Below are 254880 nucleotides of genomic sequence, written 5' to 3'. Positions count from 1 at the left end.
AGATAATCCTGTTGGTAGATGAAATTGTGTTAATGATATCAAGTGCTGGAACATGGCTGAACTTACCAAGTGAAATCCATAATCACTCAAAAGATTTTGGCCTAACTCTCCCTGGGGGAGGGAGGGAACACGTGGAGTAAATATGCCTATAGTTTAGACCACGGTGGGTGGACAAACTATTAACTGGGCTTAGAATTGAACACAGGAAGGACAGTGGGCTAGATCACTTTTGGGAAATAGCACAGTTTATTCAAAGACTGCAAACTTCTGAACAAAGGTTAATCTTAACATCAATATTCTTCTAGTGTTGGAACATGGCTTCAAGTCAGAGAATATCATAATCCCTGAAGGACTGAAGCTGAGGATCAAAACAAGGGCAATGGAGACACATATGGTGGGTGCAAGGAGGCTGCAACATCTTGTAAATGAGGAATTCCATAGGAACTGCAATATTAAGGAGATGCACAGAGAAAGGTAGGATTTAGACAAAAAAGATGGTCCAGTTGTGGACTAATTATATACAAACAAGCCATCTACTGCGTGAATTGGAAATAACCAACAGAGGGAAGGCTTAAAATTAAGCAATCCCTTCCCCTAGGGAGTTTGCAACTCATAAAGGGGTTAGAGTTGGTAGATATGTCATGTGCACAGAGAAACACTAAGTATCCACAAAGTAACATATATATTTAACATGAAGAGGACACTAAGCAGACTGGGAGAAGTAGGAGAAAACCCCTAAGCTGTGGCTTGAAGGAAGCTAGGGATTCTAAGAGATGGAGATAGGGAAGTGTCCTAGTTCAGCCATAGACTACCTGTGCAAAGGTAGAGGTGGGAGATTGGGAACATCAAGCAGGCCAGGTCTGCTGGAACAGAGTGTGTGAAGGGGACTAATAAGAACTCATGTTGAGCTTGTGGTCAACCAAAACCCCAAGGTCTTTTTCTCATGAACTGCGGTCTAGTCATGTTTCCTCTATCCTTTATTTGTGTAATTGATTTTTTAAAAACCAAAAGTGCAGGACCTTACACTAATCTCTATTAAATTTTATCTTGGCTTCTGCCTGTTGTTCTAGCTTAGTGAGATCTTTATAGGTCCTGATTTTGTCATTCATTGTGATCTTTTCTAGCCTCATGTCCTCAACAGATTTCTATTGGTTTTTTTTGTTTGTTTGTTTTGTATTTGAGACTGGAGACTAAGCAAGAAGTAGAGTAACTACTCAGGGACTTGATCCTGCTGATAATTAGCAAGAGAAGCTTTGACCTGCTCCATTTTTTAATCTGGGCTGGTTCACCCCAACTTAGGAAGCCTGGTAGTCCTCCAGTTCCCAGGAGCTCACCATATTGGTGCTGGAATGAGTGAGGATACTGATTGGTTTTAGCCAGACTTTCAGCTCAGAACTCTTAAGGTCAGATATTCACTAGCCTCAGACTCCTCCAATAGCAGGGATTACAAGTATGCACTGCCATGTCCAGCACTTTTGAAATGCTTACAAACCACTAGAGTGTAAGCTCTTTGACGGCAGGGATTGTTTTTTGCTCTTTTTGCATTCCCAGCACTTCGCACAGTGCCTGGCACATAATATGCACTTAATAAATGCTTATTGATTGATTGAAGCCATCTATTTAATAGCCTTTCTAGATTTTGCTAGAGATCAGCCTTATATTTGCTGGTCTAAAATGTGTGATACATCCTATTCCTCTTTTTTGAATATAAGACAATGTTTGCCTATATTCTGTCTTTTTGGCACTTCCTATCTTCTCTAAGATTTCTAAAAGATTACTAACAGTTTAGTAATCACATCTGCATGTTTTTTCAGTGCTCTGGGGGGCCATTTAATTCAACGACATGAATTTATTTAGATAGTCTAGGTGATCTCATACTATCTACTTAAAGAAACAAAATTCTTTGTGGCTATGTCAGTCCAGCTGCCATCCCAGCTGTGGGTCTGTTTAAGAAGTGAGGATCAACAAGGGTGGAGTACCCACTAAAGAGCAGAAAGAATTAGCTGACCTAACAATTATACCAGCTGTTGTTGCAAGCTTTTCTCCAGACATGTTTCCTGCTTAATTGTGACTCATTTGTGCCTGAATTCTGGCTCAAATTTCCTAGTGATGATTATTGAGCTTCCATGATTAGGAACTCCTCCTGGATGCCCACCCCAGCCCCATGGCTTTCCCTTGCTTTCTAAGAAACCCTTTTGGATAAAATCACTGCCCTGAACTTGACATTGTCCTAGTACTCCTTAGCAAACTTTTCTCATGGATGTTCCTATTTACACTATCTGTCACTCCACCCCTTCCTCTCCCCCAACTCCCAAGACTGTGCAATAGGTCCATCCTTTTCTAGATTTGGTGGCGCGTTTTTTTTTTTTTTTGAGAAGGTACAGCATAGCTTTAAAAAGTCCTTGTTGTTGTTTTTAGCACTTTTCAGAAGCCTCAGCTATTTTGGGACCTTAATTTTCTTAGCATTCTTTGTTTTGTTTTGTTTTTTTTTTGAGACTGTGCCTCCCTATCTTGCATAGAGAAGAAGTGTAGTGGTCACTCATGATGAGTGGGATTCTATAACTGATTGGCATGTCATATACATACATACAAGTCATTCTTCAATTGATAAACAGTCAAAGGATATGAATAGGCAGTTTTCACAGGAAGAAATTAAAGCTATGTATATATGTATATGTCATACGAAAAATGCTCTAAATCACTATTGATTAGAGAAATACAAATCAAAATGACTCTGAGGTACCACACCACACCTATCAGACTGGCTAACATGAAAAAACAGGAAAATGAAAAATGTTGGAGAAGATGTGGGAAAATTGGAACACTAATGCATTGTTGGTGGAGTTGTAAACTGATCCAGCCATTCTGGAGAGCAATTTGGAACTATGCCCAAAGGGCTATAAAACTGTGCATAACCTTTGACCCAGCAATATCACTTCTAGGTCTATATCCCAAAGAGATCATACAAATGGGAAAAGGACCCACACATACAAAAATATTATAGCAGCTCTTTTTGTGGTGGCAAAGGTTTGGAAATTGAGGGGATGACTATCAATAGAGGAATGGCTGAACAAGTTGTGGTATATGAATGTAATGGAATACTATTGTGCTATAAGAAATGATGAGCAAGCAGTCTTCGGAAAAAACAGGAGTGACTTATATGAACTGATGCTGAGTGAAATGAGCAGAACCAGGAGAATGCTGTACAAAGTAACAGCCACATTGTATGATGGCTAACTTTGATAGACTTAGCTCTTCTCAGCAATGCAAGGATCTAAGACAACTGCAAGAGACTCATGATGGAAAATGCTATCCACATCCAGGAAAAGAACCATGGAGTCTGAATGCAGAGCAAAGCATACTATTTGCTCTCCTTTTCTTTTGTTGTTTTGTTTTATTTATTCTTTCTCATGGTTCTTCCTATTCTAATTCTTCAATACATCATGACTAATGTGAAAACATGCTTAATATGAATGTATAAGTAAAGCCTATATCAGATTACACGCTGTCTTGGGAAGGGAGCAGGAAAGGAAGGGGAAGAAAATTAAAAACTTAAAATCTTATGGAAGTGAATGTTAAAAACTAAAAATAAAAAAAATTATTAACAAAAGAATGTAATGGAATACTGTTGTTCTATGAGAAATGATGAGCAAGTGGATTTCAGAAAAACCTGGAAAGACTTACGTGGACTGATGTCGAGTGAAGTGAACAGAACCAGGAGAACATTTTACTTAACAGCAACATTGTGTGATGACCAACTTTGATAGACTTGGCTCTTCTCAGCAATGCAATGATCTAAGACAATTCCAAGGGACTCATGATAGAAAATGCTGTCCACATCCAGAGAAAATCTTTGGAATTTTAATGCAGATCTAAGCCTACTATTTTCTCTCTCTTTTTTCCTTTCTCATGGTTTTTCTTTCTTGTTCTGATTCTTCTTTCACAACATGACTAGTGTGTAAATATGTTTAATATTATTGTACATGTATAGCCTATATCAGACTGCATGTCATTTTGGGGAGAGGAGAGGGAAGGGAGGGAGAAAAAGATTTGGAACTTGAAGTCTTATAAAAATGAATGTTGAAAATTATCTTTGCATGTAGTTGGAAAAAATAAAATACTATTAAGTGGAAAAAAAGAAAGGTTCCCCTCTTTCTTGATCCATCTTTTTTTTTTTTAGAGGCTCAGGCCATGGGATCGTGCTCCTCATCTCTCTGAACTTTTGGAAATCTGATGTAAAGTTTAGGGTACAATTTCTGGTGTTCCCTTTCTCACCTTTGATGAACTTTAAGGTGCTATGTTCACTTTCTCCCAAGGTCCACATCATTTCCATTTTACCATGCTCTTTTTTTGAGAGAAGGCATAGTGGATAGGAAATTGAATTTGAATTTGGAGGATCTGGGTTCAAATCTTGATCCAGACACTTGACCCTGGGCAAATCACTCATCCTCTCTAAGACTCAGTTTTCTCATCTATAAAATAAGAAATTGGACTTGATATCTTCTAAAGTCCCTTTCAGCTTGAAACCTACTCTTCTTGTCTAGGACGAGTCCTTCAAGTTCTCTGTGCCTCAGTTTCTTCACCTTAGAAATTGGCAAAAATGGCTAGAAGGGCCTCTAGGGTTCCTTGTACCTCTAAAGCTAAGCTCTTACTGAAGAGCTTAGAAAGGCAGGTCCCTTCATTGATTCCTATGTGATAAAGAAAACAGATTGATAAAAATGACTCCAAGTCTTTGATCTTAAATCTAGTAAGTGTTAGAAATGCAAAAGAGATGAAGTTAACTTTTAATTGACCATAACCTTTTAAGAAAATCTTGGCTATCTTCCATTCCATGAGCATCTTAGAGGCTTAGTTAATCATTTTACTCTAGTCATCTTTGACTCCTAGTGCTATTCAAAGCTTTTGCTCAGGCTTACTTGGATGACTTCCTTCCTTTCGGCATTCTCCTTTGACAGTAAGATGAGGCTTTTTTGGGGGGAGAGAAGGGGACTTGATGTTTATACAGCTCTTTCAGGTTTATAACATGTTAGGTAAACATTATCTCAAAGCAGGTCAAATACATTCCAATAGGTGGCAAGACCTTTCTTGCTGTTCTTCTATCCACCTCATCATCCCAAAAAATCGTGTGGAGGAGAAGTAGGGGGGGTCAAATAAACAAACTCTTTCATTTTTCTGCATATTTCTTCTCAACATAGCAAAACTTTCGGAGTATGATTCCTTAGATAACAAAAAATAGTGCAACATATTTTAAATTAGGAGTCATTCATCCATTCATCCAGTCAAGTCCCTAAAGTACAAGCAACATTCACTATGTGAGGTAAAGCATCTATTCCTTAAAATGCAACCCAGCCCTAACCAGGTTAAGAAATACTGCTAGAATAGTAGATGTGCTGTTTTAACATACAGACACTTTATAAAATACCAGTGGTTCAATGAAAGAAATGATTGAAATCTTCAAGTCAGCAAGTCCTTATTTGATTTTTTTTAAAACAAGGAGCTTATGTCTCTCAGTTCCCTGGGTACCTGACTTTTACAGATGGAATAAGAGAATGCATGCATGAGAAATAAAACTCTCCACTGAAAACAATATTAAGCCACCTCTAGAATTGTTTCAGAAGCTGTGCTTGTCGCTGATTCTTTATGGCCCAGCCAATGAAAGAAGTCGCTTTCTTTAAGGGCTAGAGAAAGTGTTGTGGTCTTCAGTTCAACCCATTGATGGGCTTGGCTTACCCTGCCCATTAATTTAGGAGGGTAAATATGTTCTTTTATATTTTGTTTAGGGTTGGAGGAAATGGGGGATAGTTAGCTTACAGAGGAGAAGAACCAGGTGGGCAATGTTAGCTGGGAAGGGCTGTTATGTGGCTATTGGTAGCCTGGTTATGTTTAACCCATAGGGTAGAATCAGGAGGAGCGAGTGGCATTCTGTATTGGCTCTGTAAAGATGAAAATTTAAGCTTGATGGCAGGATAAGCTTGCTAATAATTAGGACTGTCCAAAAGTGGAATGGCCTGCCTTGAGAAGCAGGCATCCTCCTGGGTGAGAAAACGGAAATCAGGGTAAAATTAAGGTAGGTTTTTAGTAAACATTCCATTCCAGGATAATGCCTTCTGGAGACTTAAACCTGGAGCAAAACTTTACAGAATCCTGCCTCTGACACTTATTAGTTCTGTGGTTAGGGACTGGACCCGTGATTTCATTATAATAGAAAGCGACGCGATGTAGAAATTCCCTAGATAAATGGAGGTCAGCACCTTCACTGAAATGATTTGTAGTCTTGAAGAGTTAAGTAGATCACTGAGATGTGAAGTGACTTGTTCAGGGACACACAGCCAGGATGAGTCAGAGCAGGACTTGAACTAAGATCTCTTTTCCTTCCTTCCTTCCACCTCCTCCTAATAGAGTACCTCTCTTTCTTTAAGATGTAGCAGCTCAAGCTCCATGTTCTTCATGAAGCCTTTGCTGGGTCTAATTGGCCTCCTTTGTAAACTACTTTTCATTCAAGTACTTTGTGGGTATGTATACATATTAATTTATATGCACATATACCCACGATATATATGATGTGTGCATATATACCATGTGAATATAAAATGAATACACACAATACATACATTTATAATATATATTATATTGAGTACCTATAGTATATTGTATATATGGTTATATATACACACATATAACATTATTATTAACTAAGTTAATATAACTTACCTTGTAATAGGAGAGAAATATATATATATACACACACACATATACACACACATTCCAGATAAGGACACTGAGGCAGACAGAGCTATGTAACTTGAGCAGGGTCACACAGCAAGTAAGTGTCTGAAGCTAGATTTGAACTCACATCTTCTTGACTGCAAGGTCAGAGCTCTATCCACTGTGCTACCTAGCTGCTTAGACATTCACAATCAATACTCACAATGAATACATCTTCTAATGGGGGAGACAAGTGCATATATACACACAGATGTATATGCATGCCCATATCCATCTATCTATCTATCTATCTATCTATCTAAGAACATATATATGTAAATATGTGTGTATCTACATATACATATTTAACCTCTGCCTCAGTTTCTTTATTTGTTAAATGAGGATGATAATAATACCTACCTTCCAGGATTGCTTTGAGGTTCAAATGAGATCCTGTTTATCAAGTACTCTGAAAAATTTAAAGTACTTTCTAAGCGTTATTATTATTATTATTTTACCTAGTCAATGATTTATACTGATGGAGCTATCAACTATTGGACAAGCCTTCTGTAGAGTTGTCTGTCATTTGGAAGTGGATGGGCTGACTCTTACAAGAATTAGGTACCAGGTGCTTTCTAAGGGGGTTGAGTCACAGGCCATCACCAGCTTCTGTAAGGGAAGTGGGAAGCCAATTCATTCACAGTTTTCTATACCTACTTGCATAGCACAAAAAAAAAGCCTCTTCTACTTAGGACCTGGATGGTTTTTTTGTATGTGTGTATGAAATATACAAACCACAAAGAGGCAACATGGGATAGAGGCTAGAGATTGGCTCTCAGAGCCAGGAAGATTTGGGTTCAAATCCTACCTGTGCCAAATATTAACTGTGTGACCCTTGGAAAGTCATTTAACACGAACTCAGGCAACTCTCTAATATTATAAATTGCAGAGAATGCATCCACCTGAATTGGTAGAGGGAGTTCTTCTTAGGGAGCTCCCTATATCCATGAAAAATACAATTTTGGTAAAAGAAAAACAAAACCAAAACACTCTATTTTAAAAAATGCCGTATGAGTTAATATGACTAGTAAATACCTACATAGTTTGAAACCAAATGTAATTTATTTGTATTTTTACAGGTATTATTATGGGTATTATTTTACCTGTATAGTACACTAATAGGATATAATCACTAGGTCTGCAGAGCTGTTGTACTGACCTCATTGTTGTATGCCTATGAAACCTGGATAGTATACCAGTGCCATGCCAGGAAACTGAATTGCTTTCATTTCAATTGTCTTAGGAAGATTCTGCAGATCAGCTGGCAGGATAAGATACCAGACACTCAGGTCCTTTCTTCAGCTAAACTGCCAAGCATTCAAACTCTACTGCAGAGAACACAAGTACAATGGGCTGGCCACTTTCTAATGCAAAACGTGTGCTTGCCTAAAAGACTATTTCATGGAGGACTCACACAGGACAACTGCTCACATAATGGTCAGAAGAAGCGATACAAGGACACTCTCAAGGTCTCTCTTAAGAACTTTGGAATTGATTGTGTGACATGGGAGACATTGGCACAGGACCACTTAGCATGGCATGCTCACTTCAAAAAAGATGCTGTGCTTCATGAGCAAAGCAGAATTGAAATAGCTCAGGAGAAATGCAAGATACGCAAATTTAGAGAATCCACCCCAAAGGTTCATGTGGACTATTTTCTCTATGAGCAAAGCAGAATTGAAACAGCTCAAAAGAAACATGAGATGTATAAATTTAGAGAAACTACCCCAAATGTTCACGTGAGCTATTTGTGTCAGACCTGTGGTAGAACATTCCAAGCTTATATTGGTCTGATGAGCCACAGTCGGACACACTATAACTTGACTCTCACATGGTGATGTCATTTTGGTCCTCTTCTAGAATGAAGGACAACAGCCAACCAACCAATTAAAGACATGAAGATCCTCCCTCCTGGCAAAGTCTTTAGGCCTAGTTATGTTAATTTCTAGTCCTTCTTCAGTGTCTTACTCTGGTGTGAGGTGATCCTGGAATCTCGGGCCAAAAAACCTAATCTGGATCTGGAAGGGACCTCAGAGGTCATCCAGTTACCCTCATTTTACAGATGAAGAAGATAAGGCCCAGAGAGTTTATGAGATTCACCCAAGGTCACACAGTTTCATAGGCAAGATTTGAACATGGGCCTTCTGATTCCAGAGTCTGCATTTTTCCCTTTTGGTACCTCATTGCTTCTCCAAGTGGAAAGGATTTGGATAAAGCTACATCTGTCAATTGACAACAAGTCCACATTCAGAATGAGCCTCAGCAACCCTCCATCTGGTATCAAATTTTTAAAAAGTAACAACTTATGAAAGTCTACTGCAGAATGGAAGAAAGGCAGTCTATTTTGATAGAGGGTACCCCCACACCAAGATAATCACATATCCTTGCAACCCAGGAGGAAGTATATTTATTTGAATGTGTTCATTTGTGTTCAAGGTATTTGAAAACTGCCCTAAGACTTAAATACCTTTTCTCAAATGCTACGTGTAGTTGGTGCTATGTCTAGGCTTCTCGGAAGAAATGATTCTTTGAGGTGCTGGAGAGGAAGCCAGTGATAGAAGGGAGGAGCTCTCCAAAGTACATGTCTAAGTTGGGAGAACATTACTAAGGCAAAACTAAGAGCGGGGCTCAGAAACAAAACTGGGATCTTCTGGCCAACATCATATTTAGATTAAATGTCCACTGGGATCAGGAAAACCGCTTATCAGAAGTCAGATGGAGGAACAACACAGAGGGGAGGATTCATCTGATTTATGTCCTTTGTTTAGGGAATAAAGACTCATCATTTGACTTCTTGTATAGCTACGGTAGCCAACCTTGTACCAATTTAAAATGCCCTCAGTCTGGATAGTCTGATAGGTAGTATGTTCCATGTTTATGAAATTTTTTTTATAATATCTCTCATTATATTTATGTCATGTGGAAGATGGTATCTGCATCCAGAAAAAGAATTGATACATAGAAGTATGTATAGAAAGATTTTACATAGACACTGACACACATTTACACACACATATTTGTGTCTAACAATAGCCATCTCTAGGGTGGGGGGGGAGGGAAGAAAAAAGGGAAAAAAACAGAGTTACATGATAACTTTAATATATATATTTAAAAGAAATAGCAAGTTGTACTTAACAGTTTTGCAGTTTCATGTGCAATCATCTCTTTTTTTTCTCTGATTCTACTGTGTTATGGAAATGCCTGCTTTATTTCTGAAGTTCAGAATAAAAGAAAATCTGGATAGTCATGGGCCAGTTGCATGAGCATTATCTGTAATTTTTAATGGATTTTAAATCTTTGTCCCCGCACTAGGAGAAATAATGCTGTGAAATCAGGTACTTTTTGGATTGTGACTCCAGAGAGCAAAATGTCAACTTAGAAATTTCCGGCGAAAAGATACTGGATCACAAATCGACTTCTTTAGATTGGGATCTCCTTAAGGGAAGGAATCTGTCTTACTAATCTCCACATTCCTCATAAGACTTGGCACATAGTAGGTGCTTAGCAAGTGTTTGTTGATGTGGATGGAATGTATTCTCCTTGTACATCTCCTTTGGCCATTTCTTGTTTTATATCTTAAAAAAAATGTGTGTATGTGTGTAATAGCATGGTATAGTATATACAGGGTTGTCCTTGAAGTCAAGAGTACCTGGTTTCAATCCTTTTCTTCCAAGAATAGTAGGGCTATGACTGTAGGTATATCACTTAATCTTTCAGTGCCCCCAGATGACTCAACTATAATTTATAGGTTCTTTGCTGATTGATTCTGCAGAGGGAGTTCCCACATGGAGAGTTCTCCATGTTGAGGAAATCATGGGTCTGGAATCTCCTGCTTCTAAAGCATCTCATGATCATTGATGGGAATGACATTTTTTGAACACACACTGGAACTCCAATATCACAGTCATGGTTGTGTCTGTTCTCTAATTTCTGTCACTTTATGAAAACCCTAAAACCCCCTGTAAAACTTAAACTGGTTAAAATGATACAAGATCAAATACCCTAGAAATTCTGTAAATTTTAAAATGGTTAAAATGCTATAAGATGACCTTTTTAAAAAAAAAAAGAAATAGCTCACAATTAAGAATTTTAGCCATATTCACTTTTCTGATCAAATGCACCAAGTGCTTTATTTTCTTGGGTGAATATACAACAAAAGTTCCTTTGGTCCTAGTGTTTGAAGGTTATCATTGGAAATATATATGTACATATAGATGTAAATATACATACAGTGGTTTTACATATGTACACATACAACCTTTATATGTGTACATATATAAATGTATATACATATGTATCTCTATGTAAAACCAATCTAGAATTATTAATTTGAAGTTTTTGCACCAAACTATTAAGGTCATTTCAAGAGAAACTCAGTTGACATCCATTGGCCTTGAGTGAAGAGACCTTGATTCTATTCTTAACTCTTCCACTGAATTGTGACTCAGTGACTTCTTTGAGCCATTTATAGGAGAGCTGTTTTTTCTCTATCTTATTGAGATACGAGGAATGATAATATTTTGCTTATAATCACTTAGGGCTCCCAAAGGGAAGGGAAACTATAAAAACAAGTTATCCTTGATTAAACATTGTGAGTATTGCTATATCTGCATGGGTAAAGTGAAAGGCAGAATTTAGCATCTATTTAGTAAAACTGATGAATATAAGCACACCTTCTGAATAATTCATGCTATGGTCTTCCCCAACCCAGGCCACTGTAGCCCAAATTTATAAATAAAAATTATTTAGGTGATTTCTATAATTCTGTATTTCTTTTAGCCTGCATAGATATTGATTAACTATAGACTCAGTCACACTCTTGGACAAGAAATCATAGAATCTCAGAATCCTATTATTGGAGGAGGTCTTCAGAAGCCATCTTGTCCAACTTGGACCTATCTCCACTACTGAATAGGTGACAAATAGTCAACCAGCATTTGCTTGATAACATCTAGTAATGGGGCAGTGGATTGAGCACTGGCCCTGGAGTCAGGAGGACCTGAGTTCAAATCTAGCCTCAGATATTTACTATTTGTGTGACCTTGGGTATTTATGTAGCTATGGAAGCCAACCTTGTACCAATTTAAAATGCCCTCAATCTGGATAGTCTGATAGGTAATATGTTGCACGTTCTTGAGATTTTCTTGTAATATTGCCCCCTTCCCAAAAGAAAATATCTAATAATGGGAAACCCATTACCTCTGAACTCACTCAATATGGAGACGACTCTAATTATTATTTTGTTCTAGACAAAAAGAGTAGTATAAACTTTATTGGGAGGGGATAGGCATTCCTTCTGAAAATTCATTTCATTGGGAGGCAGTTCAAACCTGGTTAATTACTGATAAGACTCTGAGAAAATCACTTTGGACTTCAGTTTCATCATCTATCAAATGAAGGAAACTGGACTAGATGATGTTTAAATTCCTTTCTATCTTTAAATCTATGATTCTTTAAGAATTTTTAAACATGCAAGACTTATTAGGAAACAAATTGGAAAATTATAATAAAAATTATAATAAATATAAAATTAAAATTATAATAAAATTTATGGTAAGAAGCTAAATGAAATCACAGGCTTTTAGGACTGAAAGAGAAGTTACAGAACATTCAGTCCAATCCCTCCATTTTGTAGATGGCGAAACAGATGCACCAAGAGATGAAATAAATTATCCAAGACTATGCAGCTAACAAGTGACAGATAATTGGATTTTGATGTAGATCTTCTGTATCCAAACCAAGTGCTCTTCCTACCACACTGGGCTGCCTCCCAATGGGAGCCAACTCAGCAAAAATGACCTGTTTTACTGATTCATTCCAAACTGTTGCAGTGTGGTCCTTCAAGGAATGACCATCCACTAATTTATGAATCAAGGGAGTAATGGCATTATGACTTGGCAGTAGGGGAGCAAGCTTTGTTTTGGCTGGCAGACTTTCTGTATGTACCTTACAGATATTCCTGCCAGATATCATTTTCGAGCAAGGATAAAAAATTGTGGTGGGGTTGACTTAGGTCATGGTTTATCCCTGTAATTCATGCCACTGGGGGAGACTAAGGCCAGTGGATCACTTTAGCTCAAGAGAAAAGGCATTTTAATCCTGCAGCAGTTTTTCAAGCACCTTGAGTATGAACGATCACATATATACATATATCTATATTTCAAGGATTATACAATTATATTAGTGGAGGAGGCTCCTCAATTGATGCAGATTACTATTTCATATTGTAGCAGACTGGTGGCAACATGGTGAGCCCTAGGAGTGGGGGAGGGATGCACAAAGCTGCTTAAGGTGAGATGAACTGGTCTAGGGCAAAAGCAGAGCAGGTCAAAGCTTCCTTGCCAATTAATAGTGAAATTAGGCCTGTTTGCTGCATTTCCACCCTGGGCCAGATAGCAAGACTTAGTCTCAAAAAATAAAAACAAAGAAAGTTTGGTTCAAATGGTGTCTTTAGATCTGGAAACCACTCTCAATCACGGAAAAAAAGTCTGCCAAATCATCTAGGTCCCATTCCTCATTTAATGGGCTTCCTGTGTATCTCTATATGCTTAGGAAAAAAAAACAACAACCAAAACTTTACTTCACACAAGACTCAAGTTCAAACTCAGATTGGGAGAGCTATTTTCAATGAAGCAACTTATTTGTAGCAAGTATATTGTAATGTGATTGTGTATGTGCATGCAGTTAAAAATCTATAATTAGATCTAACTTGCAGAAACATAACTGATGCTAGGGTTTGCTGTGGAAGGCTCTGAGTCACCTAGAATACTTGGGAAAGAATTCTCTGTTAAGATCTGTGAGGTCTTAGGGAATATTGCTATAGATTTTCATTAGTCTGCTTGTATCTATATCTCTTCTTATTTCCCATTTCCACGTGGGCAGACAGTGGCTTTACCAAATAACCGAAAACATCTTCCCCTTGTTTCAGAAATCTTCACTCCATAAGGACAGGAAAGAAGCTTCTAGAAGAATGCCTGAGTCACGTTCAGTTAAATAAAAAGTATGGTCTGGAAGTAATTTGTTCATTTGTTTAATCCACATTTCAGTGCTTGGAAGAAAGGAAAGCCATGCTAAGATTCTTCATGTCCATAGTGTTTTTTTTTATGCATGTATAAATTTATCCACAAAGCCTAACTGCCCTTAAAGATATAGGTGTCTGAGTCACAATCTCTCTCTCTCTCTCTCTCTCTCTCTCTCTCTCTCTCTCTCTCTCTCTCGTTTGATTCAGATATTTACTACTAAATCTGAGGGATCCAGTTTACTCATGCAAAATAGGGAAGTGTGTTGGGAAATCACTGTACAACCAACAGCAGGTGTCTCAATAAAGCAGTTCTGCTTTGTTAAGGGAGTCCAATTGGTTCTGACCTCAATCAAAGCTTGGGAAATAAATGAACAGACCAGTTCTAGGAGGCGGACCTGAGATGTTTCAAAGCTGAACCGCTCAATGATCATTGTACCATGCACAGCATGGAATTCTATTTGTATGGCCACATGAGGTTTTCATGGGGCCATATTTACATGGTAGACTCATATCATGAGCCAAGGGCCAGTGGGAGTTGTTGTCAAGTGACTATGGGTATTAGAAAAACAAGTCGTCCATGGCCCTGAAACAGCAGCAGCAGCAGCCTTGGCTGGCTGCTTCATTTCATCATTTTTCTCAATAAATGACAAGAAGGCCAAAGATAAGAGTAACATCTACCAACTTTTTTTTGCCCCATTTAAAAAAAGCTATTTTTTTAAACTCAGAGGATGACCTGTAGAAGAATGCTTCATTATATAAACAATACCTCTTTTTACCCAAATAAATGTTTAAACTGTCTTCCAGTTTGGGTCTTCAGTCAAGAGTTTTCCAGCTACATGGAATTCAGCCCAAGATGCTCAGGACAGTGGAAGTGATCTGGGAACCTATAGGGAACTCTTTATCTACATGAAATTGATGCTGCTGGGTTGCAAACAAGATATAGGATTTATTTACTATTTTTTGTATTATAAACCACAGCAGAGTAATCACAAAGTTTCATTTTTGTTTTTGTCTTTTTTTGGGGGGGGGAGCATGATCAATATCTGACCGATTGAAGTTTAAGGAATACTCTCAACCAAACCCACTTGGGAGTGTCCATGCAACATCCCTGGGCAGAGTTGGAAGTTGCCTCCCTTTTAGCAAGGGAAGAGAATGGGGGAGGATATCTAAACAGACATTCTTCAAGTGGAGCATCAGATTTCCCCCTTGATGACTTCAACCCTGAATGAGAGGATTTCTTGGGGATGAATCCTCTCTTTTTGGTGGCATTAGCAGCAGTAGCAGCAGTGGGGGTGGCAGCAGGGAAGTAGGGTGGGTGGGAGAGGAGAAGGGAAAGAGAGGAGAGATGGTGGTGGTGGGGTTGTTTCATGCAATCACTACCCTTCTCACAGACTGGCCGTTTTGCATTCACCCAGAGTTAGATTTTTTGAGAGCTGGGAGTGTAAACCAACTCCTTCAATTGAGTTGTTCTTAAAAAACAACCCAGTGTTAAATTTTGCAATAGGTGCCATATTCAAATAAGGATGTTCAAGGAGATACCTGAATATATGTAAAATTATTCTGGGAGAGGGGTGTGTTTTATTTTTTTGGGGGGAGGGTGATGAAAGTGGAGAGGCTTGCTAGTAACTTTAATTTTCAAGAGATCCCTTCTGAAGCAAAGTCCTCTAAATCATCGATGGAAATGATGTCCAAATTTTGAGCTTCGCTCCGGTCCTTTTCTAAGCTCTGTGGAACTTCTTCTGTGTGATGATTTGCAGAATTATGTACAGGCTCAGCATACGACTGAGGACGTGGGTGTTTGGCATCTCTGAAGTTCTGGAGCCGGTGGGCCTCTGATTCCCTGGCTTGAGGCTCCTGCCTTAGAAAAGTGGGTGCTGAGAGCTGTGAGGAGGACCTCAGAGGTGTTAAAGAAGTCACTGGTAGGGGGTGGAGTCCAGGATACACCAAGTAAGGAGAATTTAAAATTTCTGAAGAGGGGATTTCAAGGGAGCCCATTTCAGAGGAAGGGATGGATACTTTGACATACTTGCCGGTCTCTGGGTCATAGAATGTCTTGATTTGCACCTGGAGGGGTAGGTCAAACACAAAGTACTCTCCAGACTGAGGATCCTGGAGGACTTTCTTCTGGGTGGCAGGGTAGGTGGACATAGGGATTACTGACTGAGCACCACTAGGCCTCCTCCTAATGGACTCAGAGAGTGTAGCCACCGAGTGCCGGTGAACAGGAGGTGGAAGGGAACGGATTCTGGGGAAGTTGGACTGTGAAGTCTCTGCAGGGGACAAAGGCCTTTTCCAAATCACATCTGCACCTTCCATCTGAGGGCTTTCCTCTTGGATTTCAGACAATTTCTCTTGCTGCAGGTCCATCTTTTTCCTTTTGTTTGCCAATTTCTTTGCGCGTCTTAGGGCTTTTTCAGTTTTTGGTGGGACAGCTGGTGGTTTGCTCATTGACTTTTCCATGTGAACGGTGGACTGTGGTCTCTCATAGGGAGCTGCCCAGCTGCTAGTCTCCTCCAACAACGCGTCCCGTGTAAACAAAGCCATGGTTTCTTCAGCAGATGAATCAAATTGGGGGTTACCCCCTGTACTTGGTACCACAGCATGTGTAATATCTTCCCTTGCTGTTTTGACACCAGCCTTTCTCTCTGATCCTAGGCGGGTTATGCTGGAACATGTGCTGGGCAAGGGGGTTGCTAGGGCTGAGTTTGGCCAATCTCCCTGCGATATACCTGAGTCTAGAGGACCTTGTTGTGCATCATCCAATGTGGTGCTGGCTGCAGGGGAATAAACGTTGCTATCTACTATGGAGCTGGCTATAGGTGAGTTCATCATCTCAGCAGGGGCTCTATTTTTCACCAAAGATCCTTCCCTGGGAGTGGACAATAAGAGGTTTCTAGAATATTGAATTTTCTCTTCTGAACGGGCTCCTCTTACTTGGCTTGCTGGTGGTTGATTCCCAGAATCTTCATTTGGCAAAATGATGGTAGGTTTGACTCTTAAGGTGATAGGTTCCTCTTTATTCTTGTAATCATTTTCAAGATCATTTCCCACAACTTTATTTAATAACTTTTGAGTGTGTCTGACACCATCACTATCTTTCATATATGGGAAGAATGGGGGGTTGCTGTCATCTTCCGGAAGAGTGGCTTCTGATGTCGGCTGGACATTTTCCATCTTTACTGATCCAAAAACCTGTCCACTATCACTCATGCTCCTGTAGATTTGATTGCAGACACCAGGTTGACTGCTTGATGTTGAGAGCTGGCCAGTTTTTTGAGCATCTGGTATATCTTGGGATTCCAGCTGGTAGAGGTGAGTGTTCTCTCCAAGTTCTGCCAATCGACTCTCTACTTCTCTCTGGCTATTACTGTGAGTATTTTCTGAGGATGAAGTCCTCAGTAGGGGCAGTATGATGGGCTTGATCACTGGAGAGGATTTGAAGGTATTGTCTTTGATTGTAAACAGAATGTGCTTGTTTGAATTTGGGGAAGGTGATAATGGAGGATCTTTGCTATCAGGAAAAGAAGTATTCTTATTTTCTCCTAACCAAACATCTCTGCAATTGGCTTCTTCCTTTGACTCAATCATCACTCTATCTCTGGACATGCTTTCACCTTCTCTCTGAAACATTTCCTCCTTGTTACTGTCTTCAACACTAGCAAAGCCATTGCTTAAAGCGTAGTATTGCAAATCATCTTTTCTTAGACCCTTTTCTTTCTTCTCAACTTTCTGACTTTCCTCTAGGCTCACACTACTCTTTCTATCTTCCCTTTGGCATTCTGTAAACCATGTTTTCTGCTGATCCTCAAATGAGGCAAAAGATTGGTCTGAAGAACTAGTGCTTATTTTGGCCTTGCTTTTGAGGTTTGGCATGAAATCAGACTGGGTGTCACTATAGAACACATCTTCTTCCTCTGGGGAAAGTGGACCTGGTGAGATTTTCTGACTGAAACTGGCATTCTGTGATCCTACATCTCTCTCATGGTTGTTCTCTTGGGAAATAGATCTTGGTAATCCATTTTCAAGGTGGTGAATACTCAGTTTCTCTTCACCTTTTCCATCCTCTAGATCTCTACTGCAAAGCTTCAAGGAGAGGTGAGGCTGACTTTTCCTTAAATTGTGTTCAGTTGCTTGGTGGTGATACTGCTGAGAGTCCATTTCACCATTCCTAGGATCTTTGATATCTAGGTCATAATTTTTGAAATCATTCTGTTCTGAAGTCTCCCCATTGACATAGAAGGAGGGTTCTTCTATAGTCTGAGATGAGCTAAGAGTTAGGTAATTATCTGTGAAGTCTCCATTAATATCTCCTTTGTGGTCCTCCTTGGTATTGATGTAGGGTTGGTGGTTCAATTTGTCTTTGGTTGACATGTGTGGGGGAATTTCTTCAGCTCCATTGGACATAAAAGTGCCATTGCTTATATTTTCTTGCTTGATATGATCCCTAGCTTTTGTTTTCTCATCATGGCTTTTTAGGAGAGGAGAGGCACTGTAGGTACTCTTGACTCGTTTTCGGACATCTTTGAGATTGAACAACAAACTGGGCACTTTTGACTTATAACTGTCTCTAGATTGATATTCATGAAGTCCTTCTTGCTCATTTGATCCCACTGATTTTTCTGGGGGAGGGAGTGTTGCCAACTCTGACTGATTTTCTAATGAGTCTAGAACATGCTTTGTTGGTATGACAGGTGTCAAAAGCTTACTGATGTTAAAAGGAGGATCGTAGTATTCATTTGAGTTTACTTGTTCTTCTATTGCATCATTTTCAGGAAACTCTCCTGTAGGATCTGGCCTTTTATACAAAGGTGGGACTGTCCCATTGGTCTTCTTTTCATTTGAAGGCTCATGTGTTCTCTCTTTTCCTCCTTTGCTGATTTTTGATCTCCTCCATGGGACTCGTGAAGTTTCCACTTGAGCCTTGAGCTCTGAACTGGGAGCCTTCTCCTCCATGGCAAAGCTTTGGGATTCAGGAACTGATTGAATGCTAGACACCTGGGATACAGAAGTGGATGGAGTCCCTGCCACCAGAGCTTTGTCTTCTGGATTCATGGGCACTCTGGTATGACAAGGTGATGTTTCATGTCTGCTTGGGTGGAGTTCTCTTAGTGGTGGTGGGTTTTCCTCATAATTTGAGGGAGGTTTGACTTCTGGCATTAGTTCATTGGCTTCCTTCCTCTCAAGCAGTTTCTTGTGATGTGCATTCCATGACTCAAAAGCACTGTTTTCACTATGAAGAAAATTCCCTTTGCTTGTCCGTTCATTAGGTTTTCCAGTCTTACCCTTTGCTGTCTTTGTTGGTGGAAGATGGATATTTGATTCAAATGGCTTGGAAGCATCCACAGAGGCTGATTGAAAACCATCAACACTAGGTGTTAAGTCATTAGTACTTGGTAAATTTGGTGTCCCTTGCCTGCCACCAGGCCAACTGGTATTTTGATATGTGTTGGAAACTTCAGCAGGTACCTTCCTGACAGTTAAAAAAGCTGAATCCATGCAAAAATTCACACCACTTCCTGGCAGAGGTACACATTTTAGAGGGTTTTTTAGAGCAGACTGTTTGCTGGTGGGAGGCATACTGTCAGTGCCCAGATTTTCTGTCCTATCAAAAGATTTAATTAATGAAGATACTTTGGAGACAGGTTTACTACTTCTCATACCAGAAATTGGAATCTCCAGTTTTCTCCGTGTGGTGACTGGTGGCGGTGTGTTGCTTTTGGGGGATCTTTCCTCTCCTTGGACATATTTGGGCAACTGTTGGAATGTAGATGCCCAGCTTGCATGCTCATTTCCATGAGCTTGTATCCTATTGCAGAGGTTGCTTTTCTTGATGGTATGGCTGCCTGTTCCCTGTTGAAAGCTACCAAAAAACTGCTGGGCAAAATCGGGTGAAATGACAAGATTAGAGTCATTGAAGGATGTATCCTCTGAAATGCACAAACTTCTAAAGGCTCGGTCTGTGAGATTGCTGACTTCTCTATCTGCATCATCCAAGACACTCCCAATGCTTGAAGAGTCACTGAGTCCATCTGTGTACTTCTTACTCCCTTGCATTGTCTGGACAGGCATGAAGAGGTGATCCACAAAATCAAATATTTTTTCCTGTAAAGTTGATTTCTGTTCAATGATGTGGCTTTTTTTTTCACACAATCTTCCTCTAAAATGTGTTCATTTAGTTCACCTGATGCAACCACAATATGAGATCTTTTATCTCTGTAAAAAAGAATTAGCAGGAGTATGAATATAAATAAATCAGTAATATGAATGAATATAAATAAATCAATGTATAAATAAACCAGTAAGAAAATTACAAACCTGTATAGACTACTTGTGACAGCTGACATTTATACAAGCACTTTAAGGTTTGCAAAGAGCCTGGAAACCTTTAGCTCATTTGATCCCAACAATGACCCAGTAATTTAGGTAGCATTGCCCCCACTTTACATATGAGGAGGAGAAGAATCAGAGAGGTTAAGTTGGAGAAGGAATGTGAAATAATGTATTGAGTTCTCTGTTAGGGAGTGGGGAATACCTGGATTCAAATTCCACCTCTGACAATTGTAGTGTGACCATGGGTAAGTCACTTAATTTCAATGAGAGTTGGTTTCCTCACTTAAAAATGGTGGTAATACCTAAAGTGTTTATTTCATGAGGTTGTTGTGAAGGTGAAGGGATTTGATATATAATAAAGTGCTTTACAAATTTTAGAATCCTAAATGAATATCAGTTATTATTAAGTGACTGTGCCCATTGTCACACAGCTATTAAGATGCTGTATTCAAATACAAGCCTCTCCTGACTCCAAGTCTAGAACTCTTCACACAACACAACCTTGCCTTTCTCACACCCAACCTTATCCATGATAGTAAACATCAGCTTCATAGGCTGAAGAACAGAATATTTGACATAGCTATGTTGTTACTGGTCATTTTGGGAATTATTTTCCAATTGGTTGTCTCACCTGGAGTGGGGTAACTTAAATTTGGTGGGGTGCTTTGAGTTTCTAAAGTGAAAGACATAATAAATAATATAATAATAATAGGTAATATAATAATTATTACGTAAGAATAACATAATAATAAATAAAACCAGGTATGATAACAGGATGAGGGATCAGAGAATATGCTCCTTGCTCGTTGTTTGGTCTTGAGGGACATTGTTAGAGTTTTTATGGGAACAGAGATATGTTTAGACAGTCATAGATTAAGAGCTGAGAGGCACCTCAGAGTTTATGTCATCTGTGATAAGGAAACTGAGGTAGACAGAGGTTAAGTGACCTGCCCAGGGTCGCACAGCTAGTAAATGTCTGGGATGAGATTCAAACCCAGTCTTCCTGACCCCAAAATTCTGCATTCTCTCCCCTTATGCCATGGCTTTGATGCCAATCAAAGAGACACAAGATGAAAGGAAAAGGAACGTTGGATAAGGAGAGAAGAGACCTAGATTCCCATCCCAACTCTATTGATAATGAGAATGATAATGACATAGAGTGCTCTAAATTTTAGAAGGTGCTTTAATAGGTATATTTCATAATTTCTTAGTTATGTGACCTTGAATGTCATTTAATTTCCTTGGGCCTCAGTTTACTCAGGTTTAGGATGAAGGGGCTGGACTAGATGGTCCTTAAGGTTATCCCTTCCAGCTTGAAGATGCTATTCTATGATTCTATTTGAATAGCTTATGATTATGTGATTCTATTCTTATTCATACAGGTGGCGCAAGGGCCATTTTGCAGATATCAGGAACACTGACTGGGGAGCAAGCATCAGGATAATAGAAGTGTAGACCATTTTCTTATTCCTCCTTCATGTCTTCTTTTCTCCAGTGGTAAAACCATTTCTCTTTGTCTCCTACTCCCTAACTCTCAGTCTCAAGATGCTTGATCAGTTGGGCTATGAGATGATTCCTAGCCCCATCTGGGCTCCACTCTGGGCCTCTCACTCCACATTCACCTTGTAGAGGGGAGAGATGAATCAGTCAGAGCATCCTTGACCAAGCAAGGGATGTTTTCTCAGAAGAACCCCTGGGTCATATAAGGTATTTGTTCATATCTCCGTCAACAGAGGCAGTGTGCTGTAGTGATGAGAGAGTTGTCCTCAAAACCAGGGAGACCTGGGTTCAATAACCATTTCTGACACATATTGCCTTTGTGATTCTGGTCAAATTAGCTAGATGGCACAGGGGATAGAGTGCTGGGCCTGGAGTCAGAAAGACCTGAGATACTTAGTAGCCTCAGACACTTGGTAGCTGTGTGATCCTGGACAAGTCACTTAACTTCCATCTGCCTTAGTTCACTCAAATGCAAATCGGGACTAATGAGAGCATCTACCTCAAAGGGTTGTTGTGAGGAGCAAATGAGAACATTGGTAAATCACTAAGAACACGAAATGCCTGGTACACAGTAGGCACTTAATAAATGCTTATTCCCTTCCCCGACTCTCTTTCAGTGCACTGGATAGTTCTCTAAGATTTTCAGTTTCAGAGAGGGAATTTCCTTACTTAGAAGCTCCCCATGTGAATGAAAGCACACTGAGAACTGCTACAAGAACATACAAAAAGAATCTGTTAGAAATTGCTGCCCATAGTACTTTCATTTGAGACCAACTTTACTCTCATAACAGATGGATTCTATCTTTGCAGCAGCAGGCTCATAATCTGTCCACAGATATACATGATTAACTGGTCTGAATGGACATAACGTGGTACAGCGAGAATAGAGCTGAATTTGTAATTAGAGGACCTGAGTTCAAATCTTGACTTTGCCACTTACTATCAGTGTGACCTTGGGCAAGTGACTAAGCCTCTCTGAGCCTCTGTTTCCTTACTTACAAAGTGCTGGGGTTTGACTAAGTGGCCTTTAAAGATCCTTCCAACTTCAACTCCAGGACTTATCAGTTGAGTGAAATAGTTCAATTTATCCAAATAACTAGTTTGTCTAATTTTTCCATTTTCCTCCAAATAAATTGACCAGATATTTATTTGATGGGTTTGACCTGAAAATGGCTCAGTTGTCTTGGTGTTATATAGATTAGTTCAATTCCTGTTGTAGTTGAAATCAAAGGCAACTGGTCAAAGGTAAAGTATATTTGGCTTGAGGATTTCAGTTGAAATTATTATCTGTTGCTCTTCGTAGAGGTCCTGTGTTTGCCCATGTCCCCAATGTTAGGGACATAATTTTCATGGTTGGTGAAAACGTGGACAGTTGCATATGCTGTGTGAACATGAGTAATGCTAAAACTGATGAATTGGTAGTATTCCTCACCCATACTTTTGTACAGTAATTCTGGGCTCAGAAATCATACCCTTTGAAAAAGGTTTACAAAGGGTAACCAAGAAGGAGGTGAGGAAGTCCAAGTCAAATCCAGATATGATATACACAACCTCAGTCACTGAGGTCTTCTTTTGCCTGACTAGGATACCATGTTTTGGGACATTATTAAAGGAGCTTCAGGTTTCAAGTGTGTGTGTGTGTGTGTGTGTGTGTGTGTGTGTGTGTGTGTGTGTATGTGTTGTGGGGAGGAGATTGGATTACGCAACTTCATTGTTCTATGGTCTTATGGGTAGTTTGTCTCCAAACATTCTTGCTTTAATTATTTATTGCCTGAAAACTTGGCCTCTGTTTATCTTAATGTGGGCACGTGTCCCTGTGTCTACTGACTATGGCAACACTCAGGATTTCCAAATGGTAACTCACAGTTAGGACAAGAGACTTTCCATTGGAATGAAAGGGAGAGAAAACATTTAGCTCTATTACAGTTATTTTGTACAGGGGCTCAACACTCTGGATCCAACTATTTCTGTGCTGAATTACACTGATCGAAAAAACAAACAGGATGATTTGCTTTTTTGCAAGGAAATAAACACTATGTATATTTTACTTGTTTAAAGACAACCAAAGGAAATGATAAGGCCAATCTAGTGTGCTTGAAAGGTTGGTCCACCTATCCATACTGGACAAGTTAAGTAATTCTCGGTGCTATGCTATAGATATTTGTCAGTAATGTCAATATTGCCAATAACTTAATTAAATAAGGCACAATTTCCTCCAACTCAGAGTATTATTTTAACTTGTCAAAAGCAGGGTTACTCAGGTCTAACATTAGAATTCCACTATGAATTTGAACTCCCCAGTGAGATGTCATTTAGGCCTATTTAACAATTCCAAAGTGGTGAAAGCATCATGAAGAACTGAATCAGTTACCCAAGTATTTCAAGCAAAAAAAATCACTTGCCTCAAGGAGAAAAAAAAGGAAAAATTACCTTTTTTCCTTCTCTCCTCACTCCTTTGAGTTATTCATTAATTTTCTTAGTTCTTCATTCCGTTTACCTAGAGAAGATCTAGTGTGGGCTATAAATGATTGTGTCATGAAAGTGACTCCCCTACCTCCCTTTGTAAAGAAACAGTATGGATCCTATTCAGAATAATTGCAGACAATAGAAAAGCTGTCATCAAAGTGTTCTCAGGAACCTTACCTGTTATGGTTGTGAATATCCCAGGAGCATATCTTCCTGTGATTTTCTCTGGCCTTCTGTGTAATTAGAACTTCTTGGAGTAGTTATATTTTGTTTCATTGCTGTACATCTATAAAGAGTAAAAAAAATAATTCAGTGGAATTCAACTGACCAGAAGAATATTTTTCTCTCTCATGTAGTTGGCCTTCAACATTTTTTTTTTACCATAATCGAGCTTTGCCAAATCCCTATGAAAGGCAGAACCTGGACAGATGTCTTTTCCGTACTGAGGACGCATTGAAGGATTTAGGTAGGCTTAGCTTAGAGAGAAGAAACTGTGGGTAGATGAAAGCAATGAGGAGAGAATGAGACATGATTGTTGTCTTCAAGTCATATGGAAGAGGATTCTTAGAGATATAGAGTGGAAGGGACCAAAGAGACTCTCTAGTCTAATCCCCTCGTCTTACAAAAGAGGAAACTGAAGTCCATAGAGGTCAAGTGACTTGTCCAAGGTCATACAGAGAGTAAAACATCAAGGGTGGAATTTGAACCCAGGTTCTTTGACAGTCAAAGTACTTTCCATTGTGCCACACTGACTCCTTATTTAGATTGGTGTCTAAGACAGAAACAGGAGCAATGGATAGATTGCTGAGAAGCCAATTTAATTGTGATGCAAAGAGAAAAACCTTAACAATTAAGAACTATACCAATGTGAAATGGGCTGCTTGGGGAGTAGAAGGTTGGCTCTCAGTAGAAAGAGATCTTTAAGAAAAGACTGGATGTTCATTTGTTGGGGAAGTCTTGTTTGGGGACTGGACGGCATTTTAGGTCCCTTTCAACTCTGAAGTTTTGTGATTCCTGATTTTCTTCATTTATTCACAATACAATAATGATTCAAAAGACAGTTTGAGGCATTTTGAATTCTTAATGCGAGCAGAGCATCAAATTAAATCAAAACAACCTCTAATTATTTTAGTGAGCAAAATCTGACCCAAGGCAGTTTTCCCGGAATGTGCATAAACAGGTAAGCTTCTTTTCCAGTTAAAGTTAAGGAAAGTCAGTGCAGCCAAACCTGAGTCCACTTACGAAGAAATAGTACAGTATTTAATTTATTGCTGTCAGGAAAATCTAGTAACCACTCTGACAGTAAAGGGACCAAAAAACTGCCCAGGAGACTTCCAAAAATGTTCAGAATGAAGTGTAAACTAATTAAAATAAACCCATTATGCAAATTTTAAACATAAACTATCAAGGGAATGGATAGATGTTCAAAACTTTTTGTGGATGGAAGTTACTAGGTAAGAATCTGGACCAAGTTGATTTATTGATAATATGAATAATTCTAATAGCTTACATTTGTGGAGCATGTTTCTGCAGAGAATCACAGAGCTTTGCAGATATTAACTCACTACTGTACCTGTACCTATAATCACACAATTAGGTAGCCAAGGGATTATTTTTGCCACCCCAACTTTTCTGGCATAAACTGAGGCACACAAGTGTATTGTAAGATGATAATAGATTTCACTGGAGAAATTAAAAAAAAATATAGCCAAGGTAGCTTTCACTATCTCTAACGTAAGAGTTGGATGAAGTTCATTTATTGAAGACATATTTATTATCTCTCAATCAATCAATGAGGAAGCACTTATTAAGCACCTACTATGTGCTAGTCACCTACTCACAAGGAGCCTACATTCTAATAGAGGAAACAAAATATCTATAGATAAGTATATAAGGAATAAACACATAGATGCTGAATGAATATGTAATAGATACAAGGTAATTAGGGAGGGAAGACATTAGCAGTTGTGGAGATGAGGGAAAGTCTTCATGTTGAAAGTGGTATTTGGACTTTGTCTTGAAGAACGCTTTCTTGTACAGAGCGTGCTGGAAAAGAAACAAAGTTTAGATAAAGCATAGACCCTGACCTCATGGAACTCACAGTTTAGTAGAGGAATCACACACAACAGACATGCACAAATAACCTGGACACACACTATTAACAGGTATTGAAGCATTGCATGTGCTTGAAATAATTGGGTCGTGCCAGACATCATTGCCATAACTAATTCAACGGTCTTGATGACCATTCTGGGTTATGATATAGTAGATTCAAAGTGGTATGGAAGAGAGAAAGTGAGTGTCAGGCTAGGTCTGAACCACAGCTTGCTTTTGCTATGTAATCTTGGGAAAGTAATTCAACTACTTTGGGATTCAATTTCCCACCTGTAAAATTAAAGAGGTCTTCCATCTCTCCAATCCTGTGATTCTGTCATCTAGGATTTGTCAGTCAGGCAATAGTTTGTCAATAAACATTTATTAAGCACCCACAATGTTTCTAGGCACTGTGCCGAGAAAGGCAATGTGAAGAAAGGCAAAAGACAGTCCCTGCTCTCATAAAGCACCCAGTCTAACGAGGGAAACGCATATAAATAACCATATACCAACAAGAAGTATACAGGATAAATTGGAAATAATCAATAGAAGAAAGACATTAGAATGGAAAGGGATTTTGGTGGGTTTCTTGTAGGAAGTAGAATTTTATTTTATTTTATTTTTGCACGATAATTGGGATTAAGTGACTTGCCCAGGGTCACACAGCTAGTGAGTATTATGTGACTGAGGCTGAATTTGAACTCAGGTCTTCTTGACTCCAAAGCCAGTGCTCCATCCACTACTCCACTTAGCTGCCCCAGGAAGTAGAATTTTAGCTGAGAATTGAAGGAAGCCAGGGAAATAAGGAAGGAGAGATGAGGAGAGAGAGTTCCAGTCAATGGATATGGTTCAAGACATTCTCAATCCAATGACCACAAGCACATCTCAGCTAAATTACAGAAATACTAGCTTTAGGATCTCACTACCTGGATATTCCACTGGAACCTTAGACTCCACATGCTCCCAAATGAAACTTGTCTTTTGTTAAAACTATTCCTTCTTTGGAGTCCATGCTCTGACTCTGCCAGTAGTTTACTCTATATCAGGGACTGGATTATATGATCTCTAAGGTCCCTTTTAGTTTCAAATCCTATGATCCTATGAAACGGTTGGTATTATTTTTGACACTTCCTTCTCTACTCTCCCTTTTCCTGGCCTTTTCTGTCCTCCCCTCCCCTCTCCTCCCTTCCTCTTCTCTCTCCTCTTCTCTTTTCTCCTCTCCTCTCCTGTCCTTTCTTCTCTTTTATCTCTTCTCTAAGCCACCTCCTCTTCTTGATTCCATTTCACTAATATCGACTCTCTTTGCACCTACCCTACTACAGATCCCCGTTTACCCTCATCTGCCTGGACCCTTGTGTCCACCCTGGTGGGTGTTTCCATCTACACTTTCTTCCCTTCTAATGAGTCTTTCACATCACTGCCATATGTCTAGTTGGGGGCCATCTCCAGTTGTCTTCATCTATATCTGGCCACTGGACCCAGATGGCTCTGGAGGAGACAATGAAGCTGGTGACTTGGCACAGCCCTCCCTCACTTAAACCCAATTCACTTGCAGGTCATGACACCATCTTCCTGAGATAATAGTCCTCTTTGAAAAATGAAGGAGAAACAGCAACAGCAGCAACATATACCTAGTCATTTCCATCTTCTCTTCAGAAATCTTCAATGGAAGGATTTCCCATTGAAAAATAGGGCTTTCTCATTAAGCGCAGTTCCCAATTCTTTGTCTGACATTTAAGTCTCTCTGTAATTTGGTGACACTTTACCTTTTAGAACTTATTTGAGATTTCTATTTTCTACAGACTTTATGCTCTTATGTAAATGAACTATTCTCAGCATACTAAACTTCCTTATCTCCATGCCTGAACTCATTCCTTTCTACTTACCGGAATGTCCATCATCTTTGACTGCTGAATTGCTAACCATTATTGATAGCATAGCTCAGATAACACTTCCTCCATGAAGCCTACCTGATCTCCTAATAACTTTTCCTCGAGTCAGTCCATCAGTCAGTCATTAAGCATTTATTAAGTGCCTACTATGTGCTAAGCACTGGGGATACAAAAAGAGGCAAAAGGCAGTCCCTAACTTCAAGGAGCTTACAATCTAATGGCCTCATGTGACACTTTATTTTATACCTCTCTAATGCACTTATGAAATATCGTGCATCTTGTTATCAATATCTGTCTTATTCTGGGAAGGGTACTTATTGTATCTTGTGAATCTCCTCTAGTGCTTAGCATTATGCTCTGCATACAGTAGGTATTTGCAAAATGTTTGTATTTTAATGAAAATAAGCTTATGATGGTTTTTGTTTTGTGAAAATAATTAGGGTTTTCACTTTGATTTGGATCAGAGACCTGTTTGTCAATTTCTACAAGTACTGAAATTTAAGGATCTAGAATAGAATTAATGGGCTTACCCAAGTGAATGAAAAGTCCCTGAAAAATAGACTTACTCCTATTGGGATCACACAACAATTTATTGCCTCAAGGAGGATTATATCCTTCATTTAAAATCTCAGTTAATTGGAAGAAGGCCTGTTTGAATCATTGAAATCACTGGATCATAGACTAACTGGAAAGGAATACAGTTTTATAACTTTCAAGAAACTACCAGAAGATAATGGAATATTGATAGGGCATAGTACACATCTGGAGACAGGTTCTAATGAGTAAATAAAAGTAAAAAATAGGATACAGTTTGGCATAGCTGGGCCTGGAGTTAGATGTACTTTGGCTGAAATCCTGCCTGTGACTTTTACTAGCCTTGTGACCCTTGGCAAATCACTTAATCTCTGTTTGCCTCACTTTCCTCAGCTGTAAAATGGGAATAACAATAGCTTACTTTACAGGGTTGTTATGAGGACCAAACGAGATAATATTTTTAAAGCACTTAGCATAATGCTTGGCACATAGTAGGTGCTTAATAAATGCTTATTCCCTTCACCTTATCTGTAAAGTGAGGATAATAAGAACTACATTATATGGTTACATATGTAAAGTGTTTTGCAAAACTGAAAAAAATCATATCATATATCAATATGTAATTTATAATAGCTGACCTATAAATACCAGTTATTACTATATCTTTGAATTACTTGGATATAAATTTATATTTGCTTCTAAGTCCTTTAAAAAGGGTTTTTCTTGGGACAGCTAGATGGTGCAGTGGATAGAGCTCTGGCCTTGGAGTCAGGAAGACATGAGTTCAAATCCAGCCTCAGACATTTGATACTTACTAGCTGTGTGACCCTGGGCAAGTCACTTAACCCCGATTGCCTAAAAAAAATAAACAAAAAAGGGTTTTTCTCAATAATTCTCTCCTACCCTATAATATTATTTATGTTATAAATTCATATACCAATCCTTTTTTCATAGTGAAGAGGTTATTGTCTGTCAGAATTAATGTAAATTTCATATTAGAGGAGTTTAAATAAAAAAAAGATAACTCACATTGATGTAGCATTTAATGATTGCTGAGCATTCTCCTAACCAATAATCTGAGTTAGAGAGTACAAGTATATTCTCCCTACTTCACAGATTTAAATTTAGTGTGGTAAAATGACCAGGAAGTGGCCAGTCCAGGATCTGAACTCCAGTCTTCTGACTACAAGTCAAAGATTCTTTCTACAGCTCCAGAGTTAAAGAGAGTTTACTGTTGACCTAGAAGAGCCAACTTGTGATGTGATGTTACTTTGGTCCCAAGAGACAGTTTGCTTTTTACCCTTTGACCCACACAATTTGGTCAACTCCGATCATCCCATTAGATGTACTTAATGTCTATTCACAACATTTGCCCCCGGAATCAGGAAGACCTGTGTTCAAGACCTGCCTCTGAAACAGGCTAGTGTGTGACAATGGGCAAGTGGCTTTACCTCTGTGTGCCCCAGGCAATGCTCTAAGATTATGTGTTGAAGGTGCTGGTCTGCTTTGGTAGAGAGAGTTGCCTACTGGGAGCTTCATATACTGATGAGATCAAAGGAGAGAGAGAGAGAGAGAGAGAGAGAGAGAGAGACAGACAGACAGACAGAGACAGAGAGAGACAGAGACAGAGACAGAGACAGAGACATACAGAGACAGAGAGAGAGAGAGAGAGAGAGAAGAGAGAAGGGAGAATTAGCTAACATCAGTAGGACAAAATTGAGTAACAAAGTCATAAATTGGAGATTGCTTCCATTTCCATCATGAAGGATAATCATTCATTAGTTTAAATAAGACCTTACGCCTTAATTACAGTTGTAAACACGCGGAAGTTTGGCTGTTTCTGGGGCCCTGTAAAATTCAAATATACTTGCAGAAATGAAAACATATTGGTATTTATATACCAACACAAATTAAGTCATCCATTATAGAATATCTTAGGCCAAACAATTATGTTTTCCTCTACTTATTTAAAAAAAGGGGAAAGCAACGCAATTCTGAAGCATGAATTTGGTAATTATTTCTCCCATTGCGGGAAATAACTGTGCTCATTTTTTTATGTGTCCTTGCATACTACAATGAATCAGGGATCTCATTTATGAAGGTATTCCCCCCTCCTCAAAATGCAGATTATAATCAATCCATGTCTACTCATCCTGGATAACTCTCATCCTTATCCTCCCATAATGCAACCCAGAGGGTTCACCCTCATGTATGTACATAGATAAAAATGTATAGTTTTAGTTAAGAAAGGCTTCATCTTATCATTTATCTCACCATTGCCTACAATGGCATTGGGATGACGAGAGTATATAGATATATGTAACATAATATAAACCCAGTGATAATTTTTCCCCCAAGAGAACCCATAAAATGGGTGTTGATAAAAATATGAAATAGCTCTTCATTCCTGAATAGTGATAGATTTGGAGTGAAAGTAAAAGTGGGTAGAAGGGGCTGATAATCACACAGTTCTTAGGTCATCTAAAATGACCTGTTTAATTCTTAACAATCCCAATGTCTGATCTTTGTCCAATAAGCAATAAGTTGACATACAATGGAGTAACCAAACCTCATCCCTATTGATGTTCTCCGTATAAATGAAATATGAAGTAAAGAAATCATAGCTAAATACGAACATACACTCAGAGAGGGAAACCAGAGTTGGTTTCTTCATGTACCCAAAGACAACCAGAAACCTATGTTCGTAGGATATGTCACCTTTTTGTTTTGTAATGCTCACTATGAACTTAAATGAATGGACTATTAGGAAGATAGCTGCTGCTCATAATGCCTGTGGCAGAGGATGAAGTAGTAGAGGAGCTCCATGAAAGCTAATTTGGAGGAGTCTCCCAATCCAGTAGGTACATACACTGATATATGGTGACTTCAATATGAAAACAGAGTATGGGGACAATGGCAAAAACTGTTGGAAAAATATAATTTGAGATCAAGAAATGAAAGAGGCTGAAGGTCTATAGACTGCTCAGAACATTCATGCTTATACAACATGGATACTTTCTCAAGAAAATAGTCAGTAGGCATTGGGCATGGTGAGTACTAAAAACCATCACAAAAATTGAAATTAAATCTATTTTAGAGAGAGATCGCAGAGACAGCAGAATTAGCTGCATTTGTGTAGTTAGAGCATCCACTGGCTGTAGAAGTCAAAATGTACATTGAAAGAAAGGATAAAGGTGAGAAGATGACAGCCCATGCTTGAAAAATCTGATCTATTCAAATAAGCTGTTAATTCAGAAAATAAAAATAAGGATCTTGACTCTATCATCATATCTTAGAGGATATAACTATGCAAAAAAAAGTCACCATAGGCTATTTGAATTACCCAGAAACAACTTCAGGTAGCAGTCTCTTTTTGAATCAGAGACATGATAGCCAAAGGCAACACTGATTTAGACTACAGGCACACTTATAAAACAATATGGAGAAGTATGATGGAAGAGCATGAGCAATGTTATCTCACAAAGCCACAAAAATAATTGAGGAGAAAATCTGCCAAGAACTTGATGTGAGATCCAGCTAAGCTAGATTATCTGGGGAGCATTTATTGATGAAACTGGAAAGAGGGCGACCAACTTCTGTTCTGAAATTGAACTGATCTGCTGGTGTTATTATAGTAATCTCGTCTCACCTGCAGTGATAATGGAACTACTGTATTTGGATTCTGCTTTCTTGGTGCCTGTTATACTACATGAAGAAGTAGAAATGCCCTGAAGAAGAAGGAATTAAACACTTATTAATCACATACTATGAGCCATGTACCATGCTAAATGCTTTACAGATATGATCTTATTTATTCCTCAAAACAACCTGGAGAGGTTAGCACTATTTATTCCATTTACAGTTGAGGAAACTGAGGCAGACAGAGATTAAGTGACTTGCCTTGGGTCACAGAGCTAGTAAGTGTTTGAAAAAGGATTGAAACTCAGGTCTTCCTAACTACAGGCCCCGTGCTCTAACCACTGTGACACTTAACCTGTCTCCAAACTGGGGCTGGGTAGAAACCAGTGATGGAGGCAACACCATTTTAAACTCAGGCAGGAAGAAATTCTCAGATTATTTCAAAGAGGGGAAGATTACAAAAGGATGGAGAATATCATAGCAATGATTTTCAGAAGGTAATTGAGATGACATCAGCAACTATATAGACCCATGACTCTTTTTCCTCACCTCTGTAAAGTATATATGAACCTGAGTTGTGTGTGCACTAAGGGTGAATTTAAGATGGTAGTCTGTGGTAGATCATGTCTTTATCGTTAGACAGCTGAATGAGAATGTGAAGAAAATAAGATCCATTTTTGTTTATTATCTATTGATTTTTCAGAAGACATTTTATTCAGTAGAGAAAAATGGAGACTTCACGGCTCAGGCAAGACACCTTCCACTACAACATTAAAATCGTACAATATTCTACTACTCCGGAGATAATATTGTTCAATAATGCACTGATATTGATATCAAGAAAGGGAGATGTATATTCACTAGAGACAATCACCAGGGTCATGAAGGATGTTTTGTGCCAAGTTTAAACAAAAGGATTCCTTGTAAAGAACAAGGTTTTCCTAATGTTCTTGTAAAGAGATGACATCTTTCTAAATGCCCTGAGCTCCAGAATACTAGAAAGACTCCTCCGAGATAACTAGGTGGCATAGTAGATAGAGTGTTGGACTTGAGGTCATGAAGATGTGAATTCAAATCTAGCCACGGAAGCTCATTAGCTTTAGCATCTTACAGCCTCAACTATAAAATGGGGATTATCATAATTATGATAATGTCACAGAGTTGGTATGAGTGTCCAGTGAGTTAGCATATGTGAGATACTTTTCAAATCTTAAAGTTCTATGTAAGTGTTTGCTGTTATTAATGAACTACACACCAACACAAAAGATAACGATTTCATGAATTGCATTGGTCAAATAAAAGTGGATGAACAATATATACATTAAACAAAGTTATGACAAGTGCTGGTAAGACAGGCTGTTAGATTCATTCATCATTATATACATCTTGGATAGATGCTCCAGATGGACAATGAGCTGGACTCAGAGATGAGAAAGAAGAGAGCTTAAGGATGGATTGCATTTGAATGAATGAGTGAAAAAATATTTATTAAGTACTTATGTGACAAGCTCTGTGCTTAGCTCTGGGGATACAAATATAAAAGCTAAGCCAATTCCTGCCTACAAGATGCTTACATTCTAATAGGGGGAATGTTACACATAGGGGAATGATGCCGAGGAAGGACATCCTGGTCAGGAAAGTTATAGGGATGGTACATGGGGCCACAGAGGAGTAAACTGACATACTCTAGATTTAGGAGAGGTAGGGAATGGAGCAAAAAAAGAGTACATGTCCAGAGGTGAAGCTGTGGCCAAGCTGATGGCCAGAGAAGAGGAAATGGGGTGAAGAATGGTAAGGAGGCTTTCCTGAAATGGTGTACAGGACAGGAAGTCACCAAACAAGCATTAGGTGTCCCAGGTCAAAAATTCCTCTAGGGCGTGGTCTCTGATGTGGGCAGTGAGATGGTTGGCAAGGAAGCATGGAGAGATGGCTAGAGAGGAGGGAGTGAACTGGAGAAGCTGAATAGTCCCTTCCTTGATCACAAATGACTTAGAGCTGTATAGGACCCTCTTGTTAACACCAGTATTTTCTCTGTGATGCTATGTGGCTATGACTCATGAAGAGCTATAATCTTTGGATAATCAAAATGATAAATAACCCAAAAGGGCAATGGAAAAATGCATGGTGAGTGCAAATAATCGAAGGATGAATCCTATAGGAGAAATAGTACAAAAGACATTATTGAGGACAAACAAGAATAAAAAGGCCTCCATTTGGGGGGGTAGGTCTTTCGGGACAAAATGGGCAAGAAATCCAAGTATGTCGAGACTGTCATCTTCATTGGCAGAGAGTACCAATGGAACACTATAATTTTGGACTAATGAAAATGATAAATAATCTAAAAGGGCAATGGAAAGACACATGGTGAGTGCAAATAGGTCACCACATGTTACCAAGCATGAGTCACACAGGAGAAACAGGACAAAAGATGTTCTTGAGGACACATAGGAATAGAAAGGGAGATTGGCCGACTATGTAGCAAGACTGAGAGACAACAGCTAGACAGCATGCTACTTCGGGACCTCTGGGATATTAAAAGATTCAGAGGAATGGCTCCAGTTCATTGGGTAGGTCTTCTGGGGAGTATTTATGGGACAAAATGGGCAAAAATTCTGAGTATGTAGAGACTGTGATCTGCACTGGCAGAGAGTGCCAATGAGATCATGGGTACATTAGAGTACCAAGTAAAATAAAAACAATTTCTATGTGAAATCAGGCAGCTAGGTGTCATAGTGGATACAGGGCAAACTTGGAGTCAGGAAGAGCCTGTTTTTAAATCCTGCCTCAGATATTTATTAGCTGGGTAACTTTGGGTGAGTTTAGCCCCACTCAGTCTCAGTTTCATCATCTCTAAAATGGGGATAATGATTATCCCTTCCTCATGGAGTTGCTGTAAGAATCAAATTAGATAATATATTTAAGGTACTTTGCAAATCTTAAAGTGCTTTATTAATGTTAGCTCTTATTATAGCCTTAGTGTAAGGGAAAGAATGTTAGGTTTGGAAATGAAATAGCTCCCATTTGTCCTGTAAACATCTTGTTGGAGCACAGTTGTCTGCATGTCTAATGTCTCCCATTAGACTGTGAGCTCCTTAAAAGCAAGGACTGTCTTTTGCCTTTCTTTGTATCCCCAGCACTTAGCACAGTGCCTGGTATATGTTTGTTTCGCCATTTTCAGTCATCTCTGACTCTTTGTGAGCCCATTTGGGGCTTTCTTGGCAAAGATACTGGAGTGGTTTTCCATTTCCTTCTCTAGCTCATTTTACAGATGAGGAAACTGAGGCAAACAGGGGTAAGTGACTTGCCCAGGGTTATTCAGCCAGTGAGTGTCCAAGGCCAGATTTAAACTCAAGTCATCCTGATTCCAGGTCCAGTGCTCTATATACTGTACCACTTAGCTGCCTGGTATATAGCAGATGTTTAATAAATGCTGGTTGACTTGCTGACTGCATTTAAATTCCCCATGGGACATTAGGTAATTCACTTAGCCTCTCTGTGCCTCAGTTGCCTGATCTGTAAAAAGAGGGGGTTGAACTAAATGGCTTCTCTGGTCACTTCCAACTCTACATCTGTATTCTGTACCTTAGAATCTCTAACATTTTTGTTACCCGATCATGGTATAACTTTTACCTTTTCAAAGCATTTTTCCCCCAGTGAATTCTTCTCCTGTCACATTGAATGATGCCATCTTGAATACTAGATGTCCACGTGGATGAGGATAATGGCCTTTGGAAACAACATTTTTATATATCTATCAGCTGCACAAAAACATGTACACTTCACTTCATAGGCAGCCATGATTACATTTGTACCTTCTGGGTACCAGCCACAACATGAGAAATACCTTTTTTTTTTTTTTACAAATATTATCTCACATAATCCTCACATCAACCCCAGGAAGCAGGTGCTGTCATTATCCCCATTTTACAAATAAAGGAACTGAGGCAGATAGAAGATAAATGACCTGCCCAGAGTCACATGGCTAGTAAGTGTCTGAGGTCAAATTTGAACTGACTTCAGGTCCAGTGTTCTATCCTCTCTGCTGCCTCCAAACTGATGTGGGCCTCACAGAACTTTCTGGTCCAAAATGCTTTATTGTTGAATTTTCCCTTCCATGAAAGCCAAAACACTTTGTCACCTGTGACAGTGAAAAATCAAATCAGTATATTTCTTGCACAAGTAAGTTTTAAGCTAGAGTTTCCAGGGTCCATATTTCATAAAATGTGAGCCTAGTTGTAAGCTAAACACAAAGAGGTCAGGAATTCCACGCCCCGTTCCCCCTTAGTAGGAAGAAGCTAAAATTTCACTCGGTTTCTGGTAGGAAGCTGAATGAAATTTCCAATATTGTCAGATGACTACCACACAGGGCATATGTGAACAAAGTCTTTGAAAGCCTGGAAGAAGGGAAGTTTTGTGTTTTCACTGGTCCCACATTCAGTTCTTACGGGTCTAGTGCTAGTCCAATACCCTCATTTAACAGATAAGGAAATGAGGTCTAGGAAAGTTAAGTGACTTGTCTGGAGTCACACAAATTGGAAATATCAGAAACAGAATTTGAACCCATGTCCCAGAGTTCTGCCTCCCTCTGCTGTGCTGAGGTAAGGTTTAGGCTCAGATATGCAGTATTATGTTAGAGGATAAGGGACAGTAATTCATTCAGAAAATAAAGGGGAAATTCTCCTTTTGAGTAAGTGGATTGTAACTCCAATATTTTCTGCTCCTAACAGAATAGTCAGGCATGAAGGAGGGCAGCAAGAGAGCTGTCATTTTGCTGATCAAGGGAAATTTCACTCCCTAAACATCAGTACTAGATTTCATACCTCCTAAGTGTGGCAGGTGAGGAAGAGAGCTGTCATTGGGGGCAGGAAGGTTGGAGTTCAAATTCTGCCATTGTTACATACTAGTTATATACATACATATATTGTCTTCCCCCATAGAATGTAAGCTCCTTGAGAGCAGGGCCTATTTCACTTTTGTGTTTGTATACCTAGTATCTAGGACAGTACCTGGCACATAATAGGGATTTAATAAATACTTGTTAATTGATTGATTTACATGCGAAACTAGCTATTTTTTTTAAGGGAAACCTACAAGGAGTACTTTTATAACACAAAAATGACAACTTGGTATATTTTTAAAGTTTAGATATTTATATATAATTCAGTTTAATTTTTTTAAGGCAATTGGGGTTAAGTGACTTGCCTAGGGTCACACAGCTAGTAAGTGTCAAATGTTTGGTCTGAGGCCAGATTTGAACTCAGGTCCTCCTGACTTCAGGGCTGGTGCTGTATCCACTGTGCCACCTAGCTGCCCCAAATTTGGGTTTTCTTAAAGCAAAATAAATATCATGAAAAAGTATGGTTCTTATACGTCAAAAGCAGTGGAAAGAGTATCAGGTTTAACTAGAGCATTACTGTCAAAAATCTTATCTCAGCTACCATCAAAGTGACCTTGGAAAAGTACTTTTTACCTCTCTGTCTCTTAATTTCCTCATTTGTTAAATGCCAATCTTGGAACAGGTTATCTTAAAATCCCCTTAGATCTAAATCCCATTATCTGATGAATGACTGATCTAGTGATCGAAATTTAGGAACTTAAGGCAGATAGGGGGTGCAATGGTTAGAATGCTGGACCTGAGTTCAATCCCAGCCTCAGACACTTACTACTATGTGACCCTGTGCAAGTCACTTAACCTTGGTCTGCCTCAGTTTCCTTATCTGTAAAATGGGGATAATAGCAGCAATTATCTCCTAGGATTGTTGTGAGGATCAAATGAGATAAGATATTGTAAATCTTAAAGCATTATACATACATACATACATACATACATATGCTGTTATTATTATTAGAACTGAATGCTTTGTTTTTATAATCCCATGGAATCAATTGAGCTCCTTAGTTTTAATTTCTGCATCAAGCGTTCATTAATCACTTACTATATATCAGGCACTGGGGACACAGTAGTTTCATTTGAAACAACCAAAGTAAACTGAATGAATCATGGGAACTGATCATTTTCTGGGTGATTGATCAGCAAACAGTTATCCTGTATGACCACAACAGTATAAACTTTTGCTCAAGGAATGGGAGATAGGAGAATTAGGTAATTGATGAAAGGAAGCTGTCGGGGGCTTGCAAATGAAGGGCTATATTCCTTTCTTTAAGTCCTGCAAGCAAGCAGGTGAGTAACCCTTTTTCTGCCTAGCTCCTATTGTGGAGATTCCTTTGTGCCAAAATCTGGGCAAACTGTTAAGTCGTCTTTCTGAGTGATGTCATTGTAACAGCACTCTCCCAGGTCAGTCATTCTCTGAGATTCAGGACGTCTGCACTGATGCCTGACCATGATTCAACCTGGCATGTGCCAGTGACACTATATAGGAGAAGAGAATCTGATCACCTCTATTGAGCCAAATGAGGACACATTCCTACACTTGTGACAGACTTCTCCCCTCCCCCAATTTCTCTCGTTTCAGTTTGGGACCCAGGAAGACTTCATGCTATGCAGTGTGCAACCAATAAAGATTTAGATTTAATATTATGAAGAGAGGGATGTGTGCACATTTCCGGAAACAGGAGAAGCTGAGAAATACCGGCTGATCCCTACTTTAGCAGAAAGGGAGTCAGATATCTGGCCAAGGTAGATAAGAGTCAAATATCTAGCCAACAGCATAAGAGACGGAAATTGTTTTAAGAGAACAAAGAGGTGATGCCATCTGCTTGAACACAAACAGTAACAGCTAACATTATTCACATGGCATTTTGGGGTTTTTCAAAGTGCTTCGTAAATATCTCATTTGAGCCTCACAACAACCCTGGGAGGTAGGTGCTACTATTATTCCCATTTTACAAATGAGAAAACTTATACTCAGGGTGGCTAAATAACTTGCCCATGGTCATGTAGCTAGTAAGTGTCTGCGGCAGGATTTGAACTCAGGTTTCCCAGACTCAAGTACTTTATTTACTGTGCCAGGATGCCTCTTCAATAGTAACAGATGACCTCAGAGAACCAGTAAACTGCCTGGACACTCCTTTGGGGCATGGTTGACAAAACAGTCTTCCTCATGGGCCAGTTTGTACCAGAGTAGAAAGGATGGTCCTCAACTCTGAGTGCAGTCCTATGCAACCCTCGGTAGTAGATTCTGAGTGTGAGTGCAATTGACCTTCTAACAGTCCTACCAAATTACATTATATGACTTCAAGACATGGGTTCTAACTTGACACCATTCTCTGTTCTATGCTGTAACTCTACAGGTCCAGAGTTGCTTACATACTCATTCCTTCTGAGCCAAGGAATAATATTTTCCCACACAAAAGGTGCATCACTTGAAGTATTAAACTTTCCTTTCCCAGATCTTTGGAACCCAGGAGCTGGCCTATGACTAAAATAGGGTGCCTTGTGCAATATACTTTCATAGGCTCCGAAGGAGATGCTTTTAAGATAGAACTATTCAAGTCTTGATCACAAAGATTCTATTACAGGTAGAGAGGAGCTTTTTCCTTCTCTTGTGTTAAGGTTGTCATTAGGTGCTAGGCTAACTCTCTCTTCTATCCAGCCAGCCACAGCCCTGGTTATAGAGATCTATTTGTTGAGGTGAGGAAGGCTTGGAGCAAAGAAGAAGGGAAGGGACCATTGGGTGGGGTGTAGGGCATAACTAGGTTTTGCCTTTTACCTTCTAGTTGTATTTGCCCTACAAATGCCATCAGTCATCTAAAATGACCTTTGGACATGGATCAACCACGATATGTTAGCATTACTATTATAATTATTCACATAAAATATAGTAATTAATAACCGCATCCTGACTACCAGGTGATTCATCATTTCTTGAGTGGGATCTTTAATTTCTGTTGCCATGCAGTAAAGGCTATAGCAGTTTGACAGAATGAATGTGACTTCTAAAGATGCCCAACTTCTAACCAGGAAGGAACATAGACATTAGAGAATCTGGCTCCATATTGATGGCAGATCTATATGATTCCTTTCCTCCTAAGAGCTCAAACTTCCAAGTTAATAGATGCATTCCCACACAGTGCTTACCACATACTTATCAATATGTACTGCTTATCACAATACTTAGCATCTGCTTATCAATATGCTTTGCTAATGCATCCTCTGACCTCTTATAGAGAAGGGCACAGGAATTGGTACCTGGTATAAATAGGCAAGGAAGAAACAGAGCAGAGCACAATTAGGCTACATTAATTGGAGTCAAACATTTCCAAACATCTGGCATAACATGTCTTTCCCTCTCCTGTCTTCATAGAGCCAGGTCCCCAAATAGAGCAGGATGTGAACTCCACTCCTTGCCAACAAAGAAGGGTCTGGTGGAAAGCTGTTTTTAGGTTAGGCGTGCTGCTGACAAAAATAATTGTGGGGCAAATTAGTGGTAGTAATTTGGTTATTTTTATGGCCACCCACACCCCATTTGTGCCTCTCTCTATCCCCGCCAAAGCATGTTTATGTGGCTTAGCGTGATGCCTTGCATATAGAAGATGCTAAATCTACATTTATGAATGATTAAGGATTGTAGTTAGTGAATCTCTAAAGTTTCTCCTGATTCTAACATTCTGTGTTTATGGTTTGTAGACACTGGAAATAATTATAACCTATCTCTTACCAATTGTCCTTTGTATCCATTCTGAATTATAGAGAAGTCATGTAATTAAGAAATTCATAGGGCCATCTTGGTGGTAGGTAATGGATAAAATGTGTTAGCTTAGGTCAAAAAAAGATGCAGCTACACAGGAGGTCTGGGAGGAGGCTAGGAAGGATCACTAACTATAATTGAGCCCAGTTGAAAGTAACTTTTTGTTTAATGACTTGAAAATTTCCCTGGTATACCTGGCTTTATTCCTCACCTATAGTTTGAGGACAATCATGGCACAAAAATTAATCTGGGTTGAGGACTAACTTCTGGAAAGAGAGAGAGTTTAATTCATTTAACAAGCAATTACTTAAGCACCTGTTACTTACAAGGTACTGTTCCATGCTCTAGGGAGACTACCAAAATGACATTGTCCCCACGCTCAAGTTATTAGGGTTAGCATGTAGACATGTGAGTAAATATAAAAAAAAATAAATAGAAGTTGGAGGACACTGGCTGCTGAGAGGATCAAGAAAGGCCATAGGTAGAAAGGGACTCTTGGGCTGAGACTCGAAGGAAGCTGGAGATGCAAAGAGGCAAAGGTGAAAGCATTCCACTCATGGGAGACAGCTCCCATGGAGATGGAAAATGAAACATCCCATGTGAGGAAGGGCCTGAACGTCAGTTGGGTCAGACTGAAGATTGTGAGAAGGCAAATATTGAGTATTAAGCCTGGAAAGACAGGGTAAAATCAGATTGTTAAAGGCATTGAGGATGTGCCCTCCTGATATATTACATGCAAAATACAACACAGACAACCTCTGGCCTAAACTTCTGCTATGAAGCAGAGAGTTGCTAAGCCAATGAGCAAACAATGTTCACTTTCCCCAGTCTAACCACAACAAATAAACAGAAAGTGAGAGAAAGAACCTAAAAAAAGATAACTGTGATTTAAATCCCCCTTGTCTGTTGCCTCAGTCAAAGGGACAGAAGATTTGAGTTTGAGGACTCTATAGGATATAGTTGGACCATATGGGCGACAGTGGGGATTGTGTGCCAATGATACCCTGCAGGGTCAGACCAGGCTCCAATATTAGGCCATTGAGTACTCCATTGGTTAAAAAAACCAGCATTTTCCCAAGGACTACTTAGATACTGATGTCTAACAACTCTACTTCTATTTATTAAAAAAGTGACTTCTAACCTTCATAAATTGTCCATTTCAGTCAAACTGACCTGCTGGCTGCCATCTGCCACCTCCTGGTCTTTACACAGGATGGCTCCTGTTTGGGGGGCTCTAGCTCCTCCCTGGCCTTTCCTGGTTGTCTCTGGGTGTTAGTATTCTTTCCCTCTCTTGAAATGATTTTTTGGTGGACTTTGTACTTACTCATCTATGTATATTTTGTATTCCTCTTTCCTCTCCCTTCCCCAATATAGAATATAAGCTCCTTGAAATTAAGGACTCTTTTTGTCTTTTTATACCCAAGACCCAAAACATTACCTGGCACATAGTAGGTATGTTAAAATATTTGTTGAATTGTTGAATTCCCTTCCAACTTCCAGCACTGTATTTGAAGAAAGGTTCTTTTTATTCATAGGGCATAATCACATCTGTGATATTACTTAATACGATTATGTACAAATTAGACAAGCACCTTATTGGAAGCTTAGGGAAATAATATTCTTGAAGTCATACAGAATTTGCTACCTGAATTGCTGACCTTGGACACAAAAACTCAATGTGTCCTAGAATACACATATACTGCGTTACAATTCTGATGGTTCTTAACTCATTCAAGCATATTGAAGTCAGATAATACATGGAAGAACAGTTGGAAAATTAAACTACTAGACTGTAAGCTCTATGAAGGCAGGGGCCACATCTTATGTGAGTATCTCTAGCATCTTATTAAATATCTTATTTTGATATTTCTAGCAGCTTGCACGATGCTCTGACCAGTAGGTACTTTATATACAGGCTCATAAATTTAGAGTTTGAGGCTATCTAAGGTGCCCTAGACTAAGCTGTCTAACCCATTCTTTTTACAGATGAGGAAACTGAAGTCTAGAGAAATTAAATAACTTGCCCAGCAACACACAGGTAGTAAGTAGCTAGGATTTGAACTCAGGTCCTCTGACTCCAACGGCAGCTAGGTGGTGCAGTGGGTAGAGTGCTGGACCTAGAGTCAGGAAGACCTGAATTTAAATCCAGCCTCAGATACTTACTAGGTATGTGACCCTGGGAAAGTCACTTAACACCTTTTGCCTCAGTTTCTTCATCTATAAAGTGAGCTGAAGAAAGAAATGGCAAACCACTCTGGGATCTTTGCCAAGAAAACCCCAGAAGGGGTCACAAAGAGTTGGACATGACTGAAAACAACTAATAACAACCACCTCTGACTCCAGATATAGTATCTCATTTCTTGCACTCTACTGCTTTCTTTTTTTGTTTTTGTTTTTGTTTTTTAGGCAATTGGGGTTAAGTGACTTGCCCAGGGTCACAGAGCTAATAAGTGTCAAGTGTTTGGTCTGAATCTGGATTTGAACTCAGGTCCTCCTGACTTCAGGGACGATGCTCGATCCACTGTGCCACCTAGCTGCCCCAAGATAAGGGCAGTAATAATCCCTTCATACTCTGCTCTTATTTTTTTTTTTTTGGGCTAGGCAATGGAGTTAAGTGACTTGCCCAGGGCCACACATCATGGTACTTTCTAATGTATTTGTTGAATCAAATACCTGCATTGGGACTGTGTATAATAATTACTTATATGATAATAATAATAGCTAATCAATATATATATATATATATATATATATATATGCATATATATGTATAGATGCACACACACATATATGGTTTTGTTATTTAGCTGTGTCCAACTCTTTGTGACTCCATTTGGGGTTTTCTTGGCAAAGATACCGGAGTGGTTCACCATTTCCTTCTCCAGCTCCTATTCCTGATGAGGAAACTGAGGTAAATAGGGTGAAGTGACTTGTCCAGGGTCACATAGCTAGTAAGCATCTGAGGCTGGATTTGAACTCAGGAAGATGAGTTTTCCTGACTCCAGGCCTAGCTCTCTATCCACTGTGCCACCTAACTGTCCTCATATAGGGTTTATGAAGTTATTTATATAGATGATTCTCAGAACAGCTTTGTGCTATAAGTCCCACAGTTATCATTCACATTTAACAGATGATGAAGTGAAGAAGGTGACTTGCCTAGGAATCAGGAAGACTTATCAGCTTACCAGCTGCCAGGAGTCTATCCGACTTTGCAAGGCAGGTCTTCTTGACCCCAAGCTCAGCCCTCCATCCACTATAACCATCTTCTACTGTGGAGAACATTCAAGTGTCCTCTAAGATGTGATCTCTGGACAGTAGCAATCACATCAAGGCACAGCTTTCCTTAGGGAAAGGGCTTTTACTATTGAGGCAGCACAAAACTCATCTTCTGGGCCTTAATCTTAAAACCTGACATCTCAGAAGCATACCTAGATGAATAAGCTTTCAATTTCAGCAACACCATAATGGTAACAGCTAGCATTTATAAAAAAAAATTAAAATTTACAAAGCTTTACCTCTGTTATCATATTTGGTCTTCCCAACAGCCCCATAAGGCATTATTTTGTTCATTTTACAGATGAGAATATTGAAGCCTAAGGAGGTTAAGTAACTTTCCCAGGTTCATCCAGATAAGGAACAGAAGGATGAGAGAACAAGCATTTATTAAGTGCCTACTATGTGCCACGTAACTGCATGCTAATTACTCTGCTCAGTGGGTGCATGGGGTATTTGGCAGGTGAAAAGACACTCATTGTCTTTTAATAGCTGAGAGTGGGATGAGGCCTTCCCTGAGGTCTTCATTTCAATTTCAGGGGAGTTGGAAATAAGAATTTCAAAACTGCTCTTCTCATCCTTCCATTTCTCTCATTCCCCAAACCAAAAGAGCTAAGTTTGCTTGAAAGAAAAAAAAAACACTTGAGAGGAAATTAATTTAACCCAATAATCCTGCCTGAACTTAGAGCTTCAAGCCTGGTCTAGCCAGGTCCTTGAATAGCCAGTAATGAAGTTCCTGGGGTATGTATTTTTCCTTTGTGTTGTTTATGATGATCTAAACCCCTTCTGGGCCTTGACACTTCCCTATGCTTCAGGAATGTCCCAGATAGGGACTCCAGGGGCCTCTGCCCAGCAGTTTCTCCAGGCAAAGGCTGAGGAGCAGGGTAGATTGAATTGCAACTTGTCACTTCCAGTAAGTCAATAGGATTGTAGCAGGTGAGCCACTCTCTCAGCCAGAAAAGGGGAAAGAAGGCTACCTATTATGGGCAACTGGGGTCAAGGTGGGGGTATGGTTGGATGTGGACATAGAAAAATAATGAATTTTCTGGTCCAAACCGCTCTTCTCGCTGCTTGTGAAAAACAAGACTGGGGTTTCAAATGTAAAAATTACTTAAAAGTGGGGAGTGATTCATTTGCTCGTATATTTAACAAGAAAGAGAACCCAACGACTTCAGCCTAATTTGTCTTTTTAAAAATATTAAGCTGAAAAATGTATCTGCTATGAAAGATTGGGGAGTGAGGCTAATGACTTTGTGCAACTCTGCCTCACTTAAATCCAATTTGCACACGAGTCAGGACATAACTCCATGATGTCATTGGTCCTCTTAGAAAGTGAAGGACAAACAACAATAGTACTTTTTTGGGGAAGATTCCCCCCCATTATGTCTCCTTGGGCCATTATAATCTCCTCAATGACAAAGAATCATTACATATCTGCAACATGGATGATACAAAGCTTCTCTGTGCCTCAGTTTCTTCTCAGTAAGAGAAAGAAAGAGCTGGACTAGAGGAAATTCAATGTAGTGGAAAGAGTCCTGGGCTTAGAGTCATGAAGACTTGAGTTCATATACTACCTACAGCACTTACCAGCTATGTAACCATGGGTAAGTTACTTAACCTCTGTCTGCCTCAGTTTCCCCATCTGTAAAATGGGGATAATAATGCCTATTTCAAGTGAGATAATATGTTTATGACTTGTAAGATCCATCCTCAAGGAGCTTACAGTCTAATTGAGAGAATTATTATTACTCTTAATAATGATGATAATAACTAGCATTTATAGAGCACTTTCAAGTTTACAAAGTACTTCATAAATATTATCTTATTTGATCCTCACAACAGCTCTGGGAAGGTAGGTGCTATTATTAGTACCATTTTACAGATGAGGAAACTGAGGCAGACAGAGGTTAAGTGATTTGTCTAGGGTCACATAGCTAGTAAGTATCTGAGGCTGGGTTGAACTCAGGACTTCCTGATTCCAAGTTCAGTTGTCTATCCACTGTGCCACCCAGAGGCCTAAATATAGAAATATGCAAAAACATAAACATGAAAAGTGAGCAAACAAAACCAGGTAGTCTATGATAAGTGCCAAAATAAGCATCATGGATAGACAGTAAGAGTAAGAGCCATACAGGAGTGCAGGGGAGAGAGTGATCACCATGAATAATAAATGGTACTTACGGGGTATTTTCAAAGAGTCTAAAGACTTGCCCACGAAGGAAATGTGGGGTGAACAAATTCAGTGTGGTGGTTTGGTATTGAACACATGCAGCATATTCTCAGAGGTACACATCTCAGCAAAAATTCAGAATGACCAAGTATGGGAGGCAACATGAAATGGTGGAAAGCCTACTGGCTTTGGAACCAAAAGACTTGGGTTCAAATCTTCTTTCTTCCACTTACTAAACTTGTGATTTGTAGACATACCATTCACTCTCTTTGTGCCTCAGTTTCTTCATTTGTAAAATGAGAGCTCTGGACCAGGGGGAGATCAATGTAGTACACAGAGTTCTGGGCTTGGAGTCTTGAAGCTTGATTTCAAATCCCACCTACAACACTTATTGCCCATTTAACTACGAGCAAGTCAATTAAGTTTTTTAAGCCTCAGTTTTCTCATCTGTAAAATGAGGATAATAATGCCCTAGTTTTAGAAACCATAAAGCAATATATAAAAGGCAGTTATTATTGTCATGGTTAATTATTTTGCTCTTAAAGGTCCTATGGGCTCTCACATCATCTGATTCATGACTTTTGGCTACTTTGGGTGCTGAGGTGAAATGGGACATTTAAAATAACTAAATGAATTAGTGACTTCAAATATTTTCTCTCTTCTTTAATTCTCCCCCTCAACTTATCTACCTGCTTATTTTCTTCTGAACCCTAATTAACCTTTGGTTCCCCTGCTTCCTTTGAAGAGAAAAGTTCTTGGGAGCTGGGAAGGTTTTTCATTTATGTCTATGTAATGAGTGCCTGCTACAGTCTCTCACACATAGTGTCACTTAATACATTTTGTTAAATTGGTTTCAGTAGGGTTGAATTGAATCATGGACCGAGAGAGGGCTTTTTAATTTTAAGTAAATTTAACCTTTCAGTCGAGGGGGTGGGAGAAATGGAAGGATGGGAGAACAGTTTTGCAGTTCTGATTTCCTGTCCCCCTAAATTTGACCTAAAAAGACCTCAGTGAGGGTTTTGTTGATATTAGGACTGATTGGTCATAAACATGATGGGTAGAGGAAGAACATACTGGAACAGAGAAGCCACAATACAGCTGACAGTCAGACACACAGAAGCAGTCTTGTAGTAAGGAGCTATGGAAGCCACAAAGTGATGGATCTTATCAGTGCTTTTCTGAATTCAAAGTCAGTGTAAGTTGCTACTGACTCAGAAAGAAGCCTGGGAACCTTGCATTATCCACTTATAATGTGTTAGAGTACCTCAGCTCTAGACCTAGGGTCCTACTTTGGTATTCCTTCTACACCATAAATATTAATCCACACTCTAAATGAGTTCTTATTATTTACAAATCAGTGTGGCATGGGACATGCAGAGCTGGCCTTGGAGCCAGAAAGACCTGACTTCAGGAGCTGCCTCTGATATGTTCTACATCAGGTCCAGCCTCTTCATTTTACAGATGAGGGTTCTGAAGCCTGGGGAGATTAAGTGACTCTCAAGATCACAAAGGGAATGGTAGAATTCGAACTCAGGCTTTCTGGCTCCAGAAGTAGTAATCTTTCCACTGTTCTACACAGTGGAAAGTGGGAAGCTGACTTGAAGCCCTGCCTCCATCTCTTTCTAACTGTATAGTCTCAGGAAAGTAACTTCATCTCTCTGGGTCTGTTTCCTCATCTGTAAAATGGGGGGGGGTTACACCAGGTAAGCCCTAAGATTCCTTTCCATGCTAGCCTTCTCCGATTCTCTCTTGCCCGTAAGGTAACCCAGGGACACTGTTCCAATATCTGAAAGGTTAATGTGAATGATGACCACCAGCTGTTGTCTATATCCATGGAGGAGAGGAACTAGGCTTAAAATAAAGAGAAGGGGATTTTCATAAGATATAAAGGAAAATGTACTGATTGGGGAGAGGTCCTTAGCTCTGAAAGCTGTTCCGAAGTTTTCCTAGTCCTCTGAAAGAACAGCCTAGTTGAAAGACAGCATGGGGTAACTGGAGAGATAGTGGGACTTGGCAACAGGAGATCTGGAGCCAAACCAGGCTCCATGGCTGAGTCACTTAATCTTTTAGTCTGTATTTATCTGTCAAATGGGGATATTAATACCTGTACTGCCTACCTTACAGCGTCTTCGGGGGAAAGTACTTTGCAAGCCTTAAAGTACTATAAATATGAGTAATTATTATTTACCGAGGCTGTTTGGAGTAGTGGATAGGGTTGTCCTTGGAGTTAGAAAGATCTGGCTTTAAGAGATGCCTCTGATCCATACTATTTGTGTGACCCCAGGCAACTCTCCAAAATCTTAACTTATGGGTGAATTGACAGTCTACATTGATGGGAGGGATTTTTCATACCAGGATTTCCCCATATAAATGAAGTCACAGATCCGGACCAAAAAATGAAATTAAAAAAATTTTACACATTGATTCAGAATGGTTTGGAGACTTTTTGAGCTAGAAGGATCCCTAGAGACCATCTAATCCAGTCCCTCCCCATTTTTCATGAGAAAGCTGAGATGGAGAAAAGTTAGATGACTTTATTCAAGGTCACACAAGTAGGAAACACACAGAGGAGTCAGGATTAGAACCTCTGTCTCTCAATTCCAAGGTCAGTGTCCTTTCTACCACACTATGCTGTTTCTCATCCCCCGCCCCCATATTGCCTTTCATCCATCCATAGGTACTAGTAGCTTATTTGCTATTATCTTGAATCCCTAGTAAATGGCCTGACCTAGAGAAGAAATTTATAGGCACTTTGAACACCTGCATGACATTCTGAATCTGAACAGCCAGTGGGGCAAACTCAGTGGACTTTAAGGTTTTTCAGCCAATCGTTTTTTGTATGTTATGCCTCCGCTGGGGATTCTTATCAGAATTTACATTAGGATAGAGACAGGGGAGAAGTAAAGAAAAAAGGATGGAATAATGATGGGTCAAAGCAGATACATTCAGGGAAGGAGATAGCAAAATGGGCTAGCTAGAAAGTATTCCAAAATAAACATGACAGATAGAAGCAGGACTCACTGTAACAGATGAGCCAGGATACAGCTGACAGGCAGACAGAGAGAGGCAGGGCTCATAGTAAGAAGCTACTGTAGCCTTGAACTGGCACATCCCACCATGCTGACTCTACAGATTCATTTGGCCGGCATCCAACGCTAACCTCATAAAGCTTCTTCAGAGACTTTTCAAGCAAATTGAAGAGTTTCCTTTTTTCCTCCTTCATCCTTAGATTTCAAGTTAAGGCTATCTATCTAACATGTTTTCCACTGCCCTCAAGGCAATGTTTCTAGCTGCCAGAAGGCAAGGAGAAAGGGTAACTGGGAGAAGGAGGATGATCAGAGAAACCAGACCTGGCCAGAAACCCATAAAAGTGCTTATGGTGTAGGCATTAGTGGACTTTTGTGGGCAAGCTGGACTCCCTCCTAGGGTTCTGGATTTATGAGCACTATCCTTATATGCCTGAGTTTGGAAAACTGGCAAAGTCGAGTGGAAAAGGGGAAAAAAACTAATTAAGGGCCATCCAGCACATCTGTCCAAGGAGTGGCCTTTGGGAAGGAAAACCTGGAACTTGTAAGAGGAAGTCAAGCTAATTGTCTCACTTTGAGTTTGCAGGTTTCTAATGGACTTTCCCTCTCCTCCAAGCAGGTTGAAATTATGACACTGATCTCTCCCCCCCTTCTCTCTGTCTCTCTCTTGTCAAAAAGATGCAAGTGAAAGGCAACGTGGTATAGTGGACAGAGAGCTGACCATGGAAAACCTGGATTCGAGTCTTGCCCCTGACACATAATGGATGCATGAACCTGGGCAAATCCTTAACCTCTCAGAGCTCTAGGTAACTCTAAGACTATAAGTTGCAGAGAAGGTGTCGACTTGCATTGGTAGAAGGAATTCATTCATCCAGAAGAAACCTATACCAATGAAACAAGAGGTCCAAAAACAAACAAACAAACAAAAATAATCTAAGCTGCAATAGTTGTCACTTCTGATGAGCCTGTGGGTTAAATTCAAGCCACATCCATTGCCTATATCATGTTCATAACCTCAGACATGGGAGGAACAAGGATTCCTATTGTGATAGCGAAGATTTTTCTTTGTAAAAGTCTTCATGCCTGCTCATACAAAGAGGTACCATTTTGCTCAGCACTACCATATCAATACAGGATTGTCCATCCTCTGGCACATACATACAAACTATTTTTTTCTCACACCAACACCTTCAGGCATCATGAACTTGACAAAATGACATGGCCAGCTGGATACTTCTAGCAGAGAATGATACTAGTCAGCATACTCCTGACCACATGGACCCTTTCAATACACAGTCCTTACATGGGCATGCTTGATTCATATACCCTAATCCATCTGTTTGTCACATCCCTTGCCCCCACTCCCAACACACACGTGTACACATACAAACACACACACACACACACACACACACACTCACCCTCTCTCTTCTCTCTGCTCCTGGCGCATACCAATTCATGTCGAGACAATCCCATAGACTTAATATGTCTTACATCTACATAGAAAGTCTGATTTCTTTTTCCTTTTTTTTGCCTTCCAAAAATCCTATACAGAAAAATCTTGAGGACATGACATTTGGTGCCAGCCCAGTGAGCACCACAGCCCTGGAAACCTGGTTTTAATCAGAAAACCTCAGCAAGCCCCAAACCACACTCCTTTCGCCACCTACCCTCCTTGATAAGATCAGCCACATGTTAACCAAGAGGAGTTTGGTCGAGATCTGAAGTTCAGCCCTCCATCTAGGCGGACTTCCCTTAAGGCTCTTTGCTCCACTCATGTAACATTGGGGCCGTTGTAATCAAATCCCAAGAGCCAATGAGGAAAACAGCTCAGACCTGGTTCATGGTCGAAGGTTTCAATTTCCAAGATTTCTGGCACGCATGATTGGAATATGGCTATTTCAAGACGAGGGGCTTATCTTCCTTTGCAAGGATCTTCACGACTTCCTTATGACCAGGAGCAAAGAAGCAGAGAATTCAAACACATTTCACTGTGTCCTGGTGAAAAGACATTATAGTTGGCCATATTATTCTTTAGGGAATGACTTAATTTCTCTTCGGCCCTTCCTTTCTCTTCAATTACCTGAGCTCACCTCAAGTTTTCATTGTGTTAAACTTCCTCTGCTTATTACTGGGTGCAAAGTTTAGCACAGGGTGCCCTGACTGTGTTTCCAAGCTCAGGCCAAAAGGAGACACTTTGCTTTCTAAAGGCTCAATTTAAAGAGGATGCTTAATTTCTATCATCCCAAAGGCCCAGAAGTGGAATGCACTTCCTGACTCCCATCACCTAAGAGGGTATCTATTTATAAATCATTCTGATAAGCAAAATCTAACTCTCCTTCATCGTGTCAGCTATACAAGGGTGTTTCTTACAGCAATGGGTTTTGTTCATGAGCTCACCCAGCCCCATGCCTCATAATGGCACACTGGAGATTCCCTGACTCTACTGCAAAAGAAACTCTGGAGTCAGCTCAGTTATCTCCTCCTAATAAAGTGGTTGTGGGTTAAAGGTTCCACCATATGTTAAGGAAGTGTGCCTGTCATATGACTTAAAAAAAAAAAGATCTGGCACTTCCCTATAGCTTATTGGTACAATAAAAGACCAATTTAATGGTGCCCTACTTTCTTATCAGGGTTCTTTTGTTCTCTTATTTTACAGAGTTGATCATTTTTAAAAATCAGATTTTGATTAATTGTATATATTTATTTTTATCTGAGTCCTGTCTATAGCAGTTTAAAAATAAAAAAAAACCTTGAAAAATAATTTTTATTGATGCTAGATGTTTGTTTTTTATATCAACTCAAGAGCTCTTTGTTCAGCATTTAATCCCCCTCCAACAGGGGAAAAAGCCATAATTGCTGATTATCTGTAAAGAATACCAAGAGGGAAATGTAGGTAGGGGAATCTCTCCCTGTGAAGATGATAGAACAGGGACAGACTGAAAGGGTTTTAGAAGTGGAAACACACTCATTGCCTTATGTTATTGGCTGTAACTCACAAAAGAGTGAGTTACAAAAAATTCTTTATTATTTTTTTTTAGACTAGGCTGGTAAATCGTCTACTCAGTAAAATGATAGACCAGGAAACCAAAGTATTTTCCCTCTTTAGCCTCAAGCTATGAGAGACAGCCTGGTGTCATGGAAAGAACACTCACTGGATTAGAGCTCAGGAAATTTGGTCTCTTGTCTTTGCCTTACCATTGCTAGCATACAAGTCACATAATCTCTCTGGGCCTCATGTGGACAATGATGGGTTTTTTTAGACAAATTGATTTCCCAGGATCCTTCCAGCTCTGAAAATCTATGATTCTAATTCTGTGAGAAATCAGTTGGCATGATTTGGCCAATTAAAACAACTGGCCATAATCTCACAGGGGTCTGAATGCACACACCCTTGTCCAGATGCAAAAACGTACCGACACACGGCTCCTATCAACACAAAATGCAATTCTACACACGATGTCCACGCCACACCAGACCACACTCAGACCTAAATAGTGTACTCAGGCACTAGGCTCATATCTGACTCGTCAGCTTTCACTCAGTGTCACTGAAAAATCTCAGCCATTCTTCTTGCCTTACCTTCCAGATTCCACATTTCCAATCAAGGGCAAATCAGCTCTTTGTCCCTTTCCCAGGATCCCAATAAGCTACTGGATTTCACAGCATCTCAGTCACTAGGATAGCAAAACAAGGACCTTCCATTATTCAAGCATTGTGGGCTCACTTCTTTAACTCAGTTGTTTGAAGATGAATAAAAGAAATTGAGGTGAAAAGTCAAACCTTTGAATTCTCACGGATCTTCCAAGCCAGATGAAACAAGAAGCAAGCTAGAAATACAAAGTTACTAAAATATACTTAAATAGACAGCAAACAAGGGGGAAACCAAATAGAGTTCTTGGTGGAGAAGAAGCAAACAGTACGCACTGGAACAACCATTTGGTGTCAAGTAACAGACAGATTAAACAAACAGACTCATCAGCTATTTTTACATTCAGATCTGGCAGTGGCAATGGATAACTAGGGGGGTGAAAAATAACGATGCCTGTTGAGCTGGCCCCTAACCTGGATTCAAAACACAGCTCCAAATCATCCATGGAACTATGGAACACCTCGATACAGATCAATGTCTCAAGGTGACAAAGAAAAATATTTATTCAAGTCACCGTCAAGAAGCAGACCAAGTATGTGCTCCGGGCGACCCATGATGGGGCTGTTGATGTGGAGGTTCAGAAATAGCCTATTTCATCATCAGCCCTGGACAAATGTATCCTGCATTCCTCGAGTAAGGAGGCCACTCTCTCCCGTCCTCTCAGAGCAAAATAACATGACTGGCTGTAGGGGAGGAGACAAGCCAGCAGGGTTGGGTTTCAGGTTGAGAATTTCAATAGGTTATGAAATAATAGGGGAGATATGTAATGAAGCAAGATAACCTTAAGTTTTAGAAGCACAGATATAAACAAGGACAGCCGTCTGGAAAACAGAAACAGTAAGTGAAACAATTATTCCAATTGCTACTCTTTAATTAATTTCCTTGCATAGGGCAAGGTTTGAATCTCAGGATCCTCATGGAGGGAATTGGCTTTGGTCCATGGGGCTTGTGAGAAGCACATTGCTTTTCTCAGGAACCTTTCCTCTCAGGTCTCACTAAGATTGTAATCTGCACTCCCCACCCCACCCCCCACTCCCCAATCCCCTCCCTCTTCACCTCTTACTTTTGAAGCTAAGGTCCAGAAATGTTTTGGGTTTTTAGGGAGGAGCCTATCTTCCATACATAGGACTAAGAAGGAAGGTTCTATAGTGTTGATTTCCACTCGCCATTCGAATATACCATCTTCCTATTTTTGAATCATGTTGTAGAAGTCATTGAGGGGTGGGTTCGGACTGGGAAGAAATGGAGTGAGGTCCATTTGTTGCCTTTACAAATCTGAATGCTGAGCTGTTCGTCCAAGGCTCAGAAATGGTTTTAGAGAAGAACAAACCGAATGCCTCACGTTTCCTTGTGACATTCCCTTCTCCTCCCTTTCCAAGAGGAAACAAAACAAAAATAAAACAGAATAAAACCTCTGGAGGCCAACAGTCGTAAGGGAGTAGATCATAAGGGAAATGAGCGACGGGTCCACTGCTGTCTGCTAATTAGCTTCCTTCTCTCTCATACTATGTCTCCATTCTCGTTCTTACAATTCATCACAAGTGAAGAATGTGACCTCATGTCTTGTTTAGGTTACCAGGAAGTATGTATTTTACTTAGCTCCTGCTACTGGAAGGGATGGGATTTACATGAAAGTGACAGAATCAGAAAAAAGAAAAGAGGTTAAGGATTTAGGGAAAACAGAGGAGGAAGTTTTGAGGGGGGGAGGGGAAGAGTAAGGAGCTAAAGGAAGATTGAGAAGCCAGCACCACAGTAGAAGAAGCCAGAAGGATAGCAGGATGGATAGAACATAGGGAGAAAGAACAAGATACTAACCTGTGTAGAAGGTGCTCACTGAGAGACAGTGTATTCCAACTGTCAGCGTTGGGGCAGAAACCAATGAGTACTGACCACAGCTGACTGAGGTGGGATCGGATTTCTCAACAAGAATTTATCTACCTGCCCCATGCCAAAGACAGAGTGTCTCTGCAGATGGTGATCCTTCTCATTGGCGAAATTTCAGTTGAAACTCAGTTTTGGGCAACTTGGTGAAAAAATCATCCTCAGGGTCTGTCCGCCTCAGCTGAGAATGGATAACTCTAGGTTCTGTGTGGAGCCTGGCTGTGAGTGTTTCAAAGGGAATAACCCATCTGAAGGAACAGTTCTCTAGGGTCCAGGAACCTCTGAGCTGTATGGAAAGAATGTGGATGAAGACACAATTCTAAATGTAGACTCATAGGCACTGTGATAGCCAAGGCTGTCACTTATCTTCCAAACCTCAAGGACTAATTTCACAGTCTGAAAGACCATAACTTATGTCTTGATGTACTGGGCAGATTTTTTTTTATTAGTCTTTGCCCTGGTTGCCGATCACCCTGTGACAGTAATGATGCCGAAATTTGATGCTTTAAACAATAACATTTAACATGGTCTACCCATTACCTCTAGTTAAGTTCAGTTCAATTAAAAATCATTTATTAAGCATGTGATTTGTGCAGAACACTGATACAGAGATATGGTTTCTGAATTCATAGGTTTGACAATCTAATGGGGATAATAGTATACAAATAGCTATAATTCAAAGTGTACATGAATGAAAGAAGTAAAAACTGTCTGTAAAATCCAAGGAAAGAAAATTACTTTTAATGGGGGCGGGCAGCAGGTCAGGGAAGGCTTTCTGAAGAAGTTAGCATGTGAGGTAAGTCATGAAAGATGGGTAGGCATAGTGGATAGAATGCTGGATCTGGAAATAGGAAGACCTGAGTTTGAATCCTGCCTCAGACACTTACAGTGTGACCTTGGACAAGTCACCTAACATTTCTAACTTCACTTTCCTTATCTGTAAAATGAGAACGGTAAGAACACCAGACTCACAGGGTTGTTGTGAGACTCAAATGAGGTAATATACGTAAAGTGCTTTGCAGGAAAGTGTTATACACATGCTGGTCATTCCACAGAAGCTTCAATAAGCTGGGGAAACAGTTTTTGGGGGTTCTCCCCCATACATGTGGATCTGGAGATCACAGACCTTGGAGGGCAAAAAATGTTAAGCCCAAGTATATCTAGTCTCCAGCTTTTACAGACAATCCTCTCTGAATGCTTGAAAATAATACATAAAAGTCCCATAAGCAAAACGGTTGTATTCCACCTAACACACTGGAATTAAACCCTAACCTTTCTGAGAAGCTGTCATCAAGGAAGCAGTGTTATTCAGGTTTATTTTCTCAAGGCTCTTACATGGGGCTTCTCAGTGTAGGGGGAGTACAAGCTAAACCAACCTACCTGTTCTCCTACCTTTCCCTGACCCCAGCCAGAGAAGTCACTCTTTGGCCAGGGATGCCTGTTCAGCCAGATTTACTCTGGAAGCCAGAACAAATCCAAGGCCTCAGTTGGCCTCAGTTGGCCTGTCTGTAAAATGGATCAACAGTAGGAGATGGGGTGATGAGTTAAAAGCATGGGATGGGGAGTCAGAAAACCTGAGTCTGAATTCAGACTTTGCTGTTGCTTTTCTGTATGATTTCGGGCTGAAAGTCACCTAGTTTCTCTGGGCCTTCCAGCTCTCATCTATAAAAGGAGTGAGGGGAGATGGCATGGCATGGTGGGTAATGAGCTGTTCTCAGAGTCAGAATGACTTGTGTTCAAATCTCTCTTCTAACACATACTGGCACTAGGACTTTGAGTGAGTCCTAACCTTGTCTCAAGCAGCCATCTACAGAACTAAAGCAGACCCGCATTGGTTGAGGGAGGTTCTTCATTGGGAGATGTCTACGTCAATGGTTCTAGACCAGTGGTGTCAAATACAAACAGAAATGGGGCCACCAAACTGTGCGTAAGGATATCTGTGGGCCACATAGTGATTGAGAAAAACACATATTAAAATTATCTATTTTATTGTATATTTGTTTATTTTGTTAAGTATTTTCCAGTTACATTTTAATCTGGTTCTAGTTGTATTTAAGATTGTTGCAGGCTGCCTATTTGTTATGTCTAGACTTCCAGTTTAGCCATAAAAAGAAAAGGAAAACATTAGACTAGATCTCCTCCAAAATCCTTTTTAGCTCTTGTTAAAGTACCTCAATGACTTCTCTGATTTTTGGAAAAATGAGAGTATTATTTAATAAGTCCCATGGAAGGAACTGTCGATTTTACCTTAGCAATAGGTCATAAATCACACCACCCAAGCAGGAAGGGTGATGCAGTGCAAAGACCACCACCTTTAGGAGAGTAGGCAACCCAGGGTCAAGTCTGCCACTTATTAGCTGTGTGATCTTGGGCAAGGTACTTCCTTTCTCTGAATTTCCTCATCTGAAAATGAGGGGTTTGGACAAGACAGATAGAATTTATATGGCTAGCTTTACATAGATTATCTCATGGATCCTCACAACAAATCTATGTAGTAGGTGTTATTTTTTATTTATAATTTCCTGGGGTGGGGTGGCTAGGTGGCACTGGGGTTAGAGTTTTGGGCCTGGAGTCGGAAAGACTCATCTTCCCGAGTTCAAATCTGGCCTCAAACACTTATTAGCTGTGTGATCTTGGGCAAGTCACTTAAACTCTGTTTGCCTCAGTTTCCTCATCTGTGAAATGAGTTGGAGAAGGAAATGGCAAACCACTCCAGTATCAGGATGCTCCCAATGCCCAAGATTTCTTTCAACTTTCAATCTTACATTAGAAGGACTTTAGCCATACCTTGTTTCAACTGCGTAAAAGAACAAATGAATGTACTGCGTGCCTAATAATGGCAGGATCATAGGAAGAATTTGTTGGGAAGTTAGGGATGGGGCTGGGGCAAGATCCAGTCAGCAGAACTATGAATGTCTTAAGCCTTGTCAGCAGAATGATGATTATTGTAGAGGGAAGGTCCTTACTCTGACTTTCATCCAGGAATTGTGGCTTAATGAACTTGCTGAGGGTGGTGTAGGGGAGCCACCAATTTACTTGACCTGTGCTTTCTGATAAGGGTGAAGGCAGGAGAGCCATATTCTTCTGTTTGTTCAATGCAGTTCCTATCAGAACTGCCCAATAGGTAGCTGAACAGTATTGCACATGGCTTTAATAAGGATGGAATGAATGTATGGGATTGCTCAGCTAAAGATAGCACAGCCTCCTGTTGGAGGTCTGTCTAGAGAGTTAGCCCTCTGCTATCTACCAACTGTTAATAAACGTTAGTCCTCTGCTTTCTACCAACTGCTAATGGCCCACCCACACTAGGTTGTTGGTACATCCTATTTACTAGAAAGGGGCCTCCTCATGAACTTAGAGGGGGCAGCTTAATATGCAAACCATACATGTGGTTGTAAAACTGGGCTTCTGCAGGAGGTATTTCCTATAGGTTTGCAAAAAAGAAACTCTGTTGCCTCACCCTTTAAAGGCATGGCTGGTCTACTGAAGCAAAGCCACACCTCATGGTAGGAAATAGATTTCATGAGAAAAAGGGTTATGGGCATTCCTAGAATCACAGCTCACATATTTCTAATGCTTTAAGGCTTAGGAAGCACTTTTCTTGTTCTAACTCTGTAAAGTCATTAGAAAAGGGCTGTTATTTCAAACAGACTCAGAAAGTGGGTAGAAGACCTGCCCAGGGTCACGCAATTAGTAAGTACAGAAACAGGGACTCAGTCTCAGGCTGTAAGATCTTAAGAAAGTTTTACCTGATATGAAAAGGGATGTCTTCATTAAATATAAAACCACCCAAAGTATTATTTAAAAACTTCTGGCACTCTGACACTATGCTAGTACTAATCATTACTCTATTATTTATACCATACCCTAAGACATCTATGATGTAATCCAGTAATTAAGATGGTTGCTATTTAATATTTATTAAGCACCCACAATGTGCTAAAACTGATCCACATAAAATGAACCTTTACCCTGAAGAGCTTACCATCTTAGTGCACCAGCTGAGCAGAGTAACTCTAATAAGAGGGAGTGATGATAGAGTTTAATGGATATTGGCTTCCCCACAGAAGACTAGGAAATTAAGCTGATTAGAATATGATGCAATTTAGTTTTAACATGCCATTTGAATGGATATGAACTCTTCATCCCCAGAAAATATATGAGAAAGCAATTTGTAGGCTACGGAATTTTGTGGGATTATGACAAATAAGTTGAGAAATAGCCTGGCACAGTAGAGCAATGGATACAAGGTCAGGAAGACCTAGGTTCAATTTTCACATCTGAAGTTTGAAGCATGGCTTAGTGGAGAGAGCTCTGGGCCAGGAGTTGGGGAGATTTGGGTTCAAATCTCACCTAGACACTTAACCATATTGCCTTATCTGTAAAATGAGGAGATTGGATTTGGTGGTCTTTAGCTCCAAATTTATGATTCTGTGATCTTAGCTGTGTCAACAGGGACAAGTCACTTAACTCTAAGATGCAATTTGGTAAAGGGAGTTCCCCTTACTCAAGAAACCATAGATTATTGATGTATTGATATATTATGAATAAGTAAATGATTTTTTTGGCTACAATTAACTCTTGAAAGCTACCTGTTAAACTATAGAGGGGCTACATTGGTATTGGTAGTGGAATAAATGAAATTGTATATACCTGAAGTACTATAAATAAATGTAAGGACAAAAACATGGCTTGATATGATGATTTAGGTGTCTAGGAAGAATGAGGTGATTTGATTCAAGAGATGGTAGAAAAGAAGATATACTGCTGTTTGGGAAAGAGTGACTTCTGTCCAAAAAATCCTAAAAAGATACTTTTATGAAAGTGGGGTAGCTGTTCGCCCTAGTTCTGAACTTGCTCGCTCAGTATGTCTAGTTGATCTATTCCAGTCTTCACTGTTACAGGCTTTGATTAGAACATTTTCTTTTGTAACTCATCTACATTCTCTTCACAGTGTTAAAAATGCTTCCTGGGACTGCTTACACAGCCTTGAAGAATCAGGATTGAAACTCAGGTCTTATAACATCAAATCCAACATGTGTGTGTATATATGTATAACTGAAATAGATGTAAAATTTATGATTTTACTATTTATTTTCCCCATGTAATCTCCTAGCATATTACACTCTTCTTAGGTAAAGGACTTGGAGTCAGGAGACGTGAGATTTGAATCCCACTGGAGATACTTGCTAGTTACTGTGAGTTTGACAAGTCCCTTAACTTCTCAGAATATCAATTTCCCCATCTGTCAAATGGGTATGACAGACAGTCTATCATAGTGGACAGAGGGCTGACCTTTGAGTTGGGAAGTCCTAACACAAGTCTTGCTCTTGACACATTCTAGCCGAGTGACCAATTAGAAGCCATTTGATCTCTCAGAGTTCCATTAAATTCTCTGTGACTATAAGCTGCAGAACAGCTCTCTATCAGTAGAGGGAGTTTCCATACTGGGAATTCTCAATTCTGATAAAAGCACAGGTCTGGACCCCCCCAAAAAATATGTGTATACTACTTACCTCATAGATTGTTTGGTTTGTCCTTTGCTCTTGAAGAGGACTATGGCATGAGGAAGATGATGCCATGACATGCAAGTGAATTGGATTTAAGTGAGGGAGGGCTGTGCAAAATCACCAGCCTCACTTTCTGCTCCCAAGCCACGTGGGTCCAGTGGCCAGATATAGATCAGGATGACTGGAGATGACCAGCTCATCTTATAGGATTATTATAAGGAAAATACGTTGCAAATCTTCAAGTGTTCTGCAAGTATGAATTATTATTCACTTGTATTCTAATTTGTTTTCTATTTGTGTATATGTCTCGTTGAATATTATTAGACTGTGATCTCCCTGAGAGCAAGAACCAGAATATGCATGTATCCTTCCCACTTCTTGTACATAAATCATCACTGATAAACATAATGTAGCTTCTCTGCTCCCACCTTTTCCCCTCCACTGCTGCTTGTGCCATTTGTAGCTTTGATTCTTCAGAGATTGTGGTGTCGGTTCCAAGAATCACAAGCACTCATGGGGAAAATAGTAGCCTTGTTAAAAAAGTTGTTTTTTGAGTCAGGCCAAAGATATGTTGGTATAAGTTTAAAAACTGGCTTTCCAACAATGCAAGGCACACTTTTAAGTTTAATTTGCATTATCGACATTTTTTCATCACTTGTTGAACTCTAGACAATCAACCACAAATAAATCAATCCCTGATTTGGAGCAATTGCTGATTTCTCAGGTGTAAATGCTCATACTGACAACTAACAATACTCTCCTGAGCTGGCTGGTACTGGCCTCGGAATACAAGAGCATCTTGGACTTGTTCAAAGCACGGTATAATTTTCCAATTTGCAACCCAGCCCTTTTTCTTCTTCCTATCTAATATCGGGTGCAACTTATTGGCTTTCTGTACTGTCTGTCACAGATATATATATACTGATATACTAAATCAATGGACTGACGGTCCAACTTTATTCACATCATAGTAAGGACAATGGACATTTTTCATCCATTTTGTTTTTCCTTCATGCATTGTCAGTGAGATCTCCTTTTATTAATTATGCATCTCATTGTGGGGCCCTGTAATATTCTGTCTGGGGCTTGATATAACTGTCACAATATCATCTGTGAATACAAACGTTTTGAGGTGCTGACTGACTGTAGGGAATCCCTCTCCTGGATGCCCTCCATCATAGTGGGGAATGTCTTTGGCAAACATGCTGCCACTCTGTTTTAAAGGCTTTGCTTGATGTGAATAATCAGGATCTAGCGCTTAGCACATAGTAGATGGCTAATAAATGCTAATTGACTGAATAGGATCACTGATGATAGTCATTTCTATGTATTTTTCAAAGAATCATGCATGATTTACCCTACCAAAACATTTTTTTTGCTTGATCAACAAACAATCAACACAATAGGATCTTATATTTTCTACATTCTCCAGTCTGATTATAAAGATGTGGTTTGTTATAGAAAATCATTTGTAAAAGCCATATTTTTTTATCAAGGATTCCCTTGATAACTTGTACAGTTCTTATAAAGATTTTTTTTCAAAATAAAATATGACTTGTTAGTTATTAACACTCCCATCTATCACCTTTTTTGGGTCATAATACTCCTTATGGATTTTTTTCTCATGATTTAGTATCTTTCCTTATTTGAGCAATCTTGGAAAATGCTCAAGATTGTGTTGCCTCCAGCACTGATTTTCTTGGTGCGTATTTGAAACAGATACTAGCTCAAAGCTTCTTTCCATTAAAGAGACTACTCAGAGGCAGTAGGGGGGTATATTAGCCTTGGTAGAAGACCTCTCTTGCATTAAACAGATGCTCAAAGAATTACTCATAGAGAGATATGGAAAAGAATAGCAGAATGGAGATGCATAGTAAGGGTTGTAATCCCCATTAGTTCAGGGGAAATCCACTGACAAAAGGGCATAGCCATAAAATAATCAAAGCAAACAATTTCTACAGAATGTAGCACATAAAAAAAAGCATTCAAATAGAGAATGCAATGAGGGTTTTAAACAGGAATATAAGGTAGTTTCACTACAGATTGAAATTTTAGATTGTTGAATAAGTTAAGTAAAATTCAGCCTGGACATGCTATACAATATGATGATTTATTTTTGTTTCTCCATAAAAGAAAGAGGAGTAGCTATGTGGTATAGTGGATAGAGTGCCAAGCCTAGAGTTAGGGAGACCTTAGTACAAATCTGGCCTCAGACCTTACTAGCTGCGTGACCCTAGCCAAGTCAGTTCCTCATACAGCGCTGAAGTGGTTGAGAGTGGAAAGCCCTGAATGAGCTGGAGAAGGAAATGGCCAACAGCTCTAGCAACTTTGCCAAGAAAACCCCAAATGGCATCACGAAGAGTTGGACATGACTAAAATAACTGAATAACAACCAAAAAGTAAGAGGGTAGAATACCTATGTAAAGAACCTTAAACAATCAGGGATTTTGTTATATGTTTGAATCAAAAGGAGAAAAGCAGTTTTCAATTTTTCCCATCTCAGTCAGTTGGTTAAGTAATAAACATTTATTAAATATCTGTTATGCACCAAGCCCTGTGCTAAGGGTTGGGGGATATAAATGCTTAGAAATAAAGGTAAATGACTGTCACTGCTCTTTAAGAGATCCCCAGCTGATGGGGGACACAACATGCAAGCAACCAGCTACAAACAAGACGTGTGCAGGACAAATCAGAAATATTTATTTAACATGTTTAGTAACATATAAAAAAAATCTGCTGAGTTTAGAAATAGGTTAAAAACCACTAAACCTAAAAGATAAGGATCAGGTTAACATTGTTTTGAGGTTTATGGGAGCTGCAAAGCGAGGTTCCCTCTCTAGGCAAATTCAGCTCTCCAATAACTCAACAAACAGTGGCTGCTGGGTGGGTGCAAGACACTAGGCTAGGTGCTAGAGATACGTGGACATCAATGGAAAAGCCCTCCAAAGAACTGGCCTTGCACAAGGCCTATTAGTTGTTGTTGTTAGTGGTGGGATGTGTGTGTGTTTGTGTGTGTGTATGGGTGTGTGTGTGTGTGTGTGTGAGCTTGCACACTCACATTTTCCTATAATTTAGTACAGTGCCTAGCATATATTATTAAGCACTTAATAAATGATTGTGATTGATTTTTGTCCCGTTTCTTTAGCATTTTGCCTTGATTCAACAGGAAAGACTTTCCAAAAGGCCTTATATTCTTTTTTGACTGACCCACTAATGCTGATTATTTTTTGAGAGGAAATGGGTTTTTACTCCCTAATCCTGCCACTTTTCTCAGGAAAGGGGAAGTGTTTGTACCTCCATAAACATTTGTCAGATACTAGAACAAGGTGTTAACAGAAACTGTTCCCGTGCTCAGGGACCTGTTAAACTTTGGTGTAAATCCATCTGTACTGGATAATGTTCCTAATTCCAACTCTGCTGCTAATTTCCTGCTGAGAAGCGTTGGAAGATTAAATTAAAGGGTCTTGAGATCCTTTGATGAGAGAGAGTTAAATAAATGTAATATATTATCATTTTATTTTTTTTAAAAGTCCCTGCCTGCTAGTTTTTCAAATTAAAAAAAAATTATTTTGCCCTGTGAAAGCCTAGGTTTAGAAATGACAATAAAAGTGAATAATCTTCACAGATGAAGTTTGCATAAGCAGAAAATTCAGATGAATATGACTACTGAGTGAGGCAGTAGTTCACAAGAGCTCTATGAATCAGAGGATGGCCCTTATATTTCATCAATTAAACATGTTTTTAATTAGGAGCAAGGCCCAAATGAGTAAAACCAGAGCAAGTTTCTGCACCTTCAGAAGCTATCTTAAAAGTGTCCAGCTGTATAAAACAACTGAGTCCAATTTGATAACACAATATATCCAATGTAGTTCCAACTAAAAAGATTTAATTCAACAAACATCATTGTTTATTAGACATCTAGTAGGTGCAAAGCACTGTTCCAAGTTCTAGAAAAAAAAGGTAATAGTACCTGACCTCAAGGAGCTTACATTCTATCGGGTAAAGGCAAGTCAACAAGCAACTGGCATTAAATATTTATTTTGTGCCAAGTCCTGTTTTAAGCCTTGAGAATACAAATAAGACCAAAAAAGGAAGACAGTACCCTACATGAGTCTATTTTCTTGTTGGAGAAGACACATGCATAAAAAGAGATGAAAAGGTTGGAGGAGAAGGCTCCCATCCTAGGGCAAGTCTGGGGAGTTAAAAGGGAGCCTGGAGAGGGGTGAAGGATGGCTGCCCCTGAGTCTTTCCTCAAAGTGGAGGTTCTGGGAGGAATTCACCAATGACAGGAGGTGGCTGGAGGGTGGAGGAATCTTCTAGGTGAGAAAGCAGCTTTGGTACCATGGCAAAGTCCAGGGAGTCTGGCTGAGCTTGAGTTTTTGATACACTTTCCCCTCTCCTATCCCCCAACAGATTAAAGAGTATTTGTAGATTTTGTAAAGCAATGGTTTTACCTTTTTTTTTTATTTTGGCACAGGCAAGGTGATTTTAATAATAGGGAGAGGCAGGCTGTGCCAGGAGATGACTTCTAGTTCCAATATTAGCAGTCCTTCCCCTGGTCTCCATGTAATTCCAATCTTGCATTACTGTTTATGTTGGCATGCAGATGACACAACTCTGATCTCTTTCACTTAGCATCCAACAAAGATCTCAAGTTGCTTTGAGATCTTCAATTTCAGTACCTAACCCAGATTAAAAACTTTTAAAAGCTTCTGCTTTCTTCTAGTGTACTAAGTCCCCAAATTATGGGCAATTGCTTTGCATCAGGTCAGGGTCACTTCAATGTCATTCCCTGGCAGGCGTTATCATTTTAAAGAAATCATAGTTTTGAAAAGAGATGTTTCTTCTTGGGAAAATTTATTAAAGACACCAGCAGCCCTAAGATGGTGGATCAGGTACTATAATGTCAATCTTATTAAAAAGTTACCAGGAAACCAAATTTCTATTTATTTTGGATTCTAGTTTCCAATGGAGTTGTACCACCTTTAAAAAAAGTGCCTTGAATTCTTTGCTGCTATCATTATGGAGGAAATATGTAGACTAGTCAAAGAAAGGTATCTCTTAATAAAAAGCCTTGTAGTTCTTTACTATGAATTGACGAGCATATTCTGACCACTTTTTGAAAACATCAATACACTTAGGTGATGTTGCATTGATGTAAGTCATGGGACATATAGGCTCCAAACAATTAAAGTTGGGGATCACCCAAAAAGCAATGGTGAGGTCTTTAGGAGACATGAGCTGCAACTTATTGGGAAAAAAGATTGCAAAGGAAATTTGATATAAAGGATGGCATTAAAAATCTAATAAAAAGGGATTTGGCTTGGTCATGTAGTGTCTTCACATTGGGTCCATTGGTACCCTGAAGACATCAGGGGAACTTAAGGAAGGATCTCAGCTGTTGAACAAACCTCCTAAGGTGAAGTTATAGGACACAGACCAAGGTTGCATCGAATGGGCAGTCATGGATAGGTTGCATCACTGGAAGGAACATTGAGTATAATTGAATAGATGATGATTAGAATCATAGAACATTATACCTAGAAGGGATCTAAGATAATCTAGTCTGACTCTTTCATCTTGCAAATAGAAATACTAAAGCTTAGGCTGAATGTCTTCCCACCCTTTAAGGACCACCTTTGCGGCTCCCCTTTCTATGAGGTTTCCCATGATCCTCACCTCCTTTTAACTTCTCTGCCACCAAAACCCCTCCCTCCACAATTGAGCTAAAATGGAAGTAAGTTTAAAATATCAAGTTTCTTATGACATTCTCTATGTCCCCTTGTACGTATATTCTAATTGATGTTATTGTTAATAGTTTGTAAGAAATTTGAGGGTAGGAGTAGTGTCTTATTTATCTTTGCATTCCCCAATGCTTAGTATCCTACTTATACAATAGGTCTTTAATACATCTTTGTTGAATTCAATTAAATGCCTTGCCCTAACCCAGGTGCAGAACCTTATTCTCACTCTGAGTCCGGTGGTCTTGCTGCTGTGCTAGGGGCTGGCATTTTTTAACAGGCATTTGAGAGCTGAATCAGAAGGAGATTGGTGACAGTCCAGGCTGGAGGAGACAATACAGGAAAACCAGAGCAGTGGATCTCACAGCCCACAAGATTCATCCATCACTAAGTTCCGTGAGTTCTGTAGTGTTCAGTGATACACACTCTGGAGCCAGATGGGAGAAAGACCTCTCTCTACTACTTCTGTTCACTCTAAAGGACTTTCCTTTATGGGTTTGTAGTAGGCCAGTAGTTCTCATTTAGTGGTTCCCAACAATGGTCCAAGGGGGTTCATACGAACAATGCTGCCTAGCACCTAGTAGATGCTTAAAAATGTTTATTGGCTGGCTGACTAATGGTGCTTTGAGCAGTAAATAATTGTAAAGGATATTATGAGTTGTATATTAAATTACCCTTGGCGTTTACAATACATTTTTTTTTCAAAGGAGTTCACAGAACAAAAGATTAGGGAACCACTGTGATAGGCCAACCTCCGTCTTATTGCTTTGAGAGCTCTAGGTGATTAGAATATTAAAAATTTAACTTGGGCAAAAAACAGGATGTTCACAGGGAGATAGGACACAATCTGTTGTAAAGCTGTGACCTTTAAGGGTTTCCATAATGGAGAAAAAAGAATGAGTCTTTCCCCATACATGGTGCATGGGCAGCATGAGGTAAAACCAGAGACTTGAGAGGTGGCCTGGCATGGTTGAAAGAAGCCAGGAAGACCTGGGTTCAAGTCCTTCTCTTGACGGTATTGACTGTGTGACCCTGGACAAGTCACTCTCAGTGCACCCTAGAAAGTACTGAACTGCATTGACAGAGTTTTTTCATTCATGATTTCCTTATGCCAGTGAAATCATGGGTCTAGTTCCTCTCCCCCAAATAATAGTCACTAGCATTTATATAGCACTTTAAAATTTGCAAAGTGCTTAAAAATATTATCTCACTTTCCCTCACAGAAATCTTGGGATATAGGTGGAGAGAAGTGGAGATATCTAATATGGCATCTCTCAGGTTAAGTTCTTGTGGAACCCAACTCCCAAAGAATGAGAGGTATGAAGCTGGCCACTGGGTGTTTCCTGGGATTCTCTAGGGGCTGATCTGCTGATTCCATAAACTTACTAGGAGCTCTTTCTTTCAAGAGCTTAGGAGAGACTATGAAAGCCAAGAATACAGAGTCAGAGTGTGATTCTTTGGGATAGCTGGTCAGATCTCCTCCATTGTGGGGCTCTATCTTGTATGAACTGTTGAATTCTAGAGTGAGACTTAATTCAATTAGGACAGATTGGCTCAAGTATCACCAGTGGCTTCATAGTACTTTTGGAATAAAATACATACTCCTCAGCTTGACTTTGGATACCGGTCTCAGTGTGGCACCAATCTACCATGCTGGATTTATTTTCCATTATAGCCTTATATGCACTCTGCAGTCAAGCCAAACTGGCTTACTTGCCTGTTTTTTAGGCTCTTTAATCTATCATCACCTCTGTGCATTTACTCAGGCTTTCTACATACCCAGAATGCACGGGATCCTCTCCTCAGCCTCTTAGAAGCTCTAGTTTCCCTTAAGACCTACTTAAGTGCTACAACCTAATGAAAGCTGTTCCGGATTATTAGGACCTTAGTAGCCTTCCTACCCAGCTAAATGAAGAAGCCTTGGAAAAGCTCAAAACCATTGAGTCACCCTGTTAGAATAAGACCAACAGGAACTGGCCAAAGCTCGTTTCCCACCAGTCAGTGGCCAGCAATACCCCAGGAGTTTTCCAACTCCTGATTAGCATGAATCAGCACCAGTTCCCAGGTCCAGGCTCCTCTATCCTTTCTCCCAATGTTTGGTTCCACTTGACTCACATAAAAACCCTGCAAAAACCCATTAGACTTTACTAATTTGGTGTGCCCAATTCTAGCTAGGTCCAATTGGATCTGACCTGTTTCCACCATCTTTTATGACTGTCATTCTTTAATTATGACCCCTAAATAAACTAGGCTTGGTGTATTGTCTTGTTATGTGCTTCATGCTTCCTAGTACTGAATTACTGGTATTCCAAACCTTATCAACTCTCCATTGAGACACAAATCCCCCCAGTGATTAATATTCTTCATTTCTCCTCCACCCCCACCCCTTATCCGTTACCTTGTATTTATTTATCTGTTTACACATTTCTTTCTCCAGTAGAATATAAACTTCCTGAGGGGAGTGACCGTTACCTAGATTTATTTTTGTTTTTCTGGAATATAGAACAGTGTTTTGCATAGAACAGTTGAATAATAAATGTGGAATGATACAATAGATTTTGTCTAATGCCTGTGCTCTGGAAAGTTAAAAATAGCCAGATGCCCATGTTCATTTTAATCTCTTCACGAGGGTGGTTTTCAGCTATTGCAGTTGTAGATTAGAAACAGTTTTCCTGGTTTTGTGTTTAAGACTTTCTCCCTCCAAAATGTTCAGGTAAATGATGGGGTAGAAATTCATGTTGCTCGGCATCTCTTCTTTGTTGGGTCCTGTCTTGGTCCACTCACCACTGGCAGAGGGATTGTAGAAACTGGTGCCCTCTCTGTCGTCTCAACGTTCCTTTCCACCCAAGGATTCTGGGAATGGTGATGAGGTCACGTCTGTAAAGTACATTAAACTCACTCTACGACAGGTGCTTTATCAGGGTGTTTGTTTGTGCTGTGCCTTCATTCAGAATGGTGGCTGGGGCTGAAATAGACAGGGATCCTTGGAGCTGTCTGTTTCTTGGCTGCCTCTACAGACAAGTGGTAAACAGTGTCGGAGGACCCCAGCCTGCAATTAACTAAATTCAACCCCTAGGCAAGCAGCACCCAATGTAAAAGTGGAAAAATATTTAAGATGTGGTAGGTTGGGGGAGCTTATAACTGCAAGTATTAGTTGGGTCCTTTCTTAGGGAGCTGTTGGAGCGTTGCTATTTTGGGAAGGTTGGAGTTGCTGAGCCAGTTTTCAAGAATTATTACTCCTTCGCCCTCTATCCTACCTTTTCTTTTGTGAAAATGTGTGAGCACAAAGTGATTCAATTCTTTACCATCCTACATCTAGGCATTGCAATAATTGGTGAAGTTAAAGACTTAACGGGAACCATGGAGTAAATAACCCATCTGTCTGCTTCATCTGGAGACTGAAGGATTTCCTAGGTGTGGGGAAGGGGGGAAAAGTGATCTCTTAGAGGGCAGAGATTGTGTTTTTACCTTTCTTTGTACTCCTAGCACTTAGCAGTGCCTGGCCTCTAGGCTTAATGAATGCTTGTTGACTGACAGAACCAAGCTTTGCTTTTTTTTAACAGTATGTTTCATTCAAAACAAGGGCAAATCCCTAGGACCTGGCACAAACTAATAATAATCTTTTCCCTTTCCTCCTAGGATTCTCAAAACAGAGTTGACTTAAACACTAATCTCCTAATGTTCTATCCTTGGTTTATCAACTAGACACTCTGCACTGTCTTGGGACAATTTCAGCAAGATCTTTTCCTGTTCCCTAGCCCAACACAGGGATTAAACATGTGCAAGGCAAATAGTCTGTCCATTTGGATGACAGGAGTAGGAGCTGAGATAGGATACTAGTAAAAGTTCAACACCTAACTCAAATAGCAGTTTGGAAGGGTAGGTTTACTTGATTAAAGTGGTGATCCAAGCCAAGAAGTATTTATTAAGCACCTACTATGTGCAAAGGATTGTCATGGGTCCTGGGAATAAAATAGTAAAATGAAACCAGACCTTTACTTCAAGGAGCTTACATCCTACTGGGGTGATTCCACCATGTAACCAGATGAATATGTAACATTTTATTTATCATGCTGTAACTCTCCCCCCCTCCCAAATCTTTTTGGTTAGGACTTGAAGTCAAATTCCTTTACTTCTACTTTGAAGAATTCATAGATTTTAATCCATTTAATTTATTTATTATAAATTATTATTAAATTAATTTAATCTATTTAATTAATGTAATTTAATTGGTCTAAGAGGTCATCTAGTCATAGGGATCATACTTTGACTTTTAGAAGGGACTTCATGGACCATCTAATCCAACTCCCTCATTTTACAGATGAGGAAACTGAGGCCCATAGATGTTAGGTGACTTGCCCCAGGTAGCAAGGAGCAGAAATGAGATTTGAATCCATATTCTCTGACTCCAGAGACCATATGTACTTTACATTACACATGTTTCCATCCTAGTCCCAACTAGGGACTTTTGCCCCATTTTATAGAAAAGAAAGCTAAGGCCTAAGGAAGGAACTGACCTTCCATAGGTCATGTAGGTAGTAGTTAGGATTCTATTTAAGTGTGCTATAAAATACTTAGAAGGCTCTGTGGTGTAGTGGGGTAGAGTTCTTGATCAGAAACTATCTTGAGACCTAGACACAAATCCATCTTCAGACACTAACTTTGTGATTATGGGAAAACTATAAGAATGGGTCCATCCTACAGGTAAAGGCATAGGTTGAGGTTAAGGGGAGAGCACATACAGTATTTTTGAGCAGGTTAATGGGAAATTTCCCAGTTAAGGATACCTCTGTGAAGAGAAGCAATTCTTTGTGATCATAGAGTGCAGTAATATTCCTGGACATAGCAATATTAGCACCCTGCCCCCTTATAGGGAGGGAAAACATTGTTGAACATCAGTCATTCAATTCTTGAAAGGAAGGGTACAACACAATGCATAATAGGGACTAGAGTAAAAACAAAAAAGACTCCTCTCCTGAAAAGACTGGGGAAGCACCCAGTATTTTGAATGAATAATTCCAACCCTTTTACATTTTTTCTCAAGTCCAAAAAATTACCGCATGCTAACTCCTAATTTGGGGTGCAGTTTGGTAGCATCAGAGTAGTAGATTTGATCTGAGTCAGAAATCAAACACAATAGGTATTCATTAAATACCTACTATGTGCAAAGGATTGTACTAAGATCTGGGAATAAAAAGGCAATTTTAAAAAGCCCAGAACCTGACTTCAAGGAGCTTATGGTCCTTGTATTATACACTGACATACTGGCTCTGTGACCTTGGGCAAGTCATGTACCTCTCGCTGTCCCTGGGAGACTTTCTCAGACTATGAGTTGCAGAGCACATGCTGGTCTGAATTGGTGGAGAGACTTTCTTCATTGGTGGTTTTACCAATAAAATCACAGATCTAGGTCAAGAAAGATGGAATGAACTGCATTTATTTTATGGTTTTCCTAAAGTCTTTTTTTTTTGAGACAATATGTAAAGCTAAGGAAAGGGTAAGAGGTAAAGGAGGGCATCAGAACTACTTCAAAGAAGACTAACCTGGAAAATAAACAGTGAGTATAAAAGCATCCATATTGGGTGGATGGAGGTAGCAGCTGATCATCATTTGAGAAGTTTCATCAAAAAGTTCCTGAGTTGAAGGACTGGAGCACCATCTTAGAGGAGCTCCCCAAGCCCCACCCACAACATAGCTTGATAAGATCTTCAGTTTCCAGGCCATCCAAACTCCAGATGTTCATGGGCCTATAAAAGCTCTGCTTTTCTTTGCCCCGGTCAGAAAGTCTTTCTAGAAACATGGGAGCCACCATGGACTTCTTCATATCTGGGTTCTCAGGATAATCTTCAAAATAAGTCACTTAGCCAATTTATAGCATATGGAGCTTATGCCAGAGTGCCCAAACAGTTTACCACTTAACCCTTTCTTAATCTCCACCTGCATCTCTAGGACCTTTTTTTCCCTGTCAGATGCAGAGAAGGCAACACATAGAGAACCACCAGATAGCAATACCTGCAGCAAAACAGTCAATGTCAGAGTCGCTGGTGCTCTTTGGACACAAGGAAGGGACAGCCAAGCATTTCAGAGAACATTTCCCATATGTCCAAACTCACCATGTTCCTTTGTGGGACCAGCTTCTCAGTGGAAGTTTTCCCCGGATGCCCATTCCTATACTTGAGATGAGATCACAATACATACAGTCTGGGTAACTGCAAGGGAAAAGAACCCATTCTCCTTTTAAATCAAGTATTAAAAGTACTTTCATCAGACTCCAGTGTTGCTGACAGGAGCAGCCTTACAGCATTACTTAAACACTTCAAAGGGCAGAGGTAAGCTTTCTTCCGGTAAATTAGGAGTTCCTCACCTCTCTTTTCTCCTATATCCTTTCCCCCTCTCCCACCCCCAACCATAACTGTTGCTGTGAGGAACTGAAAATACTGATGCTTCTGCAACGGCCGTGTTGCTACCTTGATGGAGGCTAAAAAAAGGTTGTTTGTCAATTCAGGCATTTGCATTTTGCATCCCCTCAGTAGAGGGTAAGCTCCTTAAAGTTAGGGACTTTTTTGTTTGTCTGTGTCAACCCCAGCAGCTAGAGCAGTGCCTTAATAAATGCCAGTTGGATTGGATTAGATTTTAATTGTAAAGTCAGAAGTGATGACAAACTAAAAGAGATCTGAATCAGTAGTCATTTGGGCCTATTTCTACAAGGTATATATTTACCAACTGTATGTTTCTATTTGGTTCAAAATGGTCTGAGATTTTGGTTTTCTCCACACCCCTAAGGTCGTGCGTCTTAAAGCAAGGATTCTTAACCTGGGACCTGTGAACTTGTTTAAAAAATATTTTGATATCTGTATTTCAGTTTAATAGGTTTTCTTTGCAATCCTATGTATTTTATTTCATGCGTTTGGAATTGTTATTCTGAAAAAAGGGCTGTTTAGGCTTCACTAGACTGTCAAAGAAGCCCACGACCCAAAAGAGTTGAGAATTCCTGGTCTATGGAAATACCAGCAAAATATCCAGGGCACCCTGGCCCATATTCTCCTGTTTAAGGAGTTTCTACCTGTTTAAGGCACTTAACCTCTCTTTGCCTCAGTTTCCTCAACTGTAAAGTGGATGACAATAGCACTTACCTTGCAAGGTTGTTGCGAGGATCAAATAAGATGATATTTGTAAAGAGCTTAGCACAGTGGCCAGCACATAGCAGGTGCTATATATAAAGGCTTATTCACTTCCTTACTTTCACATTTAAGATTCAAATTAAACTCCGATAAACATTTATGGTCTATAATAATGTGCAGATCATTGTACTAGGAACTGGAGCAGATGTAAAAGGAAGGAAACAAGCATTTATTAAGTGCCTACTGAGTGCTAGGCAATATGTTAATTGCCTTATGGCAGAAGTTGTGACTTGCTAGGGGTCATATAGCTAGTAATTGTCTGAGGCTGGATTTGAACTCAGGTCTTCTAGACTCTAGGTGTAACTTTCTACCCACTATATCACTAACTGTATCTAATAGTGTGTGTGTGTGTGTGTGTGTGTGTGTGTGTGTGTGTGTGTGTTTATGTATCCCAATGCTTGTTCTCAAGGAACTTGTTTAGTATTCAGTATTTTCTTGACTTGGACATGTGGTTGAGCTACTTTCTTCCACTCTAGTCATCCAGATGAAAGAAATGACTCTTAAAATCTAGTTCTCAAATCCTGGAAATCCCATATGATACAAGAAGGGGCACAGTTAACATTCCACCCCATCCACTCTATGTACTATTTAAAAGTAAGCCAGGCAGAAGCATACTCCATTAAATGGTGACCTCACTCATTGCTCTGATTTTCCAGTATATCTGCCTGAGTCTTTGGGTCTTGCTTGTTGGGTTCTTCATTTTCTCCCATCTGCATGACTATCTGGCTACTCACTCATTTCACTCCAACCCAACTCATGCCTCTTTATCTGTTCCTGTCAATTTCTTCAATTTGTTGTCCTGGCTTTTGCTACTCACCATTTCTGGACTCCAGGCTATTAACAGAGCACATCTTCTGACTCAAATGTGTCTCAGACTCCAGGCTGCAACACTGTACCATGGCAGAAAACAATTACAAGAGATCATTTCCTTCTGCCTGAAAATTAATTACTATCTGTCTTGCCTGAACATCTTCACTTAGTATGACAGAATGCTCTGGTCTGAATGAAATATTTGAATGAGATGTTTGCAAAGGGGAAGAGTCTTATTGGAATGTTTAAAACATGCAATCTATGCTCATGTGTGCTAGGTTATTCTTTACCAAAATTTGTGTTTTGTTTTCATTAAGTCTATGTCTGTGCAGTGACAACAAGTATGAGGTTTATCTTCAAAGATTGTACTCCAAATACTTGCAGCCATTCTGATAGTATATACCAAATTCTTTTCAAAAGGGGGAAAATCTCCTCTTGATAGATCTCCTGGTCTCACCAGTTTCTTTGGTGCTCTTTTTTTTTTTTGCTTTTAGTCAATTGGGGTTAAGTGACTTGCCCAGGGTCACACAGCTAGTAAGTGTCAAGTGTTTGGTCTGAGGCTGGATTGGAACTCAGGTCCTCCTGACTTCAGGGCCGGTACTCTATCCACTGCACCACCTAGCTGCCCCTTTGGTGCTCTTAATTCAGGATACTTATTTACCTGAGTTGGAAGGAAGGAATGAAATAGGAATAAAGGCACCATATATTCATGGACACATGGTGGCTGAGTGGGAGAGAGGGTTAAAGTTCTTTGCAGTTCTTCATCCTCACTCAGAAAGTTCCAGTGAGGGAAGAGAGCAAAGGATGTCAACTTAACCTTTTGTATGCACATGCAGTTCCAACTTAGTATGCACGCTCAGCAGCCAATTAAATTAAATATTTTTTATTACCACACACTAGGCTTCCAAGAAACGGTCACAGGCTCCCTGAGAGTGCTCTCCAGTGGGGGTTGGGAGGGAGGCTCCTCCATTATGCATGCTTAGAAGTAGGCATACTAAATCTCCATGTGAGTTGGAGCCAGTCAGGGAGGATTGCGTTTGCTCTAAGCACTGGGCCCTCATTGGCCTGTTCCATATTACATTAGCACCAAAGCTAGTGAAATAGCAATTAGCATTATTTTTTTTTAAAGAAAGATTGTTCTGCAATCTTTCAGAAACTGTTTTGATCCTAAACACTAAATTATTTGCAATGAAAGAAAATATTCCTCTCTCTTTTCCATTTCTATGATCTTAAATGAGTATCGGGAGCAATACTTTGATGAATCACTGGTGCTCTCATGCCCAACTGCCCAACTATGCTTTTGCTTGGGCTATTAAGCCCATGCCTACACACCTCCACCTGTCAGAATTCTTTCAAATATAAACCTCTGTAGCCTGTCCTGATTCCTTTACTTTTTTGGTGCTCTTCCTCTTCTGAAATTATACTGCATAACTGAGACACATACTTTTTTAGACATGGCCAATGTAGACATTTGTTTTACTTGATTATACATGCATAAGGCAGCAGATTTGCTTTCTTTCTTTTTTCTTTTTTTAAAAAAAATTATTATTATTATTATTTTGCTTTTTGGTGAGGCAGTTGGGGTTAAGTGACTTGCCTAGGGTCACACAGCTAGTAAGTGTCAAGTGTCTGAAGCCAGATTTGAACTCAGATGCTCCTGACTCTAGGGCCAATGCTCTATCCACTGCACCACCTAGCTGCTCCCCAAAATTATTATTTGTTTTTAGTTTTTGACATTCACTTCTATAAGATTTTGAGTTCTAAATTTTCTCTTCCTCCCTCAGCTCTCCCCTCCCCCAAAATGGCATGCAATCTGATATAGACTATACATGTACAATCACATTAAACATATTTCCACATTAGTCATGTTGTGAGAGAAGAATTAGAACCAAAGGGAAAAACCATGAGAAGGAAGAAATGAGAGAGAGAGAGAGAGAGAGAGAGAGAGAGAGAGAGAGAGAGAGAGAGAAAGAGAGAGAGAGAATAGCATGCTTCGATCTGCATTCAGACTCCGTAGTTCTTTCTCTGAATGTGGATAGCATTTTCCATCATGAGTCATTTGAAATTGTCTTAGATCTTTGTATTGCTGAGAAGAGTTAAGTCCATCAAAGCTGGTCATCACACAATGTTCTCTTGGTTCTGCTTACTTCACTCAGCATCAGTTTAGGTAAGTCTTTCCAGGTTTTTCTGAAATCCACCTGCTCATCATTTCTTATGTAATAATAGTATTCTGTTACATGCATATACCACAACTTGCTCAGCCATTCCCCAATTGATGGGCATCCACTCAATTTCCAATTCTTGGCTATCAGAAAAAGAAGGGCTCTTAGCTTCTTTTAGGCCCTGGAGACACAGCCAACTTATTTGCCCAATTTAAGCCCTTTTTCGAGGCTGTACAAGTTTCTAAAGCAAATATAGTAGTAGCTCTATCTTTGATCAACTTCTTTTGGCCCCCTAAACCCCAGACCACTGATATAAGACCTCTTAGGTGGGGTTCACCTTCAAAGAAGTGGATTTGACCTACTAATCAGTTTGCTGTGGAGACCATTGAATGGACCTAGTTACCTAATAAGTGACCCTGTTTTTCTTCCCTTAGCTATTCCCCTCCGTTTTCTACCCATTCCACTGGGTAGGTGAAGGTCATTTAACTGTAAGCCCCAGGTAACTGACTAGTAAGCCTTGATTTTGTAGTTAAGGGTGATAATTTCAGGAGTTGATTAACCCATGGGGTCATTTTGCTTCCTAACCCTAACTCCAACCCCAATTGTTCCCAATTCATTTTTATAGAAAAATGAACATCTCCGCATTTTCTTTTCTTTCTTTCTTTTTTTTTTTAACAAATAAAATCATTTATCGAAATTGATAGCAAAACAGAAATCAGAGAAAGTATATACATACTAGGCAATATACAAAGTGAATAAACTCTCCTATTAGGACCAAGATAACTCAGCTCAGTGAAGAGAGAATCCCAGATCTTATTCATTGGGAAATTCTCTGAAGTTTCTAGTGTAGTAAACTAGAGATAAAGATGTAGTCAAGGTTGCTAGCTCCTTTACAAGTCTCCCTACAGTCTCCCTCCCTTAAGGGACCTTAAGAGATTCTCTTTTGAAGCTAGAAGCCAGAAGGTCAGGACCTTTCTTCTCCCCACCTCTCACCAATTCTACCTCTCACAATGAAGAGAAGGACCAAGTCATCAATCTCTACCATTAAGGAGAGTGAGATTTGCTTTCTTAATGTAGTGGGGGGTTGAGATGAAGAGAAGGTAGATCATTGTTTGAAAAAAACTTAATAAAAATAAAATTATATGCTTGATGTAAAAAGCCTAAATAATCCTGAATGTACTTACTTGTATATTTATATTAGTTTCCTTTCAGTAGAATGTAAGGTCATTGAGGGCAGGGCCTGTTTTAAATTTTGTTTTAAGTATCCCCAGTGCCCAGCATAGTTTCTTGCATATAAATGGTGATTTAAAAGTGATGATTGGAATTGAGGGATCTGTGATTATATCATGTTGAATATTTCTTCTTCTGATGCAGATTATAACTCATCTATGCTTTATCATATTGGGCAATTTTTTTTTGTCCATGTTCTTCAATTAATCTTCTTTTCAAAGAGAATCTACCCAAAGGACTGGATATTTTCCTCTATGTGCTTTCATGTTTTGTGGACAGCAGTTCAACTCTTGGGCTGCCCATCCATTATCCCTCACTGTTGATATATGACTAACCTATTTCCTTTTCTGACCATACATTTCTTTGATTATGTCTTTTATGCCACTTACTGTTTATAGTTCATGATGTGACTGATTATACACACCATATGTCTCTCTATCACCTCTTGGGAATAATATCAGCCCAATTAAATATGCCACAAAATTTAAAAAGAACTTTTCTTTAATATTGTTCTTCTCATTTTTTTTGTCCATGGTCACATGGCTAGTCAGTGTTGAAGACACATTGTGATATTGGGACTCCTAATTCAACTCTTTCCATCATACAATGCTTCCTGCAAATTTGAGCTAGCATTAGTGAAGGTTGCAAGATTGTATGGAAGTTGAAATTAAAGTTGGGTGTCACTTAGATTAGATGATCTGAGGTCAGCAGACCAAGGTTCAAGTAGGCAAAGGCAGTAGTAGATCAGAAATAGAAAGCTCTGGTCAACTGGGTCAGAGATCACTTCAAGCAAAGACAGTTCAGTACCCTGGACAGGTCTGAGAGTTAAGTTGATGTGGCACATTCTGGGAGAAACCCTGAATTTGTTTCTCCTTAGAATCTCAAGACTACTGGATTGCCTTTGACTTCTTTCTAGAACATTGTGGTTTTTTGTTCGTGGTTTTTAAATCATCACCCTTTATGTAAGGTGTAACCCCAGGAACTGGTGGACCATCCTTATTTTCCCAAGAGCTTTCAGTCTCTGTGTCACATGGGAGACCAAGTCTTCTGGTCTGATGGAGGCTCCAAAAGGAATATTTGAATCCTAGGATTTTAATAGATTTAATAGATTGATTGAGAGACTCCATTTCTCTTTGGGTTGTGTACTTCGTTTCTCTGGAGGATCTTATTCCTCAGCTAGGAATAGGAACTCAATTCCGGACAGGGCCCTAACACTGACTAGTCAATACCCAGGACTGATCATCACATCACAGTTAAACATCTGAGTATCAGAATTATGAGAAAAATATATGCGTCAGTGGCCTAAGCTGGATTTCCACAAATTGAAATTTGTCAAGTTGAATCCTGGTATAGTATAGTAGAAAGAACTATATAGTCAGAGAACCTGGGTTCAAATTTTGGCTTTTCCATTTACTACTTATGTGATCTTGGCCAAATCATTTAAACTCTCTCAGTTTTAGTTTTTTCATAAATTAAATGAGAAGGGCTAGATTTGGTGATCTCCAGGGTTCCTTATAATACTAAAATCTATTAAGGCAGACATACTGATATGAGATATGAGTTGCTTATCTTTTCCATGCCCAAGTTTCTCTATCTGAAAAATGGGACTAATAAATCTTAGTTTTAGCTTACTAACTAGGGATTTGTACCCCTTGCCTCAAATGTCCGTGACTAGAAAGCACTTGGTATATTATAAAGTTATGTTGTGATTAGAAGTAATAATATATTCACAATCGAATGTAAGCTTTTGATAGCAGTTGCTGTTTTCATTTTGTCTCTGTATTCCCGGCGCTTAGCATGGTACAGACACATAGTAGATGCTAATAAATGTTTGTTGCATTGCATGCAGAGTGCAAACATTCCTCATGATGAAAATTGATGTCCTGTGGTCTTGCCCTTTACCCTGAGATGTCTCCTCCTTCTGTTCCTAAAATATAACTATTTTGTTCCTGAGCAATGTTTTAGGCAAAGAATTCAGCTAAAAATAGCAGCTCCCCCTGGCTCTGCTATAGCTACATCTGTCAGCAGCTCTCCTCAGGGTTTTGTAACTTAGCCACAAGCGTAAGCAGCAGGCAGATACTTGTCATGGGAGCTGAGTTTATTGAAAGTTATTTATTTTTTAAATAAGAAACTCCACCCTCTTAACAATTCAGCTACAGGAAATGTCCACTATGAGCCAAGATGAGGTATGTGGGTGGGGAGCAAGCTAGCGGAGCTAAGAAAGATAGAAGCGTTTAAGAAAAAAATCAAGACTTGACAATATATGGGAGACCAAATAAGAAAGTATTCTGTCGACCCTTCCTGATATGACCCCACCCCCATGACTCCAAAACTGTGAACTTTTGGGTGGAAGGGGACAGTGAAACTCATTCTAGACTTCACCATAGTCTCATATGTACCTGCCAGGCTCAACTAGGCTCTCATGTTATGTTCTCATTGACCATAAAAGGTAGGATCTCAGCTAGCCCAGCTTCAGATAACAAATAGTCCATGAGCCAAGCTCATCCCAGACTGTCTACCTGTACTAGAGAGCTCTGCCTCCCCACTTGCTATAGCACATCAATACCAGCCTAGCTTCATTCAGAGAATATGGACAATTTGATTTAACAAAAATTTATTAAATATCTGCTAACAGCAAGATGACCCCATCTTGAGCCAGAGGTACCTGATTCCAGGGAAGACAAAATGCTCATTCAGGAAAAGGAAGAGGGGGTGGGTCATGCACAGTTGCAAGTATAGCATAATTTGGTTTTCAGAATTTCAACCCAGAGATACTCCTCCCCAGAAGTTTGGTCTCACTGCTACCCCACTAGAAAACCTCAGTGAATAGAGTCTACCAGAAATGTATAGAACATAACCAGCAAGGATGTTGAACTCATTTGCTGGCTCTTAGTGTGCCTTTTATTTCATGCTGGCCAAATGCTATTCTGCTTTGCCCCACTGATAACTAACTGGTATGAAGACTGACTCTCAGGAGACCTGTAGTATCTGGCAGGGACAGCTGAAACCACGTGGGTGGTCTGTTGCTCCCATAGTGGCCTGCTGACTGGCTGGTCTCCAAGTACAGAAGCGAGTGCTGAGCCAGGTACTTGACTCATGTTGCTACTTCTACCATACATCCACACCTGAACTGTCCTAGTGTTTATGTGTTGTGACTTCCCTTCAAAAACTAAATGACAATAAACTGACAGCCAATATCCTGTCTTGGTATATTTTCATTTATTGAAAAGTCAAAAATGGGGAAACTGCCCAGATTTTGGTCAACAATATGAAGGCTGGGAAATAATTAGGACTTTTGGTAAGCGAAGTGCCTGAACAAAATTGGGGTGGTGAATTTCACCCAAATGGAATGACTGAGCTGGAAGGGAAATAGCACCCAATTTCAACTTCTACAACTACTTGAGGTTCAGTTGGGAAGAACAGCTTGATGACTTGATCAATGAGGTCAATGTGGTATAGTGAGAAGAGCATTGGAGTTACCGAACCTGCCTCTATTATTTACCACCCATATGACCTTAGACAAGTCATTAGCCTCATTCTTCTCTAGGCTGAACTCCTGACTTTCCTTCTAGACTTTGTCTATAATACTCTTCCTTTCCTGCTTTCAAGCTTCTTTTGGTGGCCTCAAGGGAAGGGACTATCATTTCCTTTTGGTTTTGCATCCTTAGTGTCTGTAATCATATTCTCCACATAGTAGGCTCTTAATAAATGTTGAATTGAGGTAATTTATTTGTCTTGCTTTTGGGATGATTTTCTGAACCCTTGTTGCTTTCAATTCTTGGTCTTTTTTCTTTTGGTTTTAAAAAGGAATGGCAGCTAAGTGGTGCAGTGGAAAGAACACTGTCCCTGGAGTCAGGAGGACCTGAGTTCAAATTTGACCTCAGACACTTACTAGCTGTGTGACCCTGGGCAAGTCAATAAACCCTATTTACCTCAGTTCTTCATCTGTAGAAGGAGTTGGAGAAGGACATGGCAAACTACTCTAGTATCTTTGCCAAGAAAACCTCAAATGGTATCACAAAGAGTCAGGCCCAATTAAAATGACTTAACAGCAACTATTTTAAAAGGGGACTTTATCCACAGTATACTAAAGGTTTGTCTATTCTACTTACTTACCAAAAAGGGGAGGAAGGTTAGGCTGAACAGCTTCAGAGGGTTCTTCTCACAGTTACAAGTAACATCTTCCTTATTGCCTTGGTTTGAAGACAAAAGGGCATCTGAGAATAGTTGTTCCTTAGGGAGCTAAAACTCCATCTTGATCTCTTACTGGTGTTCGTTGACCTTGCTATAAAGATAATATAGTAGGGGCAGCTAGATGGTGCAGTGGATAGAGCACCGGCCCTGGATTCAGGAGGACCCGAGTTCAAATCCGGACTCAGACACATAACACATACTACCTGTGTGACCCTGGGCAAGTCACTTAACCCCATTGCCTAGCCAAAAGAAGAAACAACAAAAAAAAGATAATATAGTAGAATGACCTTTTGTTTTTCATTCTCTGGACGTTGCCACCATGTTTCAACTGCCCTCAACCCCAGTGGCTCCCTTCTTCCCCTAGAACCTCCACTTTGAGGAAGGGCTAAGGACCAGACATACTTCATTCTTTGAACTTCTTCATCATTGCTTCCATTGCAGCTAGGTGGCGCCATAGTGCACGGAACACTAGTCCTGGAGTCAGAAAGGTCTGAGTTTAAATTTACCCTCAGATACTTCCTAGCTATGTGACCTTGGGGAAAGTCACTTAACTTCTGTTTGCCTCAGTTTCTTCATCTGTAAAATGGGGATGATAATAATAGCATCTATATTCGGGGTTGTTGTGAGGATCAAATGAGATAATAATTATGGAGTACTTAGCCTGGCACAAAGTAAGTGCTATATAAACTACTACTACTACTACTACTACTACTACTACTACTACTACTACTACTACTGCTGCTGCTGCTGCTGCTGCTGCTGCTGCTACTGCTATTCTTACTATACCTTCTCCTTTTTAGCTCCCTTTTATATTTCTTTTCCCATTAAAAATGTAAGATTCTTGAGGACAGAGAATGAGAAAACCCTTAGGCTTTGTAAATAAACCTAATTCCCCTAGGATATTAGGTAAGACAATTCTCAACTAGTCAATCAATAAACATTTATTAAGTATCTACTATGTGCCAGAAATTGTGCTAAGTGCTAAGGATACAAAAAGAAGCAAAAAACGTCCCTGCTGTCAAGGAACTCACAGTCCAATGGGGAAGATAAGAAGCAAGCAAATATGTATAATAAGCTATATGCAAGATAAATAGGAAATAATTAATAGACGGATGGCACTAAAATTAAGAGGAGTTTGGAAAGGCTTTCTGTAGAAGATTGGACTTTAGCTGGGAATTAAAGGAAGCCAGGGAAGCTAATAGTCAAAGATGACACCTAGACAAGAGTTAATTAAGTCCATAGCTCTACCCTCTGCCTCTCTCACCAAGCCCTATCCTTGCTTCTTTCATTTTTTAGTTTTTTATTTATTTTTAAATTTTTTTCTTTTTAAAATTAGTTAATTTTAAGTTGTTAACATTCATTTCCACAAAATTTTGAGTTCCAGATTTTCTCCCCATCTCACCCCTCCCCGTATCCCAAGACTGAGTGCATTCTCAATGCCTTTTCCTCTAATCTGCCCTCCCTTCTATCACCGCCCCCCATCCCCTTCCCTTCTATTTTCCTGTAGGGCAGGATAGATTTCTATACCCTGTTGCTTGTATATCTTATTTCCCAGTTGCATGTAAAAACAATTTTTAACATTTGTTTTTAAAGTTTTGGGTTCCAAATTCTCTCCCTTCCTCCCTCCCCACCCACCCTCATGGAGATGCTTGCCTTCTTTCTTAAAGAAATAGTTACCTTTAAATGGCACTACAGGAAGGGGGGGGCACAGATTTCTTGCCTTGGGCAATTCCCACCCATAGGATATCCTTTTCTTACCACCTCCCTTCCATATATCTTACGTCCCCATCATTGACTTAATTTCAAGCTTTAATGACATTTGAAGACTGGTTCTTATGTTTAAATATATTACTATATAAGTAATTTTGGACCATAATAGAAATGTTCAAAAATAATAGATTAAGGTATCAGCAGCCATTTGTTCACACAGAGAATGAAAATGCCATTTTTTATGCGTAGTGTAAATTAAAGATTTAATTTTCTTTTTAAAGACACTGCTATGTCATTTTCACCAGCCAGGTAAAATATTTTAGAAACGCTTTATTCTTTTTTCCCTTTACAAGTGTGACAAATGTTGTAATTCACTTGATGAATTTCCCATGTGACATCTGAGATGTTTCAGTGGGAGTTGCATCTTATGTATTGCCTCTTATACATTGCCTCAATATATATTGCCTCAATACATCTTATGTACTGTGTCCTATAAACCTACAGAAAGGAAGGGAATCACTTTGGTAATAAGCCAGAAAGGGAGTACTATATATGATTTTCTCATGAATGGCATTATCAAGTGGTCTTATCAAAGTCTGTCTGACACATGCATAGGAGATCTTCTCTAACACGCATGTGCAATCTTCTCATGTTGCCAAGTTGCGTATGTTCAAACAGCTTGAGGAAAGAAAAGTTCCCTCACTAGCTTATTAATTATAGGCTAGAAGTTGATATAAAATATTCCTTGGGTTAATTAAAAGGAAAATCTGTAGCTCTAAATCACCCACCTTGCATTGTAGTTTAGTGGAAAGGGCACTGTTTCTGGAGTAAGAGACCCAGGCTTAACTTCAACATCTGACATCTTCTTACATATTTGATAGCCAGCAACACTTAACATCTTTGGTTCTCAGTTTCCTCATCTGTGAAATGATAGGTTTGGATGAGGTTGCCTCTGAAGCCCCTTCCAGTTCTGGATCTATGATCCTATGAAATTTCCTAGCTCAATTTTAATTGTTTGCATTTATGTCACATAAGAATCAACTTTCCATGGCCATTTAGTGTATTTAACACAAAGAAGATTCAGGGAGAAAAGTATCTGTGCTCCTCTCCTTATAGGACATAAGGATATCCTTATATGCCATTTGAATTTATCCCATAGCTCATGGAAAAGTACTAGGGGATTTAATGCTAGTGTCCAGGGTCTATCTCAAAGTCCTCAACTGGAATAGTAAAAACAAAGGAGGGGGTGAGGTAAAGGGGAAGCACTGAAACCCAGAGAGATAAGTTAGCTTTCTCCTAGAGCTGAAATTCAAACCCAGGTCTTCTCTTCTCTCTCATCTATTCCACATTTGTTATCCATGTGTCAATGACTCTGCCTGAGAAAGTTTACTTTCCTGATTTTACTAAGGATGGGGAGTAGAGTGGGAAGATTTCAAGGTACTGTGCTGTATAGACTGAGGATACAAAGGCGAAGTCCCTGCCCTCAAGAAACTTATTTTCTTCTGGATTCTGCATTTCCATAACTTCATCATGGTCTTTGTTAGTTGCTATGAGCATTGATGACTTCTCTCCCCTTTCCCTCTTCTTTAAATGTTGTCTCCCCAATTAATTTCATTAGCGCTACCTGCTCTAGCAATGGCCAGCTTCCATTTTGTGAGCTCTCAATTTGCCAAGCAAGTGGCAGTCCAATTATCTCAAGTTACAATAGAAACACTACTGGGTGTCACTTTCATCCTTCCTAGTGAGGTCTTGAAATATCTATACCATTGCAAAGGCCTCTTAATGGATCTTTATGCCTTAAGTCCCTCTACATTCTAATCCATCCTCCACTCAGATGCCAAAATGATTTTTCCAAAGTACAGGTTTTGGGGCAGCAAGGTGGCCCAGTGGATAGAGTACCGTCCCTGAAGTCAGGAGGACCTGAGTTCAAATCCAGATTCAGACCAAACACTTGATACTTACCAGCTGTGTGGCCCTGGGCAAGTCACTTAACCCCAATTGCTTAAAAAAAACCCCAAAACCCAAAACAACACAGCAACAAAAACCACAAAATACAGGTTTTACCATGTCACCCACCCCCTCCTCCTCCTCCAACTCAGTAAACTCCAGGGACTCCCTCAGATCAAAACTAAACTCATAACCTAGCCCATCCCTATCTCTTTACTCCTTTTAACACTCTTGATGGTCCTGCCATATTGTCCTACTTGCTGCTTCTTATATGCTATGCTCAGTTGTCTGTCTCTGTGCCTTTGCATTGGCTTTCCCCTGTGCTTGTAATGTCTCTTCTTCCCTCTGATTCTCAGAAACCCTGACTTGCTTCCAGATTCAGCTCAAATGCTGTCTTCTAGGGGAGATCTTTGCAGGTCGACTCCAGCTTCTATTGCTTTTTCCTCCTAAGGTTACCTTGTACCTAATCTTTATGTGTTTGCATGTACCACTCCCCCCCTTTTGAGAGCAAGTCTCCCTATCTTGCTCAAGCCGGAAGAGTAAGGACTACTAATAGGTCTGATCTCTTTAATTGACACAAGAGCTTTGACCAGCTCCATTTTCAACCTGGGCCTCTCCTTAGGCAACTTGGTAGCTTTTCCCTCTTTGTACTCCAAGCTTATGCACTAACCATATTGAGGCCATACTTAGTACAGACATTTTTTTTTTGTCTGTACTTTTGCTCAAAACTCTTTAGCTCAAGAGATCTACCCCAGCTTGCCTGGCTTCATGGCTTATTTATACTTATTTCTTTACACATCGTCTTCCATGTTAGAATGTAAGATACTTGAGGGCAGGAATTGTTTTTGCTTCTGCTTTGTATCACTAGCACTTAGCGTAGTGCCTGGTATATAGTAAGCCCTTTAGAAATGCTTGTAGATCAGATTGTTTGCTTACTCACCATATGTAATGCTCTCCATTCCTGATTGTCCTATTGGTATGACTGATTCAGGAACTTATCTCTGCCACATAGTTCATTGGAAGTCATTGCTTTAGATATACTTGGGGGCTCTTTTGGGGGTATCTGGGAACTTCTCCAAATAGGAACTCCAAAAATATCTTGCCTTTGTAAGCAATGGCACATTCCCTTTCACAAACATTTCTCAGCCCTGAGAGGTTAGACCTTTAGAGAACCATAAATGCCATCTTCAAATGGCCTTACTTCCTACTGCCTTATACTACAGGACATTGAGACCCTTACCAGAGATGGGCATGCAAGATATTTTCCCATGGGCTTCTTGAAAAGCCAACAAAGCTTCAGACCATCCTGAGGGACACTGACATTTGTGCTCTGGAAGCACTGAGGTCAGCTACCATTCATGAGTACAAAGATGCTTACATTCCAGTTATGACATATGCTAGTAACATGTGGCCCTCTGTTTCCCTCCCCCACCCCAACTCCTTTTCTCCACTCCATTCTGGGTGTACTCATTTAATGCTTGAAATAGTGTTCATAACACTTGAGACTATGATACCTATCATGCTGGGGAATATTTGCATGTAGTGCTCAGCAGCAGAGCTTTTGTCTAGGCTACTCAAATTTAGAATTAAGGATTCTATTTGTCTTGCTTTAAGGATATATAAAAATATAGCAGTCAGAGATGGAAACAGTCCAAAATCTCTTTCTTTCTCCTCTCCTCCCCTCCTCTCCTCCCCTCCTCCTCCTCCCTCCCTCTCCCTCCCTCTCTCCTCTCTCCCTCCCCTCCCCTCCCCCTCCCCCTCTCTCCTCCTCCCCTCCCTCCCTCCCCTCCTCCCTCCCTCTCCTCCCTCTCTCCTCTCCTCCTCCCCCCTCCCTCCTCCCCTCTCCTCCCTCTCCTCCCTCCTCCTCCCTCCCCTCCTCCCCTCCCTCCTCCCTCCCCTCCCTCTCCCTCCCCTCCCCTCCTCTCCTCCCTCTCCTCCCTCCTCCCCTCCTCCCTCCCTCCTCCTCCCTCCCTCCTCCTCCTCTCCCTCTCTTCTCCTCTTGAAGGACTGGACTTTAAGCTCATAGAATTTAATACTGAAATTTAGAATTGGAAGGGACTTTAGAGATTGTCTTTCCATCTAGGAGTAATCTTTCTGTCACCTGATCTCATAACTTCTCATATTTTTGTGTAGTTATTATATTCTAATTTTTATTATATTGACCTTTGTGTATATCACATCTCTGTCACAATAGTGCCAAATACTTAAATTTGGGGCCGTACCTCTTGATTCATTTGTATACCTCCCTCTCCCAGGGTTTAGTGTATTACACATAGTAATCATTTAATAAATATTTGTTGAATGAATAAACCTAAGCTAACTCCTGCATTTTATAAACGTGAAATTGGAGGCTAACTGTGGTTTTAACTTGCATCTCGGACTTGAATCTAGATCTCCTAATTCCTATGATAATCAGATTGACGTTTTCCCACCTCCCTGAAATGGGTTTAGAACTACTATTTTGCTTCTCAGTTATAATGTAGGGAATGCACATATTTAATCCCCATGTCCAACTGAATCGTAACAATTCTGGTGACTTCTCCTCATGATATAATGTCTTTCATCTGAGGTAACATAACGGTAAGAGTGCTGAACCTGGAGAAACCCATGTTTTGATTTTATCACCAGCTCTACATTCTGTAATCCTACCATTTTATTTCTTAAACTCCTACTGTGAGCAGAGCAGTATGCTAGGCATGGGAAAGCAAGGATCTTTCAAAGCACTGAAGTAAAGATTCCAGAAGGAAAACTACATGTGTCCTTGACATTATTAGTGAGCTCTTATTTATTTCATGTAGAAATCCAAGCTATGGGGAAGCTAAGTGGCACAGTGGATAGAACACTGGGCCTGGAGTTAGGAAGACCTGAGTTCAAATCTAGGCTCAGATGTTTACTAGATGTGTGTGTGTGAGACCCTGGGCAAGTCATTCAACCCCTGTTTGTCTCAGTTTCCTCATCTGCAAAATGAGCTAGAGAAGGAAATTGCAAACCATTCCAATATCATTGCCAGGAAAGCCCCCCAGTGGAGTAATGAAGGGTCAGACATGATTGAAAATGACTGAACAACAAAACAACAACAGAAGGAAATCTGGGCTGTTAAAAAAAAAGACAAAAATTTCTTCATTTGTAAGACAAAGGGATGGGACTAGGTGAGTTCTACCATCCCTTTCAGTTTTAAATCAGGGAGAATGGTAGGGAGTGTGGAGGGTGTAAGCTAGAGGCTGAAAGCAGTCTGATTTGACTAGAGTACAGAGCATGTGCAGGGAGGGGCTCACTGTATCTCAGGGGTCATCCAGTCCAACCCTCTTATTTCACACATGAGGAAAGCGAGGCCTAGAGAAGCTGGAGCTGCCCAAAGGCTCACAATTTGCAGCAGGTAGGAGATGAATGCTGGTTCTTTAACTCTACGTCCAGCTCTTGGGAGTAATGTGAATTAATGAACTAATGAATGAATGAAAAAGCATTTATTTACTGTTTGCTGCTTGCAAAGCATTGTGCTGAGGCTACAAATAGCAACTGACAAAACCATATCCACTTCTAAAACCACTTCGAAGTGCTAAGGACTTTGATGGCAAGACCTGTATTTTCTGGGTCTTCGGTAGCTGTGGATGCTGAGGAGGCAGGGGAAATGGCATCTGCAAAACCTAGTTACCTGGTCACATCTTCACAGGGCTTGATTCCCTGCATGACGATTGTAGGGGCTTGGTTGGAAGCAGAACAAGTGAATTGTGGGGTGCTACCATTGGAGAGTTTCTTGAGTTTAAAGTCCTGGGAAGTCTTTTTTTGTTTTGTTTTGTTTGTTTTTTGTTTTTTTAAATTATTTTTAGTTTTCAACATTCACTTTCACAAGTTTTTGAGTTCCAAATTTTCGCCCCATCTCACCCCTCCCCCCACCCCAAGATGGCATGCATTCTGAATACCCCTTCCCCTAGTTTGACTTCTCTTCTATCTCTCAGGTTTGAAGGAAGGTGGTGGTGGTGGTTATGGTTTAAGTTGCCTGGCACATGCTGCTTTCTGTTGCTTCCCCAGGCTACCTTGCTGCTTCAGCGAGGCTGTCTTGGCAACCCTCTGAGTGGCAGTTGATTGGGAGCGGGTGGGGCTGACTAGCCTTTTCATAGCAGTGGCTCACTTGGATGGTGGCTTGTAGGGGTTGGGCTGGAAGCAGGGCCAGTGGGTGAGGGTAGGGATGGGATGGCATCGTTCTTCCTAGTATCCTTGGGCTTACTTGACCATTGATGGCAAGTGATGTTGCTAGTGGTGAAGATGTTGATCCCATTCTCCCCTTGATGACAACTGTAAAGAACCAAAGCTGGAAAGGCAAAGTGGGGAAAGGGCTAGATAGAGGAAGGCCTTAGATACTAAGCATAGAAATTTGAACTTCACTTGGGAAACGTTAAGGAGTTGAGAAGAGTAATATTGCCATGCGTGAGGAGGTAGCGCTACATGTCTTCTGATGTAACTTCTAGTTGAATATCTATGATTCTTTGAGGTTGCTATCTTCTATAAGGGGAGGAGGTGGAAGTTTCATTGCGGACTTGAGGAGGGTTTGAAAAAAAATGTTTGAAACAGTTACTGTGGGAAAAAAAACAACAGAAACTCAGTGAAAGTAGAGGTTTCCAAGGAAGATTGTGTAAAACAGTCTTGGGGAATGGGGTCTTCAAAGGGAAGGGAGCAGCTCTATGACTAGAAGTACCCAACTGTATGTATCTCTAGACATCAGTTTTTTGCTATAAGGCATTAAGGGATGTTTTGCTTTCTCCTTTCATTATAATTATTTTTCAACATGTTTTCTACTCCTCTGTATTAGACTGTAAGCTTCCATGGGCAGGGAGCTTCTCAACTCTTCACCTTTTTATTTCCTTCAATTAATGATGAGCACAGAAACTTCCACATAGATGAAATAAGGGGATATGAGTAGCTAATAAAGATATTTCTCACTCAAAATGTCTACCACATTTGACTATGCTTGTGTATAAATTAGTTTTTTACACTGTAGAAAAATAGGATCTTATCATCATATATATGGCCGAGGTCTAACCAATTATAGTAGATAATCATTTACTGCAGAAACAATCAAACTCAATAAAAAGAAAAGGTGAGAATTTGTAGTCAGACTTGGGTTTAGACCCTTCATTCAGATTAGCTTTGCCATATTCAAAAGTAAATACCACTAGTCAGCCTTGGGCCCAACTTCCTTCTTGGAAACTGGCAGACCTGAGCTTCTTTATATCACAGTTTACAAAGGGTCAGGGGGATGCCATGTCTGCTTAGGGTTTCATTTAATTTCACCCCTCAAATATCTTAAAATCCATGATAAATTGCTGATAGTTGTAGGGAGTGAGAATTAGAGATAACAATACCTCCAGAGAATTTTTGGTATATTTATTCACTTAGCAGCTATTCTATAGTCCTTTGGGGAAGAGGGTAGGGTACACTCTCTAGAAGCCTCTGTTTAGATTTAGGCAAGTAGGCATATTTCCATATTTGATTAATTGGTGCCTGTGGATAACCTGGTGAAGTTGCCACACTGCTTCCCTGATGGGCTTTGAGAGGAAGAAGAGGCAACAGTACTGTACATGTGTCCTTAGACCTTGTGCTAAGGACATAATATAATATTGAGCACTGAGTGTCATGGGCAACATGACACTGTTATGATTCAGACTATTGAGACTTTTTTTTTTAAAGTAATACTTCCAGACATAGTGGTACAGGCCTGTAATCCATGCTATTTGGGACTCTGAAGCCAGTAAATTATTTTAGCTCCGATGTTCCTACTTGTAGTAGGCTAAGCCACTTGTGTGTCTATACTAAATCTGTCACCAATATGGGAGCTGCATGGGAGAATGAAGAGGGAGCACCAGGCTTTCTAAGGAGGGGCCAATCAACCCAGGTTGGAAACTGAGCACATTGAAGCTCTTGCGCTGATTAGTAATGAGAGTGGATTCAGCTATGAATGGCCACTGCACTTCCAGTCTGGCTGAAATAGGGAGACCCAGTCCTTAAAAACAACCATCAGGGAGGGGATTATTGTTTTTCTTGTAGTCCAGAGAGTCTATTTGAAGGGAACTAGAATCCAATTTTACTTTATTGTGACTCTCTTCCTCTAGTACCTCTCCCAATCATCTAACAAAATAGTATCATAGGCTATAGAACTGTGGGAGACCTTGGAGGTCATTTAGTCAGACAGATAAGGACACAAGGTTTGGAGTGGGGAAGTAACTATGTTTCTTAAGGTTATAGATGCAGAGTCGGGATTCAGAGCCAGGTCTTTTAACACTAGATATGTTGCTTTTCCATCTTACCACACTGACATACATATGTAGGATTAACTCTTAAAGAGGAGCTAGTTAAAGCAAAACATATGTGCCTATAGTATTTACAGTATTCATATAGAAATTTCCTGTTTCTACATCTAATCCAGAGATTAGAGGGCAAGTTCTATTAAACCTAAAGTAAAAGGCATTAGACAAATTGGATGAGGGAATCTAAGCATTTCACTTGGGTCACAGGATGAGCAAGTATCAAAGAATGCTAGAATATCAAGTTGGGGAATGACGTCAGTGGTCACCTTGTCCAGCACTCGGCCCAACAGGATTTCCTGTCTCTGCTTGAAGATCTCTAGAGATTTTCCTACTTCCCAAGGAAGCCCATTCATTCCAGTATCAAGCTCAAATTTGATTTCTTTAATTTCTACCTTAAATCTGCATTCTTCAACTCAGAAAATCAAAGCTAATCCCTTCTCCACATGTCAGCCCTTCAAAAATATGAACAGTAATAATGTCTTCTTTGAATTTTCTCTTTTTTGGCCCAAGTAACCTTATTCTTTCAAGCACTACTTACAGGATATGCCAAATTTTCCCAGCATCCTCACTGTCCTCCCTTATATTCAGTCTAGCTTGACAAGAACCTTCCTCAAATAGGGCTTTCCAAACTAAACAGTCCTTCACATATGGTCTGACTAGGGCAGAGTACAGTAGGAATACCACCTCCATTTTTCTGGACAACATACTTCTATTAATGTAGCCCTGTCATAACATTGATCTGTATTGAACTTGCCAACCATTAAAACCTTTTTCACTTAAATGGTTGTTTAGCCATGATATTCCCATCCTGTACTTATATGTTAATTTTTTGAATGCAAGTATAAGACTTAACATTTGTAGTTATGATATGCTATTTTATTATATCTGGCCCGTTTATATCATCCAATGTGTTAAATCACCTATACAACTTTGTGCCTTTTGTGATATGGATAACGATGCCATCTATGCTTTGATTCCAGTAAACTATGAGATTTTTGAACACAACAGAACTGTGGACTTCTAGTAGAAGTTTCTTGTAATTTTGATATTGATCCACTTTATAGGTCTTCTTGGTTAGTCATTCAGTCAATAACACTCTATATCTATATACCTATCTCTAGCTCTGTATCTACAAGGTGATCATAATAGATGTCAAATGCCTTGCTGAAATCCCATAATGCTAAAGATTTTTTCCTGTGTCAATGTAGTAATGCTGTCAAAAAAAAAAAGAAAAGAAAAGAAATGAAGTTGGTTTAGCATAAATTATCTTTTAATCCCTGAAGGTTCATCATGATTTCCCTTTCCCCACATTTTCCTTTGCAACACTCATGAGCCCATAATGTTAGGAAGTTCTTTGATGACCTTGAACCAGAATTTGCCTCATTGCGACTTCCATTACTCCTATTTTGACTCTCTGGAACCAAAAGCATGTCTACTTCCCCTTCCATATGAATGTTCTTCAGATACTTGATGACATTTACCATGCCTTCTTCCAACCCCATCAAATAGTCCCTCCTTCAAGTTAACCATTCTAAGTTCTTATTGCTCTTGAGATGACTTCCTTGTAATCTCAAGCCAAAGAATCTTAAATTTCCTTTTTCTGAACTCTTTGAAATTTTGTTCCCTTAAAGTCTAGGGTACATGGCAGACCACACCTGGTGTGCCAGACACTGCCCATGGAGCAGCCTTGTTTTGTAGCGGAGTCAGGTAAGATAGTCTGTATGCCTTTATATCTTCTATAGCTACTGACAATAGCTCAGGTCTAGCAGTTTCTCAAGGGGGGAGATACATACCCTGGTGCATGTTCACACATATGGAAACAGTTGGTATTGAACTCTGTCATAGCCTATGCTCACTTCACCACTTATGGTGACCTGACATGCTACTTGGTATCTTGTGTCAGTTATATCAGTCCTTCTACCTGGCATGTTAAAACACAGGTTGGATGACCCCCTTGATAGGGATGCTAGAGAAAGAATCCCAAAACTGGGTTAGAAATTGTGCTAGGTGATCACTAAGGTTCTTTGTACTGAATGATTTTATGGATCTATGAAAACCATAGACCCTACATAATTATCAAAAGAGTTAAGCTGGTCATGTAGCAAGAGCAAGGAACAGATGGACAGTTTAAAAGGTACGTTCATTTCCATGAAATATTAGAAGACCCACACAGAGGATGACTTTTGGTGCATTGGATAAATTGTTTATGGAAGATTTTTAGAAAGACATGGAAAATCAATTAAAATGAGTATTTATTTAAAGTATTTTATAAGCATTTATAAATCCTTATCAACCCTAACTATAACTTTAGAGAGAGATAGAGCCATCCCTCATAGCTCATCATACAAGGAGAAAAGGTTGCGGAATACTTTCTGGCCATGTCTCTTCTAAGAAGCCTGAAACCAGGGCTCCAGAAGACTGTTGTAGAGAAAAAGGGTGCTTGCCCAGAGATCTAACTCTGGAATTCCAGCATAGGTTAGTCATGTGGTAAAAACAAGGAATAGATGGACAGTCTGCAAAGACAAAGCTAGTGTAGCTCCTAGGCTCCTAAGAGCCACTGTAGGAATTGGGGCCCATACTCTTCTTTCTATTCAAGATAACCACTCCACTCACATAACCACCCCATCCCTCAATTCCTGGTCTGGCTTTATCACCTCTTGCCTAGACTATTGTAGAAGCCTTCTAATGGGTCTTCCTGCCTCAAGTCTTTCCCCTGCTCCAATCTATCGTCCATACAACTTCCAAATAGACATTCCTTAAGCACATCATTCATCTGCTCAAGAAGCTACAGTGGTTCCCTTATGGATAAAATACATATTCTTCTTCTCAGGGTTTAATGCCCTTCGTAGTTTGACTTCTATCTATCTTGCCAGGCTTCTTGTATGACCCCCTCCTTCATGAACTCTATGTCATTGAAACTGGACTGCCTGCTGTCTGTCCTTGTATGTAATATTCCATTGCCTTCCTTCATGCCTGGAATGCTGTCATTCCTCAACCCCACCCTGGAGAATTCCTAGCTCCCTTCAAGGCTCAGTTTGGGTGCCACCTCCAAGAAAATGACGTCCCGATTTTCCAACAGTTCTCATGTTCTATCCTAAATAATTTGCACTTATTTTGTACATATTTTTGTGTTTAGCTATGTAAATAATACTAATACTAAGAATAACCTATATTTTTCCAGAGCTTCAGAAAGCAGTTTTCTCACAATAGCCCTGTGAGGTGGACAGTGCATGTGGCCTCCTCAATGATATTTCATCTTCTGCCTTGAAGTCTTTGCCCAGGCTGCACACACACCTGTCCCTGGAAGGCTTTTCCTCCTTGCTTTTCCTCTTCAAATCCCCAGCTTTCTTTGAGGCTCAGATCAAGTGCCACTTTCTACAAGAGGCCATTAATTCCCAATCACCCTCCTGAGAGGCAGTTTTGTGAGATGGATTTTTTTTCCTGTATCAGTCTAGTAACAAAATAAAATGTAACCTTCTCAAGGGCAAGGGTTATTTCATTTTTTGTCTTTGTTTCCCCAGCACTTAGCACAGTACCTAATAAACAGAAGATGCTTAATGATGCTCGTTGAATGACATAATATGAGGGTTTGAAGTTTGTGTAAAAAGAAACCATGTAGTAATGGAGAATATTTTGGATTTCATAAACATCTAGAATGAACTTGTACCTACGACATGAGTTGTAGGACCAAGGGCAAGTTATTTAGCTTCTCTGAGACTCAATTATTTCCTCTATAAAATGGGAATGATAATATTTGCATTTATTAAGTGCCTGTAATGCAAAAGGGATTTTGCTTATTTGCTAAGGATACAGAGGCAAAACCCAAACAATCCCTGTCCTCAAGGGGCTTACATTTCATAGACAATGACAATATGTCACACAGAAAGGAATTAAAAATATGTACAAAGATTACCAGCAACTGGATCATAGGTTTGGAGCTGGGAGGAACCTTAAAGGTAATCAAGTTCAATCTCATCATTTTACGGATGAGAAAACTGAGAGAGAGAAATGAGTAAGTGATTTGCCTGGGGTTACACTGCTTAGTGTGTGTCTGAGGCAGGATATATACCTAGGTCTTCTTGACTTTATAGCCAACATTCCATCCTTCTCACTGAACTGCCTCTCAGGTGGGAGACTGGGAATGGCCTCTTGTAGTAACTGGCACTTGATCTGAGCCTCAAAAAAAGCTGGGGATTTGAAGAGGAAAAACAAGGAGGGAAAGCCTTCCAGGGACAGGGGTGTGTGTAGTCTGTGCAAAGACATCCAGGCAGAAGATGAAATGTGCCACGTGCATTATCTTCCTCACATGGCTATGGTGGGAGAACTGCTTTCTGAACCTTAGAGCTCTGTAAAAATGAAGGTTATTATTATTATTATCTGACTATTCTCAGTTTTTTAAATTTAATAGGTGTTCAATAAATATTAAGTGAATGAATTACCTGTGATCTTATCAAGATGCATATTCTCTTTAATGGTATAAATACTAACCAATCCATGTATAATTGTGGTCCATGCTCTCCCATAAATCCTCCATAGAGGTTCTACCCACCACACTTGAGGCTTTCTTCTAGGCCTTTTAATATTTCATAAGTATTAATGCTCATGGAAACTCCTTGGACACTCAACATGTATATCTGTTATTGAATAATATTTTTAGGCACTGGTGGAAAAAGCTCATTCTTTATCATAAAACTTCAGCACGTTTACTAAACACAGAAAAAGGTAATTTTACAAAATTAAGTTTATGAAGTTTATTTTTTTTGTGTAGCCTGTATTTGTGTATTTGAGAGTATTTGAACTGGAATTAAAGAAGTAGCTTTTGTTTATCCATTACTTATTTTATTATTTCTCTCAATCTCAATAGTTTATAGATTTATAGCAATGTGGAGTATGGTTTTGTGATAAAGGGTCTACTCAGGAATCTCCATACCAAACTCCATCCCTCTCTACTACCGACTCATCTCCTTACTATCTTTTTCATCAGATTCAAATGCAGTCTATATACCCCCTGGAATATACCCTCTGGAATAGTCTCAGAAAATTACCTAAGTTGCATTTACTTGCTTCCTACTCAGATAGGACTCCAACTGGAGAAAACCAAATGATTTCTCTTCTCCCATGAGCTAGATTTCCATCTCTCAATCTTGAACTATGAATTTATAGGTTTAGAAAAAAATCACTGTTAGTGTTTAAGTAGCTTATCAGTAATATTAAGGAAGAAATAAATGAAGCATAGAAGGCTGTTTTGGAATTCATAGCTAAGGATACCTCTTTCTCCCTCTCTTCTACCTTACTTCCAACTTGCCTCACGGGAGAGTGGCTAAAGAAAGGGAGAAAGATTTAAACTCTAAGTGGAAATTGTCTCAGTATTGTGCTCTGGAAAGTACAAAGGGAATTATTGACTTGATTTCAATCTTACCACCTACTACAACTGTCGGTTTGGCCTGGTGTTAGCTCTAGCTCGTTCCTGATATGAATTAATCCTTTCTCTTCTGACTGCTTGGTTGGCATACTTATCCACTCATGTCTTGCTCTTACCTCTTTGCCTCCCATCTGCAGCCCCCAAACATGGTTGGAACTCCTTTATTTCAGGCCACTGGAATCTCAAATCAAATGGGATACTTTTGAATGCCCAGAGTCTAGTTCAAAGATTTTCTATTATCCCAAAGAGGTTCTCCAAAGTCTCTGTGATTTTGGGTCTCAGCAACTGGAGTCTACAGAATCATAGAGTTGAAAGGACATATGCAATCAGTCATCTAGATTCATCTCCTATCCAGAGTCTTCCCAGAAGCATCTCTGACAGAGGGACATCTATCTTCTGCTTGACCTTCCAGTGACGAGAAACTTCTTGTCCCTCCTAAGGAAGTCCATACCATTGTTGGGCAGCTCTTGTCATTAGAAAGTTAGTCACAATATTGTGATGAACAGGGAGCTTTGGAGACTTCTACGTTATTAGCCCTGGCCTCTTAACTAACCAGGTTTACTCTTTATTTTCAAATGCAGCTATTCAAATATCTGAAGACTGCTATTATAAGGACAATCTCCCCTCAAAACTCTTCTCCTTTTCAGGTGAAACATCTTTATTTCTTTTGCCTCTTTCTTATATGACACAGTTCCCAGATGCTTCACCTTAAATTACTCAGATAGGGTTGAAGTGAAGAAAATGGACAGGGGCTGTGTACTTGGGAAACAGTGCTAGTCAAGCAGACCACTGGCTAGACTTTAGTAAAGTTAAAAGAAATTTGTGCTGTATAATTCTTCTTCTTCTTCTTCTTCTTCTTCTCCTTCTTCTTCTTCTTCTTCTTCTTCTTCTTTTTCTTCTTCTTCTTCTCCTCCTCTTCCTCCTCCTCCTCCTCCTCTTCCTCCATTCCTCCTCCTCCTCCCTTTTCTCTCCTCTTCCTTCTCCTCCTTATCCTCTGGCAGGGGAGAGGGAAGGAAAAAGTAGGAATACTTCTTACTAATAAAATTCTTTTGAAAGTTTCCAACATTGTATTAGTCAAACTAGAGAGTAAAGGGGTTTGTTTACACTTAGGCTAGGTTATAAATGTATATTAGAGAGTCCTGAGAGACTGCACATGGTAGTTGCAGTGACTGGTACAGTTTGTTGAACAAAGAAAATTGAGCAAAAAGATCCACATAGAGAAGTAAAAAATCTGGAAGCAGGGAGACATAGGGACAAGTTTATCATTAATCACTTCCTGCTTTGGGTTTTTCTCTCACAGGATTAAAGCGTGATCTCCTTCCTAACAAAAGTCAATCTGAACATAAGGTGAAAAGATGGATTATGGACCATTCTGTTTTCCCACCCCTCACCCTATCTCTTCTCCCTCTATGGACTAGAGAATCTTGAAGTTACATGCCTTTGCCAATAGATGGTGTTCTGTGTTAGTAAGGTAAAACGATTTGGTTTACTATATAGGAGACAGAAGAAACTGATGGATCAGTAGATCAAGTGTGTAAAAAATGGAGACTCTTTGTAATTGAAGACAGCTTCCAATTTAAATTACTTCTTGAGGGATTACAAAAACCCACCCATCCTTTCATGTACATATGATAACTCACATTGTATGAGAATTTTTGACTCTACCAAACCATCATTCCCTAGAATGCTGAACTTCAAAAAATCATTGATTTTTAACATTCATTTAAAATTTTTTTGCATTCTGATTTTCTCCCTTCCACCCCCTTCCCACCTATTGTGAAGGCAAGAGATATGATATTAATTATGCAAATGAAATAATGCAAAACATACTTCCATATTAGCTGTGTTGGAAAAAAGCAACAAAAATAAAGAAAGTGAAAAAAATATTCTTCAATATATATTCAGACTCCATCAGCTCTTTCTCTGGAGGTGGATAGCATTTTTTTTAATCATAAGTCCATAGAATTGTCTTGGATCATTGCATTGCTGAGAAGAGGTAAGTCATTCACAGCTGATCATCATACAATATTACTGTTGCTGTGTACAATGTTCTCCTGGTTCTGCTCCATTCACTTTGCATCAGTTCATCTAAGCCTTTCTAGATTTTTCTGTCATTTCTTATAGCATAATAGTATTCCAATCACAATCATATACTACATCTTCTTCAGCCATTCCCCAATTAATGGGCATTTCCTCGATTTCCAATTCTTTGCCACCACAACAAGAGCCGCTATAAATATTTTTGTACATATAAATCTTTTTCTTTTTTCTTTAATCTCTTTGGGATACAGACCTACTAGTGGTATTGATGCATTAAAGGGTATGCACAGTTTTATAGCCCTTTGGGTATGGTCCAAATTGCTCTTCAGAATGATTGTATCAGTTCACAACTCCACCAACAGTACATTATTGTCTCAATTTTTCCACATCCCCTCCAGCATTTGTCATTTTCCTTTTCTGTCATATTAGCCAGTCTGATAGGTGTGGATGGTAGTTCAGAATTGTTTTAATTTGCATTTCCCTAATTAACAGTGATTTAATTATTTTTCATATGACTATAGATAATGCTGAAATTTAAAAAAAGTTTTTCATAGCTCATTTCAAGGAACTTTTGGCTCTTTTTCTATCTAATATGGACAGCTGCTGGTGTATTTCCTTACAGCTGAACCTGATCATAAGGTCTCTTATCCCAGGATCATTTACGATTGTAACTCAACCCTCCATTTGTGTCATAAGGCCCTTTATAACCTGGACCCTTCCTACCTTTCTTGGTCCTCTTACACTTTGCTACCCTCCATGTGCGCTATGATGCTGTGAGCCTGGCCTCCTGGCTGTTCTTCACACAAAATAACCCATCTCCTGAGAGACTTTTTCACGAGCTGTACCCCAGGTCTAAAATACTCTCCCTGATCATCTTCACCTCCCAATTCCCCTGACTTTCTTCAAGTCTTAGCTTAGGTCTCACCTTCTGCAAGAAGCCTTGTCAACTCCTTGTTCCTTTTAAAAATTTACTAATTTATCTTTATTTTTCAACATTCTGATATAGGCTATATATGTATAATCATATTAAACCTATTTCTACATTAGTCATGTTGGGATAGAGAATCAGAACAAAGGGGAAAAACCAAGAGAAAGAAAAAAAAAGAGAGAAAATAGTATGCTTCAGTCTGCATCCAGACTCCATAGTTCTTTCTCTGGATGTGGATAGCATTTTCTATCATGAGTCTTTTGGATGTGTCTTAGATCCTTGCATTGCTGAGAAGAACTGAGTATATCAAAGTTAGTCAGTGCACAATGTGGCTGTTAATATGTACAATGTTCTCCTGGTTCTGCTCACTTCACTCAGCATCAATTCATGCAAGTCTTTCCAGGTTTTCCTGACATTCTCTTGCTCACCATTTCTTATGGAATAGTAGTATTCCATTATATTCATATACCAAAGTATTTAATTCCTTTGAATTTATCCACCTGGGTGGTTCAGAGGATAGAGTACAAGGCTTTTAGTCAGGAAGATTCATCTTCATGAGTTCAAATCTAGCCTCAGACACTTATGCTGGGTGACCCTGGGAAAGTCACTTAATCTTGTATGCCTCACTATCCTCATCTGTAAAATGAGCTGGAAAAGGAAGTTGCAAACCACTCCATTATCTTCCCCAAGAAAACCCCAAAAGGAGTCACAAAGAGTCAGATGTGACTGAACAACAACACACACACACACATATACATATATATATACATACATACATATACTATATATAGTATATGTATATATATATGTGTGTGTGTGTATATACGTGTGTGTATGTGTATATATATATATATATATATATATAATATGTGTATATGTATATAGTTTGCAAGTTGTTTCCTCCATTAGACTGGGAACTCCTTGACAGCTGCGATTTCTTGGCCTTTCTTTGTATCCTTAGTGCTTAGCACAGGACCTGGCACATAGTAGGTGCTTAATAAATGCTTGTTGACATGATTTGACTCAGGTCTAGGGTTCTCCTAGTCTTCCAACAATGGTACCACCTTATCACTGCACCTAAAAATATAATGTATTATGGTACAAAATGTGAATACTAGAAGGATCTATGATTTTTGTTCAAGTAAGAAACTCAGAATATGTAAATTCCCTTTACTTAGTTGACATATTACATAATTATCACTATCTTAATACAGTGCATTACAGTTTGCAAAGAAATTTTAGTATATTATCTCATTTCATCCTCACAACAACCTTGTCAAATATATGCTACTTTATTTCTATTTCAAAGACAGGGGCATTGAGTCTGAGAGTGATTAAAGAACTTGCCTAGGCAGGACTGAACAGTCTGAGTCAGGATTCGAACTCAAGTCTTCCTAACTCTAAGTGCAGCATTCTATTCACTGTCGCATACCTGCCTAGATAATTCCTAGGGAGTTGTCTGAGGTATATAGAAGGTGAAGGAGTTGTCCAGGATTATAGGTCTAGTAAGTATTAAAGGCACATTTGATTCTGGATCTTTATGACTTAGCCCACAGTGCCCTATCCACAACTACACACTGCCTCTCTATGGTACAAGACTATCCCAGCATCTACTGTTGAATTAAAGATGAACATCATTGCAAAGTTGGATGGGTAGATTCCCATGACACCAAATCATCGTTCAGAGCTCCACAGCACAGGATGTGGTTTCTTCTCTTCCTGTGCTGAAAAAAAAGTCTAGCTTTTCTCAGAGAACAACAGGAAAATGCTCGCTTTCACTCTTTGGCACTCCAATCTTTCTCTAAATATAAACAGTTTTAACATGTTTTTGTATTTGAGCCCTTTTCACACCCAAGAATGAAAACGGCATTGTCTTTGGCTATGTCAACAACATTGCAAACAAATGAATTTAGGGCCTCAGATTGAACGATGGCTCAAGAAGACTTGGGTCAAGTAATGATAGCACCTTTGGCCAACTCTAAACCTCTCCTATAATGTTGGACCATGTAGCTTAATAGTTCTATGGAGACCTTAGGGTTGGAACATATATTAGTCAGTGTAATTAAGATCCTGGAGTTAGATTATATGTTATCTGTATGGCAGTTTGTGATGCATTTAATACTCCCTGTTTTGAAATTATTAGCACTAGTGAACATTGGCTGACCAGAGCCATAACCAGAGTAAGACAACACTCTTAATCCCTGTTGATGGGACAAATGGGGAGGAGGATGTTTGCAAGATTCCCTTATAAAGAGAGAATGCTAAATAAGAGGATTCCAGCTGTGCAGCAGGAAAGTTAAAATGGTTTGTTTGGATCATTAATATTGCAATGAAAACTAATTAAACCTGGAGCTAGAAGGAGGAGTTCATTAGAGATTTGGAGCCCAGGCCTCCTGCTTCAACAGTTTGGGTTAGCACACTACACACATAACTTGGGAGGTTGTCAAATGGATTTGGGGCTCTTGAGCTTTCTCGTTCCTGCATCTGTGGCTTACGATAAAAACAAAGGACTTACCAAAATAAGGCCAGTAGATGTCCCCTGCCAATGCCGAAGAAAAGCTCATGGATGGCTAGAAATGTCCTAATTCCATTGTTTACCTAGAATTGGATGCGGCAACATCCTTGGGCGTATGTCACCTTTCTGAGATCAACAGACTCTAGTAACAGCAGGAACATAAAATAGGATACTAGATTTAGAACTGCAAGGAATTTAGTCCTACTCTTCTCATTTTGCAGATGAAATACTGAGACCAAGAAAGATCAAGTGACTGGCCCAGGCTTGCACAGGTGCTGAGTATCTGAAGTCAGATTTGAACTAAGGTCTTCCTGATTCCAGGCCCCATACCCTATCCACTATGCCATGCTGTCTGTCCACTATGGCACGCTTTCAGAGACAGTGATAGCAGGGTTCCGTGACCGGCTTCTCTTTCAATGGAGAACTCTTTTGGAGGATGACTGAGGCACTTGTGGACTCCTTCACTCAAAGTGATGTCTACACACACAAAGGCAAGTGGGAAAATGAAGCAGAGATCTACTGAGTTAAATTACTTTGGGCTTTGTTCTAATGAAATCAGATTTGTAGTTTTACTCCCTATATGACCCAGTCAGTTTTGTTGTCTTTCAAGACCAAAGAGTAAATTACCTTCTGTAATGCTGATCAAGTCTTAAGAATATATGACATTGATCATAAGGCAGACTAGGTGATAGAATGGAAAGAGATGTGCAAGTCCATTGGCATCCTCTTTGCATGAGGACAATGTATGCTTTGGAAACAACTGATGAGAAGAGATAACCAGGGCATATGGTCCTCAACCACTTGCTCCTTCTTCCAGAGTAAGACAAGGTAAAGTAAAGCTTTATGTCTCCATTCACCCTACCCTTTATAAACCATCAAAGTCGCTGTTCTTCGTAGAGGCCCAGTTCCCTAATAGGCATCTTTATAGCAAGGCATGGTTGTTTTAGCTTCCCTATAAGAATGTCCCAGGAGAATTCTCTCTTCTCATCTGTTGCATTTGGCAGAATTCCATGTCCCTATCTTCAGTAGCTTTCAATGTTTGATAAAGGTAGCATGGTATCAGGAAATAGCCATGGGATTGGACTCAGAAGACAAGGGTTTGAGTCTTGTGAGCTTCAGTTTCTTCATCTGTAAAATGTAGATAACTCCTGTCTCACGACATCATTGTGATAGTGGCTAGAAGGCCAATTTTGGAGGCAGGAAGACCTAAGCTCCGATCTTATCCTTGACATATACTCTTTGTCTACGGGCAAGTCATTCAGGGCCCCAGGCAACTAAGACTGTTAAGTTGTGGAAGAATTGCTTATCTAAATCAGTAGAAGGAGTTTCCGTATAAGGACATTTTCAAACTAAAGAAATCATGTCTGGATCTCTTCCCCGCCAAAAAGGGAGATAGAGATAGAGAGAGAGAGAGAGAGAGAGAGAGAGAGAGAGAGAGAGAGAGAGAAGAGAGAGAGAGAGAGAAGTGGGGTAGGGATAATAATTCTTATGCTACCATCTTCCTCCAGTCATCGTTGAGAATTCTGAAACAAATCTAATTGGTATTAAAGTAACAGTTTTGGGTGGGGTGGAGAGTCCTTCTGTGTGCTGAAGAAAATTAACTGTGTACCACCTTTGGCACATATACCATAAGTCATTGACTTCTGATTGACATAGTTTAGACCAAGAAAAGTTCTGTGCAATATATCTAAATAAATAAGGGACATATGTTTAATTTGCTTGAATTTTATGGGTAATTATTTCAGCTCTTTAACTATGAATATATAGAATAAAGAAAATGTAAACAAAAAGGTATTTATGTAAACAAGAAGCAATAACAAAAGCAAATGAATGAAGGAGGGAAGGTGAGTGGTTAGTGAGCTCCAAAGAAGTGAAATGTGGGTGAAGCCTTAGGCAATCATATAGGATCAATAATTTGTAAGTAAGCAATTCAGATTAGTTTGTTGATTTTAGCAGTTGTAGGGAAATAAAATCAATAATGTCAATTTTATCCCCTTCTAAAAAATTTAGATCAAAAGTATATCAAATAATTGCCAGAAGACAATCCAGCTAAACATTAGCTATTGATGGTCAGAATTTTCCTATTAAAATGAAGTTACAGCATGTCTTAACCAAATCTGTGGATAGGCTGCTTACAGGAAACACACAATACCAGAATATTTTTAAAAAAGCATATGTAGCAGTAATGATATTTATTCCATATACATTTATTAAGCTCCTGTTATATATTAGGCAATCTGCTAGGCAGTGGAGACACAAAGATAAAAACAGTTCCTACCCTTGAGGAGCTTACATTCTACAAGAAGGGTACAATATAATCACAGTAAGCCAATATGAAATATATACAATGTAATGGGGGAGCAGATAACAGTTGAGAAATCACAAAGGCCTCCTCTTAAATTGCGTAAATTTCTCTGTAAGTTCCTTCCCGTCCTCCCCCTCTCACCCCAGTGCCATCTCTTGTAAAAAAAGGAGAAAGAAGGAATTCTGTAAATCTAACCAACACTTCAAAAAAGTATGACATGTTAGTCAGTATTCCACATTTATTGTCCTTTATCTCTGTAAATGAGGAGAGATGCTTCTCATATTTCTTCTTTGGACCCAAATTTGGTCATTATGGTTTTGAAGGATTTCATTTCTATTGATTGTTGATATTTTTTCCGTTAACATGATTGTCCTTATGTAAATTATTTTCCTGGTTCTGTTTACCTCACTTCACATCAGTTCATACGTCTTCCTATGCTTCTCTTTTATTATTATATCTATCATTCTTATGGCGTAGTAATATTCTCTTATATTCGCATATCACCACTTTCTTAGTCATTCCCCAACTGATGAGCATCCGTGTCATTTCTAACAACTGTACAAAGAGCGCTAGTAGAAAGAAAAGCTCTCTACACAACACAATATTTACATTTTGGGAACCTCCTTGTAGTATATGTCTAGAAGTGGTATCTGTGGATCGATGAGCATGAATATTTTGGTCACTTAGCACAACTCAATACAACTAGGAAAGACCTATTGCAGGCAGGGGAACTCGACCTCAGCTTTGGAGGGTGTAGGGATTCACAGAGGTAGATGTTAGCAGGGAACACTCTCCAGATATGGGGAACTCCCATGGAGTTGGGACATAGAATATTCTGTTTGGGGAATAGCAAGTGGGTTCATTTGGCTGTTAGATAAAATGTGTGAAGTAGGTTGAGGATAATGTCCATTAAGCCTATCAGTGGAACGCAACACAGAAAAGGAAGCTGAAATAAATAATAAATGGTTCAAAGACTAATTTGAAAACAACAGAATATTTAAAACGATAATACTAATATTACATATACAAATCTATAAAAAGAAGCCAAAGGCAAATCAATAGTGTCTACCTAAGAAAAAAAGAAAAACTCAATGGCTTAAGTTTAGGTTGAAAGACAATCGGAAAGGAATACAATACAGTATTCAAAAGGAAACTATAAAAGGGAGATAATAATCAGAACAGAAAATAATAAAATAAAAGTGGAGAAATTTTAATAAATCGAGAATTGGTCTTTTGACAAGACTGATAATTTTGGAAGAATATTAGCAAACAAGTTTAAAAGGGGGAGGAAAAAAATACTAATCTCAGAAATTTAAAAAAGGAGAGGATTATAACAAATAGAAAAGAAATTAAGAGTAGAGCTGGGGCTCCACTGATTATCCTACCACATTAAAGAGAATTCTTTGTTAGGTAAGAACATTTCTTCATTGAGTAAATTGATTACAAATAAGTAGGCCCCATACATGTCCTTGAGTTAATCAAAGCCATTATATTGGAGACTTGGTCATGTCCTAAGCAATCTGTGTAAAGGGAAAAAGTAATGATTTCAAAAACAGATTTAAATCTTAGGATCTGGAAATAGTGAGAAAGGAGTAGGGTCATATACAGCTGAGTCAAGAACCAGTGGCCCTGGGGCTACCAACAAAAGGAAAAAGAGAACACAGGATTGAGCCGTGGCATAGAAGGGAGATGTGCAGGAGAACTGTCAGGTCTAGAGATGTCTCAGAGCAGAAAACTTGAACTTATACCACCAGTATGCTCATCAACTGAGGAAGTCCCAATAAAAGGTCTGATTTATTTTCTCAGCTTTTCCTTTTGACGCCTATTTATGTATAGTCACCATATTATAATCTACTGTCTTATTACCCAAACATTCCCAGTAACTTGAATTTTGCTTGAACCACAGAGAGAGTAGAGGTTAACCAGAGATAGTTATAAATGTGTATCTATGTAGAGAGCCTAATCTCTGACTACATGTTGCTAATTTTCTTAACTAGGGGCTCAGAGTGACTGTGATTGAACCCATAACTTTTTGTCTAGAATAAACTCCCTAAAGATGTGGAGGAGGGAAACATAAAGCTTAGGGGCCATTATATTGCTTCTAGGATTAAAAAGAGGTAATTATTACTACAAGTTGTTATGCTATCAACAGGGAATATTATGCAGAGATAAATGGTAATAATTAGATAACTCTAACGAAATGACTGACTTTTACAAAATTGTCAGTTACTAAAACATGGCAGCAAATAACCTTTATAGGACAAATCTTGGGGTAAAAAATAAGGTAAGTCAGTAACTGATTCCCCTAAGGAAGGCAAGTCACTGGGTCATATGAATTGACAGATAAAAATTTCCAAACTTTCAAAGAACAAATTGTGGTATTGTGTTCAGTTCTTGTTGCCATCTTTTGGAAAGGACATTGATAAATTGGGGCTCATCTAAGGGAGAGTGACCAGGATAGTGAAGGGCCTACAATGATAATGAGATAATGAGATGATGTATGAGGATGACTTGCAGAACCTGGGGATGTTTCACTTGGAGAAAAGAAGACTTTAGGAGGGCATTAAGTACAATTTTTGAAGTATTTAAAGGGTTGTCATATAGAAGGGGGATTATATTTATGCTTTATTCCAGAGGCCAATGGTTTGGAGTGGCAGAGAAGCAGACTTAGGCTTGGGGTGTGGAAGACTTCTTTCCCATTAGGACCATTCCAAAGTGGAATGGGCTGCCTTAGGAAATAATGGACTTCCTTTCACTAGAAGCCTTCAAGCAAAGGCTGGCCAACCATTTATTGAGAATGCTGTGGAGGGGCAGCTAAATGGTGCAATGGATAGAGCATAGGCCCTGGATGCAAGAGGACCTGAGTTCAAATCCAGCCTCAGACACATAATACTTAGTAGCTGTGTGACCCTGGGCAAGTCACTTAACCACATTGCCTAGCCAAAACAAAAAGAATATTGTGGAAGAGATCCCTGGTTAATGAAAGCTTGTTCTTGATCACTTCTAAGGACACTTCCTACTAGAAAATTCTGGAGTCTCTGTGTTACATATATTATTTCTAAACATAGAGAAAAATAGTTTTGGTTATCCAAAACTTTTAGCAAAGCAAATATAGTCTGCACTTAAAAGCCTGATAAATATCATACTGAAAAATAAAGCTATGGAATAAATTCTCTCATGAATATAGATGCAAAAATGCTAAGTAAAATATTAGTCAATAAAATATAACAATACATTTAAAATAGTCATCAGGAGTTACTAATATTGGGAATATAAAGCTATTCCAAAAATTAGAAAAAGAACTATGGACATAATATACATCATATCAATGGGAAAAATTAAAATCACATCAATAATTTCAAAAAAAGAGGCTTTGATTAAAATCTAACTTAAAAAAAAGAACACTAAAAATAATAGGAATTGAGGAAACTTAACATGATAAAAGTTGTCTACCTGAAGCCGACTCAGCATAGTTGAAAATGGAGATATATCCCTACTGAATATGTAGAAAGGAAGCTTTCCTACTTTCATCATTTGATATATCAGCAAAAATGCTAGTAATTTTAATGGGACAGACACAAAACCTAAGGGATTTAACTAAGACCTGAAAAAGTAAATATTATTTGTAAGTGAAGCGATTCTTAACCTAGAAAAATTCAGAAGCTTCAATAAAACAGTTAATTTAGACAATAAAGTTTGACAACATTTTAAGATATAAAGTAAGTCCATGCAAATCATTCACATTATGTGCCACAAAAAATAAAGGAAATGTGCTATAAAATGCTATTAGAGACAAAAGATCAATATTTGGGAATTCAACTTACCATGCACATAGGTAATCCTAATAAAGTGTCCATAAAGTTATTCATAAAAACAAAAGGTGATGTAAGTAACATAGTATATTATATCAATTATTTGTTTCAACTACAGTTTGGACTACCTTGTTGCCGAGGTTCTCTCTAGCTGTAAAATTTAGTGACTTTGTAACAATGCAGAAATCAATGTTCATGAACGGGTTGAGTCAATGTCCTTGAAACGACATTGATCCCCAAATTAATTTATAGATTTAATTCAGTTTCAATAAAAATGACAAAATAGACTTTGGTAAAAATTAAATAATGGAGGTAGGTGGTACAGTGCATAGAATGCTGGGCCTGGCGTCAGGAAGGCTCATTTTCTTGAGTTTAAATCTGGCTTCAGACACTTGCTAGCTGTATGACCTTGGGCAAGTCACTTAATCCTGTGTGCCTCAGTTTTCTCATCTGCAAAATGAGCTGGAGAAGGAAATGGCAAATCATTCCAGTATCTTTGCCAAGAAACACCAAATGGATTCACGAAGAATTGGACCTGACTGAAAACAACTAAGCAACAAGAATTAAAAGGAATTTTGGGAGAAAAGTTGATAAAATAGGATAGATTTATTCTTCCAGGCTCAAATATTTATTCTACAATTGTTATTCAACTCAGCTGGACTAAACATATATATATATATATCTGTGTGTGTGTATGTATGTATATACACACACATATATATGCATGTATAAATAAATACACATATATATGAATACATGTGTAAATACATTCATGTATATGTGTATACATACATATATATAATATACAGAGAGAGAGAGAGAGAGAGAGAGAGAGAGTGTGTAATGGACCAATGTAATAGTATAATGATGCTTGAAATAGAACCCAATACATAGAAAATACATTTTTGATAAATTTATGAAAAATATTTCATTACTTAGTAAATATTGTTGGGAAAATTGGAGAGTAATAGGATTTGGGAAACAATTTGTTGTAAATGGGATAGTTAAAATTTTGATATTAAAAGTATACAAGGAACCAATACAAAAATTCAAGAAAAAACAACCATCATCTAGTGGATAAATTTTTGTACAGACAATTCATAAAAGGACATATAGATTATGAAAGGATATACCTAAAAATGTTCAAGCTCCCTAATGTATCAGAGAAATGAAAATTAAAATAACTCTGAGTTATCACCTCAGAATTAATGAATTGATCAAAAAGAAAATAAAACCCAAATGCCCTATCCCAAAATGAGAAAATAATTCTTATTGGGTTGTTGAGAAAGATGCCTACTCGTACATTACTAGTGGAATTGCAATTTAGTAGAATAATTTTGATGAACTTCCTGGCAGTATGCTGCCAGAAATAAGAATATATTTTAGGTCCAATAATTAAAAGCATAGTGCTGTAGTACCTAACATAGTGTGTTGTGTGTAGTAAGTGCTTAACAGATGTTTGTTGAATTGGCCTACAATCATTTGTTCTAGCCTCCTCATTTTACAGATGAGGAAACTAATGCCCAGAGAGGTGAAATATTTATCTAATGGAAAGGAAGGAATGCATGTTTAATGTGAAAGCTATTATTAACCTTGCTCATTATTCTGTAATTATTCTGTGGGCACTAATGAATAATGATAATTATTTAATTGCATATTTTCTCTATATAGTATATTTTGCAATTATCACCATAACAATTAATACTCACTAATTGTTCTGTAACTGAAGGAAATCTTTTCCACTTTAAGCTTATAATTTGGCTTTTAAAACCCATGAGCCTACAGTCTTCTGCCCTCATCTTCCCTCATAGACGCCATAGCTGTGGGGTTCTGGAGTCACAGATTGAATGCATGCTGGAGTTGAAAGGAGACTTAGGAATTATCTAATCAGCATTATAGGGATGCGGTGATTTTTTATCTTTACTGTAAATCACCAATTTCTATCAGCTAGAGGCAGAATCCCTACCCTTGGCTTTAGATTTCTCACAGAGACAAAAAGATAGTAACTACCTTATATGAACACAATGCCAAGTAGCTGGATGAAAGGGAAAAAAAATCAGCCAGGTATCTAATGTTGACATTTTTAGTTATGTATAATCAAAAGATTTACATTATCTGAATTTTTCACTTTGAATCCTGGTATTTAACTATTGTGTTATGCCAGCAGGGGGTCTTAATCTAGGGTTTTTGACCTGATTCTTTTCATATTTTGATGATATATTTTAATAGAGTTGGTTTCCTTTGTAATTCTATGTCTTTCATTTAATAGATTTAAAAACATTCTTCTGAGAAAGACTTTACCAGAATGTTAAAGGGGCCATAACATAAAAAGTGGTCAAGAATTTTTACAGTAGGATTATGTGTAAACCCTGGATAAAGGGGGGGAAATCAGAGTAGAAGTAAAACAATTTATTTAGCTGATTTTTCTTTTTTGGAAACAATTGAGGTTAAGTGACCCAGGGTCACACAGCTAGTAAGTACAGATTAGGTTTGAACTCAGGTCCTTCTGACTCCAGGGCTAGTGCTCTATCCACTGCACCCCCTAGCTACCCTTTTAGTTGACATTAAAAAAAAAATCAACTTCTTCAATAAAGAAGGTGTGTGACTCATCTGATATGAAACGTTTGAAAAAAAGAACAAAGACTCAAGTGAGAATATCTCCACCTAATAGATGGGTCAAATATTTCTGTCTGACCCTCGACATAGCTCTTTGAATAGAAATTCTGGGACTGATGATATTATGTGAAGTCACTATAGGTCAGAGATTAAGAATGGAAGTTAGAACTACAGAATTAAGTTTTTAATTGAGTATCTCTTGGGTATAACCTATCCCTAGGGAGAATTTTCAAGAGGAAAATTTTTTTTTTTTTGCTTTTTAGTAAGGCAATTGGGGTTAAGTGGAAGCAATTGAGGTTAAGTTACCCAGGGTCACACAGTTAATAAATATCAAGTGTCTGAGTACGGATTTGAGCACTGGTCCTCCTACCTCCAGGGCCAGAGCTCTATCTATTGCACCATCTAGCTGCCCTAGGAAATTTTCTAAGGAAAGACTTCTCCCTGGGGAATGCCACCTCTGGCCTTGAGTTGTTAGCCCTTTTCTGGTGCTAATGAAGGCAACAATCACTTGTGTTTCCCAAAGAAACATCGGGTTAAGCTTTATAATGCATTTTAACTCAGTATTTATTCCCCCAGCAGATCTGTTCTTTTCCAAACATCTGTTGTAGGCTTATGTTTGAGATGAATTGGCCTTCCTTGAGCATGCTGCGACTGAATATTAGAGATCAATAGCCCAGGAGCAATCTGGGTGGCAAGAAGAAGCAATTTGGGGTAAAAAATTTGCTCCATCCTTTTAAAAAAGAGACATTGAATGCCATCAAATACAGCCCCTTATGTAATAGAAGAGTCTCTTTGATGGTACTCCTGACAGAAACTCTTCTAGCCTCTGCTTGAAGGCCTTTGGTGAGAAAGGATTCACTGCCTGATTAAGCAGCCTCCCCTTTTCTGTCGAGTAGCTCCTGTTGTAAGAAAAACCTTCTGTCCAGCTGAAATCTCCCTCCCTGTAACTTCCACAACATCTCGAGTAAAACAAAACTCACCTATTTCTTCTTCTACACATAGCTGCCATTATAAGAGCCACTCAAAACACTGAAAACAATTATCCATCTTCCTTTATTCATCTTTTCTTTAGGTTTATAATTCCTAGTTTCCATTTCTCACAAAATGCAGTCACCTACATTTTGTGGTACTGGAAGGACGGTCATCTGAAAACATAGGTAGAGTTGTTGAATCCTTATTTGACAAGACTCAGTGGTACCCTTTGCAAAATATGTTAGAGGACCATGCCTTCACTTTAATGGATTTAGGTTTTTCAGATCTTTATTATAATTTCAGCTGTTAATTTCTTGATCTGTTTCCAGGAGAAGCTTAGAACTGTTAAAGGAACTTTGTAATTTCCTGAAGAAAATTCAGCTTCCCCTATTGTTGCTGTTTAATTCTCTGCCCAACTTGCTACCCATTTGTACTATTTCAAGTATGCATGGAGCAACTAGAAGTCTTTACCATCCACAGGGAAATCTTCTTTAACTTGGACTCTGCTCCTGGATATCCTCCTTCCTAGTGAGATTATATCTTTGGTGACATTATATCTCACTTTGCCTATTATTTATGTTCAGAGGGTCACTTCCTCATTGTCAAATGTTTGAGATTAGGAGGTCATTGAATAGAGTAATTTCTGTTGTTATATCTTTTTAGGAAATCTTCTTAATCACAATATTCTAGCATTATATCTTTCTAGGAAATCTTTTTAGTGACGACATCAAACTGGTGGTGTATGGTTGCTAGACATAGAACACCACAGTTTCCAGGGAACTGAAAATAAATGTCATATCACTAGGGTATGGGGGACATGCAGAGGCCATGACACATAATTGATGAGGAACTTAAAAAGAAGAACAGGTGTCAGAAATGCCATCAACAAAATATTCTAGGAAGAGAAGGTGAGTCGGTTATGTTGCATAGGAGAGGATGATAGATGATAAGGCTCAGTGGTTCACTGGTTTCCTTGCAATGGCGGCAGAAAGTAAGGAAAGCTTCCATCATGGTGAACTTATGGGAAGATGTGACAAGAGTTGCTTAGGCTGAACAGGTGTGGATGGAACATTTGAAATGATGAGATCACAGATATATTTAAATATTTGTTGTTTAGTCATTTCAGTTGCATCTGACTCTTTGCGACCCTGTTTAGGGTTTTCTTGGCAAAGATACTGGATTGGTTCGCCATTTCCTTCTCCAGTTCATTTTACAGATGAAGAAATGAAGGCAAACAGGGTACAGTGACTTGCCCTGGGTCACACAGCTAATAAATGTCTGAGGCCAGATTTGAACTCAGGAACATGAGTCTTCCTGATTCCAGCCTGGGGCTCTATCTATTGCAACACCTGGATGCTTACTCATTTTCTTTCCCAAAGGCCTTCTATTTCACCCAAATGATGATTATCAGCCACATTCCAAAAGTAAGGCAGTTGGAATTACTTGGCAAGGGACATCTGAATCCTAAAGAAATTTCTTACACACACATACACACACACACACATATCTTAGTGAGATATTTATCTGATGACTCTCACTGTCTTTTAGGTAAATCTTTCACACAAGTTTCAGCAGTTTGCTATCTTCCTGGAACTTTAAAAGTATAATTGGAAAATGAACACTCCCTGCTTCTGACTCCTTTGCCAAGTTGTTCCTGGGCTCTCTAGTATTCCTTTGCTTCTTGGTCCTTGCTGGCATCTTTCACCAGTATCTCTGATCTCAGTCTTCCCCTGCTAGGGCTAGTCCCATTATCCACTTCCCCTCTTTCATCTCTGCTGGTCTCTTTCTCCTGCAATTGCTTTTCAGACTCTTTTAAGGGAATAAAACACTGGACCTAGTGTTTGAGAAAACAGCAAAGCCCCTTAGAACTTGGCCTGGTTATTATGGAGAACATCTCAGTGGGACTGAAGAACTGGATACGCTCATTTACTCTTTAGCATGCTAATTAGTCATCTAGTATCAAGAGTCAATGAAGCATTGACTTACCAACAGGGAGTGACTCGGACCCTGGGAAGAATGTGACTCACTATCTCATTAGCTCATCATGGCATCCATATGCCGTTGTAGGTGACAAGCATTATTACCCTCCTTTTATAGTTGGGAAAGCTGAGTGAAAAGGGGTCAAGAAGTTTATTCAGTGTCACACAGTGAGTCGGCAGGGAAGCTGACATTATTAGTATCTTAAATTAACACAGATACCTTCTCTGGAGAAACTCAAAGTACTTCCCATCTCTCCTAAGATATTTATCCTTTTCTTTTCCTGGTGCATCATTTTACAGAGCAACAAATGTGTAGTAAAGAAGTTTCTCATCTATTTCATCTTGGCCCAAATATAGGTTGCTTCTTGAAGGTACCTCCCAACTGTAAAATTTAAAAAAAATTTTCTCCTTTTTAAATTTAAAATTTTTTTCTCAACCACATGCAAACAAAAATAGTTTACAGTCGTTTTTCAAAATTTTGAGTCTCAAATTTTTTCTTGTCTTCCTTTTCCTTGAGAAGACAAGTAATTTGATATAGATTATACCTGTGTAGTCATGCAAGAAATATTTATTTAAATCAAACAGTATATTGGGATCGTAGATTTAGAGCTGAAAGGGGGGGGGAACTTCATCTAATTCCGTTTACTTTATTTTACAGATGAAGAAACTAAGGCCCAGGGAAGTAAGGCTATTTTCTCAAGGGCAAGCAGTCATTTGATGGCAGAGCTGGGCTTCTATCTCAGGTCCTGACTTCAAATATACCATGCTTTCAGTTGCCTCACGTTGTCTTTCCTAAGGGCCTGTGGAACAAACTGATTATAGACTGCATTCGTGGTTTTTTTTTTTTTTACTGGCTAGATTTAAGAGAAAAGTATGACCTATATTTAGATAAATATGGCACTATTTTTGCTTCTGTGAGATATCATGCCCATATGGTGGTGCCATGGTCAGTCCATTTCATCCCTATGTAAGGGCACAGGAAGCCAGCCCTTTATTATTCCCATTAAGCACCATTATGAATAATCTGAGACTTGGAACTGGAAAGGGAATTCAAAGCTATTTAGTCCCATCCCCTTCTTTTACAGATGAGGAAACTGAGGCATTGGCACATTAAGTGACTTTACAAGTAAGAGCCACACAGATGGCAGGCAGTAGGGTCAAGATTTGAATCTAGGTCCTCTAATTTAAAAAAAAAATTAGTGCTTTATCTTTGGCTGCAAGGTAAATAACCTGTCCGAGGTCAAAGAGAGAGAGGGAAGAGAGAGAGAGAGAAAGAGGAAATAGATTAAGAGACCTAGTCTCTCTGACCCCAGCATATCCCTGTTTAGCTTAAGAAAGGATTCTGAGATCTAAATATCGCCACTACCAAGGAAGGGGGAAGGATTCCCCAGGGCCTATATGTTAAATAAGCTTTAGGGACACAGTCACCTTTGAGAGATGTTGGTGACTAGCAGTTCTCATTTACGTATCTAAGTGATCATATTATTATAGCCTAGGACCTAATGGCAGAAACCTGGGGAGAAATTTCTACTGTGTTTGGAATGAAGTGACCTGGATTTGAAGCATAGCCCTGCTGTTGATTAACAACTTTGGTGAAGGCTGTTTCCATATCAGAAGTTCCATACATTGATGAAATCACAGATCTGGACCACTGCCCCCCTCAGATGTTCTGCAACAGATATATCACAGTCATTGGAAATCCACAGTGCATATTCCCCACATTACTAACAGTCTCTGATGAAAAATGTCTTCATACTAGGTCCCTCTGGCTCCCACGAAATAAGTCTGGTCTGTGTATTCCCCTAACCCCTACTCCTCATTTTGATTTCTCTAGATATGTAAACAGTAATTGAATCAACACTAACATTCTTAGAAAGTGTGTGTCAATTAATTGCCAATTAATAATTAATTGGGCTAAGTTAAGCATTCTGGGCCTCAGTTTCCTCATCTTTAAAATGAACATAGTTGGGTTAGATGAGCTCTAAGGTCCCTTCCAGTCCTAACCTTAGGCCAGCAAGTTATGGTGGCACAGGGCACCTACTTCAGTGTCAAGAGGTTGGAAGGTTTACTATGGTTTCCTGGCTTTTCAGTGAGGAGCCCATGGTACTGTCCAGGGCAAAAGCAGAGCTCTGGAAAAGGGAGGATGATGTCATTGGGAGGAAGGAGACAGTGATTCATATCCTGGCTGAGTCTCTGTTTATGCTGAGTTGATTAAGCTGAGGAGATAAGTCTCAAGAAGAAGAATCCGAATACGGCACCCTTTGTGCCAGAGCTTGAAGAACTCTAACCACTGGCCAGAGCAGGGAAGATACTGCTATGATCCCTTTGTTTTTATTTAGGGTGCTGATCCTTACCATAGACACTTATTGGCTGTGCAACCCTGGCCAAGAATCAATCTCTCTGGACCTCAGTTTCCTTATCTGTAAAAGGAGGGGGTTGGATTTTATGGCCTCTAAATTTCTTTCTGGTTCTGGATCTCCAAATAATTGAGAGAAAACACTGTACCAGGAGACTGGCAGCTCCACCAGCAGAGAACAGCACCAAGAATGAATGAATGAATGAATGATCATTTATTAAACACTTCCCATATGCTAGACATTGTGATAAGCATTAGGGACACAATTACAGAAAGCAAGACTGTCTCTACCCTCAGGGAACTTATATTCTAATAGAAGAAGTCATCACAAACAGGGAAGTGGTGACCAGGGAGGGAGTGTTTTGGTCAGGGATGTCAAGTGGTGCCATGGGGCAATTAATTGGCACACACTTTCTAAGAATGTTAGTGTTGATTCAATTACTGTTTACATATCTAGAGAAATGAAAACGAGGGGTAGGGGTTAGGGGAATACAGAGACCACACTTACTTCAGGGGAGCCAGAGGGGCCTAGTATGAAGACATTTTTCATCCAGAGACTGTTAGTAATGTGGGGAATATGCATTGTAGGATTTTCAATGACTGTGATGTATCTGTTGCAGAACATCTGAGAGGGGGCAGTGGTCCAGATCTGTGATTTCATCAATGTATGGAACTTCTGATATGGAAACACCCTTCACCAAAGCTTATGAGCAACTCATCTGTACTCTCTCTAAGAGAGCTCCATGGGCCAATAGGAGGATACATGATTTGACCTAATAACAGAAGCAACCAGTATGTATAAGACAGTACGTGAACCCAAGTCTCTCTGACTCCTAGGTTGGCCCTTAATCTACCATGCTACATGGTAGAATAAGTTTTTTCCTTAAAAAAATCTCCTTTTGTGGTCAACGAGTGTGCTTTAATGTCAGGGAGATGGTGCCAGTTTACTAAATTATTCAGTGACGATTTCTAGATGGGGATCTAGTAAGAGAAGCGTAACCCTCCTACCCCCATTAAAACAACCTGGACACCCTTCGTGCTGTGGCCAGATCTGACTCAATGGCTGTTGTTAGTGTCCCTCAGTCATGCTGGTCTCCCACTGCACATCCTCTATAGGGAAGATGTGACTGCCACAAGATGTCCATGGTTATCTCTACCTGCTCATAAACACAGGGATTTTCTATAGACAGTATTTAGTCCTTCTTAGTTATGTTGTTCAATGCAGAATGAACATTATCCTTCTGTGCCTTTTCTTGAAGTTTCTGAGACCACTCCGATGGTGATGGTCCTTGTGTGTGGTCTGTTCATGCTGCCTTCTTTTCTTCCTCTGCCCATTCCTTAAATCCCATTCTGTTTTGGCCACCTCACTCTAGGAAGGGCTCAGGTTACCTTGAGCCTAGCCAGAGAAAGCCTCAATCCAGCCTTGGTGTACTTGGAATTGTCCTTGGCTATAAGAAACCCTCTCCCTAAATTCAGCCATCTGAATTCACTTTGATCTGGATTTATGTGAAGCCATTGAAACTCCTTCTTTCTGAAAACACTTCTATTTTTGCTCCCTCTCTCACCCACCCAGGAACAAGAGAGGGTCTGCCTTGCTTACATTCTATCTGACTTGAGAATCAGGAGCAAAAGCAAACATCCCTGTTTGCTATTTTCAATCCATACTTAGCCATGTTCTCTTGCCTGCTGCTTTCTAAGTCAGAGCCTTCAACACTGCACCCTGAGGAGTGACAAATACCTGCCCAGACCCATGGGATGAGAACAACCTTCTTTTCCCAACCCCCTCCTAGGCCCCCTGCACACACATGCTCTCCTGAGCACTGTTCTCTGGGTTATAAGTGGCCTGGCCTAGACCTAGGGAAGGACATAGTTCCAATCTTGGCTTTCTCATCAATGGACTTTTCTGCCTTGCCTTGGGCAAATGTGGTATCTCAGAGCCTTCAAAGGAAGAGGAGTACTTTCTTGCCTCCCTCGGGTGCTCTGGGGATGAATTATTTACTATTTGCAGAGCACTTTCTAAAGGCTCAGTATCATTACACAAGGACCACAAGACTCAAAAGCAACACTGGATGCTTGACAATGTGGTTATTATTATTAAGCATGTATATAGCACTTTACATTGTACAAAGTGCTTCACAATCATTTATTAGTTAATCTTCACAACACTCTGGTAAGAGAAGGTTATGTGGTCATTGCCATTCCCTTGGGAAGAAGGAAACTAAGGCCAAAAGGAGTCATATGCCAGGCAACCTGATGGCCAACGTGTTCATTGAAACTGGAAATGTCTCTCATTCAGCTTCAGGTTTAAGACCTGTGCCTTTAATATCAGCCTCCTCTTCTCCCCCCAAGATCCCTGAGCTTCTTTCACTTGTCTTAATCAAAACACCTACATTCACTGTAACCACCATCTTTCCAGATTTTGCTACAATTTTCATGAGTGTCTTATTTTGAAGCAATGAATCTACGAGTAAACTATTCCGTTTTTGTATTGTTTTCCTTGTTCTGGACTTGGAGTGAGAAGACCTGGATTAACATCTTCAGTTTGTTGCACATTATATGCCATTTTACATAAAAACCATTTTACTGTTCAAGATTAAATACCAGGCATATACTGACTTCAAAGAGTGTCTGGATGGACTTCTATGACCTGGTAGCTGATGGCAGGTGGCACTCCAGCTTCTCCCTAAATAGAACTACCAGGTAATGCCTTGCTGGGTGGCTAGATTGTCACAACTCAGCTACCGATAATTAAGTCTACATGCCTCAAGGCAGAGCCATGCTCTGAGCCAGTCTGAGCGGTACATTTTTATAGGCAGTATATCAGCATGTAAACTCTGTGAGAGTAGGGACTGACCTTATCTAAATTCTGTACCTCTCAAAGCACCTAGCACGGTGCTGTGCTCTACTGTCTGTTGAACTGTTGATACCCCTGCACTCAAAATCTTTGTATGCTTCTCAGACTCTTCAGGAATAGAAGGGTGAAGGCAATCAAAAACATTTTCCTTTATAATTCCTTCTGTGTCATCAATCATCTATAATATAGTTATGAAATGTAGTATAATAATTTATGCCTCAATAGAGTATTATTTATTTTTTTATATTGGAATTTTTATTATTTATTTTTAACATTTTAAAAAAATTTTGAGTTCCAAATTCTCGCCTTCCCTCCCACCCTTCCCTAACCCACTAAGAAGGCAAATGATGTATGAATTATACACGTGAAATTATGTAAAACATATTTCTATATTAGCCATATTTTTTAAGAGGCAAGAAAAAGCAATCTCGATTTACATTCAGAGTTCATCAGTTCTTTCTCTGGAGTTGGATACCATTTTTTCATCATGAATCCTTTGGAATTATCTTGGATTATTGTATTGATCAGAGTAGCTAGTTTTTTTCAGTTGATCATCATTACAACATTGTGGTTACTGTGCAAAATGATCTCCTGGTTCTTCTCACTTCATTTTGCACCAGTTCATATAGGTCTTACCATGTTTTTCCACAGCATAATAGTACTCTATCACAATCATATACCAGAAGCTGTTCAGACATTCTCCAAATGATGAGCATATCCTAGATTTCCAATTCTTTGCCACCACAAAAAGAGTTGCTATAAATATTTGTGTACATAAAAATCCTTTTCCTTTTTCTTTGATCTTTAGGTTACAGAGCTAGTAGTAGTATTTTTGAGTCAAAGGGTATGCACAGTTTTATGGTCCTTTGGACTTAGTTCCAAATTGTCTTCTGGAATGGTTGAGCCAGTTCACTACTCTGCCAACAATTCATTAGTGTACTTATTTTCCCCTCATCCCCTCCAGCATTTATCCTTTCTGATAGGTATGAGGTGGTACTTCCCAGTTGTTTCAATTTGCATTTCTCTAATCAATAGTGATTGAGAGCATTTGTTTCATGACTATAGGTAGCTTTAATTTCTTCTTCCTTTGACCACTTATCAATTGGGGAATGGCTCTTATTTTTTTATAAATTTGACACAGTTCTATTTTCAGTATATATCTGAGAAATGATTTATCACAGAAATTTGTAGCAAAATATTTTATATTACTTCATTGTCTATGGTACCTCTTAGCAAAATGTAGTTTCTCTGATTATCTCTTCTATTTGGGTCTATTTTTGTATTTGCTTTGTCTGAAATCATGATTGTTATCCCTGCCTTTTTTTTTTAGTTTAACTGAAGCATATTATATTCTGCTTCCATCCTTTTTTTAACTTTGTTGTGTCTTTCTGTTTCAAGCACATCTCCTTTAAACAAAAAAAAGTGTTCCATTCTAGTTTCTAATACATTCTACTATCTGCTTCAATTTTATGAGTGAATTTACCCCATTCACATTCACAGTTATAATTACTGTCTTTCCCCTTTTATCCCATTTTCTTCTGTTTCTTCTTCCCTTATTTCCTTTATCCTGTTCATCCTCAAAAATCTATTTTGCTTCTAACCACTGCCTCCAGTAATTTGTCCTCCCTTTTCTCATTCCTCCTTTTCTCTTATCCCCTTCCCCTCCTATTTCCCTTTTGGATTGTTGACATTTCTATACACAACTGAGTGTATGTATGTATGTGTGTGTGTGTGTGTGTATATATATATATATATATATGCACACACACACACACACACACACACACACACACACACACACATATATATACACATGCATATAAACATATAGATATACATACACACACACATACACACTTACACACACACACACACCACACACACACATAAACTCTATTCTTCCTTCTTTGAACCAATTTTGATGAGAATGAGGTTCAAACTATACCTCCCTCCCTTAATTTTTTCCTCTACTGTAAAAACTCTTCCTTGTTGACCTTTCACATGTGAGAAAAATTTCCCTGTTCTGCCCCTCTCTTTCTTTTTCTCTCAGTGCATCCTTCTTTCTCACCCCTTCAGGGATTTTTGGAGATCATTCCAACATAGTTGACTCACACTCGTGCCCTCTGTCTATGTAAGTTCCTTTTAACTTCCCTAGTATTGATGAAGTTCTTAGGAGTTACATTGTATTATTTTCCCATATAAAAATGTAAACAGTTCAAATTTATTGAGACTCTTATCATTACTTTTTCTTATTTACCTTTTTATTCTCCTCTTGAGTCTTGTGTTTGAATATCAGATTTTCTATTCAGCTCTGGTCTTTTCATCAGCAATGCTTGAAACTCCTCTCTTTGGTTAAATATCCATTTTCTCCCTAAAGAATTATACTCATTTTTGCTGGATAAGTTATTGTTGTTTGTAATCATAGCTCCTTTGCTTCTGGAATATCATATTCCAAGCCCTCCATTCTTTTGACTAAGCCACTAAATCTTGTGTGATGCTGACTGTGGCTCCACAATGTTTGAATTATTTCTTTCCAGCTGCTTACAATATTTTCTCTTTGACTTGGGAGCTCTGGAATTTGACTATAATATTCCTGGGAGTTTTCATTTTGGAATCTCTTTCAGGAGAAGGTCAGTGGATTCTTTCAATTTCTGTTTTACCCACTGGAGCTAACATGTTGGGACAGTTTTCTTTACAGTTTCTTGAAATATGATCTTTTTGTTGTTCAGTTGTTTCAGTCATGTCTGACTCTTTGTGATACCATTTGGTATTTTCTTGGCAAAGATGCTAAAGTGGTTTGCCATTTCCTTCTCCAGCTCATTTTACAGTTGAGGAAACTGAGGCAAACAAAGTTAAGTGATTTACCCAGGGTCACATAGCTAGTAAGTATCTGAGGCTGGATGTGAACTCACATCTTCCAGACTCCAGTCCTGGTGCTCTATCCATTGCACCATCTAGCTCACTGATATGATGTCTAGGTTATTTCTTTGATCATGACTTTCAGATAGCCCAATATTTCTTAAATTATCTCTCCTTGATCTATTTTTCAGGTCAGTTGTTTTTCTGATAAGTTTATGCCTTGGTCTTCTTTGCCACTGTACTAGTTTTTTATGGTCAAATTTTTTTTTTTGCTCATTTTTCAGCCTATTTCTTGACTTTAAGTTTATGTTAAAGTTGAGCTCTGCTGACCTGTGATGCGGGGAGGCACTATCCCAAGCTTCGGGCTTTTCTGTTTCTGATTTCAGGGCTAGTTCTGGTGGTCTGCAAGTTTTTGGTGTTTCCAAGGTGATGTGATGTGGGGAGAGCTGCTTTCCTGGTCTGTGTTCTAGTTTTTATCCAGCAAGGGCCCCTACCTCCCTGCAGCCACAAGTGCTAATACTCTTCTTTGCCTGGGAACTGCAACCAGGGCCTCTCCTGCCTTGTGACTGACCCCCAGTGCTCCACTCTGCCCTAAAACTGTGACCCAGAGCTACATGTGGGCAATAGAGTTGTCAATCAGTGTGGCTGTACCTAGTGACCGCAAAGAATCCCCTATAATCTCTTTCTGACTAGTTGACCAACCCCCTTACCATCTCTAGGTTGAGAGCTCCCAAAACTGCTGCTGCTATGGCCACTGTTGCTGCTGTCATGTGTGTGTGGTCTCTGGACAGGTCTCTGCCCCAGTATCACAAGCTTCTCCTGATGACTGCCTCAGTTTTCTTAGGCTGGAAAAATTTCTCATCCTGACCTTTTACCTCTGCTGCTCCAAAATTTAATTTGAGGCGTTATTTTAAAGTTGTTTGGAGGGGAATGTTGAGAGAGTTCAGCTGGGTTGCCTTTAATCTGCCATCTTGGGTCCTCTATCTTTTATCATTAATAGACCTATGATTTCATTGATAAAGATAACTCTCATCTTTCCCATTGATGCAGACTGTTACCAGCTCTGCAATTTATAGTTTTAGAGTTGCCCAAGGCTAACTCCTTTATTTACAGTTGCACAGTCAATATGTCAAAAGCATAATTTGAACTCAGGTCTTCTTTACTCCAAGGTTATCTGTGTCTCTGCTATGAAACACTACCTCTTTAATAAAAGAAAGTTACATTTATGATGTCATTTATATATTATAATTCTTTCTCTACTTTGTGTGTGGCTAAACTGTGTTAATCAATTCAAGATTGAAAATTACATATTATTATTATCATGGTTATCTACAAGCCTTATGCTGCTTATAGCATGCCAGAGAAGTCTGGGATATAAGCCTACTATAGCATGCCAAGGTAAGCAGGAAGTTAGATTTAAAAAAATAATAATTTAAAGACATTTATAATCTTGTAGACTGAGCCAGAAATATGGATGCAGTCAGTGATATGTTCCATTCGGAAGTAGATTGGGCCAAAAGTCAGTTCGGATTTTGCTTGAATTTATCTCCTGAAAACCAATGCTGTGCATTGCCAAATCAACTTAGGATCCAAAAGTCTGTCCTTTTTCCAGGGGATTCCCTCAGGTTGATTTAACAATAAGTGTATAGCAAGATTTTGGGTTCTTGTCATAGGGTACAATTGCCAGTAGGTGGACAGTGATGCTTCAATCTTGTGCAATGTGGCTATGGTCACAGAGATACAGCCATAGAATGGGGTGATTAGGCCTGGCCAAATGAAGCAGAGAATTAAGGCAAATCTGAGCAATTTAGCCTGGAAAAGCCATAGCATGAGACCATGTGCTGATTTGGGAGGCTCTTCAAAGAGACCCACAGGAAACAGACTAGTTTATTAGAAAATGGATAAATTTCTTTATGGTGACATTAGAGCATTCTGAGAAGATCAGTTTTACTTTCAAATATGATAAATATTGATAGATGTAACCAACATGAACAAAATTCTTTGTTTCCTCAATAATTTTTAAGATTGTAAAGACAGCTTGAAGTGCTTAAGAACCACTGGAATACCATGATCTGCATCTTTACCCATACTTAATTGACTAAAAGATGTAAAAAATACCAGGTCTTACATTGTGTGGTTTGGTATGTTTGTAAAACTTAGTTATATATTTGAGTTGAGTAGCACAAGATGAGGTCGGCATATCCAGACCACAATTCATTTGAAAAAGATCGATTTTTGTTAGTAGACTATAAGAACAATAGGAGTTGACAGTGAGACATGGCAGCTAAAAGTAATCTTAGACTGCATTAAATGATGCACAGTATTAAGAATAATGGAAGTGATAGTTCCACCACATGAGGACCACTTGAAACAACTGGTGATGTTTAACCTGGAGAGCAGAAGGCTTGGGGTGGGGCATGATGGCTGTTTCCAAATATCTGAAGGGCTGTCATGTGGGAAAGGTATTAGATTTGTTCTGTTTAGCCTTGGAGGGGAGAATTAGGAGCAATGAATAGGTAGAAGTTACAAAGAGATAGATTTAGGCTTGATGTCAAGAACAACAAAAGTCACAACTTTCTAACAATTAGAGCCACCTTAAAGGAGAATTGGGCTGCTTTGTGATGCAACATGTCGCTTCTCATTAGAAATCTCCAAGCAAAGACTGGATACCTGTGTCTACACTCGCCATGTATATGTTAGACTAGGTGGATTCTCTGGTCCCTTCCAGCTGTGAGATATTGTGAATATGGCTGATTAAGAGTGATTTGTCAGAAAGTTATCTGATATGCAAGAAACCTTAGGTCTATTTTTAAAAATTTATTATAGGGGAGATAACTGTGTGCTCACAAGTCGGACTAGGTGATCTTTCAGGTCCCTTCCAACTGAGAATTTGTGTTTCTGTTAATTAGTGGCTGAACCCAGATCTTTCCATTTCCAGCATCTTTATGCCAACATCAGTATTTCACTGAGGTTGGGTTCTATCTATCCGTGCATAACTCTCTAAAACTATTTGCCACTGGACTCTACTCTCTTGACTAATGGCTCCTGGGAACTTGATGTAAGACACTTAGGTTGGCAAGTTTATTTAGAGAACTTTCATGGCCAAGTCAAATCCTTTATTAAAATCAGAGAACTGTTTCAATCATTTAGCAATGGCAGTTCCTCTGAACCACCTGCCTGGTACTTTCATCAAAAAGGAAAGCTAAAGAAAGCATGGAGGGGATGAATGGCACCCACAGCAAGTGGGTGGAAGCAGAATTAGAAGCCCATACTAAAGCGGTCTCAAAGTACATTGCCTTCCTCTTTGGGCTCTGAACAAATGTTTTTCACCAGCGTCTAAAGAGTGCAAGTGGATTGCCACTTAGGTCTCCACACATTTGTTCTTGCACTCATGTCCCCTTGAAAAGATTTTGAGATGCAGATATCTTTTCTACAATCCAGCAAACTCTTGTGCTATGGTCCTATTTCCCTCCTTCCATTTACCAATAAACTTCTCACCAAAGTAGTCTTTCTGCTTCCATTTTCTTTCCACCCACTCAGTCTGTAACTCTTTGTGATTTGACTTCTTTTGACCATTTGATTGCAAGTTCCTCTTGAAGGTCATCAACAACCTCCTCATTCAAGTGTTTGTAGGACTGTCATATGGAAGCTGGATTAGATTTATTCTGTTTGTCTCCAGAGGGCAGAACCATCATCAATGAGTAGAAGTTGCCAAGAGGCAAACTCAGGCTTGGTGTTAGGAGAAACTTTCTCCAGGTAGATCTGGTCAAAAGCAGCACTGGCTTTCTCTAAAGATGATGGTCTTTTAAGTAGAGACTGGAATGACCATCTGCCAGATATAGAGTAGTGGGGCTTTTTAAAGGCACAAAGTTTGAACTATATGACTACTGGGGGTCTTTTTAGCTCAAAGGTTCTGTGTTTTTGTAATTATCCAACCCAGTGGCCGTTTCTCACTCTCATCTACTTTTCTGCAGTGTTGAACATTGTTGACTCCTTTCTGGAAATTCTATCCTCTCCTGACTTAAGTGACACTGCTCTCTCTTCCCTGCCTACTTCTCTAAACACTTCCTCTTTCAATTTTAAATTTTTATTAAATTTTTTTGGGGTTACATCACCTTAATTTCTGAATGTTTTCCTTTCCATACCCACTGAGTCAAAGAATTAAAAAGAAAGAGGAAAAGAATCAATTCAGAAAAAAACAACATCATTTAAGTCTGATACTATATCCAATAATCTACATCAGTAATCTTCAGTTAGGAGGTGCTGTGGATAGAGTGCTGAACCTGGAGTCAGGAAGACCTGAGTTCAAATCTGGCTTCAGATACTTACTAGCTATGTGACCCTGGGTAAATCACTTAACTTTGTTTGCCTCAGTTTCCTCAACTGTAAAATGAGCTGGAGAAGGAATGGCAAGCCACTACAGCATCTTTGCCAAGAAAAGCCCAAATGGGGTCATGAAGAGTTGGAGATGACTAAACAAGGACTGAACAACAATAATAATCTTTTCCCTTTGCAAAAAAAAAAAAAGGGAAGTAAATTTTCTCCCTTTTATTTAGGGCCTCATTTCTTGTACAGTGGATGAACAACCTTCTGTCTCTTTTTCTGGGCTCAATTCTTTTTCTTGCCCTCAAGCATCCCCTAAGGCCCAATCCTTTATCCTCTTCCCTTCTCACTCAACACTCCTTCCTTCAGCAGGCATATCCAGTCTTAGAATTTCAATTAACACCTCTGTATGGCCTTGGCTTCTCCTGTGAACTTAAATACTCTATTTCCAACTGCCTGATTGACATCTCCACATGCATATCTTATTGTCACCTTAAACTCAACTTGTCTAAATCCAGCCTCATTATCTTTCTCCCCAGAGTAGCCCCTTCTCTGGATTTTGCTATTTGTGTGAATGATAGCCTCCTTTCCTCACTCTCCAAGATTGTAATTGACCTTACCCTCCCTAGTTACCAAATTCCTCCTGTCTCTTCCTTCTACAACTCATTCCACATAACAGTGTCAGAGTAATCTGTCTAAAACACACAAAGATGCATACAATTTCTGCCCTCAAAGAGCTATGGGAGACTGAGTAGAGATTGAGACCTCCAGTTATTTCTGGTTGACCCTCTTCCTTTCTCCCTTACCTGCCTCATTTCACCAACTTTTCCTGGGATTCCAAGCTAGAATGACTGACTACCCACCACAAGGCAAATGGAAGGAATAGATGTTCTGCTGCTCCTAGCTCTTTGTGAGCAGGGTACAAATGATTCTTTCCTTCTTTGTGTTTTAAAAATGAATTTTTATTTGGAACCAAGACTTCGAAAGCCTGAAGATCTCAGTGGGGTAAGCATTCCCTTCACCAATGCACTTATAGTAGAAGTTTTCATGAGTTGTTATGCATGGCCAGAGCATTCACTACCTAGTACCTAACAGTACTCTGACACCAGACTGACTCTAGCTAGTACCCAAAGCCTTTCTATCTTGGTAGGAATTGTAAGAGCTTTCCCTAAGCTGGCACAGTCTTTGAGGATCCAGTCATGATTAGGCAATAGAATAGAACTTCAGTGGAGCAGACTAGGGTACAAGGGAAAGAGTCAGAGGACTTGGGTTCAAATTCTGCCTCTGATATTTATTGCCTGTGTGATCTTGGGTAAGTCACTTACTTTCCTGGGGCTGTTTCCTCACTTGCAAAATTAGGGGGTTGAACTACATGCCCTCTAAGGTGCTTGCTATATCTGTGATCAAGGGTCCTATGTATATTTCCTTGGAAACAAAAGGTTAAAACAGAACAAAAGGGTTTCTTGGCCCAGAGTACTTAGCTAATGTCTTGCTACATATTAGTTTGGCTGGTACATGATTTTTGCTTTTTTTTCACCTCAGTCTCATCCAGGATTTCTCTATTGCTCCTGGTCCTACCCATCAGTGAAAGTTGGCTTCCTCATCTATTATTCTAAGTTTATATTTGGGCCTAGTTTCACTAGTGACCACATGGTCTCAATGCGGGCATCATCTTTTTCTAGGAAGTCTTTCTGCATCTTGTCAATTCCTTGAAGCTCCTAAAAGCAGACTCTTTGTTTATTCCTATTTCAAAGCCCACAGTTTTCGGGACCTTCCATTACATTTTGTTATTCTATGTAATGGATGATAACAATGACAATAAAATAATAATTAGTAATAATAATTATGACAGCAGACACCTATAACATGATCTATTACTATTACATATGTCTGTTGTGAAGAAAGTACTTTACAACTTCAACAATCTCTCTGAACATGAGCGTTACTATTCTAGCACTTGACAGTTTGTGAAGCACTTGGCAGACATTAGCTCATCTGTTCTTTGAAATAACCTTGGCAGGTAGGTAGTGAAGATATTATTATCCCCATTTTACAGATGGATCAGAAAACTTCAGAGAGGTGAAATAATTTGCTCAAGCCTGCACAAATCCTAAGTGTTGCAGGCCTGGGATGCCTCTAGCTCTTGGATCATTTGCTGAACAGAAAATAACATATGGCTACCAAAAATCAGGAAGTGATCATATTAAAGATCCCAGCTCTTCAGATTTATTTTTGGGTGGCTCAAGTACCTTCTTTCCCATCCACTCTCCAGAAGAGGGAGAATTAATGGCCTTTGAGAATCCTATTACCATTGGCTAACACTATCAAAAGTACTTCATTCATATTCTCCAATGGAGCTGCAATTTCCTGGACTCCCTCCAATGATGCAAATTGCAGTCCATCCTGTGTTACTTGCATCCATTCCATCCCATAAAAACTCCATATGCTTTATATAGAGAGTAGGCAGACAATATGCACTTAAAGCAGGAGGGTCTACGCCTCACTGTTCACAGAGTAGGATGAATCATTGATCTCTCCCCAAGGATAATGTCTCATATTCCTAAGAGAGTCTACCACCCCCTAGTGGCAGCTAAGTGGTGCAGAGGATAGAACACGGGATTGTAAGTCAGAACGAATTGAGTTCAATACTGGCTTCAGACACTTACCAACTGTCTGACCCTGAACAAATCACTTAATTTCTGTCTGTCTCAGTTTCTTCAACTGTAAACAGAGCTAATAATAACACCTACCTATGAGTGTTACTTGGAAGACAAAATGAAATATTTTAAAGCATTTTGCAAACCTTAAAGTGCTACGTATGTTATGATGATGATGATGCCTTCCTTAGGGCATTCTATTCAAGTGCATGAATTTCCCCATCAGCTAATGCACAGGTAATTTCTGCTTGCCCTGATGGGGACTGAATGGAAACCTGAGCATATATGTATGTCCTCTGCCTGTTTGCAGCCATTTATGAGTACGGGGTTGAGTCCCCCAGAAAAGGTGATAATACCGGGTATGACACCAGGCTAGAAGAGGAGTCACATTCTGGCTGGCGGGTCTCTTGGTGATAGCTATTAAGAAGTAAAGATGTAAATGCATTTAGAGGTGGGGATAAAAGAAAGAAAGAAGTGTCTTTGCCTTCCTCAGCATAATGGTGTGGCTAGGCTCTCCAAGGGTTCCATTCATCATGTGGAATGTGGTCCTTATTAGCTAGCTGAGGATTCTACTAAGGGTCCCTGGCTGTCTCACCTCTCCTTTTGTGTTTCTTCTCCCCTTGAATTAACTTCATTGACATTAGGTGATCCTGGAAGTCATGCAAGAGCTAGTGAGAAGGACAGTTTTTGCAGAAGGGTTATGATGATAAAAACAGCAGTGCAATTAAGCTTGTGACAGGGAAAGTGTTGGCATTAGAGAGGCAGGCTCTAAAAAGATAATTTCTCTTAGTGTTTGCCTTGTGCTCAATTGAAGTGAAATATACAATACATATGTACATAAGTATACAGTGTACATAAATGTACATATAATTGTTCATACATGTACAATGATAATTAGCAGTTTTGCAAAGAAACTGTGTTCCATTGAGGCTTGAATAGGCTCCCAACTGATTATACCAGTAATGATAAGTTACTGGAGTCTGTTCTTACCAATCTATGAGTCTATTGTTTAGTATTCCCTTTTCTAGATGGGAATAAACTATTTGTTCCGGACCTGATATATGTTGGCTAGTGGCTACTTTCCTTCCCCCTGTGAGGTAGGAAGAACATGAGATTAGAACAAAAATATAGAATTGTCCCCATAGTAGCCAGGGTGTGACTGAGAAGCCAATGAATGTGAGAATGGATGGGCTGACTTCTCCTGTTGAGGAATGAGGCAACCTCAGAGCAATGAACCCAAGGCAAACTGCAAGGGCAGATACAGGAGCAGAATCGGCATAGGTCGTCAGCCCCAGTGGCCCCAGCCAGCCCTATCAGTCACCAGGGCTAGGAGAGAATTACAGGATCATTGTTATAGAGACCGTTTAGGCCACTGTCCTGCTGTTGTTTGTCCTTTGTTCTCAACGAGGACCAATGACATCAGGGAGGTGATGACTTGTAAGTGAATTGGATTTAAGTGAGGCAGGGCTGTGCAAAGTCATCAGCCTCACTCTCTCCTCCAGAATCATTGGAATCCAATGGAAAGACATAGGTTAGGATGACTGGTGATGGCCCCAGAGGCAGTAGGAGATCTTGGCCTTTTTAAGATCTTTCCCAGGTCTCAGTTTGTGTGAGGCCACACCCATGAAGCAACTGAGACTCAGAGAGTTTAAGTGACTTGCCCATGGTCACACAGCTAGTAAGTAAAGAAAGCAGGTTTTGAATTCAGGTCTCCTGATTCATAATCCAATGCTCTTCCCCACTGTAACAAGTTGCCTTTTATGGACACAAAGCACAGAAGGACCAAACAATGCAGATTCAATGATCATGGCTCAGCTAGATCAGAGCACACAATCTTGTCTATACCTACTGTGTCCACCAGGCCTTTCTGATGCTCTAAGGTCTTCCCTGAGACGCAACCCCTACTAATGCTGCCCTCCTGCCAGAAGCCTGTGGAATCAGACATTACTGGGAAGCTCTGGGAAGCTCTGGGAAAAAGAGATGCATTTGAGGGAGTGTTCACACCGTCACCTTCCGGAATTAATGACGATGGAGTTCTTACAAGGGCGGTTTTATTTTTACTCGGTGTTCCTGGAGAAAGCCTAATGGCTTCAAGTGCTCTTCCCTGTTCGTTAAATGTAAAAGGGGTGGTGGTGGGGGGGAACAGCTCACATAATTATAATCCCATAGCAGGGCAATTGACTTGCCTTTGCCTATTAGGTTCCATTAAAGATGTAATATCTGCTTTGTCTCAGGAGAAATCCCTACTTATTTATGCTCAGTATTAGGGCAAATATTAGTTAGCATCAAAACAGGATGCAGTTAAGTCTAATCTGATGTCACCAAAAGAGTCTGCATTATAAACAAAATAAGTGGCAATTACTTTCAAGCTGAACTAATAATTTTTCTAAGCGATTCCATTCAGTGCACATCAGAAATGTCCATTGAAGTAAGAGGAGTTTCGGGGGAAGTGTGCGGGGCTTGCTTTTTAATCACACTTTATCTAAACATACAAATGAATGCTGGGAGGTTTGCATTTGCTCTCTCCCTCTCCCTGTATAGTCCTTTGGGACAGTAATTAGGAAATACAGCACAATATAGGAAATGAACATTACTGTTTTATTAGTATTTTAAACCAAATGCCTCTGTTACTGTAACTGTGGACCTAGCAGCTCTGCTTCTGAAATCTTTCACGGCTATTTGTTCTACTGCCCATACTTTCTCTCTGCCTTTTATTAATGTGCTCTGTAGAATTTCTTGAAGTGGGATTTAGTGAGGGTTATTAAAAATGATTTCTCATTATTCACTCTCAAACACTCTATGTTTCAGCCAAACGGTCTAGTCTCAGCTCTCCATATGGAATGTTCCACCTCCTACCCCTATGCCTTTCATAGGCCTCACCCCACCCCATCCTTTGCCTCCAACTCTTCCCTCAAGGATTGGCTCAAGTACTCCCCCATATATGAAGCCTTTCCTGTCCCAGTTATTAGGATATGAGACTTTAGAGCTAGAAGATACCTGAGAGGCACTGAATTGTTCATTGTTGTTTGCTCATTTCAGCTGTGTCCAACTCTTCATGACCCCATCTGGGGTTTTCTTGATAAACACACTAGAGTGGTTTGCCATTTCTTTCTCAATTTATAGATGAGGAAACTGAGGCAAACAGGGTTAAATGACTTGCCCAGAGTCATATAGCTGGTAAGTATCTGAGACCAGATTTGAACTCAGGTCTTGACTCCAGGCCTGATGCTCTATTCATTTTGATACCTAGCCGCCCTGAGTTGTTACTGCTTCCCTTTAAATTGCTTTGAATATATTTTGTATTGCCTTATTTTTGTACATGTGATGTTGTTCCCCTTCTCCACATAGATTATAAACCTCTTAGGGCTAGGGAGTTTCGTCTTCTTATCTCCAGAGCCTAATTTATAGTGCCTGGTCCATCGTAGATGTGTAAATGTTTGTTTAGTTGAATAGACATCTGGAAAAGGTGGAGGTATTTGGTCCCCTGAAACTACAGAATAGACAGTGGTCAAACTAGTTATTGTGCTCCAGTGTTGGAGAAAATTCAGCCTGGTTTTTGAATGATCTCCATTCAATGATTCAATGACAAAATTACTAACCACTGAGAATGTGCCAAGTACTGTCCTAGGTACATGGGAAACAAAAACAAAATAATCCTACCCTTGAGGAACTTAACTTTGGCTGGGGAGATAGAATAGGGCTAACACAGATAAGTTAATACACAAAATATTAAAAGTGATTTCCAGGTGGAGGGTGGGGGTGGAGAAGAGTGTTAATGATGGGAGCAGAGGGATCGAGTGATTACTGCCTCCATTAATTTGCTTGCCTTTTATCACCCCCACACATATCTCTTATCCCCTTCCCATCCTGTTTCCCTAATGAGTCAAATAGGTTTCTATACCCAGCTGACTCTGTGTGTGTGTGTGTGTATTCTTCCCACTTTGAACCAATTGTGATGAGAGTGAGGTTCAAACATTGCCCAACCCTTTCATTTCCCCCCATTATAAAAGCTATTTCTTGCATGCCTCTTTTATGTGAGAAAATCTACCCCATGCTACCCCTCCCTTTTCCCTTTTCTCATTGCATCCCTCTTTCTTACTCTTCTCAACATAATCAACTCACATTCACACTTTTTGTCTATGTAGACTTCTTCTAACTGCCCTGATAATTATAAAGTTCTTCAAAGTTACGTGTATCACCTTCCCCTTTAGGAATGTAAACAGTTTAACTTTAAGTCCTTTAACTCTTCATGTTAACCTTTATATGCTTCTCTCAAGGCTTGTGTTTGAATATCAAATTTTCTATTCAGCTCTGGTCTTTTCATCAGCAATGCTTGAAAGTCCTCTGTTTCATTAAATATCTATTCTCCCCTCCCCCTGAAGGATTATACTCATTTTTTTTGATAAATTATTCTTGGTTGTAAGCCTATCTCCTTTACCTTCCAGAATATTAGTATTCCAAGCCTTTCATTTCTTTAACGTATAAGCTGCTAAATCTTATGTGATCCTGACTGTGGTTTCATGATATTCAAATTATTTCTTTCTGGCTGCTTGCAGTATTTTCTCCTTGATATGGGAATTCTGGAATTTGGCTACAATTTTCCTGGGAGTTTCCACTTTGGGATCTCTTTTAGGAGGTAATCAGTGGATTCTTTCAATTTCTGTTTTCCAGTCTGGATCTCAGATATCAGGGCAGTTTTCCTGGATAATTTCTTGAAATATGACATCTAAGCTCTTTTTTGATCATAACTTTCAGGTAGTGCAATAATTTTTAAAATTATCTCTCCTTGATCTATTTTCGTGGTCAATTTTGATGAGACATTTCATATTTTCTTCTATTTTAAAAATTCTTTTGTCATTGTTTTATTGTTTTTGGTGTCTCATGGAGTCATTAGCTTTCAGATGACCAATTCTAGTTTTTAAGGAATTATTTTCTTCAGTTGAGATTTTGTACCTCTTTTTTCCATTTGGCCAATTCTTCTTTTTAAGTAGTTTTTTTCTTCAGTATTTTTGTTCCTCATTTACCAAGTTGTTAATTCTTTTTTTTCCCACAATTTTCTTGCATCACTCTCATTTCTTAATTTTTCCTTTACCACTCTTATCTCCTCCTTTAACTTTTACACAATTTTTTTTTAGTGAGGCAATTAGGGTTAAATGACTTGCCCAGATTCACACAGCTGAGTGTTACGTGTCTGAGGTCAGATTTGAACTCAGGTCCTCCTGACTTCAGGGCCAGTGCTCTATCCACTGTGCCACTTAGTTGCCCCTTTTACAGGATTCTTGCTGGCCTTGGGTCCAATTAATGTTTTCAGACTTTGTTTGTAGCTATTTTCACATTATTGTCTTCTTCTGAGTTTATGTCTTGTCTTCCCTGCCACTGTAGTAGCTGTGAAAATCACAGGGGGATCTCTCTCTTAGTCACTGCTGGCAAGATTCTTGCCACAGTCCTCCTTATAGGCTGATACTTCACCTGGAAGATGATCATCTACCAGCTTCAGAAAGAGCCGAGGAACGGTTTTTGCTGGTGTTTGCTGCCCAACAACTCTAGGGGAAATGTCAGAAGCAGAACAGAGGTCTGTATACAATGTTTGTAGATCTGATCAAGGCCTTTGATACTTTGATACACAGAGAAGTTCATCAGCATTGTATGTCAATTGCATGATGGCATGCTTTCCTGGGTTCTAGATAATGGTCAATGTTCTTGTGCTTTCCCAGTCACCACTGGAGTGAAACAAGGCTGTGTGCTTGCTCCCATGCTTTTTAGTGTGATGTTTTCAGCCATGTTGTCAAATGCTTTCAAAGAGGATGAGCGTGGCATCAAGGTCAGCTACCACACTGATGATAAATTCTTTAACTTGAAAAGATAACAAGCTAAGACCAAAGTGGAGGGACTGTTGGTGCGTGATTTTCTATTTGTAGATGATTGTGCATTCAATGCATCCTCTGAAGCTGAGATGCAACAAAATATGGATCAATTCTTTGCTGCTTGTGTATTTTGACCTAACAATTAACACCAAGAAAACACAGGTGCTCCATCAGCCACCACCACACCATCCATATGTAGAACCATTGGTTATAGCAAATGGATAAGTTTTGAATGCTGTGGATAAGTTCACTTACCTTGGTAGTGTACTTTGCAGGGACATACACATTGATAATGAGGTTGACACACACGTTGCCAGAGCTAGCTCGGGGTTTGGGAGGCTCCAAAGGAAAGTATGGGAGAGAAGAGGTATTAGATTGACTACCAAACTGAAGGTCTATAGAGCCATTGTGCTGACCTCATTGTTGTGTGCTTGTGAAACCTAGACAGTATACGAGCACCATGCCAGGAAACTGAATTGCTTCCATTTGAATTGTCTTAGGAAGATTCTGAAGATCACCTGGCAAAGTAAGATCCCAGACACTGAGGTCCTTTCTCGAGCTAAACTGCAAGCGTTCAAACTCTGCTTCAGAGAGTGCAACTCTGATGGGCTGGCCATGTTGTTTGAATGTAAAATGTACACTTGCCAAAAAGACTTATTTTATAGAGAACTCACACAGGACAAGCGTTCATATGGTGGTGAGAAGAATCGATACAAAGACACTCTCGAAGTCTCTCATAAGAACTCTGGAGTTGATTGTGTGCCATGGGAGACACTGGCACAGGACCGCCCAGCATGGCATGCCCACATCAGAGAAGGTGCTGTGCTCTATGAGCAAAGCAGAACTGAAGTAGCTCAAGAGAAATGCAAGATATGCAAACTTAGAGAATCCCCCCCTAAAGGTTCCCATGGACTATTTGTGCCCGACCTGTGATAGAACATTCTGAGCTTGTATTGGTCTGCTCAGCCACAGTCAGACTCACTGTAACTTGACTCTAGCACAGTGACGTCATTTTGGTCCTCTTTGAAAATGAAGGACAACAACACTGGCTTTTTATGGTCAAGTCCTTGTTTTTCCTTTTGCTCATTTTTCCAGCCTCTTTCTTGACTTTAAGCTTTATGGTAAGGCTGGGCTCTGCTGACCAGGGGGTTGAGATGGTGCTGTCCCAAGCTTTTTTAAGCTTCTATTTCGGAGCTGGTTCTGGGGATCTGCAAGTTTTTGGTACTTCTAAGGTAGTGTGATCTAGGGAGAAATGTGGTCCCTGTTCTCCTGGTCTGTACTATGGTCTTTGCCCAGGAAGCATCCCTGCTCCCCTATAGCCATAAGCACTAGTGCTCTTCTCGCCTTGGAACCAAGACCAGGGCACCTGCCCCTCTGTGACTGCTCACAGGCATGCCTTTCTGCCCTGGAGCTGTGACTCAGAGCATCTCTGGGCTGAGAGCACACTAAACTGCTGTTGCCTCCTCCAAGACTCACCACGGATGTTGTTTCTGTATCTGTGGGCTCCAGGCAGGCCTTCACCCTGGAATCACAGATCTCTCTTTCCTACCTCCAGGCTGGTTTAGTGACTCTGACATTTTGTTGGCTCTGCTGCTCCAAAATTTGATTTGAGGCCTCATTTTAAAGTTGTTTAGAGAGGAATGTTGAGAGAGCTCAGCTGGGTTGCTGCCTGTACTCTGCTATCTTGAATTTGTTTTTTTCTAAGTCAATATTGGCCAGTAGGAATTCTGTTTCTATTTGAGTTTGACACCACTGACATAGCACACTGAATCTGTAGTTTTGTCACATGAGATCAAGAGTTCTTAACCTTTTTTTTTTTTTTACATTTTATGGACCCCTTTGACAGTCTGCTGAAGCCTATGGACCCCTTCTCAGAATAATGTTTCTAACTGCATAAAACAAATATATAGAATTACAAAAGAAACCAGTTACATTGAAATAAAGATGTAACTTTTCCCTATCCAGGCAGCTAGGTGGTACAATGGATAGAACATAGGATGTGAAGTTAGGAAGATCTGCATTTGAATCCAGCTCCAGATATTTGTTAACTCTATGACCTCAGCAAATAATTTTTGGCATAAACCCCTCTATGCCTCAATTTCTTTATCTATAAAATAGAAATAGTAATAGAATCAATCTTACAGGGGTTGTTGGGAGGATCAAATTATTTGACATGCATAAAGTATCTTGCAAACCTGAAAGCAAGCTATTCATGGACCCTTGAAAAGATCTGGGGACTCCAGTTAAGAACCCCCATACTAGATAGTTTTGTGGTCCGCAGAATGTGCATGCATCTTCTTAAGTGCCTTTAGTATAAGCTTGGAGCTTATGCATTAGAAAATTCTGTCTCAATAGTTAATAAATATCACTGGTCTCCTGTTAACCTTTGTGGGGGAATGACTCCATAGCCTTTGGGGAGGGGTTGGAGAGAATGAAAATCCCACTCTTCCTGTGGGTGGAGTCAAATGCCTCTTGAGGCAGCTGCTCCAATCCCACCCTGTATCAGAAGTAATGGGGCTGTGTACACTTCCAGTGCAGGGAGATGTCCCTGAGTCTCCCCTGGAACATATTTTGGAGTGTGGCTCTCAGCTGCTGCCACACTTGGGTTGCTGGTTAGGGGTGAGCAGCTGCTTTCTTGGAACTAAATATGAATTTAGCTTTGGGAGTGAATTTGGGAGGGTCCTCTCCCTTCCACTGTTGCCAGAAAAATAAAAAAGGCATTTCCTGAGTATGGAGCAGAGAATGGGAAAAAAAAAATGATTGGCCTCTCTCTGTCTACTGCATTATCTACTAAGTACAGAGGGGACCTTAGCAGGGTAAATGTTTAACAACCAACTCTCTCCCCTTTCCTCCCCACCATGTACTAATGACACTTTGAAGTTTAAACTGTATTATTCATATTTTCTCTATCATTTTCTTAAGTTTGACAATAAAAAATCAATATTTGTCTATTTCTGAGATGTGAATGTTCACACTGAAAATTCAACAATCAGCCCAAGGATTAATACTTGCTCCAGCACATTCTGGGACTTTATCTATCCTCTTCCTCCATGTTCTCTTTTAAGCAGATGAAAAATAGCCTAGCAGTGGCTGTGTTTAGACCTAGAAGATGCCTTAGGCAAAATCTTGAATTAGGCAAGATTTTAATTCATTTCCAGTGAGGATCTGCCTCCCTTTCCTTTATAACGGTTTTCTTCCTCCAAGGATTATAGAGCTAGAAGGAATTGCAGAGACCATCTCATTTTGCAGGTGAAGAAACAAAGATCCAGAGAACTTTCCCCCTGGCAAGTACAAGGTCACACAGCTTGGAAGTGACAGAGCCAAAATTAGAACCCCAGTCCTTCCTCTGACTCCAAATCCAGGGTTCTTTCCACTATAGCACACTGCCTCTTACTGGGCCTGAGCACCCAGGGAAGTTCTGCCTGCTATCTATCCCTCCTACTCTACCCTCATAAAAACTTACTTACCCTTTGTCTGAATTCCAAAAGGCCTGGCTTGGTGACTCATCTGTTATGTAAACGAGCCTCATCTCTGCCGTCGTAGGTCCCTTTGTCAGTTTGATGAAGACTATGGAACCTTTCTTACAGTAATTTTTTAAAAACATAAAATAAAATATATAGGATTACAATGTATTGAAATACAGGTATAACTATCTATCTATCTACCTATATATCTAAAAATCAAATTCATAGACCTCCAAGTTAAGAATCTTTGGACTAGTCAATTCCCAACATCCTTTCCAGTTAGAACATTCTATAACCTTAAGATTATACACACAATACATAAGACCAAAAATCATTCCCCAATTAGATGAGTGGTCAAAGAATATGAACAATTTTCAAATAAGAGAATTACAAACTTTTAACCATATGTCTTAAAGAATGCTTTAAGACACTAAAAATAAGAGAAATAAAAATTATATAGCCATGAGGTGCCATTTTATATCCAGCAAATTGGCAACATTGAGAAAAGATAGGAATAGTCAATACTGGAGGAGTTGTATTAAGACAGGTACACAAATATATTGTTGGTAGAGCTGTGAATCCACCATTCTGGAGAGCAATTTGGAATTAAGGAAATAAAATGACTAAAATATTCATACCCTTTGACCCAGAGATTCTACTGTTGGTCATATACCCCAAGGGGGTCGTTATAAGAAGAAACTTCCCATGTACTACAAAATATTTACAGCAGCATTTTTTTATGGTAGCAAAGAACTAGAAACAACAAAGTAAAATGCCTATCAATAGGGGAATGTCTAATTGTGGTATATATATGAATGTAAAGGCTGTAAGAAACAACAACTATAATGAATACACAGAATCATAGAAAGACTTACATGAGCTAATGCAAATTGAAATAGGTAGAACCAAGAAAACAAATATGCATTATTTATTAAATTTAAATGTAAAGATCAACTACAACAAACCATTAAAAATGTTGCAGAATTACAAAGAGCAAGCATGGCCTCAAAGAGAAGATATGAGAAGACATTCCCTCCACTTTTTTGCAAAGGTGGGGTGAGACGCCAAAAGGGACAGAATATTATATGTATTTTCAAACCTTTTCCATATATTGATCAATTTTGCTTTTGTCTTTTCTCCTTTTCTTTAAAAAGATTCTTTGTTATTTCAGGTGACTCTTGTAAAGAGAAAGAAACTGGGAGAAACTTAGGCAATGAAAAATAAAATTTTATTAAAAAAAAAAGATTGTATACAAACTAATTCACACTCATCATTCAATTAACCAGTAAACTCAGACCGTTCATTTTGGTCATTGGGGAAGTGCCTTAAATTGTGCTGTCAAATCAACTTTCCTTTTTTTGTTTTTTTTTGGTGAGGCAATCATGGTTAAGTGACTTGCCCAAGGTCACACAGCTAGTAAGTGTTAAGTGTCTGAGGCTGGATTTGAATTCAGGTCCTCCAGAGCTCTATTCACTGTGCCACCTAGCTGCCCCATTCAAATCAACCTTGAAAAACAAATTCTGTTGGTAGCAGGTGCAGGGAGAAACCTGGGAAGCTCTTTGGAAGGGGGTGAAGATTAGGAAGAAGAGAAGCTCACTTGGGGTACAGCCATATGGTAGTTCCATATTTTTAGTAATTCTTGATAAAAAAAAAAGTGCTGAGCCCAGTTGGTTCTAGTTTCCAGGATGCAAATCCAGCCAGCCCCCCCCCCCCCCCCCCCCCCCCCGCCAAATCTGAGAGCCTAGGAAAAAGCCCTGGCCACCTGGCCCTCGTTTCGAATCAAGCCTGGTTTTGAATCAAGCATCCACTACCTATCTAGAACTACGCTTGGCATTCTGAAGGTTACACGGAAGTATAAGACAATCCTTGCTTTTCAAGGGCTAAAACTTTAGTTAGGAGACAAGACCTTTACTAGTTACACTGGCTTTAAGTACAAATGTTCTTTTCAGGGTAGGAATGACTCTACAATTAGGTACTGTTACAGACCTGTGGAAAGAGACTTTAGGTGAGGAGGTCTTTGGGTGCCTGCCCGATCATTTTTTGGGGGGGGCAATTGGGGTTAAGTGACTTGCCTCAGGGTCACACAGCTAGTAAGTGTTAAGTGTCTGAGGCTGGATTTGAACTCAGATCCTCCTGACTTCAGTGCTGGTGCTCTATCCACGGCACCACCTAGCTGCCCCCTGACTCCAGATGTGCCTGGGCTGCACAGCTGCCTCCAGGTGAGGTCATTGTAACTGTTTGCCCTCAGCACACAGCTACCCAGCTCACAGGATCTGGAGTTGGAAGAGAATTCATAGATAATCTAGTATAATCTTCTACACTCTCCCCAATTTACAGAGGAAGAAACTGAGGCCCAGAAAGATGAAGGGATTTGTTAATTTGTCATTTGTTCATTGGTTCATTAGTAAGTTTGGTTGCACAGAAGTTAAGTAATGGGGCTGAGATTCCTAATCCAGTGTTCTTTCTCTTACACCCTGTCATTGATGCCCCACAGAAGAGAAGACTTAGCATACATGCCCCCCCTGCACTCCCCTTTAGGGAAATAAGGTCTCCAAAATAGTGATATCGTATACTTAGTTCTTAAAATACTAGAAACCATCCATTTTAAAAAACATTTAACACTATTTTTATTTACAGCTGAAAAACATGAGGCACAGTAGGAAATTGCGATCTCTCTTAATTAAAAGGGAGAACGGTTCTTAAACGTCACTGTTTATAATGGGAAACACCTGCCTTTGATGGGGAGTAAGGAAAGGCATGTTAGGAGGATGGGTCGAATGCCCTTCTGCTCCTCCTTTCCCCTGCCTCCCAGTAAGGAACAAGCCCTAGGGAAAAAAGAACACAGAATGGAGGCCTAATGTGCATCTGAGTCGTCCTTGGGCACACCCTCTCTGGCTGACAGCCTGCTGATCTTAATATAGTGCTGCTGGGGTCACTGTGGGCATGCCTGGCTCTGTGCACCGTTTGATCTAAATAGCTAATCTGTTCTCACTTGGGAGGCAGCTCTGGCTGGGATGAAGAGAGAGAGAGGGGTTGGCTTACCGATCTGTGCATGTCGGCGAGGCAGTTAGTTCCTAACGGGTCCTCTCTTCACCAGCTTCCTCTCTCTCTCCAAAGCTTCTCCCACATAGCTGGGGCCTATTTTCAGAACAAAGCAGGGTGGGTTTCTCTTGTGCTTCCCAGTTCTACCACAACAAAAGGGTAAAGCTCAGTATTTAGGATCAAATAAAGCCTCTTGCTGTATAATAATATAAATAAGATATGACCACAGCTTTCCATGGGTTTATAGACTTGGGGGTTCTAGCTGATTGGAAGCAAAATGATGATTTAATATTTATACGTAAATGTGACTGACAAAAGTATTAATGCAAGCTACACTGATGGAAGTGGTATGTGCAGAAAGAAAGCAATCAATCACCAAGTATTAAGCACTTACCTTGTGCTAGGCGCTGGAGATACAAGTCCAAAGAATGAAACAATCCCCATTCCCAATGAACTTAAATTGTAGTGGGAGAGAACAATGTACAAAAATATAAAGCACAAATATAAAGTTAATAAATGCATATAAATGTATGTGTATATGTGCATATACACATACATACACACATACACATAGTGTTTAAGTACAAAGTAGTTTGGAACAGAGGGTACCACAGGTGGGGGAATCAGAAAAAGGGTCGTGCAGAAAATTGGAGCTGAGCTGTACCTTAAAGGAAGGGAGGATTGGAGGTAAAGAGAGAGTGCATTTTAGGCAAGGAGACGACAGCCTCACTCTATAGTGCATTGGTCAGATCATATCTGGACTTCTCCTGTTCTCTTTGGGAGAAACTGTAGGATGAAAGGATTTAAAACCATGTCACATGAGGAATGCCTGAAGGAATTTAGGCAATAGAACCTTGCCTCTCTTTTTCTGACTCCATTTAAATTTAGTCTTATAAAACCTAGGGTGCACCTCAGATTTTTCCCTTTTTTCATTTCTTTTATCACATTTCAAAATGGAGTGGCCACTTTCTTCTTCCTGCCCCCACCAAGGTTCCCATCCTTTGTATACCAGAAAGCATTTTAGCTTTCTAATATCTAGTGGGGCAGCTGGGTGGCACAGAGAAAAGAGCACTGGGCTTGGAATCAGGAAGACTCATCTTCATAAGTTCAAATCTCACCTCAGACATTTATTAGCTGTGTGACTCTGGGCAAGTCATTTAGCCATGTTTGCCTCAGTTTCCTCATCTGTAAAATGAGCTGGAGAAGGAAATTGCAAACCACTTCTAGTATTTTTGCCAAGAAAACCCCAAATGAGGTTATGAAAAGTTGGACATGACTGAACAACAACATCTCAAGATAACAAGTCATAAAATAATTTAGATAATTTGTTTCATTTCCCTCATCTGACCTGCTGGTACAAGGAGATGGTATTGGAGTTGAAGACAGGGGACCAAGGTTTGAATTCTGGCTCTGCTCCTTTCAAAGTCATCTATGTGACTTATTATAAGCCCCTTTCCTTTTCAATGCCTCAGTTTCCTTGTCTGGAAATTGAAGAGTTTGGACTGGATGAAGTTGCTTTCAATACCCACATCTCATGAATCTATAAGTCCATGTTTATTTGAAGATGAGAAGACTTGGGGAGAAGGATGATAGGTGTCCTTAACTGTTTAAAGGACTGTTATCTATGCAACTCCAGAAGAAAGACAGGATGCCCATGGAAGTTATTGTCTGTTTGAATATAGTGAAACAAAAGTTTCTATCATTTAGCACTGTCCAGCAATGGAATGGACTATCAGATACTGAGTTTCTTGTTCCTACAAGTGTTCAGGCAGGAGAGAGATGATATTTGTCAGAGACGTTACAGAGGGGATTTATACGTTAACTAATGGGTCAAACCAAATCTCTTTTAAGGTCCCTTCCAGTGGCCAGTTCATTGGTTGAGACTACATACCCAAATGCCGTCATCTAGCCTACATTAACAGGAAACAGATTCCTGCCACCTGCTTTCATTCACTTTATACCTTACAAGCTTTTTACTTACATAGGAAGTGAAATATTTCCCGTAACTCTTCTTCTTTCTCCTGGAAATTGCCCATTCCCCTGTTTGGGTACAGTCCAAATAAGGTAATTACCTTAGCTCTCTGCTTCCCTTTGCCTGGGAGAGAGAAAGCAAAACTCTGATAATAACAACAGCATGACTGTACCCAGAATACACATGAGACAATTTATCAGAAAGCACTTTTGTTCTCCTCTTCTTTTCCTAGAGCCCTTGGTTCATCTCAGCTCCATGCCCCCAAGTATAGCTCTGTCCAGCTGTCTGCATGTAGTCTGTGCTTGCCGTCACTCAGTTTTGTTTAGAATTTGGCTATGAACCTTTAAAGTTATCATCCTATGCTTATGTGCTATTTTAAGATCCAGTTGGTACTATCAGAAAGCAACAATGACATAGTGAGGCAGTCTGTGATGTTTTCCCTGTGTTGCATGCAAGCTTGCATAGGAAGCATTCCATGGCTCCTGCCTCATTAAGGGAATTTAATCACTGAATGGATGATGACAAATAGGTAGTCAACAGATTTGAGCTTATTTCTCCTCCTCTCTAAATGTAAATAGGTCTGTTACAAAAAGGTTCATGGATGCCCTCTACTGAACAAGTATTATTGTGCTGTTAGGCTTGAAGGTAATCCTTGCCTCTAGTTATAATACCTAATGTAAGATTTAAAGGCACACTGAAAAAATACTCATTTTTCATAACTTTAAAAAATTTAGAATGATACGTTTTCTTTTAGATGGACACTTTCCTTTTGCTTGGGTCAGTCTCCAAACTAAGACTATTTATGCTTTTATTCAGAAATCAAGATTTGCAATAACTGACATTTTTATGGTGTGAAGTTCTTGCCCAGAGTACCTTATATAGAGTAACTTATATAGAGTACCACTTTGTGAGGTAGGCATTGTGGATACTATTATCCCCAATTTATAGTTGAGTAAACTGAGGCTCAGAGAAATTAAGGCACTTGCTTGTGCCAAGGTACCTACCAAGTCAGTAAGTGTCAGAGGTGGGATTTGAATTCAGGTCTGTTTCTGACTCCAAGTTCAGTACACCAGCCACCATATTCCACTGCTCTATATAAGTTGACAAGGAAACAGAGAATTACGTTTCAATGAGTAGTTTAATAATAATATTACCTCAAACATATGTAATATTTTATGGTTTACAAAGAATTCTGACACAGTACTTTGATGTGCTCTGTTTTATTTATTCCTCATAATAACCTTCTGAGGACAGGACAATTTTACAGATGAGCCTCCTGTAAGTTAAGTGATAGAAGCAGCCTCTGAGTCCAGCTCTTCTGACTTCTGTGCCAGTGTTCTTTCTTCACACCAATTAATCACAGAAAACCAGACATCTCAATTGAATTACTCACTTGTCCAGATGCAATCACGTCCTTAATCAATTTGTAAGAATCATAAGAAAGGTCTTTGGATTGCTTTATGCAAGCAGAAAATGTCACACAGAAAATATATGATCATTTGTGAGTCTGCCCTCTGGCCACATATACTCTTAAGTTTGAGCCCACTTTCCTCAGGGATCTATGTGTGCAAGAGGATGGTATGTCCCAGGTATGGGGGGGGGGGTGTTTCTGTAACAACTGTCCTTGCTATAATGGCTTAGTAAATGCCCTTTCTAAAAGTTAATTAAATCTGGCTCATAATCAGTGGAGAGGATACTGATGGGAGTTCCTGAGTGATAGTCACCCTCCAAGAATCTGGCCAACCACTGTGAGTGGGAGATGCATAAATAGCCCTAAAGTGGATGCTACAAATGAGTAACCTGAGGCGTACCAATAATAACATGCAAGAAAAGTTTGATGAATTTCTCAAAGTAAGGAAGGCACATTCCTCAACGTGACTGAAATAGAAAGGTATTTTAAAGCAGGACGTTCACTTTGATTCTCATACTTAGCCCTATAACATTTGATCATTCATAGGTCACATGAAGCCATCTTTTTTACTTCATAACTTTAAGTAGTAAATGCATTTTATTTAGTACTTACTTTGTGCTAGGCTCTGAGGTAAGGAAAATGGTAATCTGTGGTCAAAACAGAAGCAAGTACATCAAGAAACCCTGTGTGTATAGATTCAATGAGGGCAATAAGTTAGCCTTGGTGGGTTGATCCACAGTGGGACTGAGTTCACTGGTGGTTTTTTCCTCTTCAGATCTGGCTACATCTTTTCTCGGTTTGGAAGCTGACATTACACTCAGTAACAGGATCCCGGCTGAGCAGCTCAGTGTTCCCATGTGATTTTGTCTATACATAGCCAAAATATTTTGAGAAGAGAAAAATCAGTAGCATTGGTAATCAAATCATCGTGGAGACACCCAAATTATTTTTCCTAACAACTTAATATTTTTTAGATTTTAATATTTTATTTTTTCCCAATTAAATGTAAAAACAATTTTTAACCTTCATTTTTTTTGAGTTCCAAATTCTCTCCCATCCTCCCTTCCCTTCCCCATCACTGAGAAGGTAAGCAATTTGGTATAGAGGGTATACATATACAGTCATGAAAAACATATTTCCATATTAGCCATGTTGTGAAAGAAAACACACACAAAAAAACCTAAGAAAAATGAGGACAGTAAAATAATGGTATTCTTTGATCTGCATTCAGATTCCATCAGTTCTTCAGGGAAAGAACTGAAAGTTCTTAGAATTGTCTTAGATCTTTGTATTGCAGGGAATAACTAAGTCATTCACAGTTGATCTTCATATAATATTGCTATTACTGTGTACAATGTTCTGATTCTGCTCCTTTCACTTTGCATCAGTCCATACAAGTTTTTCCAGGTTTTTCTGAAAGCATCCTGCTCATCATTTCTTATAGCACAATAGTATTCTATTACAATCATATACTACAACTTACTCAGCCATTCCCCAAATAACTAACAATTGAAGATTTAACCATGCCCAGATGCCCAAATTGTCAAAATTTCTATTTTGGTTTAATTTTTTTTCCTTTCGTGGTTTCCTTGTGTGTGCATCATATTTCATTGGCAGCCAGCTGGAAATGTTTGATGGATTGTATAGACTGTGTGTTGGGAAGAAAACAGAAAACAGTCTATAACTCTTGTTAGGTAAAACCAGTCTCTTTTCTGACGCCTCATTATGGTACAGAGGTGACTCTAGGCTCTCAGTCAATGCCCATGGAGGAAAAGTTCTTGCAGGCTCTGCCAAGATAAAAACACTTTGAGTATAGTCTCTGCAGTGGGCTGCCTATCCTTCATCTAAGAACCAGCCAACTAAGTCTGAAGAGGCTTGTCACCATGAAGACGCTGGCCAACAGGTGATGGGTTTTTTGGCCATCTAAGGTGTGAAGGTGTTGGAATCTGACTCAACTGAAGGGTTACCCAAGCAGATGAAATTACAGATTCTTTTGTTGTTTAGTCATTTTGCAGTTGTGTCTGACTCTTTATGACCCTGTTTAGATTTTGTTGGCAAAGATATTGAAGGGCTTTGCCATTTCCTTCTCCAGCTCATTTTATAGATGAGGAAACTGAGGCAAACAGGGTTAAGTGACTTCCAGGGTCACATAGCTAGCAAGTGTCTGAGATGGGGTTTGAACTCATGAAGATGAGTTTTCCTAACTCTGGGCCTAGCACTCTATCCACTGTACCACCTAGCTGCTCAAGATTCTTCCTACAAATCCTTAAAATAGTATAAAACTAGGGCCTGGATTATTGTGGGAAAGACTGGTTGATGCACTTTAAGAAAGATAGCTCTAGAGAAGCCTAATCAAGTTATTGAAGTGATTGGGAGGTTGCCTAATAAGGACAGATCAGTATGGTGTTGGACTCTTCCATCTGGGCTCTGGGCTTTAAGATTTTGCATCTTAAGTTCTACTAGTTTGTTTGCATTGTTGAAACACCAGTGAGTGAGAAATGGAGTTAATGAAGCACATTCTATTTTCCAGATAGGCTAAATCCAGCTCCCGCCAAGAACTGGAGGGTGGATACCTCTGTTTTCTGCAAGCTGTCTGGGGACCATATGCTTCATTTGGCCATGTTTTAAGAAGTAGGATAAGGAATGCTTGCAATATATATCCCAGTCCCAAAACTCAACTATGCCTTAAACTTCTCAGGAAAATTCCTATGGTATATCAAACATTTGTTTCCTATTCTGATTTACTAATAAAAGTGTTAAATATGACTAGCCCTTAGATTGACCCATATAGCTCTTCCTTAAATACCTCCTACACTGGACCCACTGTCATTTATCATCACCATTTGTTTATAATTTTGCTGGCAACTTTTCATTCACATGAACTATTTTCTGACCCATCAGATATTCCAGCTAAGATAGTTAAAATTATGATAAAAATAAAAGTTTAAAAATGTGTTCCTGTATGAGCAAATGAATGATTTATTGGGCTGTATGATACCGGCTTATGGAAAAAATTAAAAAATAGAAGGAATGCAGACTACAAATGGTGTCATGGCATAATACTATGTATGTTGGTCTTTATGTTCATATGCACACAATATTATATTCATATTTGCATGCACACTCATACATATTATACACAGTTTCAATTTATCTATAATACAGTCTTTAACCAGGTCATAGTTTTATCATGCAGAGTTTCATTGTTAGATCTCGTTGACCTGCTGGATGACTTTCTTGTTTTTTTCCTCAAAGGTTTTCCTTTCTTCCATTTATCCTAGCAATTCATCATATTCTCCCATGAGCTAACTTGTTTCAGTGGTGTTTTCCCCAGCTCAATAGCCAGGAGTCTGGGCCTACTGCCTCTAATATGGAGGGGGGATTAGACTTGTTTTTCTTGATTCTTGAGGACAGAGTTAGGAGCAGTGGAGGTTTAGACTCCACGGAAGGGATGGCTTTCCAATAATTATGGCTACTTAGGGTGGAATGGGATTGCCTGGGGAGGCTGAGGTTTCCTCTTCAGGAGGTATCTTCAAACAAAGCTTGAAGGATCATTTGTTGGGCGTGTGGTAGAGAAGATTCTTGTTCAGGTGGTACAGTGGTTAGAGTACTGCATCCAGAGTCAGGAAGACTCGAATTTAAATCTGCCCTCAAGCAATTATTAGTGGCTGTGTGACCCTGGCCAAGTCACTTAGCCCCTGCCTCAGTGTCCTCAACTGTAAAATGGGGATAATAATAATACTACTGACCTCACAGAGTTGTTGTGAGGATCAAATGAGATAGCATTTGTAATCTGCTTAGCACAGTTCCTGGCACCTAGTAGGTGCTATATTATAAGTATTTATTCCATTCCTCTTTCCTTCTTCAGGTGTGGCTTGGACTAGATGGCTTTTGAGGCTTCTGATTCTGAAATTCTGTGATCATTTCCACTCATGTTTTAGTGAAAAGAGCAGTCAGGAGACTAATTAGCTATGTAACCTTACATACGTCACTTAATTTCTCCAGGATTTAAGTTTCTCAATATATAAAATTAGAAGGTACATTCATGGTTCCCAACCTTTTTTGAGTATAAGAACCTCTTTTTAATGGTAAACAATCAATTGGCTTCTCATTAAATAGTATCTGTTGATTACGAAACTATATATGGATTTAGGCTGCTAGGTGGCTCACTGGGCTTGAAATGAGGGAGACTCATCTTTACGAGTTCAAATTCAGCCTCAGACACTTGCTAGCTGTGTGACCCTGGGCAAGTCACCTGCTTGCCTCAGTTTTCTCATATGTAAAGTTAGCTGGAGAAGAAAATGGCAAACCACTCCAGTATCTTTGCCAAGAAAACCCCAAATGGGGTCATGAAGAGTCAGACATGACTAAAAAATGACTCAATGAAAAAATATAGATTTACAAAAGATCTCCAATGGAAACCCATTCGTTCTTGAAGGATCCTAATCCCCTACGGCACTCCAAATGTTGGCAAGTTTTTCCTTATGTCCAGTCTGAATTTGCCTCTTTGCAGCTCCTAACCGTTGCTCTCAGTTCTACTCTCTGGGGCCAAATAGAACTAACCCTTCTTCCATAGAAGGCTTTCAAGTACTTAAAGGTAATTTGCATAAGCCTCCTCTCTTCTTTGATCTAAACAATCTTAGCCCCTTTAACCAATCTTCAAATGGCATAGATTTTTTTGCATAATTTTGAGAACCCAGGGTTCCCTTCAAAGGGCATTAGAGTTAGACTTTAGTCTCAGATCTTAACAACTGGAAAACCTCTTCTTTCCCAAATCACATTAGACCTCATCTGGTCATTAGGACTTCCAGATTAGAACACTAATGAACTCTGAGTGCAGACTGAAGCATAATAGTTTCCCATTTTATTTTTCTTATTTTTTTGTTGTTGTTGCAAAATGGCTAATAGGGAAGTATGTTTTGCATGACTTTAAATGTATAATGGGTATCGTATTGCTTCCCTTCTCCATGGGTAGGGGAGGGGCTAGAGGGAAAGAGAGAAAAAAAAATAAGAAAAAAGAACTTCCAGATTAGGTCAGCCATTTGGTGAGTGGTTCATTGCTAGATCCTTGACCATTATAAGAATGAAGACTTTATGATGGCCACCTGAAATAAACTCATTTCTATAGTTCTAAGGGATATAGCATATGCTCTTAAGGCAGGTGTTCTAAAGTGGAAGAAGGCATGAAATGCCTGTCTACACATGCATATAATGATAATAATAATAACTAGCTTTGATATAAAGCTTCAAGGTTTGCAAAGCACTTTACAAATATTATCTCATATTACCCTCATAACAACCCTAGGAGGTAAGTGCTATTGTTATCCCCATTTTATAGATGAGGAAACTGAAACAGAGGTTAAGCGATTTTTTCAGGGTCACATAGCTAGTTAATATTTGAGTGAAGATTTGAATTAATGTTTTCCTAGCTCAAATCCAACACTGTCCACTGTGCCACCTAGTTGAGTCATGTAGTTTGTGTATCCTCAAGACTTCATTTCTTATAGTGTTTGAGGATGAGAGAGCACTGCTCAGCAAAAGACACTCTCCTCTCTATGTTTTCCAAAGGGCTATGTATGAGCCCAGGTATGGTAATATCACCAGGTGAGGGCTCTGACCACTGGTGAGCATGCTACAGGGTGGTAGGTTTACAAATTAGGCAGTGGCCAGGAGCAAATAGACCTGAGGGAGCAAGCTGCAGAGCTATGGCTGTGGCCCAGTGAGGGTGTGGGACAGTACTGCCTATTTCCATAAATAGGGATCACAGCTGGACCATGATACTTCAGAGCTGAGGGTTCTTAGAGTCATCTAGTCCAATTTTTTAATGACTTATCCAAGGTTACATACTTAATTGATGATGGAACTGGGGTTCAGCCTCCGGTCCACTGGCACCAAGCTCTGTTCTCTTTCCATTGCCCCACACTAAGAAACAGGGAACACTGAACCTGTTATACGTTCATTTCTGGGGATGTGAGTTCAATCAACCAATCAACGGTATTTATTAACTGCTAGGCAGTGTGCTGGGCGCCAAAGATACAAACACAATGAATGAAATAAACCCCGAATGCAAGGAGCTTATGTCCAGAAGTGACTGTGTCTTGCACCTACATGGAGGAATCAGAGAGGTTGCAGGATAATTATATTATGTCTTCTGGAAATATAGGAGATTGTTCCCCTTTGGGTATGTGCACAGATAATGTCTTACTTTTTGATTCACTTTCTTGTCAGTTATGTTGCTTCAGGTCTTAATAGAATGTGTTTGGTATCAAATCTGTTTCTTTTGTATGGTTTAACACCAAAGTTTATCCTTTATGGGGCTTCAGATATTCAATGATTAGGTGAATAGTGATAGTAACCATCCTGAATCTATAAGTAGAGAGGGACACTATACCAAAGCAAAGGGAAAACTGAGGCAATAAGTCAGCCAACTAAAGAAGCACTAGGGTTACTTGTTTGTATAAATGAAGCAGTTAGTATATGCTTGTTGAATTAATGAACCAATGAAAGAAGAAAAAAATCTCACAAAGTACTTTTGCTTCAACTAGAGATTGTGCCCAAATTATGACTGTGTTTTATTCTCCCCAAAATGCTGTAAGTGGTAAGTCACAGTCAGTTTGTCTCAGTTTTTCTATCTGTAAAATAGGAATAACACTCCTTTCACCACCCTTCTCACAGAGCTGTAGAGTGGAGAGCAACTTTGTAAACTGTCAGGTGCCATGTTAATTTTAGTTGGACCCTAATAGAGCTAAAACACTATACACTTGCAGTTGGAAACAATGCCGTTGCCAGGGCACAGTCTTTCTACCACCTTATGGGTTACCCAGGCCTCTTGGGCTCCCCTAGGACACCAGTCACTATTTAGAAGCTAGCTTTCTTGGGAAAGTGGGATACATCATATAGACAGAAGAGACTGCTTTACTTCTACCTCTGCTAACTTTAATCTCTAAGAGGAAACTTGGAAGCTACAGGCTGAGGGGTTAGGGAGGAATAAAAATGACCAAAGTAGCTGAAGGAGCTGGGATGGAAGAGGAACTGATAAGACTGAGGTATGGGGCTTGAGGGAATGGCAGAAGGAAGTGAAAAAAGTAAAAAGTAAGAGAGAAGAAGAAAGAGAAGGCAAGTCAATAAGCATCTGTTAAGTGCTTGCTATGGTCCAAGCACAGCTAAATACTGGGGATGCAATTAGAAGCAAAACAAAAGACAATCCCTGCCCTCAAGGAGCTTAACTTCTAATGGTGAAAGACAGAGAAGGGAGTTGAAAACTAAGGGATGCAGAGAAGACAGAACCTGCACCCGGGCAAGAAGTCTTAAGAATCAGGAGCAGGCCTGGAAAAGAACTAGAGAATGACTGGACTAGTCACTTCCTCAAAATTGAGGCTGTGGGAGGGGCTCATCAAGAGGGTTCCTTCCAAGTGGGGATCTCGGGGGTTGAGAAACCTTCCAGGGTGAGAAGGATGTAGAGGAAGAAGGAAGTGGTTATTCCATGGAGGTGAGGCATGGTCATGAAGTCTGGAGAGTCAGAAGTGGAACCAGGAAAGGAGAACTGAGATTATGTTGACTTCCTGGCACCTGCCCCTAGACACACCTTTTGGACGTATGTCCTGTGGCAAAGTAGCTACAACCTCCTCCGACCTCATGCCAGAAGGGAATGCTCTAGTATTCAGAACACTTCTTACCCTACCTCCCAACCCCTTCCTTCCTTTGCCCAACTGGAAATATAGCAATACAGATGATCTCCTTTTCTTTCCACCTTTGATGTGTGAGCTCTTGGGTAGCCTGTCCAGTTTAGTAGAATAACAGTGAATAGTTAGAAATGGAATTTAGAAGACCTATGTTCAAATCCTACCTTTAATGATAATCAGCTTTGTGACCGTGGTGAAGTCACTGACCCTCTCAAGTCTCAGTTTCCTCACTGATAAAATAGAGATGATAACACATTCACCTCACAGGGTGGTTTTGAAGCATCCAATGATAATATGTCAAGTACACTTCAGACCATATAAAGCAACCTATATGTCAGCTAAGAGCAGTAATAATAGTAGAGGCTGGATATTCATATATACAATTTTTTTTTTGTAAATAGGATGTTCAAACAGTGACCTTGAATCATGTGAATTCTTCTACTTGTTCTTTCTATACAGAAACTCACCTATGATCTCAACTAAATCTGGAGGTTCCTATGCAAGAGGGCAGATAGAATCTTACTCATTTCCACTCATGGAACATGTGCCAACTCTATCTCATTGGATGCCAAGGAAAGCCCTGAGTTCCCCAGCACCTCTCAGGGTGTTTCATGCCCCAGCACAGCTCTGCTACTGCCCTGTGGAAGCAGCTTCATTAAAGGTAAAAGCAGATGATCATCCATCTGGTTTTTAGATAGGAGACACAAAGGCCGTCTTGAGGTTTGAGCCGTTCAGTGTGCTCTGAAAATAGCTGGGTTCTGTGGCGCCAGCCACTGCTCTCACAGAATCAAAGAAACTCCATGTGACACAGCAGTATCTCCTCGTTAAGTGGAAGAGAGGAGCTATTGCAAAATCCCCCAACCTTTAGGAAACCTTTAGCTAATTAGGCACAGATTAGTTAGATGGTGGCCTAGCCAAGTGGCCTGTCTGTTCTATTTCAGCTTTGAGTAGGGCACCTGGATTGAAAAAAAAAACCTAGTAATTTTGATACCCAGCAAGTACCATAATATATGCCTGGGGCATCCTCCTCCCATATCATTTAGTAGCTTCCTATTTTAACTAATTACTATTTTTCATGGGGGCACTAAATTCAGTTGTTTCTATGCTACTGTAGGACTACAAGTGCTTTTAGAGTTCTCTAAACTCAGGGCCATCTAAATTCAGCACCATGGGGCAAGACCCTGGTTGCCTTCCCTTGGTTCTAGCTCTGGCCTGGATGATGTGGAAAATCAGGCTTCTCTGCTAGTACTCTGTGGTCAATCATGTAATGATAAATTTTGGGCTGGTCTACAAAGTTGTGATATTCCCCAGGGGGGAGGGAAGAAAGTACTCCAAAGGAGATAGGATGTAAGTTCCCACGAGGAAGGGTTTATCATTTTTGTCTCGGCATCCCCAACTAAAAGAAAAGGCTAAAATGACCCAATAATATTGGAAGCAAAGACTTTGGGGGAATTACTGGTTCTTTTCAGCACTCAAGAAGAATTGTTTTAGCTTCTCTTCACAATTATCTCTAAGGCTGAGTGGAAAAAATTTTGCAAAAGGAGGATGTTTGGAAATGTCTTGGACCGAGACCTTAAAACAATAATCCAAAATTTGGCAAAGCTGAGAAATAATGAAACTTCGAAGCAAACTGGTTTATTGATTTTTCAATTATCACTTGGTATTGAGGTAGAATTGAAAATGTTGGTTTATGCAACCCACACAGCACTGCTGTGGAATATTAATTCCATTTTTAAAATGAAGTTTTTGAGGCATAGAATAGAACATGATTTGCTGAAGGTCACACAGAGAACAAAACACAAAGCTAGATGTGAATTCAAGCAGAGTTTTATCTAGGAGTAACTAGGTACAAGGGAAGGGATTAGAGGAGAGATCTTGAAGCCAGAAATGGGAAAGAACTGAGTAGTAGGCCAGGGCCAGAATGGGAGAATATTCCCCAGGGATACAGGAATATCTCAGAATCTCACTTTTGAGGAAATCCAGTCATCCCTTTGATTATACCACAGTTAGCTTTCCTGTGAATCAGAGGAAGGGAAGCCCATCCCTCAAGTATTTTGGTCTATATTCTGCCTCCCCCCACCAGTTCCTTTATTACACAGGTATTGGGGAAGAGGAGTGTCCATGTAATCTCTTGACTCTGGGATGAGATTTTGTAAGAATACGTAACATGCAAGATAGCAGGTGGAACTTGGCCCTTAGAGATATTCTTTGAGCCTTGTCAAGAGAGTGGGAGCAGTTGCTGTGGATGAGTAGTATAGGGTGGTGTGGGGCTGATGGGTCCTGAGAGGATGAGTCCCCTCAGTTTATGCTCCATATGCTTAGTCTTCTTAATTTCCCCTCCATACATTCCAGCCTTCTTTGAAATCTCTTCTACCCATCCCTCCCATCAAAACCTTCCCTCTGTTCCTAAGGTATAAGGCTAATTTGCTGATAGCATTTGAAGCTATTCTGGAAACACTCCCCTCTCTTGGATTTAGATTTTAGGAGTTAGGAGGTTGAAAGACATGGTTTTTGTATCCAAAACTTGTTTCTCCAGTGGGTTGCTAGGAACTATGGCAAAGGATGCTATAATGATAATAGGTTTCATACATTGGATGGCTTCCTTTACTAGGCAGTTCACTTGCAAAGGCCATTCCAATAAGGCAAATGGAGGTATAAACTTTGGAGAAGAATCTTTGGAGAAGTTACCTATGATGCAGATGTGATTAGCTATTATAATTTAAATTTGCAGAAGCTTTGCCTCCTAAAAGGTTTGCTATAAGGTTTATGTAATCAGGAGTGTTTTTAGAAGTGTGCCGATTAAAAAGATGACTGGAGGAAATAAACTTAAGGGCATTTGGAGCAAAATAAGTTAAGGCCAAACAGTAGAAAGCCCTGCTTGCTTCAGATGAGTGATTGGAGAAACAGAAAGGCAATAGCTGAATTGTCAGTAACTAGCTGCAAAGGGAGGAAGTGATAACACTACTAAACTTCAGCACCTGGGAAAACCTTGTTTCACTTCTGAGTTCAAATCAGACCTCAACCATTACAGCACAGTGGAATCCTCAGAAGTGGGCCTTTTTCTTTTCTTCCTCTATGCCATCTCTTTGGTTATATGTATCTATCACTTTTTTTCATCAACTTTATTCTATGAAATGAGGAAAGGGAACCACAGAGAGGCAAAAGGATGGGCCTAAAACACAATGGTAAACCAATGGTTTCCCACATCCTGTGAAGGATCCTCTAACCTGCGGTTCTTAGCCTTTTTGGCTTCAGGGTCAATTCCTTTAGTTACACTCTTTAAAAATTGTGAAGAATCTCAGAGAGCTTGTGCTTATGTGGGCTATACCAATGGATATTTACCATACTAGAAATTAAAATGTCTTAATATTTTTAGTAAAATGGTTTTAATTTCTCAGACTACCTGGAAGAAAATTGCAGACCTCTACAGGTCCCTGGATCACATTCCAAGACCTGCTGCTTTTGAAAGCATTCCATTTCTTGTAGAATTTGAGTGATGTGATAACATCATCACGAACAGTGTTCGAATGCCCTCTATGGCCAGGACACTGTGTTAGATGCTAGGAATACAAATATGTTTAACAATATATCACATCGTTAATGGACAGATAGGTAATGCAGTGGGTAGAACACCAGGCCTGCAGTCAGGAAGGTCTGAGTTCAAATGTGGACTTAGACACTTACTAGCTCTGTGACCCTGGGAAAGTCACTTAACCCTATTTGCCTCAGTTTCCTCAACTGTAAAATGAGCTGGAGAAGGAAATGGCAAACCATTCTAGTATCTTTGACAAGAAAACCCCAAACAGGGTCATGAAGAGTCAGATACAACTGAATAACAACACTAACAACACACCTATAGACCAACTTCACAATCTATAGAATGTTTTACCTATAACACTGAAGGCAAATAGTAGTACAAGTATTATCATTCCCATTTTACAGTTGAAGAAACTGAAGCTATAGCAACCTAAATTACTTATTTATGGTTACAGAGATAGCAAGAGACAGAGCTGACTCCAAGTCTAGTGCCATTTATGGTAGACTACTATGTTGTGGGTGCATGGTCTAAAGGTGCTCATGACCCACGTGGGGAGAGAGGATGATTATATAGAGAAATTAATAATAGCACAATGTGGTATATGCTAAGTGGAATGAATATAATATGAACTAAATGATTTATCCACAATGTATGTAACTCACAAAAAAGGAGAAGAATTCTGTTTTACTCAAAGTGGATTAAATAGGCCTGTGGTGTTATTTCATCAATCAGCCCCAGCTGTAGCCCAATTTTAGCACCTGTTTGGATCCATTGTTGTGCTCATCAGACACCACATCCCGCACTGTGTCTATGAGCTATTTTTAGAGGGGCCTCCCAAGGAGCCCGTTCTCTGTTGCTATTTTGGGGAAAGTGAAAAGTCAATCAGGGCTGCAAATCTTCAAAGATGTGGTCAAGTGAGGTTGTGCTCGGGAATGTAGATGCCCATTAACTCTTCATTTCATCTCAGAGTCCTTTCCTGAGCACCCCTCCCACCAGCAAAGTGAATGTGCTTCTATTTCTGATGCCAATCTTCTGCTCAGATTTTCCTCCAATTAAATTACTATTTCTCAGAGCACACTCAAATCTCAGTAGGCCCCCTAAAATCATTTCCCTGCCAGGAATTCTTTAGAGATGGCAAAGGTAAATTCAGGAGAAAAGTTCTAGGGGAAGATATCTAGACAATAACACTGTCTGAATTGACTCCCTGCTGGCCAGTTTTGAGTACACAGAAATAACACATCAAGATCTCACCTGCACTTCTGCCTTAAATAAGGATAGAGGTGTGCCTTGAGCACATACTAGATGTGTTATCCAGGGCAAGTAATTTATACTCAAGATAGAACATTAGCAAGGAGACAGAGGCTGCCGTGTGCTCATTGCTGCATGGCTGAGACCACCTAGGTCTTAAAGGCTGTTTAAAATAGTCATGCTGCCCTCTCAGCTACAAAGAAAAAAGCAACTGACAGAGGAGTGGGCTGCCCTTTGTGTTTACTTACTGAATTCTATCTCAGGAGCCCCTGAGTCATTAGTTCTCCTAACTCTGAAAACAATTAAAAGACATTTCATTGTCACATAACATGAACCCTTCAATGATACATAGCCAGAACCTAGCTCTCCTTAGGTTTCTACTTGGCCAATTGGACTGCAACCAGGCTGCAAAATCTGTATATGCTCCAATAACTGTCCCTTATAGGCCAGTCCACCTTCATTACATAAGTAGGAATATATTTGTAGGGTACCTGATTTTATAATCCAATTCTATTTTTTAAAAGAAGTTTTGTAGATTTTTTTCAGTTAATCAACAAGTTTTTATTAAATGCTTACTATGTGCTAGGCACACAAAGACAAATATTAAAGTCATTGTCCCCAAGAAGCTTATGTACTCTATTGGAGGAAATGACACAAACACATAAATGCATGAATATGTTTGCAAGGTATGTGCTTTTGGGGATTACATATGATTAGAGCTTAAAGGGACCTGAGAGATCATTTAGTCAAACTCCTCCATTTAATATAGATCAGGAAACTAAGGCTCAAGGAGTTTAAGTGACTTGCCCATGGTTATGTAGTTAGTAATGGCGGAATGAAAATATGGCTCACAGTCTGTTGACCTCCTCCTCAATATCTTCTAATCTCCCTTATCTTATCTTCCAATCTCCCTCTTTAGAGTTAGCTATCACTAGTTTGTTTTGACTCCATCAGGGCAGATTCTCCAAGATGAATGGGGGAAAGCACATCTCTTTATTTTCATTAATTGAAATTGAAATTTAACATTTCTTTCAATTATTGAAAACACATGATTCCGAAAAGGGATCTGTTGACTTCATCACACTGCCAATGAGGTCCGTGACACAGATTAATTAGATCCAAGAGTCAGAGCTGCAATGATTTAATTTGCAAATCGTGGACATGTCTCAATGTAATAATATGCTTTTCTTAAACACCAATGCAAGTAGTGAACTTCTATTTGAGGAATATCTGGGTCAGAGGATCTAGCATATTAATTTTAAAAATTTCCATCCTTGACTAGTCTGGCTAGAGACTTTGCAAGCTCCTTGGGAACAATGTAACATGTACTCAGGAGCAATCCTTGATCAGACAAGTCACTTGCTGCTGAGACAGAGGGATATGGGACTTTCTGTCTCTCTTTTTGCTGGCTCATTCCAAAATCAGAGATGTAGTTATTTTACATGTTCCAGTTAAGTCAGCAGGCTGAAATCATATTTGAAAGAGAAAATATCTGATTAGAAACTTAGTTCCTTTAACTGGTCCTGGAGATTGAGTTTGCCTGCTCTTCAATTTGCAAGTTTTGCTCTCATCTTAGAAGCAAAATCAATAAAAAACTGACTTGATGGGTAAGATTCTAGTGTAGAAAAATATATAGATAATTTCTTTTGTAGTCTTTTTTTTGACTAATAAGGAAATATGGAATAAACTGATGCATGAGGATGTGTGTGGCTATACACTCCCCAACCTCAGCACATGGACTTATGGTGCGATGGTGATGGGAGGTCTTAGATTCTGTGTAGAGGGTCTTTTCATGGTGAAGGGTAGGAGAGTAGCAGAAACGGGAAGACTCTGTGTTCTGTGGCCTATCACTCTTCATGACAAAGAAGCTTCCCTTTCTACCATCAGAGAAGAAATGGGTGACACCCATGCAGGGACAGAGCTAAGAGATTATCAGTAATCAAGTATCCTTAGATCTGAGCACCATAAGAAAGTGGATCTTGAGCTGGAAGTGATCTCAGAGAGCAGATATCTCTGGGGGTTCTTAACCAGGAGTTTGTAAACTTTAAAAAAATGTTTTAATAACTTTATTTCAACATAATTGATTTCCTTTGTAATACTATGTATTTTATTTTATGCATTTAAGACCATTCTTCTGAGAGGAGGTTTGTATACCCCACCACACTGCCAAAAGGATCTATGATACAAAAACAGTTAGGAACCTCTGATCTGACTCAGCTTCCTCTTTTTTACAGACAAGGAAATGCAAGTTTCTAATAGAGAAGAAGGGATTGATACAGTGGCTTCTAGTAGTGGATAATATCCATTATATGAGAATTTTTTGACATGATTTTATGTCCTTATCTAAGTTAGAGTCATTCTGAATTATTCTAATTTCTCTTTTATTAATGGGGAAAATTGAGCCCCAAGTATGGTAAGTCAAGGTTTGTCCAAGGTCATAGTTGTAGGCTAAGACAAGAGTAGTCCATTCTGAAATTTTCTTGCTTTATTCAAGGCTTAAGAAAAGATGAACCATACCTGATCAAAGCCTTTTGGTCACAAAAAAAAATATTTGGATACTGATTCTTCAGGCATTTGCTTGCTACTTTGTAATGCAAAAGTTTTGGGAATGTGCAGATGAAAGGCACTGAGGTAATGATTTCAGATCTCTGGACTATAGATGTGTCAGGTCCACAATCTTATATTCACGATTATGTCCCATTCCTTAAATAGATGTTTTACAGACAAAGAAACTTTGGGACTCAGGGTTCAAAATCCAGCCTCAGACTCTTACTAGCTATATGACTGAATCCAAATTTTACTTAACCTTATTTGCTTCAGTTCCTCATCTGTAAAGTAACCTTGAAAAGGAAATGGCAAACCACTCCATCACCTTTCCAAGAAAACCCCAAATGGGGTCCTGAATAGTTGGGCAAGACTGAAAAATCACTAAATAACAACAATACCCTAACAATTGCTGTGGGATGCACCACTCTAGGACTTTGCACAGACACACTTCTCCTGCAGATGGCATCAGTCTTGGGCATGGACAGGTTGTTTCAGGTTCTGTCTGTTAGCAAACACATTGTGAGGACTCCAGGCTCATCAGCCTGTGCTTTTAGGTTAAGGTGGGCTGATTATATTTGCTTGTTGACTCGTCTTTATCCATCTGGAGTTGAGGCAGGGAAATGAAAGATTTTGACATCAAAGCAGTAGGAAAATTAAGAGAAAAATGGCATATTGAAGCCTCTTTTCAGCAAAGGACTCCAAAACAGGAATGATAAAGAGCAGGAAGGGGAGGACAGTGAAAGGCATTTCCTAACTCAGTTTTCTGGAGTGTCAGAAAGGAAGTGTGGTGAATCAGTGGAGGGCCGTGGTTTCCTCTGTTAGCGAGGAGCAGACCTGTTTTATGTGTGTGGCTTTGCTACAGTGCTAAGATAAGGAACCTCCCACAGTTGTTCAATTAACTCAGCCTCAGAGAGATGACAGCCCTAAGAAGGAATTGACAAATAGTAGCTGAACGCCTGGGAATTCTTCAGCATATTTTTTGATTTGTTCCAGATACCCAATGCCCTCTAAACACAGCTTCTGAGAGCAAGGGGCTGAAGACTGTTTTGCCAGGAAAATAATGTCAAAGGACTCCTAATACCACATTCTGGTTCTAACTTCACAAATAGTTTCCCAGCTCCCCTTGGTTGTGGACAGGCCCTCTAGTGCTTTTAGCTAATTTCCATTAACAATAATAATAATATATTGTTCATATATACTCATTTATGGACTCACAGCCCATTATCAGTAGAATATGCTTTGAGTAGTTTAACTTAACGATAGAGTTTTTTTTCAGAGATCAGTGTACATTATGTTTAAGGTCACACATGGCTAATGTCAAGGTCCTGCAACCTTTGACTAGAAACACGTTCTGACAGCTGACCCTAACATATCCTAAGGAGAGAGAATAACTCATAAAATTTTACCAAGGCCACATCTTTTACTGACCTTGTGATATTGACTCATTATATTGAATCTCTTTATTTTTTTATTTTTATTTTTTTTTATTCTTTATTTTTTTTTTCTGCTCAATGTATCAGACAACTTGGCAGTACCACCAGGCACACAAGGCAGGGGAAATGCAGCCTCATATACAAAGATAAGGAGGATTAAGGAAAATTGATATCCTTCAATTATTCTGCTTCTCCATCCTAAAGTCCCACATGGCAACCACTCTTCCCCTTCATTAGACAGTCTTACTCTACATAGACAGTATACTTTTGACCATGGTCACAAACAATGTCAGTGTTTGCTACTCTGCATTTCCTTGATTTGATGTGGAAGCCTAAGCATGGGAGGGAAACTGATGCCCTTCTGAGAACTGTTGTTTATAACTGCTGCCTGCTCACCCCCATATGCCAGCAGAGAGCTGAGAGGAGGGCTGGGAGCTGAAGGTAGGATTATGAGACCACCAGGATGACCGGCCTGCACAGGTTAACAACTGTCGGACTTTGATTTCATCATAGGATCATAGACTTCAATAAGGAAAGGTCTTTAGAGATCACAGATTCTAACTTCCTCATTGAATGACTGGCCTGAATTCACCCAGGTAATAAGCAGCCTAGCCTGGCTTTGAACCCAGGCCTGACTCTGAATCCAGGCCTGACTCTGAATCCAGCACTCTACTACACTAGGCTCTGCCTCTCTGTTCACCATATTAACTAGCACTTTTCTCCTCTAAAAATTATGCTTGCTTGTATTCTAATGAGAAAAAGTCTAAATCAATGGGTAATTTTGACATTGTTGGAAAGATTTAAATTAAATTAGTTGGTGATTGAGGTAAAATGGGGTTACTTCAATGCTAATGAGTTAACTACACAATGGTAGGTAAAAGGCAACCTGAACTAAGGTAAAATGTACAACGTACAATGCAGAATCATGTTATAAAACTTGGACTGATTACCAATTGGTTCCTGTTGATCACCAAAAGGAACTGTTGGTGGCAGTGATGGGGAATTTTTAAAAAAGGGCAAGGGCAGGAGGGTTTACAACTCTATTGCTTTCAACTGGAGTTGGAAGTGTGTCTGCCATGACGCTTCCTTGAATGGGTTCTTAATATGGAGCATCATTACTTGAAAAACTGTACTCTTTTCTCTGTGTTGCTCTCCTGACCCTCTGCATGGAACCCTTCTTCCTCCATTCTTCCCTCTACCCAACATCCATCCAGACGCATGATTCGGTTTTGGAGTAATTACTTCTGAACTTAAGGTCCTCTTGTAGCCTGCTCCCTGGATCTGATATCTCACGGATTTCTGGAATTGGTTTTTGGACTGCCTGATGGGTTGTGTGTTAGGTCCCTAGAATAGAGCATTGTGCTTGGACAATGCCAGCTCAGCCCCTATGGGGTTGTTGAATCTTTCTCATCTGTTAATCTCTGGATAATATTTAGCATAACCTGGCCTCCTTCTCACCTTTGTAGGGACTTTGGGCCTGAGGGACAGGGGAATTCATTCAATTACCATTTATTAAGCTTCTATTATGTTCCAAAGCATTATGAGGACACTGGGGGACATACAAATATTAAATAGGACATGCTTCCTGCCTTCAAGATACTTACAATCTAGTCAATTTGGCTTCTTGAATCATGCTCACTTCACACCAGATTTTTGTGGGTTTTGCCTTAAAGTTAAGCAATAAAGTATACTTACAGATGAGCAAAATTTGGTAAGTTTGCCTGTATGCATCACATAGCTCTACTGCTGACGTCTTGGGTTAACCAGTTACCAAAAGTGAGGAGGGTGGCCATGGGATAGTGAAGAGAGCACTGGAATTAAAGTCACAAAGATCTCCCTATCCTGCCTCTGTCAGTGACTAGCTGTCTGACCTTGGACAAATTACTTAACCTCTCTGTGCCTCAACTTTCTCTCCATAAAATAGAAATAATACCTGTTGTAACTATCCCACAAGGTTATTGTGAGATGAAATGAAGTAATGTATGTAAAATACTTTGCAAACTTTAAAGTGAAATATAAATTCTAATTATTATTATCCATCTGTGAATGTCTAAGAGTTAGATTTAGCCAACAGATCTCAAGGGTCAAGGCTTCACCTCTAAGTTTTTGTGGGACTGAAATTAAATTTCCTCTTCCTGTCTTTAGAACAGAACTTCTCAGATATAGGTTTCATTAACCTAGCCCCACCACCACTCACTCTTTTTCTTTTTTTCTTTTCCTTTCTTCCTTCCTTTCTTTCTTTCTTTCTTTCTTTCTTTCTTTCTTTCTTTCTTTCTTTCTTTCTTTCTTTGTCTCTCTCTCTCTTTGTCTCTCTCTCTCTCTCTCTCTCTCTCTCTCTCTCTCTCTCTCTCTCTTCTTCCTTCCTTCCTTTCTTCCTCCACTCTTTATGTAACTCACATCCTCCTTCCTTGAAGTCTTTGAATTGAAGATCAGGCTGGGATTCTCAGACATGGGATCCAACATAATGCCACTTGATTGTAGCACCCAGACCTAATGGTTCATCTCTTCTTCCATAATGGAACTCAGTCTATGAATCAGATCTCTAACAACTGAGGATATGAATTCATTCTCCAAGAGAGTCATTCCCTTCCTTAGGTTTTCTTTAATTGATGAGTAATTGTGGGATTAACTTTCAATAAAAAACATATAATAATGCTAGACCCAGAAACACATAAGTCATTATGAAGATAATCAGTGCTGAAAGAAAGCACATTTGGTGCCCCTCAGAAACAGTGCTTAGGACAGGACGCTGTTAAGAACATGATATTCCATTTGAAACTGCAAGAAGAATGGGGATAAACAGCAGATAAGTGTCCCAGTTGGGACTTAAGGCAGAAGTTTGACACTAATGATGCATAAATGACTTGCATAAAATTATATTGAACAAAATCTCAAATGAAAGTGAGCAAACAAGGGAAACTGCATTAGATAAATTTTCAAACTTTTGTGTACATCTTAAGCAAGGCTTGGATTTATATTTTTGCATTACAATTCTTTAATGGTTCTGAGCTCTCACTGTTAATAGTGAAGTCCTCCAGATCCTCCTGTTTTCAGATGACGTTGTTCCAAGTACACAATACTATGAGATCCATATAAAAGAGAGATGTCCAGCAGCCTACATAGAAAAAAAAACAAATGGATTAAAAATGGGTCACCCATTGAGTTAATACATATGTACATGTATATTAAATTTTTGTAATTGAAAATATAAGAGAAATCATAAAGCAAAAGAAAAAATCTAGAGATAGAGAGCTCTATCTCTAGAGCTCATCTAGTCCCAATCTCTCATTTTTTTATGGTGGAGGAAAATGATGTTCCAAAGGAAGAAGTAACTTATCCACATCCAGCTAGTTAGTAGAAGAGCTAAGGTCCCAGAACCACAGACCATTGGAACTGGAAGGAATTAAAAAATCATTGAATCCCAAATTTTGTGGATAAGAGTTCTGAGAGACAAATGAGTAGTGAAATATGTATTCTGTAGGATTTTTTTCCATCTTAAGACTCTAGCTGAAATTATTACCTACCAGTCAGGGTCAGTCCCTCATAAGGTGGGACAGGGGCAAGGTTGAGGAGGGAGAAACAATCAGATATTTGCTAGGGTCCTACATGAAGGGATCTGAATGACTGATATTTTTTTTTTTAGAATAGGACAATGGTGGCCTGCTTTCTCTGGAAATTCTACCTATTGTCCTAACATTGTGGGATTATGCTTGGCCTTCTTTGAAGTTGTCACCTAACCCTTCTGTTTCCTAACCTTTTGATAGACTTTTATGGGATTTTTTTCTTCTGCTGCTGCCAGAGATCCAGAAGGAAGGCAGTGAAGCAGTTCAGTTGCTCATTAGCACATCTTTTAAGCAAAGTTTTACATAAGCACTGCAATGTAAGTCTGGGCCTCTTAGCATTATTTAGTTGTCTGGTCAGCCTGCATCTTTTCTTTCCTCCTTCCCATTCCTCTTTCCATTAAGATTATTTGTAGCAAGAATGGTACTTTCATTGGTTTGTATTGGTCTATGGTGTCATAGATTCATTAGACTATGAGAAGGGATAGCTAAATACTGGGCAGCTAGGGGGTACCATAGTGCATAGAACTCTGGGCCTGGAGTCAGGAAGACTCATCTTCATGAGTTCAAATCTGGCCTCAGACACTAACTATGTGTGTGACCTTGGGCAAGTCACTTAACCCTATTTGCCTCAGTTTCCTCACCCCTAAAATGAGCTAGAGAAGGAAATGGCAAACCACTCTAGTATCTTTTTCCAAGAAAACTCCAAATGAGGTTATGAAGACTTAAAAAGACTGAAGTGACCAAACACCAACAAAATTTATATAGCACCTTAATGGTGGTAAAGCATTTTTATCTCATTTGATTCTCACAACAACTCTGTGAAGTAGGTCTTATTTTTATGACCATTTTACAGATGAGGAAACTGAGCTAAGAAAAGTTAAGTGACTTGCCTAAGGTCATACAGCTCTTAAGTGTCTGAGGCAGGATTTAAATTTAAATCTTCCTGACTTCTAGTCCAAAACTATCTGCTATGCCACCTACCTTTGTGAACTTAATAGCAACATATACATGACAAATCCAAGTTTAAGACAAATTGCGGAAAAGTATGAGTAATAGCTTTTACTTTTCCAAGTTCTTCATCTCCGTGATCTGGAATTTGGCTGCACAGAATTGTGATGCCTTAACTTGTTTGTGTAACACATGAAATCAATGAAGTCTAGATCACTGATTTAAATATGACCGGGAGTTTAGGAAGCTGGTAAATTTGCCTTGGAATTAGGCTAGGATAGCTATCTAAACCCAAACCAAGAGGCACAAACTGCTGTGTGGATAGGAATAGAAGTCCATTGATAGAATGTTCGACAGCCTTTTGGATTGAATGGAACTCACTGGAATCTATCAACATCCAAATTGAATGATTCTGTTTTTTAGCTCTTGTCTCCCTACTCACTCTTGTGCCCCCAAGTTTTGATGGATTTCTCCAGAAGCAGGTCTCCAGCAGGTTCAGCAGCTCTTTCATGGAGGGTTTACAGTCAGAGGTGAGTTGCAGAAGATGAGAAGGCATGGGAGAGTTATGACCTGTAGTTAATAGAAAAGAGATTATTTTCTTCCTTCTCACCTTCAGTATTTTATGCTTGACTCTTTACCTTGTATTCTGTGACCCACCTACGCTGGCCTTCTGTTGATTGGAGTCCTTGCTTCAAGGCTCTTATTGGAATGCAGTCAATAGAAGTGGCAAAGATTTAAGGTAGAGCCTTACAATGTTTGTTTCCAGTGTACTAATAGGATGGTCTTTGGGAAAAGACCTAGAGAATGGTTCTTTGGAGAATTGCACAAGTATAGACATTAGAAGGAGGAAAAAATATTACTTCCTTTCAGGTTCATTAGCCACAGGCTGTTGGTTTGAAAAGTATCAACGTTCAAGTCATTCTCTTTCAGAAAGTGATCCCATTTTTAGGGAAATAATGGTTCATTCAATTTTATTATTTGTTGGGGGGTGGGTTTGTGCCTGAGGGCTAAACTTTTCAAAGAGGCAAAGTTTACAAGAAGGAAATATTTTCTTCCCAATCCCAAAGGGTAGGAACAGTGGCACTTGAGCTCACCTCTAATTACAGCCACTATGACAGTTTGTATGTTGTAGCAATAAAAATAACCATCAACCTTACATAATCGTTAAAGTTAAGCAAACAGCCCCTCACTGTATCATAACGTACAGGTAGTTGCTAATAAACTAGGAACAGCATTGGGGCATTCAAGGAACATCTTTCCTATCAAGCACAGTTTCTTAAGCAACTTTAGAGACATATTTTTATTAAGTGCATGCAAGGCAGATGATCTTAAACCTCAAGAAGAATATGCATAATAATTGTGTGCTCCTCTAATGCTCTCCAAAGACCTATTGAGAGTCCATTCTGAAAGACGATAATATATCAAAAAGTTCGGCAAACTTCCTCCTAATGAACACATGCCAATTTGAGACCAAGAATTCTGGCCTCTGAGGACAAAATAACCACTACTCTTAGTCTCTGGGTGTTTTGCTACTTTATTTCAGAGTGATTCAAAATCTAATTAAATTTCTAAACTCTAATGAAATTACGGAAGAAAAAATCATTTAGGATTATATTATACACAATTACTCATGGCTGAAAATTACAGTTACCCTCTTTCACCAGGATTGTGTCTCCTGGGAAATCCTTGTTATTTATCCACCATATAAATAGGACACTACTCCCACTATTTACAGGTTGGAGGTAAGAACTAAATTAATTAAACATATATATCGTGAGCAGCAGCAGCTAGTTGGTGGGGCATTGGGTAGAGAGAAAAGGAACGTAGATGGAGACCCCATTTCTAAGATAGCTCGAGAATGGGAAATGCCTGGGGAAATACAGACAATGGCTTCTTGCCATTGACCATTTTGTTTGAATAGAGCTCTGGTCTTCAGAAGCGTGGGTTCTGAAGGAGGTGGGATTAAGTGGCAAAAGAGCTTTAGTGAGATAAGACTAGAGACAAGGATGAACACTGGTTGGATTTTCCTTCTTGGTTCCATTTGCTTTCCTCCATTTACTTTACAGTTGAGCAACACTGGCTTTCCTGCTTTTCTTCACACATGACCCTCCATCTTGTGATTCTATGTCTTTTCACTGGTTATCCATCATGCCAGGAATGCACTCCCTCCTCGTCTCCACTTTCTGGCTTTCCCTCCTTTAAATCTCAGCTCAAATCGTGCTTTGTACAAGAAGCCTTTCCTGAACTCCATTAGGACTAGTGTTTCCTTTTGAGATTGCCTCCATTTTACCCCTTACATATCATGTATACACATGGCATTGTTATTTGCATACTGTCTCCTCTCATCAGTAACACAGTTCCTTTGCATGTGCTATGTTTGTATGGCACGTAGCAGTCAGTGAAGTCTGGATCACTGATTTAAATATGACCAGAAGTCTAGAGAGCTGGTAAATTTGCCTTGGAGTTAGGCTAGAATAACTATCTAAACCCAAACCAAGAGGTACAAACTGCTGTGTGGATAATTGATAGAATATTCAATAGACTTTTGGATTGAATAGAATTCATTGGAACCTATTGACATCCAAATTGAATGATTGTGGTTTTTTTAGCTCATCTCTCTACTCACCTGTGTACCCCTAAATTTTGATGGGTTTCTCCAGAAGCAGGTCTCCAGCAGGCTCAGTGGCTCTTCATGGAAGGTTTACAGTCAGAGGTGAGTTGCTATGAATAATTTTAATGGAAACGGGGGCGGGAAAGAGGAAAGAAAAGGTGTCAGCTGACCAGACAGCTAAATAATGCTAAGGGGCCCAGACTTACAAGATAGTGCCCAAGTAAACATTCTTTAAAGATCTACTAGTACACAACCAAAGTGCTTCACCACCTTCCTATTATTCTTCTTGGTTGCCATGAAAGTCCACCAAAAGGTTAAGAATCAGAAGGGTTAGATGATGGCTTCAAAGAAGGCCAAGCACAATCCCATGGTGTTAGGCCAATAGGCAGAATTTCCAGAGAAAGCAGGCTGCCATTGTCCTAGCCCTATTCTCAAGGTTAGGGACCGTGTTACTGACTTTCTTTGTATGCCAAGACGTTAGGGTAGTGGCTGGCGATTTGTCCTGAAATACATCCCTTGCTTAATGGTGCCATTATACTTCTTATACCTGAGGAATGGACAAGTCATCTGAGGTTTGGGTTGGGATTGCTGATCTAAAGGAGACGAGTCTTTCAAGTTTGTCCCCTTGGGCAAGGAATTTCATCAAAATGGTATCTCATTATTACTGTCATTATTAACCTGAATTTCCAGGTTTTGAGTTTTCTACAACACTGATAGAAGGGACAGGGCTGCTCTCTAGGTATTTGCCTCATAGGGAGACAAAAAGCACTACTAACAAGGTCAAATCATCTTCCAGCATCTCCCATTTGATTCCTGTTTCTCCCTTGGTCACAGCAGCCATGACCCAATGGGATGGGGAGAATGTTCTGTTAATGTACGTTGTTGAGTTAGGGATTTTTTTAAAAGTCTGCATCTAAAGATTACATCAGAGAATCACAGACTCTGACAGGCCCCATCAAGCTAGAAAAGCTTTGAGTCCCGTCCCATTGATGGGCTGATCTATGACTATATCTGTCATTCAAGAGCCATCCTTGATGCTGCATGACCTGGTACAGAGCATTTTAGACTCGGAGCCATGAAAGCTTGGGCTTAAATCCTGGCTCAGACCTTTACCAGCTGTGTGACTTTTGACAGCTGTTTCATTTCTATGTGTCTCAGTCTCCTTATCAGTAAAAGGGGATAATAATAGCACCTGGCTTATAAGCTTGTTTTGAAGATCAAATGATATGATGTCAGAGAAGAATCCTATACACCTTAGCTATTATTAGATAATGTTAGAGAAGTCCATTACCAAATTAGAGGGTGTCCCAAAGACTTTTGGGATGCCCTGTATTTTTCAAGAGATAATGTTATTTTCTCAACCATAGCAACCCATGAAGGCTATGCCGTCATACAGGGTTGTGATCTGTATTGATGGGGGAATAATACTGATGAAATCACAGATTATTAAGGATTAAAGGATATCTGGAGCTCAGGGAACATTGCTCCTTTGGAACAAATCTGGCATGGACCAATGAAGCATAGTCTCTTGAGATAGAGAAGTGTACCACCATCCTCCTGGTCATCCAGGCTCATAATCTCAGTGTCATCACTCTCAATCACACCACATACCCGGTCTGTGGTCAAATCTTTCCTTTTCACCACTTGTACACCTGCCATCTTAGGTTAGCCCAAATAGCCTTCTGGTTAGAGTTCCTGCCTAAAGTCGCTGTCCGTTCTGATCTATCCTCCACTCAGCTACCAAAGTGATCTTCCCAAAGTGTAGATCTCACTGTATTACCCTCACAGAAACAAATACAATTAACTCCAGTGGCTACCCACTGTCTCCAGGTTCACATATGAAGTCATCTGTTTGGAATTTAAATTTTTTTTCACAACATGGCTCCTTCCTGTTCTTGCTATCTTCTTGTACTCTGTGATCCAGCTACACTGGCCTACTTTCTACTCCTCAGCCATAACTCTCCCTCTTCCATTTCCATGCCTTCATACTAGGTATTCTCTATGCCTGGCATTCTCTCTAAGTTTCTTGGCTTGGGTTTCATGACTCAACTCAAATGTCAATGTCTTTAGGAGGCTTTTCCCAGCTCCCTTAGCTGCCAGTGCTTTGCCCTCTCAGATTAAATTCCATCTAGTCTGTATATATCTTATGTGTATCTAGATACCTTCTTGTTTGTCTCTTGCATTTGGATGTGAGTTCCTGGAGGGCAGGGGCTATTTTTTTCATGTATTTTAAGCATTTATCACCATGCCTGGCACATATTAAGTTCTTAATAAATGCTTATTGATTGACTGACTGACTCGGGAACCTGTGAGTGTGAGCAGGAAGGAATGACCAGTAAGTAGCCTTCGGCCCTAATATGTGTCTCTCAGCTCATTTGAGTATCAATGAAAATCAAGCTAAATTTGGGTTTCATTGGGGTTTTAAGACATCAAAATAGGTCACTAACCAAGTCTAGGAGAAGAGTCCAAACTAGTTGTTGAATAACAATAGTAAGCTAAAAAAAAAAATGAAAAATGAAGGTATAGCCCTTGTGGTCCGAGGCAACAGAATCTGATGCCAGTTCAGGACAACAGAGACAAGAGGCAATTTTACTAGCAAAGGCAGAACCAGTGATTACAGTCTGCTTAGGATATTTGCTTTTGGCAGTCCAGCCAGGATTAGAGGGTTGGCTAGGGTTTGAGAAAAACACAAAAGCTTTCAGGGGTTAGACGTAGGTAAGAGTTACAAGGTGCCTGATAGCCAAGGCAGATGCCTTCAGAGGCTACATGAGGAAGTCTTTCCTGTGAAGGAAACTGAGAGGAATGATCTTTTTTTCTGCCTAAAGTCCATAATCAAAAGCAAAATGGGCAATTATTATCTTGGGCAAAAGACCTCATGCTTAGGAAAATGGCCTGACCAGAAGAGGTAGAGAGGTAAAAAAGACATACTTGTGGAAATTCTGGGAACCTATACTAAGAAGTGAGGTTTGGGAAAACAGATTATGGAGGCTGAGACACTGGACATCTCTATAAACTGAATGTACTAGCTAGAGGTTTGGGCTTCAGCTAATACTATTTCAGTCATTTTATGTGAAGAGAAAGGGAAGGTAACATGTATTTATTAAGCATCTACTATGTCAGACCCTGTGCCAAATAATACGCAAATATTATCTTCTTGGTTATGGAGAGATGTGGGTGAAAAAAATATCTAGGGTCCCAGTGGCTTACAAGGTCCTTACGGCTTGCCAATATGACATGAAAATCAAAGAGATGTTGAGATCTCAGGCTATCTCAACACCATTATAGTATATAGAATGAAGGAAGTGATAATATTTTTAGACGATGTCCTGATCCAATTACATTTGCAGTTTGCACTATTTTTAAATTTTTTTTATAATATTTTTTCCCTGAGGAACACTTTTTAAAAAATTATTAATTTATTTCGATTTATCAGCAATCACTTCTATATTCTTTTGATTTGAAAATTTTTCTCCCCCTTCCCCCCGCCCAAGACAGTGCACAAACTGATATACGCTTTACATTTACATTCCTATTAAACATATTTTCACATTAGTGAAGTTGCAAGTAAAAATTAAAACCAATAGAAGGAACCATCAGAAAGATGAAACAAAACTCAACAGAAGGTAAAAATAAGTGATAGCGATTCAGCTTCCATAGTTCTTTCTTTGGATGTGGACAGCATTTTCCATCATGAGGCCTCTGGAGATGTCTTAGATCCTTGTAATGCTGAGAAGGGTTCAGTTTAACAATATTAGTCATCGCATAACATGGCTGTTATTGTGTACAAAGTCCTCTTGGTTCTGCTCACTTCACTCAGCATCAGACCATATAAGTCTTTCCACGTTTTTCTGAAGTCAGCCTGTTCATCATTTCTTATAGCACAATAGTATTCCATTACATTCATACACCACAACTTATTCAGCCATTCCCCCAGTTGATGGGCATCCTCTCAATTTCCAATTCTTTGCCACCACAAAAAGAGCTGCTACGAATATTTTTGCACATGTGGGTCCTTTTCCCATTTGTATGATCTCTTTGGGATATAGCCCTAGAAGTGCTATTGCTGGATCAAAGGGTATGCACATTTTTGTAGCTCTTTGGGCATAGTTCCAAATTGTTCTCCAAAATGGTTGGATTATTTCACAACTCCACCAACAATGTATTAGTGTTCCAATTTTCCCACATCTTCTCCAACATTTATCATTTTCCTGTTTTGTCATGTTGGCCAATCTGATGGGTGTGATATGGTACCTCAGAGTTGTTTTGATTTGCATTTCTCTAATCAATAACAATTTAGAGCATTTTTTCATATGACTGTAGATGGCTTTAATTTCTTCATCTGAGAAATGTCTGTTCATATCCTTTGACCATTTATCAATTGGGGAATGGCTTGTGTTCTTATAAATTTGTCTTAATTCTCTATATATTTTAGAAATGAGGCCTTTATCAGAGAGACTAGTTGTAAAAATTCTTTCCCAATTTTCTACCTTCCTTCCAATCTTAGTTGCATTGGCTTTGTTTGTGCAAAAACTTTTCAATTTAATGTAATAAAAATTGTCTATTTTGCTTTTCATAATGTTCTCTGTCTCCTGTTTGGTCATGAATTCTTCTGTTCTCCATATATCTGATAGGTAAACTATTCCTTGTTCTCCCAGTTTACTTATAGTATCAGCCTTTATATCTAAGTCATGAACCCATTTTGACTTTATTTTGGTATATTGTGTGAGATTTGGATCTATGCTTAGTTTCTGCCATACTCTTTTGCAATTTTCCCAGCAGTTTTTTTCAAAGAGTGCGTTCTTGAGGGGTGGAGCCAAGATGGTGGAGTGAAAGCAGTGACTTGCTTGAGCTCTCCCCCAAACCCCTCCAAATACTCATAAAAAATGGCTCTAAACAAATTCTGAAGCAGCAGAACCCACAAAAAGACAGAGTGAAACAAATTTCCAGCCCAAAACAACCTGGATGATTGATGAGAGAGGTGTATTGCGCTGGGCTGGGAATGCAGCAGTGAGGTGTGGGCGCACAGGCCGCAGCAAACCTGGAGTAGGCCTCAGAGGACTGAATTGAGGGCAGCTGTGGTGGTTTCCAGACTCCTCAATCCACAAATGCCAAAGACAATTTAGAAGGTCAGTGGGAAAAGTCTGTTTCTGCGGTGCTCAGAGAGGAAGGCGGGGTCTCAGCTCCATTCCCTAAGATCGTGGCCCTGGGTGGGGGCAGCTGCTTCCCGAGCTTCTGGCCCACAGACTGAGGAGGAATCCAGTGGCTGATCAGAGAAGGATTGCAGGGATCTATGCCAGTGCTGAGGCAGGAATCTCTAGCTTTGCCTGTGTTTGGATCTGGGTCACTGTTCTGGGCAGTGGTGCTGGGGTGAGGAGGAGCACTGGCGTGGTGGAGCTTGTAGTGGCTGTGGAGAGGAACCCCCCCTCACAATTACAGGACAGAAAGGAGTACTTATGGTCACAGGCCAGGAAAGGAGTAAACATCTCGCCCCTTATCATACCACCTTGGAAGAACTGAAAATTTACAGGTCCCTACAAGTATCTCTGAAAACAGCTATACAAACCCCTGAAGCTTGGGACAGTATATTCTCCACATTGGAAGCAGACTCTTACCTTAACAAAGAGTTTAAAACTCAAGTAATTGGCTGGGATCATGAGCAAGCAGCGCAAAGAGAGTCAGACTATATTATCTTACTTTGGTGACAAGGAAGATCAAAATATACAATGAGAACAAAGAGTGGGTTCTTATTCCAGAAGCTGGGGTCTTTGGGTTTATCAAATAATAGATTACTATAGTCATTGACTACTGTGTCTTGAATATTTAACCTATTCCACTGATCTACCTGCCTATTTCTTAGCCAGTACCAAGCAGTTTTGATGATTGCTTCTTTATAATATAATTTAAGATGTGGAATTGCTGGGCCACCTTCCCTTACATTTCTTTTCGTTAGTTCCTTTGATATTCTGGACCTTTTGTTTTTCCAAATTAATCTTGTTATTATTTTTTCTGACTCTATAAAATAATTTTTTGGTAGTTTGATTGGTATGGCACTGAATAAGTAAATTAGCTTAGGTAGGATTGTCATTTTTATTATATTAGCTCAGCCTACCCATGAGCAACTGATGTTTTTCCAGTTATTTAGATCTGATTTTATTTGTGTGAAAAATGTTTTGTAATTGTGTTCATAGAGTTCCTGGGTTTGTTTCGGGAGGTAGACTCCTAAATATTTTATAATGTCTACAGTAAGTTTAAATGGGATTTCTTTTTCTACCTCTTGCTGTTGGGCTTTGTTGGTAATATATAGAAATGCTGATGATTTATGTGGGTTTATTTTATAGCCTGCAACTTTGCTAAAGTTGTTTATTATTTCAAGTAGTTTTTACTTGATTCTCTAGGATTCTCTAAGTATATCATCATGTCATCTGCAAAGAGTGAGAGCTTTGTTTTTTCTTTGCCTATTCTAATGCCTTCAATTTCTTTTTCTTCTCTTATTGCTAAAGCTAATGCTTGCTGAAGGTTTTAGATATATGCTATTTATTATTTTAAGGAAGACTCAATATATACCTATGCTTTGTAGTGTTTTTAATAGGAATGGGTGCTGTATTTTTCAAAAGCTTTTTCTGCATCTATTGAGATGATCATGTGGTTTCTGTTGGTTTTGTGTTGATATGCTCAATGATGCTGATAGTTTTCCTAATATTGAACCAACCCTGCATTCCTGGTATAAATCCTACCTGGTCATAGTGTATTATTCTTGTGATAAGTTGCTGCAATCTATTTGCTAGTATTTTGTTTAAAATTTTTGCATCTATATTCATTAGAGAAATTGGTCTATAATTTTCTTTCTCTATTTTGACTCTTCCTGGTTTAGGTATCAACACCATATTTGTATCATAAAAAGAATTTGGTAAGACTCCTTCTTCACTATTTTCCCAAATAGTCTATATAGTATTGGAATTAATTGTTCTTTAAATGTTTGATAGAATTTGCATGTAAATCCATCTGGCCCTGGAGATTTTTTCCTAGGGAGTTCATCAATGGCTTGTTCAATTTCTTTTTCTGAGATGGGGTTATTTAAGTATTTTACTTCCTCTTCGTTAATCTGGGCAATTTATATTTTTGTAAATATGTATCCATTTCACTAAGATTGTCAAATTTGTTGGCATATAGTTGGGCAAAATAATTCCTAATTATTGTTTTAATTTCCTCTTCCTTGGTGGTAGCTTCACCCTTTTCATTCTTGATACTAGTAATTTGGTTTTCTTCTTTCTTTTTTTTAATTAAATTAACCAAAGGTTTATCTATTTTATTGGTTTTTTCATAAAACTCTTAGTTTTATTTATTAGTTCAATAGTTTTCTTAATTTCAATTTTATTAATTTTTCCTTTGGTTTTCAATATTTCTAATTTAATGTTTAGTTGAGGATTTTTAAGTTGTTCTTTTTCTAGTTTTTTTAGTTGTATGCCCAATTCATTAATCTCCTCTTTTTCTATTTTATTTATGTAAGCATTTAGAGATATAAAACTTCCCCTAAGAACTGCTTTTGCTGCATCCCATAAGTTTTGGTATGTTGTCTCATTATTGTCATTCTCTTGAATGAAATTATTGATTGTTTCTATGATTTGTTGTTTGACCCAATCATTTTTTAGGATTAGATTATTTAGTTTCCAATTATTTTTTAGTCTATCTTTCCATGGCCCTTTATTACATATAATTTTTATTGCATCATGATCTGAAAAGGATGCATTTAATATTTCTGCCTTTCTGCATTGGATTGTGAGGTTTTTATGCCCTAGTACATGGTCAATTTTTGTGTATGTGCCATGTACTGCCGAGAAAAAAGTATATTCCTTTCTATCCCCATTCAGTTTTCTCCAGAGGTCTATCATACCTAACTTTTCTAATGTTCTATTCACCTCCTTAACTTCTTTCTTGTTTATTTTGTGGTTAGATTTATCTAGTGCGAGAGGGGGAGGTTCAGGTCCCCCACATATAGTTTTTGCTGTCTATTTCTTTGTAACTCCCTGAACTTCTCCTGTAAGAATTGGATGCTATACCATTTGGTGCATATATATGTTTAGTAATGATATTACTTCATTGTCTATGGTGCCTTTTAGCAGGATGTAGTTTCCTTCCTTATCTCTTTTGATTAGATCTATTTTTGCTTTTGCTTTGTCTGAGATCAGGATTGCTACCCCTGCTTTTTTTACTTCAGCTGAAGCATAATATATTCTGCTCCAGCCTTTTACCTTTACCCTGTATATGTCACTCTTTTTCAAATGTGTTTCCTGTAAACAACATATTGTAGGATTATGGTTTTTAATCCATTCTGCAATCCATTTCTGTTTTGGGAGAGTTCATCCCATTCACATTCACAGTTATGATTACTATCTGTGTCTTTTTCTCCATCCTTTTCCCCTATTTATGCTTTTTTTCTCCTTTTTCCTTTCCCCCTTCACTAGTGTTTTGCTTTTGACCACCGCCTCCTTCAGTCCCTCCCCTTTTATTATCCCTTTCCCTTTTCTTCCCTTTACTCTTACTGCTTCTTCCCTCCCTTCTTTCCCCCTCCCTTTTCTTTCCCCTTTTCCCTCCTACTGCCTATAGGGCAAGTTAGATTTCTATACCTAACTGATTATGTTATGCCCTTCTTGAGCCAAATCTGATGAGAGTAAGGTTCAAACAATGCTCCCCCTCCCTTCTTTCCCTCTGCTGTAATAGGATTTTGTGTCTTTTCCTGTAATGTAATTTACCCTTGTCTGCCTCCTCCTTTCTCAGTACATTTTCTAAGATCAGATTGATCCACTTATTTGGATCCATTTAACCCACTTGATTAGATTTTTTTTTATCATTACATCAAAGTCAACTAATATCCACCCTCTTTATGTATACTCCTTTAACATGGTGTAATAACAATACAGTTCTCAAGGTTGCAAGTGTCATATTCCCTTGTAGGGGTTTAAACAGCCCCCCCTTATTAACAACATATTGTATCTTTCTGTCCCATTTACCTTTTTATGTCCTTCTTGAGTCCTGTACTTGAAGATCAAATTTTTTTGAGCTCTGGTCTTTTTATCAGGAAAGTTTGGAAGTCTCCTATTTTGTTGAATATCCATCTCCTCCCTTGAAAAATGATGCTCATTTTTGCTGGGTAATTTGATCCTTGGCTGCATTCCAAGCTCCTTTGCCTTATGGAATATCATGTTCCATGCCCTGCGGTCTTTTAATGTAGAAGCTGCAAGGTCCTGTGTAATCCTGACTGTGGTTCCATGATATTTAAATTGTTTCTTTCTGGCTGCTTGCAGCACCTTCTCTTTCATCTGGTAATTTTGGAATTTTGCTATTATATTCCTTGGCGTTGTCAATTTGGGATCTCTTCCAGGTGGTGATCGTGGATTCTTTCTATGGTTATTTTCCCTTCTGGTTCTAGGACTTCAGGGCAGTTTTTTTATGATTTCCTGAAAGATACTGTCCAGGCTCTTTTTTTCATCATGATTTTCAGGTAGTCCAATAATTTTTAAATTGTCTCTCCTGATCGATTTTCCAGGTCAGTTGTTTTACCATGAGGTATTTTACGTTTTCATCTATTTTTTCATTTTTTTGTTTCTGTTTGACTGATTCTTGCTCTCTCATAGAGACATTAGTTTCCATTTGTCCAATTCTAGTTTTTAACAGATTGTTTTCTTCTGTTAGTTTTTGTACTTCCTTCTTCAATTGGCCAATTGTGTTTTTTAGGGACTTGTTTTCTTCAGTGTATTTTTTTTCCAATTGGCCAATTGTATTTTTGAAGGACTCTTCTACCTCTCTCATTTGACTATTAAAATCCTTCTTGAGCTCTTCTAAGAAGGCTTTTTGGGCTTCAGACCAGTTCGTATTCCCTTTTGTTGTTGCAGATGTGGGTTTGTTGACAATGTTATCCTCTTCAGAATTTCTGTCTTGATCTTCACTCTTCTCATAATATAAATCTATTGTACGTTTCTTTTTACTCATGGTGTTTCTTTATTCCCTGGCCTTTAAAGAGATTGAGCTCTCCTGCTGGGGAACAGAGGGCACTGACCCAAGCTTCTTGTGTTGGGAGCCTAGGTCTTGGTCACTGGCTTTGTGTGCTGGGGCCTCTTATGCTGGCAATTGGAGGCTGTAGGTTTCTGGCAGCTTACCTCGTGTTGGGCTGGAATCAGCAAGGCTGGAACTTTCAGGCAATTCTAGGTTGCCTGCTTTTCCTTTCCTTTAGCTTTCTTCAGCTCCTTTTAGATGGGTGCTGCAGGGTGTTTATCTGCCTGGGGCCCCTGCAGTGTGCCCCTCTTTTTCTGCTAATGCACTGGGAGATTCCTTGTGGTAGAGTGCAGGCACCTGGTGGTTTTCTGAGCCGGCCTCCACCATTCCCCTGCCCTCACTGAGGCACCCGGAGGTCCAGGTGTTGGTGTTTGCCTGCTCTACCACCTGGGCTTCAGGATCTCTTCCTGGGGTTCTGACAGCTTACCTGGTGCTGGGCGGGAATCAGCAAGGCTGGGGCTTTATGAAGACTTTAGGTTGCTTTCTTCAGCCTCTTTCAGATGAATGTTGCAGGGTGCTTATCTACCTGGGGCCCCCTGCAGTGCTGCTTCCCCTATTTTTGTTGAGGCACTGGGAGACCCATTTGCTGGGCTGCTGCACAGCTGCTCCCTATCTTTCTTCCAGTTCAGCTGTTCCAGGGTTTTTTTCTGGTGTGATATTTTCTGGGTTTTCAGAGGTTGATAGGGGAGAGTGAGAGCGACTACCTTTTTACTCCGCCATCTTGGCTCCCAGAAGTGCAACTCTGCAGTTCACACTAAAAAGCAGAGTTGTGTATCTAGAGACTGGATGACCTAGGTCCATATCCTGCCTCTGACACATACCAGCTTAACCTTTTTGAGCTTCTGTTTCCTCAACTGGAAGATGAGGAAAATAATACCCATAGTACCTACTTCACAGAGTTGTTGTAGGGATATGCATAAACTATTTTGTAAATTGTAAGCCTTCTATTAATGCCAATAATGACATTTTTGTGTCCTCTTCTGGATGTGATATTTTATAAGGGATACTGACAAGGTAGAGTGAGAGTAATTGGATGAGAGCAAGCAAGATGGTGAAGAGACTTTGTAATGATTTCATATGGAAAATAAAATAGGGGTAATAATACCCATCCCACTTCGTGAAGTCACTATGAGAGTCAAATGATATCATATACATTTGTTTGGCAAATATTTGGCAAAGTGCTTAGAAAATTTTAAAGTTCAATATGAACACTACATGTTGTTATGCAGAATCCTTCTCCTATTCTTGCACAGTCACTGTCAAAGCAAGAAAGGCTTCAAAGACTCTCATTTAGGTAGGGCTTCCCAACAACTGCTTTTGGCAGTAGCCCTTCTCTCCACTGGCTGCCTCTTGGAAATTGAAGGGGAAAATATTGGGCATCTGCAGCTGGAGAAGTCTTGCCAAAACCAGACGTGACATAAAAAAAATAGGAGATTGAGTTGAATCACATTACATCTATAGCCTTGCAGTCAAGAAACCTGGATTTGAGTAATGATTCCTCACACATGGCATTCCAGCTGCTGTCTCAGTGTCTTTGCACTAGAAGTCCTGTATGCCTGCAATACACTCTCTCCTTACCTCCATTGTCATATAGTCTTTTAAAATGTAGTTCAAGTGCTATTGGGGCAGCTAGGTGGAGCCATAGTGTATAGAGTGCCAGACCTAGAATCAGGAAGACTCATCTTCATGAGTTCAAATCTGGTCTCAGATACTTATTAGATATGTGACCTTAGGCAAGTCACTTAACCCAGTTTGCCTCAGTTTCCTCCTCTGTAAAATGAGTTGGAGGAAGAAATGGCAAATCATTCTAGTGTCCTTGCCAAGAAGACTTCAAATGGGATCATGAAGAGTTGGACATAACTAAAATGACTCAGTAATAATAACAACAACAAAACAATACCATCATCTTCTGCATGAAACCTTTCCTGATCTTCTTCACTGCTAGTGACCTCCCAAACAACTCTTATATTTAATTACTAAAATATATATACACACATGTAATATACATATGTGTGTATATACATCTATACACCTATGTTTCTATTTATTAATTTTATAGTTATACTTTATATATAATATATACATATATAGCATAATATATAAATATAATACATACTTGTCTCCATCATTAGAATACAAGCTCTCTGTGAGTAAGAGCTGTTTCATTCTTTATTTTTGGATCCTCAGTCCCACCACAGTGCCTGCTATGTAGTAGGCACTTAAATACTTGTTGACTGATTGACACCAGCTACATGACCCTGGATAAATTCTTCAGCTTCTCTGAGCCTCAGTTTTCTCATCTGCAAGATGAGATCATAATACTTTCAGTGTCTACCTGATAGTATTGTGAGGATAGTACTTTGTAGACCAAAAAAAAAAAGTGCTATATAAAAGTAAGTCAATAAACATTTACTAAGTGCCTACTATGTGCCAGGCTGTGTTAAGTACTGAGTGTTCTGAGTGTTCACATATGATGAAGAAAGGAGAGGTAACTAACCACAAAAGAAATTAATTCAAAATGATCTTGATATAATCAAACTTTGGACCATAGTTGGTAGCTCCATTTAAGATGAAGTGTGGCTAAGTTTGAGGAGGAACATTGACAAACTGAATCGATCAGAGTGGGGTGACTAGGATGGGGGAGGTGTTGAAGAGTTAGATGAGAACTTAGCCTGAAGAAGAAAGGATTTGGGGGGGGTTAGTGATGGGGAGGGTTTGCTTATTATCTTGGGCCAGGTATAGACTGGCTTCAAAATCCAGTTCACCATCTGGACAGAATGAATCAACAAGGCAAATAATTAAGCAAAAACCCTTGGATTAACTGTAAGCTTCTGGTGCTTGCTGAACAGGACACACCTACCCCAAAGCATAGCCTCATGGGAATATATGGTTCGTCAAATCTGAAGAGATACTCTCTCTTCTTGTTACCAGTTTATATAAGCAGAGGGCCTCATGCATTCAGCTTTTCCCCATTCCAGAGGCCCGATGACTAAGGGCTATAAATGTCTTTTAAATCATTAACACCATGCAGCCTAATCGGTTACTTAGGGCACAGTGTCTGGGCCAGACAAATAGGGCTTAAGATTGTTATGATAGCTATCTTCAAGAATTTGTAGAGCTAACATTTGAGAGGGAGGTTAGACTTCTTCTGCCTGGCCTCTGATCAGTGGTACTGACAGAATGAACAGCAAAACCTGGCGGCACAAGGAGAAATAGGTGAATGATGCTGAGAGCCTTCATATAAGACAACAATTTTCTGTTCGTTGGGGCAACCAAAAATGATAATATGTTGGCTTATTTTAAGGTAGTGAGCTCTTCACTGGACTACCTCAAGTAGAAGCTGTATGACCACTTGGTGGGGGCCTCATAGAGAGGATTTCATTTTAAGTATGGGTTGGAATAGATGGCCTCTGGAATTTGGAGTTCCTTCTACGGTTGAGATTCTTTAAATGGGCTGAGAACTAGCATACTGTAAGAAGTATCCAGTGCCAGAAGCTAGAATCTGGTGAGAGTAATAAAAAAGGCTATAAAAGCAGAGAGGGCTGGCTCTCTGTCAAGGGAAAAGGATATCAAGAACGTCAAGGCATACTATAGTCCAGGAATGGTCCAGGAAAAGGCATGGCCCTATCCCAGACCTTTCTTTAGCTATGCCTTCTCTATATGACTCTGTTCTATGAAAGGGTTATTTTTTCCTTCCTTCCTTCCTTCCTTCCTCCCTCCCTCCCTCCCTTCCTTCCTTCCTTCCTTCCTTCCTTCCTTCCTTCCTTCCTTCCTTCCTTCCTTCCTTCCTTCCTTCCTTCCTTCTTTCCCCTAATTTCTTGATTTACTCTTAGCTTTTTCAGATTCCCATGTATATACTATCTTTCTTTACTAGAATATAAGTTCCTTGACAGCAGGAATCTGTTTTTTTCTGCTTGTATTTATATCCCTAGCACTTAGCATAGTGCCTGGCACATAAGCATTTAATAAATGCTTGTTGACTTGACTTGTCATATGGATTCCTGGGGTGGGGGAGGAAAAGGACAAACTGCCAATATAGACCACTGCCAAGGGCAGAAGAGTCCCAAGTTCATAAGATACTTGAATTGGAACATGTATAAATGAAATGTGTCCATGAGATGAAGTCCATGAAACAATGACAATAACCAATAATTATATAATTCTTTAACATTTACAAAACACGCCACATAGATTATTTCATCTGAACTTCATGACAACCCTGTGAGGTAGAAACAATAAGTTATTATTATGGAGTGGGGTTGCACTTGTGATTTCATGTGCATCACTTCTTCTATGAAATTATATTCTATCCATGGAACATAAACTTTTGAAAAGAATAGGTCTTTGTATCTCTAGTTCCTAGGATAGTGCCTGGCGCATGGAAGGTTGTGCTTGCTTGTCCTTCACTTTTGAAGAGGACCAATAACTTCATGGGGAGATGTCTTAATTAACATGTGAATTGGATTTAAGTGAGGCAGAATTGCACAGTCATCAACCTCTACTTAAACATACATGTATCTTGTATATACATATATATCTACACATGCATACTGTATATGTGTATATGTATATATACACACATAATCTCCGCACACACACACATATATAAATACATACACACACACACACACACACACACACATAATCTCCACACATATATTTTATAAACACACACACACAGGAGAGTCGAACTAGCTTGCCCAGGGTCCCACAGTCAGTATGTGTCAGAGGGGGAAAGATAGATACATAGATATTAACAAAAGTTGATATTTATATAGTACTTTAAAGTTTGCAAAGCATAACCCATCAGTCCAGCAATTTTGCTTCTGGAAAGAGAGAGGTTGTGTTATCTCAGGCTATAACATTAGCAGTTTCTGTTCCAGCCAGTACTTCATTTCCCAAGGGCTGATTACCCAATATACAGATTCTCACAAAGCCACTGCATTTCTCCCCTCCTACTGCCTGCCTTCCTGGCACTTCCTTGCTGAAGCTCCCTTTTCACTGGAAGGTGAGGAAGAAAGCAGAAAACAATCCCTTCTGTTTCTCATTCACAATGCTGGGTCCAGGTTTTGTGGGGAGGAAGGCTAGAGCTTGGGGGGATGGCTGTGTCTGTAGTTAATCCCTATTATCTTTCTCTATCTCCTCTTTCTGAGGATACAAAGACTATACTTAGTACTTTAAAAATGTGAAGACAGATTAAGAGTTACTTATTATACTAGGTTGACTGTTATAGATAAAATTGCAGTTAGGCTACTTTGATATACTAATCACAGATAATTTTAATACAAAATCTTTTTTTTTAACTTTAGGTATAGAGGTAATAGAGAAAAAGGAGAGACTTTGAGGCCTTGAAATTTCATACTAGTCACCAGCCCTATGGTCAGAATTCCCTATAATAAGTACCAACCTTCCAGCTGATTTTGAGTTGCATAAAAATGGCTTGTAGACACTTTGCTTTTGGGGTTAAAAACAAGTGTTTTGAAATGACTAAACTTTATCTTTCATAACCCTTGGGAGATAAGTGTGTTAAAGAGGAACTTCTCCTTAAAAAAAAAAAAAGATAAGAACAGCACAGACTAGCTAGTAACTTCCTGAAGATCATGCAACTACCGAATGAGGGAATGTTGATTTGTAACCAGGATACTGGATGACCCAGCCTAAGACTGTACTTCTGAACTATACCTAAGACTTTTCACAATAACTGTTTCTGGAGTTTACTCTGATACTACTGTACTTACTCTGGCCTAGTTTTAGAGTAAGCTTTTTTTAGGAGCACCTTGGCCAATTTCATCTGTGTTAAGGTCTTTTGCTCTGGATGGCTGTGGATTAGGTTGACTGCTTCCTCCTAAATCATGACAATGGGTAGCAAACTACTCACCCCTCCCTCCCTGTGCCACTTGGGAAAAAAAATGAGAATTGAGGTCACTTTGGGCTTTCAGTGGTTTCATTATCTTACACATTGATTGCCTTCATATTGAAATTTGCATTAGTATCTTAATGACTTGCATAAAGTAGAATTATGTACATATGTGTATATATGTATGCTTATATATGGGCACATACACATACATGACCATATTTAAGCCAATTTAGTAATGCCATATTACCCCTGGATCAGATATAGATCCCAAACATCTGTGTGTATATGTATATATGTGCATATATAAAATCTATGCTATATATGTATACGTATTATATATGTATACAAATGTGTGTATATACATATATGTGAGCATATATTTCATTTATATGCACATATACACATGTATGTATGATGTATATACATATAGACATACACATAGAGACCTTTGTGATCATCCCATCCAGAATATTAATTTTACAGATGAGGGCAGTGAGACCTAGAATGGTTAAGTGACTTGCCCCAGATTTTCTAGTTAACTAGTATAACTAGAACTCAAGCCTCCTACTTCAGTGTTGTTCCCTATACAACAGAGACTTTTAGTTACTACTGAGGTTCAAGGTTAATATTGCACCAAGGGTAAAATTTTCTATGTACACTTTGAGGTGTATATACAAATCTGTTTTCTGTAGACCACCTTATTTCTAAAGTCAGAAATGCTCACCAACTATGCTATATTGCCTTCTGGGCAATGAAATTTTGAGGACCATAGACCATATTGTAGAGGGGTTGTGATCATCATTGATGAGAGCAGTACACACATGGATGAAATTGCTTGATTTCCCTATTATAATACTTTCCCTTCCATCTTAAAACATATGTCTTCCCTATGCCTTGCCATTCCTTCTAGCCACTGTCCAACATCTTTTCTCTTTCACTCTCAAAATCCTTGCACAAATGGTCTACAACTGTTGTGTCAGCAATGGACAACTGCCATGATATCTATGTTGGCCTATTGGCATACGTCAAATAAACAAAATGCCTATGGGCCAAGGAAAACCATGCCTTGCATGCAGGGGCACCCTTTCAGAATATTGTATCAGCTTATTTGGCTGTCATCTACACTGGAACTAAGAAAACACAAACACACAAACAAAATAACAACTGAGACAACACAACTGAGGCATTTTCTCATCAGCTGTTCTCCGATGTGTCCACTCTCCCCCACACACAATTGAAGACAACTAAGCTGAGTGCATTATGTACACTTATGTTGTTGTTTGTTTGTCTTTCATTCTCAAAGAAGACCACGACGTCAGGGAGGTGATGCCATAACATGCGAGTGAACCAGATTTAAGTGAGGGAGGGCTGTGCAAAGTAACGAGCCTTACTCTCTCCTCTGGAGCCATCTGGGTCCAGTGGCAAGATATCGATCAGGATGACAGGAGATGGCCCAGGATGCAGTGGGAGACCTTGGCCTTTTTAAGCTAAGGTCTTTATAACAGGTCGCAGTTGTCTGAGGTGATGCCCATTCAGGAATTATGGCTAAGTATCAGACACACCTCTAACACTAATGACATCTTACTCTGTGTCAGGCACTGTGCTAAGCCTTGGGGATACAAAGAAAGACAAAAGATAGTCCCTGCATGACCCTGTGTAGCTCACAGTCTAATGGAGGAGACAACATACAAACAACTTAAGTATAAGCAAATTATATACAGGATAAACAGGAAATAATAGGAGAAGACACTAGATTTAAGAGGGATTAGGAAAAGTTTCTTGCACATGGTGGGATTTTAGCTAGGATTTTAAGGAACATGTGAGCTGAAAAATTTTCCATCTCTAGTGTTTTAGATTCCTCACTCTTTCTCAACTCATGGGTAAATTTGGTTAGCCTGTCTCGGGATTTCCTGAAATTTTCTGAAGTTGTTCTGAGGAGGATCTTGTGTGTTCTGAAAAGATCAGAGGCCCCAGACTATGTGAGAGTGTGGCTCTGAGGCTCCCCCAGAGAAGGGCCAATGTCCCAGGGAATAAGCTAATACCTTGACAACTGTTTTATTTTCCACATTTAGTACCCTTATATTGTTAGATGGATATATGGCATCATGTTTTCGGGGTCCATTCATTTCATGCATATCTGACTCTTTGTGACCCTATTTGAGATTTTCTTGGTATAGATACTGAAGTGGTTTACCATTTCCTTGCTTTGCCTAGATGGCCCAGAGATAGACTGTAGTGGAGCTGACTTGTTTCCTGTGCAGTCTTTATTCACAGGCCCTAGAAATAAACTGGGGCCACAGAGCAAAACTGAGAAAGGAAGATGATGAAGAATCAGGATACATATTCTTCCCCTCAGATCACCCACAAATCAGGGTTACAGCCTAGATATTGGGCCTTCTGCTTTGCCCTCTCATCTTCCCATAGTCCTCTGGAGAGAACTATTTCATATTTGCAGTGAAGCCCTTGACTTGTAAAATGCTTATAGACTGGAAAAGGCCGCTTTCTATGACCACAAGGACTCAACAAGTAACTGTTTCTTTCTAGACTGATTGATTGATTTGCAAGCTGGCCATCACTGAGGGAGGCGAGATTTTGGGGTGAATTTCATTGAGGTTGTAATGACAAGTTTGGGGGTGAAAGAGTTTGGCCCATTGGTAAAAGAAGACCCTGGCTTTCAGGACTCCTGCTCACATTTAGCTTTTTTCTTTCCACTAACCCACTGTGTGTTGGGCACAGATTTGCTCCCTCCCAACAGTGTCAGGAGACCTCATTAATATCGGTAAAGTGCTTGGAGTCTTACAGGCCAGAACCATCCTCTATGTGCAAGACATTCAGATGAATTATTTTTGGTTTCAATATAGAGTGAAAGTCCTTTGGGGAGGACATTTGTTTTCTCCAAGTGAGTTTTCTTCAACCCTAAATTTACCTCATTTGTGTCCCCCTATGTTATGGTACTTTTGACGAAATATGAGATTCCAGGGTACACTGAGGTTTGATTTTTTTGGTTATATATGACATAGAATCAGTGATTAAAAAAGGTGAACTGTTTTTTCTCTACATCCCTTTACAAAATGTATTTATTCATGGGCTACATTTCACAGTTCTAGGCAATGTTATCTAAGACTTCATTGCCTCCAATCTTCCATCTCTTTGACCTCCATGTAGTTGCTAGACTGCAGAAATTCACCAATGCTTGTTGACAACAAAGAATTTTAAATCCACCCACCATTCGATCTATCTTCATGGTGTCTGAATATATCTTTCTCACTCAACACCCTACAAAGTAGAATTCCTTTGATTTTACTCACCTTTGACATTTTTTCAACGTTCAAAGTTGTTTAAATGTGTACTTTCCCAGAGGTGAATACTTGTTCCTTTTCTTTTTCAATATTCTCCCCCATGCTAGTCTCACTCAGTCCCACAGCATCAGCGACCTCTTCTTTTCCAACGATGCCTAAATCTCTGTATCTAGCTCTAACCTCATTTTTGAACTTCAGAGTGCCTAGATTCCTATATCCCTAGCTTCTAGGAGAATGGGGTTCTAAGTCTCCTTCATTAAGGATCAATACCAAGGGAATAAGGAGACACCCCCAGAACTGCTTCCTTTGTAAGATTTAACATCCTAAGACTGCTAGAGGGATGAATGGTTTCACCATTAGTATTTATAGTCTTAGCACTTGGCACAGTCTCTGGCACATAGAAAGTGCTTAATACATGCTTGCTGGAAATGGAGCTTTCTTAGATCCTTCCACCCCCAAATCAATAATACTTTCTTCCCTCGTATCTCACAGCACTTTGTTTTGCAATTTTCTGATGACTTCATTGTATCATGAATGTTATTGTCATCTATTTTCACATCTTGTTGTTTGTCCTTTGGTTTAAAAGACCAATAACATCATGGGATGATGTCTTCAGCAGTAGGTGAATTGGACTTAAATAAGACGGAGGTGCACAAAGTCATCAGCCTCATTCTCTCCTCCACAGTCAGTGAAGTTCAGTGGCAAAACAAAAGTTAGGATGAGGGCCATGGACCGGGACACAATAGATGACCTTCGCATCTTTGATGTCTGACCAAGCTCTAAACATTCCACAGTGCCAGTTTCAGCCACCTTCACGTCAGTTGGAACAAATTGTTCTCGTCTGACTATTCTGCTGGAGGAAATCTTCACATGCATGGGGTAGACATCTGTCTAACTCACTGATGGGTTAGAGGCCTGTCAGTTACCCTCAACCTGCCATGACAGTTTTACTGTTGTGTGGCCTCTGCACATGTTACAGCTTTTTGGAACCACAGGTAAGAGTTGGATGAATCAGAAAGACACCAAAGGTGGGTGAGCAGCCCTTAAATGGGCTCAGCAAGCCTTCGCAGCAGAGGTCCTAGTCCTCCTAAACATGTATACCCCTCATGTATTAATCCCCTTCTAGACTACAATCTCTATGAAAATTTATACATAATCTAAACTTTAAAAAAAAAATCTCAGTGCCTAGCACAGAGCTCTGCTCATAGTAGGTACTTAATATTTGATGGATGCACAAATGCTTTAAATGTTTTCTTATTCTGTAAGTTTCTAAAGAAGAGACTATACTTTTAAAATTTGATTTAAATATTATTTATCGTAGAACCATATGCTTACTAAATTTTTGATGATGATGTTGATGATGGCCACCTTTTTTTTCCTGTTATTTTTCGCAAGTGAAGACTTTGATCTTACAACTTGTCCAGACCACATGACATTTTGAGGCACCATACACTAATTTCAGTACTTAGAGGACAAATAATTATCTTCTTGAGATGTGTATTTGTACACTTAAATTCAGACTCATCACAGGAATATTCCACCCTCTGCGGTTTCCCCTGAAAAGTCCCATCTGAATTACTGCATATACTATCCTTTGTTTAGATCAAAGTAGATAGAAAGGACATTTTGAAATACAAAAAGAAATTAATGGCTAGTAGTATAAGCTCCTAGACAATTTATGGCATCAGTTTATAAAATCTAATACCAAATAATTCATCTTCTCTAATTACTTAAGAACTTCTGGGAAAAAAGTTTATATTACATAAAACTTTCTGACTATGTACTTGAACTATTCTAAACCGTACCGCTAGAGAGATTTGCTAAGACAGTCCACTAATTAGTAGGTGGCACAGTAGATATAGTTCCAGGCCTGGAATCAGGAAGATCTGAGTTTAAATCTGGCCTCAGACACTTAATAGCTATGTGACCCTGGGCAGGTTACTTAACTTTGTTTGCCTCAGTTTCCTCATTTGTAAAATGAGCTGGAGAAGGAAATGACAGACTACTCCAGAGTCTTTGCCAAGAAAACCCCAAATGGGGTCACAAAGAGTCAGATACAGCTGAAATGCCTGGACAATAACAAAGGACAGAGAATGGATAGAGTAGAATAGGAAGTAGGAGGGCATATTGTGGATAGAATGGTGGCTTAGAAGTCAGAAAGACTTGGGTTCAGATTCAGTCTCTGATACTAGCTGTGTGACAATATCAAGTTATTGAGTCATTCTGAGCCTTAGTTTCTTCATCTGTAAAATGAAAATAACTAATAATACATGAAGGCTCTGCTTGACAAGATTATTAGGAGGATCATGGAAGATGATGTACATTTTTTTAAAAAGCTTAATTTTCATCTCCAGGCTTCTCTATTGAGAAGCTAGATGGTGCAGTGGATAGAGTACTGGACTTTGAATCAGGAAGTCTCATTTTCATGAGTTCAAATCTAGCCTCAGATTCTCACTAGCTGTCTGACCCTGGGCAAGTCAATTCCTCATCTGTAAAAAAGAGCTAGAGGAGGAAATGACTAAAATGGAAATGGAGGAAAAGAGAAAATGTGTTGTAAGAGAAAGCAGGAGCATATGATACTGGGATCCCATCCTGGCCAATGATTTTCCCAACTCTGACTGAGTTCAGAAGAACCACAAAGTTATAAAGTGTGGAATATGGGAGCTGACAGGGACTTTGGAGCTCCTTTTATGGAAAGTTTTCCTTGTACTCAGAAAAGATCCTAGGCAAAGTTTACACTACTAAATGAAAAGTGGCAAGTGGAATTCCTCCCCATGCGCCAGTTTCAGAGCTTTTTAAAACTGTTGAAAGAATTTCTCCCATGTAACACCGTGAGCAATAGCATTTTGGTCCCATGTCAGTGCTGAAGGCATTGATATAGATAGGCCCTTCATGGATGGATGGGTAACTTGATGGAACACACTGAGCTCTCAGGAGAAAATGGAGGCTAGAACTGAGTCATACAATTCTTTGCATGTATAGAATGTCATTCCTTCTAAGATCATAAAGTTATTTTCTTTCAAATCTGTGTTATCTGAATGAGGTAGTGAATTGTGGTGGAGCCCATAAAAGACTTAGAATCAGGAGACTTAGGTTCAAATCCTATCTCTGATACCTATTACCTGTATGACCCACGAGCAAGTCATTTGCCTTGTCTAAGCTTCAGAGAGGAAAGCATTTATAGAAACATGAGTTATTATTATCTCATTTATCTCAACAACAATTCCTCCTGTAGAGCTGGTTGGAGTAGTCACTGCTACCCCCCATTGTCTATATATTGATAGTATTTACATTCCTCACTATTTTCTGCATGTTTGATATAGTATGTAATAATAGTAGCTAGCTTTTGTATAGCACTTTAAAGTTTACAAAACACGTCATTTTATTTGATCCTCACAACAACCCTGAAAAGGCAGGTGCTGTTATTGTCCCCATTTTACGGATAAGGAAACTGAGGCTGAGGGAAGTTAAGTGACTTATGTAGGATCACTCAGCTAGCAAGTGTCCAGGAAGGGGGGCAGGATTCAAACTCAGGTACTCCTGACCCCAAGTTCCAGTGGTCTATTTCCCATGTCACCTAATAGGTTCTATGTTTCATCTATTGATGTCAAGGCTGGAAGTCATTAAAAAAATAGCATCTATCATCCCAGATTCTAGGAGAGCAAGGTTGTGATGTTCATAATCCCTTCCTTGGAAAGGGCTACAAATTATGAATAGGGGAGCCTAAAGAGCCCGAGCGTCTCCCTCCCAGGATATGGCTGCTGTTTGTTTCCGTCCCCCATCACGTGGTTGTGGTTTGGCCCCAGCTCCTTTTGATGACAGTTCATGCAATCATGCATTAGCTAAGTTGCTGTGGGTGAGCCGTCCAGCCCAGCTGGGCAGCCGGGATGGCCTTTGGTTCTAGGATCCTGAAGATTCTTCTTTTCTTAAGTAAGTATCTGCAGAAGCAGCATCAGCAGCAGTCTCACCCGCCCCCTCTGCAGCAGGTTAAGTTTTCCAGAAGTCCACCTGATTTTTGCAGTTTTGCTTTGAATTCTACATCAGTCCAGTTTCCTGCTATTTACAGAGAAAGGCTCTTGGTGTGACTTGACTGAGGTATGGCTGTGTTAACTTGATGAAGAGAAGGTAGGTGAGTATGGAGGGTATGTGACTCTTCACAGGGGTGAAGGGAAAGTTGGATGTCTGTCCTCATTTATGACTTCTGAAGCTCTGGATTGATATGCATATGTATTAATAATATTCTGTTTTTTCTTCTAATTTAAACCTGAGCTGCCAAATAAAGAAGCCAAGGTTGTTATGAGGTTCTGTTTCACACTTAGGAGCTTTAGGGAGCTGTGCAATGCCCTTAGTTACCCAGAGGCTTCTTTTTCATGAGCAGTTTCTCCTTTCTGATGGAGTATGTACCAACCAATTGGAAAACTAGTTTTACTGAAATAGAATGGCTTTTTAAAAATAGATTTATAGATTATTAGGTCTGAAAAGGACCCAGTGGAAGAGTTTTAACATGGAAGGGTGACTGGGACTTTGCCCCAGGATAGGATATTTAGAAGGTACAAAAATTTAACTCATGCACTCCTACAAAGTAGAAGTTCCTTCTTTCTCCTTCTTTCCTTCCTTCCTTCCTTTTTTCCTTCCTTTATATCTTTGTTTCTTTCTCTTTCTTTCTGTTTGTTTGTTTCTTCCTTTCCTAGGTCTCCCTGTCTTATCCAGGCTCAAAAAACACTGATTAGCATTCAAGCTTTTAACCTTCCCTGTTCTTCCAACATGGGTAAGTTCACTCCTCCTCAGGCAGTATGGTGGTCTTTCACTCTCAAGGGCTCACCATATTGGTTTTGGAATTAGTGTAGACATCTAATTGCTGTAGCCCACTGAAGCTCAGGATTCTTGAACTAGAGGAATCCTCCAGTCTCAGTTTCCTAAGTATTGGGGACTACAGACATGCACCAGCACACTAAAGCTCTACTTCTTTCTATTTCACCAAGTACCTCAAGATACTGTGGAAGAAGGGTGCTATCTCAGTACTGGGTAAGAAAGTAGGGGGAGGAAATCTCTTCTTACCCAGTACCAGCACCCTAGGACCAAGGCCTGATCACCTTATCTTAGTTACAGCTTTGGTTCTAAGATTCTGTCAGTGCCTGCCTGGTTCAAATCCTTATACTACCTCTTGCTGGCTGTGTGACCTTAGATAAGTCACATTACTTCTCTAGGCCTCAGGACCAGAGAAGAGAAGATATGGGTTCCTGTCAGGTGTGAGGAGAGCAGGTGGCATCTTGTTTGTTCCCCTCCTCTGTTCCATAAAGAAATCCTTAACTGATCCTGACCCTTACTATCCCCTGCCTAAGGCTTTACTTTCCTCCTCTTTCTTTCCAGAAACAATAAACAACAACAATAACGTATCATCTCTTTTGCAACTTCTTTGTGAACATGAAAACTCACTATATGGTATAAGTCATAATCTCGTTTCTACTTTCTGTCCTGGACGCTGTGTGGGAGGGAGACTTTCTGAAGCTGATCTGCTTGTGCAGAAAGCAAACAGGAACTGAAATCCCATGGGCTGGATGAAATGACCTCTGAGATGCCTTCCAACTCTTAGAATTCATTGACTAAACCACTATAATAACCATTCCCACCCAACCCCCCCCCCATTCAACTGAATTTTTCTTAATAACTTTTGATGTTATTTTCACATCATAAATTATAAAGTTGATTTCTGGGCACAAGTTTGCCCTAGTTGGTGATGCTGCTCTTTGTTCCAAAAGTATTGTAGTTCTGCCTTGGAAAGCGTCTGATCAAACTTCACCGTCTTTTAGGAAACTGAGGTCCAAGGCGGCTAAGGATCTCACAAGCTGTTGTGATGGAGCTGAGATTCGAACCTTGATATTCCAATATGTAGTCGAGTCTTTTTTCCCACTTTTCCGCTCAGCTGTTCTTTCATAACTTGTCAACTATGAGCATAAGACAGAGGATTCAATGCTGGAGGACTCCTCATTGACCCTCTAATCTAATCCCCCTCATCTTACAGATGAGAGAGTCCAGCAAAGTTAAGAGGCTGCCTAAAGTCACACAGATAGTCTGTGCAGCCATGTATGACCCTTTCTGACCCTTTTGGGGTTTTCTTGGCAAAGATACTGAAGTGGTTTGCTGTTTCCATCTCCAGCTCCTTTTACAGAGTAGGAAACTAAGGCAAACCGGGTTAAGTGACTTCCCGAGGGTGGCACAGCTAATAAGTGCCTGAGGTCTGATTTGAACTCAGGTTTTCTTGACTCTAGGCCCTGTACTCTACCCACTGTGCCACTTAGTTGCCCCCTGGAGCTCTCTATATCAATAAAAATCATAGGACCTATCCCAATTCTGTGTGCATAAACCAGGTTAAGCAAAAAGAAAAAATATAGGGGCAGCTAGGTGGTGCAGTGGATAGAGCACTGGCCCTGGAGTCAGGAGGACCTGAGTTCAAATCCGACCTCAGATGCATAACATTCACTAGCTGTGTGACTCTGGGCAAGTCACTGAACCCCCATTGCCTCACCAAAATAAATAAGTAAATAAATAAATGAGTAAATAAATAAATAAAATAACAAAAACTGGCTGAATTCAGTTAAAAACAACTTAGAAGCCCCACCCCTTCCATAATATATCAGATTCAAAGGTTTTTTTTCTTTTAATGCAACTATTCTTTTAATGTAATTAGTCTATGACTCTTTTTTTAAATTTTAGGGAAATAAAATAAAACTTAATTTTTAAACAGGTTTAAATGTGATGAAATAGTCTTGAAAGACCTGGAGGAGGAGTGTAAAGATAGAGATTGAGCAGTTGGTACAGTGTCCTAGGTTCAAGAAATAATAATAACACCAATAACAATAGCAGCAACGGCAGCAAACATTTATATAGTACATCAAGGTATGCAAAGCATTTACGTGCCTCATCTTATGTGATCTTCCACCAGGGAGTTATGTGCTGTTACAACTCCCATTTTATAAATGAGGAAACTGAGGCTCAGATAGGTGTGAAGGAACTTCATATGAAGGCATGAGGTAACAGAGAAATTAAGAGGAGATTGAGGAAATTGGTATGGCCCTGAAAGTTAGACAGAAGACAGGGCTTAGCCTTTGTGGTTCTGCAGTTGGACGTTTTGGGGATTTGGTTGGGTAGTGAGGGCTGCCTGTTGATTTGCTGAGTGGGTAAGCTTCCACTTCCTATCTCAGTTTTTCCATCTGTAATATGGGTAGGCATGCCTACATGCAGCAAGGTGGTAGAGTACATGGAACACTGGACCTAGAATCAAAAAGATCTGACTTCAACTCTAACCACAGATACTTACTGGGCAAGTCATTTAACCTCTGCCTGCCTCAGTTTCCTTATTTATAAAATGGGGATAATAATAGCACTTACCTTCCAGAGCTGTTGTGAGATTAAAATGAAATTAGTATTTGTAAAGCATTTTGCAAACCTTAAAGTGCTGCGTAAATGCTAATAAGTATTACAAGACGGTGATACCTGACAGTTGTCATTAAAAGAAACATTTCAAGATCTTTGTATTGAAATTAATTTATGATATTTTCAATAAAGATCTGATTTACTTTTTAGTAGTAGAAAATATAAGTGAGAGAACCAAAGATTTTTATTTGTTTTCCCAGGTAAAAAAATAATGTAATTATTAGTGATCATTAAGTAATAACGGGGCAGCTAGGTGACAAGAGCAGTGGGCTGGGAACCAGGAAGACTCACCTACCTGAGTTCAAATCCAGCCTCAGACACTTACTAGTTGTATCTTACCTTGGGCAAGTCACTCAATCTCTGTTTGCCTCAGTTTCCTCATATGTAATTTGAGCTGGAGAAGGCAATGGCAAACCACTCCAATATCTTTGCCAAGAAAACCCCAAATGGGGTCATGGAGAGTAGGACATGACTGAAACAACTCAACAACATCAATTAATCAGTAGTGATTATTATTATTATTATTTTTATCAAAAGCATTTGATCCAATCCTGAATATTTTCTTAAGGCTTCTACTTAAAAAAAAAGCTAATGATACAATCTAAAGACACTGCAGTGACCTACACAAAATATTCTTGGAAAACTTAACTCCGACCACAAAACCAATCTGTCTCCATTTTAATTCTTACGGAAAGCACATCCCAAAATCAATGCATTATTGTAATCATGGTAATAAATGTAATACAATATCACTTTTATTATGTTCCAGTGCTTAAAACATTCTTCATGTGCAGAGCCAGAATAATTAAAGATAGGAAAAGATCTGTTAGGAAGCTTTTTTTTTTAAATTTATAATGAAAAGATGGCAGGAGCAGGGGAAAGGAGAATTAAATTCGCTTTTATGTTAGAAGCCAAAGTCATCACTTTTATTCTTAGATTCTTAGTCCTGAAGATCTTTAAATAAAGACCTTTTCTGACAGTTCCTTCCCCTTATTCAGGCATGGAAGAAATGCTTATTTCAGCCTTTTGTCATCTTATGAACACAGGAGGCCTTACTGTCCCCAAGTTTCCTCTTCCCCCTGGCAAATGTTCTTCTCTCCTTTCCTTACCCCTTCCTGACTTTCGCTCTCAGCTCCACATTTGAAAATTCTAAACATTTTCAGAAAACAACAAAAAACGAAAATAAGACCCCAAAGAAATAAATAAATAAAAAGCAGTACTCAATCCTGGGACAATATGTCCCAGTTACTGGGAAGTCTGAAAGTTGAATTTCAGTTATTTGCTCTAGGCCACAAAGGAAGCCCCTGCATGGCTATAATCCGAGCTATATGTTTCCTCTCTGAAGTCACGAGTTCCTGAACAGAAGACGGGCAGGTAGATCACAGATTTCAGGCTCAGTAGCACTGAGTACGCATCTTGTGTTCACGTGCTCACTTTTTCGTCGGAGGAAACTGCTGGAGTTGGGAGGTGGCGGGAGACGGGTGATTTGCTGAGCTGTAATGAAGGTGGGTCCAGCCTAGCTTTGGGCCAAATTTAAAGGGCACTGACAGCATTTGTAGCCCTTCAACATAAAAACCATCAACACATTTTGTTAAGCTCCTACTATGTTCCAGATAGTGTTGGGGCTACAAACACAAAGAATGAAACAATCCCTACTCACATTGACCTTAAATTCTAATGGGGGAGACAGCAAATGTTTATTAAAAACAATGTATACTAGCTGTGTGACCCTGGGCAAGTCACTTAACCTAGATTGCCTTACCAAAAAGCAAAAAAACAAAAAACAATATGCAGAATAAATACAGATTGTCCCAAAAGTCTTAGTGCAAATTTTTTCAAGACAGACTGTGTAAAGTTGATAAAGAGTTTTGCACCTAGTTAGCAAGAATAATTAGGTAAAATGAGAAACTACCAGATGATTCCCTCCTACCCTTTCAACTCAGGGTATACTTTATGCCCTTTGCCCTGGGCACAAAAATTTCTAGATAGGACTAGTGATTGGGACCAATGAATACCTTTGAGGAGCTCTACAATACCTGTTATTTGCAATATTTCACCTGACATTTTCAGCACTCAATTTATGGTCTCTGTCATACCAATCTGATCCAGCAAGCTGAGGCAAACGATGGGGTGAAACTTTTATAACCTAAAAGCTCTGCCTACATAACTCCTGAGGAATGCCACATTCTTTGAAAGGCATACATATACACACATACATACATACATGTATATATACACATACATATGCCTACACATAGATACACACATACATATATGTATATACACACATACATATACCTACACACATACATATAAATACACACATGTATGTACACACGTATACCTACACACATAACATATACACATATATGTACATATACACATATACCTACACACATATACATATATACACAATACATATATGCACACATACACACATATATGTACATATACACATATACCTACACACATATACATATATACACAATACATATATGCACACATACACACATATACACCTATATACACCTATACACATACATATGTGTGTGTACATGCTTTTACATGGCTCATGTATGTGTGTATATTTATATATGTATGTGTATGTATATATATGTGTGCATCTGTGTGTATATGTATATTATATGTGTGTATGTGTATATATGTGTGTGTATATACGTGTGTGTGTGTGTGTGTGTGTGTGTCTCATTTCCCCTTACCAGTGGGAGGAGATCCTTGGTGTGGAATAAAGCTTGCTGGAGTAGCTGGTACTGTCGGTGAGACCTTGGTCAAGTCACTTAATGCCTCTGAGCTGAGGTTTCCTTGTCTGAAAAATGACAGGTTTGCACCAAGCGACTTCTGAGATTCCTTGTAGCTTCATATCTCTGACCCTATAACCCTATGCCTAGTCATCACCCTTTGTAACTTTTGCTTCTGCAAGAAGTAAATTCTATCATGTTAAAGAAAGCAGGATAACTGCAACATGTGGACCCCCAATCAAGAAGCCTCTTGTACCTGAACACATGATCCCACAGATTTTTCTTCAATAATTCCCAAAGTCAATCACGCCAGCTTTGATTATTAAAGCCACCAAGATCATCTCCTCTTTCGCCCAGGTTCCCAGAACCCACACTCGGCACAGGTGCTATGCCTTTGATTAAATTTTGGTCCATTCAAATAGCCTGCTAATGGTTCCCAGAAAGACAAGCCCGATTTCCTCTTTCTAGTACATCTAAATAAGACACATGAATAGCTGGTGGAAGCCCAGATACTTAAGAGGCCATCGAGAGAAGTGAGAGAGAGAGAGAAGGGGTTTGTTTACTAAAGTCTGATTTGATGAATTTGACAATTTCCAGTATTTAGTCTACAACTCCCACTGTAGGGTCAGTCTTTATAGGAAGAAACTGTACTAGACAGTGCAGTTTTTTGTTTTTTTTTTAATAAATACCCTAGGTCACACACTTAGGTTAGCCTGGGGGCCATAGTGGAAACCTTGAATCTCTTGGACCTTTCTCTCATTGACTTATCAATCAAAAAGTATTTGTTAAGGTCCTATTACAGGAAAGGCACCGGGAATGGGAAGTGAACAAGCATTTGCTATGTGCCAGGCACTGTGCTAAAAGCTTCACAAATATTATTTCCCTTGATTCTCACAACCACCTAGGGAAATAGGTGCTATTCTTATCCTCATTTTATAACTGAGGAAACTGAGGCAGGCAGCGGCTAAGTGACTTGTCCAGGGTCATCTGACCAGTAAATTCCTGTGTGGCTAGATCTGAAGTCAGGTCTTCCTGACTCCAGGCCCGGTGCTCTGGCCACTACACTACTCAGCTGCCCTGGCTGAGGGTGCAAGTACAAAGAATGAAACAATCTCTACTTGCAGAAAGCTTACTTTCTAATGGTCTTAATCCAACATCTTTATTAATTGCTTGTATCGTATATTTTGATATTTCATCTATACCTTTGGCCTCAAAGTACACGTAGCCCTCTAGGTCCTCAAGTGCGGCCCCCAACTTGAGGGCCCAGAGGGCGACATGTGCTTCCCCAGCCCCGCTCTTCACAAACACACACTTTCTAACTAGCTTTTATCCTTTGGGTCCCATTTTTGTCCTTTTGCTATACTGTCCTTGTCTCCCCAGCAAACTATACGAGGGAAGAAATGACATGGGTGGGGGACAGGGGGCAAAGGGGAGGAGAATACTTCTGTGATGAGGTATTATACAAAAACCTGTGGCTGTCTAAGCTGATTCTGAGAAACCTCACAGGAATTTCTTGAGGCTCGTGGGTGGAATGGTCAAGGTGGGTCCGAGTAATTCAATGCTTGAGGTGAAATGATTAAAATTGAGCAGAATGTTTAAAATGCTCTCAATGAGCTAGTGTGGTGCAGTGATCGGAGCTCTGGATCTGGAATTTAGGGACCAGAGTCCAAATCCTGGTTTTATAATTATTTAACCTCCTTGGGACCTAGTTGCCTCATCTGTAAGATGGGAGTTAATGACCTCCAAAGACCTCTTGCTTAAAAATCTATAGACAATTGCACTTCAAAGGATTTGTTACAGGATGGTGTCACTGTTTTCTTAACCTTTCCATCCTTATCTGCGGGAGCTTATCTAGCTTTTATAAAGCCCTGGAGGGTTGTTCAGTGTATTCCTCTAAGGCTTTGCAGAATCACTCCCCTTCCCCACTTCTCAAAGACTGAAGAAAGTTACTTTTCACTTTATCACTGGGAAATAGCTTCTGATTCCCACCTCCCGTTGCCCAGGCAGCCAGTATCCTATCCTCCTATCTTTGAGAGGTCATGTGATTGCCCGCTGGGAAGTCTCCAAAGACTTGCAAAACCTCCCAGAGGCTAAAGAAGGGTATGAATATTGCATGAATAACAATAACCATTCTATTTAGCATTTATGTAACACTTTCTCTTTCCACAGTTTTTTACAATCATTAATTAGTTATTCCCCAAAACTCCTTCTCTCTCCCTCTCCCTTCCCACACTTCCTCATTCAAGGATACTATTATTTCCATAAGGAGAAGAACCTTCTCTTTGAGATGTAACTTAAAGGTTGAAATGCACTGGAATCCAATGATATAGAGAGTTTAAATTAGGTGGACTGTGGAAGTTAGAGAAATAACCAGAGTGGGCTGATGGGGCTTTGTCTTTGGGTGCTTCCTGTCATCACTTTCTCACCTGATCTTGGACTGCTATCTCCAGACTGCTCTCTTAGGGTTCCCTTTCCTCCTCCCCACATCTTCTCCTTTCAACAGTCTGGGACTGTTAGCTGTACTACGAGAGTTGATGCTAGACAATCTGAGAGACAGACCACCCCTTTTCCCAGCACGATCAGACCCAGAGTTGACTGTCCTTTGCATTGTACCTTCCCTCTGGCCTGATGGGTGCAAGGAGTCCTCCGCTTTGTTCAGATTTGGTACTTCTTTCTAAGAGAAACAGGGAAAAGATGGTAAATTCTACAAGGACTAAGGACACGTGCTTCCCTTTTGGCTTTCTGACTGGTGCTCTGGACGTGGTTGCACCTTGACGAGGTCTCCAGCTCCACGTCACTTAGCTCAACATGCATGTAGCAAAGCTTCAGCTTTCAAACAGAAAGGTTACCCATCCTTAACTAGGTCCTTCCAAATTGGAGCTGTTGCACGCTTACTCCTGTTAAAGTGGCTTGGGACCTTCTTTGTAAAGGCTGCTTGCATTGCAAGCCATGATCCTTATCACAAATCTACATGGAAATGGCTACAGGCATAGCCAAGGGGATCCCATGGTCATCCTTACTTTATGGGAGGCAATGTTCTGTAATGGACAGAGCACAGGGTTTTGAGTTAGGGGACGTTGGTTCGAATCCCAAGCCATCTTTTTTCCACTTGTGCAACCTTTGGCAAATCAATCACCTCCTCTAGGCTTCATTTTTTGTCATCTGTAAAATGAGGAATTTGGGGTAGTCAGGGATGGGAAACCTGCCGCCTCAAGGCCACATGTGGCCTTCTAAGGACCTTGGATGTGGCATTTTGACTGATGGAGTTTGGATTCAGTCAAAGGGTCCCACTTGAGGACCTAGAGGGCCGCATGTGGCTTTGAGGCTGCAGGTTCCCCGCCCCTGGATAATCTCTGAAGCCCCTTCCAATTCTGAATCTATAGGTCCATGATCACCATAAATGAGGGTGGTCAAGTTCTGCACTCGTCTCCAGTGTAGAGCCACCTGAGTCCCTTCCAAAAGAAAACTCCAAATTGTTTGAACATTCTACCCACAATCCCATCTGGAAGGGCCCAGATCATTCATCCGGTGTGATGGTGAACAGGCTAAATTCCCATTTGGACTGGCTGCTACGGAAGCACCACAGAGCTCTCATCAGTCAGTGCTTCATTAGGCTGAAAATGTATTGATCCAGTTGCATTATGTAAGCTTTTGAGTGTCTTAATCCTGGCGTGTGACTCTTTAGGAATTAATTAGTAAAGCTTGCTCAGGCAGGAAAAGCAAATAGAAGTTTTGACGCAATTTGATTGCGGGTCACTGTTGTACTTTTCTAAGGATTAAATTCTTTATTGAATAAAGAGTTTCTTCCCTAAATTTTGAAATATATAATGATGATGATGATGATGATAGACTAATAAAAAACTTTTCAATTTTAAGCTTTAATAACTTAACTACTAACACTATTAGTACTTAAATAGTACTAATTGCTTTTATTTAGAATAGTATTTAAGTGTTTACTGCTTAAATAGTAATACTATTAAAGTTTTAAGCTTCAATAGCTCCAATACTTCAATACTTATTGGTTAAATAGTAATACTATTAAAGCTTTAAGCTTCAATGGTTTTAATACTATTAGCACTTAAATTGTATTAATTAAAGGAGCATTGTTTTAATTTAATAACAGTATTTATTAAAATGCTTAAGTACTTGATACATAATCTTATTAAAGTAGCAAGCTTTAATTGTTTAAAATTGCACTAAGACATGTGAGACACCTTGTCAGAACTTCAGGAAGTGTTTTATACACATCTCGTTTAATCCTCACAACAACCCAAAGACATAGGCATCAGAGGCATTGTTGTTGTTGCTGTTATACCCATTTTATACATAAGGAAATTGAGATTCTGAGAAGTGAAGGTAACTTATAGCTTCAGACCTCTTCCAGCCCTAGCTGGTTTTTCAAAGGTCTTCTTCAACTTCTGAGCCCTTCTGTATTTTCAGGGGGCCACTACTCGCTGAAGGACCCCTGGCTATTTGCTCTTTTGAAAAGCTAATGGGACTTTTTACTCCATTATGTTCAGGGCAAGCTGTCAAAGTGATTGAACGTTACCCCTATGTGAGAGAAAAGGGCAAGGAACTCAGAGAAATGAGGTAAGATCAGAGGATCACAGGTTGATTAAAAAAAAAAGGAGGGGACCATGGCTATCACTGAGTTCAGTCTACAGATGGGGAAACTGAGGCTTAAGAGGCAGGTTATATAGGCAGCACATAAAAGAGTCAGGATTTGCACTCAAGCCCTTTGACTCCAAATTTAGTGCTCTTTTCCCCCACACTATGCTCATATTGCAACTGGGAGCATAAATACAAGTAAAACCTTCATTTTTTTTTTAAATTTCAATTTCCCTCTTTATGTGAAGTCATGCTCAAATAAAGATGATCGCATTACGGTTGTCCTAAAACACCCTGTCTGGCTGCCTCATGGATTTCATTCTGCTGCATCCTCTTTGGTTTGCAAACCCTGTAAATTTTCCAGCCTGACTCTGAGACTTTCTCTTCCTAATTTTAAACTCTCCTCTTCCATGTTTAGCACTGGCTTCCATTCTTCCTTGTCACATTGGGTCTCGTCTCCCTAGTTAATTCAAAAGTCTTACACTTGACAGCTCCTGCCACCTAAAGTAAATGGCTTGCTTTGCAGTTGTTTATAAAGCTCCCCCAAAGCCTTACTAATCTCAAGGCACCCACCACGATACATTAGAACTGAGGTACCTGCTGTGCCCTCTTATCTCTTCTCTTTGGAGCTATGACTGGTGAAGGAGGGTGATACAAAAGAGCCTGTCATGTTGGGGGTCAGGTAGGAGAAAGAGGGGGGAATTTCACATTAAAAGTGATGGATTTGTTTTAACATCTCCCTCGTTTGGCCCACGTAAATTAACAAGATGGAATTCCTGGCTTTCAGTAGTACTAGAAATTCATGGATGATCCCAAGGCTAATTTTCAGAATTAAACCAAGCAATGGAGACTCCAGGTGTATCAAGCCTCACCCTTGCCATAGTGGACATGGCACACCCTCTACCACTAGTGAAGTGTTAGAGAAAATGAAACTTGGCTTGGCCTCTATGTAGCTTCGTCTTTGAGTGTGCATATCTGGGCTGGATCTGACCCAAATGGCCCGTTTTGATTAAGACCTTTTCCAAGAGGCTCATTTGGAACCCAGATTCCTACCATCTGAAGGCCTCAGGGAGAAAGATCAAGATATATTATTTAGTTTTTATATACATTTTTAATTATCTGTGTACATTACATTCATACATCACAACTTGTTCAGCCATCCCCCAACTGATGGGCATCCTCTCAATTTCCAATTCTTTGCCACCACAAAAAGAGCTGCTACGAATAGTTTTGTACATGTGGGTCCTTTTTCAATTTGTACTCCTTTTCTCATTTGTTTGATCTCTTCGGGTTACAGTCCTAGAAGTGCTATTGCTGGGTCAAAGGGTATGCACATTTTTATAGCCCTTTGGGAATAATTCCAAATTGCTCTCCAGAACGGTTGGAACATTTCACAACTCCACCAACAATGCATTGGTGTTCCAATTTTCCCACATCTTCTCTGATATTTACCATTTTTCTGTTTTGTCATGTTAGCCAATTTGATAGGGTGATGTGGTACCTTGGAGTTGTTTTGATTTGCGTTTCTCTAATCGATAGTGCTTTAAAGCATTTTTTCATATGACTATAGATAGCTTTAACTTCTTCATCTGAAAACTGCCTGTTCATATCCTTTGACCATTTATCAATTGGGGAATGACTTGTATTCTTATACATGTGACTTAGTTCTCTATATGTTTTAGAAATAGGCCCTTATCAGAGACACTGGTTATAAAAATTCTTTCCCAGTTTTCTGCTTCCCTCCTAATCTTGGTTGCATTGGCTTTGTGCAAAAACTTTTCAATTCAATGTAATAAAAATTATCCATTTTGCATTTCATAATGTTCTCTTTCTCTTGTTTAGTCATGAATTCTTTTGTTCTCCATAAATCTGACAGGTAAACTATTCCTTGCTCTCCTAGTTTGCTTATAGTATCAGCCTTTATATCTAAATTGCGTACCCATTTAGAATTTATTTTGGTATATGATGTAAGATTTTGGTCTATGCTTAATTTCTGCCATGCCTAATTTCTAGTTTTCCCAGCAGTTTGTGTGAGTTCTTATTCCAGAAGCTGGGGTCTTTGGGTTTATCAAGCAGTAAATTACTATAGTCATTGACCACTGTGTCTTGCATACTTAACCTATTCCACTGATATACCACTCTATTTCTTAGCCAGCACCAAGTAATTTTGATGATTGCTGCTTTATAATACAATTTAAGATCTGAAATAGCTAGGCCACCTTCTCTAGCATTTCTTTTCATTAATTCCCTTGATATTCTGGATCTTTCATTGTTCCAGATGAATCTTGTTATTATTTTTTCTAGTTCAATAAAGTGATGTTTTGGTGGTTTGATTGGTATGGCACTGAATAAGTAAATTAATTTAGATAGACTTGTCATTTTTATTATATTAGCTCGGCCTACCCATGAGCAACTGAAATTTTTCCAGTTGTTTATGTCTGACTTTATTTGTGTGAAAAGTGTTTTGTAACTGTATTCATAAGGTTCCTGGTTTTGTTTTGGCAGTTAGACTCCTAAATATTTTATAATGTCTACAGTAACTTTAAATGGAATTTCTTTATCCCTGGCTCTTGGGCTTTGTTAGTAATCTATAGAAATGCCAATGATTTATGTGGGTTTATTTTATATCCTGCAACTTTGTGAAAGTTGTTTATTATTTCAAGTAATTTTTTTACTTGATTTTTTAGTATTCCCTGAGTAGATCATCATATAATCTGCAAAGAATGATGGCTTTTGTTTCTTCTTTACCTAGTCTAATACCTTCGATTTCTTTTTCTTCTCTTGTTGCTAAAGCTAAACATTTCTAATACAATATTGAACAATAATGGTGGTAATGGACATCCTTATTTCACCCTTGATCTTATTGGAAATGCTTCTAGCTTATCCCCATTATATATATAGTGCTTGCTGAAGGTTTTAAATAGATTAATAAAGTGACTTTTCTAGACTTTGGATAGGAACAGTTGATAAATTTTTTCCTAATCTTTTCCTTTTCTTAGAGCAATATAGCTACAGTGAGTTTAGCCTTAGCAGGAAGATCTGAGTGTTAATCCTACCTATAACACCTATTAGTTGTGCGGCCCTGAACAATCACTTAACCTTTTTCAGCCTATTCTACAATGATACCTATAGCTTAAGATCACTTGAGTGCCTTGGGCTGCCTTATCACACTGTTGGCTCATTGTATAGAGAGGAAGTACAAGGAATGGTGGCTGTAAGTTGCAAAGTGGCAAATTTAGATTTGCTGAAGAACTTTTTTTGGGGGCGAGGGCAATTGGGGTTAAGTGACTTGCCCTGGGTCGCGCAGCTAGTAAGTGTCTGAGGCCACATTTGAACTCAAGTCTTCCTGACTCCAGGTCTATTTGCTCTATCCACTGTACCACTAGCTTTTCCAAGGAGGAACTTCTTAACAATTAGAGCTCTCCTAAAGGGGAATGGGCTCCCACAGGAGACCTCCTCATTGTAGAGCTTCAAGCAAAAGGTGGATGATCATTTGCTGCATATATCATACAGAGGATTCTTGTTCATGAGTAGATTGGACTAGGCATCCTTTGAGGACCTTTCCAAGACTGAGATTTTATGATTCTCTACTCCAGAGAACTAGGTAGCTCAGTAGATAGAGTATTGGATTCAGCAAGCCCTGAGTTAAAATCTGTCCTCAGATACTTAGTGACTGTGTGACTGTCATTTAATCCTCATTTGCCTCAGTTTCTTCATCTGGAAAATGAGACTGATAGTAGCACCTACTACCCAGGGATTTTGTGAGGATAAAATAAAATAATATTTGTAAAGTTCTTGGCAAACTTTAAGGCTTTATAGAAACGCTAGCTGTCGTTACTCTTAATTCTTGTTATATCAGGGAGCTCTTTGGCAATCTGGTGAAGCCAAGGAACCCCTTTTCAGAAAAGTGACTTTTAAATGCATAAAATACCTAGGAGTACAAAGGAAGCCAATTATATTGAAATCCAATTAGTTAGATTACAATTGTAATACAATTATATGCACAATAATACAAGTACACAGAGATGCAAAAAAAATTATCAAAATATTTGAAACACAAGCTTATTGTCCCCAGGTTAAGAATCCCCATTCTAACACTTACTCATAGGGCTGTTATGAGGATCAAATGAGATAATGTGTGTAATAATAATAATAGCTATCATTTATAAGGAAGTTCAAATTGATCCCCTTAAAAACCTTGCAAGGGAAGTCCTCTTATTATCTTCATAAATAACTAAAGAGATAAAGAAACTGAGACAGGTCCTGCCCAAAGTCACATAGCTAAGGAAGTATCTGAGGCAGGAATTGAAATCATGTATTCTTGACTTAAAGTCCAGCATTCTCAGCAGTATGCCACCTCATTTCCTCTCAAGTGCTAAATATAGGTGCATGCTTATTGTTGTTGTTATTGTTATTATTATTTTACCTGTGACCTCTGGATTCCTTCACTAAAAAAGGGAAGGGGAGAGGGTCAAGAAGAAACCTCTGAAGAGCAGCTAGGTGATGCAGTGGATAGATCATAGGTCCTTGAGTCAGGAGAACCTGAGCTCAAATCTGGCCTCAGGCACTTACTAGCTGTGTGACCCTGGGCAAGTCAGTTAACCCCAATTGTAGAAGAAGAAGAAGAAGAAGAAGAAGAAGAAGAAGAAGAAATCTCTGAACGTGGTCAACACAATATCCTATTGACTGGAAGTCTGAAATTTAAACTATCCTCTAGCCCTTTGCAGGCAAGTGTTCTAAGAGGAAAAACCAATGTAGAGCATTTCCTGGGGCCTCTTGGCCTGCTTGGGTGTGTGGTTATAACAGATGATATCAATATAGAGAGAAGAGCAGCTCTCAACCAGTGAGAGAACACCATGAAAACTGGATAGACTTAGGATGGGAGAACCTTTTCATTATTAATGATATCCTGCAGAGTCCTCCAGCCTTTCACTTAGGAAGTGGAGATGCATTTCTTATTTCAAAAACTCTGCAGGGTTGGCCAGCCATGTTGGTGCCAGGGAGTTACAAGGTATAGACACCTGTTTATTTGCTGTGTGATTTTCTTTAAAAAAAAAATTGTATTTAGCTGCTGACAGATTCAACCAAGCTTGGAAAGGGAACAAGTAAATGACCTTATAAAAGATGCCTAAAATAAAATACATAAATGTGTGGGTTCTTAGAGAAAGCAAGGAACCCCTGCCTCTTTGACCTTCCTCTTTCAACTTCTCCTTACTGAAGCTTTAACCCAGTTTGTTCTTTCTTATCTGGCTTTCCTGCCAAAGTCCTGCTGAGCTCCTCTATTAGGAGCTAGGTTTTTGTTCTCTCACATCTCTATTTGTCCTTTCTTGACTGTTCTTCACTCAACTGGCAGGATCCGAATTTTACTGAGTCTCCCCTACAACTCCCATAAATTGGGTTAGCCAGTCTTCTCTTAATGGTAACGTTGGTGGCCAGGGAGAGTGATTGGTGGGAAGTCTCCATTTTACTTCCAGTGTTTTGGCCTTTCCTGCTTCTGGTCACTGATTAATGACGCTTCCATCCTCCAGCATGGTAGGTTATAGTTGGATTTGGACCTGGAGGACCTGAGTTCAAATTCAGTCTCTATGCTCTCTGTACTATTGGAGTGACCTTCTAAGAGTCATTCAGTTTCTCTGTTTTCTCACCAGTTAAAATGAGGGAGTTGGATTAGATAACACCCAAGGGCTATTTCAGCTCTAAATATATAATCCCATTAGACCTCTGCTCAAAAAGCTTCAATGTCTCCCTATTATCTTTAAGATAAAATATATAGTCCTCTGTGCCTTCACAACCTGCTGCGGTCTATCTTTACATTTTTACACACTACTCCCCTTCACATAGTCTACGTTCCATCCAAACTGGCCTATTTATTCATAGACACTATTCTATTTCCCGTCTCCCAACCTTTGCTCAGGTTGTCCCAAGTTAACTGTACTCTCTCCTCACTTCTTATTCTTAGTTTCCTCCAAAGTTCAGCTCAGGTTCCACATTTTCAAGGAGAATTTCCCCCGTCCTCCCAACTGCTAGTGACTTCCCTCAAAAATTACACTACGATTACTTTGTATATATTTTTTATAATGGGTGTCCCAAAAGTCTCAGTACATGTATTTGCTTCTACGTGCACGTGTTGTTTTCCTAGATAGAATGTAGGCTCTTCAAAGGCAGGGATTCTTTTTATCCTTAGCACCTACCATAATTCCTGGCATGTAGCATGCACTTAATAAACGCTTCTGATTAATTGATTGATTAATCCTATGAAGTGTAGGGAAGTGACAGTACTGGATCAAAAACATTTAATGGGTGGCTACTCTGTGCTAAGCACTGTATTGTAGTGCAGGGTTAGGTAGGGATTTATTTATTCATTATTAAGTATTTACTGAGTGTCTACTGTGACCAGTGCCTTATTAGGAAATTCTAGTAATTATAAAATGTGATCTCTATTTCTAAGAAATCTACTCTAGTAAGGGAAATTTGGGTGTTTTGTGACCAGTCATATAGAATCATAGAAATGGAGTTGGAAAGGACCACAGAGGCCATCTATTCCAATCCCTTCATTGGACAGATGAGGAATCTGAGTAGTGGAAACAGAGTCAGCTTGAACTAATTCTGCTCCCTTGGATGCCTGGAAACATCTGATAAGTTTTGTCTAGGCCATCAACACCACGGTTGTGAAATTAAGTTATGGAGAATGATTTAGGAATTAAGGTAGAGTCAAAATGGATTTCACATCAGAGGATGTGGGTTTGAATCTTACCTCTGTCATTTACTACCCATGTGACCTTGGGCAAGTGACCTTACCCTTTCTAAGCCTCAGATTCCTCATTGAGAAAAGAGAGGATTGGACTAGATGACTTTGAAGGTCCCTTCTAGCTTTAAATCTGTGGTACTATGGTTCTTTGATAGAACAGCAAGAACAAAACAAGAATCTGTCTCCCAGAATTCTGTCTTCAGTAGAATCTCTTTGGATTAATTCAGATTTTTTTTTTTTTTACAAATTCAAAGGCCTCCATTTTCTTTTTTTTTTTTACTTCAAGAGTTTGGGGTCTTTGGTTTTTCCATCAGTGGTGTTGGTGTGTCTTATAATCACACATACATAAGCTAAATGTTTCAAGCAAAATCAGATGTAAGAAATCACTTTAATTCTTTACTTTTAATCTATTTGACTACTACTACAAGCATGTGTACCACAGTACTCATGAAGGTGAGTGGTATTGTCATCCCTCTGTGACATGGCAGTCAGGGCCCTCCACTCATTGTCTCTCCTGACATCCCTAATCTCATACTCTGGATTCCCTAACACGAACTTGCTGTTCCAATTGGGCCATTTCTGTACTGTTTATTCCTACTACCTCACACACACTATGGTCACTAGTACATCAGTGCCTTCATGTGTGCTGTTGTGAGTGTCTGGAGTGCCCCCATGCTCCATCCCAACCCATTCAAAGCCTCTACATGAAGCTTTCCCCTCACTATTCTAACCTAAGCTTCTCTCTCTTTTCTCTGAGGGCCTAAAGCTGGACCACACCATTGAAAATGTGATTTTTAACGACCTTCTTTTGTCCTCTAGCTGTTTCTCACCTCCCCCCAAAAAAGTTGTTAGTTCCTCAATAGCAAAAACTACAGTTTCTATTTTTTTTTTCTGACTTTGTACATGATCTAGCCAGATGCTGAACTCATAGTAACTACTTAATAATTAAATAAATGTTCTGGCTTGACTACCATGGAAAAATGCGGTACTAAGAATTCTGGATTTGGAGTTGGAGAGCCTGGATTTGAATGCCATCTTTACCACCTTATTGCCTGTGTAACTTAATGTCACTTGAAATTCTCTGGGCCTCAGTTTCCTCATCTGTAAAATGAGGGAGTTGGACTAATAGTTTCTAAATTCCTTTCCATCTCCAAATCTTTTGTCCTATGACTATGGTAAACAGAAATAGTAATTGTCCTTTGGACTTAACCTAGTTTCTCAAAACTTTTTTGTTTGACATTTAGAACTTGGAAATGCTTGTAATCCAATGTTAGGATTGGCTTTCTTAAATGTTTTCTTTTAAGTTCGTTCTGACTGGACATAAATTAGCAAATACTTAGCAACAGGCCTATTATTATTTTGAGCCAGGATGTTAATAGAAATAAATTTCTGTGTGTACCTCCCTCTTCATAACTCTGAATCCCATTCTGATCTTAACTGAATAGGGATGAACAGGGGACAGGCAGCAGGTACTAAACTCAGCATATGGTTAAGACAGGTGTATGTGGAAAGGAGAATTTCCAACATGAACAGTTCCCATTGATCACCAAGTATTGCTGTTAAGTGAATTGGCATTGCAACATTCTAATCCACTTCACCCTCCCCTTGTTGTCATTGTTCAGTTGTGTCTGATTCTTTGTGGCCCCATTTGCGATTTTTTTTTTTGCAAAGATACTGGAATGGTTTGCCATTTTTTCTCTAGCTCATTATACAGATAAGGAAACTGAGGTAAACAGGGTTGAGTGACTTGCCTAGGATCACACAGCTAGTAAATGACTGAGGCTGGATTTGAACTCAGGTCCTCCTGATTCCAGGGCTGGCACTCTATCTAATGCGCCACCTTTCTCCCTCCCTACTGCACCAGGTATCCTTTGCTATTGCATCATAATGAGAGTGCATTGAAATAAATGCTTGACTTGGAATCAGAAGCTCTGAATCTAAATCTAACTTTGCTATTTACTAGCTGTATGACCTTGAACAAATCACCTGGATAACCTAGGCCTCAGTTTCCTCATCTGTGAGATGAGGTCAGATTAAATCACAGATTCTTGGCATATGATAGAAAGGAGGTCCGTGAACTTGGATGGGAAAGAAATTGCATCTCTATTTTCACTAACCTCTAACTGAAATTTAGCCTTTCCATCAATTATGAATGTAGGCAGCAAACTATGGAAGTATTTGCAGGATTGGTGACTTTTTCACAGTAGAAATCATAGCCCTTTTCATATCACATTTCCGTTGCTGCACATATCTCAGAATATTATTTGTGCTCATTACTGCTTTGAAATTGCTATAGTTTTTACTATGACTAGATCAAACATGTTCACAATCTTTCAATCTATAGTCTTTATGTTAGTTATTGGTTTCCTTGGTAATTCTATTTTATTTATGCATTTAAAGATATTCTGATAAAGCATCTATAGGTTTCACCAGACTGCCAAAGGCTTTTTAGTGTCATTGACCCCTTTGGGATAGATGTTCTCTAAAGGCCTTTCCATTTCTTATTCTACAATTTTAATTCTTGGTAGAACATCTTTGTCTTTTTGATTTATGCTTATTTTTTCTATTACTGAGAAAGGTATCCTTTCAATATTAGTGAATTGTTGGCTCTATATACATTCTCAGACCACTCTCCACCCCATGCACACAAAGTATTGTTTGCATCAGGGCTTTCTTGGGCACCTCACTAGGTTTTCTTGATAGGGGTTGAGAAAGACAAGATGAATTTTAAGAGAGATTACAAAGAAAATTTAAATTGCATTGGGGAGAGAGTAGGAAAAATAAGGAAAATTAGGAAGGACATTGAATAGGGGGGTTGTATCGGAGCTGAGTCTTAAAGGAAGTTATTCTAAGAGGCAAGTTTGTATGTGTGTATGTGTGTGTATATATGTGTGTGTGTATATGTAGGGAGTGTCGGGAGAGTGCAGTGAATTCCATATATGGAGGACTGCTTATTGAATGGAATGAAGGCTTCCTATCTATAGGATTGAATGCCAAGCTGATAAGAAAGATTGGGTGTAACATAGAGTCCACAATATGAAGTAAGTCAGGAAAAGAAAATGGGAACCATATTGTGGAGAGTTTTAAATAGCAGGCTAAGAAATTTGAATTTAGCCTCTTCCTTTCCCCCCCAGAAAAAATGTCCACAATAACCTATTAAGATCTTCCAACCAATGTGTTGAGGTCAGCCATTTGTCACATTCATAATCCTTATTTGCATTTCAGTCTCTACTTCTTCCAGATAATAACTCTCACCCTGACCTTATTAAAAAGGGCATCTGTTTTAATGGACATTGGCCAATCCAAGCTGCTTTTATTCAACTCAAAGAAGCCCCTATTTTAGTGCCAAGGTTAATCTCAGACAGCTGTTTGTGCAGGCAGATGTACTCTAGGCATGCAACTTCTACTCCTGATAACTGATGTCTGTGGAAAACAACTGGACAATATGGGAGTGCTCTTGACATGCAAGACCACCTTCAAATAGTGGTGATACTTCTTGATAACCTCAAACTCAACTTTGACTCTATCTCCATTTCTTTCCCCCTCATTCAGTCAACAAGTAGTATTAATTTTGTCTTTGACTTAACTCTTGAATCCATCCCTCTTTGCTGTTTTATGGCTACAGAATAAGATCATAATTTGGGATTAGGAAGGTCCCTAAAGGTCATAAAATCCAACCTCCTCATTTTATAGATGTGGAAACAGACCTAGAGAGATTAAATGATGTGCATAGGATCATACAACTAGTAAATGTGAAGCACAATTGGAGCCCAGGTTTTCTTGGCTCTAAGTCTACCATGTTTCCATTGCAAAACAATGCCTGTCCACTTTACCTACAATGTCTAGCTCACTCCACAAATATTGAATGAAAGAGGAAAGAGGGAATGAACTCGCATATTATTACCTCCATTTTATATATAAGCAAACTGCAGCTCAGAAAGGCAGGGTGACAAAAACTTGTAAGTTTTGGGGCTTGGAATCACACTGAAATCTTCTTACTCTAACACCAGTATTCTGGAGTATCTATGAGGACTTTAACTCATGAACTGTTTGCGGGACAGCATGTTGTATGTTCTGCTGACCAGTTTGTTATAGTGCCTATACATTCTGCTGCTACTTTGCAGTGCCAGGGGAAATAAGTGCCTTGGGTTATATAGCACAGAAGGGACTCCCACACAACTAATGAATCCAAGTAGAATGACCTGAGGCTGTGAGGATGGCGCTGGTATCTGCATAATTGATTGTCACCCAGAGTCTCATTATAACTCCAGGGGTCAGATTTTCTGAACCCAGGTTTTTAAAAAGAGGGTTATGAGGAGAGCTGCATTTGGGGATTTCCCTCCCAGAGGAGGAGAAAGGATGTCTTAATGGATGGTGTTACTGGGCTAATAGTGGAATTACAAGAACAAACAATATCTCTTTGCACAATTGAATAAGAAATAATGAAAATATTTCCCCCCAACTTTCTACTACAGAACAAAGCAACTGCTTCGTTGGATCAGACCCAGGGTAAAGAGCCTAGAACATGTTTCTAAAATATCCATTTGCCTTTTTGTTTCTCAATTTCTTCATCTGTAAAACGAGAGGGCCAAATTTAGTGGCCTTCAAGGTTTCCTGTGGTTTTAAATCTATGAATCAATTATCCAAGTCAGTCATTCTCAACCTTTTTGTTCTCAGGTTTTGAAAGAGCTTTTGTTTATTTGGGTTATATGTATTGATATTTACGCTATTTGAATCGGAACATGTTAGTATTATTACAAAAATGCTTTTGACTCCCTGAAAGGATCTCAAGTATCCCCAAGGGTCCCTGGACTAGACTTTGAGAAATGCTGATCTAAGTTATATCGTGGAAGGTTGTGATTCTCCTCCATCAGTCAATCAACGAATTGAACTTGTATCCCCAGTGCCAAGCATAGTGCCTGGCACAGAGAGGGTGTTTAATAAATACTTGTTAATTGACTGAAACAATTATAGTATTCAACTGAACACCTACTATGTGCTAGACATGTGAAAGACACAGAAGAAGCAAAAGATGCTGCTGTGTCTACTCTCCAGGTCTCTACAATCTACCTGGAGAAGCAACACATAGAACGATCAGGGTATAATAATACATCCCTTCCACCACCCTGCGTTCACACAAGCCAGTCCCAGTGCCTGAGATGCACCCTCTCCTTATTTCTACTTCTTAGAATTTTTGTCTTCCTTCAAGTTTCGGCTTAGGAGATGTGACCTCCATCCAGGATTCTCTCCCTTCTTCCCTCAATTTTCCTAGTAGTATAGGAAGTGTACACTTAATTGTGTGCATTCAGCTCTTTGAGGCCCAGAACTATCTTTTTCCAAAAAAATTCTTTTTTACATCTCCAGGACCAAACCCATTGCTTTGTATTGTATTAGGTCTTTTATTTGTTTGGATTGTTGCTTTTTTGGAAGCAATTGGGGTTAAGTGACTTACCCAGGGTCAAACAGCTAGAGTCTGAGGCCAGATTTGAACGGAGGTCTTTGTGACTCCAGGGCCTGTGAGCTTTGTAATATACCATCTCACTGCCTCAGTGGGTGTATAATAAATATTCCTCACATTGTTTGTTCAACAGGAGGCAGTAGCATGTGGTAATGCATTTTATACAGCTGGATGCTACAGCCTCCTATTAGGAGAAGACATTAAATCATAGGTCTTAGAGCTGGAAAGAACCTCAGAGATCTATTAGTCCACTCTTCCATCTTACAAGGGAAGAAACTAGCACTTAGGGCAGTGGAATAGCTTGTGGGAAGTCATACACCTAATTTGGAGAGCACAGGGATTAGGACTGAGCTTTAGGAAGGTGATAGGTAACATGCTTCATCGAGAGTCTTCTGGAATTGTGGTTGGCCATTGTGCTACTCAGAATTCTTGTCTTTCAAAGTTAAAGTCTACAATGTTGCAGCTATTGAATAAATTGTTCTCCTGGTTCCGCTCCCTTAATTGCATCATTTCATGTAAGACTTCCTAGATTTCCTTAAATCATCCCTTTCATCAATTCTTTTTAAAAATTAATTAATACATTTTTAGTTTTCAACATTCAATTCCATAAGCTTTTGAGTTTTAAATTTTCTCCCCCTCCTTCCCCCTTCACTCCCTAAGACAGCATGCAATCTCATATAAGCTCTACATATATATTCCTATTAAACATATTTTCATATTAGTGATGTTGTAAAGAATTAGAACCAATAGAAGAAACCACAAGAAAGAAGAAACAAAACAAAACAGAAGGAAAAAAGAGTAAATAGTATGCTTCGATTTGCATTCAAGCTCCATAGTTTTTTCTCTTGGTGTGGATAGCATTTTCCTTCATGAGAATTTTGGAGATGTCTTATATCTTTGCATTGCTGAGAAAAGCTAAGTCTATCAAAGTTAGTCCTCGCACAGCGCGGTTGTTACTGTGTACAACGTTCTCCTGGTTCTGCTCACTTCACTCAGCGTCAGTGCATACTAGTCTTTCCAGTCTTTTCTGAATTCTGCCTGCTCACCATTTCTTATGGAACAATAGTATTCCATTACATTCATATACCACAACTTGTTCAGCCATTCCCCAATTGACGGGCATCCCCTCGATTTCCAGTTCTTTGCCACCACAGAAAGAGCTGCTATAAATATTTTTGTACATGCGGGTCCTTTTCCTTTCATCAATTCTTATGATAATGTAGATTCCATAGGGAGTGCCCTAAGGGGACACCCCACCTTAACTTTCAATTCTTTTCTAACAAAGAGACCTGCTGCAATAAATACTTTTGTATAGAAAGGTTCTTTTCCTTTCTTTTATCTCTTTGGGGGTATACCTTAGTAATGGTATTGCTGAGTCAAAGAGTATGCGCTCACACAGTTTCATGACATTTTGGGGCATTTTGTCTGATGGGTGTGAGACAGGGCATCAGAGTTATCTTAGTTTGCCTTTCTCTAATCACTAGCTATTTTTTTGCGTTAAGCAAATATCTTGATTGTGTCATGTTACATTTTGTGCTTAAAGACAGTCATTGCCTTTTGGTTTCGTATGATTCTGGTAACCAAGATAGGTATAGACTGTAATTCTAGATCCAACTCTGTTCTTTGTCACTTACTTGTGGAATCTCATGGTGACTTGAAAAGAAAAAGAAATGGAGAAAAGCCCTAGGCCATTGAATTAATGGTTTTGATAAAGTATGCAAGTGAACAACCCACTCCCTAAGGATGTATTTACAAAATGTCAAAAAAACCAGTTGAAAGGAAAGAAAAATTCATTTAACCAGCAAGCTGCTTAAGCTACAGGATGTCTGACATGCAGCTTGACTGAATTTTCAAGTGAATTGACCCACTGGACTTCTTGTTTTTCTTTTATGAGGATACAAACTCAATTTGAGTTGGCTGTATAATAGAATGGTCTCCACCGTGCAAATAGTGAAACCTATTTATAACATTAATATTGAGAGTGGGGAGACAAGGGGAATAGGAGACAAGACTAGTATCTACAAAATGAGCTCACCATGTTGTATCAGATGTTTGTTGTAAGTATGGGTAGGACTGGGTTTAGGGAACGTTTGGCCTAGGACCTGTCCAAAACTGTATTCTGACAAGCCATGATATGATTAGATTAAATTATTATCTCCTTTTGCAGATTTTGGTGGAGTTCAGGTGTTGGCAACAGGAAAATCGACTGGTGTGGAAATAGGTAGGTCCCTGCCCCAGGTGTTTTTGTTATCAGTGGGAAACAAGGATGGGAAAAATGAAAGCAAATGCTGAAATCATAGTGAAACAAACACAGTGGAGTGGTTTTGGGTTTATTTCCCCCAAATAAGCACAAATTATATCATGAATTTAAGGATGTAATCTGTGATCTGAAATATAGGGGAAAAAAAGATTTTGGGAAATATTACTGAGAATGATACAGCTTAGAAACTTCAGGTGCTGGTTGCTACTCAGGTAAGGGTTGGAGTGAAGACGGGGAAAGCTGTTTATTAGGAGTCATCACTGTCTCTGCCCTATCCCATCCTCTCTGGCTTGAGTAAAAATGTGAGCTCCTGGTGCAGAGACTACTAGCTTTTGTCTTTGTAGCCCAAGTTATCCAATGTAGTTCTTTGCATGAATTGAGTACTTGACATGTTTGTTTAATTGAATCTGTGCCTTTGTTTACCCCAGTTTCCATGTCCATTGTTATAGATATTGAAATCCTTCCCTTCCTTCAGGATCTTGTTTAGATATCACTTCCTCTTTATGTCTTCCCGAATGTCTCTCAGTCCCATCTGAAAGTGATCCCTCCCTCCTCAGATTTTTAATAAAGCTCTGTATAAGCCTCTCCTTTGAGCATGGTTATTTGTATACATGTCTCATCCCTTACTAAATTGTAAGCTATTTGAAGACGGGAGCTTTTGTTTGCCATCTTTGCATTCCCAGGGCCTAACAGCGCTCTGTAGGTAGTAGGTATAAAATACATGTTTATTTTTAATTTGAGAGGATATCTTTTTGCTTTAACATCTTTTCAAAGCCCAATGCACCATTCCATTCTTTATTCCTAGTAGAACAGATTTTATGTTTACCTGTCTCTCGATTTTTGCCCATGGGGCATTGGGCCTAGACAGTGGAGGAAGGCAAGGGGGAACATAAGGGATGTATAAAGGAAAGCTGCTAGATAAATAATTGCAAGTCATCAGGATACCAAAGAACTGAGGGAAAACGACTAACGTGCTTCTAAGTTTGCTTGAAAAGACTAAAAGGGCAAAGGGGCATTGGTTGTCTAGAGAAAAGTTCCGAGCCCCACAAAGCTGGTACTTGTAGTTTTGCTTGCTCTCCGACGCTACTTTCTAGAGAGGCTCAGCTTCCAGATTCTCCTTTTCCCTCAACAATGGCCAAAAACAATCACCCCCACTGAAACAGAGAGATGCATTGAGTCCACGATAGCTGTTTTCCAGAAGTATGCTGGTCGGGAGATAACTAATTCCCTAAACACCCTCTCCAAGACTGAGTTCCTGGCCTTTATGAATTCAGAGCTGGCTTCTTTCACACAGAACCAGGACCCCAGTATTCTGGACCAAATGATGAAGAAACTGGACCTCAACTGTGACGGGGAGTTAGACTTTCAAGAATTTCTGAATCTAACTGGGGGCTTGGCACAGGCTTGCCATGCCTCTTTCACAGCATCTTGCCAGCCTGTCAAGAAAATATGAATGGGCCTTCCAGCCAATTTTCCAAATACATCCTTCCTCCAAACCAGCAAATGTACGCCCATTCCTCATAGTCACACACCGAACCCTAAGAAGCCAAGGCTACAATACTAGCCATTCACTTCGTAGCAACAAAATGTGATTTGAAAAACAGACACACAATTGGAAAAAAAAAAGACTAAAAGGAATAATAATAATAGCCAAGATCTATATAGTGCTTTAATATAGTATCTCTTTTGATCTTCCTGACAGTCCTGTGAAGTAGATGTTGTTAATGTCCCCATTCTACAGATGGGAAGAAACTGAGACTGAAACACACTAAATCTTTAACCAGGAGTCAAACAGCTAGTAAGCTAGTAAGCAAAATCTGAACTGAGACTTTCCTGATTCCAAGAACAACATTCTATCCACTACACAACCTCATTGCTTGAAAGGAGTCATTTGAATGATAGGAAGAGAAGATGTACTGGTCATATGGCAATGATCATATGAGGGGTGACAAGTGGGACAGAGTATTCTACTGGTACTCTCTTAACATTAGAGAAAGTGAAGGGTACACATTCTGTCAAGGGAGACAATGTGTGTGTAAATAAAATGTGTATATATATATATAAATTACGTATTATATATAGCATACCACATACATATATACAAATGCACATATGCATATGTATAAATTATATATTGTACTTTTACAGATTTTCAATTAACTATATGAAGACATACATATGTGTATATCTATATGTACACATATACGTATCTATATGTACACATATATGTATCTATATGTACATATGTGTATACATAGTTTCCATGAACAGAATGTGCAGTCCACAAGAGCTGGAACTGTTTCAGCTTTTGCCCTTGTATTCCCAGTACCAAGTGGAGTGCCTAGCATATAGTAGGCACTTAGTACTTATTGATTGGTAGATTGATTGAAAAATTGGTAGGATACAGTGAGGCCATACTATGAAGGGTCTTGACAATATCATACTAAGGAATTTGGTCTTTCGCTTGTTGACCATGGGAACCATTGACAGATTTTAGACAAGGTTTAATGGGTTAATAGCAATTCTGAGCAGTCTTTTTATTTTCTATTTTCAGATATCAAATACGCCGTCATTGGAACTATACTGGGAATTATTATCTCTGTTGGTTTTCTAGCACTGAAGATCTGTATGATCAGAAAACATATGTTTGACAATGATTCCTCAGGTAAGAAAAAGACAAGCTTTTGTTTTACTCAAGGGAGAGTTTCTCTGTTGCATCCCCACAGTGGTTCTCTGTTCTATAACTGTATCTTTGTAAGAAGAGAATGTGGGAACCATTTGATTTTAGGGGAAGTATTTCCTCCAAGGTCTCCTTTCAATGAGCTTTCCCTATTTCAAAACTGTTTTGGCTTAGTGTCCCCAAAAATCTTCTGGGGACACAATATTGTTCTCTTTAGAGTTAAATCTAGAGTGAAAATCAGAGAACTTCTTCTTCAAGAGCCAACCCCTACCTGAAGCATATCACTGTTCTACAATGTCCATATCAAGGGTCAATCTACCTTCTGCTTAAATAGCTCCAGCGGTGGAGAATTCATTACCTTACAGGCAGTTTACATTGTTTTCAGACAGTTATAATTATTCAGTCATTTTTCCTTATTTTGAGTGGAAATCTATCTTCCTATAATTTTGGTTCTAGTTCTATTTGCTGAGGGCAAACAGATTAAAGTTAATATCTTTCCCACGTGACAGTCTTTCAAATTCTAGAAAATAAATATCCTCCCCCTCTTCCCAAATCTTTTATTTTAGGCTAAACATCCCCAGGCCATTCCAATTCATCCTCCTATGATATGGTTAAAAAGTCTACCTTGCCATCCTTGTCATCCACCCGCCACAACCAAGTAGTACTCTTTTCTCCCCATTTTCACCCAGTCAAAGGTCACCTTTGCACCCATAAGGCTATCGACTGATCACATGGTTTGGATGTGAGTCAACAAGTCAATTCATTCTTGTGAGATGTGGAATCACCAAGCCTTATCTGTCCTGCAGATCCTTCCCCACCCCCATAATTGGACCTAATGACTAATCTAAGGACTACTGAGCCTTACAATCTGCCCTGCCACTGACCCCTAAGGTCTTTCTGGATATACTCCCTACCATTTATGCCCTGCAGACCCCTCCCCCACTGTCATTGGACTTATTTAAGTATTTTATTTTGTTTATTTTTGGCTAGGCAGTGGGGTTAAGTGACTTGCTTATGGTCACACAGCTAGTGAGTGTTGTGTGTCTGAGGCCGCATTTGAACTCAGGTCCTCCTGAATCCAGGACTGGTACTCTATCCACTGTATCACCTACCTGTCCCTAATTTAAGTAATTTAAAGACCCCTGGTATTTACCATCTGCTCCTTTGAATAACTTCTAGAAATTCTGGGCTTTTTCTATCCATCTTGGAGCTGAACTTTCTTTACTGTGCCTGGGTTCCCGGATTAGACTGTGAAATCCTTAACAGCACAAATGTTCTAGCCTTTTCTATTTGTACTCCTAGGACTTGGTGCTTGGCAGATATTAAACATTTAATCAATAATCTTTCATCCATCCATCCATCCATTCATCCATTCAACCCCCTATGGATATGCTTCAGCTTTTCAATGTCCTTCTTAAAATGTGATACTCCAAATTGAATACAGTGCTCAAAAATCACTCTTACGTTCTCATCCCTGTCATCTCATAGATCCTCCGCAGAAAGTCCACTCAGTGTAGAAGGTGGACTCTAGGTGTGATTTCTTGTCTCTGGGTCTTTTAACCTTTAATGGGGTACCAGTGGAGCAATGATACCATATCTGTTTGCTTTGCTCTTCATATATGACTGATAGACCTCTGTTTTGAGTCATATATCTCTGTGATGTTTTATTTTTTTTAAAGTTTAAGTATTTATTTAAAATAATTTAATTTTTTGGTTATTTTGAATTTGAAAAATATCAAAAATATGTGAAAGCATTATTACATATAAAGAATAGAAAAGGATGATTATATGTGAAACCATGAATCTGTATTATGTGTAGCTTGTTTTTGAAAAATAATAAATTTAACACATTAGTTTTAAAGTTTCCTATATCCTATCTGTCTCCCTCTGAACTTCCTTCTGTTTCCTTCTCTGCACTCTAAAAATGCTGCAATAATATTCTTTTCCTTCCTTCCCTCCTCCTTCTCCTTCTTCCTTCTCTTTTTCTCCCCCTCCTCTTCTTCTTCCTCCTCACTATCACTAGCTCCTTGAGAATTTTTTACTGTACTTTTTGTGGACAACTCATTGTTGATAATATCAGCAGCCTATTTAAATTGACCCTGCCTTACCCCATTGACCTTTGGGTGACCCACAATTTTGGCTATTCAGAACTGATATTCAATTATCTACAGTCATGTGGCAACATCAGAAGCTTAGGATTCATTGAAAAGGCTGTGGGATTTTCCAAATGCAATCCAGTCCGTTATCTTTTCCTTCTGTTTCATTTTGGGTTCAGCTCAGTGTCCACCTTCAATATCTGCCTAAGGTGTAAGTTCCTTGAGGGCAAAGACTGTTTTAGTTTCTTTGTTTTGCTTTCCTGTATAGTCACAGAGTCTACCACATAGTAGCAATAGGTATCAGATGTGTGATTTCATTGATATAGGGAACCAGTGCATCTCATGGCCATAGCCTTAGCCTGGCACAATAGAGATTCAGTCATTTGCCCAGGGCCAGTATATGATAGAGGTGTGACTTAAGTTTAGGACTGGTGACTAGCTCTCTATCCTTTATATCACACTCTCTCGGCCCATAGTAAGCCTTGAATAACCACTTTTAATTGATTGATGGATGGACTAGCTCAATGGGCATACAACTTCAGGTCTTAGTCTACATCAGATTGTAACTTTTTATGTGTCCTGGACCTATTTGGCTATATCGAAGGCTATGGACCCCTTTTCAGAGTAACATTTTTTAAATGCATCAAATAAAATAGATAGAATTACAAAGGAAACCAGTTATACTGAAATTCAGTTATCAAAACACTTTTCCAAAACAGTTCAACAGACTCCAGTTAAGAACATGTGGTCTAGGTAATAGACATTCTTTATCTGCTTAGTATTGTCTTGGTGATTTGTTAGATGAAACTCTTTTGAGTGGTTGTAAATCTCATTTCAGAGTCTCTTTACTTTTCTAGGACTTCATAAAATCAGCACAATGTTATCTGCAAACAGGAATGTTGGGAATACTACACTCTATAGAGGGACTATCTTTAATTTGGAATCTGCACTGGATATGCTTTATTATAGAGGCAAACACTTTTGGCAGGCAGGTTTTTCTGTCTTCTTTTTCTATCTCATTTCTGTTTATCAGAATATGGTTGAATAGAGTTATGTCTAATATTACATTTGTCAAGGAATCCTGAATGGCCTTAACCTATACACAGGAGGGAAGAACCTTGCTGGAACAGAGTGGAAAAGACTACATCTTCCTCCACTAAATTGAATGCTTTTAAAATCAACATAATGGACATAAAATAATGTGCATAATTGGTTAATATATATTCTGCATATTTCAATCATTTGCGTTAAGGTCTGTGATCTGCTGTAAAACACTATCTGCAAAAGGCTTTTTGTTCTCATCATCAAGGATGCCCTTGATATATGAACATTCTCAAAAACATCTTATAAGGGTGAGAAAGTAAATGTGAAGTAGTAGTTCTTGATGTGCTCTCAAATTCCTCTTTCAGTAGTGATACCATCTTTCTTCCTTTCAGATATCTTGAGAATGAGCCCTCAATATGTGAAAAATTGTGGTACCTCCAGCACAGACCTCTTCAGTACATGCTTTATTTGGTCCAGATGCTCTTCCCAACATTCTTTTCTCTGTTGCCCCTTCTGCTTACCCAACAGCACACGGAATACTCTACCGTTAAAATCCAAACATGATGGCCTGATTGTCAATGATGGAGAGAAACATCAGCTGTAAAGATATTAATAATTTTTCCATCTTTTTTTATTTGTTGCTCTTTTTTCAGTTCCATCTTTAAATGCTTTCTAGATGATCTTGCTTAACTGCAAACTTTCTGCAAACCTACTTTTTTTTCTCCATTGCTTTTCACTAAGTAAGTCATTCAGCTTCTTCTCAGTGCCTCCCTCAGGTAATTTGGCAAGAATCTACATTGCAGAGAAGGTGCTAGTCTGCATTAATAGAGAAAGTTCCTCACTAGGAGCTCTCTGCACTGATGATATAATAATTTCAGTCAAAATTTTTCTCTTTCTCTAAATAGATAGAATTTACACATGTACATGTATATACATATGTATGTACATGTATATAAGTAGGTGTGTAAGTACATGTATATACATACACACACACACATATATATAATATATATATACATGTACATATATGTACAAAAGATATTTACATCTACATCTATCTATATATGCTTGAAAACATTTTGAAGGAGGGGGTATTTTACCTCTTGCTTTGACACATTTTCCCATATAGGAAAATATATGGAGAATCCAAGCCAGTGTCATAAAAAGGAAGCCAAAAGAACCTAAAAGTCACCATGGCCAGCAAATACTTTATATTCTTGATAAGTGGAAAGCTGTGGTGGCCAAAGGCAAAACTGATTTAGAATATAAGCTTATTTGTAAAAACTTACAGAGGAGGATGGCAGGAAATCATGAGACAGAATTGGCTCATAAATCAGTAAGAAGCGATGAAGAGAAAAATCAAGTTTGCAGTTAAGCAAGATCATCCAAACAGCTATGTCTGTGTCTGTGTCTATTTGTGCCTATGTCCATGTCCATGTGCATGTCCATGTCCATATCCATATCCATAGCCATATCTATATCCATGTCCATGTTCATGTCCATGTCCATTTCTTTGTCTGCATCTATATCTTTGTCTATGTCTGGCACTATGATTTCTTCAGTGAGGGGTACTCCTAGTACAGAAACTTCCTGCACTAATACAGATCAGCATCTGCTCTGTAATTTATAATTTTAGAGATTTCTAGGGTACTGAGAGGTTCAGTAACTTGCCTATGGTCATGGCTGGTCTGTGTCAGAGGCAGGACTTGAATCCAAGTCTTTCTGATTCCAACACTAGTGAGCCCTCTATCCACTAGGTCACACTGCCTCTTTGGTTTTATTAAGAGTGAGATAACACTGTAATTCAGCTGGCACGTGGAAAATATTATATTTTATAATCCCAGGTGCTTCTAAGTAGGTTTATAATCTTGTACAACAAAACACTGATTTTCACTCCTTTTTAAAGATTCTCAACATTACAGTTTATGCAATTGTATTCAATTACATAATGAAAAAATGATATATCTTTTTAAAAATGTGATCATGAAAATGTGGATGGAAGAGAATTATCACATCTCTGGAAAATGAGACTATTGCATGTTTGAAACAAAGAGGAAGAGTCCTAGTACCTGAGCAGACCTAAGCTGCTCTGCTACTTTGATACATCTCCTTGATCCATTTGCATATCTAAATTCATGTGGAACATGATTTGTCATAATTGCACAAGGAATTAACTATTGATTTTGCATCTACATATATAAAGGGAGAGCAAAACAACTTCTTCATCACATACATACCAAATTAGATGCTTTAAATGAAAGAGGGGAGGGAAAAAATGGAGGGGAAAAATAGAATGAGAGCAAATAGTATGGTCTTGGCTTTCAAAAATTCCAAAATCTTACCTCTGACAACCAGGCTATGGAATTTAGATCCTGAAATTTATCAACACAATCATCACCAAATCCAACAGGCAGGAGATAACAAGCCATCTGATACTTCCTCTTCCACTTTCTTATGCCTCCACACCTGTTCCATCCTCCTCTCCACCCCAAGGACCCTTTTCAGAGTAGTTAAATTCCAGAATTCTCCAATCTCCACATCCCACTCAACTTTTCATTTCCATAACAGTGAGCACTGGCCTCAAGAGACTCTCTGCAGACTGAGAAAGAATTGTGATGCAAATTGTAGATGCTGCTTATCTGATGCCTTATAACCCTCTTTTCAGATGCAACCAGCCGAAGAAAGAGCAACGTAAGGTAAGGGTTCCTTCTAGCTTTTGCCTTTTAAGGTGTTTTCCTCATCCTTGTACTTCCGGTCAAAGAAACCACAGATTAAATTCTACTAGGGGTGGAATCCTGCTGATCTGTGAAATCCGACCTGGATTCATCAGGGAAGCAAACACCTGGCCTGGCCAGAACCTCCATTAAAATGGTGCCTTTTGTTTGTACTTACTACATGTCTGACCTTGGACAAGCAACGTCTTGGGGCCTCAATTTCCTCATTACATGAAGGGATTGGACTACATGGCCTCTATGATATTCCTTCCAGATCTATGATAAAAATAGTTAACATTTATATGGCACTTGAAGGTACACAAAACACTTTCTATGCTGTCTCATTTGAGCCTAAGAAGTAGATGATATCATTATGTTCATTTGAAAGGTGAGAAAACTAAGGCCAACAGAGATTCAGTGACTCAGGGTCACACAGCTAGGCAGGATTTGAACTTTGGTCTTCCTGCCATCACTCTAACCATTGTGCCATCTGGCCTCCCATTATCTCAAATCTTTCCACTAATGTTCTACTCAATGTCTCATCATAGCGAGATGGTGTTGGGTTGTCAAAGGCTTTGCTGCAGAGAAGCAGCTTTGATATGCCCTAACATACTGGGAAGGCTTTGAATATTGGTCCATTGACCAGTCTACCACTTAGCCTCTGAGGAACAGCTCAGCTAAGTTTGAAGAAGTTCACCCTCAGATTGGATGCAAGGAGAATGTGTTTTTCAGCTACAGCAAGTTTCAAAAGCCACCTGCCAAGTCATAAAAGAGTTGCCCTCTGCCTCGGGAGAGGGAGGGCCCACATTGGTGAAACAACCTACTTGACTCATTGAAGATGTATTTCCCAGGCCTTTTACTCTAGACTCTTTCAATCTCTCTGTATGAATAGAACTATTATTCCTTGAGCAGGCAGGTGAAGAGAAGAGGGCACCTGCTTAGGATAATCTAAGATAGGTTCAGAAATCAAGATCCTCCTTCTCTAGCCTGTTCCATAGCCCCCCTCTAACCAGAACAATAAAGCTGTTTCATCACGGATGGTGTAATCAGGCCCTTGCAGGAAAGGAGGAGCTCTATAGCTTTCATCAACTTATGTCCCTCCGTTGTCCATTACCTTGTCTGTGAAGATGCCTCTATTTCTTTTGCAAGATACAGTAGATTGGGTACTAGGTTTCGAATCCAGAAGACCTGGGTTCAAATCCTACATCAGATACTTACTGTGTGACCCTGGGCAAATCACTTAGGCTCTCTGGGCCTCCATTTTCCTAAACTATAAAGTGAGGGGGTTGAAATTGATGACCTCAACGGTCCTTTCCTGCTCTAATCCCATTATCTTGTATCCATTCCCATTGCTTAGATCTCTAGACACAAAATAGATTCAATAAATGTTTATTGACCAAAGTTTGATAGATTTTAGTTAGGTAAGCATGAGGAGAGGAATTCTAGAGAGAATTCTTGTCTTGGGTTGAGTGTGGGCTTGGTGACTTGGGAGTTTCTTTCCAACTCCCAATCTACAATTCTATGAATCATCCTTTCATTGTTTGGTTCTGGGGCTGGAAGATGAGCAGGGAGCCAATTTTGGCATCATCTCATGGAATTTTCAGAGGTTTTAGAAATTCATAGCTGCACCTCTACTTTCTAGTATAAATGCTATGGCACCACACTCTCTCATTTTCACCTAATTTCCTCCTGGAATACTGTGGCAATATTGCAGGAAGCAAAACTTCCCTAGACATGAAGAACCAATATTCGTGGCCATATTCCTGTCTGACTCTGAACAAAAGCTCCACGGCTCCCCAGTGGGAAGCCCAGGAAAATATCTTTCCACTCTGCAGGTGGCACCTGCTGCCTTACAATGTTGCTCAGTGCCTTCTATTGGCTCTGGGATCATTCTTGGGAATTCTTTCATTGGCTTCTCACCCTGAACTAATTTTTGGTTCTAAGGATCTAGGGCACCTTTAACAGACAAGCAGAGTGGTAACTAGAGATTTTAGCACCTGGGGCAAAGTGCCCTGAAACCAGCTCTGTAATTCATGTTCTGAAAATAATACAAGAGATAACTAAGGCAAATTTAGTTAATGGGCAGAGTTTGTGTGGAGACAGCAATGCCAGACCTTGGGGATTGATATCCCAGAGCTCTACAAGACTGTAACTGAGGGGAAGAAGCAGAGTGAAGTAGCCTGGGGAAGAACTCATCTGGACTATGACCGTATGGGGGAGAAAGTGCATGATTTGGAAGCTTCCGACTTTCACTGATTATTCTTGGTCACTAGGTACAAAGCTCAGTTGTTTCTATATTGCTGAAGGAGCAAAAGTGCTCCAAAATGTAGCCACAACAAATGTTTAAAATGCTCATTATTTAAAATTTTTGCACTTTCTAAATTGTGGTACCTGAGGAAAAGTTCTGGTTATCCCACCCTAGTTTTTCTTCTGCAAATAAGCATACAGGTACACAACACAATATATATGCATATGTACACAATACATATGTGTATGTACATATATATGTATATATATGTATATATATGAGACAAAGGGAGAGAGAGTAGTCTGGGAATATGGATACACATACACATGCACATATACATACATGTATATAAGTGTGTGTATATATACATGCGTATATATATATTTGTATATGTGTACGTACACACATATATGCATATTTCTTGTGCCATCAAGTAACTCCCTCACTCTAGCCCCCTACCCCTAGCAAAGATAGTAATCTTTTTTGGGAATATATATCCACATACATATATACACATGTGTATACAGACATATGGCGCAGTAGATAGAGCTGGTCCTAGAGTTAGGAAGACTCCTTCCTGAGTTCAAATCTGACCTCAGACATTTACTAGCTGTGTGATCCTGGGCAAGTCATTTAACCTTGTTTGCCTCCGTTTTTCATCTGTAAAATGAGCTGTGGAAGGAAATGGCAGAGATACTCCAGTATCTCTGCCAAGAAAACCCCAAATGGAGTCATGAAGAGTCAAACATGACTGAAAACAATTGAAGAACAACCACAACGTATATGTGTCTGTTCCCAAAGACTACTCTCTCTGCTGGGTGGGTGGGTGGGAGAGTCATTTGATGGAACAATCAAGTTCTATGTAGAAATGTTAGTCACTGAATAAGAGCAGCTGAGCATGGCTGAAGTTGTGTCTCAACTATCAATGAGCTTGGAGGCTTTGGACAAGTCCTTTCTTTCCCTTGTCTTCCTCTGATTCTTTGTTCCACATAAGCTCAATAGCAGCATTTCTCTTTGTCAGGGGAAAGCTGTGAACATGAGGCAATTCTCACAAATGAATTTAGATTAATTGTTTGAAAAACTCTAAACTTCAGCATGCTATTCTCTTTAGACACCTGGATGATGCAGAGAGGACACAGGTGTGGGGGCGGATTTCCACAATTCTTCAGGGAGAGCTCTGTAGACAGCAACTGGTCTCATCTTGCAATATTTTATGTCCTGGATTCAGGTGTTGGTTCTGCCTCTGTTGTTTCTTCTCTTCCGCCTCCTTTCTGGCTGCACAGCGCCCCTTCTCCTAATTGCCTGGCTAGCCAACTCTTGACATTCTCCAGGCACCGGGCTCCAGCTGCCAAGGGATAAGTAGACCAGAAGAGACCTCCCCATCCGATGTCTCCATACACTTGGCCAACGCCTCACTTTCCCCCTCAGGCAGATGTCAAAATGAGGCCAATGTCTCTTGCAGATTCTGGCAGGGGAGCTCCATCACCCCACCCCCCACTTTGGGAATATTTTTCCGGGTCATTAGGCTATATTTCTATAGTTAGCTAAGTATCGTTTCAGTGTCCTGACTGCTGACATAAAAGAAAAGCTACTGGTTTTGGAGTCAGAGGACACGAGTTCAAATCTCCTGTACAATTTGCTATTTATGTGACCACAAGCAATTCACTCCACTCTTCTGTTCATAATTCCCCTCATTTGTAAAATGAGAGAGTTGTACTTAATGGCCTCTAACGTCCCATCCAAATCTAAATACATGATTATGTCATTTGCTTCATGTATTTACTTCATGCCTACAGGGAAGTGTCAGGCAGTCTTAGCCACACAGGCTTTGGGTTTCCCCTCTGAGACGACCTGCCCCTTCCACTATACATATCTTGTATGTATATAATTGTTTGGATGTTGCCTCTTCTATTAGATTGAGCTCCTTGAGGGCAGAGACCATACTTTTGCCTTTTTTTCCCCCAGTACTTTCATACAGTAAGTGCTTAATAAATGCCTTTTGTTGGTGATGATAGACCTGGTTCTGACATTGTACTGAAAATTGGTTGGATACCATTTCTCCCTTTCTTCAGGGGGGCCAGAATGTTAAGAGAATTAGGTTGAGCCTGGAAGGATAGAAGGCTTTTTCTTCGTTAATTCAACTCAACAAATATTTCTCAAGGGCCTATGATGCACATTAATTATGTGTTAGGTGCTGGGGATATGAAGATAAAAGTGGAGTCACCTTTGTCCATGAGGGTGGTAATAGTGACCTAGAGATGCAAAGTGTGAATAGGTAAGTCAATGTGAGTTCATTTGAGAAGGCAGAACTTCCAGTGTGAGGGAGATGTCATGAGAACTGAACTTCAAAGGATAAGGACTCTAAGAGGGAATAAGGATGGAGTGAATTGGAGACATGGGGGTGGTGGTGGTGATGGTGCAATCTGTGAAAATGCTTAGAGGAAGTAGAAAGACCATCTGTAGGCCAGTTGGGTTGGAATGGACAGTAGGTCTTTAGTCTTTTTTAGTGTAGTGATAATCATGCTTGTCTAGAGCTTTTAAATTTTAACTTTGTGTGAGATAGACAGGTCAGGCACTGCTTCCAGGCCTCATGCTTCCATAAACCAGTTGTGTCATTTGAAGCAGCCTCTATGGCCTTCAGTTTCCTCATCTGCAGGAGGAGGGGGCTGCCGGCTCTACCCTTTCTATGAGTCTCTTGCTCTTTATTATCCCCATTTTGCAGAGGAGGAAAACTAAGTCAGCAAAAGTTGAATGAGTTGCTCAATCACACTCAAACTACAAAATTAAGGTAGACTCAGGTGTCACTACAGATCTCCTAGTCATCAGTTCAATGCTCCTTCTAGGGAGAGTTTTAGAGGAATATCTCTTCTTCCTCAGTGTCCACTCAAGTATGTTAGAGTTGAAAACCAAGTCTTGAAACTTTCACACCATATTCTTTGACTTCCCACGTTCAGAGCTGGAATAAATCGCATCTTGCCACTGTCTTATACGCCAGATAAACAATGCTCACCATCTTCCTTTTTTATTCCTTTCCTGCTGAAGTACAACTGAAAAGAGGTTATAGCATCAGATCAATTCAACCACCAGTATTCATTAAGCATGTATCATGTGCAAGGCTCTGAGTTGGGCATTGAGGATGCAAAGATGAAATCAGACATATTCCCCCCTCCTCAGGGAATTTCACAAACTTTCCGACTTCAGATGAGATGAGTCTAAAGTACTTTACAAACCTTGAGCTAGAGAGACATAAGTAACCACTACTACCACTATGACTATTTCTGATCTCATCATCACATCTTCAAATATTCCCCATTACTACAGTATTCGTGACCAATCAGTCCAATCCCTGTCTGAATTTCACAGAATACTCACCTTTCCTCCTCCACTTATCCCCTAGTGAATTGGAAGAGCTGGTAAAGTGGAACAATCCTAGCTTGGGACCTAATTCATTGGAAATCCATGTTCATTTAAAAACAGAACACCCAGAGAAGGGAAATGCCTCAATACCCACCCAGATCTGCCTCTGTGAGCGGGCAGAGCAGATAGTCACCTACATGCAGGAGTGTGCTGCTAAATGTTAAACGGTTGGCTTTCCCTGGTGGAGGGAAATGCATAAAAGAGACACTTTTCATTTGAATCTGCATTGCTGACATTTTCCCCCATCTCTTTCTTAAGTCTAGACAATAAGCAAAACAGTAAATCAATCCTTGATTGTAGCATTTGCTGATTTCTGAGGTATAAATGCTCATACTGAAAATATAACAGTAGGCTCCTGAACCTATAGCTGTCTCCAGCACACCCCTATATGATTTTAGGGGTTCTGGGCATACCCCTTTTGCTCCGACCATTAACCCCTCTGCCTTCATTACACCTTTATAGCTTTTTTGAGAGTAGGGGCTGTTTTTTGACATTCTGTGTATACTCAGGGCTTAGCACAGTGCCAGGCACATAGTAGGTGCTTAATAAAGTCTTGTTGACTCGGCTTTGGGTCTTAGAGTCCTCTCTTAAAATACAAATACCTCTTGGATGGATCATACTTGCATCTCTTATGCACAAAAGCTCTAGTTATATTTTATATTCAAATAACACTTCAATGGTTCAAAGCGGTTTTGTATGCATTGGCTCATATAAAGTATGCAACATTCCTGTCGTAGGCAGGGCAAGTGTGGTTGTTGACATTTTATAGATGGGGAAATTGAAGCTGTGAGGGGCTAGTGAGTTGTCACAGGGATCAGAAAAACAAGGCACAGCTAAACCACCCAACTCATTCCTAGGCCAAAGCTCTCTGCATCACATGTTTTGTGAGAAATCTGCCCTAGTTCTTCTTAATCTAAGTGCCTTCTCTCTGAAATGATCTCCAGTTTACCCTGTATGTATCCTGTTTGTACTTAACTCTTTGCATGTTGTCTCTGCCATTAGACTATGACCTCTTTGACAGCAAGGACTGTCTTTTTGCCTTTTTTGTGTCCCAGCACTTAGCACAATGCCTGGCACATAGTAGGTCTTTAATAAATGTTTGTTGACTGACACCAGGGTTGCCTCTATTATATATTAAGCTTAGCAGTGATTAGCATGTATGGAATTTATACTACGCATCTGGAGGAAAAGGATGAGCACTTGTAGTAGGGAGGTCCTGGGGTAGGATAAAGGAGAAGCACCAGGAAAGGAGAGAGGGATCAAGGAGTCCAGCTCTCATGGGAGAAGGAATGCATTAAAATACTTCACCCAGAAGGATGATGAATGATTTACTAATTAGATAGTGATTCACTAGACTTGCTTGATTCTGAATTGGAGATGAGTAGAGAACATTTGGGTACATTTTGTGGATGAAATTTGAAAAGGTCACAGGAAGAGAAGGCAATGGCGTGCATGTTATAATGAAGAGAGGCCTGGCTATGAAGTCAGAAAACGTGAATCTAAATTCTGCTGTGTCATACGTAACCTGTATGATTCTGGTCAATGGGACTCATATTCTATGGGATTCATGAATCTCTGGAGTTCACTTTCCTCATCTGTAATATGAAAAGGTTGGGTTAGAAGACCTCTCAATTTCATTCTAATTCTAAAGCTAAGCTCCTGCCAAATGAGATAATGCATGCACACTATTCTGCAAATCTTAAAGTACCATGTCAATATCTGCTTTTTTCCTTATGTCACCACTCTGTGATTCTCTCCATTGGGAGAATTAGAAATGAGTAGGTGCTCATTTGTTGATAATTATCTCATCCAGAAGTTTATTCATATTGAAATTATCTTTTTTTTTTATTTCATTCAACAAACATTTATCAAGCATTTACTTCACTGGGCACTACATAAATATTAATTGATAGTAGCAGTAGATGATGGTGTAATGATACACATTTGCATATGATATTGGTCACTGAAATGCTGATTAAAATTTCTTGTCGACAAACTATAAAAGTATCTGGTAACAATTTAAAATGTTATCTTGGTTAGAGCTAGTCAAATTAGTAGGCTTTGAGTTTTAGACGACAGGGACATAACATTTTACTAAATAGACTCCTGGAATGTTGGAGTAGAGAGGCATCATCTCATCCTACCCTGTTATTTTACAGAGGAGCAAATGGAGGCTGAGTGAAAATGACTTTCCCAAGGTCACACAGCTAGTTCGTGATTTCTAAGAGTTCATATTTTTTGTAGGTTTAAACCATGGTTCCCAGGCTCATTCTCTGATGAAGTGAATCAATGAAATTTAGTGGTAGAAAAGATGACCAGATGTTCAGATTTAGTGTTGATTAAAATTCCCAGACTTGACCCTTACCCCACTCTCACTATAGGCTGAGACTTCCATATGTAAAGACAGCCAGATTGTTCTGATATATTTTCTTCTGCTCCAAGGAAACTAACAAACATGCTAAAGACAAACAGTACCTCTATTTTTTAAAAATTATTTTTAAAAACCATAGTCCCAAGACAAAGATATAGCTACCTTATACTGAACACTTTTTGTAATGGCATGTACCAAATTTTTCTTCCAACATTTTGGGTTCACTTGTTTCAAAAAATTCTCTGCAGCTATTATTCCAGGAGAGTAATTGCTTTTCAGAATTCTTGGGACTATTTACATTTGTAAAGAAAGGACACAATAAATATCCCTGAACTAGGAGTTAGAAAATCAAGATCCTTTAATGTCATGGAAGAGATAAACGAATGAATGAATGAATGAATGAATGAATGAATGAATGAATGAAAAAATATTATTAAACATTTGCAGTGAGCTACCATAGTATCCTAAGTGTTGGGGAATACAAATACAAAAGCGAAATAAAGTGCCTAACTCATCCTTCCTGACTGTATGACCTTGGGTGAGCCATCAAGCCTTTCTGAGCCTTAAACCTATAAATGTTTATTGGATTGGATTGAGCCTCAGTTTCTTCATCTTGAAAATGGAAGATGATAATGGCTACATTATCTACTTGATGGTATTGTTGTGAAGATCAAACCAGATGATATAAAGGAAGTATTTTGAAAATCTTAAAGGGTGATATGTAAATGTTTATCATAATTATAAGAATTTTGTCAGCAATTACCTCAGGAGTCAGTTTCATTTCAAAGACTATAAGGTATTCTGATGAAATCAAAGATCTGGACTTTCCCCATCTCTCTAACCTCCCCCCTCTAATACCCCAACTAATATAATACTAACTGTTCTTAGTTTGATTTTTGCCAAAAAAACCCCTAAAAATGAGCTATAAAATATCATAAACAAGATATTTTATAGAAACAGAGTGGCTACTCCAGAGGCAAAATATGGTAAGAGAAATTGGAGGTCAAATTATTGCACCCAACATTTTCAATCAATAAACATTTATTAAGCACCCACTATGTACCAGATAGAGCAGCTAGGTGCCACAGTGGATAGAGCACGAGGCTTGAAATCAAGAAGACTCATCTTCATGAGTTCAAATCAGCCTCAGATAGTTACTAACTGTGTGACCTTAGGCAAGCCACTTAATCCTATTTCCTTCAGTTGGTCCTCTGTAAAATAAGCAGGAGAAGGAAATGGCAAACCACTCCCTTTTCTTTGCCAGGGAAACCTTGAACAGGGTCATGAAGAATTGGGCATGACTGAAAAATGACTGACAACAACAATATGCCAGGCACTGTTCTAAGCACTGGGGATACAAAAAGAGGCAAAAGGCAGACAGTTTCTGACTTTAGGGAGCTCAAAATCTAATAGGGAAGACAACAGACAAAGAAATGCATACAAACAAAATATATAGGATAAATAGGAAACAACAGATGGAAGGCACTGGAATTAAGAGGGGTTGAGAAAGATGGGATTCTAGTTGAGACTTAAAGGAAGATAGTAGGGAGGGTTGTTTCAGGATGTACTGTGGATAAATCCATCTGCGCAAATGTCTATTTACCCTTGAACTTGTTGGAGGTCATTGCTGCCTTGTAGTGGTTGTCCCCCAAATTCTATGTTTTTCCTTTCCTTTTTTTTTTTAAAGGATGTTGTTTGGTAGATTCTTGTTGGACAAGATGGCCTTCAGGTTGTCTTCTAGGTCTTCAATTCTGGTTCTATAAATTACTGGCTGACCTTGAACAAGGACTTAGATGAGCTGATTTTCCAGAAAATTTTGTGTGTGAAAAGGGAAGGAGTAGAGATGGAGCAACAGTCAAAAAATAAATGTTAGGCTTATTCTGCTTCACATCGGAGGGCAGAAATGGAAGCACAAAGAAGAGACATTTTGGATTAATGTAAAGAAAAACTTTCAAATCATCCAAACTGTCCAAAGTGGAGATAGGTTGCTTTGGAATGCATTGGGTTTTATATCAATGAACACCTTCAAATGGAAGGTAGATGGGTGCTTTGGAGAAGTGTTACAGAGAGGCTTCCCTTTCAGGTATAGGTAGAATTTCATGATGTCTCAGATCATTTCTAACTCCGACATTCAAGGAGTCTAAGAAAGTCCTAGGCAAATATAGAAAACAGACTTCACTGTGGCAATGAAAGTGTACTGGAGAAAGCATGTTCTAAAACCAGTGCAAAAAATTATGTGAGTTCAAAGTAATTACAAAAGCATAAAAACAGGCAAACAGATAACCATAGTTTTAGAGCCAAAAAAAGGCCTTAGACATACGCAATTATCTTCACAACAACCCTGGGAGATAGGAACTCTTATTATCCCCATTTTACAGATGAGGAAATTCAGGCAGACAGTTTAAGTTCAATTCAATTCAATAAACATTTATTAAGTGCCTACTATGTGCCACAGTACTGTGCTAAGTGCTGAGGATACAAATAAGAAAAAAAAAATAAACAAGACAACCCCTGCCCTCAAGGAAATTACAATATAATGAGGAGGCCACCAGGGGCTACTCAGGGAGGGGTCATGATGCTCCATGCAGTTGAAACCAAGCAGAAGTGCTGATGAAAAATGGAGAGTCTTTTGGAAACTCCTGAGTCCTTTATAAAGGAAAGCTTTGGGAGATTATTGCTCTTCCCTTCAGCCCTCCAATCTGAGGGGAGAGGCAACTGTGGGAGTTGAGAAGGTACTGAGTGTCAAAAACTGAGCATCGAAAGCTGCGTGGTGATGAGGTTTCAAGTGGCTAGCTTATCCTGATGTCCCATGGAGTTGAAACCAGAGCGGCTGATGACAAATGGACAGAGCGACTTGCCTAGGTCACAAAACCAGTAAGTGTCTGAAGCTAGATTTAAATTTAAGTCTTTTTGACTCCAGGTCTAGAGCTTCATCCTCCTTGTCACCTGGTCAAGGTGAGATTCAAACCCAGGCCTTCTGACTCCATAGCCTGTTCCCAATTCCCTATGACGCACCAGTCTTTGCTCACTGTCTGCTCTTCTGCTCCATCCCTTTCATCTTCTGATGATTTGCCATTGGAAATGTTTATCTTTCCATGACAAATGTTTTTAAAAAGGACAGTTCAAATAACATTGCAATAAAAATGATTACCATTCAGTCTCTGATTAACAAAGAAATTTTTGATCCCTAGCCTGACATCCACTTATTTCAAATTGCAGTTGATCTAACAAGAAAAGAATTTGTCCTATCCCTTAGCATTTGTCCTAATTGATGGCGCTCTCCTTTCAGGAGAAGCTTGGCAGCTGAAAAGCCAAAACAGTGGACTCCAGAGAAAGATTTCTTCTGCAGCTAAAATGTCTGAGTATCAACTTGGATTCCTTCCTGCCTTTTCTAGTATCTGATAAGGCTCTGTCTTGGCTTCCTCTGCTATCTCCTCTGGTCTTCCTAGGGGACTGCTAGAAGTCAGTTCATCATTGTCTAACCCAAAGAGTCACATTTAGACTATTTAAGAAGTGAAGAGGTCAAGTCCACTAGTTTTCCTGCATTATTTTAGTTTATCAGGTTACCAGGATATGCAGAAAGCAAGAGAGAGAGAGAGAGAGAGAGAGAGAGAGAGAGAGAGAGAGAGAGAGAAAAGAAAGTGTGTGTGGGTGGTGATTGGAGGAGGTGGGGAAGACAAGAGAAGAAAAAAAAGGGAAGAAGGGACAATGTCGCCATTAGAAAGAAATCGGCACCAACAGAGAAAAATAGACATAGGCATTAGGGAAAGTGTTTTAAGGAACACATAATTCTTTGACTAAGCACATGTTTTAGAAGAGTTTTAGAATAATTCTTTTTCTAGTTGTTCTATTTGTTTTTTAAGAGTTCTTAACTTTTTTTTATGTGTGTCATGGATCCCTTTGGCAGTCTGGTGAGGCCTAGGGGCCTCTTCTCAGAACGATGGTTTTATGTGCAGAAAAGAAAAAAATATATAGGATTTCAAAGGAAACTAATTTTATAGATATATAGTCATCAAGATAATGCTTTAAAAAATAAAAAGACAGGTTTGTGAACTCCCAGGTTAAGAAACCCTGATTTAGAATCAAAAGAAAAGAATGTCATTAATGATATTCCTGGGCCAAGGATCTTCTTGGAAAAATAAAATTATGAAACATACTGTTTTTTTTCTCAGTTGAAAAATGGATAGAATAGTGGCTCACATTCTGAACTTAAGAGTCAGGCAGACCTGATTTTGACTTTTCTCTCAGACTTTTGCTGGCTGTGTGACCATGGGCAAATCTCTTAACTTTTCTCAATTGTAATAACTTCGTGAAATGGGGGATGATAATAATAACACTTATCTCAAAGGATTAATGTATCAAATAAGATAATGTATGTAAAATGCTTTACAGAATTTAATGTACCACATAAAATGAACTATTACAAGCATCATTGTTATCAATAATAAAACACTTTGAAATCACTGGATTAAACAAAAATAGGAATGCTATTTTAAATTTGGACAATGTGTTACGTTAATCTTAGGAGAGTTTTTATGGAAACATCTGAACCATGAGTTAGATGGTACCCCCAAGAAGAAACAATTAAGAATTCTAAAATGATCGGGTTAAATATTCTTTTAAAAAAGTGGTAGTTTTTTGAGCCTTTTCACAGCACCAATTACTTTGCACTTAGTAAACTAATTCCTTAATGCAGTAAATATTTGTTGAATGTTTGAGTGAACGAACGAATGAACCACAAAGTTCTCTTTTGTAACAACCAATGCCTGACAACAGAAAATGAAAATGATCTCGAAGGGGAAAGGAAACGTAATTCAAGGTTCCAGTAACTGACACTAGATGGAGTCAAGTTGAGTGAAAGATCAATAAGAAAGAAAGTTCATCAGAAAAAGCAAGAAGCAAGCAATGAAATTTTGTGGGTTGGCCAAACTCTTAATGCATTTTCAAAACTTAATGCATTACTCAATGAATGTTCAAATTCCAAATCTTATTTCTTATCCTTTGCAGATCCAACTTGAATTCTTCTGACAGGTGAGTCTTAAGGATATCAGTTAAGATAAAAGTGATTTATTTCAAGGAAGCAAGAGTCACCTCAAGGATAAATATTGATTTCAGCCACATCATACCTTCATGAACTACATTTAGAGTCTCCATGTAAACTACTAACAGTTTTGGCCAATTTGCTGGAAACTTTTTCAGTCCAAGATATTTCTAGAACAAGGAGTCAAAAGCTTCCTGGATTACTTTTAGGAAGTTTTTGATCCTCTCTACAGGAGATACTTTGTCAGCTAGGTAGTGCAATGGATAGAGTGCTCAGCCTAGAGTCAGGAAGACTCCTCTTCATGCAGTTCAAATCCAGCTTCAGACACTTAGTATCTGTGTGACCCTGGACAAGTCACTTAACCCTGTTTGCCTCAGTTTCCTCATCTGTAAAATGAGCTGGAGGAGGAAATGGCAGACCACTCCAGTATCTCTGTCACGAAAACCCCAAATGGAGTCACGAAGAGTCAGACATGACTGAAATGACTCAATGACAACAATAACAACAACAAAAACAGGAGATGCTTACAGTACTGCCACTAGGTCTACACTAACAGAGACAATTTTCTGGATAATACATCCCCAAATGCCAAATAAATTTGAAATGTATGGTTGGTCTGGGCAAAAGTAGACTTTGTGCAATAATACAGTTGCTGAATTCAACATTTAGCAGGTAGACTTAATTTGGAGCTGATTCCAGTAACTCAGCATCTCAAGCAGCCAATCAATTCAGTGACTGCAACTAGTCAATGAACTTTTATGTTATCGTGTGTATATGTATTATATGTATGTATGTGTGTATAGTGTGAATATACATACATACATACACATGTGTGTATATGTACACACACATGTGTGTATGTGTGTGTATATATATATAAATTATTTTTTTGATTACTTTCTCCTCTTTTCACCAACTGGGTACATAGTCCATATATACAGAGGCAAAATAGTACGGCAAGCTGAAGTAGTAATTGGATTAATTAATCTTCAAAAAAGCCTTATGTAGCATCCTCATAGGGATCCTCTAGTCATCATAATCACAATCAACAGGAAAAAATCAGACTTTTTTGTGGTTTAATCATTCAGTTGTGTCCAACTCTTCATGACTCCATGGACTGTAACACACCAGGATCTTCTATCCTTCACTATCTTCCGATGTCTGTCAAGCTCATCTTAACGGCAAATAATCAGAGGGCATTGATATATGCAGGAGAAAAGGGCCCCTCCATCATATAATTCTAAAATAGGCACCCCAAGCTTCACACCTTAAAGGGGAGTCCTAAAGAGGACATTACACTTATTTAGGAAAAAGAAAAGTCCTTCCCCTTTTTCACTTCAGAGCATGCACCGATACCCTCTGATCACTTCCTATCAATCCATGATGATTAAAAAAGCCCTAAGGGCATGATCAATATACACGTTTTTTTAAGCCTAAATTATTGGATTATTTATTTACACAGCTCCAATTCAATCAATCAACAATATTTATTAAGTGCCTACTAAATGACAGGCACTGTATCAGGCACTGAGGATACAAATACAAAAAGAATGAAATAATCCCTACTCTCAAGGCATATGCATTCTAGCAGGGGAGATGACAAATACATACGTAAGTATATACAGAAAAAGCATAAACAGATAAATACTGAGTAGCAGGATACAAGATAGGGAGGGAGGGAACTAGCAGAAGGAGGCATCAGAAAGTCTCCAATTCAGTATCTTAACCTTCTAATCAATCAATGAACATTTATTAAGCACCTACTAATATGCCAGGCACTATACTAAGAGCTGGGTTTACAAAAGGAGGCAAAAGACAGTCCCTGCTCTCAAGGAGCTCAAAAATTAATGTAATTGCAGATGGCCAGCACTGCTTTTACATACAAATAAGATTGTGAGCCCTTTAAAGGCAAGGATTGAGTTGTCCTTCTCCCTTTATCTGTTGTATCAGTCACAGGAGTCAACAGATGCATAATTAGAGTTTGATAAATCAAAAATCCCCTTCATAAGAAGGTGGCAGGCATGCCAAGGAGCTTCGGCTGGCCATTATCTTGCTTGCCGACTACCATTCCATGCCTCTTCCTTACTGTCTATGGCTGATTGATATTGGAAATCCCTGAGTAATAATGGACAATGAGGCTGATTCAGTATGTGTGCTGCTGTTGTGACACAGAGCCCCAAGCCTGCATCCTTGAACTGCCTGGAGTGCCCATTAAAATCAGTGGGAGTTTGGCCTGGACAGAACCTACCACCTTCAGACCTATCACCAAACGCTCCTAGAGGCTGTGCCCAGATCTCTTTAACTCGTGGCTGCTTCCCGGAGCCACTCCCCTTCCCTTGGGTTTTTAGCTGCCCCTCTTTATCCCTGTGAAAGCCTATGCATATACAAATGTGTCCCTCCCACTCCCCCAACACCCCACGCCTGCCAATCCCCCCAGCCAAAGAATCATGAAGCAAACATTCCTTAAATGTTTTTCTTCTTTTCCAGAGATGGTCAAGTGATTAAACTCTAACCAGCAGCTGTTTTCTGATGGTGTGTGATTGGCTTGGACAAGACATGCTACTACTGTTCCCATGGTGCCTGTGAATCAGTTCAGAAGTTTACCGTTCAAGGCTGTTAATTCACCAGGGATCTAAGACAACATGTTTACTGACAAAGACAAATGAGTAGAGGAAGAGATTTCTAAGTGCATTTGCTCTTTACCAAAAAAAAAAAATTATAATAAAGAGGAAGTACTTTCCTTCCTGGAGGAGGAGGAGGATGGCTCATTGTTAGTAGGGTGAGAGGTTGAGTTGTTCTGTTATTCATAGGGATGGATTTGCACTGACCTGTGCACAAAATATTCCACAGTTTCTTTTATAACCAACAGCTTGCATTTGCAAGATGGATCATGGGACTATGGTCTATTGCTATTACCAACTCACTCAAGTATCAAGTCTGCAAGCTTGGCCTCATCAGCACTATGGCATCCCCATCTGCCTCATCAACGACCTTCCTCGTTACTGCAGCCTTCAGGACACTGTACATATATCTCATAGAACCCCAGGATGATTGGCCTCGCACAGCAAGGGACTTCTGAGGCCATGTAGTCTAACCTCCTCAATTTACAGATGAGGAAACTGAGGCCCAGAGAAGTTAATGGACTTCCCTAAGTTCACACAGGTTGTATTAGTGATGGGGTTTGAATCCAGGTCCACTGAATCCAGAGTTATTACTCTTTTTATTGTACAGCATCTTTGGCTTCTCCCAATGATGTTGTACTTGTCACAAAATCCCAGAGATATAAGTAGAGTGAGATACACTGGGACTTTGCCTCAGGGAAATATATTTAGAGGCACTGCTGTACCCTGCAGTCCTTCAGCCTTATTGACACGACAGAGCTTAGCACTTAAGCTAGTAAGATTAATTATCTTAACTATCAGAAGTGAGAGAGAGAAGGGTGGAGTAAGCTTCTTCTCTGTCTAGTTCCTGTCCCCACTCCCTCATGCGTCTACTACAGCCTTGACTTCAGAGTTTCCATCACTCTTCTTTTTCCCATTCATCTGAAGCCTTGCTTCACAAAACTCATCCAAGGAATAGTTTGTGGAATGTGTCCTCACTTCAAATACTCCTAATTCCAGCCTTGATCCAGCCTCCTGGATACCTGTATAATATGTCTGCGTTTCAGGCACGTTCAGAGTTCTTAACTCTGAAGAACATGGAGCCTGAGACAGAATGGAAAGTAGTTGGCATTGAACTTAAAAGCTTTATTATTTTAAGGAAAAAAAAGAGAGAAATAGAGAAAGATGGCCAGGACCTTAGAAGAGGGGTAAACTTTTAGCCAAAAAGTATTGAGTAAATAAATGGAAGGGGAATGTAGTATGCCAGAATTAGAATTGAAGAGGACACAATAAATTAATTAGTCCAACCTGCTCATTGTACAGATGAGGAAAGTGGGCCCAAGAGAGGAGAAATGATTTGCCCATGGTGACACAGGAGAATCATAGAATTGTAGATAGAGATGGAATGGACTTTAGAGGCAATCTAGTCCAGCAGCAAGGCCAGGACTCAGACCCAGGTCTACAGACTCCAAATCCAATATCCTTTCCACCACCCTGTGACCTGGCAATGATAGGATAAGGATATCATGAGAATCTTTTTAATCTTATTTCAAAAATGACAGAAGACACCGTATCAGAATGCATGGGCTTGTTTCAGGTGTGGCATGTGGGGGTGGGAAGAGCTTGAAGAACCAGTCCAAATCAAAGGTTATTGACCATTTGCCCATGGTCTTCTCATCGCAAAATATCTCATGCCAGGCTTTCTTTTCTCTTCTCATTACATTAAACCCTGGTGTTTTCAGAACAACCTACAAATCTTTTGTAAAAGCAATGCTTGCTATACCAGCCTGAGAAATCGGGAGATGTTAGCACCGATGAAGCTGTCCTCCATGGGGCGTTCCTGCCTGTCTGAGTCTATGTTCTCCTCATGCAGGATGAAAGATGAGCTGTATTTGAAAGCAAAGTGTTGTATGATAATAATTCGTAGGGATTCCCAGGGTGTCTTTTATCTGACTTGATAACGACGTAGTTAGGCAGCAGCCTTTGTTAACGCATCACCTAAAGCGGTAATGTGATACTTATAAGTAATTTTCTCTGTGTAAGATAGAATAAACTATCTTGTAAGATATCTGTTAATTGATTTGCTTCCTATAGCAGCATTTTAATTAAGATCTCTGGTTTGTGAGCAAGAGACACACACTTATGAAGGAGGTCACATGTTTACTTATTCTTAGAAAATGGATTTAAAAAAAAATCTATACACATCAGAAACTGTCAAGTAGCTTAGTTTCAGCATAGGCCAAGAGAAAAATTCCCCAGGCTCCATTTATCCAAAGACTTTGTTCTCAGTGGGGAAGGGCAAAGGACTTTCCTCTCTTATGTAGTTTTTCCTTTTGGAGTTGAGATAGGAGAATGATGTTTCAAAAGATGACACAGTCAAGTGGAAGCTAAATCAGTGAATGTGGACTGTGTAAAAAAATTTTTTTGAACTGAATTTGTGATTTTATTGGTACAAAAACCTCCCAAACAGGAACTCTCTGCTGATCCAGATTTGGTATTTAATCTGCTGCCTTTTGTCTTAAAAATTACCTAGAGGTGGTACATTGACTGGAGTCACACAGCTAAAATATATCAGAGGCTTGGACATGAACCCAGGACTTTCTGGCTCCAGACCAGCGTTCTATCCACCGTGCTTCCTTTTCAGTACCCTCTGGTATGGCTTACAGGGTTTCCTCTATAACTACTTCCAAGCCTAGAACTTGAAGTCCTCTCCTGCTGAATGGCTTACTTTCCAGTTAAATGCAAAATGTCCCAAAAGTCTTAGTGCAGTTTTAAGTTTTAAAGACAATCCCAGCCATCTTTCTCTTGTCTCTCTTGCTCAACACAAAGAGGGGCTGCAGAAGTCTGGCAGAAGAGGTGGAAGATTCAGTTTTAAAGAAGCTTAAAATCACACAAAGATATTTAGTGTATAGGCCCAAGGAGTGCGGCTAATTCTATTAACCAATCACAAAATGTTTCTTATCAGTCGTCTTCACCAAAAGGCCAAGACCCTATAATATCCTTAAATTGATTAAGGAATTTATTCACACATTGCTTCAGGGTTGTTGGAAAACTTAACAACTCTGTTACACTGAAATGATCAGAATGATTATCTTTTTTTAGAAATTCTTCCTATTTATAATTAATTGGCTTTGTTCTGTAACTGCCTAAGTCACGCTTCCTTGTCTCTGAACTCAGTTCAGAAATGTAGCTGGTCTGTAATGAGTTAAGTCTGCAAGTTCAGTTCTCCTGCTAATCACTGTTTTCTTGGCTCAAGAAAATCTGTTATCCTTGGGGGATGCAGGTGGACACCAGGGACTCTGGTCCACTATCTTTAACCTTGCAGATGGACTCAAAAAACAAACATTTCTTACTGGGGGGTGAGAGGAGGCGGAGGTCATTGCTAGCCTTCATTCCCAATTTCCAACTAATAATATTGTTCCCCGTGTCTCATCTTTGTAACCAATCATGTTGATTGGTATTTAGCTCTTATGACCAATTGCAACATGTCCCCACCTAGGAAATTCTGTTCTTTGTTCTGTACTGCCCTAAACTATAAATAAAGCTGCTCCCCTCATTTGTACTCTTAGTTTTGCTTGGGAAGCTTGGATCCTACTTATTGGTAAATTCATACTTTAACTAATAAATTGATTATGCTCAGAACTTTGTACCTTGGTTTACTTTGTTTTGGCTGTAATCACACTTTATAATTATATTCTGAGTCATCTATGACTATATCTATCTGAGTTGTGGAGGAGCTCACCCTCTGTTATCATAATAAAGAGATAGCATATAGTTGTGGTTCGGAACTATCCTGGACTTAATCCTTGATTCTGGAACATACTGACTGTGTGACCCTGGGCAGCTCAGACAACCTTTACTGCTCTAGGCAACTTCCAGCCTGTAAGCTGTAGAGCAGATACCATCTGCATTGGTGGAGGATGTTTGCTTCATTTCTTTTACTAATTAAATCACAGTTCTGACCTAAAAATGATTATGATGGCTAATATTTGTATAGCATTTATTGTGTATCATGTTCTGTGCTAAGTGCTTTTATAATTATTAGCTCATGTGGTCCTCACAATAACCCTGAGAGGTAGGTGCTATTATTATCCCCATTTTACAGATAAGAAAACTGAGACAAAGCTTAAGTGACTTGCCCAGGGTCACACAGCTGGTGTGTATGAGGCTGGATTTGAATGCAGGTATTTCTGACTCCAGGTCCAGCATTCTATTCACTGTGCCAATGATGATGATAATGATAACTATTAAAATTTGTATAGCACTTTATAGGTGGTAAAGACTACCTCATGAAGTTTGGAGTGCAGAGTAAGGAAAACTCATCTTCCTGAGTTCAAATCTGGCTTTAGACACTTACTAGTTGTGTGACCTGGACAAATCACTTAACCCTGTTTGCCTCAGTTTCCTCATCCATGAAATGAGCTGGAGAAGGAAATGGCAACCCACGTCAGTTTCTGTGCCAAGAAAACCTCAAATGAGGTCACCAAGAGCTGGACACAACTGAAAACAGCTAAACAACAACAATTTCTATGACTTTGAGCACATCACTTCATCTCTTAAAAGTATGATTTCCTCATCTATAAAATCAATGAGTTAAATTAAGTGACCTATCAGTCCCTGCCAATTCTGAAGGTATAGAAACCTCAAAACAACCCTGTTAGGTATATATTATGGGGGGGTCATTATTCCCATTTTATAGATAGCACAACTCAGAATTTCCGATGTCAACACTGCCATCTGCATTTGAGATTTCACTTCCAAGGTCCCCAACCACTGGCTAGAGAATTGCATACTAATGAAAAATTTGCTCTGGTTATGATTACTCCTTGACAGTCTCCACCTCCGATGCAAAGCTATCTACTTTTTAAAGGACCTCTAGGGTAGGTCCCCTTTTCAAGAATGGATAACCCTCTTAAATTTAATGTCAAACCATTTTGACACCCACAGATATAATTAGTATCTGCTGATTGAGAAAATACATGATGATAAAATAGTGCTACGAATTGAATAATGAATTTTAAATGAATTTGTATTTTATTCATCACAATAGTACTTACGTCCATTTGAAAAAAATATGAGAAAATTTGTAATAAATTTATTATTTCTTTAGTCTATATGAGATATGTTTGCTTAGTAATTATACTGAGTCATTTAGTGGGATGGCTGGTGCTTTCAGAATCTGGATATGTAGCCTATCAGCAAAGCAGGTGAGGAGAAGTATAGCTTTTGCTATCTCGAAGGAGACATTGGGGCAGCTAGGTGGTGCAGTGGATAGAGCACTGGCCCTAAAGTCAGGAGGACCTGAGTTCAAATCTGACCTTTGACCAAACACTTGACACTTATTAGCTGTGTGACCCTGGGCAAGTCACTTAACCTCAATTGCCTAAAAAAAAAAAAAGGAGACATTGAAGTATTGTGGGAGGTACAAATAGAAAGAGGAAGCCAGAGAACTTTGGGGCCTTTAGGTGTAGATGTCAGGTCAGAGAGATTTGTAGGGAAGGTGCTGTTACGTCAAATGCACTGCAATCATGACTAATTGAAGGCTTGTCTGGCTCATTCTTCTACTTAAGAAAAATACCTGTATAGAATTTGCTGTTGCACTAGTACTTTGGTGAAATTATCCTCTTTCCCCTTCCTCTCTCTCCTCTGCTTCACTGCTGCAAGGTGAATGGTGTTGCTTACCCTCGGGAATTTCTGTTCTCTTTAAATCTTGTGTGTGCGTATTTTTACATTTCATTTATTTATTTCTGATTTATTTATTTGTTGTCCGTACCTTTACAATGAGTTTTGTCTCCAGATAAAGACAAGGTGATTTTTATTGCTTTCTGAGTAAGCGTTCGATATAAATGAATGTCCCACCCCAATACAGAGAAGGACAAAGGGGATTGGATCCTCACTAGCCCTAGACTTACCTGGAAGTTCATATTAACTGTCTCTGTATCTGTCTTGCACGACATTAAGAGGGTGTTTCGAAGTCTGGTGGAAGAGACGAACGATTCAGCCTCAGTTATCATTCCATGTTTGTAGACCTTAAAACCATTTGTTAACTGACTCTCCACCCCACCCCAATTCCTCCCAGAATCTTTGCCAAGAATACCCCAAATGGGGGGCGTGCAAAGTTGAACACAACTGAAAAATGACTGAACAAGAACAAAAGAGAGAGTTCATCGATGGCCAGAAGAAGATCTTCAATCCGGGTCTATGCTAGCTAAGAGAAGTGAATAAAAAAATGAGACAATGGTGTGAATACTCAAGGTCTTCAGTGCTTTGGGCCTGAAATGTCTCAGCGATGATGATGATGATGATGATGATGATAGCTGATATTTATATTGCACTTTAAAGTTTACAAAATGTTTTACACACATTATCTCCTCTGACCGTCATAGCAGTTCTACACCTTAGGTATGGCAGGCATTGTCACCCCCATCTAATTGATAAGCAAACTGAGACTGAGAGAGTTTAAGTGACTTAGTCACTTAGTCACACAGCACATAATTGAGGTAAAAGTGTTTTCATGGATTATTTAGATGACTGCTTAGTTCTCCCCCACCAGTTTGTTCATATAGACCTAGCCAAGTTGAATTATCATTGCTCATTTGTCATACCCTGATGATATCTTTCTAAAAATTTTCTCTTTACTGAAGGATGATTAATTTGCCTGAAGAATCAGAGATTATGACAAATGACAAGGAAGGAGATAATTTAGTCAGCAGGAAGACCCTGGAAACAAGGAACAGCTGCTATTGGGTCTGAAGGTCTTAGCATGACTTTCTGCCTTGTTCCGTGCATGGGGTATTTTGCAGAGGTCAGTTCTGATTCTAGCGTTTTCTTCAGGGCTTGTGCAATGGAACAAGGTCCCAGATGCTGGGAGGTCATTACCCACATCCTTCTCATCATAGCTGTAACTGTGATTCTGGTCCCTAGAGTCAAGTGGGAGAAGTGGAAGAAAGTCACCAACAGGAAATAATATAAGGCTGCTCCTAAGGAGGAATCTATTAGTAGAGGGAGTAGGTTGGGGTAGAGCTGGTAAGGAACTCACCCAGGGTGACCGTAAGGTCCCAAGAGCCCACCCTTAATGGGCATTCAGCAGTGGTCATCTCCCTGGGTCACATTTGTAGCAAAAACACCCCAGTTATGAAAATGGGCCGCAGGCTTGGGAGAAGGATTGACTACAACCGAGGGTAGTAGCTTATAATAATAACAGCTAACATTTATACAGTGCTTACTATGGACCAGGCACTATGCTAAGTGCTTTACAATGATTATTTCATTTGATCCTCACAACATCCCTGTGAAGTAAGTTCTGTTTTTATTCCCATTTTACAGATGAGGAAATTGAGGCAAATAGAAGTTAAGTGACTTGCCCAGGCTCACATAGCTAATAAGTGTCTGAGGCCAGATTTGAATTTAGGTCTGCCTGACTGCAGGACCAACATTCTATCTACTATGCCAACTAGCTACCCTTGGTGAGAGAGAGGGTGAAATTGTACTGTGGCTGCAGTAGGACTTAACTTTAGGGGTTATGGGACACCAGGGAGGCAGAACTACCAAAGTGGAAGTGAATACCTATATATTTTGGTACTCTGGGTCACAGCTTCTGTTGCCTCGCCTTAGTTATGGCTCTGCTTCCAATACTGAGTTTTGGATAGCATCTAAGACAGAACCCTGTTATGTAGTGCAGGTTTCATTATAGCAAACCTCCACTATACTAATATTTCTCAATTCCTTTTTCCCTTGTGGCCATTCAGCACCTTCTATTCCAATCAACCATAGATCCTCAAAATTAATCGTCCTCCCGGGGCTGAAAAGTTACCTCTGGGCAGGAGGCACCAGAATAAAGATCATGGATGTGGGATAGAACAAAGTGGATTTTTATTTTTCAACATTCTTCTAAATTGTTGTCAAGGGGTATGTGTGTGTGTGTGTGTGTGTGTGTGTGTGTGTGTGTGTGTGTGTGTGTGTAAATTATGAGATGTGAGAAGCCTAAGGAAAGAAGTTTTGAGATGTATTATCCAGAGCATTCCTCAGTGGGCCACTGGATTAATTGATCATTTCTTAAGAAAACCATTCTGTTTTCTTTCCACTGGGAAACTCATGTATTAAAGAACAATATAACTAGAGGCCAATTGTTGATTCCCACAGTCAGTGGTTTACCTTGTATTGTCATTTTCAAGAGGAAGGATTACAAACACGCCCGTTACCGTCCTTCAGCTTACTTTATTTCATCTTGCCAGAAAGAGTGAGTGTGGCCTAGTGGTCAATCATCTCAAAGCTTTGGTCATATTCCTGTCTCTCCTGTCTTTGTGACTTCACTTCCTTTACTTCTCATGAACACAGAGTCAGACAGATAGTAAGTGTCTGAGGCCAGATTTGAACTCAGGAAGATGAGTCTTTCTGACTCCAGGTTCAGCACTTTATCCACTGTACCACCTAGCTTCCCCTCTATAGTTATCAATGATACCTAGAGAGATTATTTTTTTTAAACTCTCCTCTGATAAAATTGAGATTTCAATCATACTACAGAAACAGCCATTAATTCACTTGGGCTGTCTACATTGATCAAAAAAAAAATCAGCAGATAATTGTCAAATCTCCACTTTATTTTGTACTGTATAGACACCGGTGCCCACAGGGAAACATCATTTTTTAATAAAGCTAAGCAGATGTTTCTAATTAGTAGGATGCGTACATATCATTGTATAACAAGCATTTGTATTAGCTTAATGGTAATTACTAATATACATATACACATATACAGAGATATTTACATAAGCACAGAATAGATAGAGGCATTTAGTTCTGCAAGATTATGGATGTCTTTCTACCAGCAAAGAAAAGTGGGGAATTAAAATAATTACCAAGATGACTCAAGGTGAACCCCACTTTTGCTTTAATTAGCAAGTATGGTTCAGTGGGGAAAGTATTGGATCTAAAGTGAGAAGGTTCGACTTAGTTCCAGTTCCATCATTTATTAGCTGTGTGACCTCGAGCAAGTTGATTGACCTTTATGGGGATTGATTTCCTCAGTTCTACTCAATCAGGCACTAAAAAGCAGTCACTCAATCAGCCAATAAACATTTATTAAGTGCCTACTATATGCCAGGCACTGTGCTAAGTACTGAGAAAAGGAATAAAAAAAACAGTATCTGCCCTCAAGGTGCTTACAGTCTAATAGAAGAAGACAACACACAGAAAGAAACTGACAAGGGGTGGAGAGGGAAGGGGGCACCACGGAGAAGTCCTGAGGGGTCTATCTATTTCATGCAGGGCACTGTGGCGGGCTTTGTACTGGGTTCTAGAGGTACAAAGTTGGTCAGCCAACTGGCACTTATTAAGCACTTTAGGTACCAGGCACTGTAGTATACCCTAGGGATACAAAAAAAGTCAGAAATATAGTCTGCCTTGCTTTTAAGGAATTCCCATTTAATGGGAGAGATAATGTGGGAACAACGAAGCACGTTCAAGATACCTACATTGTAAATGGTAGGTAATTTTAGCAGGGAGGTATTCAGGAGGGTTGAACTGAGCCTTAAAGTAAGTCAGAAAAGCCAGGAAGCAGATGTGAAGAGAGATGGCATTCCAAGCCTGGGGGACAGCCAGTGCAAAGGCTGGAGATTCTGTAGATACGGCATCATACTTGAGGAACCCAGAATGAGGGCTAATGTTGCTGAATCACAGGGTATATGGAGGAGAGTGAAGCATAAGGAGAATGAAAAGGTATAAAGGGGCTTTGCTCTCAAGGAGTTCATATGTTCTTAGGGAAGACACAGTTTGTATTCAGATAAGTAACTTTCATGAGCTGAGGGAGGGCAAGCAATAACAATTGGGTGACTCAGTTTCCTCATTTGTAAAATGAGAGGATTAAAACTAGTGATCCCCCCAGCTCTGAATCTACGATCCCATGAGCTGGATCCTCAGGACAATGTGTCCATGTGGTCTGAATTTCATGGATAATTGGCTCAATCCTGTATGTCACTTTCCATGTGTTCATACAGCCTATGAATCAGGGTTTTAAATATGGTCCTGGTTTTATGGACTTTTCAGAGTTTAAAGCTGGAGTTATTTCTTATATGAGGAATGCACAGTTGGAACAATGCTAACAGATCACAAGGGAGAAAGTCTGCTTCCATATTTTATCCCAAACATGTGTTTTGATTGTTGGTATTTGCAGCTGAGAAGCCAAATGTGATTACCCATAACCAGGAAAAACCACTCACTTTTCAATGAAAAGAGTCTTCTGCCCTCAAGTTAGACCACATAACAGTGTGCATATTTTAAAGCATATACCACATGCTATTTTGTAAAAGTGATAGTCATCTTGCCTCCACTTTCTTCTAAAGCCACTGAGCCTGGTCAAATCAAATGTGACTGCAGTGTGTTTGGAAAATTACTTGTACACACAGAGCTAGAGTTTACATTACAGCTCATCGGTGACTGTTAGTCACTCAGCAGCCAGGCCAGGGGGCTGCTGCTCAGCCAAGCTCAGCATCATGTGTGTGCTGATAACCACATGGGAAATAGCTGGCCTTGGAAGACAAATCAGGCAGAGAAACACAGGCAAGTCATTCTGCTCCATTATTTTCTTTCCTGGGAAGATCAATGTGGATGACCTTAGCAGCCATCGAGGGGCTGTGCAAGCAACGTCAATGCTGTAGGTACAGGTTATCTTCACACCTCCCATGGTTCCTACCGGGAATAGTGAATAATTTGGCAGGACTAAAGTGTGAATGAAGGAGTCATGTAGAGATGTGATATGGTGCAAAGACTGCTGGCTGTGGGCTTCAGAAGACTTGGTTTCAAATCTTGGCTTTGATACTTTTGCAAAGCTGAATTAATATATTTTTAAAAGCTCAATTTCCTCATCTGTAAAATAGATATCATGTTTGCATTACCTCCACCACTGAGCTGGTGTGGAGAAATGCCTTTTAAACTTCTAATTACCAGAAAAATGTGAGTTAGTAGTAGTGTGAGATAAGGGTTGGATGGAATAAGGTAGCAGAGGTCCCTGAATGCTAAGCTAAGTTGTTTGAACTTTGTTTAGTAGGCAGTGAGTGGCAGCTAAAGAGTCTGACAATCTTGTATTGCAAATAACCACAGCACTTATGCAATTAATTGAATTTAATTTAGCAAACATTTATTGATCACCTATTATGTGCAAGGCATTGTGTTAGGCACTGGGGAATATAAAGACAAAAAGTTTCACAGTCCCAACCCTCAAGGAACTTATATTTTACTGGGTATTCAGTAGGGACATAAATATAACACAAAGCAGAGTGATAGGTACAAAGGAGTACCCAGGAAAATATTTTAGGCAAGATATAGATTTTTATGTATAATGTTGATGTTTTGACAGCTTTGTGATGGAGAGGATGGCAGCATCTGAGCTGAGCCTTGAAGGAAGCTAAGGGTACTAACAAATAGAAGTAAGAAGGGTGCATGTTCTAGGCATGCAGGGCAGCCTGGACAAGATCATGGAGGAGGGAAATGAGTTATGGGAATAGTGAGCCAGCTGGTTGGCTAAAATATTGAGTGTGTAAAGAACATCAATGTGAAATAAATCTGGATAGATAAATGGGAGTCAGATTCTGCAGGACTTTAAATGCTAAGCTAAGGAATCTGTATTTTGTCCTAAAGGTAATAAGGATCCAATGAAGACTCTTCTGCAGGGGACTGAAGTGGTCAGACCTACACTTAAGAAGATTATTTTGTCAACTGTGTGGGAGATATCAGAGAGAGTAGTGGAATTACTGGATGAAGGAGTCCAGTTAGGGGACTGCTGAAATAGTTCAAGCTGGAGATAAATAGGACATAAATTTGTTGTCTGATAGAGTGGAGAGGAGTAAAAGATATATGGAAAATAAAATCAATGACTTGGTAATTGAAAGGATATGGAGAGAAAGGGAAGTGAAAAGTTTAGAATGACTCTGAGGTTATGAGAACTTGTAAAACTGGAAAGACGTTGCTCACAACATAAATTGGGAACCTGTTTCCTTTTCTGTTAAAGTTTTTTTCCCCTAATAACTCACTTTTATTTTCAGTTCTGAGTTGTCTCCTTCCCCCTCTCTACTTCTCTCACCCATTGAGAAGGCAATAAAAACAAAAGCCTTACAAATATGCGTAATCATGTAAAACAAATCTCTCCATTAGCGATGACCAAAAATAGGAAGAGAATAGAGTGGAAAAAAAGAAAGAGAAGAAAATATGCTTCTCTCTGAGCCCATCAATTCTCTATGGTGGTACATAGCACGTTTCATCATGAGTCCTTTGGAATTACGGTTGGTAACAGCATAATGTTGATCAGAGTCTACATTGATTTTTTTATATTATTGCTATTACTATATAAATTATTCTCCTGGTTCTGCTCACTTCACTTCGTATCAGTTCACATAATTATTCCCAGGTTTTTCTGAACTCATCTCTTTCATCATTTTTTGCTATCACATTCTATACATTTCTACATAATCACATTCATATGCTATAACTTGCTTGGCCATTCCCTAATTGGGTTGTATCTCCCCCTCTCCAATTTTTTATTCTTTGACATCACAAAAAGAGCTGCTATAAATATTTTTATGCAGCTAGATGATGCAGACTCATCTTCCTGAGTTCAAATTTGGCCTCAGATACTCACTAGCTGTGTGACCCTGGGCAAGTCACTTAATGCTGTTTGTCAGTTTCCTCACCTGTAAAATGAGATGGAGAAAAAAATGGCAAACTACTCCAGCATCTTTGCTAAGAAAACCCCAAGCAGGATCATGAAGAGCCAGACATAGTTGAAACAAATGAGCAACAAGAACAACAACATTTTTTGTACATATAAGTCCCTTTCCTCCTTCTTTGATCTCCTTGTAGAGTTATTACTGGGTCAAAGAATATACTAAACAGTTTAATAGCTTTTGGGCATAGTTCCAAATTGCTCCCCAGAATCGTTAGAGTGGTTCATGCCTTTACTAACAGGGCATTAGTGTTCCTGTTTTCCTACAACCTCTCCATCATTTTTCCTTTTCCTTTTTTTTTTATCATCTTAGTCAATCTGATGGATATGAAATGATACCTCACAGTAGCCTTCATTTGCCTTTCTCTAATTAGTGATTTATAACTTTTTAAATATGCTTATTGAAAGCTTGGATTTCTTCATCTGAAAACTGTTTACTCATATTCTTTGACTACTTAGCAATTGGGAATGGCTCTTATTCTTGTAAATATAACTTATTTCTCTAGAAATGAGACCTTTATCAGAAAAACTTGCTGCAAAGATTTTTCCAAGTTTCCTGCTTCTCTTTGAATTTTTGCTTCATTGTTTTGTTTGTGCAAAAACTTATAAATTTTATGTAGTTAGAATTATCCATTTTATCTCCTGTGAACCTCTCTTTTGTTTGATCATGAACTTTTCCTCTATAAATATGGAACTTTGGAAGACAGATAGATAGTTTAGGGAATGACAATGAGTTCTGTTTTCCACCGGGTGAGTTTGGGATGTCCATCCTCAAGGTGTTGATGTCTAGAAGGAAGCTGGTGATATGGCTCAGGAGAAAGATTGCAGCTATATGTAAA

At 39.4% G+C, this 254880-nt stretch overlaps 2 protein-coding genes across 8 annotated transcripts; one reads left to right on the top strand and one right to left on the bottom strand.

Moving 5' to 3' along the window:
- Positions 1-12710: 12710 nt before the first annotated feature.
- Positions 12711-55147, bottom strand: CUNH10orf71 (chromosome unknown C10orf71 homolog). 2 transcript variants are annotated; one of them, XM_020996824.2, is made up of 4 exons: positions 53142-53274; positions 52941-53035; positions 24260-24368; positions 12711-19999 (listed from the first exon to the last, which is right to left on the bottom strand). In XM_020996824.2, the coding sequence occupies exon 4, from the start codon at positions 19853-19855 to the stop codon at positions 15422-15424; it is 4434 nt and encodes a 1477-aa protein (XP_020852483.1). In that variant the 5' UTR covers positions 19856-19999; positions 24260-24368; positions 52941-53035; positions 53142-53274; the 3' UTR covers positions 12711-15421. The 2 variants fall into 2 exon arrangements, with proteins under 2 accessions (XP_020852483.1, XP_020852487.1); XM_020996828.2 differs by lacking the exons at positions 52941-53035; positions 53142-53274 and adding an exon at positions 54826-55147.
- On the top strand, positions 53721-244968 carry TMEM273 (transmembrane protein 273). 6 transcript variants are annotated; one of them, XM_020996831.2, is made up of 6 exons: positions 53721-53847; positions 153211-153412; positions 192540-192616; positions 217023-217076; positions 219670-219780; positions 223328-223554. In XM_020996831.2, the coding sequence occupies exons 3-6, from the start codon at positions 192613-192615 to the stop codon at positions 223537-223539; spliced, it is 381 nt and encodes a 126-aa protein (XP_020852490.2). In that variant the 5' UTR covers positions 53721-53847; positions 153211-153412; positions 192540-192612; the 3' UTR covers positions 223540-223554. The 6 variants fall into 6 exon arrangements, with proteins under 6 accessions (XP_020852490.2, XP_020852492.1, XP_020852493.1 ...); XM_020996833.2 differs by lacking the exons at positions 53721-53847; positions 153211-153412; positions 192540-192616; positions 223328-223554 and adding exons at positions 191676-191778; positions 225601-225631; positions 238693-238716; positions 241214-244968; XM_020996834.2 differs by lacking the exons at positions 53721-53847; positions 153211-153412; positions 192540-192616; positions 223328-223554 and adding exons at positions 191676-191778; positions 225601-225631; positions 241214-244968.
- Positions 244969-254880: the final 9912 nt, after the last annotated feature.

This window comes from Phascolarctos cinereus, unplaced genomic scaffold (genome assembly GCF_003287225.1).
Source record: "Phascolarctos cinereus isolate Bilbo 61053 unplaced genomic scaffold, phaCin_HiC Scaffold_3;HRSCAF=262, whole genome shotgun sequence".
NCBI classification, from domain to species: Eukaryota; Metazoa; Chordata; class Mammalia; order Diprotodontia; family Phascolarctidae; genus Phascolarctos; species Phascolarctos cinereus.
This window is presented reverse-complemented; position numbering and strand designations above follow the sequence as displayed.

Excerpts from the sequence above, each read along its gene's own strand:
- CUNH10orf71 (XM_020996828.2), bottom strand. The coding sequence starts at position 19,855 with ATGCCTGTCCAGACAATGCAAGGGAGTAAGAAGTACACAGATGGACTC.
- TMEM273 (XM_078150906.1), top strand. The coding sequence starts at position 191,736 with ATGGCCTTTGGTTCTAGGATCCTGAAGATTCTTCTTTTCTTAA. Across the intron at positions 217,077-219,669 it reads ATCGACTGGTGTGGAAATAG|ATATCAAATACGCCGTCATT; the intron begins GTAGGTCCCTGC and ends TTCTATTTTCAG. Across the intron at positions 219,781-223,327 it reads GTTTGACAATGATTCCTCAG|ATATCTTGAGAATGAGCCCT; the intron begins GTAAGAAAAAGA and ends TCTTCCTTTCAG.